At 36.8% G+C, this 207,603-nt stretch overlaps 3 protein-coding genes across 8 annotated transcripts; all 3 read right to left on the reverse strand.

Moving 5' to 3' along the window:
* Positions 1-4,832: 4,832 nt before the first annotated feature.
* Positions 4,833-114,278, reverse strand: LOC121727175 (mannosyl-oligosaccharide alpha-1,2-mannosidase IA). Of its 2 annotated transcripts, XR_006035620.1 has the most exons (11): positions 113,565-114,278; positions 47,158-47,376; positions 22,771-22,950; positions 16,432-16,534; positions 15,719-15,826; positions 14,975-15,202; positions 14,458-14,596; positions 13,743-13,887; positions 13,238-13,354; positions 10,858-11,187; positions 4,833-4,843 (listed from the first exon to the last, which is right to left on the reverse strand). XR_006035620.1 is itself a non-coding variant. In XM_042114856.1 (10 exons), the coding sequence occupies exons 1-10, from the start codon at positions 114,174-114,176 to the stop codon at positions 11,044-11,046; spliced, it is 1,995 nt and encodes a 664-aa protein (XP_041970790.1). In that variant the 5' UTR covers positions 114,177-114,278; the 3' UTR covers positions 10,664-11,043. The 2 variants fall into 2 exon arrangements, 1 of the variants encoding a protein (XP_041970790.1); XM_042114856.1 differs by lacking the exon at positions 4,833-4,843 and having other exon boundaries at positions 10,664-11,187.
* A 3,130-nt stretch (positions 114,279-117,408) lies between these two features.
* Positions 117,409-189,715, reverse strand: LOC121727173. 5 transcript variants are annotated; one of them, XM_042114850.1, is made up of 6 exons: positions 189,503-189,715; positions 175,913-176,120; positions 144,174-144,266; positions 122,672-122,974; positions 122,170-122,289; positions 117,409-121,986 (listed from the first exon to the last, which is right to left on the reverse strand). In XM_042114850.1, the coding sequence occupies exons 2-6, from the start codon at positions 176,072-176,074 to the stop codon at positions 117,673-117,675; spliced, it is 4,992 nt and encodes a 1,663-aa protein (XP_041970784.1). In that variant the 5' UTR covers positions 176,075-176,120; positions 189,503-189,715; the 3' UTR covers positions 117,409-117,672. The 5 variants fall into 5 exon arrangements, with proteins under 5 accessions (XP_041970784.1, XP_041970788.1, XP_041970787.1 ...); XM_042114854.1 differs by lacking the exons at positions 175,913-176,120; positions 189,503-189,715 and adding an exon at positions 152,659-152,797; XM_042114853.1 differs by lacking the exons at positions 144,174-144,266; positions 175,913-176,120; positions 189,503-189,715 and adding exons at positions 125,584-125,918; positions 131,482-131,597.
* Positions 189,716-197,647: 7,932 nt separating this feature from the next.
* Positions 197,648-200,811, reverse strand: LOC121727177 (DNA excision repair protein ERCC-1). The gene is made up of 5 exons (XM_042114858.1): positions 200,582-200,811; positions 200,402-200,499; positions 199,937-200,131; positions 199,584-199,769; positions 197,648-198,097 (listed from the first exon to the last, which is right to left on the reverse strand). The coding sequence occupies exons 1-5, from the start codon at positions 200,679-200,681 to the stop codon at positions 197,807-197,809; spliced, it is 870 nt and encodes a 289-aa protein (XP_041970792.1). The 5' UTR covers positions 200,682-200,811; the 3' UTR covers positions 197,648-197,806.
* Between the last annotated feature and the right edge of the window lie 6,792 nt (positions 200,812-207,603).

A 207,603-nucleotide genomic window follows, 5' to 3' on the forward strand; every position in this document is an offset into this window, starting at 1 on the left:
AAGTAGTGCAAAAGTTTCGTGTTAGTGGAGAATATACTCGGTTGCAAATCGTAACGCAAAGGCTTAAGATGGCATGCATCTTTAAGATGACACAAACTTTTCATGTAGGTACCTATTCGCTATGGTCAGAATAATGTTTTATGGTTTCATTTTGCACTATATTACTAAGAACAAAAGGGTTGAAATAGGAGGTCTCGATCGAAGGTTCTAAAATTAGACGTGCGGCCCTTGCCCTTCTATCGAGGCTCGATGCGATTGGCCGACCCCGGGCCTGGCCCACAGGTAATAGATCGCTAACACCTAACTCCCTGCTATTGCTAATCCCCTAATGCTTCTAAACACGATCGCCTCTCTAACGGCGCAGTTTCTAATTCTAATGCTGGTTAGGGACGCCGGACGAGCGAGGGATCTCGACCTACAGTGTAAACATCAAAAGGCATTTTTTTTATTAATTACTTAGTGAGCTGACTCTTCTCGATGTTTCGTTGAATATGGTCGAAAATTATCAACCAAGGCGCGGTAAATTTTTAATTAAGAAATATTAAAGCCGGGACATAAAAAGTGAGCATTTGTGGAAGGTCACCGCATCGCGTGCGGCGCGGTGATAAATGAAGACAATTGACGTTATCGCTCAAATCCCCGGCCCCGAAGCGAAGCGGGACAATAGAAGAGTTGCGTTCATTTCGTCAATTTGAGGAAAAAGGCGTGGAGATATCAAAGGCACAGTATTATAAATTACAATTATTGTAATACTGTGTCAATAGCTTTTCATGTAATCCGAGATTATTTTTACTGATAGGGTGTAGGGGTACCTTAGAATATTAATATTATTTACCCCCGTATCTAATATTGAATGCACATGTCATGATTAAACCAAAAATATTTAAACAATGCAGCATGGACCTCTTATTTAATATTTATAAGGTTTGAATATCGTATTTTTGTAGTGACTCTACAACATATTTGGGATTTTTGTGTTATGTTGTAAGGACTTAGGGCTCCCAGTTCCCACACATAATAATTGCGAATCCGCATCGTAAATATTATGTGTGACAAAAGTTATAATAAAAATTAAAATGCAATGCGATGGGAATTCGCAGTTTTTGTGGGAGCCCTACACATAGTATAATATTATGCCAAATAAAGCTAATTAACAGGTAGCTAAATATAGCATATTATGCAGTTTTAAAAATATACTTACTCAATTAACTTAATAAGTAATAACACAATGCAGGAAAATCATTCGTCACAGAAATAAAGAAATGACTTAGAGACAGACGTAAATGGGTAACATTAAATGGGTTAGTAGGGCGTCGATAAGTGAATCGGGACGTGAAGGGCGCGGCGAGGCCTTTACGAAAGTGACTTCTCGCTCGCTATGCTTTCCTGGTAGATATTTATTTTTATGGGCTATGGATAAATGTCAGGGGAGTGCCGGCGGGCTCCGCCTTTTGCCCCAGGGTACGATTTTTTACCGCGAAGCGTTACGGCCGGTCGTATTCTAGATTGTACCGTCATAAAAAGCTCATCACTTTGTTGTTTATGGTTGTATACTTGTATGGCCATTGTTCGGTTGTCACTTCATTTAATTACTTGCGTTACATAGAAAACGAAAAACGACAAAAAAAAGATAAAAGACCTCTGGCAGGTAGACGAGAAAAAAATGTATTGAACAGATGACTCCGCCCGGCACGGGTGCGACCGTGAGAAATATGGGTGCTCTCACACTTCCCTCTACACCAGGATAACAAAAACTTCAGGCTGTAGCCGGGCCCTTGAAATTCCCCAACCTATTTCTTAGGGCCAGCTGATCAGCTCGTAGTACAGTAGACAATATAACATAAATAAAATGGATTTACAAGCGCATACCGATGTTTAGAAGTTTAGAGTGAGGTATAACTACCTCACTACTAAACTTTTTTTAATTAATGGAACGAAGTTCCTTATCGCTCGTTGCGAAAGGGGGCTAGACGGAAAAAGTTGTAACGACATGACACTGAAGTGTCGGTAAATTACAACTAGAGCAAAAATGCTATAGTTGTAAGACTTGTAAGCCGTGCGGTAGCGCGCGTTTCTCTCTCTCTCTCTCTCTTTTTGGTTTTTTGGGTGGTTTATTATTGTATATAACTTCGTTCCATCCGGGTGTCCCTTGACACCTCTCAAGTTTTTTTTGACGTTGTATGGGTTCATTTTGCATCTCCTCCAACTTTGGCGCTACATGCAAGATAGAGTCCCTAGGCAATGGCATAGAGTAATTGCTAAATTATGCTAACTTGAATATGCGCTTCCTTTCTACTGATCCTTGTGACTTGTTTATAAGAAATTAAACTACTGACATCAGAGTCAGATACCTTAGTTTGAGTATTACTGAATTATGTAATATCAAACTAGCTATTTGACCGAGCTTTGCTCTGTATTCGATAAAACACGAATAAAATGACATTTTCTAAAAATGATTCCTAGCTAGATCGATTTATCGCCCCCTGAAACCCCCTATATACTAAATATCATGAAAATCGTTGAAGCCGATTCCGAGATTCCAATTACGTATATAGTATATACATATATACAAGAATTGCTCGTTTAAAGATATAAGATAAGATAACAAAAGCTAAGATCATCTCAATAGTTTGCGGCGCGCCATTTTCGCTACCGCGTACCCGTTCTATTCCCCGCACACGGCCTGCCATTTTCGCTACCGCGTACCCATCCTATTCCCCGCACACGGCCTATCCCGGAGAAAACGAAAGGGAAAGGGAACAGGAGGGCTAACTCCTAGCTGGTCCTGCGAGCCTGGTAGCGCGGGATCCGCGAACACACCCATATTTCTCACGCTCGCACCCATTGGAGTCTGGAGCGGGCGCCGCGCACCGGGCGGGCGGAGGCGGGCGGAGGCGGGACTGCGGTCGGGTAATGAATTATGTTTTTTCGACAGCCCGTAAAATGTATCGTTTGTTAGGGAGAACGTTCTTATGAAATCAAACGCGAGATTGCAATTGATGTAGTAGGTACACAAAAAATTTGTGGTTGCCAGGAGAATTTTCCATTAATGGTTGTAACAAAATTGTTAAATAAAATGTAAAATTATTTTTTTTCAGAGATTATACTTTTTTTAGGCTCCTCCGTAGTCCGGTGTTTAGTCAGTGGCTAAGAGCGTGGCTCTCGTCTCGGAGGTCGTGGGTTCGATTCCCGCGTTGGAAGCAAGCTACTTTCCAAGTTTGGTTAGGTTAGGCGGTCAGCACTGCAGGCTGATCACCTGATTGTCTGACAAGTGACAAGTAAGAAGATCCATGCGTCGGATGGGCATGTAAAAAGTCGGTCCTGCGCCTGACCTCTCGCCAGTCGCCAGTCGTGTCGGTCTTCCGTCCCACTGGGTTTTGAGAGTAAAGGAATTGATAGTGCTCTTGTCTACTGCACACATACTTGGGTACTATAAAATGCTCCTGCGTAATTGGCCTGGTTTCAATGAAACCGGGAACCGTCACCGAAACCGGTGTGGGAGTTATTTTTTTAAATTTTAAATGTGATTTAGAGTTTCTCGCTATGTGCTACCAGCTACGCAAAAAAGAAAGAAAAAAGAAAATACGTAGGACTTTTCCGCTATCCATGATCCGAGGTTGTTTGAAAAACTCAATTTTCACCATACTTCGGGTATTTTATTGAGGAAAATGTCTATTAAAACTATCACCTAGTACCTATCTACTCGTATTTTCTTATATTATGTCAATCAAACTTAATTTATTGCAAGGTTCAAACACTTACGGATTCTGTCGCGGAGCACTTTTATTCATCTCGACGTTTCGGCTACTTTACAGCGGCCGTGGTCACGGGTGGACTGAGGTGACAGGCGTCCAATTTATTGAAGTTCTTCAACTACCCGAAGATTCATCAATTTTTGTTTGCGTTCCGATCCGAAAATTGATGAATCTTCGGGTAGTTGAAGAACTTCAATAAATTGGACGCCTGTCACCTCAGTCCACCCGTGACCACGGCCGCTGTAAAGTAGCCGAAACGTGGTTTAACAAAACCAGAATCGTAATAAAATATTTACTTAGTTTGATTATTTAGTGCAGTGGTAGGCAACAGGCGGACCGCGAAAGGTCGAATCTCGGACCGCGAAATATTGTATGTATTTTATACCAAGTACCTATTAATACATATATAAGGGTACCTATACCTTTATGAATTAAAATAATATTTTTGAGCTACATAGGACAAGTGTATTTTTTCCTGGACCTCGTTAAAAATTTCCCACAGTATTCGGACCACAACTATAATTTTACTTGCCGACCCCTGATTTAGTGAACAGTGACCGCTCATAGGAAATGACCTAAAAGCATCCATTAAATCGACAAACATTGTTCACTACACCCTTTGATTAATCATAATCATCATTCTAATTGATGCTTTCGTCAAATATTATGAAAAATATAATTTGCAATAATATGTGTTAGGATGATTCCTGGTATCTACTCGAGTAGGGCAGCCTAACCTAAGGGCTAAGTGTCTATTATACTAGGCCAAAAAAACGCGGTTGAATTTCGACATGATTACCTATGCCTGCAATGTATTTTGAATTGCTGATGACACACCATGGCGAAATTACGTCGCGTTATATTGTATGCGTAGCGAATTGCATGCATAATCATGCTGAACTTCGGCCGCGTATTTTCGGCGTAGTGTGTTTCTAAGACACTAGACTAAAGATGGAATAAACACTAAAGATGCCAAAAAGATAGCAACCGACGGAAAATATATTTTTGTTTTAAGCCAAAGGCCAAAGCCTATTAATCGGTTATCACTTATCAGTTATCACCGTATCTTTCACTTTGAATAAGTTACTCTTATGCACAGACATATATCAAGATAGATACCGCATGTCGCTACATTTATGAAAATCTGATTTTACAACGAAAATCATTAAAGCATTAATGGAGCTAATAAAGTACGAAAGAGAAAAGTGAATAGAATTCTCTGACACGAATCTATGGTACGGACTAAATTTAGAAAAAGGTGACTATTACTATATTAACGTAAGTTTTTTTTTGTTGATTGAAAGGTTAGGCATCCGCAAAATCGGAGGAGTAAGTGTATTGTTGGAGGGTAATGCGAACCTCTCGACAGGCTACATCATATTTTACCACCGTACTCAGAGACATTTAATTATGATTAAGCTTCAATTTAATGAAGAGTTTGACAGATCATGTATCGTATGTTACAATTTTGAATTAATTACATTTAAGTACTTGCTGTTCCACTCTGAGTGCGGCAGATAAATTTTAGTGACAACTGTTCTTAATAATTACGAGTAGTCTCTAAAAAGCGAACAGAAAAGATTTGTCTATTTTTACTTATTTCGTAACCTTGCGGATTTAATGCACGGGCGCGGCGGCGCGACGTGAGAAGATCACGCGTGAAAAAAATATTGAGATCGCATAGTTACCCATATTTTTAGTAGGTAACATACTGTATCTAGTCGACTTTAAATTAAAAAAATATATTTTTTACCTGTTATAAGAACAGCGACGAGGAGCGAGGCAGCGAGCGGGGAAGTCATCCTGTCGACGTATCACCGTTTAATTTTTGGCATTGGTTTTTCTAACTTTGTTCTCGTGAAGAAGATGCACGGACCGCGGCCTGGCTGTCAGTGAGGGATCCTGAAGGTGCGCTCGGCTCGCCCCACGCAACCCCACCACCACCACACACCACCACCCTTTGGTGGTGTGTGGTGGTGCGAATGGGGCCAGGGAGCGTCCGACCTATAAAGAAAATTGTCTTGTCCCCGCTAATTGAAATGTTCGCGTTTGTTTGAGCGCTTAAATTAACGATCGATTGTGAAGATTTTTTGGTTGCGTATTCATCAAAACACGATATTGAAGTACATACCTACCTATCTATTGATAAAAAGGTTATATTTTAAGATATTCGATAAAGATTTGGGTAAAGCTTTCAGTTCAAGGAAATTTTCCTAGAACGGCATTATACAAAATCATTGGTAAACAAGTGAACATCGAAGATGTCCATTCATCGCATCGAATATTTTATTGCTGTTAGTTCCATCGCTATTACGTGTACGTTGATACTGACCGTATTATTATTCTTCTGGTAACATTACGACCATCGCTGCCATTTAATTCTCAAACTCATTTAGTGCCGGAACCGTTTGAAGAAGTGCAACATTCTTGACGGGCCCTAAAAAATGACGTCTTGTCTTTGAATAATTGTCTCCATCATAGACTTAATATATACTGAAGTTTATGGTCTCCATGCTGGTCAATTTTTCTCTCTGAATCAATTTTTTCGTCGCTCGCGGAGCTCTTACAAGGCCCCTGCAGAGCCCCAGGGCTCTGCGGAGGTTCCTCACCTGATGGCAATATATATATATATATATATATATATATATATATATATATATATATATATATATATATATATATATATATATATATATATATATATATATATATATATATATATATATATATATATATATATATATATATATATATATATATATATTGCCATCAGGTGATCTATTCGAAGTTTCGCGTCATAAGGAACTCGACTATTGTAAGTACAAATTAATTTTACAGGGTTTAAAGTTCCTACTTACATTTAATAAATAACTAATTTATGTATATTTTACACCGCACTAGCTCCGAGAATTTACCCGCTCTTTCTGTGCATTTTTCATAGTCGAGCAATACGTCCGTAGGCCGTTGCAGCGTTGGGCGGCCCAACGCTGCAATCAGGGCCCCCGTAAGGGCTACTGGCGCCTGTGTGCAAAAAATTGATTTTTTTTTTTATTATACTTTTTGCACACATCAAGGTACAGAGGCGGGCTTAATGCCTTTAGGCATTTTCTTCCAGCCAACCTTTGGGTGAAGACGATAGAGACGAGATGTGGTAGATGCAAAGTACATCTATAATTTTATCAACATTAATAAATACATACTATAATAATTACTATTACATACTATACGGATACTATAGTTCAAATAAACTAATAAATAAATAATAATATATATATATTTTATATACACAATAAATATCATATTTTATATAAGTAATATATATATACTAATAATATATTAATTAAAAGCAACTTAATTTATTCTGTTCTTAATCTGCCTGAGACTTAATCAAAAATAATTCACGAACTCACGAACGAATAATTCACGATTTTGGCGCCCCTTTAGGCAAATTTTTTGGGTACTTGGTTTTGGCGCCCCTAAAGATGTCGATTGGGCGCCCCTAGAGGATGGCGCCCGTGTACATTGCACACATTGCACATATGGTAGCGGGGCCCTGGCTGCAACGGCGAATACGGGGTATTGCTCAATAAACTGAAAGCTTGCTGAAAGCGGCCCAACTTGGGCTCAGCTCTTAATTTCTCTGAGCTAACGCGCGGAGTACCTACATCTAATAATACTGATAAAGTATCATTAGATATTGTTAAATGATACAATGCATCAACGAAGCTTTTTCCATTTAGAAAATAAGTTACCTTTCTGTCGCCTTCAAGGATTTTTATGGAATATTTTGCAGAACAAAAAACCTGCGCAAATCAGCGCTATAAAATTGATATATCTATAGTGTTGTTAGTTTAACTGGACCATTTAACAGAGCGAGGCCGGTCGCCGTAATTGGACCCCTCCCCCCTCCCCCTCACCCCCGCGCTCGCCCGCAAATGTTAGCAGACCGCGACATTTGCGCTTATGGCGTTCTCCCCGTCCGCGCCACCACCCCCATACATAGTGAGATTTTCGCACTACATCATATTGAAACATTTTGGTTTTATGGACGAGTGTCGTGGTTTTGCTTTTGTTTTTGCAAAACTAAATACAGTAGTATCAATAAGTTGTTAGCAAATAAACAGTATAATAGTTTAGTGACTAAACTTTTTACATTTTGTTAAAAAACACTGCCAGTTGTCTGTTACGCCCATAGGTATTTTTAACGTTGAAAAATAAAACGCCGAAGTTGTAAACATTTTTTATTAATAAACAAAAAATTACATTACTTTAAATTCTACAACTTCATACATAAATACATTACAACAACATAATAACAAGCAGACGCACAAGTGAAAAGTTACTTCACTGAGCTGAGAATAATCTATTGATAGACAACAAAACTAAATATGTATTTAGTGTAACTTTTCAAGAGTAAATACACCGTACAGTGTCATCCCTGCCACATCTGCTCATTTATGAGTATAATCATAATTATTACCGTGTAAAAAAGTTGAAAAATTAAAGTTATAAGTTTTTAAAATCTTTAATAAAACATAAATATTACAACATAATATTAATAAGTAGGTATAACTAACGAGTGAAAAAGTATTAAAGATTTCAGTTCAGAAATCAGCAACTGTGTCGCTTGAAAGTACTAGAAGAGTTTAGTTAAGAAGTATAGTGGTGTAATGTGAACAGATAAGTCGCGCTGTAAGAATTGGTATTAGTGAGAAGGAAAAAATATAAGATATTCAGACTTCGTTTAAATTAATTGTAATTACCTAACTTGGCAAAAAAGACAAAGTTTTGTTATCAAATTGATTGCTAGTCCCGCATAGGAAAAAGCAAATATTATTCATAAATTACAATGTTTGTAAGTAGGTATATAATTCAATAAGCATTATAATATGAGCTTTATATCATTTTAGAACCAATTGTAATATTTATTAATTATTAATATTCGTTATGAATAATTATTTACTGGTTACGTTAAGATCTTATTGATTTTGCCTATTTAAAAATACTATCTACTCTATACATGAAGAATTTAGACTAAATGAATAAGGGTTCACCGAGCACATCTGTGTGTTTTACAAAATAATTGGCTAAATGTCAATAAATAATTTAAATTAATTTTATATAAATTAAAATTATCTATATAAATTCAATAATTATTATAACAAGAGATTGTTTGGAAGTTAACTGTATTATTTTCCATCGTCGCCAAAAATAGTCAAGAATCCCCTTAATAATATATCCTTTTTTTTCCTCTGTCGCGAATATGGGGTCGCTATACCTACCATTAACTTAATGATTTAAATATGTATGTAATGGGTAATTGTATTTCTAGACGACGACGGATAATTTACAGTACAACTAGCTTAACACGAGGCTAAACTTTGTTTTGTATAATCATAATATTATTATATATTTATAATTTTAATAGAACGAAGTATTTATACAACAGATAAGAATATATTGGACGAACAACGGAATTACAATGCACAAGAAATAATTCACAATATTTTTGAAAAATTCGTTAACATTAGGTAATCGATTACTTTTAAATCTACTATTATTATTTATTATAATTGTATTACATGAATGTCAGTAATAGTTTACTTACATTAAAAAATGTTTCTAATGGTCGCAGATCAGAATAAGACCAGTCGCAATTTAGGCTAATTCACAGGCAAACTTCTCAAGTGTAAAAAAAACTTTTGCGTCTTGATAGCTGTCAAATTCAAATTTTTAAACTACCGTCTGTTCTTATTCGAATCCGGGCCTACACGAGTCACGACACACGATACACCGGCAACTAATTTCCTTGTTCATTATAACTCCAGCCACTACTCTACACACGACATACCTAAAACTATCCGTCTATGACTATTATATACACAATGTACACACTCGCCCCTTAAGTATATTTAAAACCACTACTGGTTTCGCCTCCTAGCGTATCATATAGGTCTACAAATTCTACAGTAGATGAAACCTAGAGTGAATATTATTAGTTGTTTGAAAATGTCAAACATTTTTGTTGTATACCTGCTATTTATTTGCTAAGGAATTTGTGTTACTCTCCTTAAAAACAAAAGATATGTAGGTTTGCTTCTTATTACATTATAAACTTTTTATATCTACCGGAGTCAATCCCGGAGATTTTTTAAATTTATTTCGTTACAAAAGAAGAAGTATTAACAAAACATACAGTATGTTTTACAATAATATAATATTTTTACGATAACATTATGCTCATTCTTTCTTACAAATAGAGGAATATATTACGTGAAAACTAATACATCCCTTGGATTTTTAATCAAGGCATACGACATAAGGATTCTAACTTCTAATAACTATACCTTCAGCATAATTTTCTATGAAACTACAGTTTATTCGCCATAAGAAATGATTGTTGTTTGTCACTCGACCGGTCGATACATATTTAATATATCATACACCAAAATTATTATTTTCTGAAGGTACTCCTTGCAAAATAGCATTTTTATTTTCATTTAGAGAGATCGTATGCAGGAATGTAAAAATATTTAAGATGCATATTTCAAAGGTTTTCCATTACATCCGTTATAATATTTCTTTTTTGCTCCGATAATTCTTGCCGCCTGTTCTCGAAGCAAAATGGGTTTATGATACTTTGTATAAATTACACTATGTTCCTGTTTTGCTTTCGGCAGTGTTCATGTAATGCATCAGGTAATTACACAAAACGTAGTGGGTTTTGTTTAAATGTTTGTAATTCTTTAACAAATATTTATTAATTTTATTAGTTGCGAGTCATTTTTTTAACCATACTCGCTTCAAATAACATAATATGAGTATCATTAGTCAATATAAAATAATGATTTTAGTAAACGATAATATTAATTGAATTTAATAATCAGTAACATACATAATATTTAAACATTGATTCAATTTTAAACTATATTTTAGTGAGTCGCAGAAGGAATGAATACTCCTATTAATGAGTTAATAAGTAGGAATTATTATGCAGTAAGTTTATTCAAAACTACGTCACCAATCATTATCTCCGTGCGTCACTAAATTCATAATAACTCAAGCAATAAGTTATTAACAAATATATTATGTTTGTTATCACAACGAAGATGTTAAAATGCGCTTCAAATAATCACAATTCATAAAAAATTTCAGCGTTACTAACCAAATAGTTCACTTCACAAATTCACTAAAACATTACCGTGGTCTTGCGAGACGGTCACGTTTAATAATAATTAATGAGGTTGTAAGTCCTGTAGTGTTGGCTGTCGTCGTAGAACAGGAACACCTATAGCTGGTTGTCGTTGGGGTCCGGCTCGTAGGCGCGGTACAGAGGGTTCTTGCTGCGCACGGGGAACGGGTGGCCCTCAGTGTTGAACACCCACTCGTCGAGTGGTATTAGGCTGTCGTCGCTGAACAGCAGGTAGAGATACTGGAAAGAAAAATAAACGATGTTAGAGGGGCACAGACATGCTACAGTTTAATATATTTCAACACCGCATAGATTAACTTGTACACATTGCATCACAATAAAATAGAATAACAATAGTAGAATTGTTTAGTATGGCAAACTATTTAACAAATTATAAGGTATTATAAGGTTGCGGCTACGAATAATAAAAACTAAGGAAGAGTAACTGTGTCAAAAATGTATTCCACGAGTCTACAAAATGAGTACCAAATACATGCATACTTTATGCATATTATGTATTTGGTACTCAATTTTATGTATTATAGAAGTGACAATTATTATATAGTCGATGGCTTTATTTCGTAAATTTGGACTACGAGAAGAAACGTCCCCACCAACCAACAGAGCAGAAACAGGTGTCATTCGAAAGATCTACTAGAATAGAGAATTTTTTACTATGGCGACATCTGTCAAATACGTGGGGTTACAGTGCAATTCCATCAAACTTGGCGCGGCGTCGTCATCGTGCCATGACACGACGCCGCCACCCTGACACGGTGCGATGCCGCACAGTGTCCCGGTGATGCGAACGGTGCACCGCGCGCCCCTATTCAGGGTTAAACTTTCGAAAAATGGCGTTCCAAACTTAAACGAGGCATGTGAAATACCTATCAAACAAAGTCGCGTAGTGGAAATATTGTCAGATTTCAATCAAACTAAATGGGCCACGGGGCGGCGCACTGTTCGTGCCACCGGAAGTGGGAACACGCGTCACGTGTCACGGTGGCGGCGTCGTATTGTGGCACGGTGACGATGCCGCGCCGTGTTTGATGGTGACTCGGCCTTAAGTTTTATAATAATATATTGTTTTTATTTTATTTTTTCTCTTTTACATACGCATTTCCTTAATGTGCAAATAAATAGTGTTAAAATATGGGGATCATAATATTAATATTATGGTCTTCAATTAAATCGTCATTTGTTTGTATATGAAATTAAAAACCAGCACAGTGCGTATCGGGTCACGCGCAATATAGGGCTCTGTAGTACCGCTAGTTTTTGATAATTTTTGTATCGTCAATGAATGTAACGTGTTTTTCATTACCAACAATACCATCTCAGTTACGTTCAAAAGAATTTGAACGAAAAGTTTCTTTATATTTCTTGGAATACATTTTTTTAGTTGATCGACTATTACTCAATTACTTATTTATGAAGTTTTCTTAGCTGTGATAGTTTTCCTTTAAAGTCAGGATAATATCTCCTACTAATTTTTTCACATTTCCAGAAGCAACCTGAGCTAAACAGCTAAACCTGATCCTGAAACCTGAGCTAAAACAATTTGAGCTAGTGGAAGGGGGACACTGGACTCTAACGATTTTTCCACTTTAAAACTTCATATTTCACAAGTGGATCCCTATATCGGAAAATGATCTTTGAATACAAAAATAAAGATTTTATATACCATTTCGTCGCCATCATTAAGATAATATGCATACATGCCGAATTACAGCTTTGTAGGCCCTATAGTCTCTGAGAAAAACCGCGGACAGACAGACAGACACACAGACGGACAATCAGACCTAAACTATAAGGGTTCCTTGTTGACTACGGAACCCTGACATGCTTTTTGTTTGTAGAAAAAAGTGATTTTTTTGTTAAAAAATAAACACCTTTTTTTTGGAGAAAAGTTTTTTTTTTTTAATAAAACCAATTGATTTTGAAACTGACACTGGTACTTAAGACTTTTCTGGGTCCCAGTGAACAAATCGAGACGCATCCCATGACTGTTGAAGGGTGGGGACGGGGTCCATACAAAATCCCGCATATGCCGCATAGTGATAATGTCTCGTTGCTATTGTCATATTCTAGTGTGCGAAAAGCCAATCCAAATTCAAAACGGTTGAAGTATGGGAGATATGTTTTCTTAGTTGTTATTTTTATAAATTTTATTATTCGTAGGGTTTAGGCAAGAGATAAGTTGAGTACACACATTTTAAAAACCTAGATATAAAATTTAACGCCTCATACGGTGCATTCGTTATCAGCACACTCATGAAATGAAATTTACCTTGAGAGTCTCAGCGAGGAAGTAGCTCTGCTGCACGTCGTCACCCTGCGGCGAGGTGTGGTAGACGTTGGTCAGTCCCGTGTACCCGCCGTCAACGCGGCAGTGCTTTTCTAGCGCCTGAAATACAATGTTGACCGTATTTTGTTATCTGAAGCCTGGAGTAGAGAGGTGGAACTCGTGATCGGAGTAAATTAAACTAATCGAGTTTAGTCTTGTTTATTTTGTTTTGATGAGTTTTTATCACATAATTAATACCCGAGCTTAAATCAAATTAAATGACTAGTTCGGGAGGTAAAGCCTACATGTTAATAAGGATACATATATTTTTTAAATATTGTTAACTGCTATTTTTCGGCTTTATGTGTTATTCAATACGATATGTAACAATATACTCGGTGATCTTAGTTTTGACTAGATTATCAAATAAAATGATTACAACAGATGATACCGAAAACGGTCGCGTGATCATAAAATCTACGTGGTGAATCAAATAACTGGTACTGACCTCGACGGCGTCCCAGCCCCAGTCGCGGTACTTCTGCTCCTTGGTGAGGCGCCACATGATAAAGTAGCTCTCGAAGGTCTCGGGCCGCAGCAGGTACATCTTCTCGTTGCTCTTCATGGCGCGCGCCTCCACGGCGCCAGTGAACCTGAAGGTTACAGCAAGTACTATTTAGATACCTTCTAATTTTGAAGTCAATTGTCGAGACTTAAAATTAGGCTATTTTCAAAGTATAGAATTCGGTGCGTGACTGGCTAAGAATATTATACTAAATATACCCTCGAAAAACTTAACCTATATTTTACTAGTCTATGTTAAAGGACTTATATTTATTTGTGAAATTAATAAAACCACTCCGCGCTCGAATTCCAAGCAACTATTAACCAAGCCACTGCGGCTTTGTACGGTAAAAATCTACTTTGCTATGGTTGTTTTGCAACGTTGTGGCTTCGCCCGATTAGGGATGTGGGGGCCGCCCGCTACTCAGCACGAATTCCTCGGAGCTAGCAATTTAAGGTATAGGCTTGTGAATAATAATCTATATTCTAGACTAATATTGTAAAGCTGAAGAGTTTGTTTGTTTGAACGCTATAATCTCAGAAACTTCTGAACTGATTTCAAAAATTCTTTCACCAATGTATAGCTAAGATGTTCCTAAATGCTATAGGCTACGTACCACGGGCGGAGACGGGGCGGCCCCCTAGTAATGAATATTTACCGGAACGCCTCAGGGCCGAGCTTGGTGTCTGCGCGGTCGTAGCTCTCGTGGCAGGTGTGAGTCAGCTTACGCGCCACGTCCATGTACCGCTCCGACTGGGAGTTCTCCAGAGTCGTCGACGCTAACGCGAACATGCCGCCTGAAAATACATAAAACATACGTCTTATAATCTTTTTATTGTTTTATTAATTTTCTGTGTTCTTTTAATCACTCAAGTGAGCTTTAAATATTTTTGTATAAAGTAACAATCAAACATTTGCTCTTTAAAATATCAGTATAAACTATAAATAGTATAAATTTGTTTCTTCTTTTTAATCCATCAATCCCCAAGCGGCAGCCGGCTGCCGTAGAACAATTGAAAATCTATTTGTGTCTGGCTGCGATACCCACGATGGAGGTGTTAATCGACTTCTAGGATTTTATATGTTCGGCTGTGGAAACTGTTCTTCCTTCCATACACATTTAAGATTCTTTTACCAATTACTATCATCTACAAGAAAACAAACCAGAAACATACCAGCAAAGCACGACAGATGGTCCATCTTCTCCTCGAATATCCTGCCATACTTGAGCTCAGCGAGGTAGGAGAGGCCGGACGGGGACACGCGCAGCATCTTGTCCAGCGCCGCCTGCATGGCCTCGTCGAACATCACACGGGCCTGGGCGTCCTCGGTGTTCGACACCAGCCACGCCTTCAGCAGGTACTCGTAGAAGGAGTCGCCGAGCGCGCCGAGGGACATGTGACCTGGAAATTATGATGATATGATCAGCTATGTTTTACACTTTTTTTTAATCTTTATTTTTAAAGGGATTTGATCACTTTAGTGATTAAGTCATACTTTTGTTTTGGAAGAAATAGAACCAAATATCATAGACGACGAGTTCCGAGCATTCTTATTTTTCTATTCTATTTTATTTGTAAAGTGAAATTATGGCCTCCACAAAGTAAGGAGTTTTTTTTTCTGGTTTTACTGTAAATATTTTAGCCTTCGCATCAACATGATGCGTACTAAATAATATAATTTTCTTTCGCAAGCCATCAGTGGCATCGGTTCTTATAATTTTATTGGCTTCACCTTACCACAAACATTTTTAGACTGCCTTATCCAGACTAGGGTAAAAATTCCTTAGTTTCCTAAAGCGATTCGTTAATAATAGGCCCAGGTATTTAAGGAATTTTCGCCCCTTCCTTCTGTCGTTCATTATAGCCGCTAGAAGTGACATACTCCACAATAATGATATACAGTAATATTATACTCACGTTGCCCCCACTGGCCGGTGCGCGGGTTGATGTAGTTGGGGTAGAGGCCGTCGGGCTTCTGTATGTTGTGGAGCACGTCGCGGATGCGCTGCGCCTTCTGTCGGTACACTGAAACACATGCAATAAGTATTTATTATCTTACTAGCGACCTGCCCGCGCGCGCCCCGGCGTCGCACGGGTATAAAATATATAGCCACTGAAAAAATGATTAAAATCGATAGCCTATGCTCCTTCACGTGGTCTACTTCTTATCTGTGCCAAATAAAAAATTGCTCCAGTAGTTCGCGAGATAAGCCCTTTCAAATAAATTCCCCCGTTTTTTTTCACATTCTCCTATTAGTCTTAGCTTTAGCGTAATAAAATATTGCCTATAGCCTATAGCCTTCCTCAATAAATGGGCTATCTAACACTGAAATATTTTTCAAATCGGACCAGTAGTTCCTGAGATTAGCGCGTTCAAGTTAGCACTTTCAAATAATTTTCCCCGTTTTTTCCACATTTCTAGTAATAATTACTATAATATCTAAATTATGTAACGTAGCACAGAACTTCTCATTTTCATGTCAGTCTGTACATAAGTGAATCGTCTCGAAGCCTATAACCGATGCAGCAGACTGCAGAACACAACTTGTGAAACTCATCCTTCTGCTTGTCGCAACATATACATTGTTGTTTATGAATGAAATTATATTTATTGATGGTAAGTCAGTTACCGTCGTTTCCTGTGACGTCACTGAGGTACGTCAGCTCCATGTGCAGCGTGCCTACCTCCGACAGGATGCTGTTGGCGCCCGCCCAGTGGTACTGGTGACTGGCCTGAAATCACAAACGAAACAAATTTATATATCTACACTCGGATATTTTGTTCAAGTTGCAACTAAAGCGATTCGTTAATAATAGGCCCAGGTATTTAAGGAATTTTCGCTTACAAAGGTAAAAGAGAGGAAATCTTAGTAATGTAACAAAGAAAATTTTTAACAAGGTAACAAAAAGAGAGAGAGAAAGCGCTAAAACGTAATCACAGGAAACCTCTTGTAGGTTAACGATAAAATTAACATCGACGACACACTTTATAATGGGAAATGGGAATGATTTGGTCGATTGTAATGTGTCCGACATAGTTTATTAAAATTAATCCACATTTCCGGATTACATAATATAACGAGAGGAAACTAAATCTTTTATTTATCTAGCCTTATCCAGACTTTCAAACTTAACCCATAACTTCCCAAGCGGCACCGGTGCCGCATAACAATTGAAAATCTATTGTGTCTGTGATTCCCGCGATCGTACTACGAATGAGAATTGCAAAACTATGTCGGTTTGTCGTTCTTTTTGTCTGTCTGTCTGTTACCTCTATATGATTAAACAGTATTAACGATTTCCTTGAAATTTAGTAAGTATTTATTAATATGTACCTATATGAGATACCTACTTTGAGTCCTAGAATAGTTTTTTTAGGGGCAAAGCACATGCAGGTGGTTATTAACATTATGGAAGTGTTATTATTATTATTATTCTTTATTATATTGTCTTCTGTACTGGGATAAATCCCGCGTTATTCGGAACAAAACGCGTCGGAATGTTTCTCGCAGCAACAATGGGCAAAGTTTACTGATCTTGCGTAATTAATTAGCAACTTCATACCCTATTTAATTACGAATCTTCGAGAGATCGGGAATCTCGATTTCTCCGAAATGAGATATCGACACTTCGGAGTATTCCGTACCCCGAAAAGGAGCCTCCGTTGCAGGCGCAAGTTTTTGACGGCGTGTAATTTGCAAGAAGCCAATTCTAAATGCTTGAAGCATCCATTTCTGTGCTTGAAGCATAATTTACACCGGTCAAACGAATGTTTGGTGCACACGGTGGCGTCAGTTGTCGCACCGTATTTATTTGTAGTGATTTTTAAATTTTCTATCAAAATTGGACACCCACAAAATTTTAGCCTGTCTTTATTAACTAGTATAAAATAGGAGTTACTTAGCTCGAGTACTTAAAGAACAAAGAACTTTAGGAGGACGTATTTTTTAACTATCAAAAAACTTTTGTTGAAAGAAAGTAAAGGGATATGTCAATAAAATTTGCAACGTTGTTACCAACAGGTTGTTCCCTGAAAAATGCGAGGTACCTCAATACGAATACTAAGTTAAATCGGCACAAATGATCGAAAAAAAGGTAATTGAAAATCGGTTGGAGATCGACAAAAATTTCATCAATGTTTTCATCGGTTGAGGGTGCAGCCATTGTTACCTGATATACGAGAAATAAAATTTGGTTCAAGCTTATTAATCTGTTGGAACTTGGAAACTATTCAAACCTTTATTTTCATGTCAGTTTCAGCTTTATCTCCGTAATTTTGAAGTAAGCTAGCTAAAATCTAATTTATGTTATCGTTTAGTACATAATATTTTCATAAAATATTTATGCACGAGGGCGGCATAGAATCTTTTGTCGAAGTATTGATTTCTTGTTGACCCGCCAGGCCTCTAGATAATTGGCTAGATCATTACGCGGCGCGCCTTCGTCTTAATTTGGCAATCGAGTACTCTTAAAGAGGCCTACACGAGTATTTACTTTATAAACGAAAGCTTTATATGAATTATTTCGTCTGGAGTGGCAGCCCTGGGTCACGGCATCTTACGAGAATTTTTCATCCGGTTTTCGTGCCCGAATGTCTATTTCAAAAGCAACTTTTTCTACTTTCCTCGGGTCCGAGCTTTAGCTCAGTGCCAAGAAACGAATTCTGGTTCAAATTATTGTCTCGTTTTTTGCAGTTATTGTGCTCTGCAATTTTATAAAAGCGACTTTTCATTAAACTTCAGATATTGAGTAAAATGAATTTATGGAAGAAACACTACAAGAAACACAATATATTACATTATATTAAAGAAGCTGCTTCGTCGCAATATTTTTTGCCGTAAGTGTTTCTATTATTGTCGCGCAATAAGACTTCTAAATTGGCAGTAATATTTATCGGTGGCTAGTACAGGAATGCAGATTTTTTGTTCTTTCAATAGCTGAGGTATTCGTTTATAATTGTCCTGATATGGAGTACATCCCGGGCGGCGGGCCGAGCGGCACTCGGCTATAGCGACAGCTGCGGTATGTCGCTACAATTACCGCTCATTATGTGCTGGTGTTATAAAATATTGCCACAAACCTGTTCGTTTTTGTGCACATAGCACATACTTACATAAAACCAAGGTAAACGACCTATTGTATAATAAATACATAATTATATACTGATAATAATTGGTAGCTGTTATTTAATTAATAAGACTTGTCGCTTAAGAAACTACTTCAACTCTAACTTTATTCATCTACCTCTACATAGTTAAAACGTGAACTAAGTCTCCTGACCTGCATTTTTATGCATACCTAATTATAGTAGTGTAGAGTACTATAATTCTAGCATTGGTTGACTAGTCACTTCATAAACAACTAGACTATAGACTTATAAATAACCTAGATGTTGCCGTGAGTCAACTATGAGCAATATGCGGTCACAACAAATTAGTTGTTAAGTGGTAGCTGTAGTAGGTCTGTGCTAAAATTATTGCTACAATGATATTAGTCCATGGCTACGTTACAAAGTGCATTGTTATTGGTGGGGCGACCTAAAATGTGTGCCAATTACTACCGAATTACATTAGACTTAGTGCCTCAAACTATTCAGTTTATTTAGACTTGCTTTACCTCAAGATATACGTATACTTACTGCAAAAAGATTACTCACATAGAAACTCTAGTTTTGTTACACCTTAGTATTATGTAACATGAGAGTGGGGTGCAAATATTACAGTTTACGTCACAATCGATAAAATTATAAGCAATCGGGCTTATCCAGAAATATCAACATAACGACCAGTAGCAGTCCTATTCCTTATACAAGACGTTAGTGTAAACACCGTTATCCTTGAAACCATCAAATGAGCCCGTCAAAATGAACAACTTTTTCTACGAGGACAATGCTGGGAACTCAAAAAAATCCGTCTTCATACCCATACAAATTGCCGATCCGGGCATCCGTATGGGTATCAAGACGGCATTTTTTTGAGTCCCCAGCATTGTTCTCATAGAAAAAGTTGTTCATTTTGACGGGCTCATTTGATGGTTTCAAGGATAACGGTGTTTACACTAAAACACTGTATTATAACAGTCTTTAAGACTCTAAGCTCTAGAATTATATTTACCAAGTGTGTTATTTCAACAGATTAGGTAGGTAGATTGTTTGTAACATAACATATCATTGTAGTAATTACAGATGTCGGTTCATGCAATATATCGTTGCAGACAGACGGCGCGATTGGCAACTGTAGACAGTAGCCATTCATCCATAAACGTAGCCATTAACGCATCCACAATGATTAAAGGATCCAAATAGTAAGTAGTAAAGAAACTCAGCAAATAGAGTTAGGGAATATCATATCAAAAGTAAAATTATTTCAAACAAAATAAACTTATTTTTAATCGAGCTTTAGAAAAAAAGACTGGAAATATTATTGTATATATATCATTTTCCAATCAAGCAGACGCGGGCAGCAAATTATAAAACATCTCGAACACGAGTCCACCGAACCTTCACCGATACCGTCAATCGCCGAACGAAAGGATTTATTCCGCTAACGAGAGATGTCCAAAGTGTGTTCGATAAAGAGAATCGGCGGTCGCTTTGAAGCGATAAGAGCGATGCGGCAGATCGACTCCGCCCAATTAGAATATCAATGTTTTGATATAAATTAACTCCGCGCGTACTCTCAACGCCAGTTTGTCCGTGTACAGCCGGGTAATCTCGGCGATATTTTATGCTTGTTTTATTCAGCGGGCATTAAGTGGATGCGGGCTCTCGCCGTACACAATTCCCCGCGCAATCAAGTTATACAAGCGTGTGGTACACGGAAACGTCGAGCCCGACCAGAGATTCCTGGTTCTGCCTTTGTGCGAACTAACGTGTAAAATTGGATCTCACTTCCCAGAACTTCGCTTTGGATCAGACTAGCGCGGCTAGTGCCTTTGGAATTCGTGGAACACAATAAATATTCGACGATTTCCATTTCAAGTTTACTGAGAAAATAAGGGAAAAGCTTTAATACAATCTCCTAACAAAACCATTTTATCACAAGGAATATCTGAAAATAATGCAGATTTCATTCGATATTGCAAAAACCTTTTAGTTTTCTTACAAGTGACGGACAATCTGCTTATATTTTGTCTATCGTCTTCTATCGAGGAAGTAACTTCCGTAGTGCCTTTTCCGAAGTGACTTCCGGAGAAGGTATTCGTCACTAAATAGGCGATTATGAAACAGGTCCCAAACAGATAAAGATAAAACTATACCCCTAATAGCGATTGTGTGGCAATAATCTAAACTCGCGTGATATGGGCATTGGGCAAGTGTGTTATCACAAGCTCACCACGTGGCTCGCCGGCCACATGGCCCACATCACTACCGCACTAATTTAGTCCCTGTGATAACATCTACAATCTACTTTGTATGTAATAATTCCTGAGAAATAGTAGCAGCGATCAATGATAGCCATTCATGCCAAATGCCGGCCGTACAAGCTAAGCGAACTTCGTGCGAAATAAGGGATGGAACTTCCTACTCTTTAAGTATCATATTTTAAGGTAACAATCGGCCAAGTGCGAGTCGGACTCGCACACAAAGGTTCCATTATAGAGCAAAAATATGCCAAAAAATGTGTTTTTTGTATGGGACCACCTTTAAAATATTAATTTTATTTTGTTTTTTGTAAGTATTAATTAATTGTTGTTACAGCGGCAACAGAAATACACATCTGTGATAGAAGTCTAGCTATAGAGGTTTTTGAGATGCAGCCTAGAGACAGCGAAATTTTAGTAATAGACTCGCGCGATGAGGGTCGCGTTTTTTACTCCTTGGGTACGGAACCCTAAAAATGATAAATTTACTCGCTAAAGCCAAAATATTGATCTGTACATGATCATAAACCAAGACTAGGTACCGTAGTAAGAATTAAGTCAAGAAACTACGTTACCATGATGTAAATGCAATAATAAAGAAAAGGCCTAACTGTTTTCTACAAAACTGCTGAAGCATCATAATCCGGCTTGAAGATGCGAGCGTAGACCATAACGGTGCCCGCCGATTTTGGGCAGACATCTCTCGAATATGGAAACCGTCCGACGCGGAATACGATATCCGACGAGGCGGGTAAGCCCCGGAGCCAGTTAAATAATAAGCGGAGGAGCGGCCGGCTGAATGGCGTACATTATTCATGAAACAGTATCCACACAATCATACCGCACACTTGTCGGCTCGCTCGCCCGGAAAAATGGACTCGTTACGTGACGCACTGGTACCAATGTTCCCTACACGCCGGAATATTGCCGATCTCTACCTTTTCATGTGAACCTAGTACTGATATCTTGCTCACTAATATTTCGAAGTGCTTAGGGCCTGTTTCACCCCTTCCTGATAAAGTGCCGGATAGGCTATCCGCTATCCCATAACTTTTTTGACAGATTCTCCATACCGTCAAGTTAAGTGGTGGATAGCCTATCCGGCACTTATTAGGACTTCCTAACAACAACGTGCAACATGCCCATAATCTTTATTACAACCATAGAAGATAAAACGTAGTAGACCATAACTAATTAAAATAATCGACGCATCACCATATTTGTTTGAAAGTGAAAACAAACTTTTCACTTTGCAATAAATAAGGTATCATTAGCTGTTTCATTTGTACGATTTAATTTGAAATAAATATCCTGTGTCAAAGAAACATCAGTCCTTTCTGTCCCATTGTTGCCACTAATCTCTATCATATTTAGAATTACAGATCAAACAAGCAAAGTGCTTGCTGTGACGCTTTTGTACTGTTTTATTATTATTCCTACCTCTATGAAAGTAATTAACAAAATAAGTTTCTTTCATCATATTATGAGATCCTAAAACTTGCAACCCTTATGAATGGAGACTCTACCATGGATAGTTGTTGATTGGGTTATAACATTTTTTACTGGTATCTTTTCAGATGGGTCAACCAGGGAGCAGGGCGACATACCTTGTTAGAGGGGTTGATGAGCGCGTAGGGGAGGCCGGTGGGCGTGTCGAAGGCGGGCAGCAGCGCATCCGCCACCTCGGCCGCCTTGTCGCGGAACATGGTGTCGCCGGTCAGCGCGTAGCACGACAGGAAGCCGCCCACGAAGCGGATAGTCGTCTCGAACACCGACAGATCAGAGTCCTGGAGAAGAAAACAACAATTAAATGATATGTTGAGATAATATAGCAGTTTATATTTTTAACTTAATACCTATTATGCATGATAAAGACATGGTAGGTAAGAGACGAGCTAACACAATTTGTGTAAACGAAATCGCTACTTAAATGTAATATTTTGTTATTTTAAAGCGTATGCTTAGTAACACAATCGAGCATTGATTTAGACAAGATCACCATGATTTTCATTTTCATCACTTTTTAGTTTCATTAAGCTGATCGCACATTTGTCAACACCGTACGCGCCGTATGCGTCGAACGCACCGCATAGGCCATAGCACACGGTGCGGACTGCGGACGAATGTGGGAGGTTTCACATACATGATACAATGAATTCTAAAATACGGCACGTACGGCGCGTGCGTGCTACTTATTTATAAACCTACCGATTCTCAGAAATCCGTTCATTTACTAATTTAATACCGTTAATAATTATTATTACCACCTAGATTAGTGTCACCGTCAATCGATATTTCTAGCGACTCCGTGTATAAAATAGTTGGAATACAACGAGCAGGTAAAGTAGGTCATATAGTTCGGTGTACGAGTAATGTGAACCGCTTGTGGTCGCACATGTACGTAATATATTATGCGGCGCCTACGCAGTGGGAAGGTGAGCATAACTGTACCTTATTGAATATAAGTATATTTGGGAAAGTTCCCAAAAACCATTGAACTTTGGACGATTTGTCTCACCTTACACTGTACGATCAATATGTATATATACTTATATAGGTTTTTATTCAAATTCAAACTAACAACTCAACTTTAATAAAGCATTTTTAGGGTTCCGTACCCAAAAGGTAAAAACGGGGCCCTATTACTAAGACTTCGATGTCTGTCCGTCTGTCTGTTTGTGTGTCTCTAGGCTGTAACAGAAGAACAGCTATAGCTAGACTTCTGAAATTTTCACAGCTTGTGTATCAGCCGCTATAACAACAAAGACTAAAAATAAAATAAATTAAATATTTAAGGGGGGCTCCCATACAAAAATATGATTTTTTGCTATTTTTTGTTAGATATGAATAACGGCAACACATAGGCACTTGAAATATTCACGAAAATACTCCGTTTTATTTGTACTTCAATTAATTATTATTAAGGGGGCACCCATACAAAAAACACAGTTTTCAGCCTATTTTTGCTATATTGTGGTACGGAACCCTTCGTGTGCGAGTCCAACTCGAACTTGGCGGTTTTTTATTTATTTTTGGATATCTGGAAGCACGGCAGTGCTCCAGCCAAGCTTTTTAGCAAAGGCACGGCCGTAGCATACTTTTCTCGAAGCGGTTCGCGGCTTTTTCACACCCCCTTTATCTTCGATGTTAACAAAGCTAGGGATTTAGAATTTCGGTAACTAGGAGCAAGTATTAAAACTAGATTAACCTCCAAATTACATAACATTTCGATAAATAGTTTAATAGTTACGGATAAATCAACCTCTACCAGCACTAGAATATTTGCTGGTAGAGGTTGATTTATCCTTTACCACTAAACTACTTCTAGGAGTGTTTTACTGTTTATCGATGCACCTTAACTACATTTCATCATTTGACAACATCCTTGAGTTACAGAAACCTGACTACATTAATTCAATCATAATGGGCGACTTTAACACTTGTATGGTTAAAAATGATAGTAGAACAAAAGCCCTTCAGTCTATTTTAGACTCCTACAACCTAAGTTTATTGCCACTCATTCCAACACACTGTTCTCCTGGTTGTAGTCCCTCCTTGCTAGATCTTATCATCGTATCATCGCCAAATTCTGTAACCCTACATGGCCAGAGTTCAGCTGAAATGTTTTCGTACCATGATCTAATCTATGTTGCATATAATATTCGCTTGCCTAAACCTAAACGTAAAATGCTTTTCCAACGTAATTTCTCCTCTATGGATCTGGTCAGCTTGAAGGAAGACACACACAATATAGATTGGTCAGCACTGTACGCATCGGAATCAGCTGATACTAAGGTTGAGATGTTTAATAGCCTACTTAAATCCCTATATGACAAACATGCTCCTGTAAAACCAGTTAGAATTAAACATCTCCCTGCTCCATGGTTGACAGATAGTATTAAGTCCCTTATTAGTGCCAAACATGCAGCTAAAGCCAAATACAAGAAAACTAATTCGATTGAGCATCGCGATAGGTATATAAAATTGCGAAATCGGTGTAACACTATGTGTCGCGATGCTCAACGCCGTCATATACATTCATCGATCGAGAATGGTGAGAACACAAAAACCTGGAAGTTTCTTAAGTCACTTGGCATCGGAAAGAATCAACGCGACTCAGATAACTCTTGCGATATTGATATCAACATAATTAATAAACATTTTACTAGCTCTCCTAACTTAGATCCGGATGTTAAGCTGCGTACTTTAAATAAAATTTCCCTTATACCGATTTGCAACTCCGAGCAGTTCTGTTTTGCCCCGTTTACCGAGAGCGAGGTTAAAAGACACGTCATGACGATAGCTTCTAATTCCGTTGGTGATGATAGCATCAGTCGCAGAATGATTATCCCGATCCTGGACATAATTTCGCCAGTCCTTTTACACATTTTCAATTATTGCATATTTTCAATTATTGCGGATCTTGACTCGGAGGTCGTGGGTTCGATTCCCGCGTTGGAAATATGTTATTTCCAAGTTTGGTTAGGACAATGCAGGCTGATCACCTCATTGTCTGACAAGTAAGATGATCCATGCGTCGGATGGGCATGTAAAAAGTCGGTCCTGCGCCTGATCTCTCGTGTCGGTCGTCCGTCCCACTGGGTTATGAGAGTAAAGGAATAGAGAGTGCTCTTGTGTACTGCGCACACACTTGGTCACTATAAAAATTACTCCTGCGTAGCTGGCCTGGTTTCAATGAAACCGGCCACCGTCACCGAAACCGGTGTGGGAGCTATATATATATTGTATATTAACTTGCTCCTTTCCTGATACTTGGAAATCCGCCCACATAATCCCATCACCTAAATCCTCCCGTCCTAAAAATGTTTCCGATTTCCGTCCAATATCAATTCTTCCTTTCCTATCCGTCCTAGAGCGACTCATACATCACCAACTCACAAACTATGTCACTGACAATAAACTACTTAGCGCTTACCAGTCTGGCTTTCGTACAGGCCATAGTACCACTTCGGCTCTGGTTAAGGTGGCAGATGACGTTCGGATCGGCATGGACAATAAGAAGCTTACCGTTCTAACTTTGCTTGACTTCAGTAACGCTTTCCATGTCCATAATCCAAGACCATGACGTTCTTATTGGTCTGCTAGCGTCTTTTAACCTCTCGTCCACTGTAATTCAACTACTCCGAAGTTACCTTGAGGGTCGTCGACAGAGAGTTAAAATCTCTGAATCTTTCTCAGATTGGACTAATACTATTGTCGGTTTCCCTCAGGGTGGCGTCCTTTCCCCTTTACTCTTTGCGTTGTTCATAAATTTCATCACCCTTTTCATTACTGCCTGTTTCCACTTATACGCAGACGATCTGCGAATTTATACCCAGTCAACTCTGGATGAATTACCTGCGGCCGTAGATATTATTAACCGAGACTTATCGGCTATATGCGACTGGAGCAGAGAAAACGGACTTCTTATTAACCCTGTTAAATCTCAGTTAATAATACTGGGCAGTCAGGGACTCGTATCCAGAATTGACTGGAGTACTTTACCATCGGTGTCTATTGACGGAGTTATAATACCGTACAGTAGGGTTGTGAAGAATCTTGGCGTGTACTTTGATGAGCATCTGTCTTGGTTCCAGCAACTGAAAGAGATTAGCAGGAAAATATATTCAACGTGGCATTCCCTGAAGCGTCTTCGGTATGTACTGCCGGTTCCTACCAAAGTAGCTCTAGCCGAATCGTTGTTCCTTTCTGTTCTCGACTACGCGGATGCCTGCTTCATTAACTTGACCGAAGATCAACTCAACAAACTTGAGCGCCTTCAGAATCTGGCAATCAGGTTCATCTTTGGCTTGCGCAAGTTTGACCGGGTATCTGAGTTCCGCAATAAGCTCAAATGGTTGCCCATTCGCTTTCGACGCAATGCCCGCGCACTTTCCTTCCTTTATACCATCCTATTTGATCCCAACAGTCCTAAATACCTAAAAGAGACCTTTAACTTCCGTTATCCCGACAGACATGAGCTGCGTTCCTCTAAAAATCTCCTCCTTGATATCCCCATTCACCACATCAAGTACTTCCACTACCTACTCCTATTCCGTACAATCCGTCTTACTTTGGAACGCCCTCCCTGCCAAAATAAGACTCTCAAAAACTTTAAAAACATTCAAGTCCTCCCTTAAAGAATATTACCTCGATAAGTGTTCGTAATATTATGTCATAACATTAATTTATTTGGAACTGTTTATCATATTTTCATGTGCCTGTAATATGTTACCGTACATAAATTATATTTTATGTTATTTAATTATTTATTTATTTATTTTATTTTATTATTTTTTTTTTCTAATATTTATAATATTAGTATTATAATTGATAAACTAATTATTTTATTATATTTTGTATATAGTATTGTACTTATATGTATTTATTATATTATATATAGGATAGTAAGTATTTATAGGTAATTTTTAATGTTAAGTTTTTTTTATGTTTTATTTTTTATTATAGTTATTCTTTAAGCACAACACCCTTTCTCTAGCAATTTGTTCCTTTCTTTCAAAGGTTGTTTGGAAGATATTGCTATTTAGTAATAAGGCCGCCTTTGTGTACTCTCGTCATTTTATGTGTTTTTATTTTATGTGTGTGGTATTGTAAAATATGTGATTGTGCACAATAAAGTATATTTTCATTATTATTAAAGTTGAAATACAATTAAGTATTTTCTGAAATTTTCAAAAACTTACTTTTACCATTATGGATATAGAGCAAAAAAGGGCAAAAAAACGTGTTTCTTGTATGAGACCCCAGATTAATCATTTATTTTATTTTAGTTGGACTATTAGCTTTTATAGCGACAACAAAAGTACATAATTTGTAAAATTATGTACTTTTGCGGTTCTCGAGATCTAGCCTTGTGACACACGGACGGACGACGGACAGACAGCGAAGTCTAGACTCATTAGGAATAGGCTCCCGTTTTCATCTTTTGGGCAAGGAAACCTAAAAACTAAACAGTATAATATAACTTTATTAAATAAAAGAAAAGATTTTTATGTTTGTGGCTTTGCAAGAACATTAAAAATGAGTTTCGACTTCATAATAATACGTACCAAAGGAAAAATAGTGTTAACAAAGTTAACAATAAAACTATGATAATTAAATTCGATTAAAATATAAATGAAATCAGAACTGCGAATTATGAGATGTACCTACACTCCATACTCGCTCGATAGATGGTGTAGCATTCCCTTTATATCGCGGTATCGCTTGTTTGCGGAGTATAAATAGTATGGTTAAAAAAATCCGGGATAGGTCGTAATACTCAATCGAAAGTAACATCGGTGCGCGAATAACCTCCTGAAAGTTGAAAAGTTGTTGGGCTATCGTCATAGAATTTGTACTTTGTAGAAATAGGTACTTGATAATAACAGGTAAGTACCTGTTATTATCAATTAATTTTACGACCTAGAATATATACCTAGAGATAGAGAATGGGTGCTAAGCTAAGTACAGAAAAGTTTTAACGTGACCTGAAAAGAAACCTTAAAAAAAGAAATGAAATCCCACCAAAATATTGCATAGGCATGCAATATATCTATCGTAAAGTGGCTTGGCAATGAGCACTAGAGAAATAATCAGCGACTGATTGGATTTATTGGGTACGCGTCGTTATATACTAAAAAACACTTTACGCTTGCCGTTTGTGTAAGTATGAACTACCCCAAATATAAAGTTTTATATTTGTTTTTCTTGTGCTCATTGCCGAGCCACTATAATAATTATAAAATAAAGAAAACTATTGATAAATTCACTGAATGTTGATTTAAATTACAAAATAAGTTGAAGGCTTGGCTTGAATGTGATCTGAAAACTTTTTACGATAGATATATTGCATGGCTATGCAATATTTTGCTTGGCCCCTTTTTACATTTAATGTTTTGGTGGGATCGATTTATATTCGGATTGGATTCCTATAGATGTATCATGTACCCATACTAATGTTATTAATGCCAAAGCGTGTGTCTAGTGTCTGTTAACAGAAGTATGGAAATGAATTTTTAGAATTTTGAAACATATACGTTATCAGCTATAGAAATGAAATAAAACTAACTCCTTAAAGGAAATTTTGAAACATATATCTACAGTGAACTGGAGGAAGTAACTTCCTAGGTAACTACCGTACGAGGCGTATCCCCTAAGGCCTAAGCGAATAACTTACAAATTCAACAGTACGTTGCATGTTTATCTTCAATATCCGAAGAATGTTGTTCAACACAAACAGCAAGTTCTAACGCAATATCGTAGCTCACGGAGCCAAACTTTCCTGTAATAAAATTAATAAACGTTCCCTCGGACCGCAAGCGAATAACAGTGCCTAAATATGGGGAGAATTTTAGTTGGTTCCGTGAAAGTGATCGACGTTGGAGACTTGTCCTTCGTCAGGAACTTAGGCAACACGTTTTCTTTATCTCTTCTTTATAGAATTCCCGATGAATAATAATAAAAATCGGCCAAGTGTGAGTTGGACTCGTGCACGAAGCCGTTCCATTATAGAGCAAAAATAGTAAAAAATTGTGATTTTTGTATGGGAGCCCCCCGAATTATTAATTTTATTTAAATTTATTATTAATTATTGAAGTATTAATACAGCTGAGTATTTTGTGAACATTTCAGGTGCCAAACTGTTGTCATCATTGACACCGAGCAAAAAAGTTTGAAAAATCACGTTTGTTGTATTGGAGTTAATTATTAATTTGTTTTTAGTAAGTATTTGTAGTTATAGCGGCAACAAACATACCTACATAATCTGTGAAAATTTCAACCCTTCTTTTATGGTCTACCAGAATCTGATGGCAAATTTTGACGGTAGATTTTCAAAAAAATATCCTTGATCATTCGATAATTTTTTATATTAATTTGCATGTTTCACACACAGAATAAGCCGCTAAAAGGAAAAAAAGGATCAAAATGTTTTATTCCAATTACCCCGGCATTGCTAGAGTCAATTTAATTTCTCACTTTTTGCCATTAGATTCTGGTAGACCTATACCGTTCTTAAGTACACCTGGAGACATACAGACAGACAGACGGACAGACATCGAAGTCTTAGTAATAGAGGGTCCCGTTTTTACCCTTTGGGTACGGAACCCTAAAAATGTCCATGCATTTATTTCCACATACTGTAATTTAAGTGAAAACGTGTTGGTCTTCAAAATAGTTGAACATGATAAACGCAAATGGAAATACATGCGCACTGCACACTGCACAGGCAGTAACGTGTTTGCTCGTTGCTTGCCTTCTGGGTTAATATGTAATGCCAAAAAAACATCACATGATAATAATAATAATATAATAATATCTATGGACGCTTCACACCACGTCAGTCTGGCCCCGTGCTAAGTACCTAAAGGACTTGTGTTACAGGTACCAGACAACGGAAATATATTTAATACTTTTATACTATACATATATTTAAGATTTTTATTATATCATACACATATTTAATACACATCCAGACCCGGGAACATTGAAAACTTTTTGTTCCGTCGGCGGGATTCGAACCCGCGACCCCCGGCTTGAGCTACCAACGCGCTCACCACTGAGCCACAGAGGTCGTTATGATGGACGTTATTTATTTATTTATTTAAATTGATACACCAACAAAATTTTTAGTCTAAATCAAAAGTTAATAACAGGTATACACATCATTCACAATTAACGTTGGACCGCCCCTAGGCACTGACCCGTGCTATATTATAGTATACTATGTTTTATTTCGGAACTTCCCCATATATATCACACGCAAGTTATAACGCGACAACTTTGATTTAAAACACCACCGCCGATAAATGCAAAAACGATTTTAAACGTTAAATTCAAAGTGAATTCCGACTAGCGACGCTGAAAAGGCTGAAGTTGTTAAGTGAACTTTGTCCGACTGTACATTCGCAGTTAATTGAATTTGTGTGAGGAATATTAATAAAGGCGTTAGTGAATTAGCCCTTTCTAGACCTAGTTAATCTAAAGTCTAAACCTTCGCGATAGGCTTGAATGCTAAGTAGAGGCCTAGGCTTTGTACGGTAAAACAAAGGCGCATAACAAAGCCCAAGAAAGGGCAAAGTTTCCAAAACTATCGAGGCCTGATATACCTGTTGTATCGGGCTTCAATAGTGATAATAATTATTTAAACGTTTTTTCAACACAAAGCTTGCTAAGATAATGTTTAATTTAATTGAAATTAGTGTCCGACCGAAGCTTCGGCTTCGGCTTCGGCCGCCTTCGGCCAAAAAAACCACCTTCGGCGAAACCTTCGGCTTCGGCCTAAAAACCGGCCGAAGCCGAAGCTTTGCTGAAGGTCCGAGCAACCGTCGAAATTGAACGAAAGACTGCAGAGTGAGTCGTGAGAGAGCGATGGACCGGCGCGTATGCAGAGGCCACTGGGAATCACTGTTAAATACATACAATAAACAAACACTAAGGGTCAATTTATATTAGCGCCGAGTCGAAGCGCATCGAAGCTAATTATTAAGACTGAACATAACAAATTCAACTTTAACACCAAAGCATTAACGCACTTTATTACTTCTGAGAATTTAAAAAGGCGCGCGCATCCGCACGAAGTCACGTGGATGCGCGCGGCCAATTACGCTGATTGGCCTCGCAGAATTAATGTATTACGTTACGCTCTAGAGTTAAGGTTGAATTTTCTGTGTTCGGTTTTTGGAAATTCGCTTCGCTTCGACTAGTCTGCGCTAATATAAATTGCCCCTAACTTCTAAATAATTTTAATTTGGCATTTGTTTAGACGCTGATACAGATTACAGACTAACATATACGAAAATTGGGCAGTTCTGGAAATATTACATACATACGCGTCGAATTGATAACCTCCTTTTTTTAAGTCGGTTAAAAATTAATTACTGAGAGTCGAGCGATTAAGATTATAAACCTTCGGCTTCGGCCGAAGGTTGTAGCGATTGCCGATTAATCGGCTTCGGCTTCGGCCAAAAATAGACCTTCGGTCGGACACTAATTGAAATTCTATACATTGAGGTAATTTCATTGGCTATGAAGTGGGTTTGAGCACGTTTAAGTAGCCATCTATCTAATTGATATAATTATTTTGTACGTCTCTTTTTAGTTCTGAGCATCGCAGCTCAAATTATTTTTGCAACATGACTAAGAACCACCAAAACCAAGCCCACCATCGTAATATTACCTCGTCACAACATTGGTACAATGATAAGCCTTAGAATTTATAGGCTGACTTGTTGGGGATTACTCAAAGAGCTGGAGACACCTGTAGCCACCTGGTGCTACAATAGCGGTACAGTACAGCCAGGTAATTATTACACCTCACCGTTAACACCGTTACAGTTTACGTGCTACGTGAACCTACGTGACTCACTTAGCCAACACCCAAAGACACCGTGAAATGTTGACATTCCAACCAAATCTATACTTAATATTATAATTGGGAAGAGTTTGTTTGTTTGTTTGTTTGAACGCGCTAATCTCAGGAACTACTGGTCCGATTTGAAAAATTCTTTCAGCGTTAGATAGCCCATTTATCGAAGAAGGCTATAGGCTATATTTTATCACGCTAATACTAATAGGAGCGAAGAAATAGAGGAAACTGTGGAAAAAACAGGATAAATGATTTGAAATGGCTTATTTGAACGCGCTTATCTCAGGAACTACTAGTCCGATTTGAAAAATTCTTAGATAGCACATTTATCGAAAAAGGTTAAAGGATACATTTTATCACGCTAAGACTAATAGGAGCTAAGAAATAGACGAAAATGTAGAAAAAATGGGGGAAATTATTTGAAAGGGCTTATTTGAACGAGCTAATCTCAGGAACTACTGGTCCGATTTGAAAAATTCTTTCAGTTTTAGATAGCCCATTTATCGAGAAAGGCTGTAGGCTATATTTTATCACGCTAAGACTAACAGGAGCGAAGAAATATACGAAAATGTTGAAAAAATGGGGGTAATTATTTGAAAGGGCTTATCTCACGAACTACTTGAGCAATTTTTCTGTTATTTGGCACAGATAAGAAGTAGACCACGTGAAGGATCACAGGCTATTTTTTGTGGACTAATTTGTCTGTGAAATATCTAATTTACGCGGGCGAAAGTGCGCGGAACGTTATATTTCGTGTGGTCACGACATCACGCGTAAACGGCTGGACCCATTTTGCTGAAATTTGGTATAAGGATACTTTGAGTCCCGAAAAAGTACATAGGATACATTTTGTCCTGGAAAAATTTACGGTTACTGTACAATATACTTTTATGTTTTGCGCCTAAACTATTCAATCTATTTTGATGGAATTTGGTATGGAGATACTTTGAGTCTCGGGAAAGGACAAGGGTCAAGGAATAAGTACTAATTTTGTCCCGGAAAATGTGCGGTTCCCGCACAATAAATTTTTATGATTATCACCTAAACTTTTCCATCTATTTTGACGAAATTTGGTATGGCAATACTTTCAGTCTCGAGAAAGGACAAGGAATACTTTTTGTCCCGGAAAATAAACGGTTCCCGCACAATAAACTTTTATGATTTACGTCTAAACTATTTAATCTATTTTGAATCTGGAACAAGGAATATTTTTTGTCCCGAAAAATTGTCGCGGGCAACAGCTAGTATTATAATAATTAAAAAAATTGACTAAGCGCCAATTATTATAGGTTATCGGTAAAATTTAACTTCGCGCTAAAACTAAAGTAGTTTCCCCAGCAATTATATCGTTTAGGAATCGTCGAACTACGAGTTAGACATACCACAGCGCTGCGCCGTCCATTGCCAACAGATAAAATTGACTTCGTACCAAACGTAAAATAGCACGAGCGTTCGCGGTAAATTGATTAGTCGTTTGGGTCTTATCGCGACGGCGTAAGGTAGGTAATCGCTGGCACCGGCGCAGTACTAAACGCATGCTCATTAAACCCGCGGCGCCTTTTTGCGGTCATCAGGTTCAGTACACTTGGCCGTCCTTGTTATTTGCAGATCAAACAGCGCGCTTCATTACCTGTGTGAGGTGAAAGAGGCGCAGCTGAGTAAGCAAACTGAAGCCACTTCACAGATATAATATGATATAGACGAGGCATATCGACTTTAGGGCTCAAAAAATGTCCATATTTGAACTGCCCCACTTTTGGTTGTTTGGGGTTTTCTCAGTATAGTGACAACTAAGCCGAAGCCGAAGCTTTGCTGAAGGTCCGAGCAACCGTCGAAATTGAACGAAAGACTGCAGAGTGAGTCGTGAGAGAGCGATGGACCGGTCGCGTATGCAGAGGCCACTGGGAATCACTGTTAAATACATACAATAAACAAACACTAAGGGTCAATTTATATTAGCGCCGAGTCGAAGCGCATCGAAGCTAATTATTAAGACTGAACATAACAAATTCAACTTTAACACCAAAGCATTAACGCACTTTATTACTTCTGAGAATTTAAAAAGGCGCGCGCATCCGCACGAAGTCACGTGGATGCGCGCGGCCAATTACGCTGATTGGCCTCGCAGAATTAATGTATTACGTTACGCTCTAGAGTTAAGGTTGAATTTTCTGTGTTCGGCTTTTGGAAATTCGCTTCGCTTCGACTAGTCTGCGCTAATATAAATTGCCCCTAACTTCTAAATAATTTTAATTTGGCATTTGTTTAGACGCTGATACAGATTACAGACTAACATATACGAAAATTGGGCAGTTCTGGAAATATTACATACATACGCGTCGAATTGATAACCTCCTTTTTTTAAGTCGGTTAAAAATTAATTACTGAGAGTCGAGCGATTAAGATTATAAACCTTCGGCTTCGGCCGAAGGTTGTAGCGATTGCCGATTAATCGGCTTCGGCTTCGGCCAAAAATAGACCTTCGGTCGGACACTAATTGAAATTCTATACATTGAGGTAATTTCATTGGCTATGAAGTGGGTTTGAGCACGTTTAAGTAGCCATCTATCTAATTGATATAATTATTTTGTACGTCTCTTTTTAGTTCTGAGCATCGCAGCTCAAATTATTTTTGCAACATGACTAAGAACCACCAAAACCAAGCCCACCATCGTAATATTACCTCGTCACAACATTGGTACAATGATAAGCCTTAGAATTTATAGGCTGACTTGTTGGGGATTACTCAAAGAGCTGGAGACACCTGTAGCCACCTGGTGCTACAATAGCGGTACAGTACAGCCAGGTAATTATTACACCTCACCGTTAACACCGTTACAGTTTACGTGCTACGTGAACCTACGTGACTCACTTAGCCAACACCCAAAGACACCGTGAAATGTTGACATTCCAACCAAATCTATACTTAATATTATAATTGGGAAGAGTTTGTTTGTTTGTTTGTTTGAACGCGCTAATCTCAGGAACTACTGGTCCGATTTGAAAAATTCTTTCAGCGTTAGATAGCCCATTTATCGAAGAAGGCTATAGGCTATATTTTATCACGCTAATACTAATAGGAGCGAAGAAATAGAGGAAACTGTGGAAAAAACAGGATAAATGATTTGAAATGGCTTATTTGAACGCGCTTATCTCAGGAACTACTAGTCCGATTTGAAAAATTCTTAGATAGCACATTTATCGAAAAAGGTTAAAGGATACATTTTATCACGCTAAGACTAATAGGAGCTAAGAAATAGACGAAAATGTAGAAAAAATGGGGGAAATTATTTGAAAGGGCTTATTTGAACGAGCTAATCTCAGGAACTACTGGTCCGATTTGAAAAATTCTTTCAGTTTTAGATAGCCCATTTATCGAGAAAGGCTGTAGGCTATATTTTATCACGCTAAGACTAACAGGAGCGAAGAAATATACGAAAATGTTGAAAAAATGGGGGTAATTATTTGAAAGGGCTTATCTCACGAACTACTTGAGCAATTTTTCTGTTATTTGGCACAGATAAGAAGTAGACCACGTGAAGGATCACAGGCTATTTTTTGTGGACTAATTTGTCTGTGAAATATCTAATTTACGCGGGCGAAAGTGCGCGGAACGTTATATTTCGTGTGGTCACGACATCACGCGTAAACGGCTGGACCCATTTTGCTGAAATTTGGTATAAGGATACTTTGAGTCCCGAAAAAGTACATAGGATACATTTTGTCCTGGAAAAATTTACGGTTACTGTACAATATACTTTTATGTTTTGCGCCTAAACTATTCAATCTATTTTGATGGAATTTGGTATGGAGATACTTTGAGTCTCGGGAAAGGACAAGGGTCAAGGAATAAGTACTAATTTTGTCCCGGAAAATGTGCGGTTCCCGCACAATAAATTTTTGTGATTATCACCTAAACTTTTCCATCTATTTTGACGAAATTTGGTATGGCAATACTTTCAGTCTCGAGAAAGGACAAGGAATACTTTTTGTCCCGGAAAATAAACGGTTCCCGCACAATAAACTTTTATGATTTACGTCTAAACTATTTAATCTATTTTGAATCTGGAACAAGGAATATTTTTTGTCCCGAAAAATTGTCGCGGGCAACAGCTAGTATTATAATAATTAAAAAAATTGACTAAGCGCCAATTATTATAGGTTATCGGTAAAATTTAACTTCGCGCTAAAACTAAAGTAGTTTCCCCAGCAATTATATCGTTTAGGAATCGTCGAACTACGAGTTAGACATACCACAGCGCTGCGCCGTCCATTGCCAACAGATAAAATTGACTTCGTACCAAACGTAAAATAGCACGAGCGTTCGCGGTAAATTGATTAGTCGTTTGGGTCTTATCGCGACGGCGTAAGGTAGGTAATCGCTGGCACCGGCGCAGTACTAAACGCATGCTCATTAAACCCGCGGCGCCTTTTTGCGGTCATCAGGTTCAGTACACTTGGCCGTCCTTGTTATTTGCAGATCAAACAGCGCGCTTCATTACCTGTGTGAGGTGAAAGAGGCGCAGCTGAGTAAGCAAACTGAAGCCACTTCACAGATATAATATGATATAGACGAGGCATATCGACTTTAGGGCTCAAAAAATGTCCATATTTGAACTGCCCCACTTTTGGTTGTTTGGGGTTTTCTCAGTATAGTGACAACTAACTGTATAATAAATAATAATGAATGTGTAACAAGCCTCCTGGCATATTTACATTTTTCAAGAACGAGGCGTCTAATCGGGCACGCATTATCTGTTTGCGTTTTGCTTTTCATTATTAACTTTTCAACTCCGTTACGAGCTGTTATAATGTAATGGAGCGTTTCATATCAAATATCAATGTAAAAGTTTCAATCAAATAACGATTAACGATTGACCTTCATATCAACATAAAAGACGATAATCGATTCAAAATGGTAACATTAAGAAGGCGACTAATCCAAAATTGTCGATTTTATAAATCATTTTTGTACTTGATAATAAGCCCCGAATTGTTTAATTTTCTAAACATAGATATTATATATTATATTTCCAAGAATTCGATCTGAGCGAAAACACGATATCGTAAAATTTTCTCGATAGAAAAAAATCACTAAAATGCATCTAACTTTGACATTTTTTTTCATATATTTCCAAAACCATGCATTAAACTAAGTTAATATTTTTACACATCATATAAAATTCTATCACCGAGGGTTCGACCTAGCGGATTTTTAATTTTTTAAGATATTTAAGAAAAACCACATTGGAGCTTCACCGCTAGATTTGTCTCACCTCTCAGTCGCCAACAGTCGCGTTCGCGCGCGCCTGAGGAGAGGATGTACTTCTTTTTTCTTACCTCCGGATTGAGAAAATATTTAATCGAAACCATGGAAAACAAACAAAAATGAAACAGACACACTAAAAGCAACCTTTACAGTAGAAAACAGGAGCCGATGAACAATTGTAGAAGGCTTTTTAATCTATATATATAAAAGAAAGTCGTGTTAGTTACACCACTTATAACTCAAGAACGGCAGAACAGATTTGGCTGAAAATTGGTAGGGAGGTAGCTTAGAGCCAGGAGACGGACATAGGATACTTTTTATCCCGTTCGACAGCGTTCCTGTGTGACTTGACATGAAACGTCAGTCACTATAAAACGTGGTATAACAAAAAAGAATCAGACTTGGAATAACAAAACGAAAATGACAGCTATGTAATTGACGTAAAATGACAGCTATGTAATGACGATGGATGACAATTTGATATTTGTAAGAAATCAATATTAAAACTATTTCTAATAAATAAATAATTAACAAGTGGATTGAAGTGAAGTGAAGTTTAATTAATAATGCCGCGACCAAGACGATCGAATCTTTCCCGACAAAGCCGTAATGCAAGAAGAATACAAAATACTGCAAATGAAAGGACTGAAGAAGAACAAGAAATTGCACGTGAACAGCGCCGCAATAGTATGGCTCGACTTCGTGCTTCTCAATAACGAGAGCAAAGTGAAGCAGCCCGTGAAACAGCTCGGTTGGCAATGCAGAATCGTCGAGCGAACAACAGAAGTCAACAAATAGATAATTTGGGAATTGGGAAGGGAATAGTTGAGGGTAGGGAAGGGAATAGGGTAGGGGTAAGGGGATTGGGCCTCCGGTAAACTCACTCACTCGGCGAAACACAGCGCAAGCGCTGTTTCACGCCGGTTTTCTGTGAGTTTACTATGATGATAACTATGATTGTGAAAATCATAGACCATTTAATCTATTTTGATGAAATTTGGCATGGAGCTATACTCATTTTAATCATGGTTAAATCGTCAAGACAGGACAACGTCTGTCGGGTCAGCTAGTTTAATATAAAATATGTTTATTTGTTTACAAATATGATAATATTATCATGACAAATAATTTGTCAAACCCATATGTTGCGGCCGCACATGCGTAGTGCTTCGTGCTTGAGATGATACCATTGGACGATCTGCGTGTATCGTCCAATGGTATCGTCTCATAGCACGAAGCTTCGTGACGATAGACGAATCAGCGGCCGCGGCAATAGAGATTGAAAAAATAAATCGGCTTTAAATCGATATAGTTTTGACAAAAACTAGTGTATGACAGCGATTTGAAAATCGATTTGGTTTCAATGAATGTCGTACTCGATACTATGGAAATATCGAATAAATTTCTTCGGAACAACGCTACAGTCTTGAAATGATAAGATTAAATTGTCAAACAGTGATAACATTATAATATTATATGCAAAATTCACCACTTCGACCATTTGCTTGATAATAAATAATAATAAGAGTATGAACAAAGGTGACGGAACATTTATGTAAGGATTTAGAAGAGTAAATAATATACTAACATAATGATATATTACAAGGTCTTTTATACCTGTGATATTGCCGTTTTGTTTGAAAAATGTTCTTTTGAGGGTTACCGTACCCAAAGGGTAAAAACGGGACCCTATTACTAAGACTTCAATGTCTGTCTGTCTCCAGGCTGTATCTCAAGAACGGCTATAGCTAGACTTCTGAAATTTTCACAGAATGTGTATAATATCTGTTGCCGCTATAACAAAAAATACTAAAAACAAAATAAAATAAATATTAATCCCATACAACAAAACTGATTTTTTGCTATTTTTTGCTTGATATCAATAATTGCTATAGCTAGGCACTTGAATTTTTTACAAAATCCTTATATTTTAATAATGGATAATAAAATTAATATTTAAGGGGACTTCCATACAAAAATTACAATTTTTGGGCTATTTTTAGCTCTATAACGGTACGAAAACCCTTCTGACTCACACTTGGCTGATTATTTCGAACTTACTTATTTCTGTTATTCAAAGTAATCATCAGTGCAATCAATGCATCTTTGCCAACGCTGTGGCAGTGTATGGATCCGCCCTTCTTGAAAATATCAGCTGGACGGCAGACTACACAAAATCTTTGACATTCCCGAACACATGATTTTAGTATATCGAGATGAAAGAGCTGGGTTTTTTATCAGCACCAGCATCAGAAACGATTCTAGTGATACCATGGCGGATAACTCCGCCGTTAGTTGACGGATTTGCAAAATTCTTTTGTTACTGCATAAGATGTAGTCCGAATTTCGTAACATGTTAACAAAAGTGGTGATCTGATGGTGCAATTCATGAGAAATCGAGGGGAGCTAAAAGGAGGAAACTAGCTGACCCGGAAAACATTGTTGTGCCAATTATTATTTTTTATAGTATCAATATAAAAAGTAAATAAAAACCTATTGTCAGGCCTAACGAATGTACATAGCATTATAATCGGTTGAACCGTTTTGGATGAGTTCGCGCACAGACACTGTGACCCGAGAATTTTATATCGATATATTTTGACTAGATGACCCGGCAAACGTCAGTTTGTCATATATATTATTTCTATTATCAATAATATTATATTATATCAAAAAGTAGATAAAAAATTATCCTCAAGCCTAACGAATGTATGTATGCAAAATTTCATTGAATCGGTTGAGCTGCGGGGCTAAAATGGTCACATTTAGCAATTCCTCTCAATCAATTCAGCAAATGAATTGTCAAAACTGTCAAACTGACAAATGTCAAATCCGTACAAAAATACAGAAATGAATTGCAAGCAGAGTTGCATTTTGCGATTTTAGAAAAATGAATCATATTATGATTCATATCAAGATTCTTCAAAGCGACCATTTTAGCCCCGCAGTTCGCTTACAAACATACAAAATTCTCATGTCACAATGAGAATTTTGTATATTTTAATTGACAATTAATGTTAATATAATATTTTACGCAAATACAATACATACAAAAACTAACCAAATTCGGACGTGGACGAAGACGTGGCTAGTAGATTATATTGAATAAAGTTATAATATTTTTGTAACAACTACAGCAGAATCGATCCAATAGTGTCAGAGCCTATTCGATTTCGATAAATAAACATATCATAAAGTATTACTAGTGTATAAGGCAAAAAGTATTAATAATTTGATTATCAAAGTAGAGATGAAAAATGTGACTCGAACTTCTCAAAATTTTATCTGATATATTTGGTTATACTACGTTCGAACAAAAAGTGGTTACGAGAATAATTACACAGAATAGCCGCGGTGACATTTTGAATGCGTTGGGCGAGTACGGGGGGTATGAAGTGCGCGGGTGAAAACCGATTTTTTTCTGGCATAGGTCGCCCCCTTTACATAGTTATAATTTATAATGGAAACAAAATGATAATTTTTCGTATATACTGAGCACTTACGTTATTGTTCATGATAATTGAACAGTTTATCACAGAGCTTCTAAACTCAATAATTGATGTCAAGTAGTAGGCCCACAACAATGTAATTCGAATTTGGAACACTGACACTAAATCGTTATCATGCTCCGTAGCAAATAGCAATTCGCTGTGGAGATTCGTATTTCGTAGCATAAGGATCAATTCAGACCGCAAGGCGACGCGTTAATGCATTTCTAAAGTATGGATTTGACAGATTTGCAAGACGTCTCACGCTCACGAAATCTGTCAATTCAGTACAAATTTAGAAATGCATCTGCGCGTCGCGTTGCAGTCTGAATTGACCCTTAGGCTGTTCGTCCACCGCCGCCGCCACCGGGACGTCACCGACAAAAATAATTTAAATAAACTGCCACGATGACCCAGGTCTTAGGACTTAAGCGGGGAATTCACTACCGGGCTGCCCGCGGGCCGCCCGGTCTGGCACAAGTCTGCCGCTTGCCCCTATTGAACACACACAGAACAGGCAAGTCAGTCGAATAGATAGAGGGCTGCAGCTCGGTCGTGGACTCATGGACTCAATCTTCTTTGTAACAAATTATAGATCAGCATCGGCATTGATTTCTTTGGATTTTTCAGTAAGTTCGCTGTATTAGCGGCATTAGGTAGATCGGTGTTCATGTAATCCTTGCTTTTAACTTTCTACAAACAAGGATACGGTAGACAGGTAAATGGAAATAAACGAATGTCAAAATTGTTTTTGTTCCTTCATTCCTAAGTTTAGTGTTTGTATTTTTACAACAAACCGTTGCGACCATTCATATATAGACTTGCCCGTGCCCGCGCGGGAAAAATGCGGTCTCGCGGGCAGGCTGCGGGCACGGGCCAACGGGCAAGTCTGTGCCCGTACCTAGGAATTGACGAGTAGACATACGACAGACCTGCCCGTGACGGGCGGCCCGTAGCAGGCGGCCCGATAGTCAATTCCCCGCTTAAAGGCTGCGTCCCCATCAGACACGATGCCGGCGCCGCGCCGTGTCTGATGGGGACGCAGCCTTAGGGTATAGAATTCATTTTGCTTTACGCCACCTTAATGCGGCAGCATAGGTCGTTAGACCCTTTGGTCTAACGACCCTTTAGTCGGTAGAAAATGAAACCTATAGCCTAGGACCTAGATCATAAAATGGCTTTTTATTTGAATTTTTGTCGGTGACGTCCCGGTGACGGCGGCGGTGAACTAAAGCCCGTTCCGTCTAGCATAACACTCCCGAGTCCCAAGTCCCGACACGATTTAATATTGTAGTCTCGCTCTCGTACTGACGTATCTGTTTAATAACACGTTACTCTCACTCTCTACGGCTCGGTGTACGATATGAATATTGTACATGCATTTCCCGCGTAACTCGGCGTTTGATAATACAGACTATTCTTTCCAATGTTCATCTTTTATTTCACAATACGTATTTAGTTTACGTCGACGTCTAAGCGTTCGTATTTCCTATTAAATAAAAGTAGACTACAGCAAAATACGCGAAAATAAAACAATTTACGAGCTATTTAATTTGCGTCCAGAGAAAAACGTCAAAGTTTTCTTGGGCAAAGTTCTACAGACTTTAAATGTTATTCGCCTACTTACTGTCGGAAAGCACGGAAACTCAATTAAAACCCGATCATATCGATTTAGCAATAGTGGTGTGATGTACAGATGACCTCAGAGGCGATAACCGTCGGCGCTTAGGGCCAGAAACCGTCGCTTATCAGCTCTCCAGCTCGCGACGCGCCGCAAACTGCACGAAACGAATTCATGACTATTATGTGTTCCTCTTCCTCCTTCTTAGATTTATTTGCCCGCGGATTCGCTGGTAGGTCTACTGGTCCCATAAACTATGAGTGCCAGATTCAAATTACATAATTAACCGGCAGATTCGGTTAAGGTAGACCTAATGGTTCGTGCAAAATTTTGACACCCTCTTATAATATGGAAACCCCTTCATAGCAAGCAGTAGCTGCTGCTTACGAGATAGGTAAAGTTAGTCTTTTAGCCGTCTGAATGAGTGGGTTGCAAATAAGTCAATTCGGTGTCCATACAACCATACAAGTATATAATATCGTATGTTCAGAAAATCACAACTATGAACTAAATCATAAGCGAGATTATTTCTTCAAGCAAATAAACAGCAATAAGATTTAGATCTCAGAATGATAAAGAGATAGCCAACACTAGCACTTAAAAATAGAACATGGATAATAAAATTAACGATGGTCATAATTTATAAATGACGGGAGATGGTATCCCGGCCCCGTGGTGTAATGGTTTATCTGAAATGAGTCAGCGCGGTTTTAATGGAGATTGCTTTAGGGTTCCGCGGTCCTGGGGACTTTTGCGGAAAAATTAGATGCCGCGTCATTTCCGTTTAGTTGGGTCGTCGGTTCCGCTTTTTCTGGCCAGTAATGGAAGTATTTTCAGCGATTGTTCGGACATGACTTCGTACTTGTTTCCTAACTTTTTCTAGCTTGGTAACGTTCAGCCTATGGATGGATGCGTGGTCAAATAAAACGGTTACGTGGACTTCTTCGAAACTTCAATCGCTTGACCTTGTTTTAGGTTTAACGAGCAAGCTGGAAAATTTCTGTAATTTTATTTGTTTAAAGACTTTAATTTTTGTAGTTTAGATTATTATTACTATCATATTTTATTAAAGGTTCAGTACTGAAAGCTAACTACTTTCATTATAAATTGCAAGCAAAATGTCCAAGGTCTCTTCAAAAGGAGTTCAAAGCCTCTCTGGCATCTACATGAAACCCGCCTTGAAAGTCGTAAATCATTTGCCTGTAAACAAAACCTTTGTCTTATCCACAAACACTCACAATTAAAATATGTCCTACAAATAAAAATAATATCCACACTCCACAGCCGAACATAGAAACTTCTTTTTCCGCTGATATGAGTATTTCGTCGATCGCAATAATTATTGGAACATTTCCGAAAATTCCGCTTTTTTTTACTATTAAAATTAATGTTACATATTTCCGATGCACTAACTGTATAAGTCAATAAACTAGGCTATAATCTGATTATAGGGCATTTTAAAAAAAAACGTGACTGTACCCTTGCAAAAATATGTCTATATTTTTTAAGGTCATTTATTTACCTTTATTTGAATGTCATATACAAGGAAAAATATTGAACTAATGGAATAAGTTAAAAAGAACGCCGAAAACGTTATATTATTCTGATATTATTGAAACAAAATCGAATTTTCGACGAAACAGATTCCGTTGTGCGACTAAATGTAAAATATAATTTAATACAAAAAATAAAGCAATAAATGGATTTCTTCGTTTATTTAATCTAGTGAAATGCATATTTAATTGTTTATTAAAAAAATATAGATAATTTCAAGGATCAACAAGAGTAGCAATTATTTTTAATCCATAGTGTGACTATGTGACCTACCCACTAGGTTATTTTTCATTTTTTTACATGAGTAAGTAATATTTAACATATTTAAAGAAGTTTTTATAACACAAAAACCTTTTATTTAAACATTTTTATTGTTGCACTACTTATAAAAGTAAAAAATTCTTTGATTTCATAGATTTAACTTCATTAATTAGAGGGACGAACATCTCATAATCATAAAGATGTGTTCACATGTCTACGAATTCCTAAGTTATTATTAGACATCGGATTATATGCACGAACAAAGTGCCGAAATATGCACAAAATATGAACAATCAAAAGTCACTAGTGACATTAATAAAAGCGCCAATTTTTATAATTTCATAAAATCCAGGATTTTTAATTTCTTGAAATAAAGACTTTTTAGTTTTTATTTATAAATACGCCAATAATAATTGTCTACCAACATTTTCCGATTGCCATCTTAATGCCCATGGAAGTTAAACTACTATACCGAAATATGCACTATCAACGAAAAATTGCCAAAATATGCACTATCGCCTTAAAAAGTGACATTATATGCATTTGCATATGCAACTATGTAAATGTATATAATCCGATGTCTAGTTATTATAAATCTAAAAATATCAATGACACAAAATGATTTTCAACTTTACTGATAGAAAAGTAGTGGAAATAAAATCAAAATTATTTAAAAAATAAAACTTTTAGGTACTTAAATTTTAAATAGTATATTTGTTATTGTTAAGTAAAGGCGACGCCTAGATAATTTGGCTGTAGCGATATCGATTTTTCAATGACTAAAGCTAAGAAATTAAAGTTCATTGTCAGTATTTATCATGTCTTTGTCTTTGATTTACCCATAGCATAACACGATTGGTCAACTTTACAGAACAACACACAGAATACTCAATCAAATAGACCTGTGTAAAAAAAGGGATTCCTATTTTTCCAACAGAGGAGAGTGATTTAAGCTTCCAAAAATGTAAATGGATTGGTTCAAGCATACACTTTAATTTGCCCATAGCTTATATGAAATGTATTTATGGTTTTTAAATTACGCGACAAAACTATTTTGTCGCTTACGCCCTTTCCATTTTTTGCTGTTCCATTGCTTGTTTTCCGTGAGAGGCCGGGCCGGCCTTTCATAGAAAACTAGCAATTTAAAACATATCCAAAACGGTTTTTTACTTTAACGCGGCGTCACCTTAACACATAAGTAATAAAAAATATATTTGTACGTTAATCGTACCAGTTTTAAAATCTCCAATTTTCTTAATAGAATCTGTGAATAAAAAAATAATTTATTTAAAATGTGAACTAAGCCTTATGCTTTCCGCCTGTTGTGACTTCTCCGTTCCATTATATGTGACCATACGAAAAGTCACAAATCGGAAGTCACGTAATATTACTTTCTTTTACTTTTAAAGTGTTTGTAAATAACCGATAATAGTTATCACAATTTCATTTTTTATACTAAATGCTAAGCTAATTTTGCAACGTGTCAACAGTAAAAACAGTTGGAGAAAGTATAATAATGCTTACAAAATATGGTCACTTATCTGAACAAATAAACCGTTCCTGAAGAACCGTCCAACCTGCGTCCGCGTCTTGTAGCAGATTTTTAACTACTAAATTCAAATTGGAGTTTCTCGATGTACAATGAAATATAGTGCTATCATTTAGTGCCGAAAATATTTTTGTAGTATGTTTATAAAACTGTGGGATATGTGTGGTGGCCAAAGGAAGATCTTCCGACCGAGCGAGGTGTTATGCTCGGTCAGGCCGAAGCCCACGTGATACGTCTCAGCTGTCGTATATATACCGACGCGCTCAGAAAACTTCGATAGCGCGATGCAGGAATGTTAGGCGAATTGTGGGTATCGCCACAAAACTAAAAAAATCGGTCACTAAACAGAACATTCCGGTCGGGTTGTTTTTTCATGATTATAATTTTAATTAATTTGTAGTTAAATTATGTTAGATTTTAAATAACAAGACATTCAATTGATACATTAAATATTTAGGAATCTAAAATATGTTTTTAAGCAACTTACTTTAAGAAAAAAAAAAGTTATTAAAGATTTTGTTACAACTTCTGGGAAGGGGACAGGTGAATTTAATAGTTTTCGGTACTTAAAAACCCTTATAAATCTCATACTAAATAAAATTTTATACAAACGTGAATGTATTTTAATAAAAGAAAACTTGTTTTTGCTCCTACATTAAAATTACAAAATGTTAGTATGTATTTTTTTACAAATAATCTGTAGCGAAGTCAAGGGACAAGGTAAAAACCAGGGGTACACATTTTTTTGAAAATGCCCTATAATTCAATTTAAAAAAAACGCAAAATGATCTCCATAATAAGTATAAAGTCAAATAATATTTGTTCCATTACTGATTCCTAGGGACGATTTCGAAGTCGGTCAGAAAGTATAAAAAACTACTCACAATTTCGCTGATATGGAAGTGCTCGGCGACCCAGTCCCGGCCTTCCCGGAACTCGTCCATCAGCCCCATGAGGTAGAGGGTGTCGAGGCCGTCGACGACGGTGGCGCCGAGGTCCCCGGCTCCGAACACGCTGGTGAGGTGGGCCCGCTTCGAGATCGGCTTCAGCTCGTTCTTGCCCCACGCGTACAGCTTGTAGTTGTTCCACGCGTGACGCATCATCTGCGAACAGGGCTGCTGTTAATGTTTGTGGTATGTGATTGTGCTCTTAGAATTCATAAATATATGCATCGGTATACTACTGATGAGTTACCAAGGTAATGTCATCAGGTTGGACTGTAAGAAAAATATCACGGGTCACCTGATGGAAAGCAACTTCCGTCGCCCATGGACACTCGCAGCATCAGAAGAGCTGCAGGTGCGTTGCCGGCCTTTTAAGAGGGAATAGGGTAACAGGGGAGGGTAGGGATGGGTAGGGAAGTGAATAGGGTAGGGGATTGGGCCTCCGGTAAACTCACTCACTCGACGAAACACAGCGCAAGCGCTTTTTCACGCCGGTTTTCTGTGAAAACGTGGTATTTCTCCGGTCGAGAAAATTATCACAATTTGCGCCAGTGTAAGTACACTACCTTTGAAATAAGTATTTCAAAGGTAAGGGTAGGTACTGGGTAGTTACTTAACATAATATTATTTTAATAATAACCAATTTTAACTATTTTACACATAATTAAAGGTGAGTTATTAATTTAACATGATAAGCACGCATCATTAGTAGTGTTGCCAAGTTAAGTAAATAAATATTAGGTAAGTATTATAAACATCTTAAGCTCAAAAATATCAACCGAACGAATTTAGTCAAGACGAAAAGCAACGTTGCTCTCTCGCGACCCATATCCAAAAGGAAATTCAACACAAAAGATTGCTTTTCATTGAATGAGATTCTCTAGCTTCGCAAAACATATTTTATCCCATGGGGGTAAAGTCAGTAATGTCACGAAAACATTAAAGTACAATATAAAAGTTAATAAATCGTTTACAACCACATATTTTATATAGTATAATAGCCTAAAATGACCTTATTAAGTTTACTTACATTTTATAGTAAGCCTTAATGATTTTTGTCATAGAGAATAAATAATTGAATAACATTATAATAATTATTAAAACCGTAATCATAAGTACAGTGCGTGAGTAGAGCGATTTGTTGTAAAAACCGTTCCCACAGGCCGCGGTAAAACCGTGACAATTATATCACCACCCATGGGAATAGTATAGATTTTACTATTGTATTTGTTGAAAACGCAAAAATATTTAAACTTGATTACATTTTAAATTGATTTTAATTCCTATACCGGTGGTAGGTAATACTTAGGTATGGAGTCGACGCGACTTTTTAACTGCCGCACAAGAATGACTGAAGTTCAATTTAATGAATACTTTGACAGAAAATGTATGGGACTTAAGTAAAAAACTTAATTTAATGATAATATTTAAGTAACTAATATTCGTATCTGACTGAGCTGCGGTCTGCGGCAGAGTATCTATTGTAGAAACTAGAAAGTAAATAATATTTTGTACCAGAATTCAGAAATTTTCGGTTTGAGTTCGAGTTAGATTATTATATAGTTACTGTAACGGATAGTATCAACGTAGTTTATTTTATGACAGTCATTAGTATCTTATATCTACATTAATATAGTCTACTATAGAGCTCTCCTATTTAATGACTTTACAGTGAAAGCTACTTAGGGCGTATCTATCAAGCTGATACTCGGCGATGCTTCATGCTACCTACCGCAGATCATACGCAAATTCACTTTAGGTTTATTCTATGCAATATAATAGAATGTACCATTAATTTGCTTACACGTAGAGACTGTTGTAGTAATATAATTTCATGCAAATTTTGATACTTTACACTTCGCATCGTGGCTTGGAAAAATAACCACAAGCTTGAAGAAGATTTGTCAGTATATCTAAGTTGTCGCAACCATCTGAAATATTTTAATATTTCAATTAATATAGAACAATCCACGTAACAAGATGGGTATTTACATAATGCACTATACAGTTCGACAAGGCTTTAATTGAACGTGGGTGACATTGACGGGAACGCTGCTGGTAAAGGAGAACTGTCAAACACATGTCAAAAATGACGTTTTTGTATGATAGAAGCGTTTTGTTCCTTTTGCCGCCACGTTCAAATAAAGCCTTGTCGAACTGTACCTACACCTACACTCTACAGGTTGTTTCACAGCGTATTTTTATTTTTTTATTTGCTTACGAACATGGTGCCATTAGGTCGGTCTTATACTTGCTGGGCGACGTCACACTTTCATTATTACAATCTGCCACGAGTTAGACCTTAGTGAGCCTCAAGATTTAGTTTTAGAGGTTTTTAGGCAGTTTATATATTTTCACTGCTCGCGCTGTCACTATGTATTGTATTGAAATTTGAAACACACGTGGGAGAGCCATGCTTCGGCACGAGAGGGCCGGCTCGACCGGAGAAATACCGCGTTCTCGCAGAAAACCGGCGTGAAACAGCGCTTGCGCTGTTTCACGCCGAGTGAGTGAGTTTACCGGAAGCCCAATTCACTTCCCTATCCTTCCCTATTCCCTTCCCTTCCTATCCCTACCCTCCCCTATTACCCTATTCCTTCTTAAAAGGCCGGCAACGCACCTGCAGCTCTTCTGATGCTGCGAGTGTCCATGGACGACGGAAGTTGCTTTCCATCAGGTGACCCGTTTGCTCGTTTGCCCCCTTATTTCATAAAAAAAAACACAGGGGTAGGACAAACAACAGATTTATTATTTTTTAGGACTACCTTCCGATATTAATAATTTAAGTAATTAGTTAATTACCCACAGCATAAACCAGTCTTTAATTTTAAGATGTTCTAATTGATAAACTCTTGTAAAAACTTTAGAATGCGGATATAAGTCGTATAGTAGAGCTATATTATGCACTATGCAGCATCTTTTAAAAATGTATCAACATTTTCTTTTGCAAGTTCAATTACAACCTCCGCGCGTAAACAGTTTCTGTACAAAGATTTTTCAATGGCGGACACATTTCGCGTCTGAAAGGCTCGCCACCAAAGACATCTTTTACAAAGGCCACGGTGCAGTCCATAAGTTTTAATCTCGGGCCTCCGCGCCGCAGACCCCCGCTAATGAAAGACTATTGGACTTTCCCTGGGACCATTAATTATTATTAGGTCCCGGCTACTTCGCCAAGTGTCACCGCGCGCCGGTGACTCGGAGAAACTTCCCACCGACAGATACTACGAACTTACTTCAAAATAAAAAAGACTAACGATCGCTTGCTAAATCTAAATTTCGTCTTTTACAAGCAATCATTTTGTTTTAAATATTTATTTAACCTTATGAAAGTATATATCTATTTAAAATAAATTTAACAAATGGTAAAACACCGAGGTATATTAAGCAGATTTTTTTGTTTGCTACCAGACAACTAAGTCAAGGTCTTAACTACATCACACACAATGAGTATATCGTTGTGATTATGATATAATTAAACTTATTCAATTTTTCCTTAAATACAACATAATATAGAAGACCAGGGGGGTGAGCCAAAATCTTTTCGTTTTCGCTTCGTTATAGAATCGCCGATGAAAATGTATGGAATTGACATAAGCGTTCGATAATATGACTTTGACGTTCGACTCGTCTTATGTCAATTGCATACATTTTGATCGGCGATTCTATAACGAAGCGAAAACGAAAAAGTTTCGGCTAAATGGCCTGGAATATATGAAACGAGATTTGTAGTATTGGATTGCAAATTTCAATAAGTATTACATATACATATGTAATACTTATTGAAATGTACGGCATGTTAAGAAAAATTTAACTGTAATAGAAGGCCAATAAACTCACGGTATTTTTTCATACTTGGACATTGTGCAATAATTTTTTTAACTAAATTATAAAAATCTTTCTGCCTCTTAAAAATTCGAACTTTTTGTTTTTCATAGGTATTGAATGTATTGTAACTTCTTAGTGGAAATTTCACAATAATAATATACACTTTTCATGCACTTATTCCACTTTTATTAATTTATTTTATTCCAATTATGTTTCACACGACCGGTTTCGATAAAATAATCAACACCTGATGAAGTGGAATAAGTGCATGAAAAGTGTATAAATTATTATTGTATTTTTTTTGGTGTCGTGTTGCGCAATGGCATGTATTAAGAATACCAAGGCACGAGTTTGGTAAGTAGCAAGTACCTCGACGACGCGCAGTCGTTTTTCCGCGGTGGCATTGCCGGCGTATATCCCCTGGCCGGGGCTCCTGAGGTCCCCGGGGGCCGGGGCGGCGCGCGCCAGCCTCGGCGACTCCCGGGGGGAAAACTCCGACACTCGCGACACCAGGAAAAGCGTCGCCGCGAACACCAGCACCCAAGGTATTAAACGGAATAATTTTCGCATTTTACGCTGCACTTCGGGAAAACCGAATATAATAACGGAATATTATACTGTACGTGTGTCAGCCAGCCGGCCGGCGGGTTATCTGCGAGTAAGCGACGCCCGCGCGCTATCGACCGACTCGTCGATCTCCGATACGAGAGTAACGAGCTACGAAAAACAATCGTAGAAATCCCAGCATCGATAAGGATATGGTTTTTACAAAACAAACACTGGACCCGCGAAACTCGTACAAAATGATTTCACTGGTATTTTTAGCGATACAATCTATCGAACGTTCCCGAGCTCTCAAACAATATTAACTACACCTACTTTTCGATACTATCTTCCTACTGCAGTATAAACAGCACTGCTTTTGAGAGTAACAGATGACAAATCAGCCCGTGATAAGATTTGGCCGATTAGATCTAAATTTACTAAATCCAAGATCAAAGATAACAACAGGTAAATAATTGGTAGAGTCTGAACAGGATATGCTATACGTGACTAAAGTGTAAAACACATTTTTGTAACTTTACTTGGCAATTAAAACATTTATTAGGTTACCTAAACACTACTAATACATAATACAGATATTTGGCTACGAGCTACAGTTATAGTTCGTATTTCGTTGCCATGTAGAAACAAATGTAAATGCACTAGATAGTTTTTACATTGTATCTAACATGTATGTCGTTTGCGGAAAACGTCTGGAGTGGCTCTACTTATGCTTGACAGAGGGCCGACCTCAAATTGTTTTTCCCGTGCACACAACAACAAAGAAAATAGTTGCAAAATATTTCAGATACAAAAGCTTATAAATACACAAAATAAAACAAAGTCGCTTTTTTCCCTCATGTCCCTTTGTTCCGGGTTAACTACGCAACGGGTTTTGATGATTCTTTCAGTGTTAGATAGCACATTATTCGAGGAAGGCTATATGCTATATTTTATCACGCTAAGACTAATAGGAGCGAAGAAATAGAGGAAAATGTGGAAAAAACGGGGGAAATTATTTGAAAGGGCTTATCTCGCGAAATACTGGAGCAAATTTTGTTATTTGGCACACATAAGAAGTAGACCACGTGAAGGTTCATAGGCTATCGATTTTAATCATTTTTTCAGTGGCTATATATTTTATACCCGTGCGACGCCGGGGCGGGACGCTAGTATATGTATAAATATAAACCAATTAGCGATGATTAAAATCAATATTTTGTAGCATCGACTCCGGAATGGCACCCAATGGCACTGGCTGTTCACTCAAGGTAGAGTTTCAATGAAACCACCGCTGTCCAGCGGCGATTATTTTAATTGAACTTTTTAATTGCATCGGAAGATAACCAAAATACCGGCTGCAATTTAAATGAGTCAACCCTCTCCCTCGGAGTATTCGCAAACATAAACAAAGAGACAATACAAGGCTGCACAAACAATCGTTCCTCTGGTGAATAAACGACGTATCATTGACATCAATCAGCACCAGCGCCGCGACCGCGCGCTGGAGACCCTAATGCATTTGACACGTAACTGTGAAATATCTACTTGCGATATGCAATCTTTGGGTTTAAGATGTGTGATACTGATAACTGATCATTAGTGATAACTTATTAATCCTTTTCCTTCAAGTTACTTTTCCTACCTATCACCGGAACATTGAATAGCTAATCGGTTGGTTAAATAGAGGCAACCACAAACTGTATAAAGATCCTAGTCATGCTTATTTAAAAGGGTTAAAAATATGATAATTTGTTTTTATTTGAATCACAACAGAAGATTAATGACCAACAACACCGCCCGCCCATCATCAGACGCGTCCATTTTCTACGTACAACGGACATAAAAAATTACAGCAATTTTTTCAGCGTAAAATTCATGTTACGTTTCAATTTATTTTACATCGTGTCCCGTCAATTCAGTCTCAGGTACGTTTTAATTGGCGTACACAAAACATAAAATAGTATATAATAACTCAGTTCGGTGCGTTATATCGCCATTCGTCAGGTTATGGCACCGGTTAAAGTGCTCGCTCGTTCTCCGGGAAGTAGGTCGCCGTAAGAATCTGTCATAATTTTATTATTTGGGGTTCGCAATAAAGTTTGAACTCGGACGCACTTCACGGCGCTCCCGGCAGCTGTTCCCGAACACAGCTTCGTAAACCGCCTAAAGTTTGCTTATAGACTTACCTTATTTAAATAAGAAAGTGTATTTACAATTCACCGGAGTGTTTGTATTTTCAAGATCGAGGCCTTGTTTTTGTTTCTCATTTTTGTAGAGCGGCAGCTGCGCCGGGTAATTTTGTTTACTCCAATAACTATATTATTGTTTCCTTTTCAAATTTTTGTTGCAATTGCAAAAGTGGGATTATTTATTTATATCACACTTAATCGAATCCATTAAAAAACGTAGTCATTTTACAATATGCCGTAAGCCATGTTAAATCCGAGAGGCTTAATGAAATTTTCCGTGAAGCGGTCGGTGGAGCAATCACAGCGGTCGGTGATTAGGTGGTGGGTGCAGTATTTTATGTTGGAGTAAATCTGGAGCCGCTAAGATTTAGTGTTACAGTGCGATCATAAGACACCGCGCACCTTCTCCCGAGCTCGTAAAACTAAACGGCGGCGGGCGAGTGCCGACCCCACACTCCGACAATATCTACCATGTGCAATTTGCTACGAGGAAAAATGGCCCTGTGAATTATAGTCAAATTTCCAGAAGCAGCGCTTTTATCTTACTCTTGAAATTCACTTAGGTATTTCACATATTACTTTGTAGCTTTTCATAACACAACAGTATATAGGCTCCAGTCTCCATCAATAACTGCGATTAAAAATTCACTTTTTAAAAGAGAAAGGCTTTTAAAGGTTGAGTGATGATTAATTTTCAGTGGGAGATCGCGAATTACGAGCGATCATCCATCGAATTAAGCTCGCGGTGGGTACTGCAGACTACAGCGGCTTAAGCGCGCATTTTAAGCCAAGCAAAAGCAAGCAGGCTTTATTATGTAAGTACTTTTATTTATATAGTATTTTTTTATTTTATAAACAAAAACACTGCTGCTAATTTTGTAGGTACTTTTAAAAACAATAATTTTACAACTGTACAATTTTTACTCTCAACACTAGATACGTGACTAACAAAAATAAATACTTTGACGTTTCCTGTACCTGATACCTTCATTGCCATTTATATATATCTACAATAGAGTCAAACTTGTACTTGGGTCAACCCTTTCCGGGCGTTTGCGGTCCCCACCCCCTGCGGTTTACCGTAGCATCCCCATTCCTCGTGGGCTTCCTCAGCCGCACGTGACACGTCACTTGTATTTGGCAGGATTAAAAGGATTGGCGCAGGTAAATTGTATTCTTCAATTCTTAACTTAAAAATTCAAAAAGGAGAATTCGGAATATTTCAAGCACAAGATTAGTTCCGACGATGGCTCCACATTTTTAATTACGCACTTAACTTTTAGCTACATGAACGAGCCAACTATATTTAAAATCAATGCTACTAAACTTAATTATAGGATAACGAACGATTGATTGATCGTCCCATAACTTTATACTATCGACCGATATGGAACCGACCACGTGTAAAAATACTTTCGTAGCAACCCCAACTTTCTTCAACATGCAATTTGGTCACTGATAGCTTATCTATCGAAGCCTGAGAGAAATGCGTACTGCAAGCTAGCTAGAAAGGCTATAAGCTATGCAGTGGGTAGGCAAAAGGTCTGGGATTGGATGACAATCTTAAAAATAAAAGAGAGAAAAGCCAATACGATTCCAGCTTTAGGGACCCAACGCCGCTGCTGTTACGTTAATAATTTACCTACACATGTACGACACATACGTAATGATACATGGCGGACATGGAGTGACCGACTGCTATATAGCCGGGTGTCAACTTGCCCACTGTCATTGATCGATTGCCGGTCCCGGCTGTCTCGCGGCGACACACTCGCTAACAAATGGATGCAACACATATAATATCTATACCGCGTCTTGATCATCACCACAAATTAACTCAGTGCCCGTAAAATTAAAAAACCTTCACATCAGACGCGAACATAAAAGTTATACAGATCTGCCAGTGATAAAAGTAATTGGACAGAATTATGAGAATGTGGACTGGCTTTTTATTTGGATTTTTGGGATTCCTATTTTTATATTTAACTAGCGGCCCAGTACATGCTCGGAGCTTCGCTACGTATAAATTAGTGATATAAGTAATAAAAAATCGGCCAAGTGCGAGTCGGACTCGCGCACGAAGGGTTCCGTACCGATACAGAGCAAAAATAGGCTAAAAATTTGTTTTTTATATGGGAGCCCCCCTTTAATTTTTATTTTAATATAATATTATTATTAAATATTAAAGTACACATATAACAAAAGAATGCGTGAAAAATTCAAGTGCCTACCTATTGCCATTATTGATAGTCCGAACAAAGCCTCAACATTGGAATGGTTTGGATCGGTGAGCCCGTTCTTGAGTTATAAAATAACAACGAAAAGTGGCATTGATTTTTAAATATAAAGAGATTTCAATTATTTGGCCAATTAATTTGGCGTACGTTTCGGATTTAAATCATGACTCATTCATCCCATCCGACTGTATCACTCGAAGGAAAAAGTTACAAAAACAAAATCTTATTGAACGTCTTCAATTATGTACGGGGGCCGAGAATTAAGGTTTCTTCATAGCCTTAACGAGCGGCAGTAAATCTAAGTAAGGAGCGTCAAGAGAATTTTTCAGTAATGGAAAATCTGCATAATGGGCCCACTCTGTTGTGATTCGATTTGTCGGGACCTCCCCCGCCCCGGCCTCCTAATGGACCGTTTCTATATAGGTACTGGAGACAGGCGACAGTTTTTCTAAAGTCAATTTGGATAAGTATATCCCTACCCAGCTGTGTGGGTTTTTTGTTCGGAAAGTCAAAAAAAAAAAAAAGAAAAGGCGGGAAGGTCTAATGCCCATCGCTTGGAGATGCTGAGAAATGACTCCACTTGACCTAAACTTGGCACTAGCTAAGTGTAACAGGAAAATTATAGCCTCCTGAATAATTGCAGCAAAAATTGTATGACATTAGTCTAAATATTCCCAGCTAGACGACGCCCGCAACTCCGTTGCGCCAAAATTAGTTTCGTGGGAACCGTACATTTTTCCAGAATAAAAAGTATCCTATGTCCTTTCCCGGGACTCAAAGTATCTCCATACAAATATATATTTCAGCAAAATCGGTACAGTGGTTTGGGCGTGAAGAGGTAACAGACAGACAGACAGATACACTTTCGCATTTATAATATTAGTATGGATGGATGAAACTAAAACCTGAAAATCAGCTTACACGAGTAATATTCAATGACCGACAACAATTATCTTCACAAAGTATTTGTGGCTAATTGTTAATTTGTTTCCTAATATTACGGCGCGAATCGCGCACAAAAGCAATTCAATATTGTTTCGGATTGTGCGGGGGCGGCGGCGAATAAATATCTCTGATAGAATAGAAGAGCACCATTTATCATTATCATGTTGACGGCCAACAGCGCCGCACCTTCTATTGTAATAAAAAATAAAATTTGCACATCGAAAAAGTGGGATTCTATTTTTCAGGACGCTTGTTTTAAATCATTTTCTCTAAAATCTTAACCATTTAATACTAGCCAAAATTAGTTACCACTCTAACAGACCCCAGGGTAAAGTAAAAATTGTAAGCTTCGTTAATTAAACTAAAAATTTAAACATTTGAAGGAGAGCCGGTCAAAGTAAATCGTGAGGAGTATTTGGCTTCGACCCAACGTAAATTACAATTTCGCTGATTAAATACTTCAATAGCTACATCAACGGGAGGAAGTTCTTATGTAATTTCGTAAATGTTTATGCAAGTTTTATGTGTAATAAGCCTGTAGATTCAACTTTGCAGTTGCTTGAAGCCACTTTTCAGGTATAATAATATTATGGCTTTTTAACAGAAAGTTTTGTTTTGAGCGACTTATTTCAATATTGTGATCCGAATTGGTTAATGGTTTTCAAGTAAACTTCTGAAACTTTCAATGTTGTTTCAGCGTCCCTCGAAAGTCAAGACGCTTGACGTGTAAATTTAACTTGTACAATATATTATTACAAAACTTTTATTTTACGAAATTAGTTATAAGTTTTATGGTCTAAACAAGGGTGACTTTTATTTTAAAAAATAAGGACTTTTTATTTTGTCATGGAACCGCTTAATAAATTTGTCAAGGTCAAATGCTTTTTTTATTATAATATATTGCATTTAAATTTAGTAGTAAAATTTGTAGAGCGTTATTTAACAGTACCTAAACCATAATCGTGCCTCGCTCGATTCCGCAGTGCGTGCTCCGCATTTCGGCCCGAAGGCCACGGGAATCTACGGGCTACGTAGCGTAATATCTTACACCATTTAATAAAAGTAACGCGGGATTTTAGATAAACAATGTGAACATACAGGTGCGGCGTTTCGGTCAACGTCAGAATTCGACGCGGGATAACGAAAAAGGTTCCATGATTAATTACACACGGTAAGGAAACCTTCGCATAAAGAGAAAAGCAGATCGTTAGTCAAAACATGATGGGTATGAGTGTCACATCTGATATCGTGCCCGGGCCCCGGAATCGTATTATAACGTCCCGTACACCCGCCTGGCACGGGGTTATTAATGTGGCACCTACTTAGGACACAATATTTGAAAATCTTGTAACAATAATTAGATTTTGCGTAAGGGATCCATATCCATACATACCTGTAATCCGTATGCCTCCATACAAAATTAAATAGGTTTAAAACGAGTTTGGTAAAATTTTTATTTCATTTTAAATGCAAGTGCGGCTGTACTTTATCTGTGTACATATTACTTCTTCACGATTTCGCCGCTAAACTGACTCTGACGGGCATGGAGATACTGTAAGTCCCAGAAATGGACGTATCTTTCGGGATGAAGGCCTGATCATTTATGTGTTAACAAAGTTTCTGGCAACATCTAGTATACAATAATAGTTATTGATATTTAATACACGTTGTAAACACATGTAACGATTTCAATCAACAGAATAGAATTAACATACACATAGAAGTCTTTGTAAACTCAAGCTTTTGTCTGCTCTACAATTATGTATTTCATCGCCTTACGCTACGCTAACAAAAGTACAGACAAAATTCAACAACGTGTAAACGGACAATAGAATTTGAATGAACATTTGTGCGAGCCTAGACAATTCGAGCAGATCCAGGTAACAATTGTTCCATTCGTTCAGGAAAGTGTACCGCTGTCTACGTAGATCGTAGAATTCTAATAATATTCTACATATTATATGTGAATTTTTTATTTTTATTTTATTTTATATTCAGAAGGCTTACAGACTAATAACTTAAATAGCTAGTACAATAATTTAGATAACTAAATAGCTAATGACTAAAACTTAAACTAATACGTATTATGTGATATTATGTAGATTGTAACAGTCTGCAAGGAAGCCGACGCGCTAACTTGTACGGTTCCGTGTGTTTGCGTACTCGAAACTATATTATACCTACTGTTTAGAACCTTTTAGGACTTGTTATAAATATTAAAAATAAAGGATAGTAACGTTTCGTCCAGTCGAATTGTATTGTCAGTTTTTTTTTAAATATTCATAATAAGCTCCTTGATGTAACCATTTTAATATACAGTTGAAGTTAATATTATGGTCTAGTTATTTGGCTCCATACAACAAGCGGATTCCAAACGCCTACCTACATGAACGTTATAGAGATGTAGATATTTTAATTTATTAACGAGTAATAAATTATGGTATTTGGACCACTAGACAATCGCCAGTACAATTAATAACATTATCCATAAAATGAACCATCTGCGTCCTTGTTTGTATTAATTTACAACATTACAGTAAAAACATTAGGTATTAAACTTAAAATTTTATGAGGAATTTTTTATTCATTTAAATTTTTTACCCTCTTCTTCTCTACAGCATAATCCTTTGTAAAGAGTTGAATCGACAGAAATTAAAATCTGAATTGAAACACAATGAAATCAACTTTTATAGAACACTCTTCAAAATTAAACGTCAAAGCGTAATTTCACATTCGTCATCCGTCCTGAAAATAGAAAATGAATTCAAATGTAAGCAAAATAATATCTGGTGGCACGGCAGTGCCACCGCCAAGCTTTTTAGCAAAGGCACGGCCGTACGCCGTACCGTACTTTTTTATGAAACCAGCCAAGTGCGAGTCGGACTGGCGTACATAGGGTTCCGTACCGTAAATTTGTATGGGAGCCCCCCTTAAATAATAAGTTTATTTAATTTTTATAATTAATTATTAAAGTTAAAATACAGTTGAATATTTTCTGAAATTTTCAAAAACCTTACTGTTACCATTATGGATATGGATAAAAAAAGGGGAGAAAAATAGGTTTGTTGTGTGAGGCCCCCTATTAATAATTTATTTTATTTTAATTGGAACATCAGCTTTTATAACGACACCAGTAGTGCTAGCACGGCGACCAGCGGAAATGCGAAAGTATGGACAAACTGTGGAAATAAACCTAAGGTGCCGTTCCGATCTTTTTTCGTTCCGAAAAATTCAATTAAAATGCCACTTTATGACAGACTATAGTCACAAACTGTGGAGATGAACTTAAGGTGCCGTTCCGATCTTTTTTAGTTCCGTATAATTCAATTAAAAAGCCACTTTATGACAGACTATAATAGAGAAATAATCAGCGCCTATTTGGATTTATTGGGTATCATCGGTCACATGCGTCGTTACATACTAGAACACTTTACCTACGCTTGCCGTCTTTGTAAGTTTGAAATCCTCCAAATATGTAGTTTTATATTTGTTTCTCTTGTGCTCATTGCCAAGCCACTATAATAATTATAAAATAAAGAAATCTATTGATAAATTTACTGAATGTTGTATTAAATTACAAAATAAGTTGAAGGCTTGGCTTGAATGTGATCTGAAAACTTTTTACGACAGAAGTATTAAAGCTATGCAATATTTTGCTTGGCTCCTTTTACATTTTTATGTTTTTGGTGGGATAAAAATGAACATATTTTAGGATACTTTTCCTTATGGCGTATAAATATTGTGAAAAGTACCTGGACAATAAATCACGTTGCCACTTGTGCGGGTTCTGCGCGCGATTGACCCCGGGACAATAAAACCCTCCACCTCCACACGAAAAAGGGACGAAAAATGCTTCTCTACCTCCGCTCGGACGGAAAACATTTTACAAGTAATGTGAAAACTTATTACCTAAAACATCTGTGACGTATGGCTGTTGTGGGACATATTCGATAAAGCAACTTTTACATCTCCGAATACTTTCGGGGCGTGCTTTCTGAATGTAAATAAGCTCTACCCTCGATATAACAAATTCCATCTGAAACATATTTTATACGTTCGAGAGGTTTTGTGGAGCAGAGGCTATGTTATGTAACCGGCCTTATAAAGTTTTATTGCACTTCACAGTTCACACTGCACACATTGTAGTCCTTTGGTTTTGCAAATGTTAAGGCCTCTCTTTACGATGGGCCACGTCCCATGATGGATATTGGATACCCACGAATACAACCATAACAACTATTGCCTCTACTGTTTTGTAGTTGCTTATAATAAATAATTAATTATCAGATATCTTTCAGACGTCAACCCGGCCGTGGCTCTGCCTAAAGCGGAAAGTAGAAATCCCCAGACCGCCGGGGATGCGTAATTGCATTTCCCCAACGATAAAAAAAGGCGTCAACCCGGTGCCGGGGGGCCGCACGTTATCTTTTCTAAGAAACACCTAGGAACTCGAATATGTTCATCGGTATTTTGTTTAGATCGTGAATACCAGTAGTGAAAACGATCAGTTTACCTACAAACACACCGAGGTAGACGCTTTAATCCCCTGTGTAAACTTCATCCTGGGCGCTCCGGCGCTGGGCGGGCGTCTTAAGCCTCAAAGTATTGCAGCGAAGTCAAAGTGAGCGCTGCACTTCGGGAATCACGGCGTAAACCACTTTTATTACGAAGCCTTTATACCGGCTCAGTCGGATTAAGACATTGCAGCTTATTTACTTCCTCAGTATACTGCTTATTACGACTTCCTCGAGAGCGAGGCGAATCGAAATTGATTCAGTGCTGACTCCTTTCGAACGAAATCTTCGCATTTTAAATTTTCCTTTTTAAGACAGCTCTTTGTTTTCCACTAAAGTTTTTTTTCCTTCGATCGTAGATTCTTGGAAATCTATTTTTATTCTATTGTGTCTCGCTCACCGGTGAGCTTATGGGGCTTGATGGATTAAGCACATTTGCACGTTATTCTTTCACAAACATCAAAGAACACAAAAACTAAAAACATTTTGCAATTAAGTATGCTTAAGATTTATAGCGGTAAAATGTTAGTGAAAGTGCATTTTGGCATCTTGGTAACATATCAATATAACTCGTAACTTTATCGAGCTTAAAAGTTTAACATCTCATATCTCTCTCATCTCATCATCTAGTCATCATCATCATCTCATCGTAGATGGAAATTATTATATAAGGGTCTCGCCCTGGGACGGATCAATTGAAAATTAATAATATTATATCTCTGTACATTAATTAACAAACTTTCTTATTAAATTCTGTCCATGTAAATGTAATATTAACTTCTCAACTTTCATTCATCAAGCCGTAAGATGGTCCTAATTGATGAGATAAGATCCGCTTTTAAATAATTCATACTGTTTGTTAAAAATGCGAATAGAAAGACAAAAAATGGTTGAAAATAATAGCTTGGGTTTAAAAACCTTTAGCGTGCCATAAAAATTATTATTTTCAACAAATAATTTTCCAAAAACTAACTACTAGCTAGAAAAAATACGTCCCTAACGTTGTTTTTAACGTTTCAGTTTTGAAAATATATATTTTTGTGAAGTCCCATATCACTGGGCGCGTCTCTCGAGTCTCGACACGGAAAGGGCGGGCTGGTGGAGAGGAAACTCCCGGCATTGCACTCGTTACACTATCACTTTCTCAACCCTAATTCTTTCCCGAAGACACATTAAAGAACCATTTATATTATAGGTTGGCTGTCGGACATGACAGTTAGAGAAAATAGAAGTATTGTTCGTACGAGATTTTTAGGCAAGTAGTAAAAGTTCGAAGTAATTTCAAATAGGAATCAACAAGTTTACGCATAATTCAATAAATTTCTATTATTTCAATGTTATAAAATTCAACAACAACATTTCTTTTGTAAACACGCCAAGTTATTGTTATCGGAAAACGGCGAACAGTCGAATAAATTTTAACGAGAGATGCAGTCGTCGCAAACTGCGGTGGGTGTGAGCTAAATCGTTTCCTCTAATATTCGTGTATTTCGGAATTTTTCTAGATTCGATTCCGCCTGAGCAGCGCTTCCCGCGCCCGCGTATCTCGAGGCCCCGGGGAACCGTGCGAATACCAACTAGCTCAAGTTCCCCCGCATTCGATTGCATTTTATATCAAAACTTGCTTGTTTCTTACGAGCGGAATCTAAATGCGGGAATTTACAGTTAACTGAATGCGATTTCGGTTCGAACTTTGCGCCAAATAAATACTTCGTTTGCGAGTTCCAAATGAGGATAAACTTTGCCGAACGAAAAGATATTTCGAACGCTGGAGAATTCTGAATAGTGCAGTTCGCGTTACATTATTTATGACATTTTTATTCAATTTACACTGTAGTATTATGATGTCTCACAAGGAATTGCAATATAGTGAACCGATATTTCTGTTTGTAAATAAGAAAAATAGATTAATGGGCAGACCGCAGATTCAACCTATATTATTCGATCGGGTCGTTGCAAGTAATTGTAATTTTATACGTGGGAGAGCCATGCTTCGGCATGAATGGGCCGGCTCGACCGGATAAATACCACGTTCTCACAGAAAACCGGCGTGAAACAGCGCTTGCGCTGTGTTTCGCCGAGTGAGAGTTTACCGGAGGCCCAATCCCCTACCCTATTCCCTTTCCTACCCTCCCCTATTCCCTTCCCTTCCCTACCCTCCCCTATTACCCTATTCCCTCTTAAAAGGCCGGCAACGCACATGCAGCTCTTCTGATGCTGCGAGTGTCCATGGGCGACGGAAGTTGCTTTCCATCAGGTGACCCGTTTGCTCGTTTACCCCCTTATTTCATAAAAAAAAAAATGGTTAGGTTAGTTCTCTCTCGGCTGGACTTGAAAACGCACAAACAAACACAATCATCCGTCTGTGATTCAATTTCTGTACATTGCAGTGTCCACACACAACAAGTAGTCGAAATAACCATAACATTGCGATATTGGGTGTATCTTCATTACGACCAAAAGTTGGCAGTGGTCCGAATCGACACCAATCAAAGCGATCAGTATAAACTCTCATTACTACTTACGGCGAAAGCTTTAATTTCTGTTCTCATTATGGCTTGATAGCGCCGCATCATACAATATTATAATACTTTAAGGATTAATTATGCACGGTTTCTGAGATGTTTTTGACAAGAGTTTATCTATTGAACAGAGTCACTGATTGGTTTTTGAGTTTTGACGATAGCCAATCATATGCGCTATACTGCACTCGGCGAAACATGGCGCATACAGATACACGTTTTTTGACTCCCTGTCAAAAAACGTGTCATTTTCTATATAAACCGCGATTGACAATGGACTAGGAACATCTGACACCTTATTGTCAATCGCGGTTTATATAGAAAATGACAAGTTTTTGACAGGGACTGAATGGCCGCTTCCGCCTTGTTTCGCCGAGTACAGTATAGTGAATAGCATAGACTTATAATATATACTGTGAATAGTGAATACATAAACTCCTGTCAAAACACCTCGAAAACCAGACATAAATAGACCATAATACATGAAACGGTTCATATGCAATATATTTCTCATGGCATAAAATGTTTTTAATTGCGGAACAAAGCTGTCCAGTGGCCGGCGCGGGCGAAGTAGAATGTGGAGCACAAACAGTGATGCGGGCAGATTACACTCATCCCTGTGTACACGCCCGCTTTGTCTAAACTTTCAGCCGCTTTTAATATGGTACACAACAATTGTTCAGCGTCGTAATTGCTTCAAATGTAACGCGAATTGCGGGAGATTGCTGGGGATTTCATTCATTGACGTTACGAAAATACTTTAATATGGTCCCTAAAAACCGTAAATCTTTCAGCAGTCTTCCAGGTATAAATTTCAAAATAACTAATGTTAAATTGTATGTCTAAAAATATATAAATGTTTGCATTTTACATCACTTTATTAGAAAACAGTTATCGTAAGTCGTAACACAAAAAGAAAACGACAATAAGATAAAAGTAGATATGTGATGGGATTTAACTTTAGCTTTTAAAGTTTCCAAACAAAAGATAGCGAAGAATCACACACAGAGATAAAGTTAACTGAAGTCTTGAAATGTCTGCGAGGACTACGAGAGGTGATGTCTGTATTTTATTACATGAAACGTTTTCAAAAGGGTAACATTTTACATTATGTGCCAGATAATGATACAAGTCGTAAATCGTAATCATCGAATAGCAGGTACTAAGGTAGAGTTCTGACTTTCAAGTACTACACAGTAGGTAGGTAGTATGATAGATTGTTTAATATTGTGAAATTCGACGTATCGGATATACCTACGTATCTATACTTAATATTATAAATGCGAAAGTCTGTCTGTTTATTACCTCTTAACGCCCAAACCACTGAACCGATTTTGCTGAAATTTAGTACGGAGGTATTTTGAGTCCCGGGGGAGGACATAGGATATATAATTATATATTCCACCAGTAAAATAATATACAAATTGAAGTATATATGCACCTTTTTGTAAGTACGGATATAAAGAAAAACCGATTACGGAGAATAAACTCTACAGAATGTATCTGTGAGTGTGAAATAAAACAAAGACGAAGATAATAGATTAAACGACTAAAACTCGCGAGGAATGCGCAGATCCTGTATCAAGTGAAAACTATACACAACAAAACTGTTATTTCTGTCCGAGTCAACTTTTAACTTTGTTTGTTTACTATTGTACTACTTACCTACTACTTTAATTAAAAGGGAGAATAGAAAACTTTTGAGGAAAAATAACTTGGGTGCGAGAAAAACACTTTACTTTTTTCTTCAACAGCTGGGTGTTCTTAGTACTTAACTACAAGTATTTAACTAAGGACTATCTAGAAAACTTATATTAGAAGGCAATTCCACCGTCATGCCGTGTACACACAATGTATGTCGGTCTCAATTGGCCAAGTTAGCGTTTGGCACGTACGCGAGTCCTGCGCCAACGAGCGACCGCACCGCCTGATGCTCCGACTTCACCAGCCTGTACCCGAGCAATTATACAACTATCGCGTTGTTTCTATTCATCCACTCGAACTCACTAATTGTTTTATGCCCGCTTCGACTGAACAAAATACCAACTGAATTATAGCCGCAGTCCCGTCCACGAATTATGCAACGAAACGTTCCCGGCCAATATTTTCGCCGGGACGGCGATCGAAACTCGTGCATTAGCAATCGTAAAACAAACAGACGATGGAAAATGGATATATAATTTATGTGATAGCCCACGTAACCGGCGGTCTAGATAAATTCGCCGTATCGGTGTAATAAATATAATGAGATTTATGTCAGCGTATTAATCTGCGGACGAAATCGCTTTTGAGTCACGAGAAGTACTGCGGTCCGGCAGGAGGATTTTCGCACGACCCCGGCGCGTGCAGCCCCAGCCACCAATATCATAAAGCGCATATTTCAGCGGTGCCATCTGATAGCGCCGACGGAGACCGCGGGACGGGAATCATGAGTCGCGATAACTTCTATATCAATGCAAATGGCTCGCGGGTTGATCTATTAATCGCTTCCGTCCTTGTTTAAATATATTTTGTAGTTTTTAATTATATTTTTACTTGTTTAAATATATTTTGTAGTGTTTAATTGTAGTTTTAATTATATTTAAAAGCAAGTCTCTTTTGATAATAGACAGGGTAAGGAAGTCGATCGACGAATAGAAAATGCCTGGATGAGCTACTGGTCCATGAAGAAGCTGATGAAGGGAGATCTACCAATCTCCCTGAAACGCAGACTCGTCGACATGTGTATTCTGCCCGTCCTAACCTACGGCGCACAGACCTGGTCATTGAAGGAGTCGCAACGGTTCCATCTCGGGGCGTGCCAAAGAGCGATGGAGCGCAGCATTTTGGGAGTAAGATTAACAGATAGAATAAGAAATAGCACGCTGCGCTCCAAATCTGGTATAACCTGAGGGTATAACAGACATAGGCATAAAAGCTGCCAAACTGAAATGGGATTGGGCGGGACATATATAAGCCGCATGCATCCTGAGTCCTGACCGCTGGGCAAAGATCACCACAGACTGGGTACCTGATGATGGACGACGCCGCGGTGGCCGACTTCGAATGACGCCGCGGTGGCGATGGATCGAGATGAATGGAATGACTTGGGGGAGGCCTTTGCCCAGCAGTAAGACAGCATAGGCTCTTAAAAAAGTGTATTTGTAGACCGATCCTTTTCCTGATATCATTGCCGATGAGACGTCGCAAATGAAAAAGACGTGAGGTTCGATATCCAATCTGGCGCGGTGGGGCTAACCGCACACTATCCAGTCGGAGCCGGGCACACAATTCATTTCAATTTCCATCCCTGTGCCATCTGGCTGTCCGCGGTCGGCGCGCAATTCCCGCACGTTCATACGGCCCGTCGTTTTTTACCCGGCGTTTGTTTAACCGGCGGCGGCGTTAAATGGGACTTAGATTTCATCGGAGCTGGAAATTATTTTCATTTTTCTGTACCTCCGCCGACACCTGTCATAACATTTGCAATTAATTCTGAAGCAGCCGATTTTAATTTAACGTCGTCGATTGAGACATTATGCCGTACAATACGTTCTTAATTGTGTTTGTTTTGTTGGGACTAGAGGACGTCATCAACATTAGCTACATTAAAATAAAAATAAAAATAGTTTTATTTCCGAATAGATTTGTAACAAATACTTTCAGAACGTTGATGCTAATGGTGCCTACCACCGGTTCGGGAACTATCCCGGCGAGAAGAACCGGCGTAAGAAACTCGCACGGGGTCCCACTTTTTACCAAAAAAGTGAGAAAAAAATTAATCTTCTTAAAATAAAATTTACAATTATAACTTAAAATTATGCAATGTCAACATCCATACATAACTGTAAGTCATAATATAATAATGTAGAAGTAGCCTTGCAAGCAGCCATCCTACTCCCAAGATGTGCCATCGTTTATGAAATCATTGACCTTATAATAAATAGGCTTTGGCACACAAACGTTCTTTGACTACTTTTTTAAATTTATTAATCGAAAGATTTTGACCGTTTTCTGGGATTTTATTGTACAGGCGTATACGTGATCATCGGCAAATCCAGCTTGTGCTTATTTCTGGTGTTCCTACAATGAATGTCACTTTTAGCTTTAAATTTACTTATATTTTTTCTAACATATATTACATTATCCAAAATGTATTGAGAAGCAACAGTTAGAATACCAATTTCTTTAAATTTATCTCTCAGAGATTCATTGTAATGTAGAGTCAATGATCAATCAAAGCAAATGTTTGCTGTTAATGCACATCGAATGTTATAATGTTTTACTTTAAAGTCCAGCTATTTTCTAATACGAATAGCTTTATATCTTTGTTCACATTAAAATAGGATTTTGAAGCGCATTTGAATAAATAACTTAGTGGATAGGAGTTAGAAGCGCAATATATTACGAGCTAATGACGCGATTTGCGCGGGCGATATATCATGAAATTCACAACATCCACGGCAGGAGGAAGAATATCCGAGTGAAATATTACGATAAGTAAAGCGGCGTCGTCGTTTATTTCGATACATTTTAAATATTAAAATTTCTATCAAAGTTATTTCTTAAGAAAGTTTCGAGTAACAAAATTCTAAGTCCGAATCGAGTAATCAAAGTTGTGCAGTAAAGATGAAAGAAGAGCGAGAAATGTCTCAAGAAATCTCGTTAAGAAAATCTCCCGACAGACTAACGCAGGTTTACTTTGATAACCTTATTAATATACTTAGACCCAATTTCACCAACCTCTGTTTGTTAAATCCTAACAAGGCATTACTTAACGGACCTTGAAAAATTAAACAGACTGTTAAAATACTTATGGCCCACAGTAAAAATTTAACAGCGGATTAGTAAATGCAATGTTAAGTGAACAACGAGTGAACAACTATCAATTCGTTCATTCTTGTTATAAGGCGACGAAATTGCAATGTACAAGATTAATACGACATGTTTGTTGCAATGTGTCACTTTCTTCCTTATTAGTATAATAGTAGTAGTAGTAGTAGTAGTAGTAGTAGTAATGCGACCAAATTAAAATGTCACTGATCGCATACATTTGTTACGCTATAATAGTTCTTCTTAATTTACCAGGTTAATAATTATTATCTGTCAAAGCTGAAAACATGAATCATAATACAAACTTTTATTTACATATTTCGGTTTGGTAATTTTGATACAAGTTAGTATATTTGCAATGTCAAGAAAAATCCTAGGGCTGAATTTTTGACAAAGTGAAAATAAATAATTATTCGTAACTATGAAAATAATTAATCCCAACAAAAACATTTTCATGTAAAAATGTTCCCAAGATGAGAACATATAGTTCGTGGTGTCAAAAAGTAGTGAGATCTCATGTAGAGCCAAGTTTTTAACCTTACATATTCAGCCCTAAATCTAAAAACCTTAATTTTACACTAAAGTCGCGGCAAAATACTTCATATTATAATGTGTCAGCTGCACGAGGAGCATTTAAAATCTCTACACATAAGTTAAAATGGGTGGCTTGGCCATTTTGTTATTCGTTATGCTATGGGCTTTGAATTAAACATATTACTTTTCTGTTGTACTTAATAACTTTTATATTTACTGTAACAAAATGGCCAAGCCACCCATTTTATTTTTACCCACAGGTTGATTTTTGATATAAGATCACAGGAGTAGGATTATTACTATGTTTTAATTATTTTATTATTATTCTATAATACTATTATTGGCATTCAGAATACGCAGAAATAATTTGTCTTCTGGTAGCGGTGGAACAACCGCCTCGCTACTTATGGCTGCCAGAAATAAAAGTCGATAGCGCGTTCATGAAACGGATAGTGGCATCTAGCGACTGCCGGCCGTAGTGACTTACCAACTATCTTAATAATATTATAAACATTCACCTTATTAATTTTAGGTTTCCGTACCCAAAGGGTAAAAACGGGACCCTATTACTAGACTTCGATGTCTGTCCGCTGTCCGTCTGTCTGTATGTCTGTCTGTCTATCTATCTATCTGTCTCTTAGATGTATCTCAAGAACGGTAGAAGCTAGAGAGTTGAAATTTTCATCGATTATGTATTTCTGTTGCCGCTATAGCAACAAATACTAAAAACAAAATAAATTTAATATTTCAGGGGGCTCTCTACAACAAACGTGTTTTTTTTGCCATTTTTTCCTTTTGATAATAATAGATGTCGTCTACATCGCGGATAGCTTGCACGAATAGTTTCATATAGCCGATAATGCTCTCTAGTCAACAAGAGATGTCGCTGTTGGGCACCTACATCGCACTTAATAAATAATTGTTGACGCGAAGATGTGTGATAATATATTATAATACTAGCTTTTTGACCGAGCTGTGCTCGGTGTTCGATAAAAACACGATTAAAAAGGTATTTTCTAAAAATGATTCCTAGCCAGATCGATTTATCGCCCCCGAAACCCCTTTAAACTAAATTTCATGAAAACTGTTGGAGCCGATTCCGAAATTCCAATTACATAATATATTATAAGTACACAAGAATTGCTCGTTTAAAGATATAAGATAGCCATTTGACTTTCGTGGTAATGTTTAACTTTAAACTAACCGATGTTGTTTACATACTAAAATTCCTAATAATGAATCTATTTTTAATTTCAAGTTTACCCTTAAGGCCGTCCCCCGAGCAAACGACCTTGGCCATACATTTGCCGCGTTGCCGAGATCGCACCAAAACCCTATTTTTTTACTTAACTTAGTTCAAAATTGTCCTAAAAAAAATTTAAAACTGAGAATATGTAGTATATGATATTGTCGATCTATTGGCGTGTGTTTCAAATAAAAGTAATTTGTAAATCCTAAGGAGATGCTGAATGTATGCTTAAATTTTGAAAAATTGGTTTTCTTTGGAAGCTAATATCATGAGTATAACAAACAAAATTAGAAAATTTAAAACGGGGAAAGGAATGTTGATATACTGAAGATTATTGCTGTATTTTTATTATAACTTTGTAGCTTTCAAATTCTGAGTTTATAAGGCTTTAAATACGGTAAATTACGGAATCTCCGTAGGAAGGCCCTTAAGGGTCACCGCAGATATTATACGCTTTCAAGTTGGCCGACTATCATACTGCGTAGAACTAATACGATTTATTATTTAGTTGTACAATTTAGTTGGATGCAATGTGCGAGCTCTCATAAGTCGCTATAGCTATTGGTATACTTTGTGAATTGCGATTCAGTTGGCCAACTTGAAATTGTAAGTCTGCGGTCGCTCTAAGTAAACATAGGGACAGGGAATAAGATGTAGGGTTCACTGTTGGGTCTCCGCTAAACTCACTCACTAGACGAAACACAGCGCAAGCGCTGTTTCACGCCGGTCTTCTGTGAGTCTGTGGTCTCTCATAGCTAACTTTTTATTAGTCACATTCTTGTGACAAATAAAAATGACATTTTATACTATTTTTTATTTTGTATCTAGCTTAAGAAACGGGGATATCTCATACTAACATCCACCCTCTATATCAAGAGGATGGGAAAGGGTAGGTTGGGTTTGATAATTTTTTTGTTGTTTCTGTACTAATAGTAGGTAACATACCAAATTTCAGCTTTCTCAGACTTCAGGAAGTACCCTAACAATTTTGATGATCGGTGAGTCAGTGCCAGAAATGTGGGTTTTTGGATACCTATAAAATCTAAAGTATAATAGTAACAATATTCAAACTTTGCGCATTTAATTATTATACTCATGCTATTATATCTGCCACATTTCAACTATCTGGCATTACCCGAACCAGAGGTACGAGGGTGCAAAAATACGACGAAACGTTTCGAGAAAAGGTAGGTAGTGCCCTTGCGCGCTTCGCTTGGCTCATCTTGGCGGGGGCACTCCCGTGCACCCAGATAATAAGAACGTAGCGGAAACATGGCGGAAAGACTCAAAAGCCAAAACAGATTCTTTTATTGATATTTCATATTATTGTCTTTGAAAGTTGTTATTTTGACTCATAACAGCCTGTTAGATATATTTAACGTACCTCCACAGCAGGAATTAAATTTAACACCATGTTAGGTGATTTAACATGACATTAGGGCATGGTGGAACGCTCGATAGCTCTAACAGGCCATTAACTGATTTAACAAGATATTATTTATTTAACATTGCTTGATGAAACTGGGTCTTAGCGTTCATATTTAAATTACTACGTTCTTTTCATGCCCATCATGAGCAACTGAATATAAGAGAGTCAATGATTTGTGTAGATACCTACTACATGAACACTGAACACATTTTTGGTATTTAACAAAACAATGATTAATTAGATATTAATGAGAAAGATTCATGAGAAGTTATAATTACATAGTACCTACTATTTATTGAAAAAGAAATTTTTGTAAGAAATAAACTTATTAAGAATGTTGTAATTTAAGGCTAAATGAAAAGAAAATGCTCGTATAATGTAGAGCGAAGTTTCAAAGCCAGTTTCACAGGAATTTTCTTAATTTGCGAGCGAGAATTTGTCAAACAGTAATACGTACCTCTGGGGCACCACACATTTATTAGCATAAAATTATGTAAACTGAACGCAAGACTTTTTGACTTACAAGAGGATAAAAATAGGGTGCTTAGCTTACACAGGGCGAGGCTTCGGGGGGGAAGGAGGGGGTGCTCGTTTTATATGCAAATTCCCGGTATTCTTATGAATATGAAAATTTTCTATTAGGACGTGTCGTCAGCGATCCTGTGATCCGAGAGCCTGTCCGTTTTTTCACACCCCCCATTGTCTCTTAGCTGCAAATTAATGTTTGATTACAAAATGCATTTCATGATTATTTATTCCTTTGATATTAATTTTATCGTACCTACTACGAATAAATTACACGCTCAATAAATTCCTACCTATAATAATATCGAATGAATTATAGGTAACAAGCTAAGGTAAGAGTCCCGTAAGTCTTAGTGTAGTCACCTCGAGTAATCAATACCAATAATTATTATTTTTAACAAAAAATTAAAACCGACTTCCAGGGTAAAAACAATAATAATATGAACTAAAAAGTATTAAATAACTCTTACTCTATAATAGTACCTTTTTCAGAATTCGTCTACATCTCAATTATTTCTGTACATACTACAGTCTTCATTATTTGAAGTCGGTACCAGCTAATTTTATCGTGAGTTCAGTCAATGTCAGAATATCTGAAGCTTTTGGGACTGGTACCGACTTCAAAGTAATGAAGACTGTAGTATGTACAGAAATAGTTGAGATGTATACGAATTCTGAAAAAGGCACTATTATAGAGTAAGAGTTATTTAATACTTTTTAGTTCATATTATTATTGTTTTTACCCTGGAAGTCGGTTTTAATTTTTTGTTAAAAATAATAATTTCACTCTTTTTAGTTATCTACAAGATAAGGCTTTATGCGTAAATAACCACTACGAATGTTAACTATTCTCATAATGTTACTGTAAGCGAAATTGTGGTAAATGCTTGCAGTTATCTAAGCGATGCTGCAATTTAAAAACTTTTATCTTTAAAGGTTCAGGAGTTCTGTTCAGGGCCTTCGAACCAAGAGACACCTTCGTATGAACTTTCTCTTATTCGTAACATATGTTTAAGTTACTAGAAACAAAATTTTAACCACTATGAGTCTTTTGATAAATTTCAAGGATTTCCCTCGATTGCTCATAGATCCCATCATCAGCTCACCACTTTCGTAATTATTATACCAAAATTAAGATTATATCCTATACAACAACACAAGAATTTTGAAAATCGGTCCACAAACAGCGAAATAATCATCAAAAATATCTGCTTCGATGCAAAATATCACGAAAAGCATCAATAATTGGGTCATAATGTGATGACCCATGGCATAATAATGATTTTGATGATGATGATCAAATAAATTGATGTGTTGGCTTATGCTTTCAGTTGTTTAAACAACGCCGAAATCCCCGAACCTGTATCTATAAGGATTCAAAAGTTCTGTTGGGTACCCTGGTGCGAAATCTTAGTTTTTGGTAGCATTAGAAAAAATTGAAATCACTATAATATGTTTCCATACAAATTTCAAGAAGTCCCCTCGATTACTCCAGGATTCCATCATCAGATCACCACTTTTGTGTACATGGTACCAAATTTGAGTTAAACCCTATACAACACAAAAAGAATTTTGAAAATCGGATCACAAACGGCTGAGCTATCGTTGAACATACAAAAATATATGATACATACAGCCGAACGTATAACCTCCTCCTTTTTGGAAGTCGGTAAAAACTGTACATGCTATCTTATGTAGACATAGTTTTTAACAACAGCCCATAAAGTTTGCGAACAGTTTAAACTGCACTTGAGACGTAGCGAAAATTCTCGATTTACGGTTCCGAATTCGAATGCGGAAGTTTGGGGCACAAGTCGATACGCCTAGAAGCCGCACAACGAAAGTAGAGGACTGCTAGGACTCAGCCGGGGGTGGGGGCCAGACGAACACGTAATCACGGCCCGGAGGCGATGCACCGAATATATTGACGTTTCTTCAGTTAGTTACTACACAGTTCAGCCTGTGTAGTCTTAAGTGTAGTCAGTAGAGCGCACATATTCAGGAGATGAAACGTAAGACTCGTTAGTATTTGGGTGTATACTGTATAGATTAAAGCAAAATTAACGCTGTGTTGCAGAATATGGTTGTGCTTGTACATAGCTAGTGTGCTACTACCTATAGTAATATTTTGCACCTTAGATGTAAAACTTAACGTAAGGTAGGATCTTACTTAAAACAAAAAAAATATCAGTAGGTCAGTTATTTAAACCTTGTACTATTATCTATTCTGTGTTTAAACTGAATAGTAGCCTATTATACTTATAAGCCTTCCTCTTTAATCACTCTATCTATTAAAGAAAACCGCATCAAAATCCGTTGCGTAGTTTTAAAGATTAAAGGGAACAAAGGGACATGAGGGAAAAAAGCGACTTTGTTTTATAATATGTAGTGAATTTGTAGTGATTAATACTTAAAAGTATGAACAGAGAAAAAAAATTCAACAAAACCAAAATAACGGGCGAAGACAAAGACATGAGTGAGTGCAGAGTAAACTGACTCGCCTGCATAATACAGACCCATCGCTTTCGCTCTTGAAGAATTTAATACGAAAGACCAAGACTGAGGCGCTGAGGAACTTCTTACTCGTCAATTTACATGCGATTTTAATTTCAAGTGGAATTTTTGGGTTAAATAATGCGATCAAGTTGGGAATGGTTATGTAGTTTATAACAGGAGGCTGTAAAGCCACTTTGTCAGTAATGACAAAGTGTGAGAAGGAGATTCAAAACATTGGATGAGAAATGACTTCAACAACGACGACGAAGTATAACAGGCTAAAGTTAACACCTCCATCGTGGGTATCATAGACACAATAGACTTTCAATTGTTATGTGGCAGCCGGCTGCCGCTTGGAGATTGATGGGTTAAACCATAGATAAAGGAGATTGATGGGTTAAACTGTACAAGTAACAACAGTACTGTACCTCCCAGTGTAGTGCAGTAGAAGTTATGATACTTCTAATTCTAGAAACAAACAGTGGATACTGCAGACTACACAATACTACGTATTGATAACAATGAGGACCAGCGCCAGATCGTTCGGAAAATGGATGCATTCGAGTGTGGTCATTCGTAACGGAGATAATTCGGAGCAAATAATGTGTGGGACGTGCAACGGACGGAGCTGGGAATGGCGCAGATGCGGTGGGAGCCGGCAATACGGCACGGTGCCAACGCGGGGTAAGCCTGTCCTGCTGCGTGGCCACGAATATTGAAGTAGCAGGGCTAGTGGCGTGGCACGAGAGAAATTCAAAACATAAGGAATACGGCCTATACACGTAAGGACATTTTCGTTTTAAGCTCATTTCAAAATAGACGAAGCAGCTTACTTACATTAAAATTCATTTTCTACCACATTTTCAATCGGTCCAGCGGTTTAAGCGTTAAGAGGTAACAAACAAACAAACTTCTGCATTTATAATATTATTAGTATTTTCGTGAATACCACGTTTCTATTATCGCGATTTTCCGAGGTTATCGTGGCCGGAGCAGTTCAACCACAAACGGTGGTCCACAGTCCCCACACATTGAATACATCTCGATACATTTCCCTAAACGAATATTACATTCTATCCCTCGAGCACGGACACATCCGGACTATTGGAATTCTCTAAGTTTGTTTGACAACGTACATTGAAATTTCAAATTTTCAGATGAATTCAAAGATGCGATATTAAGGATTCAATGCATTGCAGCGAGGTTAGATAAATATGACTCTGCGGCCTGCAGACTCATGTAAACGCAATATAAAATTCTAAAGATCTAAAGCAAAACGATCGTGAGCTAAACCTCCAAGAAATTTTGTATTTTTTATTTAGAAATAAGTTTAACAACTTCTTTTATTTGCGTCACGTACACTCATCTCAGGGTTTTCTTTAGCAGGTGGCGAAATGAAATAATATTAACATCCTTTTCCGACATGTCTAACCTAGAATGACTACATTTCAAATAATCTTATGCTTGCACTCCAAAGTTAATGTTATGTATCTCAAACTTTAATATATTTCAACATACTCCTGTGGATAAGGAACGTTAGTAATAATCAACTAACGTGCACAGAGCTAACACGTAATTTCATTTTAGCTAAGAGCAGGTAAAACTGTTATTAATAAGCAGGCTCGTTCAAATGCGTGTTATGAAATTTCATACAAGATTCATTTATAAATGAAACGAGCGGCGCAGTTCGGAGCTCTGCAGTCTGCAGTCTGCACCGTACTCTCTCCCCGCTAGTGCTGCGAATTTCATTATGCGCTTACCTACTTTAATTCCCTTCTCATCTACAGACTACATGTAACATTTTAATCACAGCTGCTTTATCGAGTAAAAGTTGTGTAATTATCAAACTTTATAATCTATTATTATATTATATATTTTTAGCTTTGTGTATTTGGTGTGATACCTCCGATGTTACAGACTTAAACTTTTAATTCGGCGATCAAATCTGCAACCCAGAGCAATCCTGATACTGGCATTCAAACGGAATAATCGACGGCGGCGCTTCAATAGATTTCCTACCCGGATTAAAAGTTAGCTTAAAAGATATCCATTATTAACTTTTCAAGACACGTATGAACGAAGTTTAGCAATAAAACGGGGAAAAGAGGCTCTCGGAGCCTTTATCGAGTTAGGAGTTGCGAAGTGGCGATGGCCGAAGCCGGCGCCCCAATAAACTCCGTCGACGCCTCCGTCACCGCTCCGCTAAAAACTACCCGCAAATTACTTATAAAAGCTTTTAGTTTTTATTTTTTGAGGTTTCGCCTATTTCATTTACAGAAACTAAAAAATTTATATAATTGGAATCTCGGAATCGGCTCCAACGATTTTCATGAAATTTAGTATATAGGGGGTTTCGGGGGCGATTAATCGATCTAGCTAGGAATAATTTTCAGAAAATGTCTTTTTATTCGTGTTTTCGATAAACGATAAACTGAAAAATATCGATAAACGATAAACTGAAAAATATGACTCTTCCTGACATCTATTGGCGAATAATAATAATATTTTGTTAGCAACTAATTGTTTTAACGACCAGCAGATGGCGTCATTAAGTAACACGAAGTCAATGAGTGTTTGCTATACCGAGCAAAGCTCGGTCATCCAGGTACTTCAGCTTTAAACTTGAACTGTTATATTATGAAATGAGTAAATATTTATTAAATTTTTAGGCTCTACACATTCTGTACAAACAGAATATACACAATTGTATAGCTACGTATAATATAATATCTACATTCTCAGAGCTCTCGGAAATTCAGAAAATTAATTATTCTAAAACTGAAATCGGTATCATAATATATTTGCATGTTAACAAATTAATTAAAAGTTTATCAATTTCATGTACAAAATAAAACATAATTTTCGTAGGCGCTTCAAGTTTTCATGCACAAGGAAAAGCAATTAGTGTACAGCCGGAGACCTTTGGAGTCTGAGACCCGATTCTACAATTACAGTGCGACATTAATGCAGCATCGTTTCATTTTCATTTTTCGTCCGTTTTCTACAAAACTGCAAATTAGTATTCTCAATATACGTCAAAGAATTATCAAATGACTGGCTTTTTGGACCAATCGAACGCGTTTGATTGATTTGACATTTCGTGAGAACAACATTTTGTATAGTTCGATAGCAAACGTATTGGATCAGTAACTTTTTGTATTTTGGAAGGTCCAGATCGAACGAGAAACGAAGCTGCATACTAGAATCAGGGTACTGGGGTCTGGTGTCTGGAAATGACTCGGGGTTCTGTTTGGCAAGAATTCAATCGCCGCACACGCGCCAAGAGACACTTAATACGTAGCGGCGACAAATTAAACAGGGATTTTATATTCCCCACCATATTATTGGACTCATTTAAAATGCGATATACGATGTACTCTAAGTACGAACGCGAAATATTCTTATTTCTGAAAAATATATTTTCCCTTTTGAAACAAAGAAACAAGATACGACTGCAAATATATTATTTTATTTTTTCCGAATCATAATATATTATGTCCTATGTATTATCAGATATAAAATATATTCGATACCGTATGCTATTTGCTTACAAATCATGTAACGAATATTGACAGGTGTTGAGCGAATACGGCTCCGCAAATACGATCTGGTTTACCTACAACAAAGAAGAATTGATTTTCGAGCCAATATCGTCAACTTACTAAATACCCAATATCGTAACTAAACCTACTTAAAACCAAGTCGAAGCTTGTTTTGTCCCAATACTTTAAATTGGCATCGTAAAAAATATGTATGACTCCAATCGAACTGCCATTGGCTCTTTAAAATTCCTTTAGAGCGCTATTTGAGAGAAAATTGCGAAATTGCGACGTTTAAATTGAAAATGGGGAATCATAGAGACGCGGGGAATTAAAACTTGAGCACGCACCCAGACTGACGTGCAGTTAGTTTTATTACTTAGTATCAATGATGAAAAACTCAAAGCAGATATGATACTACCGCGCGCGTTGTGAAGATTCAAATACGGCCCAATTGGGCCGTCTGTTATTTAGTCTGCATCGAGCGCAGCCACGAACGTGCCGCGTCTTGTCTTACCTAAATAAATTGAAAATGACGTCGTGCGTGTTTCGAAAATGTACCAATTATGACTCGAAAGTAAACAAAACACATGGAATCTCTTACCACGTCTTGATTGCAATAAATCCGCCACCGCCTTTCTTGTCGCCATTACAATATGTTGTATTTCACCTGTCATTGGAAGTCATTTAACCTATAAGTTACTGTTGTTTGTTTTTTATTGAATGTGTGAGATGATATTCTGTTGGTGAATCGAAATAAATAAATAAATACCTCGATTATTTACATTTTCAATTATTTTTTGAACAATCTGGAAAAAATCGAATTTTCGTCATAGCTCAGGCGAAGAAAGAGACAGCGATACGTTTCGACGTTTAAAAATATAACTAACTGTCTCTTTTATGTAAATGGTTTTTCATATCTTTTGTTTCACTTATCTGTCAAATTTGTCAATGTTTGCAATTTTAAATTTGAAAATTGTTCGGAAAAGATTTAAGCCGGAAAATAGTATGGACGTAACATATCTGTATAAGTAGAATATCATTGGTTAGTATAAATGAAATACTTGAGGTGAAAACGAATAAATAAAATAAAATAAAATTATTAAAATTACGGCATGACTCAGACTCAGAGAGCTTTACTGCTACAAACTTCAACGCAATCGGCAATGAAAGTAGAGACTTAGGTACTTAATAAAACAATTATTTCAAAATGTGAACATTCATACAAATTTTCATGCGTATATAACATGCCATCTTTATATTTTATTTGCTATTATACTAAAAACCATATTAAAGTAGCTCTAGCCAATTGTTAAAAATGAACCATTTATTCCATTCGTGAATTAAGAGTGAACTAACGACCACTCGGGTTTAGTGTCCAACGTTGTTCCCAACTACCCGCTAATAGCTGCATTTTCGGTGTAATTCTTTACAACACAAAACACGGCCGCAACTAAAAGTTGTAACGACGCGACGCCTGCGGTTTTAAATCCTAAAAACAGTTTGGTACAAACAACAAACTCGCGCAATCAGGATTTGTCCTGTTATTATTATGTTAGTAAACCATTTTATTCTAAGATTGTTTTGTTTGCAGCGCATGGTTTTAGAAAGGTTTTGATTTAATCATGCAAGTTAAATATTTGGGAAATCATAAAAAATTGGACAGATTTCAAATGAAAGTCTAATTCATTAATAAGCATGGAAGTACGACCGAGGCCTGACGTGAACGATGTAGCCTGGGTGCAATAAAGAATGACGCGTCCAGTGCTGACCGCCAGTACCTCCATTCCGAAATATATACCAACAAATGTGTCCCACGCGTAGGGCACACGCAACAGTACATGTGATTAATAGTCCTCATCATACCTCGTCATGATTAATTTCGCAACGCACCGAGTCGGACGAAATTAAAATGGTAAAAACGGACGAGATTTAATTTCACAACGGACGCATCGTCGCGGTGGCTCCGCAAAAACACATTACACAACGTTAAATAGGAATTAAGAGGGATATCAGAAATGCGAGCATTCGATGAAGATAATGTGATAAACGAAGCACGACACGTCCCGACAGGGGGTAATGTTTAATGTAAATCCGCGGAGACGCACCGCGTATTTCATTAAGAACTTCTTATCAACGAGACATATTGAGTTTAATCAAGAAAAGCGGACAGATTTCTCTTAGCATTCATTCATTTTAAGGATTACATCAATGCGATGCTCGATTCGGTAATACGTCCGAAGAGCAAGTCGTCGATGTCGAGAAAAAGTCACTGACATTGCAAGTGGATAGCAAAAGCAATCGAGCTCTTCACATCAGCGAACACAATCGCTCCGATACGAAACCGCCAATCGCGAGGTGAAGATAAGAAAAAAATATGAAAATATTGAAGGAGAAACAGGATTTAATCATAAATTCGAGATATTTTGCACTGTATCGCTTAACATATCGAGCGGAGCATGAGAAAGTTAAAACGGTTTTTAGGCGAGGCACGTGCGCATCCTTAATGCTCGTAAGTCTTAAGCCATATCGGCTCGTTAAAGGTCATGTTATGTACCTTAATAACTTTATTACATTTTTATACGCCCCCGCAAATGTTTATGACGTACGCTTCGACGACGCCAAAATTATAATTTTCTTTCGAAGTAGTTCACCGTTTCCTTAATTATGTGCCTCAAACAATAAATAACTACAGCGACGGCGATAGTAAATTCAATTGTCAGCGTGGTACAACTATAAACGTCCAGTTTGAATAGTAGTTCCTTGCGTATATCGCGACTATCCCCCGGTATTCATGATACCCTGTCCTTTAAATCAAACGTATCTCCTTTCCGCACGATATTGAACCCATATCGGCGATCGCAAATTTTGACAAATTGGCATGTTCGGAAACCCAAGGGCATCGGGAACACTACCGGGAACCTTCGAGTTCGGACGGCCGGGGGATATCTTTATTGGGATCTAGTCCTCGTAATGGCAGAGGCAAATTAATTCATCCTCTCATCATTCAGACCTCGTGCGATAAGTCCGGGCCTCGGGGTGTCGAATATGGAAACTATCGCGTCGGGATCGACTTTCCGGGAACGTCGCATTGAATCTTTCGAGTTTAATGCCGAGTTAATTTATCACGACTTTCGTGTCAGTTTCAGGGGACCTTTTGATCCCGGGTTGAAACTTAGGGGTTATGGACGTATTTGGTCTGTTCCTACATGGTCTCACCTTTGCTAGTCGTGTTACTTCATTGTTTATGGCTCGTCGAGGAGAGAGTTACGGTGGTAATTGTACTGGTGGAGGCTATGGTGTGCGCCTAATGTTTTTTTGAGAAACTTCAGTAGCTACCGAGTACCGACACAGAAATGTAATGACGACCGTCGCATTTCAGTTAATTTGTAATGGCATGTATTTAAATCAATATCTGTATATTCCCTTTTCTCGGTCAAAATATTTGAAAGTTTCACCAAAAATACTGACTTGCACACTAATTATGCACCCTAAATAATGCGAATTCAGCATACTACTCGTATTTAAAGTTATTTGCGAAACTGTTTTACTGAACGAATAACTATTATTAAAATTAGTTTAATAATAGTTATTCGTTAATTAAAATTAGGAGTAAAGGTAGTGTGCTGCAAAATTATTCTGATATGCATTTAATAATATCCCATTTGTAATTGATCAACTGAATATGGGAAAGTAGTCTCGATAGAGACTATAATAATAGTTTAAATCAGAGCCACTTTCTCAAAATTGTAAACGACTAACGAGTCGTTAATAATTGTAAACGACATCCTCTATCATCCTTACGAACTTGTTTAATGCTTTCTATACGAGCAATTAAATTAATTACAACGCGTGCAGATAGTTAAAACGATATAAAACTAGTTTATTCGCCGCTTTGCAATTATAATAAGATGTCACATACAAATGTATATTTAATTTGCATTGGATTCCTTGGAGTGAAAGATTTGCAACTGGAGTGTCTAGACTCTAGATATTATGGCACGTTCGACGTTAAAACTAAGTAAAATACAAACTTGAGTCTGCTCCGGCCACTCCAGCTTACTCAAGTAAATCCGTTTATAGCGTCTAGACTAGGTTTCGTATAAATAAATGAAACATAATATTATTCTTTACTTGAAGAGCGAATTAAAGCGATGTGAAAATACTTTAACAGTTTTTCTTGAAGTGCATACATAATTTAACTTCTAAACTTATAAAATATGATCTATAAATGATATTTTTAGTTTATCTTAAAAAATAATTAACATTAAACAATAATTATTCTTTTTCTTCTAGTGCCTCTACAATCACTGAAGGTTGGCACTTGGCAGTCAAGCTTCGAAAATTTCCTTGTCTAAGGCGAGTCTGAAAAATTCTTCATTCTTCAGTCAATAGACTAATAAATTTAGGCTAGGCTACAATTTTGATTTTAACTAGGGGTATGATTACCAAAGCGAGACCATTTGGCCCTAACGTTAAGATAAGGTTCTTTAAACTGCCTAAATCATGTACCTATTTACATTCTACCAATAACCAAAGTATAGCCCTATTCATTTTATTGAAATGTTTTATCTCAATTTCTGCACATAACATATTGTACATTTATTTACTCAGCAAAGCATATAAATATAAGTTGACAAACTGCCATACAGAGCGTATAATATTATGAAGACAGTAAACGGGAGGGACCGGGTTCGTCAAACAAAACTATATGAGCGTAAACAACGAACACACGCCTATGTCAACTCATAATATATTTCGTTTGGTAACATATAGCGCTGTTACAGTACAATATAAATATGGCTAGTTAGTATGTTTTATGATATTAGTTATTACTAGTTTCGTTGTTTCTGGTGGACAACTGAAAAAGTGTCTCCCACTCTCCAGACTTAAAAATAACCAACCATTTAAGGCTAGCTTTACAACCAATTGGAAATGCTGCAAAAAATCACGAAAGATTTTGCCAAACTGCCAAAGACATCGACTATGTTGGGTAAAGAGAAAACATGTTTGAATTCATCATTAATTTGCCGTAGTACCACACGATGACAACACAATTGGTACTTCATATGAATGCTTCAGGATTTCCAGCATGGATTTATGGGCTGCGACACGTAGCACGTACGGTGCAAAAGCTTCTAACAGCCACCATTATTGGCTCAAACCTCTTGCAATATGTACAGAAATTCTTTGATTTCAAATTATAAAACAGTGAAATTTACTATTTACCTATTGGTCTAATACTTACTATAAAAAATAATGAAAACGGTTTTAATATACAAACGCTATGTACGATGAGCTTTTTTGGACAGCGTTACTATAGACTATAGAGTATATAGAGGGTTACAATTTATAGTAATGTACCAATCTATCCGTGTATTCTTATGGCAGTTGAATCTGATTATAAAACCTAGCCAGACTTCTTCATTTTGTAATACTCTTATTAAATTACAATTTTATGACCTTGCCAACAAAAACAGTACTTATTTTGCAGACAACACTTTGTAACTTGTTGTTGAACCACATAAAAATGCAGCTGTTACAACATCAACCGCACACCTATCTGTGTTAATGCCCCATTTGCACATTCTACTGGCTATAAAGTCTACAAATATCATAGCCCATAGGCTTCGAGATTATCCTATCCACTTACAGGCAATATGTGGAATGCAGTCACACCTACAGTATTTGCCAGGAAAAGAAAAAAAGATTATTACAAACTAGAGGTTAGGTAATAGGTTACAAAGCTATTATTACCACAAGTTACTATTTCGTAATCTGTGGTTTAAGTCTCGGATAGTTGATTGTTGATTTATAGCTAAGTCCCGCTCAATCTCATAAGTTTTCAAACAAAAAGAAATTTAGATCAAAATTGATTCATCCGTTTATGAGATAGGATTCCACAAATAGATGTAAGCCAGCGTTTCCGAAAGTGGGCGCTGATTGCTGAAGGCCTAAAAGGAACTATAATAAAGGGGGGCGTTGTGTAGACGCTGGGGGGGGGGGGGGGGGGGGTCATTATTAATTTTATTTCATCTGGATCACTTATAAAAATGTTCTACTCCCTCACATTACTTTAAATTTTTGGCTAGCATGTTTTGAAGGCGACTTCTTAGACAAACATTATTAAACAAAAATCACGGAATTCCGGGATTGGAGAAAATTTGGGAATGCAAATTAAGTGGTAATGGTATAAATATGCTTTGAAAACGAGTAATTTAGCATTTTGTATTTATTTTTATAAAAGGGGAAAAATACCCTTAACTTAAATAAAGATAAGAAAGTAGGTGAAACAATGGGAGCACAAAAAAATATTTTTTCTCGAAGTGGGCAGTAGACAAAATAAGTAAGTTTAGGAACCCTATCGTGAATTTTAATATTCGTACAAAATACTAACTATGCAGATAAAACTTATCCCTGTTGGAGATAAACATGAAACTCCATCGATACTGTCAGTGGTGCAACAATCTATTCCTGCTGTTATCCGCTTTGATGGCCAATTCCAATTAAAAACTTCATTCGAACAACTTCGTTACTTCGCCCGACGGACATTAATTGTATGTCCGGACTGCATAAAAACATTTAAAAACATTTTCATGTAAATATTATCAAGACGAGTAGAGAGTAAATCGCAAGTAGAGTCGAGATTTGTTCTAACACCCCACCTCTACAAGTCTACGCCCTTCGTCAAATTGGGTATTGTACAGACAAGACCCAATTTGACAAACTCTATAGCGTGTGACGTGATCGAAATCGGCACATTCCTTTGTTGTGACGATCACACGAATATACGCCAACAAACCTCTGTTTATGTCGAAATTCAAAAATAAACCAAAGAGTTAACATATCTTGTAAAATAATCCTACTCAGCTAGCACTTTTCTAAAGGAAAATCTCGACATTTGGGAAATGGACAAATAAATGAAGAAACAAACGATTTATATCACAAAGCCCGAAAGCCCTGCGGCTCGTATATCAGAGTCGTCTTAATTCGTGAGGAACGTTCCCCAAACGAGGCGCTGGTACGTAGCTTCAAATGGGCTAAAATTAACATTTTATATGTATGCTAGATAACTAGACCTTTCTAGTTCTTTTTATATTGACACCTAAAACGATAATAATAATAACATAAATTAATTATTATTATTATTTTGCTTTATCGAACTACGTCATGTTTACCAACAAATTAGTATCTTGGCATTGTGGTGTTTGACGAACCAAATGATTATGATGAAATTATTACCTGAAACAAGACAAAAATTATGTTAGTAAACAGTTGGATTAACGTTATATTACGGTCTCCGCCCTACGGTCTATGCCACTATAATGCAGTGGCTGCTTCGGTCGCCAGACCAATGTCCGTAGAAAATGCAACCTATAGCCTAATTCATAAATTAAAATAAAATGTATTTGAATTTTTGTCGGTCGTGGTTGCGTGCTACGAAGATCGGGATAACTTTCAGCCTTCGGACGTTTACCCACAGTTGAATTATATGATTACAGAAACCCAACTGCACACAAATTAAAGGATACATAGTCGAACGGTGATATTTAATTTTATGTATTTTAATATAATATAGTATTTAGATATCTACATCTATTACCAAAGATTGGTACATAATTTTACCTTCTTTGTATTTTTTGATTATAACAGAATAAAATATTATTATTATAAATTGCGTCTTACAGACCATACGAATCATACGATGCGAAAGACAGCGACAGCGACTTCAAAAACAAATCGCCAGTCACCACGTGTAAATATTACATAAGTGCATCAGCTAGGCATCTGCACAGGTAATTTAGGCGTAATTATACCTAACAATACTGTATGTTGATACGGTGGAAAATTGTACAAAAAATTATTAAAAATTTCCACACTCCATGATTTTGCTTAGGGCTGTCAGTGGTCGCAGCTATTGATTTATGACAATGCATCAAAATCGGTCTACTAGTCTGGATGCTATGATGCCACGAAGAGACACAAGACAAACATGCAAATACGGCAAACTTACAACACGCCTTTTTCTTTGTCGGGGATTAATAAAATGTATACGATAAGCATGAAGCTAATTTTAGCTTCATAAAATGTATACGATAAGCATGAAGCTAACTTTAGCTTCGTGACGATAAGATTCTTTGAAGAGAAGAAATGATACTCTAGCTTTACCTCGTCTCTATCAGCTGCTCGTCGAGGCACGCGCTGTTGCTATCGGGTTAACAAAATACCTAAAATTTGGAGTACGTTACATGAATTTCATATGTCCAATACATTATACAATATCACCGACATTGCTAGAAACTTTTAGGTAGCAAAAACAAACTAAAAACACCAACCCTAGCACAATACAAAGGCTATTATTTCCTACGTGCTTCGTCTGATTGTAGACAATGAATTATTTCCATTTACCATGGAAACTAATAGAGGAATATACATTTTGTATAAAAATACGGAATATAAATAACGGCCATTACGTCCAGCGCGTACACCGCGGCTGCACAGTGCACACCACGACTGTTGTCCAATAATAGACAAACTCGTTCCAAACAATATAATTTATTACAACTTGCTTAATCATGTGTGTGACCAATAGACTCCTACTAAAATGCGGAAATATTGAATTAATAGGGAAACGTTTTAAATAAAAATTAAAAATTGCACATTTTAAAAAGTCCCATCCTTAAACTTTCTTAAAGTAGAGTTAGTAGTTAGACTTTGAGGGTGTCTAGCAGTGGGAAGCAACTGTCTAAAATGTCCGGCACTGGAAGACGAGATTCCTCCACTTACCGCGAAGAATATAAGCTATGAAATCGAGCTTTTATTCTTTCTCGAAGGTCAGATAGACCTTCAGAACTCCATAGTTCCTGGTCGTACCTCTGTAAAGGTCACAAACAGGTAAACTTACAGCTTTACGAAACGAAGGAATGTCTGCCCTCGCGGGCTCTTACTCTAGCTTTATTAAGTAGTATTAAGGGTATAGTGGCCCAAAATACTAAGTAGGTACTAATAAACTCCTACAATGTGCAAAAACCAGTGTACTTAATCTAGCTTTAAGAGGCCGGAGCTATCGCCTAAACAGCTTCCCCGAGACTAACGACCGAGATAACAGAAATGCGGCGCCCCGGACCGCCACATTACATCCCGCGCGCCACACAGCGTCGACCAAATTGATATGCAAAATAACTCCGAGAAAAGGAGAGTAATACCCCTAACAGTTCATGATAAGCCCCAAGTATACTACGTAATTCTTTCAGATGTACAATTTTAACCCATCAACCCCCATAGCTCACCGGTGAACGCGACACAATAGAATAACAATAGATTTCCAAGAATCTAAGGATCGAAGGAAAATAAAATAATATACATAACATAGCTGTTCTCAGTCAATTTTAATAATATCACATTGCGCGTGACATTTGGTGCAGATAGGTTAATTCTAAACTGACCCTATTAACATTTTCCATGTACCTGCAGGTTTCCAAGAAACATTATAACAAGAAACCTTAGTAGGAGTAGGTGAGGACGCTACTTATAAAGGCGAAAGTCAATAAAATTTCCGCAAGAAAATAATGTCAAGCTTTCTTCAGAATGTGGGTATCTTCGCAAATTTAAAGGATCGTGAATGAATAGGTCGAGAGCGCTCGGCACAGTACCGGAGAGCAATTTTGCAACGTATAACTCTACGTTCGAGCATTACGAGTAAATGAGATGCTCGATTTTCATGACAAAAAAAATTGAGGTGAAAATTCACACAGCGCTAACGATCGCTGCTCTTTATGTAACCAAATCCTGCAAGGCTTCTTGCTGGTATTATAAAAATATAACAAATACGGATATATTCAAAAGTCGTGAGATTGACGAACCTATACACATTTAATCTATACTTAATATTATAAAGCGGAAGAGTTTGTTAGTTTGTTTGAACGCGCTAATCTCAGAAACTACTGGTCCGATTTGAAAAATTCTTTCAGTGTTAGATAGCCCATTTATCGAGGAAGGCTATAGGCTATATTTTATCACGCTAAGACTAATAGGAGCGAAGAAATAGAGGAAAATGTGGAAAAAACGGGGGAAATTATTTGAAAGGGCTATCTTGAACGCGCAAATCTCAGGAACTACTGGTCCGATTTGAAAAATTATTTCATTGTTAGATAGGCCATTTATTTAGGAAGGCTATAGGCTATATTTTATCACGCTAAGACTAATAGGGGCGAAGAAATAGAGGAAAATGTGGAAAAAACAGGGGAAATTATATGAAAGGGTTTATTTGAACGCGCTAATCTCAGGAACTACTGGTCCGATTTGAAAAATTCTTTCAGTGTTAGATAGCCCATTGATTGAGGAAGGCTATAGGCTATATTTTATCACGCTAAAACTAATAAAAGAATGTGGAAAAAACGGGGGAAATTATTTGAAAGGGCTTATCTCGTGAACTACTCGAGCAATTTTTATGATTATTTGGCACAGATAAGAAGTAGACCACGTGAAGGATCATAGGCTATCGATTTTAATCATTTTTTCGGTGGCTATTATATTTTCTACCCGTGCGACGCTGGGGCGGGTCGCTAGTCAAATATAAAGGTAGCTTTAAGGCAGGAATATTTTCCTGTAATCTATTGATTAGAATATCGATTCTGCACTCAATTAGTGCAATGACCTCTTTGACGTAATTTGTAGACTCCAATATTTGTAATTCGTAAGTCATGACTCTACAATCTAGGTACATGGCAGAGCTAGGAATGTATACTAATATTATAAATGCGAAAGTATCTCTGTCTGTCTGTCTCGCTTTCACGCCAAAACTACCGAACCGATTGTAATGAAATTTTGTATACAGATAGTCTAAAGCCTGAGAAAGGACATAGGGGTGAAAATACGAAAATTTGTTCAAATTAAGTTAGTTCCAAAAATGCATAATAGATGGCGCCGTGCGTCTCTTACATCGCGCTAACGCTTGCCCAACATCTTTCAACAGTTGGTATCATCACACATTCAAGTTTCGATTTTTTTCGATTGTTATTTCTTTTTTACGTTATTTAATAAGTCAGTACTTTATATTATATACAGTGACGTAACCTTAAACCTATCAATGATAAATAGTTTATGGGTAAAGTTGTGTAATTGGGGGGCTAAATAAGCTTTAAAATTTGGCATAAAATATATATGTGCACACTGCACAGCTGTTTTGATTTTACCAGGGTTTTTTTTTATAAAAGCTTTTGACACCAATTATGTTGACATCGCGCGCTATAAACTGAAGTCCACGCGGACGAAGTCGCGGGCAACAGCTAGTTAAAAATATTTAGAGAAATTTGTTTTTTTGAAAAATCATAATACAGTGAAACTTAAGAATGTTTATTAAAAAAGAAAACCCGCAAAGAAAGTCGCATAAAACACTGCAAAATATAACTTAGCTCCTAATGTTTGTTGGAAACAATCCAAGTCCTAAGCGTTTAAGTTATATTAAGCTATATTTAACTCGCTATCTCAGCCTTATCATCTAAAATGGAATACATTAAATCCTATTTAAGATTTCGTCGCTTAACGTAGCATACTATTTTTAAAATTTTAACTATAGAATTAGACGATGTTATGTATAATGTAACTGCTATTACTGTGTTCTGGGACAAACACTGCTTTGCATTACTAAAATAGATCAGTCAAAAGCCTCTACGTACCTAGCTAGGTTGACATTTACATTTGCCTACCGTAGGACAAACAAAATTAATTATACCGTATAAATTGATAAACGCTTGATGTACCAGACTTGTGCCTATTCCACCTTCGTCCTCGATTCCGTCCACTGCACATAAGTATTCAGTACAAAAATAGGTCAAGTAATTTAAACAATAACAGAAACACCATCATTTTCCGTGTCTTACTTTTTAGTCCATAACTCTATTACTCTGACATGTATTGTATTCAAAGCACAAAGAGCCCACATAAGAAAAAGTCGGAAGACAATCGTTAGCTTGTGCGTAGCAAACCATAAAATTTCACATAGGTATTTGCAGAATACAGTGTATGCAAACACGAATAGAAAAACCAGTCCAACTGGAGCCTCGGAGCCATGGAGTTTTATGAACTGAGTGCTAAAAATATTATTGTGGGTACATCACATGGTATTGATGCCGATGTATTCTGTGGCCGTAGATATTATTCCGACTTTCAAAGGAACATTTTGAACAATGTATTTTATGATACTTTCTATTATTCATATCCACGTCTTGTGATGACTACCAAAGACGGGTTAGCCACAATGGACTCATCGGAGCAATTATGTTAAATGCTTAGGTAGAAAACACTCATTTTCTACCGTTGATCAAAGAGAAGCTATCATTGTACTTAAACGAAACGGCTAAAAAGATCTACTCTAGATACACATAGGCAAACGCTACGATTTAATTTCCAGCTTTTGAACCTGTGAGGCGAGTCCCAAAACTTCAAATTGTCATTTGTATAAAATCACCCTCTTTCGTGGTTTCTCCGCAGTAGCTAATACAAAGACTACGGGGTAAAAGCAGAATTAGGTCACTGTTGACCCGTGTGGGCGGCTGCGCTGCGCGCTGTTTACAAAACATTAACATCTCAAATTACAATCCTTACAGGATTCGGCCCGAGCCCCATTCCCCGATATTTACGACATCTACAGACAATGGCGATAAAATCCATTTAGGACCTGAACGAACTACGCTCACGCAAAATGGGCACTAGAATAATCGTTAAGTGAAGATTTAAGTGCTATATTATCGCGTGGAACGTACTCTATATTGCATTTAATGTGTTGTTACTTAAAAAATATAAAGATTAAATACTAAATAGATATCCTATACTCGAACAAATATTTTCAACATTCTTAATCACAAGAATTATTTAGAATTTGCATGAGTGGTTTACGTTTTGCTTGGCAATCAATTAGGCACGAGTTTATTATGTAATTGGCTCTACCATAGCGTACTTGATTTTTATCACAATGGCGAAGGAAAACAAATATTACGAAATATATAAAATGAAGTCAAAGCATTTAAGGAAACCACAGACTCAAAATATTGTAATGACCGTGTGACTTTCCAATTATGTATGGCACATTTTTAGCCGACTTTCAAAAAGGAGGAGGCTATGAAGCACAGTTTCCTTGATGCCTAATAAATAATTTAATCAAACAATGAAATGAAACGCGTCGACATAATATAGAGATATCAGTTTGAATCTTAATAAAAAATAATTAGTGTCCATTCCCTGTTAAGTTAAAACGATTACAAAGTCAAAAAAAATCAGCTGCGCACTTGATACATGTTCCGATACAGCCCTTACGCTCAACAAATTATTCATGGATTTGTAAACTTTAAGGGCAACTCGTTACGGACCCTATTGTCTGAAGGGCTTCCCGTATTAACATATGATACCTCTGGAATAGTGGTGGTTAATATAACGTATAGCTGATAAAAATAGCGCGCTAGTTCTTCGCAACGAATAGCGCGCGCTATAAATCTATGCATAAGACGCTACGTTATAACGTACCGCGCGGTCACTGACCTAGCGCAGCGCCGCCCGCGCTGCCGATCGCGCGCGGTTTCGTTCGATCGTTGCGCGTTGTCGTGTCGTTTCGTTGTCAAATCGGGTGAATTCGGCTGTCATTGCATTTGCAGTGTTGCGTTGCGTGTTAAGTAAATTATGGGTAAATTATAATATTATAATCATGACTTCCATGTGAACGTATTTTTTCTAAATCTGGATACCTACGTTACTAAAACAAATCGTTTGTCGTCGACAAAAGTGGCGCAAGTAATATTTTTAAATGTAAATAAAATGTAAGTAAAAAACTAACATTTTAAAAAAATATGTAAAAATTGTACATATTATGTAGTACCAAAAAAAGAAAAAAACATTTATAGCATTTGTAAATAATAAAATTGTATATAATATACAATCTAACCCTAACCTAAACCTAAACCAATTTATGTACATGGTACATATTATATAATGAACTTTGAAATACGCCTATAATTTTACTAATCATGTTTGTTCAAATATAATATCAATGCAGAGTTAAAATTAATATTGACAACAAATATATAATTAACCAAATAATGCATTATTAAATTAAAACGATTATATTATTCTAAATATGTAACAAACACGTTATATTATATTATTAACTCACCCACCGCGTTATAATTATTGTAGACGTTACGCATCATCATATTATTGATATAACATAAAGAAATAATTTCAATAACGTCGGTAACTTTACAACGCGTCCAGAATCGAGATTTCATTCGATATAACGTAGCGTCAAAACTAGCGCGCTTGAAATAATCGTGATTTCATTCAATATAACGTAGCGTCAAAACTAGCGCGCTTGAAATAATCGTGATTTCATTCGATATAACGTAGCGTCAAAACTAGCGCGCTTGAAATAATCGTGATTTCATTCAATATAACGTAGCGTCAAAACTAGCGCGCTTGAAATAATCGTGATTTCATTCGATATAACGTAGCGTCAAAGCAAGCGCGCTTGAAATAATCGTGATTTCATTCGATATAACGTAGCGTCAAAACTAGCGCGCTTGAAATAATCGTGATTTCATTCGATATAACGTAGCGTCAAAACTAGCGCGCTTGAAATAATCGTGATTTCATTCGATATAACGTAGCGTCAAAACTAGCGCGCTTGAAATAATCGTGATTTCATTCAATATAACGTAGCGTCAAAACTAGCGCGCTTGAAATAATCGTGATTTCATTCGATATAACGTAGCGTCAAAGCAAGCGCGCTTGAAATAATCGTGATTTCATTCGATATAACGTAGCGTCAAAACTAGCGCGCTTGAAATAATCGTGATTTCATTCGATATAACGTAGCGTCAAAACTAGCGCGCTTGAAATAATCGTGATTTTATTCGATATAACGTAGCGTCAAAACTAGCGCGCTTGAAATAATCGTGATTTCATTCAATATAACGTAGCGTCAAAACTAGCGCGCTTGAAATAATCGTGATTTCATTCGATATAACGTAGCGTCAAAACTAGCGCGCTTGAAATAATCGTGATTTCATTCGATATAACGTAGCGTCAAAACTAGCGCGCTTGAAATAATCGTGATTTCATTCGATATAACGTAGCGTCAAAACTAGCGCGCTTGAAATAATCGTGATTTCATTCGATATAACGTAGCGTCAAAACTAGCGCGCTTGAAATAATCGTGATTTCATTCAATATAACGTAGCGTCAAAACTAGCGCGCTTGAAATAATCGTGATTTCATTCAATATAACGTAGCGTCAAAACTAGCGCGCTTGAAATAATCGTGATTTCATTCGATATAACGTAGCGTCAAAACTAGCGCGCTTGAAATAATCGTGATTTCATTCAATATAACGTAGCGTCAAAACTAGCGCGCTTGAAATAATCGTGATTTCATTCGATATAACGTAGCGTCAAAGCAAGCGCGCTTGAAATAATCGTGATTTCATTCGATATAACGTAGCGTCAAAACTAGCGCGCTTGAAATAATCGTGATTTCATTCGATATAACGTAGCGTCAAAACTAGCGCGCTTGAAATAATCGTGATTTCATTCGATATAACGTAGCGTCAAAACTAGCGCGCTTGAAATAATCGTGATTTCATTCAATATAACGTAGCGTCAAAACTAGCGCGCTTGAAATAATCGTGATTTCATTCGATATAACGTAGCGTCAAAACTAGCGCGCTTGAAATAATCGTGATTTCATTCAATATAACGTAGCGTCAAAACTAGCGCGCTTGAAATAATCGTGATTTCATTCGATATAACGTAGCGTCAAAACTAGCGCGCTTGAAATAATCGTGATTTCATTCGATATAACGTAGCGTCAAAACTAGCGCGCTTGAAATAATCGTGATTTCATTCGATATAACGTAGCGTCAAAACTAGCGCGCTTGAAATAATCGTGATTTCATTCAATATAACGTAGCGTCAAAACTAGCGCGCTTGAAATAATCGTGATTTCATTCGATATAACGTAGCGTCAAAACTAGCGCGCTTGAAATAATCGTGATTTCATTCAATATAACGTAGCGTCAAAACTAGCGCGCTTGAAATAATCGTGATTTCATTCGATATAACGTAGCGTCAAAGCAAGCGCGCTTGAAATAATCGTGATTTCATTCGATATAACGTAGCGTCAAAACTAGCGCGCTTGAAATAATCGTGATTTCATTCGATATAACGTAGCGTCAAAACTAGCGCGCTTGAAATAATCGTGATTTCATTCAATATAACGTAGCGTCAAAACTAGCGCGCTTGAAATAATCGTGATTTCATTCGATATAACGTAGCGTCAAAACTAGCGCGCTTGAAATAATCGTGATTTCATTCGATATAACGTAGCGTCAAAACTAGCGCGCTTGAAATAATCGTGATTTCATTCGATATAACGTAGCGTCAAAACTAGCGCGCTTGAAATAATCGTGATTTCATTCAATATAACGTAGCGTCAAAACTAGCGCGCTTGAAATAATCGTGATTTCATTCGATATAACGTAGCGTCAAAACTAGCGCGCTTGAAATAATCGTGATTTCATTCAATATAACGTAGCGTCAAAACTAGCGCGCTTGAAATAATCGTGATTTCATTCGATATAACGTAGCGTCAAAGCAAGCGCGCTTGAAATAATCGTGATTTCATTCGATATAACGTAGCGTCAAAACTAGCGCGCTTGAAATAATCGTGATTTCATTCGATATAACGTAGCGTCAAAACTAGCGCGCTTGAAATAATCGTGATTTCATTCAATATAACGTAGCGTCAAAACTAGCGCGCTTGAAATAATCGTGATTTTATTCGATATAACGTAGCGTCAAAACTAGCGCGCTTGAAATAATCGTGATTTCATTCAATATAACGTAGCGTCAAAACTAGCGCGCTTGAAATAATCGTGATTTCATTCGATATAACGTAGCGTCAAAACTAGCGCGCTTGAAATAATTGTGATTTCATTCGATATAACGTAGCGTCAAAACTAGCGCGCTTGAAATAATCGTGATTTCATTCGATATAACGTAGCGTCAAAACTAGCGCGCTTGAAATTCGTTAGAACGTAGCGTCAAAACTAGCGCGCTTGAAATTCGTTAGAACGTAGCGTCAAAACTAGCGCGCTTGAAATTCGTTAGAACGTAGCGTCAAAACTAGCGCGCTTGAAATTCGTTAGAACGTAGCGTCAAAACTAGCGCGCTTGAAATTCGTTAGAACGTAGCGTCAAAACTAGCGCGCTTGAAATTCGTTAGAACGTAGCGTTAAAACTAGCGCGCTTGAAATTCGTTAGAACGTAGCGTCAAAACTAGCGCGCTTGAAATTCGTTAGAACGTAGCGTCAAAACTAGCGCGCTTGAAATTCGTTAGAACGTAGCGTTAAAACTAGCGCGCTTGAAATTCGTTAGAACGTTCCGTCAAAACTAGCGCGCTTGAAATTCGTTATAACGTAGCGTCAAAGCAAGCGCGCTTGAAAGAATCGAGATTTCATTCGTTATAGCGTCAAAACTAGCGCGCTTAAAAAAATGTAGCATATTCCATATAGCATGTTATGAAAATAAAGCCGTTAGGAACACCACTGCTCTGGAATCCCACCAAAAACTGTACCTAAAGTGGATCGATTGACATTTGGTTTGTACAAAATAAATACAAGTAACACGATCAACATATTATGAAGTACCTACTTTACTACATACGGTCGTCTACCCTTCCATTAACCACGCAATGTTATAGCAACAAGAATGTATTATTATTTTTAGGGTTCCGTACCCAAAGGGTAAAAACGGGACCCTATTACTGAGACTTCGATGTCTGTCCATCTGTCCGTCTGTCTCCAGGCTGTAACTCAAGAACCGCTATAGCTAGACTACTGAAATTTTCACAGATTGTGTATATTTTCTGTTGCCGCTATAACAACAAATACTAATTTAAACGCAATAAAATTAATATTTAAGGGCGCGACTAAGCCTAGTGTCTATTTTATAATTCATTTTTATACTTGAAAATAAGCCCAGAATTGTTTCATTTTCTAAAATTAGATATTACATTATATTTCCGAGAATTCGATCTGAGCAAAAACACGATATCTTAAAATTTTCTCGATAGAAAAAAAAGCACAAAAATGCATCTAGTTTTCACGAATTTTTCATTTATTGCCATAACCGTGCATTGAACTAAGTTAATATTTTAACACATTGTCACAGAATATATATATTAGTAGTACCAAACATTGTATAAAATGATATCATTGAGAGATCGACCTAGCGGATTTTTAAAATGTTGTATATTTATCGAGTTATTGAGAAAAAACTAATATGGCGAGAAATCCGCGTCGTCCTTTTTCACCTGGCATATGAAAGACGGGCGTGAGTGTGAAGAGAGGACGATGTTTAATTTTTTGGGTTAGTCGCCCTCTTAAGGGGGGCTCTCATACAACAAACGTATTTTTTTTTAGGTTTCTTCGCTCCTAATCAATAATGGTAACAGCAAGGCACTTGAAATTTTCACAAAATCCTTAATTATATTTGTACTTTAATAATAATTAATAAAATTTTAATTAAGTAATTATTAGGCCCTTACATATGAAATTGGCGTTTTGTTGTACAGGCCACTTTGATCTCAAATATCTCCTCTTTGGTTAAGAATTCCAAATTCAAATTTCCACAACTAACAAGTACTACTCGCTAAGACAACATTGTAACAAGTCTGTCGAATTAGCTTTAATTGTTCCTAGTGTCAGGGCGGGATCTGAATATATTATGGAGGAGCAGTATACCTCGCGGCTCGTGTATCGTTACACATGCATTAGCCTACACGTGTGATTGATTGTGGCTGATGTCAACCTCCTGTCTTACATTACATGCCGACAACAGTGCGAGTTTACGATATCGTCTAAACTAGACGGAAATTGCGTACAAACAAATTTCCCTATTTAGGAATATAGAAAATAATATAATAGGTACGTATTCTCATTGTGCCCGAGGTCCGAGGAAATACATATCGTCGGCAGCTATACGTTGCGCCAAAAGTTTATCGCGTGGTAGCTGTAAATTTCCCCTTTTTGCTATAATTTTCCTTGTTGTCAAATTTATTCAAGTGCTACCAGATCCATATAAGGCTGTAGACGGATCATCAAAATTTTATGTCCATCAAAAATAATTTTGAATATATTTCTGTACCGTTGTCCTTATCTCAAACAAAAAATATTCAGAGTTAGTACAAGACAGTAGCGGGTATGAGTAATGGCGGAACTGTAGAAGTTTTTAATCCTCTTGATGAGGAGCGCGGCGGACATTAGCGCAATAAAGAGTTCCGGGAGATCGTCCTGCTCGCTAATTACTGCACCAGGGCTGATGAGCACTACTCATTTTAAACTTAGCGGACACTCAAGCAAAAGAACTACATACTTAATTAAAAGGTGGTGTGATCCAGGATGCTTCTTTCTAAGCCTCTAAGGGATAGGTAAGGTCAAAATACAAGGTTGCTTCAGGTTTTGGAAATCTTGTTGCTTCTAACTACTTTCTGAAGAATTTTGATAAGAGTTTATCCATACACTGCCGCCTTTGATTCGCTGGCACAAACACATAAACCAATAACAGGACTATTGAAAAGAAAAGTATACAAAAAATTCAGTAACTGGGCCTAAGCGGCATAGGCCAAGTTGCAACCTCCAATATAAAATTAAAGTTATATTATTTTGTTCGTCCTTATAATATATTGATCTTGTATGCATTGATCATTATATCGTTACCATTAAAAGAACGACAAGGATTACAATTTGTAACATCAGCCATCAAGTACCCTTCTCGTGATGTTTCAATGACGGACTTTTTCAAATAGTTACAAATTTCAGCACGAACCTTACACCTTCAATATTCAGGGCATATAGTACATACTGTTACACAAATTTCCCGCTACGTAAATTTATCAGCGCCTTACGTACTGAGTTTCCGCACAACGTCGAAGCAAATTCTGCACAAAATTAGATGACAACCCTGTTTATGTCGCCGCTTTTATGTGGCATGATGGAACTTAATTGATTCAGTATTTAGGGCGACGTCTGACGGGTATCCTTTGAGTCGCGCGGATGGTTTTCTTCCCTTTAGAAATTATAGTGGGTATATTTACTTGACGGACCTTGATGCAGATTAGTGGTTTGGCAGAGTCAGCATCTATAGAACACGACAAGTGTTTCAGTTCGTCAATGAAAATAAAATACTCCATGAACTTATTCCCTACATAATATTACTGGGTATAGTTTTTAGAAGAAATTGTAGCCGTAATAAAATGCAAAATATGTAGGCATCAGGTAATTATTTTGGTTTAGATGTAATGCATTTTACGTATAAGTACCTGGATGACCGAGCTTTGCTCGGTATAGCAAACACTCTAGTTTTTATTATTCGTAGAAACACTCATTGTCTTCGTGTTACTTAATAACGCCATCTGCTGGTCGTTAAAACAATTAGTTGCTCACAAAATGGTATTATTATTATTCGCCAATAGGTGTCAGGAAGAGTCATATTTTTAAGTTTATCGATCATCGATAAAACACGAATAAAAAGACATTTTCTGAAAATGATTCCTAGCTAGATCGATTTATCGCCCCCGAAACCCCCTATATACTCATGAAAGTCGTTGGAGCCGATTTTTTTTTTTATAAAATAAGGGGGCAAACGAGCAAACTGGTCACCTGATGGAAAGCAACTTCCGTCGCCCATGGACACTCGCAGCATCAGAAGAGCTGCAGGTGCGTTGCCGGCCTTTTAAGAGGGAATAGGTTAATAGGTAAGGGGAGGGTAGGGATGGGAAGGGAAGGGAATAGGGGAGGGTAGGGAAGGGAATAGGGTAGGGGATTGGGCCTCCGGTAAACTCACTCACTCGGCGAAACACAGCGCAAGTGCTATTTATTTCACGCTGGTTTTCTGTAAGGACGTGGTATTTCTCCGGTCGAGCCGGTCCATTCATGCCGAAGCATAGCTCTCCTAGGTCCCACGTTTTGTTCCAATGTTCTGTGAATACCGGGAGAGTGTCAAAATCAAAGGGCTAGTCACATTCAGCGTTTAATATGACAGACAGCGTTTAATATGAAATTGGACAGTACTAACATTATTGTTTTTTCCAAGATGAGTCTCTTCTAGACACTACAATAAAGCTTCACATACCTAATATTATTGCAAATGTTAACCGTATGCACTATGCATAATAATATTTCATATTCGTTTAAAGATATAAGATAAAAACATAAATATCTGAGGCGTCTTTGAATTATATACTTGTAAGATAAGGAAGTAATAAGGAGTAAGGACGTTTCCATAATTATTTTATTATTGTCTAATTACTGCCTAATTTTGTCGTGAAATAAGAAGAGACACAAAATATCATAATTAAATATATTTCTTAAATTATTATTTATTTGCGAATTTGTGGTATTGTCAAATATTATGTTAGTACCAAAAGGTTAGGTAATATTATTTAACTTTATGGTTAGTACATATTTATTTAGTATTTAGTAAGTATTTAGTGTTAGTTAGTTAGTATTTAGTGTTTAGTAAGCTGAGGTAATAATAAAAGGTTATAACTTATAAGTATAGCTTTAAAATGACCAAAATTATTTCGTGGCCTGCGGGAAAAGTACTCTACATAATACTTACATGATGTACAACACGATTATGTAAGCCGCTTTGTACAATAAAAAGGTTTTATTTCGGTTCAATGAGCATTGTATTTTGTCACGAATCACGACAGCATAGGCAGCAATCTGTTTGATAAGTTCGCTACTGTTAACTTTTCTTTTTTTTTTATTATTAACTCAAAAAGAGTATTCACTCTTCTATCAAAGATACAGTCGCTAAAATTATTGTAATATTTTAATACACTAGTATTAACATATTTCTGATATCGAGACTAGTGGACAGCAGGGAGGTCACCGACGGTGCGCGAACTACAATACTGGTTTGCCTCAATAACTCGCCACCGGAACTTTATTTTGACAAAACTTTGCTATTTTATATGATTTCATTTATATGATCAAGTTTAAAATCATGTTTTATAGGTTACATTAGTAAAGTAGACAGACATACTATAAGAGGCTTTGAGGCATCATGCAAGATTATATCATATATCAAGATTCTCAATTCTTATTTTCTGTAATAACACTTCAAAATATCTTTCAATCAAAATAGGTTATTATGAATGCATTTTTGAACATTGAACGTCGGAAAAATCACGTCGAAACTACGATTCCTTACTCGCACGGGGGCCGGGGCCATATATTTTTATCAATAATCAACTATGGGTCATAGTTATGGTTATAGTTAGGGCTAAATTTAACTTCTAAGCTTAACTTTGACCACAGAATTTATATATATATATATATATATATATATATATATATATATATATATATATATATATATATATATATTTAAATCGCCGAAGACTTGTTGCGTCTTTTCAAAGTCGAACCCTATGGCGTCTACCATTCCCAATGACTTTTTAATTGTTATTCGTGCGAATATAGTTACATTGCTGTCATGTGAATTCTATTGTCGACGAGAAATTTTGTTTACGTACGAAAATTAGATATTCAATTTGAAATAATTCTCGCTGGTTTTTTGCTTCCGTTCTCGATGGAAATCATGTGACACATTGTATATTTTTGTATTCGTTCCATGCATTTAATCGTTTTTCCTACATCCATTTAAATGTATGGTTATATTGATACCGTATATTGTACTATATTAATTCCATGCATTCTACTAATTAAATGACTCCTTACTATATTTGAGATTATATCGGTACCGTATATTATTTTTTTATGTACGCCATAAACTGTTGAGTTTGTTGCTTCCTCCTAACCTTATATGTTATATCGATACATACATAGGTACCTATATAATAGATCCCAATAAATTCATTGCGTGATGTGGTCTCTGTCTACCCCAATGAGGGACAGGAGTGACGATATGTATGTATAAATAGAGAATCATCCCTCTTTATGAAGTCGATTAAAATGAAATACTTATTTCTATAACTTGGAGTACATAACAGACATTAAAAACAAGTTATCCCTATATTATATATATTAATTAAATTTTAAATTATAATTAGGTAAGTCCGCTAGGCTAACTAAAACATATTAAGAATAATTATGATAGATATGATCATTTTATTTATGTGAGCGTGTTTCTTCTGAACTTAAGTATGAACACAAAATAAAACAATTGTTTCGGTAGTAGGTATTTTTAAGTTTTATTGTTTAAAATCAAGTAGGTACAATAATAAACCCATAGACATAATAATCAAAGTGTCGGACAAATCAAATACACCGAAATAGGAACATAAAAGTAATTTAAGAAATTAACAATTTTAAGAACGACCAGTTGAGAGGCTAATTTACTGTGACATTGACTATAGTTAACTTGTGTATGTAAGCAATACTAGTTTTCAATCGTGGCTCTGCCCACGTGACAAGTTGATAAAATTTAACAAATTGAAATTCGTTATTAGCCGTTTAGGCGTTAAAAAAATAAAACTAAAAAAATAAAACAAAAATGCTTAGAAAAATATTAACCTGAAGAATCACATATCAGACATACCTATCAGTACAAAGTCTCAAAAAAAGGCCCTTTAGGCGTCGAAAAGAAAAATAAAAACGTTTAAAAAATTATTAACGTACCTATCAAAAATAAGATAAAACAGTCCAAAATCTCAAAAAATTACACAACTACACAAAAATTACACAACAATATATATACTTTGTTTGTAAATTTAAATTATGGTTATTATCTATAATAGTACCTATTATTTCTGTTTATTTGTTTTGTACAAAAAGAGGACGGTATTTGATTATAATACAAGTTCACAATAATAATAAATTTTTTCGTAAGTAGTTGGTTAACGCGCGCGCGTAAGCAAACACGACGCGACGTTGCGTTCTGTGCTGTGATAGTCATAGTCAATCATGGTTGTCGTGATTGATGTAGATCGTTTCGATCGTTTTTTGTATTGTTTATTGTATCTTCTTCTTCCTAGTCGTATCCTCATGGCTGAGGGACGTGACCACCAAAATTTGCTTTTTGGGATAGGGCTCTCCACTTGTCTCTATTTTTGGCCTGATGAAATGCCTCCTGGAACGTGCAGTCAGCAGCCTTGACAATCGCGTCTGTCCATCGTGTAGCCACTCTGCCTCTGCCTCTTTTCCCCTCTAATTGCCCAGCTAGTATGAGACTCTCAAGATTATTAGGCTCACGGCGGGCTATGTGGCCAAAAAAGGCAAGTGATCGTTGTAGACAAAGCGTGGACAGGCGGGTGGTAATTTTGAGTTGCTGAAGTATAGACGTGTTGGTCCGGTGTGCGGTCCAAGGGATGCCGAGCATTTTACGCCAGCACCACATTTCAAAAGCGTCAATCTTAGCTCGAGTACGTGCTTTTAGTGTCCATGTCTCGGAGGCATATAAAAATATTGAAAAGATTAGGGAACGCATTAGTGTTATTTTTGTGCTACGATAGATGTTCTTATTCTTCCATATCTTTTCTAAGCGCCCAACCGCAGATTTAGCCATCTGAGCCCGTCGGACAACCTCCCTCTCGCAGTTACCATTGTTGCTAATCAACGATCCCAGGTAGACAAACTCCTCTACGGGTTGGAGATCTTGTAGTAAGGATGTCTTTTGTATTTGGTTCAGCTTATCGACGTACATCAGTTTGGTTTTATTGCGATTGATTTGGAGGCCAAAGTCTCGACTAATCTTTTCGAGCCGCGCTAGAAGTTCAGCAAGTTTCACTTCGCAAGTACTTATAAGCGTGGTGTCGTCAGCGAACCTTAGGTTGTTGAGAAGGTATCCGTTAATTTTAATACCATCCTCCCAATCTTCCAACACTCGGCGCATTATATATTCGCCTACGAGGTTGAACAGCTGTGGAGAGAGGATGCAACCCTGTCTGACACCACGCTCTGTAGCAAACGGCTCTGACAGATCATTGTCTAATCGCACCCTTGATCGACCTTCCAGATAGAGGTTTTGTACCAAAAATATGAGATGATCGGGGACGCCCAACTCTCTCATCACCTCCAGCATTTTGGACCAGACGATGCAGTCAAAGGCCTTAGCGTAATTCACAAAACAGAGTACTATTGGGACATTGAATTCTCTGCTCTTTTCTATCAGCTGACGGATGTTTAGGATTTGTTCTCGGGTACCCCTGCCCTTTACGAATCCCGCCTGCTCTTTGGATATCTGTCTAGTTATATAGTGTGCCAATCTGTTGTTTATAACATGGAGAAGAATCTTACTGGCGTGTGAAATTAGTGAGATGGTCCGATAATTTCCACACTTTTTAGTCGACCCTTTCTTATGTAGTGGTATCACGAGAGATTCTGTCCAATCGTCTGGCCACTGTCCTGTTCTCCATACTTTAAGACATATTGAATGCATTAGTCTGATTCCACACTTACCCAAGCTCTTAAGCACTTGTGCCTGTATACCATCTCCACCGCAAGCTTTTGTTTTGAGCTTATTTATAGCTGCTTCTATTCATGGAGAACGATGTCGGGTTCTTTATCTGTAAAATCTAATCTAGTGTCAGGTTCATCAGCGTCATATTTGTACAGGTCTTGGCAGTAGTTCCTCCATCTTGTCATCACTTGGTTCTTGTCTAAAATCAGGTTACCCTTTTCATCTTCTATGTTCCAAGATTTTGATTTTCGTTCCCGTGTGAGAATTTTTACCTTTTGGAACATGTCTCTTGGACGTAGGGTATCAGAGTGTGTTTGTATATCTCTACATATAGAATTGATATATACATTCTTGTCATATCTACAGATACGCTGTACTAGTGAGTCAAGTTCAGAGTATCGCTGTTGTTCTTCCTTTGAACGAATTCCTCCAGTCTTTAGAGCCTTTCTTTGTGCGATTGCCTCCCAAGTGGTCATCCACTCAGATCTAGGGTGTTTTACTTTCCGTCCATTTGTGATTGTTCTAGTTGTCTCTTCTAATGCGGCCTTAAGCTGATTCCATGATGTATTGGCTGAGTCAAATGGGCAATACGTTTCACTGTCCAGTCGAGTTTGTAGTGTGTCCTCAAAAGCTTTCGCTTCTTGTGTTAGAAGAATATTTTTGGATGGTGGAGGCTTTGAAACTACTTTGAGGCGGGCTCTGTATTGAGCTATTAACAGCTGATGGTCGCTGCCACAATCTGCACCCGGAAAAGTCTTTGAGAGAGTTATGCACGACTTCCATCTGCTGCTGATTAATATGAAGTCAATCTGATTTTTATGACCTGTTGGCGATCGCCATGTCCATAAGCGTCTTGGATGTTGTTTATATGCCGTGTTAGTTACGAATAGTCCTTTTTCAATGCAAAACTCTAACAACATCTCACCTCGACTGTTGCGGGCTCCTAAGCCGTATTCCCCAATAACATTCCTTAGGTGTTGATCATTATCAGTGTGCCCTATCTTAGCATTAAAGTCTCCCAGGATGATAGTACATTCCTTCTTTGGTAACGCTTTGCAGGTTAATTCTAGCTCGTGGTAAAATTCCTCCATCTCTTCTTCGGTGGCTGCAGTGGTCGGCGCATAGACCTGTACAAAGTTAATTGGGTGTGGATGGGCTGAAATTTTTAAGGATATAATTCTATTGTTGATGGTATTATACCCCAATACCTTGTCTCGTAGCCAGCTAGCAACTATGAAGCCCACACCACTAAAACTATTGTCTTGCCTGTCAGAGTAGATTACCATATTTCCTTCAGGTGTGATGTGGTATCCGTTATCTTTGACATGGGTCTCACTCAATCCTAGTATAGCCAGATTATAGCGCTCCATCTCCGCTTCAACAACTTCGATTTTTCCTGGCCTTAAAAGTCCACGGACATTCCAGGTTCCTATTGTTATTGCCCTTCCCTTGGGTGTTAGTTTGCTAGAGTAAGATGTTATGTTTCCAACTGCAGCCGGTAGCCAATTTCACACCAGTCGGCCCGGAACCAAGCTGGCGCCGAGCGTTAGTCGGGTCGCATGACATCATATTATCTCTGGTGGCGTTCTTAATCATGGTGGTTTTCTTGGGATTATAGTCGCGGTAGTTTCCCGTTGCTTTCCGCGCTAGACTTTTTGGGGGTATTTAGTCCTCAAGGCCACTACTGCCTAGGAGTCAGGTTATCATATCCGCCGCCTGAGACTCGGCGTTGTTACTCGTTTAGCACCACCCGGAGGACACGTGTAGGGTAGTAAAAGGTAATTCCTACGGACGCGAGTAACCACCGCCCCCGTTTATTGTATCAAGTTTGATTAATTTTAAACATTGATTTGATTTGTAATCTAATTTTAATTGCCTGAAATGTAAAATCAGCGATATGCGATCAGTAGTTGGGAAAGGGTCCGGTGGCTTTAACACAGGTTACACTGTAACCTAGATAAGCTGCCGGTTGCGATCTTAACATTCTAATATAAAAAACCATTGAAAATAAAATAATTTGCATGTTGTAATTGTCTAGATTAAGGTTTTTATGTTATCGAGCTGAATAAAAGTACATTATTATTATTATAAGTATGCCATCACAGTTACTATAAATCTTGTCAAGGGTGTCGATTTATGAATGAAGAAAGTAAAGATTAAAAAAAAATCTCAGAACACTGTACAGTGTACAGCCTAGCCCATGACCCGGTAACCACTTGACGTTGAGTTTCGATGCACTTGTTTGGGCTATTTTCTCATTACCGTGGCTTTCTAATAGCGAAAGAATTATTTAAATTGGTTCAGTAGTCTCGTAACTCGTAAGTTAAATAGTAATAAGCAAACGATTAAATATTTCGTCTCTACAATATTAGTAAGTATAGATATTTAAAAATACATTAGTCCCAACCCAATTCGCAGTCTAAACTCAGTCACTGATGGGCTTTTGTTTAAAATATACAATAGGTAAGTACTTATCAAAGAAAATCATATACGTAGGTATGTAGGTAGGGACATAGTAGTTAATACAATCGATCCAAAATACTTTTAGACAGGTAAGTATATAAACAGTTCAACAACAAACATGACACTGGACGTCAGGATAATGATCGTAAATTGCATATTTATTTGTAAATAAATATGCTGCACCAGAAAAATGAAGATTTATAAAGCGATTTTATGTTCTTTCGTTTCATAGGTAGAACAAAATTATTTGTAATAATATTGATATTATTCTTGGTCGTTGCACCACAATTAAAACATTTTTTTTGTATTACAAAATGGGTCGACGGCCAAGGCCATTTTATTTTGTCTTTAAAATAGTTTTTAAAATCACTTCTTTTAAAAAAAAACGATCTACATCAATCACGACAACCATTGACACGACAATCTAACACTGAAAGAATTTTTCAAATCGGACCAGTAGTTCCTGAGATAAGCGCGTTCAAATAAGCCCTTTCAAATAATTTCCCTCCGTTTTTTCCACATTTTCCTCTATTTCTTCGCTTCTATTATTCTTAGCGTGATAAAATATTGCTTATAGCCTTTCTAGATAAATGGGCTATCTAACACTGAAAGAATTTTTCAAATCGGACTAGTAGTTCCTGAGATTAACGCGTTCAAACAAACAAACAACCTCTCCTGCTTTATAATATTGAAGTGTAGATAACATTTTTACTACTTTTCTTACTATTCTACTACTATTTTTCGAAAATGTGTCAAATATGAAATAACTACCTAATTGTAATATCGACATTGCATCGATTCGATATATTTGTTCCTGTTTTCCTGAAATACAGTTACAGATTTGATCATTATTCTGAATGATCGTCATTATGTTTTTAGGGCTATTCAGGAAAAAGACGTTCAGGAAAATGAGGAATTCACTAAATTCGTTTATAATTAAGTATTGATATAAAGAAAATTATTAAGAGCTTAGAAATGTTGCGGGCTTTTATAACTTGGTATAAAAAAAGTAGTGAAAAACAGACAAATGTTGGCACACATCGAGAAATGTAAATGACGTCTTATTTGGAAATTTTTGTAGAACGTATTTCAAAGAGAGAGAGAGAGCATAAAACGAAGACCTCTATCCACACCAAAGCACTGCGATCAAATAAAGTGAGCCAGCAGATTTTATCGCAAAATAGGTTTCAACCCGTCACGTTGAGTATATCGGCAAGGCATTCAAAACAAACAATGCGCAGGACAATGACGCGAATTTTATGAACATTTTAAAAATATAATTTTTAGTTATTTAATGTAAGTTGATGTGTTATTTGTTGGTATCGGATTATTCTCTTCTTTATCTTCAAATTAACTCTACTTTCAAATAGTTTTAGCAGCATTTTTGTAAGTTAATTAGACATTGAAATGTGTAATGTTACATCAAATTTACGAAGGCGTTGTGAACCCAACTTTGAAGACATGAATTTAGTCTCTCTCAAATATTCGCCCCACTAAACAATATTTATACCACAAGCGTCATTACGTCCGCGCTGGCCGGCAAAAAATATAAACAAGAACATGCCCTTGCATGTCGCGTGCGAACTCCGCCCCCTCGCCTCTGTCACCCCCGCGTCTCCTCTGGGACGATGTCGTTTTGTGGGACGTAATTAAATCACACATTAGAATTGATAAAAACTTTATTATATACAGGAATCCACATTATCGGCGTGTTATACGTAAACAAAGTATCGAATATACGCCACCGATATACGGCGCACAGTAGCGACCTCCAAAATTCGCGCGCCAAATAGCGGAACTAAGAAATACGCCGAAAAGCACTCCGGTGACAAAACAACGTCCATGCCAATATTTCACCCAGCCATTGTACTAACCTTAACACTACTTCTGGCTGAATTTGAGAGATGGTCAATCTTGCGTCCGTATACAGGATGCAACAAGTCAGTCGGACGCAATATCATCGGTAAAAACCGCCATGTAGGACGCAATATCAACTCCGGGGTGGAAATATATATATATATATATATATATATATATATATATATATATATATATATATATATATATATATATATATATATATATATATATATATATATATATATATATATATATATATATATATATATATATATATATATATATATATATATATATATATATATATATATATATATATATATATATATATATATATATATATATTATTTTTTTTTTCCTTTTTTTTTTCTTTATAGTCTGTAGGTCAAGATAGAAGAAAGTCAAGATAAAAAATGGCTAGCGGTGCTTACCTATTGTGCTAAGTTTTGTAAAATTATAAAATATAATAAAAGTGAGTTAATTGAAGAAATACTGCAGTTTAATTATAAGGAAATCTCTTATAAAAACATAATATATCGCAATAAATTCCTTCAACATTTTCAGCAGTAACTGGAGATAGGCAAAATGCACGTGAATATCTATAAAATATAAATGCCCAATATGTCTGGGAGCCCTGGGTACTCATCAATAGCAGTAAGTCAATTTAAGGCCACGTAGCACTTAAATCTTTCGCCGAATACCAAAATAAGCATGCAAATATAAATGTAGGTAACACGGTTAACGGCTACCGAGAGCTCTGAGTTGTGACAATCGGACGTGCTAAGGTGAAGGTTAGTAGAGTTTAACTTGAGCACGCCGCGGCCGCGCCGGCCACTCAAGATTCTCACTGCAGTTTACATAATTTCTATCTTTGAAACTTTAGGAATAACTAAAGGCGTGAATTGATGCAGTGGATAACTGATATTTTATAACATAAGGGCAATTACTCATTTTCTTCCATATAATTTAAACAAACCTTGTAACCTACTTTATCTATATTTACATAAAATCAGCACTTTTAGGGTTCCGTACCCAAAGGGTAAAAACGGGACCCTATTACTAAGACTTCGTTGTCTGTCCGTCTGTCTGTCTGTTCGTCTGTCTGTCTCCAGGCTGTAACTCAAGAACCGCTACAGCTAGACTCCTGAAATTTTTACAGACTATGTATTTTTGGTGCCGCTATAACAACAATCATACTAAAAACAAAATAGTATCAATATTCCCATTCAACAAACGTGATTTTTTGGCCTTTTTTGCTCGTAATCAATAATGATAAGAGGTAGACACTTGAAATTTTCACAAAGGCCTTAATTATATAATTTATTATGTGAATATGTGTTTAATAATTAATAATAATATTTAAATAAAATTAATACATACAAAAATCACATTTTTTTACTATTTTTAAAATTCAAATTTCTTTATTTGCACAAAACATGGTGAAATTAGATGTTACAAACTTTTTTGCTCTATAATGCTACGGAACCCTTCGTGCGCGAGTCCGACTCTTATTTTGATTTCAAATCTTTGTTCCGATCCTACAGCCTCAAGTTTTGCAAAATAAATCGAACATTTTCAAATTGTTAGTAGCGACCCTACGTGGACACGGGACAGGCTTAGCATGCCCACAAAAATGCGAAAAAATGAAATTATGAAGAAATCTTTGGGGACAAGACTACAGATTTTCTTTATCTGTCCAAGTTCCAGATAATATTAGGTATATTAGGGTTCCGTACCCAAAAGGTAAAAACGGAACCCTAATTACTGATACTTCGATGTCTGTCCGTCTGCCTGTCTGTCTCCAGGCTGTAACTCAAGAACCGCTATAGCTATAGACTTCTGAAATTTTCACAGATTATGTATTATTGGTGCCGCTTTAACAGCAAATACTAAAAACAAAATAAAGTTAAGATTTAAGGGGAGTTCCCATACAACAAACGTGACTTTTTTGCCCTTTTTGGCTCGTAATCCATAATGGCTACATGTAGACACTTGAAAATTTTCCAAAATCTTCAATTATAATATGTGTACTTAATTATTTAATAACAAAATACAAATAAAATAAATAAGGGGGACCCCCATACAAAAAACACAATTTTTCCTACTTTCGCTCTATAACGGTACGGAAACTTTCGTGTGCGAGTCCGACTCGCACTTGGCCGATTTTATTTTACAGAGGGCATGGTTCAAATTCCTAATTATATTCAAATGCCTCACATATCATTTCTTATTCATTCTAAAGTAAAAAGTATGTAAATTATAAACTCGTTTTATTTCCGATATTGCTCGTATACGTATTTGATTATGGCAACATACCATTTGGTTTAAACATATTCCGGTAAACTGGTTCAGCCTAGTAGTTAATGCCGCATTGAGTATGTGATCTAGTATTCGCCGTGACATTATACACGCTGAATTGAGTGCAGAGATCCGTCGCAGGTCACCGACCCTAGCGAAAATAATGTCAAAACTCAAAAGTATGCAAGAGGGTACGGTGACTTTCACTTGCATGTTATGAATGAGTGGATGCTAATGTTGAGTCTTGACAGACATAATAACAAAACTGCTTTATAGCAAGAATATTGCCAGTTTTATCAATAAATCTATATATTAAGAGGATTCCACACCGCCGTTTTTCCATACAAACGCTGTCCCCTGTTTCCTCTCTGGATAATACCGGTAGAGTTATGATTTTTTTCCTGAATATCTATGGCCACTATTAGCATGTCCCTATGTTTTCTTTTTTTTCAGAATTTAATTATTAAAAAAGATAAGAACGTCCAAAAACCCAAAATAATAGCCAGATTTTCCTCTGTGTTCAAACACCCACAAAACAAAACTGGCTAGAATATACAAAAAAAAATAAAACATAGAAACACAGCTCAAGCCTTGCTTTAATTCTTAATGAAAAAATTACTTAAATCGGTTAAGTTTTAGAGAAGGAATCAGCGGACAACGAATCGAAGATTTTCTGTTCTTTTATTAGAACTTTTGTCGTGTTGTCTCTATCGCGCTCCGCGGTGGGAGACTTGAGATTGGTGAGACAGCAATACATTTTCAAATACCTATTTTCAATTTCTCTCGCCCCTGTTGTATCCTCTTAATCCCAAAAACTTTGTAATTGACTTTGTAACTGAGCCAAAAACTTTGTATCCCTTTTGACGAAAAATGGGGAAACGTAGGTGAATGAAATTTTGCACAGTTATAGTTTATATGGTGAAGGAGTGCATTGAGCTAATATTATTTTGAAATTATGCTTTAATCATACATTTTTTTAACAAATAAAACATTACACACACTACAACACACACACTAGGAAAAATGACAGATTTTTGAGTGACAAGTCTATACATACGAATTGTACTCTTTTATTTATGCTTGAAGTCTGTTGACAACAAAGTGACAAATTGAAAATGGATTATAGTTTTTTTTATTGAATCTTAGATACTATTAGACAATGCTTACACGGCCAGTCTGAGATCAGCTGAGTCCCAGAAACAAGAGTTGAAAAAAATATGATAAAGTCAAAATTTGTCTACAAAATATAGGTAGTAGTCCTAAAACTAAGGTTGAATTTCGACCATTGAGCGATCTCTAGTAAATATTATCTATATAATAGCCACGCTACGCCCACGCGGAGGTCATCTCTGATGTTTTCAGCAATGTCTATAATAATTATGTCACCTTAGTCCTTAGGGCTGTCGCTTATCACTACTCCATATAAGAACAATAACCAAGTACTTATATTGGTTTGTACATGTATCTTTTCTATTTGTTTTCTTAATGATATGCAAAATGCAATTAACCATAACTTATTAAGCTATTAAAATAATTGACTCATCCATATTTAAACAAAGTTTATCTGTATAACTGTGAAGCAGTGAGGCTTAACATCTACATTTTTGATTTGTTGTTAGAATTCAATCTAAATAATCTAAATGTAAAGCCTAATTTCAAAGTTTTACAACTTCAAAGTTAAAAAAACCCTCTATTAAGTACTGACTCATGAAACCATCTATACTGACGTTGATGTATAAATTATGTATTTACTAATACAGTTCTTAATTAGTAAGTTACTAAAACATTTTACTATTTAAACCAACATCAATGGGGCTTTTATACAGTCTCGATTCTACTAGATTCTACTAAGCATCAAAGTAGTATTCTCCTATATATCCTATCCTCCTTCTAAGAACCCATTTTTTGAGTTTTCAGAATATGTGAATGAACATCAACATGCTGGTTGGGCATTTCTTAAGAATCTCTTTTTGTAATTTTATTATAAAAAGCATCATTAATAAAGAATTGGAATCAAAATCATATTGAGGATGGAATTATAGTGTCCAATAACATTTAGCCAACTTCAGGTTTTATCCATTGAAGTTATGATATACTATGTTTAGGCTCATACAAAAACTATTTCAGTTTAGGTATTAAGTGTTATTAATAATATAAGCAATAAAGAACAAGTTGTAGCTTTTCTTAATTAGTACTATAGCCATAGGCGCCGGCAGGGGGTGCCAGAGGGTGCACTTGCACCCCTTGGGAATCTCGCGATCAACAGGAATTATTGAAATAAAAAGCATTATTACCATGCCGTACAAGGATAGTTCGTAATGTTTCAGCACTAAATGTTTTATGTTGACGTAAATAGACAGTCACTGTTATTCGTAAAAAGTGAATAGAAAAGAACAGAAAGAAAATAACTGAAATCTGCCACCCTTGGTAATTATTTCTGGCGGCGCCCATGACTATAGCAATGCTCTCCAATTATGCCGTAGAAACTAATCTTGGCAAAAATATTGTTAAAGTTACATTATTAACAAGACAATTCTTATCATAACAATTCTATTATTTGAATATATATATATGTGTATAAATTGTTCCTACATCTATTCTTTTTATTTCCTCTGTAAAAAATGTACTGTAACATGGATAAAAATAAGAGATTTGTTATAAGTCGAAACTGAGTTAAATTGTGTGGCATCTAGAAATTCTCATCTGCAATGTCAGTAATTAAAAACATGTTACCTATTCTTATAAGTCACAGCACAGAGCAAGGTAAGCGGTAGGTCCTCCTACCAAAAAAACAATCAATTTAGACTAGCAGCAAACTTCCAATTTTGAATAATATTGACATTATACCTACATTGTGATTAAGGTCATTATATCAATTGCAACATACCTGTTTTACTGTATCTCTCTTGTTCCGTATGCTGCCATCTGCATTTGCATCGAGTGGTGGGATTACATACTTGCTGACTGCATTCATACTCTTAAGGCCTGAGGGTGATACGTCCCTACCGGCTGCATTATTACCAGCCGCGGGTTCCTCGATAGCGTCTACTGGAGGTTTGCTGGGGCCTTTGGAAGATGACACAGAAGGTGCTACATCGAACTGGGGTCTTTCCAATACTTTCATGCCCATGTCCTCGTCGATCTTGGCCCTCAGGCGATTCCTGTCTTCGATGACATGGGGATCGTCGCCTTCCTCACCATGACGAACGATTCCAACGACTGGGAACTCACCCACGTCGTTTTGTGCGAGTGGCGGTGGCATGAGGAGCTCTGGGCCCGCTTTCTGTATTCTTTTATAAACATTGTATACACTGTCGTTAACACTCGTCGTACTCTTAAACTCTGGTAAATAAAACAGTGCACCGAGCCACACTATTCCAAATGTCAAAAGTACAGAAATTATCAAATATTTTTCTCGGAGTCGAAACGAGCGTCGCGATATGGACGGCACGGGAACGCCATTTATAAATCGTTGGTAAGTAGGCAATATTCCCGTCATGTTTACGTAAACAGTCTGCCTAAAAGTATTCCAAATAAATATACGATGTCAAACTGCACAGGACGACCCGTCACTGGTCGTCGCCATTAAACAACTGCCAAAGTGAAAATGCCAAATGCCAAAGTCAGTGTTGTCAACTAAAAAAATTCTAATTCGCTATCCTGGATGGCATAATTTATTAAAACCATATTATTCTCTCGGTAACGATTGCAAACAATGATTTCTATGAATGTAATACCACCAACTACGAATAATAAAAACTAAGGAATTGTCAAGTCTGTCAAAAGAGTGAAAAAATTAAAAAGTTGCAATATCGTAGTGTCATCCCTTTCAAATCAATCTAATGGCGGCTCTCGACATAGGCGAACGCGTCTAAATACCTACGGTTAACGCGCGAACGCCCGTTCTACACATTGGGCCAACGCGTCTGCAGACGCGTTGGCCAACGCGTTCGCCTATGTCGAGAGCCGCCATAAGAAAAAAGAGATGACACAACGATGTTGCCACTTTTTAATTTCTTCACTTTCTTGACTGACTTATTTATTAACTGTCTCAAAAAATTTGTTCCGATTCTACAAAATAGTCATAATGAGATATAGTCATAAATATAGAAGTCATAATGAGTGAAATTACTAATTGATAATCATATCTAAGTAGTTATTTATTATAATGATAGGTTTTGTGGTATAGGAAACCGGTGCTTAATAACACTTTAAGGTGATTGATTTCATATTATGTGATTAGTTTACAATCCTTTCTTCAAGTTTAACAAAACATTATAATAACGTTGATTACAAATAATATTTTTATTCCTAAAATACCTAATGTAAACGCTCGTAACCGAAAAAGTCCTGCATTTTTGGCAGTAATCTTTTATCCTAGAAACATTTTAAGTGCCAGCTTCTGAGTTGCCAACGTAAAAATTTAAATGTTGACTTTTGCTGTGTATAGCTGTATAGTTCGTCAAGAAAGTAAAGAAATTAAAAAGTGGCAACATCGTAGTGTCATCCCTTTTTTCGATTGATTTGAAAGGGATGACACTACGATGTTGCCACTTTTTAATTTCTGCACTTTCTAGACAGACTGTAAATAGGTACTATTTTCCACAGAACAATAAAATTTTTCCAATAAGTATAATATTTTCTTTTGACATAGTAAAATTACGCGACATAGAGATTCAATTTATTTCATTAGATTTTACTGTGAGGTATTAATTTAGATTATTATTAGTACCTATATCGTGTAATATTGTGATGCGTCACTCACAAGAATCTTATAAACATTCACCTCACACCTGTTTATGTCTATTGTGCACCTGTCGGCTGTCCACGTCATCTGCACCTTTCTTTTCTCAAGAGTTTTATTAAATGTGTTGCTCTCCTTACGTTTTGAACATTCACAGAATATCTTCGCTATTTTCAGTACTTTTTTGCCTTAGAATTTAGATAAGTACTAAATAATAATTATTAAATGTTAAGATATGAATTTCGAGGTAAAATAACGCTGAACAGACTAGGGGTAACAAAATTACAGAATATGGCAATCGGATTTCCGGCTTTAAATCAGGGGTTCCCAAACTTATTTTGTCCACTGCCCACTTTGAGAACAAATTATGTTTTAGCGCCCCTATTGTTTCAATTTCAAATGCATCCAGATGAAATAAATTACCCCCCAGGCCTTTACACAACGCCCCCATTTATTTTCTGGGTCCCACTCCGGCCCCTTTAGACCGCAAGGGGGCGTTATCGCCCACTTTGGGAAAGGCTACATTAAATGAATGTGGATGGGGCGCTGCTGGTAATTTGGTAAAGGAGAACTGTCAAGCACGTCATGTAAAAAATGACGTTTTTTTATGATAGAAGCGTTACAGCTCGACAAGATTTGTTATATTATTAAGAACGTGAGCGGTGCGCTGCTGGTAAAGAACTGTCAAAAATGACGTTTTCGTACCTATGATGCCAGCGTTAGTTCCTTTTTTCGCCACGTTCATATAAAGCATTGTCGAGCTGTAGTTCCTTTTCTCGCCACATTAATTTGTTGTTCACAAGCCTTGTCGAACTGTACCAAAGTAGGTACTTACTGAAAACTGGCATAGATGGTACTCCCGAGTCCCGTCGCAATCAGTGTTATCAATTCTAACCGACTGCAAATTCAGCGCAGAGCTTTTCAAAATCATTATAAATACAAACATAAGACAGGCAGTAGTTCTCATCATTTTAATTTTTACTTACATTAACAGATCGATTACAATACTCTGAGTAAATCAGGTGCTGGTATCTGAGGCCTAGGGACCCTGACTCCTGGACCCTTTTGCTCCTTGCTACTAGGGCTATAGTCTGTCAAGAAAGTGAATAAATTAAAAAGTGGCAACATCGATTATCCCTTTCAAATCAATCTAAGAAAAAGGGATGACACTACGGCTGGTTTTACAGTCACGCGTTTCGGCAGCGCCGTCGGAGCGCGCGCGTTCGAATATGTATGGGGGTAGTAGTTGCGTTTTAAAGTCCGCGCGCTTGAGCAGCGCCGTTCGTCCATACGTTTGTTACAACTTCGAACGCGCGCGCTCCAACGGCGCTGCGAAACGCTCTACTATAAAACCAGCCTACGATGTTGCCACTTTTAAATTTCTTCACTTTCTTGACGGACTATACATTATATGGGGACATTAGTAATACGGGATAGTTTTCAATGTAGTTCTGTGAAGAGCTCTGTTAGAGCAATGTACTGGGAGAGCTGCAGTAGTAGTTGTTCAACAGAGTTCCCGTGCCTCTTCTATGTGCGGAAGTCTATCAATAGCAGGGGTTTTAATGGGTAAAAATCCCACATATCCTACACAGGAATCTAGATTTCCCTTGCGTCAGCCGTCAACAAAAAAAAGGCACCAGGATACATAACATACATTATATTAAATTTCATTGCTCTCGTGAGGTATTTATTCTCAATGTATTACTAAAAGTTTTGACCGCTCCAATAACATGACATTACAATTTATGAGCTTAGCTTTATGTCCAGCAATAATAATAATAAAAAAAAAATAACTACTACAGTCATTTTGGGTAACTTTGAATTGCAGTTTAACTTTGAACAATACAATTTAGGACAATATTCAATAATGTATTGTTCAAAATTAACCGCAATTCAAAGTTACCCAAAATGAGCGTACATAAGTCGAGAAATATTATAAGGGATTTAAGGAAACGAATAAAATGCAAATGTTTATGTAATTATTATTTTATTACTTGTTTATGAAGTTATAAAAATAGCTATACGCAAGGCGATAGTTATAATAGATTTTACTTATATTTAATAGATAGAAAACAAAATTTTGTATTTTACATTAGGCAGCGTTTGCCACACTTAATTCTCCGATGAGATCAGTCGCTCTTAACTTTATACTTACCTACCTAATACCTATTTAACAATTTACAACGTGAATTAAATATTTCAGAGTTCATTTGTCGATATAACTAACTTAACAATACTATATTTAACTGTGCTATGAGCGCGGTTTGAACCTTGACATGTAAAAGTCGCAGTCGGAACAATATATCGCCGGCGGGCTTACCGTTTTGTTTCGACACAAATTGCACGGCATTTTCTGGTTTGCACTCGTCGGACCGCTGTGGCTGTCGCTAGAATAATTAGAATTGATTTGCGGTGGTATCGGCGAGTCCGTGCCGCCCTTCGTGCCGGGTTCAAAGGAGACGGACTTCTTCTGCATCTGCTTCGGCACGGGCAGATGCTGGTACGGATTGTACCCGTTTTGGTACTGGTACTGCGTAATTTGATCGATGCTATCAGAATTAACGTTTTGGTTGTACCCGTTCGGCCGCTGCGACTGCTGGGCCGCGAAGTGTCTTACCTCGGGGATGCGGTTCTGGTTCATTCCGCTGCCGTCGTGGTAGTAACCGTTGGGTAATTTTTGATAATTACCACTAGCGTTATAGTTGTCGACGGGCAGCTCGCCGTGCGGCGGCGGCACCCTCTGATACGGTGAGGGGTTCGCGCCGTAGGGGTTCGCGCTACTTACTTGAGGATATCGACTAGAATAATCGGTGTTGGCGTAGCTCGTCGGTGGGTTGTAGGCCTGGTAGGCCGGCGAGCCGGACGGCGCGCCCTGGTACGCCGGGGAATTCGAGGGCACGCTCTGATACGGGGAGCCAGCACCGTGGCCGTTCTGGCCGTACTGCCGGCTGCCGTAGCCGCCGCTCGCCGGGGTCGGCATCGTCGTCTGCTGCGGTAGTCTATGGTAGTAGGCGTTGCTCTGCATCTGATTGCTCTGATGGATGGGATTCGGTGGATGCTGATATGTATTTGGCACTGTTCTCTGTCCGGGCATGTGTTTCGGGGCGTACGTCGCACTATGCGAGGTGGGCGTCAGTCTGTTTGCGGGATTTTGGCTAAAGTTCGGTGGGCTAGAGTTGCTTTGACTCGCGTACGCCGCGGGCGGCTGGTTGTACGGTATCGGGCCGCTCGTACTCTGGGAGTTCGGCGGAAGCTGCTGGTAAATCTGGTTGCCGCTAGGTCCGTTTTGATTTTGGGCCAGCACGGGGGAGTTCGTTCCGTTGATGGTCGTGGTCTTCTGCGGGTTGTACTGCTGCTGAGGGCGCGTCTGGGCGATTTGATAAGTGGGATACGAGTTCTGTACTCGGTAGTAGTCGGCGTCGTTCGGCACGTACGATTTCTGAGACAGGGAGGAAATAGTGGATCTCGAGGATTGGCTGTCGAAGGAGTCCTGACGCTGCAGGGAGGGTTTCTCGGACTGCAGCGGCACGGTCGTCAGCTCCGGCTTGTTCATGGCGTTCTTGAGGACTCTCTCGAGAATCGGATTAGGAATGTAGCTGTCGTCCTCCTGGTCCTCGGCGGTGGCGACGAGGATGACTTGGTCGCAAAACGAAACGGACTTCTTTTTGGGTTTCGAGCGATCGCTTAACGCGACGTTATTATTTTTCTGATCGTTGTACTCCTCCTCCGCCTGTTTCGAATCGATCGACGAGGACGAGGCTCGCCTGTTGTAAACACCGTTGGAGGTATTCGAGCAATTTATGACGTCTCGGTTGCCGCTCATGCCCACGTAGCCTATGTGAGTTTTGTCCTGCTCGTTGCATATATTTTGTGCGTTTTGTTCGAACTTGGCGGCCACGTTTCGAACGCTACTATTTATAAGGTTGCTGTCGTACTGTCTATGCGCAGCGTTGTCGCCGAGTTGACCTTCCAGTGATTCGGACCTCTTGAGTTTCAGCGCCGCCTGCTTCGCCTGTAATTCTCTTAGCCAGGTGTCGCCCGAGGTCGGATTCGACTGAATGACGTTCATTTTACTCAGGCGCTCCTCGTTTCTTAGAATTTGGCTGCGTTTTTCTTGCAACTGAGCGAGCAGCGATCCCTTCGTCACCTCCATATTGTTCAAATTGTTGACCATGTTCATGTAGTTGACTTCGCGCATTTCGTCCCTTTGTTTTATTTTGTTCAACTCGTCCTGGAGCGGCGTCAGATCGATCGGCGGCGGCGGGGGCGGGAACTCCTCGCTCGGCTGCCGCGAGTGGTTGACCGAGTTCATGGGACTGGGGTACGGGGGCAGGTCGAACATCTGGGGCGACCGCCGCGCCGGCATAGCGCAGTCGACGACGTCCACGCCGCCATCGAACACGCCGTTTAGGTTCTGCACGTTGCTATGCGACGGGAGGATGTTCCCTATACTTTCCCTCTTGACCGGACTCTGCTCCTGGTGTATCATGGCTTTAGTCACGACCGTGTGGAAGTTCTGGGACGTGTTCGGCGAGTCGTCCGACCTGCAGCTGCCGTTGTAGGGGTTATTCTCGTCGTACGAGGGCAGGAACGGCAGCGACTGCGGCTCGTCGCCGTACTGCTCCGAGAACCCGCCGTCCTCGTCGTTGTCGGGGTAGGGGCGCGCGTAGTCGCGCGGAGGCTGCGCGTGGTGCGGGGGCCGCGCCGGCTCGCCGCGCTCGACCACTTCGGCCTCGAACTTAGACCCGCTAAGCTGGGAAGTCGTGCGCAGCGGCGGTGGAGGCGGCACCTTGGCCGCGGTAAGCATCTTACCGGCGCTCCCGTGAAAACTTTTCCGCATGAGTTTGCTCCTCTCTAAATTCGGATTGGTCCCGCCGTTGGCGGAGTACTCCAGGTGGCCCTCGGACAGGTACCCGCTCAGATTCGATTTGTCGTCGACTTTCTTTCGACCGACGTCCCCGTCGTCCACCGACGAGACCCTCTTCTCTTTACCGTCGGTCTCCTTGTTTCCGTCGGCGCCCTCCGTCAGATCCGGCATAGACCTGTTCTTCCGCTTGATCAGCCCGCCCATCAGCAGCTTTCTTCGAATTTTGTGCTGCTTCTTATTCGACTTCTTCTCCTCCGCCTCCTCCTTCTTCTCGACCGCGATAGGCGCGTCCTTGCGGGACCGACTCCGGTCCTCGCTCCTCGATCGCTTCTCGCGCCCCTTGTCGTCCTCCCGGGACTTTTGCCTCTGCTGGCGCTCCCGGGGCGGCGCGTCGACGTCGTCGTCGACCGCCTTCGGTGACTTCTTCGTCGACCCCTTCTTCTTGGGCAGGGTCGCGTATATTTCGATCGTCGTGGGGGCGCTCTCGAGGCCTCCCCTCGTATTTCGAACCGGGGCCACCTGCGGCACCTCCGTGACGCGGTTCATGCCCGCCATCCGCCGCTGCAGACTCCGGGCGCGCATCACGCACGTGTTGTGCTTCATGCGCGCGAAGGTCATCGTGTGAGGGTTGTTGTAGGGGGCGTCGAGCGCCGCCCGTGCCTTCGCCGCCGCGGCATCGCACAGCACCAGGGCGGTCTCGAAGTCGTCGGCGTCCTCGGCGTGGCGCGACTTCTCGAGCAGCCGGTCGGCCTCCATGCAGAGCGCCTCGCAGTCCCCGCGGGTCGTCAGCTCCGGGATCTGGGCCAGCTGCAGGTTGTGGCGCAGGCCCTGCTGCAGCGGCAGGCTGTCGGTAGACGACAGCGAGTACGAGTCGTAGCCAGCGTCACAGGAGCCGCCGCTGGAGAGCTCCCCCTTGCGCGTGGGGCTGCTCGGGATGCTGCCCGGGCCGCGGCCGCGCGGGTACATGTAGGGGCTCTCGACCGTCGACGACCCCGAGGACGCGCTGTTTCGGTCGCCGCTCCAGTTTCCGGAGTCTCGGCGGGCTCGCGGCCGCTCCTGGGAGTCGGAGGCGGAGCTCGCGCTCAGGCTGCGGGCGAGCTGCGCCCGGCGGCCGGCCTGGACATCGAGCATGTTCTCGACGGCCCTCCTGCTGACATAGTCGGAGTCGTTGTCGGGGCCGGGCGTGACGGCGCGGCGCGCGTAGCCGGCGGCGGGGCGCTCGGGGGCGGGAGTGACGGCGCGGCGCGGCTCCGTCGCGGGGAAGGGCACCACGTCCTTGGGCGCGTGGCGCGTGTCACAGGGGGTGCCATCCACGGCGGCGTACAGCAGCAGCAGGGGCTGGAAGCGGCCGCGCCGGCACTTGTCGACGACCTGCGACCACTCGGGGCCGATCTCCTTGACGTCGGCGTCATCGAAGTATATCCAAAGGCGGAGCTTGCTGTGGTAGAAGAAGGTGGAGTAGTGCTTGCCGTAGTAGGTGACGAGGCCGACGAGGTGGTGCGTAGCGCCGACGGCCCAGGAGCGGTCGACGCAGGCGTGGAAGGCGTCGGTGGGCCGCAGCTGCGTGCCGAGCGCGGCGTACACGGCGCTCACGTGCTCGGCGGACGGCCGCTCCGAGTCCCACACCATGCCGATCGACACCACCTCCGGCCGGTTCATCAGCGTGCGACAGATTTGGATTTTGGCACCGCAGGCGTTCTGAAATATATTAAATTCGATGTGAAACTAAACGATACTCATGTTGATATCCATTCAAATAATCATTTGAAGTAAGTAGGCAAGAATAAAATTAACAAGATAAACCTTAAGCGTTTCTTTTACTTTGAACAGTATTTAAACAGGTAATTTTAGTAGTAGTAGTATAGCACGTAAAGTACTCACAGGACAGTCCCGTATGTCGCCCATGCCGCCGGCCTTCCTCAGCAGGGTGCCGAAGCTGTCCCCGTGCTCGCCCAGCGCCGCCTGCGCCGTCAGCGCCGTCGCGGACACGTAGTGTACCATCTGTCGATGCCAACAATTATACATTCAGTTCCTATAGAAGTTACGAAGTTATAGAAGAAAAACATCACGCTTACGGCCGTTCCCAATATTTGATCTATCTCTGGTTTTGCCCTACTAGAGATAGGAATAGCTCACAATTGACATAAAAATGTCTAATGTGAGCTATTCCTATCTCTAGTAAGGCAAAACCAGAGATAGATCAAATATTGGGAACGACCGTTAGAGATCTCGCAGACGACGATGCACGATGTTATTAATTTTACGAGCATTTTAGTGTAGTCCCTGGCGCGTAAAATCGCATATTATATGCTCTGTTAGCCGCGTAAATCCGTGGAGCACCATTAGCACGCAGTAGCAAAGACAGCGTTATGAATTAGCTCACCTGAGTAAAAGGCAGGGGTTCGGAGGTAGCTTGGCAGGCGCCACAGACGGACTGCTCGACGAGCATCATGGCGAACTTTCTGTGCGGCACGCAGTGGGGTGCCCGGCACGCGTCGTCGTCGCGTTTCTCGCCGGAGCCGGCGGCCACGTGCGCGTGGACCCTCAGGAGGAGGTGCTCGAAGCACTCGCTGGCGTCGGCCATGCAGCCCAGTTGGAAGCGCGCCCCGCCGCCGCCCAACGCCCGCCGCAAGCTGTCGGCCGCCGGCGCCCGCTCCGCCGACCATTGTAGCTGAGCGAATAGTTCCTGTAACAATAAACATAACGGTAAACATCTCGCTGATATAAAAACATAACTACATGAATGTTTCACATAATATTAGACGAATTACAACAATAACGTCTATACGTGTATAGAACAACAGTTTAAATGTGATATAGGTTCTTATAATACCTACATATGGCTAGTAAACTGTACCTACATAAAGTAAGTATGTACAAGTAATTAATACTTAATTCCATAGCTCAATTAATTAAAAATACCAAAACTCTCAAAAACTAAAATTCGATAAATAATTTTAATCACAGTTAGCACAAACAGTTACTGGTCACATCCAGTATTAGTCATACGATACACCTTGTAAGTTGTTTCTCATGAAAGATGAGAAATAACGACGGTTACATAGGATAATGTGCAGTAATATTATTGTTCTCATGAAATGTTAACGTAATTAATTTTAAATTTCAAAGTTAGAATTAACTTGCTTTAGTAAACGTAACCCAAGTCCCAACTCCCGAAATGTAATAGGCCAAATTGACTACATGTATTATTCGGGTTAAGGGACTATTAATCGGGTAAAATATTTTTTGTCACACATTACAAGTCATGAAAAATCTGACTAAGCATTTGGTAATAATTGCATTAAAATGATGTGTTTTTATATGCCAGTAATATAACGTGCACTGTGCACTGTGCAGGGTGCACTGACACAACCTTCTTCCTGCCGCTTTTTGTTCGTGACAGGAAACACTTTAAAATCATAATATCAAAATGAGCTCCACGTAAAAATCTAAGCTGGATCCCCAAACGAGACCACCTTTTCGTGTTGATTATAGCAATTTGGAGAACCCACAAACTTTATTTTGAGAAACTTTTTATGACGAATAAATAAAGGTATTTTTGTGCAGTAATGATTTACCCACCTGTTGTGTAACATTAGAATCATTACAACGTTTTGTCGTTGTCTGATATGGGCTATGGGCCATGGCACATTTACCTAAAGTATCAAGCAAGAAGAAGATGATCACCAAAATACTGTTATAAACTCTACCTCAAAATACTTTTACACAAAATATTTTGAGGTAGAGATTAAGATCAAAATAATTTAGTATTTTAAAGCTGCTAATAATTTATTACCTATATCCCTGTGCATTTCCAGATAAATTACTTTATTGAGTCATTAACACTATGGAATATGTACTGGAACAGCGTGCAATCGTCGTGTTATTATAATATTTGGTACATCAGCCGCGGCTGTGTGAACGCGGCCGCTATTGTGCCGTGAGAATAGAACTTCATGCTCTTACTCGATCATTTATATTTTCTATAAACTTATATTTTCTCCACTTCCTACTGTTTCTATGATATTGTTATATTACAGAAATATATAAAAAATCAGGAAGAGAAGAATTCAATTGTTGTACAGCCTGTATAGTGTATGGCGTAACATTTCGGAAGAAACCAACTCTGTAGTTTTATTAGGTAAGTCTTAATAGGAAGTTTTTTATTGAAAAAAATATCCACAGCCGAATGTAGAACCTCCTTCTTTTTGTAAGTCGGTTAAAAAATTACATAGTTTTTGAAACATATTCTCACATACTTAACACACTTTAACTTTTCATTTTGCGACACAAGACTATACCAACTCATTGTTTTAACAGACGTTTCGAGAACAAAACCTAGTTACAAAGATATATGGCAGCTATAAAAGTATTACCAAGAGCCTTAGGAAATTGACAATTCAAGGCGTAACGTGCAGACGTGCTCTCATGAATATGAGCTTTGTCTCAAGCGCTGGACATATTACCAACTAGTATACAATGGCCTTTTAGGGGGTCAAAAACGAACAATGCATTACAAATTTTACTCGTTCCAACAGTTATAGGAACAAATGTGTTTCAATTCATTTACGTCAGCAATACAGCGCATTTTAACCGACTTTAAAAAACGAGTTTCTATGTTTGTATGTATTTTATTATGTGATTATATTTTAGCTTCAGAGGGAGCAGCCACTGGGCTAGCCGAGCCTACAAGATTAAATACATACTTATTTAAACTGTTGCTGAATGTTCGATGAAACAGATTGCAGAAACACATATTAAAAAATATATATTTTAGCTTCACTGAAAAAAAAAATCACATTCTCATTTCTCAGTACACAGCTCAAACAGGACGACTTTAGCATATACCCATATTCTAGCAACTTCAACCGTTGGAATCCCATGAATTTTAAACGCCATTCAAATTAAATCGCGATTTAAATCGGTGGCAATTAACCGCAGTCAGCCCGGGATTAAATACATAATGAGAAGGTGTAATTACGTATGTGCATACTCACGTCTAACGTGTATTTCTGGTAACTAACGTAATTGAATATGCAATTTACATAACGTTTAAATGATATTAAATTATGCTGCTCTTAATTTTTTAACACGATTATACTCTTTAAAAATAGCTAAGCGCATACTAATTCTACAGTCGTACATAATAGTTAAAGTTAGAATAGAAATAATTTCTAAGATACTATATTGTATTCACAAATTCATGCTCTACGTAGAGTCTTCCCTTGCGAACTGTAGACTCGCATTTTTTACACAAATATTTTTTTTTCTGTTTTCATGACAATTGAAACTTACTCTAAACAGAGATACAGTTGGTCCGATAAGCTCCGGCAACTCTCGTCTCGCAGCCGATGGTGGCCGGGTTCTCGGTAGGGTGTTGTGGCGGACTCCAGCTAGAGATCCGCCAATCAAGTCCTTAGGTGGCAGTAGTTCCCGGTCCTTGAGACCCTCGATCTTCTGCTTCTGAATCGCCGTCCCACCCTTCTCGGGGGTCTCTTTGCGCTTGTACCGAAACTTAATCATTTCACCGCCTAGTCCGCATCACTGGCACTGACACTTGAAATTCACTCCTCAACCCTCATTTCAATTCAGACTCCATACCGGTCGTGATCGAAGACAATGCCTGCGCGCTAAATATACATAACCATCAATAGTCCGGACGGATAAGGTAATATACAAACTAGCCACGTACTCTATACTGTTTAGAATTCATCTAAACTCCTTGGATACGTTTAACTATGTCGAATAATATTTTAAAGTAACATTAAATTTAAACTCCATAATATAAGTTTTGGCGCGAAAACACCAGTTGTCACTACGAAGCAGCAGGTGGTATAAATGGTGTTTTAATTGGATTGCGTCATCCTTTAAATTGGGGGAAGCGCAAGTAGCCTAGCAACGATGTTTTGAACTTATTAGGTTATCGATGGCGAAGCGATCACTCCGCGTAAGGTTCTGTACTAGACTAGCTAGAGACTCGGCGCGGGGGCGGGAAACCCAACGCTACCTTCCAGGTAGTATCACTTTTTCAAAGCTTTTGTTAACACCGTCACGTGGGATATCTGCTATTACTTTCTGTCTAGTAGAAATACACGTTTGCCTCTCTTTCACGCGCGTTTCATTGTTTACGAAGACAAACGTAGAAACGAGTAAACTATTAAGCAATATATTTTGAAAGTATTGTTTAGAACACGTGTGTTGAACGCGAAGCAAACAAAGTTTTGGAACACCAAACCCTAGTGTGAGTAGTAGGTACATGTGCAGTTTGAGTAAAATTCAAAAAGCCTAAAATATTTAAAGTAGGGCGTTGACAAGATATTAAAATAAGTATATTAATGATTCAAGACTGTACCAAAAATTACCATACAAATAAATTAATAAACCAACTAACAACTATTTTACTATTAATAAGCACGTGTCGGTTAAAAAGTTTAGTTAGTAAGGCGCTTATTTTATCTATATACAGTGTGTAACAAAAATAAGTGATAATACTTTAGGGTGTGTACGTGTTCCTTGTAGAGAGTTCACTGTGAAAGTAGCAGCGCTGAAAGACGAATTTTTTTTTCACTTTTGTATGGGCAAGGGCCCGAGCGTCACGAGTTTATATGGTGAAGGAGTGCATCGAGCTAATATTATTTTAAAATTATGCTTTTATCATATATATTTTTAACAAATAAAACGTTACACACACTACGACACTACTACTAGGGAAAATGACAGATTTTTGAGTGACAAGCCTAGTCTGAGATCAGCTGAGTCCCAGAGACAAGAATAGAAAAAAAAAACTATGATGAAGTCAATATTTAAAAAAAATAAAATATATATATACATTATGACTACTACATATATATATATATATATATATGTAGTAGTCATAATGTCGTTGCAAGTAAGGTCGAATTTCGACCATTGGGCGATCTCTAGTTTTTAAAATTATGACTCATTTGACAGAAAATATATTTCATACCCGGAAACGTTTTTATATAGAGTCACTAGCCATTACAGTTGAATAATTTTCAATCAAGCTTATCAGAGGTCCACAATAGATAAGGCATATGTTTCTTATTAGTTATTACTTATTACTTTACAAAAAAAAATGGTAATTTGCAAATACTCCAAATAATTGTATGTGCATTGTGCATACATACAAGTATTTTATAAAACAAATACGAACTCTATTTAACTTAAGTATTGTTAAGTTACAGTAATTACCTAGTTATCTATTATGACGATCACTTAACAATGTAATGACACATCAATTAAGTGATTAAATACCTTTCAGTATGTTGGGATGATTATGAGAAATACATCACACTTGACATGGGTCACCCCGGGAATGTATGGGCCCTTGTAGGACCCTCTATCTGACTCACAGCACAAGAATGTTGGACCTCCGATATTTACGAGATTGAGTCACGAAAAAAAAAAATGTTTATCTAATTTATGGGGTCCGTAATTACAAATATGACGTCACTTAATAGTTGTTAAACTAATATGTATTCTGTGCTTATAGTCCCTTGGATTCCCCATACAGGTGAGATTATTCGACGATACGCACCTTGAGCTTTTTGATAGTTTTCGTAGATAAGTGTAAAACGGAAGCGATAGACCATTTGCAGCTTTTAACATTCAACATTTAACATACAATATTTTGTCAGAATTGTAATTTTACATGTTATGAAATAAAATAAATAAATAAATAAATAAATAAGGTGTTTTATATTTCTTGCAAAGTAATATTAAATTGGGGATAACTATTCTATAACATGCCAAATTATTAATAACAAAAATACAAAGTAGATCGCTATTCAATACAAGTTGTTATTAAATATGTAGTCTCTTACTAATTTATTAAAGTTAGTAAGAGTATGTTTTGTGACTAATATGTATCTGCAAAGCACTTCTGTGGCATATCAGTAACGGATAACTTAACCGGAAATGGATGACATTTTGACCGATTTTAAACGACCATAATCATAATGAGAAATCTCTAAAAAAAGGCATGACTCAGGCGAATCAAGAGCTCACGTATGTGCATTACCGTATTGGGGTATAGTATAAGCCGACGGTCACAGTATGTATTACAACATACAGTAGACTATCTCAGTCGAATGTATTAAATTAGACTCAATCAACACATAAACAAATATTTTACATGCGTGACCAGATTTCACATTGTTTTACTACTTAAACTAATGGGCAATCGCGCTATTATTCGTTTCTGCCTAAGCTTGAAGATATATAAAATTATTATATTACAGTACGAGCCTACGTTTCGCCTTACTAAGATAGCTTTCAATTGCCGAGGTCACTGCCAGCTTCTAAATAAGATCAGGCAGCCCACGCAGAATAAGAAACAATGTAATTATGTGACCACCTTTGTAACTCGCAGTAACGTGGTTGTCAAACAGCCCATAATGATAGAACATGATAGACGTTATATGGACCGGCAAGGTTACACCTGCCACGCATAAATTAAAAGGACCATACTTAGAATTTATTTTAATTGAAAATATTTTAAACCGACTTCCAAGGATGAGGTTCTATGTTCTTCTGTATAATATTATATTTTAATTTTTGTTCTACATTCGCACATCCCAAAAATTTAGCGTTACAAAACCAGACGTAACCAAAAATTGCATCCGATTCACTTTCATTCATAAAATGACAAAAGTTGCATCAACAGCGGATTTCCTTTGAAACTTGTCTAATCTGATATTAATAAACACGTTATTGGAATAGCAATAAGATTTGTACGGTGTCGGTAACCGTGGGACGATTCTCACAAGGTGCGATCCAGTTACTGCCGCCGGCTGTGAGAAAAATCAATTATAAAGTAAACAGCTTCCCATATTATTGTACCACCATATAGATAGCGCCATGGTAAATTATGTTTAATTAGTACTATATCTCACCGTTGGGCTATGATGAATAACTATGATTGCCAACACGATTTGCTATCTGTTGATGTCGATCACGAGCAATATTGGACAATTAATATGCCCTTTGCCAAGATGATTATAAAAACGTGTATATTGGTCTATCATGCCTCGTGGGCTTACGTGTAGAGGTCGAAAAATAGAAATGTAGCCAAGCTTAAAATTAACATTTGAACAAACTAATTAACTAAAATACAGATATTTAAAACTCTTCAATACGGGTATGATAGAATTGTAACGATGCAGCATAGTGTGAAAATATCACATTAATCCAATCCGATCCAATGAGCAAATATTATAATACAGAAGATTCTAACGGGGAAATAGCCCTTTAAAAGATAAATATTTTTAAGAAGGAAATTGCATGTCCGGTAAATGATTTACATTCGAACTCAAGTAACTTTTATGTTGCATTGTTTGTATGTAGGTATGAATCATGTCATGAAAGTAACAAAAGGCCTAAGTGAGATGCAACAGGAAAAGTTCGAGTCGTAACTCGTATGGCAATTTTTGTATGGTGTCGTCATCATTTCTCTGAAGGAGGGGGCAGATTTGAGTATCCGTGCGCTCTAAGCCTTACGAAATAGCGGATTTTATAATGTTCGGGTTTTTGCCATGGTCTATTTGGTAATTTCAAAGAGTCATCGCATCACAATTCACATGTTATGCAAATATCAACCTTAGAGCGGACAAAAAACTTTGAAAAGCCTCTTAAATCAAATGTCTTAATTATAGATAAGACATAATTAATTCTAAATTTGCTTCAAATTAAGTTTTAATTCGTATACATGCAAAAACACTTTACTCGTCTAACGTGTTTAAATTAGAAATCTTAGAGTAAGACATGTCTAGGGTGAAATTTTTGGTTTTGATGTTTTTCTTTACGTAAACTATTTGCATTATACTCGCACCTAAATAAATTCCAAAGGTCTTATTCTCTTGTATTGTAAATAATAAAGATGAAAATGTTTTCAATTTACTTAAGCAGTTTTAACTTTCTCGTTTGTACTCTTTAAGTCATAAAAGTTTTGTAATTGCGTGTAAAGTACAATAATTACGTGTCGTTAATTTACCGTTTCGATATTTAGCTCCTTTCACGAGAGCCTCGCGGTGAAGCCTGATTCGGTCCAACACGGCTCCGACCTAGACGACATGCTAAATTATTTACAATCGATTTGTTCCACACAACATAATCTATTATGGCGTATTGTGCAACGACGATAAGCTTTTATACCTCGATAACTATACTTAATGAAATAGTTCTTACTATACCTACGACTACTACAAACTATAATTTATTGGCAAATAAATGGTACGATCCCACAACAACTTTTAATAGACCTCAAACACATGTCGACTTTGGCTATTATTCCTGCTACCTGCCTATTGTGTTTAAAATGGCATGGCTCTACAAAAAGCGTTCACATGACAGAGGGTAGAGTTTCTACCTCTGGGATTCGAATTGAAATGAGCACATGTCGATTCACTTGTTTCTTCACCTCTGAGGACATTATTAATATATTTTTAAAGAGTATTTTCCATTTCCTGTACGCAGAAGATATCATCATCGATCTGTTACTAATGTTAAGTTGGATGTAGGCGTCCAGAATAAAGACATTTATTATGTGGGATGTAACTTGTGTTCTTTATGTCATCTCATTAAGTTATGAAATATGTAATAGAGACAGAGATCAAGAGATAGCTGCTTTATCACAATATTTAGTATGGTGGATGGCAACTAACATTTCGCGCGTAAAGGATACACAAAGAAACTTGAATAGTTAGTATTATAGTACTGCTTAACATAGATGTTTATCCTACTGCTTATCATAATAATTAATGTGTTTTAAAAAGGATTTATTATACTACTACTACTCTTACCATTATAAATTATCTAGCCATAAGTGGAGTATCCACCGCTAAGAGCCTCTGATCTGATTTAGATTTTAATTATAAGTAGCAAAAAAAATTAATTAGTTCTACGTTTAGACCATGTTTAGTAGTTTTTAGTTTGACTCTATCAAAAAAGATAGTGATTCTACAATCATTTCATTTGTACCAGACCGGCACCCGTATGTTGTCCAAGGCGAACGTATATGCAACGATATTGACATTTTTAAGATAGGAATTTGACCCTGAATATAGTGAACTGCTATATAGAAACCCAGATATATTGATATGTTGATGTATATTTCGCGCGCAGGGAACCAAGGAGTAAATACCACGTGAACACAACACTACTAGCACAACTCACAATGCACGATTATCAACTTTGTCACTATCACTTTTGCACTTACACATACAGTTAAACTATACAAATATACATAATATAATATATTCTTTGTTAAGCGTCTGTACGCTACGATAGAGAGGCCGCGTTTACTCGATTGCTGTGCAGTGACAGGCTGCGTAGGCACATGCGTGGAACAAGGACAGGAAATTAAGGCTTTGGCGCCTTCCGTTGAGGCCGATGAGGGGGAACGAGACGGCGCTATCGATACGAGCGGGGGGTATCTCGGCCCGATATAGCGGAGATGCAAGAAGCTTTATGACGATAATTAATATTCAGCAGAAGCTGTACTTCTGCACGCGAAGGAGTGAATACGTGAACTCGTTATGTCAATCAATTTTGCACGAACTACAAAAATTGATTTTTGCTTGGATTTTTGCATAATAATGGCTTTTAAATAAGCAAAACAATAAGCGGTTTTCATTACATTAAAAGTTGTCTTTCATTGGTCTCTACGTTTCATACTTCTCCAGCCTTCTTTAAAGCCCTACAACCTCTTATCATTTCTCTAAATTGAGAATTTTCGTAGAAATGCAATAAACTTAATGAGTTGAAAACCAACCTGATTTCTCTAAGCAATAAATTAGATATTTTGTCAGTCATAAATCTACTTAAAAGCTCCATATTTTAATAGAGCTTTGGGGACATGTTTTTGGGGACTATTTTTAGAAGCTTTACCTATGTGTAAAAAAGTATTTTGATAGTACTGTGTTAAAGATGACATTTAAAACAATACATGTATAAGCTTAGCTTTGAATATATAGATTGCAAAAGACTACATACAAGCTGAGCTTTACTTCGCAGACAAAAGATGCGACTTTTTGCGCGTAACCTACGCAATAGTAGCCTTTCTCTATCGAGTATAAATGTAGCAAAGCTCGTTACAACTGTACCTTATATGGGATGTGTTTAGCGGCCGGTTTGTTGAACTGCGTTTCCCGTGCACATAACACCATACAACACTGATAACACGATCCCTCTTATCACAATATTACAAAATCATCCCGGGTCTACGACATAATTAGATAATGGGACAGACAAATTAATCTTGTTTAGAAGGGTAAGACCACACTTTGTTACTTCATTTTAAAAGTGTCCATATGTGTGTGGTTTTTTTTGTTTTCACATTTTTATGTAGAGAAGTAGATGTGAAGAAGTAGAAATAGAACTATAAGAAGTTTAGTAATTAGTAGTATTGGGACACTTTCAGTGTTTTAGAGAAATAGTGCAGTCACAGGGATTATCTTTGTGATCAATTAAAGACGAATGTAAACAAACGATTCTATTACAACGAGGAAATACATCGTTGAAGTCGGAAATGCTGGCGCCACGATATTTTTAATGTCATTTCTAATTGCCCGCCTATTAACTGCCGGAAAAATTATATTTTCAACACATACAAAAAGGAACTAAAGATTTCTCATGATTGAAAAGAAATCCATACTAATATTATAATTGCGAAAGTGTGTCTGTCCGTCTGTTACCTCTTCACGCCCATACCGCTGAACTCATTTTGCTGAAATTTGGTATGGGTCCCGGGAAAGGACATAGGATACTTTTTGTTCCGGAAAAATATACGGTTCCCGCGCGATAAACGAGTTTTGGCGCAACGAAGTTACGGGCGTCATTTAGTATTAACATTTAACACACCATATCATACGACATACAGTAAAGTAGCTAAGCCGTGTCTTTACAATCAAACTCGCTCAACACAGCGGCATGTTTCACGCGCGTGCAACGATTCCTACTTTAAGTTGTCTGAAATTACACTAATGTGTGAGTGTGCGTACGAGTATTATAGTATAAAGGTGATCTACTGTATATTATATGTATTGTGTATGTAAATTGTAAGCAGTAGGCACATTTTGCAGTCGTCTCGCGTAAAAGCGAGTTTTGTTTGGGGAAATGTGTCGATGTTCCACTTCCTCGCACTTGTTCGTTTCTCTCGAGACCCGTTCTTGACGAATTTGTGACTTGTCGTAAATACTGCCTACAGTCTACACGAAATACTAAGTTATATTATAATTTGCATATTAACTAGTAAGCGTATATGGCGCTAAAATCAATTAGGCATATCCGAATCGAATATAAAATCGGATGTTAGACTTACAAGTAGATTTCACTTATTTAATGGTTATTCTATAAATTAAATAACAAGTGTCGTTTTATATTTAAGGAAGTACTTAATTAGAATTAACTTAAAATAATATTAATCTGAAATTTAATAATATGCAATCCAAAGCTATATTGTAGCTAAGTTTCCTTTAGCAAACATTTAGTTTGATAGATAAATTAAAATTATAACAACTTCATATTTTTATACCTTTTCTGATAAACCTACGATTTAATATGTCACTAGAGGACACACGCAACCCCGTTGATCCAAAATTTGTTTATCGCGCCGGAACCGTACATTTTTCCAGAATAAAAACTAACCTATGTCCTTTCTCCGGACTCAAGGTATCTTCATGCCAAATTTCAGCAAAATCGGTTCAGCGGTTTAAGCGTGAAGAGGTAACAGAGAGACAGACAGACAGACAGACGGACAGACTGACAGACACACTTTCGCATTTATAATATTAAGTACTTATGGAAGTATGGATATCATATGTTATTTATTTTTCAAGTTGCAAAAACATCTAGTCAGATTTCTTAAGAAAATGCGTCATTCGAGTTGGGAAAAAAGACATACAAAACTTACCGTTTATTATTTATAAATTACAGTTTTTCTAAAAGAATGAAATCTAGAAATTTAATCAGCCTTATGAATAATTAATTTTATACTTACTTCACAAGAATCCTTGACAGCAGGAATTCTTGAACCCAGAATTCATTAATTCATTCGCAGTATGTAGTTAACCGCATAAAACAATTAAATGAGACGTGTTTTACCTGTACTGGGATTTTATTGTCATTATTTATTAGTTATTACATAATGCGTAGAACAAGAATTAGATTGCAACATGCATGAGCTTATGACCCTGAATAGTGAATATCAAGCACCTATTATTTATTACAAAGTGCACAGTACCTCTATATTATCATGAATACAGGCGTAGCATGGTCACTATAGAAACGGTTTCTTTCTATGGAAGAATAGACAAATTGACAGTTAGCTGTAAGACAATGGAAATCCGCCATTTTGTCGATAAAATCTGTCAGTATGTCGATTCTTCTATAGAAGGAAATCGTTTCTATAGTGACCATGATACGCCTGCTGGAGATATGATAATGCGTTCGGACACAGATTTATACTAAGTACTTACTTCGTAAGTTCGGGTAAAAATGTCAGTTGAAAACGCGTATCAAAGATGTTTTCCGTGTTTACACTTTAGATTTTCTACCTCTGCAGTCTCTTTAGACTCTTTAGTAGTCGGGTCTACTCTTTAGTAGACGGGTTCAGAAACAGATCCAGTCCCAGCCTAAAATAGTTCACGGATAGAAATAGGCATACCAACGTCAAAATCGCTCACATATTTATTACCAAGATTTGTGTTTTTATATCCTCCTGAACCACGCATTTTGAAAAATTGGTTGAATGTAACAATACAGGCTCTGAATACAGTGCAATATTGCAATGTATACTACTAATACTGCAATATTCGTGTTTGTGTGTGTTGACCGGACAAGCGAACATAACGAACCGCGACGTCTCGGTCCGCGGTCGTGATCCGCCGCGCTTCGTGTTATGTAACGCTAATTGAACGGGTCACAGGAAATCCTTATCAAGATAGAAAGTATTATTGATAAACGAATTCTTTCGATATAGGTTTATACTTTATAGTTATAGCTAATGCGTATTTTTTGCTTAAACTAGATCTGGCCAACTGTAGAGAACCCTTCTTGGCAGTCGGCCTGAAAGTTGGAAAAGTCATTGGTACAAACAAGTCCATTCAATATTAATGTACAAAAGTGTACATTAATATTGAATAGACTTGTTTGTATAAAAGTGATCCTTATATCGTTGGCATTAAAATCCTGGTAAAAGTAAAAATACTCTCAACTTACACGATTCATATAAAAGTCTCTAGTATTTTTATCAGAGCTCATGTAACGAGGCAAAAACTGAGAATTCCAATTTCCAACTATGGTTATTTGGGCTAGGTCGTAGTTACGAAACAATACACAGATAACGAATTGCAGATAATAAGTAAGAACAATTCGCATACCACACCAGACCAGAGCTGACCAATCTGGAGCTGCTCGGTTGAAGGTTGCTCTGCCAATCACAGAATGCACTGGACCATGCATATACAACCTTTGGGTCAACGTGTTGCTTAAGTTACCGATAGAGTGAACTGGCTTCTGGCCTATTGATTTAATAGTTTAAAATATATCAGAAGTAGTCGTGATCGTGAATTACCTCATAGTTGATATATATCAATGTAATATACGTTGTATATTACATTGATATATAAGAAAAATCAGTGAGCATTTTTGTTTAATAAATACTATCGCAAAGACTTGTCAAATTCTTCGATTCTAGAAAACTCTGTAAAGTTAATCCAAAAACTGCCACATATCTCGAATCTGTGACTATTGAGTGCCATAAGCCCATTTTACGCTTTTCTGTAATCTGCTTTGAGCTTTTAAGCTCCTTTTACGTCGACACAAGCACATAAAAAACCTTTAATACTGCACTGTTGTAAAAGGTTTAGAGTCCCCCTAAATACTACTTTTGTCATACTTCAAAGAAACGTGACCCAACGTAGGTTTTATTTATTAATAGCTGAGATTATTAAAAGGCTAAACTGTACCTACGACTACGTGCAAATAGAAACTAGAACTTAGCAACCGACAGCAATGGCGCGGGCGTAAAAACAACTACCGTAATGGACCATAGCGATATCATACCGTAAATGTCCACATAAAAATGTAATGTATGAAATACTAGACACTTATATTTCAAACGGAATCACTGTATATGGATTTGCCTACATTAGTAAACGTTGCAAATAGTTTACCCACGAGGATTCTTGGAAATATACTGTCTCAATTCTCAAACGATTTCATTCATGCGAAATATAACCAAATGAGAACATTATCTTTTTAAGCAATAAACACATTTTAACAGATTTATAATTAACTTACGACATAAAGAATGTATTATATGTATGTATGGCATGTATGCAAAAATCAGTAACAACACCATTGATTGCCCCGCGAACATGCAATGCAACCGCAAGCGCGCCTCAGTCGTGTGTCAGATGGCAATGACATCTGCGATGATTGACACAAACTACAACCAGGCACGTACTATCGCACATCCTACCAGGTTTTGTATATTATTAAAACAATAATCTATATAACCACAGAATGTATAAATCAGTAGTTAATGGGCTTATGACTACAGTGAAAATGCAAAAAAAAGAAATGCTGACAGATTTTTTTAAACTCTAAAACGGGTCTAAACTTTTTATGACAGAAATTTCACACGGACGAACCCGCAGGAATAACCTAGTTTAAAGTACGTATGAAACCGAATAGATATTAGATACGTCAGTCAAAACGTAAGCGTAGAAAGTTTTGAAGTGCCTTTACGTGAGTCACATTCTGTTGACATTTTCAATTCTTCATTTTCGGTCGCGAGCGACGCACGGGCCTAATTTTCGTCTAACATTTGCTTTTGTTAGTAACATGTTACTCTTTTAACAATTTTATATCGTGGGCGTATTAGAAGCAAAAACGCAGACCTTATGCATTACTTTGTAAGTACTTAATATTCTCTAATCTTCCTAACCTTCCACTACGTATATAACTTATTTTCTATTTATGTAAAGTAACTAGGCGGTAGTATGTTCGTACAACATAAACATAGCTTTACATGGAAATACATCGGAAAGGCGTTAAGAAAAACGGACCGTAGGTTGATACTAATACAGGTACAAGATGATGTCATTACGACATTCTGATGGCTTCCTACGAAAACTAGAAATATCAAATAGCGGACTATAATGATACTTGTATTGGACTGCAGTGTGCATTTTATTAGCAATCAAACATAATATCACAGAATGATATTTAAATTGCTTATTAACTGGCTAGCTTATAATAATGCGATCTATTACATGAAATACAGGTTGTCGCTGGCTGCTCGTACAGTAGTAGATTTTTGATTATGGAAATTATTTATGATAATATCTTTGCGTGTACATTAAATAAATTTAAGGCGAAAGTAGAAGATGGGAGAAAAGTGTCTGATGCGAATCATATTTATCAAATTGTACCAGAAAATCTATTTGCGAATTGCGCCACTCTACGTTATGTACCTCTACAAGTTCACGAGAGAAATTATTGTCATTCTTTTTATTTAGGGTATAAAAGAGAGAGACGATATTTCTGAAACGATAAGCTATGTGGGCCCCTAGTAATATTGAACAATATCACGTATTGGGAAATATTATTGACCGTCTAGGGTTGATATTAAACATCACGCGCCTTCATACCCCAGTCAAGTTAGACAATTGAGGTTGCATAAATTCGCACCAAGCTGAAAATCGGTAAAATTGTTTAGAATATATTTAAAAATTATATTTGAAAATATCTCTCAGCTTGGTGCGAATTTATGCAACCTCAAATGTCTAACTTTACTGGGGTATGGGTATTGGGTTCAACAAAATTAAAACGTGATATTGACAACAAAATTGCACGTCTATGCGACCGGTAAAACTTCACACGTTCACAAATTACGAACAAATCCCCTTGTACGTAAATTGTAGAGCCAGTTGTGTGCGTGTCGCCGACAGATGGCCGCGGTTGATAATGTTTAATGTAAACAGAAGTCACAGAAGCGGGCACACGTCACGGTTTACAGTTACCTTAACGAGAGGGACGTTTCTTGTTTACCTTAGCATTAACTTTCAATCAAAACAATTTGTCTTATTGATGCTAAACAAACATAAAAATTGCGGTTTCTTCACGTTGCATTGGCCAATGATGGTGTACTCTGTACACTGTACACTGTAAGTACATCTAGAATTGTGCACTATTGACAGCTTCCCAATCATGGCTACATATTATAGCCCAACGTGTAGAGGTGATTATAAATTCGTACTTCTGGCTGTATTCTCCAGGTCTCTCATATTATGTCATAAGACATAACCAATCAAAAATGCTGTTTTTCACAATCTGTCAATTTAAGGTACGGCCCTTCCGTTTCAAATTAAATCAAGTTGCAAAATCACTATATTTTAATAACATATAAAGATTTAAATACAGCCTACTGGTCATCCTACGTGCTGGTGCAAGGTTGTGTTGTATATCGATATAGTAATCACGTATATTATGGTATAAGTTTGACACGGGTTGCGTAACTCTTATATGGTAGTGTATGGAGGCGGGAATTAACTTTCCCGTCTATTAGACGCCATCAAGTGGAATCGTTTTTAATCAAAATTGGATTGGAATTGTTGCTGCTTAAATTTTTTTTTAACATTTTTCAGTAAACTCTCCCTGAGATCATATCAAAGGGTTTTCGTGGTTGGATACCGCTGTCGATCCAGGCGACACAGGAGATACAGTGGTGGGAATGTGTGGTGGGCCAAAGCCCGTTTAAAAAAATAAAATTATCTAGTAAGTAATGATTTTTTTTTTATTATAGTTACAAACAAAAGCACAATCTTGGATTTTTTGTACAAGGTCACAAATAAGGAAAAGCATAGAAAGATTTTAAATGAAAACTACTTTAGGACTATAATATGCGGTTTAAATCGTCAACATGAAGCTTAAAGCTTGTAAAACAAACTATGTAATAGTAAGTGCTCAAAGGTCGTAACGATGAGCACATAGATGTAAAGAAGCGAGACTTTCAAGGCTAAAATAATCTGCCTAAATTGCGTAAAGGTAAATTCTAAGAGTTGTTATAGTGAATATAGTCCTTTTATAGGGTGTAACAAAACATAGTAATAAATGATAATATTATGTACTTTAGGGTGTCTATGTGTCCGTTGTATAGAGTTGACTGTGAAAGTAGCAGAGCTAAAATAGTTACTTTTTATTATATTTTTGCATTTTTAAATTATGACGTTGTGACATTTCACATAGAAACAGAAAATTCAAAACTTCAGTCTCTGCTTCAGTGCTGCAACTTTTAGAGTGAGCTCTATGTAAGGGACACATACAAACCCTAAATTCTAAATTATTTTCAGTCTGTTTTGTTACACTCTGTGTAACTAAAAGTCTGCGACTAAATCCCAGGTTTCTTCAGTTAGCGCTAGGTACCCTCAATGGCCGCTACACTTAAGTTTAGGGTGCGGATGGCGAAAACGGGCACAACTGCACTTCTCCCATGTTCTAATTTGTATACCTGTTGCTACCTTATGACCTAGAGGTCATAAGGTAGCAACAGGTTTGCTTAGAAGCAAACATCTTAATAAAAAAAACTGTTTAAAAATTGTTATATGACTTCATCATACTCATTTGTTTTTGTTTTTAGGAAACACGATTTATCCAATGACAACTCTAGTCAGTAAAAGTCTAGCAAGTTTTTGTTTATATTAACAAGCTATGTATTTACATACCTATCATAAAGTTGATAGTAATCCGGGTTTGGATTTTTTAATTATCATCACAATTTGGTATGTCGCTGTCCGTCAGATGCAGAACGTAAACTTAATATAAAGTAAGTATTGTTTTTTGAATCGCAAAACCCTTTATCTCATTAAAAAGTACCGACTACCAATGAAAGTTCATCGAGAACAAAAGCCTTGGCCGATGAAACTGCGGCTCACGGGCCACGGCTGTACCTACTCTTACTACCACTATAGTACCATAATATACTATACATATAGTATAAGCATTAAACGTGACTTCAAACTCGGAGTGGTCTTGGAGGGACCGGTTCTGTGCGCGTGCCCATAGAATGACCACAATATAAAAAGTATACAGTAGACCATCTTCATAATACACTACCCGAATTGCACGCAGGAAAACGTAAGCGTAATTTAATATAACTTTAAGAAACAAAACATAGCAGTAGCACGTCATGTGAGCAAAAAACTTGTCTATGGGTTTAGAAAGATTGATTTCAACGGCACGGCTAGGAAACGCTACTGTATATTATTTATACTGCGGCACACTGTGGTCAGCCTCTCTAACGTTTGTATGGCTGCTTACAAAACTAGTTTGGCACTAAATCGACGCTACGTCACCAAATCACATCTCGCTCTAGAGCTACATTCGAATTTATATTCAAATCATTTGATACTGTTTTTGTGGACATAAAAACAAAGTCTAGGATGTCTGTGGAAAAGTTTCTGATCCTTCTTTTTCTTTTAGGTCTTGTTATAACTTATATCTATGGAAAGCTTACAAGTAGTCATAGCGAAGAAAGTGATAGTCATTTTTCCTCTACTGCAAAATTGGTACACATTTTAACCAAACTTTCATATTTTATAAATATAACTTTTTGAACCCTGCTAGCTAGCCTACATCGATCGAGACTTTTAAGTAATCAAAGAGCTAAATGTCTGTTGAGAAGCCTAAAAGCAAGTATGTATATGAGAGAAATTCCTACACATATAGGAAGTACAGTTTCCAGAGTCCAGACTCCAGACACAATATTTATTCTAAATACAGACGTTGTCAAAACTAGTGCAATTGCAGAAACGAAACGTGGTGTAATCAAGAGTAATTGAATGCCCCAGTTTGCTCCAGCTTGAGGCACGTAATATCTGAGACAGTAGACATTAACTCCTTTGTCGGCCAGTCTCACGACAGAAACGTGTTGGCCGTGAGCTTATGTACTAATTAGGCTAATAATTCAGTTCAATAGTTTTGTGGTTTTGTCTATGATAGAAAGACATGACAGAAGCGTATCATGGACACAGCGTGAGACGCACGAATCATATTTAATTTAGTTAAGACGTTCAAAGATAGTTTGGCGCTTCAAGGGCGAGGAATGAGGATGCAAAGCAACTGCCAAGTAAGTAGTAACTAAAAAGCCACATAACAAATGCAAAATGATGCTTGGCTTGGCTGACATTGAAAAGAGGGCTCAAGTGTGGAACAGTTGCATTTCAAGTGACATTTAAATGACGGCTGTAATTTTAGACATGCGCCAAAAAGCGTTGTTGATCTATATGTGTAACAAAACTAAGTGGGGAAACTCGTGAAGCTGGGGCGCTTGCCCATACAAAAGTGAAAAAAAAAATATCTTTCAGCGCTGCTACTTTCACATTGAACTCTTTACAAGGAACACGTACACACCCTAAAGTATTATCACTTAGTTTTGTTACACTTACACCCTGTATATAAATCAACCAATACAAATGTAAACTAAGAACCTGTAAATGATAAAACACAAATAACCCAGTTAAATATTTCCAAGGAACAATAACTAAAACGATTAACTAGAATATGAAGTAAGATTCGAGAAATAAATTCGTGAGCATCGATAGACAATAACGATATTATCAGGTGATGTAACAGAAAATGTTTTTCTTTCATAAACACTTTAAACTATTAAGATAATAAACGCAGTTAGTAATATCTCGGTTACAATACCTTGACAGCAAATGATTCTGAGAATTAGTTTCCTATTATGAGAAATATGTTCTATACACATAATTTTCAATACATTATTACTATCGGAACATGTTTTGAAATAGATGTAATGTTTCTTTTATGAAGTTTTGTATATTTATGTTGATTCTAGAGCAATTACTCGATAAAATTAAAACATACAAATAGCCTTTAAAAAATAAGAGAAGATATTATAAATTCAGCAAATTGACTAAATAAAAAACCCGAAATTCAATTACAAGAGTAAATAGCGGTCGCCAATTTGAACCCAAAACGAATCGCATTGTAAACGGCACTGAGGCAAATCGCTCACCCAACAGTGAATACCCTCAACGAGCTTCGAATTTCATAACTAAAGAAATGACTTTGTTCCAAATATTTTTAGGCAATAAACAGTCCGTTAGCATTATAAACTGAGATATGCTTTGAACTATTACACATCTGGTTTGACTTTACAATGTTTATTTATACCTAAATTATTTCACAAAACTTTCGCAATGAGACAGGATATAATATTTTTATGCTATATAAAACGAACAAAAGCCCATCGACTTCAAACAAGGACTGCATCAGGAATGCAACATCAATACTTATAAGTCCTGACAATTTTATAGGAACCCGTCCTTACAGTTACTCGGAGTCACGGACAAATCAATTGGTAGTTAATTTAAGACTGTTAAAATATATTGAATAGTTTAGCAGTACTCGCTTTGCAATACTCGCTTATACAAAATAAGTATGAGCATGTTAGGGATTGATGATAAAGTTAAAATTGTATGTTTTTACATTAACAAAAACATGAAAATCGATCATACCATTACCCATCGGCCATCACCAAATAATTTTCGGTGAGGGGTTGAAAACCATTTAACATTTCTTCACGAAGGGGGTGAAACTCGTGATATACACACACGACTAGCGGTTACAAAAGTAGTGCTGCATCATCTTTTAGTTCGAGACGTGTTGAAAGTTGAGGCTCTATTTGGGGTCGAATAAACTGAACTGTGCATTGTTCACGAAAGGTCACGAATGATCGGCGAGACAGCGGCGTGAGCGGAACCAAACGCAACGATTTACTTAACCACTCATTATATACCCCAATACAGTCAGGGCCTGATCTAAGGGGGGGCGAGCTGGGCATTTGTCCAGAGCGGCAAAAATGAGGGACGGCGAAATTGACTTACTCCTCTTCCAACCTAGCCATCCACCACTTAAGTTTGAGAATTTTACCAGCTAACCTACCTTAAGTTTGCTAGTGGAAATATTTGAGTATTTTACTTAAATGTTCCTCCCATTTTCCCCCAACAAATATGTTTCCTGTATATGTAAAGGGCGGCGAAAATGATCTTTGCCTGGAGCGGCTAAATGGCTAGCTCGGGTCCTGCCAAAACTGCCCTTTAAATAAGGTCCAGTTAAGCTTTTTTACGGGAAATGACTCGTTCATTCGGCCAATAATCGTAGAGTTCAGACAGTTGTAAATTGAAAGTGATATTTTGTTTCAAGTAAAAAAAAAATTAAAAACGAAGTATGCCTTATACCATAGACCTTTGTTGTGGTAACATAGTTTGTATGTTACCACAACAAAGAATACTACAGCCAGAAGCATTCACAAACGAATGCAAGAATGCAAAATTAAATAAGCGCAAATCGTAAACATGTCGTGACGCCGACAAAGAATTCAATGACATTCAATTACATTGAATGGTAACGACGAGTCGTCACTGGTGTGTTAAATTCATCAATCACTATTCAACACGTAACTTTAATCATTATTAACATCATTGTGAGTCAAAGAAGGTCAGTCAATAAGAATAAGTAGGTAAATGATATAAAGTTTATATAAAAGACATCAACGAGCTCCAAAGGGAAACTTTTGCAATTTTTTTGACTGGCTCATTTGGCCTTATGAAAAGCTACTCTATATGCGTTTCTAACATTTAAGGTACCTTAACTAAAAGTAAAAAAAATAACTTTTTGGAACCTTTAAAACAGTCAGTAGCGGCGACCTTAAAATGTTTGCCTTTAAACAAGCAGCTTTGTAAGAAAATAAAAGTAGAATAATTATGGCAGTATTCCACCGGACACGAGGTAAGGACACACTACTTGCTGCTGTGTAAATTAATAGGGAAACTCACCTTTAGGGCGCAAAAAATGCATGAAGGGCCGAGGCAGGCGTGACCGGTGAGCTCGCGGAAGCTGCGCCGGAATATGTCGAGGTGCCACAACACCTGCAACAATAACACATATCATATTTTATTATTCATAGGCTATAGAACATTCGTTAAAAATATTAAAATAGCTTTTAAAACATGACGAAATTTTTATAAAAGTGAGTACATGGGATAGTGAGACAATTTGCGATACATAGTTCAGTCGATCTGGTCGAGCATAATTTATCTCTTGTCATATCCATAAGAGCCATTTGCTCTATGCTTGGATTGTCCAGCCACAAATTTAGGATTCGGCTATGAAACATCAATTAGTAAAAATCTGTACCTATTAGGTAATTCATATTTTGATTTAATCTCGACCCTCAATGTCATTATTGTGAAATTTGTACTTTATCACAATACCTTAAATTCATTGTAGCTTTTAAATTACAACTTCAGTTTAATTAAAACTAAAACGAAGTACAAATGTTAGAACTGTCACCTGCCGAAAGAAAAAGTAAACTGAACAAACACGTTCGCTTTTGCAAAAGGCAATAGTACACGCAAATGTAGAGCACAGCGTTGCCAGATTTTTTTTGTGCCAAGTCGGGACTTTCGGACTTTTTGAGTGAAAAAGCGGGATAAAATCAAAAAGCAGGTATAAAATCAAAAGTTTTTTTTTTAATTTTTATCTTTAAATTTGCGTTAAAATAACGTTTACGTGACAATAGATAGCTAAAGTAGCCAAAGAAAATCCACCACTCTACCTCCCACACTCCTACGGACTGAGCCTGTCCCGCGCGGGACATTTAATTTTGATGAAAAAATCGAGACGTCCCGCCAAAATCGGGACGTCTGGCAACGCTGGTAGAGCAGAACATACGTCATAATTCATAAGATGCATTTCTAAGAGGAAAAATATGTAGTCTTATAAATGTAGAGCTAACTTGACGTACATTTTAATACATCATTTTTATCGTTTTATGTTGTAACTTCCCGTATGAGCTGCAGATAATCTCGAGCTTATTAAGCTTGATACGTTTTAATTAAGCCGACGATAACGAAATTAATGACGCTATATCCAGCAGGTTGGGAAGCGGGCGATTACGGTTACAACGCCGTCTCCCCCGGCACGTTTCGCGTCAGGTGCAAACGACATGTGACGTCGCAAAAAACTTGAAGGCGACGAAAAAGGATGCGAGCATAGTTTATATTGTGACTCGTTAAAATACTAAACCTCAAGGTTAGTTCGAGTTATTCAGGCTATAAATTCTCCCACTCGTAATTTTTCACTTTTTATTCTACTGCCATCAAACAACAACTTTTTATGACTACTTCTACTTGTAGTAACTCTAGTAGTTTCATTCATTTATTTTATGTATCAATTAACCACGAGTTTTCTGCTCAGCCGAGCATCGCGAAAATCGCAAATCCAAAGCTTACATAATACCGTATAGGAGTTTTTTACTTCCCATGGCGCTTATAACTTTTGTAACAGTTCCTACTGCGAATGTGTTTTGAAGGTGACCTTAATATTTGATCTTCCTATTAAGTAATGACTCCTACCCAAGTTATAAGTAGCCGAAAATCATGGCATATTTCGCTGCTTACTGCATATGCCGGCGGATTATATCAGCTAACGATACACAACTATGTATCGTTCACCTGCTATTGTTTGTCGATGCGTTTTCGTGGCAGGTGCGACTAACCCGTTCGCAGCAGATGTCCAAACTGATGCTGCTCGCAGTTTTATTTTGCAAAGGTGAAGCAGCATAATGATAGGCTCTAAACACCTGGGACTTCACAAACGAGTACGTGCCGTATTAATAGCGCTATCCATCATTAATAAGTATTATTTAACGTGAAACACTCGTATGCTTTTAACGACGTTTTTCTTGCAGTTTGTATAAAGTAAGCGCGTTTTAAAACACCTTTCCGACGCCCATAGATATAATGATAAACACCTTTTTGCACATTACATGACGCAATGATATCGTGTCTGAAATCAGAAGGAGCACCTCGTCTATCATCAAACAGAGCGGAAGAAAGCCATCTTAAAGACATTCTCACAGCCGGCAGCCGTATAAAAAGCTAATGAAACCTGGTACTCGGCTGATTATACTCTGAGTCACGTAACTCCAGTACTGTTACCGGCGACTGGATAATTGAACACGGTTACATACTATTTACACCTTTTTAGTTAAATTGTGCAAATTTTACACAATTTAACCCACGCATGTAAGCTGATCAACCGCCCGGTATATGTAGAATTTTCATATAGAAATATTCAGTGACCAGTGTCCTTAAATAAAATAGTTACAAGAAACCAAATATACATAAAAATTGTATTAGGTTCTTAATAATTACGATACTATTATTTGTTTCGTGTTTGGAATTTTGCACACCAAGATTTCCTGATACAAGTATTGCATCAAATACCAAATTGCTTGTATTTGAATAAGACTTTATTGTTATTATGTAAATCTTAGGTTAACTAATCAAATTTCAAAGAAAACAATACCAATAAAATACTTATTTACTCAAGCAATCGTAGCAAAAATACTACACTTCCCAGTATTCAAAGATTTCATTTTATTCGAAAACAAATATAAATACAGAAATCCTTTGGCAAATACGGAGTATAGTCGTGTTCACACTATCTTTATTGTATCCCTCGGGCACAGGACGAGTGCTAAGTGACTGACACAGAGCGAGCAAACAGCTCTAAGGCGTGACACTTAGATAACGATAGATGATATGATGGACAAATATTTCGAAATTTTCGGAATAGAGAGCACACATGACCGATAACATTGTGCGGTCCTGCAGCGAAAGTGTGTACATGCGATCTAGTTTCTTGATAACTATGGTTTATACAATGCGTTTAGACTCTCAGAAAGTACCTAATGACTGCTCATTTCCATAAGTGTGATTGTTATCAATCAAATCAAGTCTTGTAATATTCACACGTAAGTCTCGATTTATATGCACCCGCTTTGTTGTTTATAAGCCAAACAGCTCTGTCGCTCGGACGCACATAAATCAAGCCTAAAAGTTGCATACTGAAATTGCCTCAGAATCGTATACCAATAAGAAAAAAGTAAGAGATCTTCTCATAGTTCTGTAGAGGTTATTAATGTGATCGAATTTTGTTGGTTAGAATCCAATAATTAACACGCTATTAATATTAACTATGATGGTCGAACGTACATATAAAAGTCTCTATCGAGCTTACACTAATACACACGCAGACTAACAAGTTTCGCAGTTTATTAACTAACGGGACTGCCTATCTATTACCTACTGATTTAAACTTATTTTCAACCTTATTGATCATATTATAAAATACAATTTCGCACTACATGTATTATTTTAAAAATTGCGAACTGGTTTTTGTGATTTCTATGCTTTAAATATTAATATTGATTGACTACACAGTGTTGGTATGATTCCGTCCATTATCAAAATGTGCCTTTGGGCACATTTTTATTGCATAAACTATGTATTAATATAAGTAAAAATTACGAAGGTTTGTTCCCAGGACGTTATGTTAATAACTTAGTAATTAATTATTCAAATAAGTAATAACATTTAGCGAAGCATTACAAAGAAAAACCTTGATTTTGAAAAGCTTTTCCGCAACAGATATGCTAATAAATATTACCTGGGGCTTTTTCTGAGTATATTAAACTACATTAGCATGTTAAATAATTCATAGAGCAATCGATATGTAGACAGCAATATGCTCTCCATATAACTTATTTGTTCTTAAAGATTTATTGAATGCATTAAGAGAACATTTTAACGCTTTATTTATCGCATTACGTCGTAAAAAGTGGTTAAAAACTAACCGAAGCGCCTTCAAAAGGAGCGCGAGTGGAAGAAAAGCGCGATAGTTTCACATTACACACGTTTTTGTGAGGGGAGAGCACTGATGCATCCAATATATTGAATTTATTATTCACCATTTGACGCTGCACGGTTCGCGTGGGAACGACGCATGTTCTAGCTCTAATTTGAAGCCTCTTACGAAACTTACGTGAATTTGGGCTGAATTGATTAAAGTTAAGGTAACTAATTTGACAGGTGAGAGAAAATCACCTACAAACTTTTACGTTTTCCGACAAGCTATCCATATTAATATTATAAATGCTGTGTCTGTCTGTGTGTTGGTTACATCTTCAAACCGCTCAACCGATTTTGCTGAAATTTGGTATGGAGATACTATATCTCGGGAAAGGACATAGAACGGTTTCCACGCGATAAACGAATTTTGGAGCAACGGGCGTCATCTAGTCTATAATGAAGATGTTTTTAGGCTTTTATTACATCTACTAATCAAAATTAAAGTATTATCGTCATTTATTACCATTTAAAGATTAGTTTCCTAATGGACACATCTCTCGAGGCACTGATTGCCAGAATTCGTAAGCGAATCATTAGAACGGCCGAAGTAGTAATTAGCTGCCTTTCACTCCGACGACGCGGACGGAGCGCTTTATAATATAAGCGTATAGACGAGATTAATATTTTTACATTACATTATGCCTTATTGATCATGTACATATTCCTGTCTGTGGTGTATTTTGTGGAGCTTTCCTTTTCTTTACTTAAATATACAGTCATACTACCTATTGTTCTAGAAAATTAGTGATTTATTTTTATTTGAAAAATTTCAGACTTTTTCCAATAAAAACGGCCTTTACTTATAATACTCTCTAATAATGTTTAAAGCATTTCATTGCACTTGACACTTGAACAAGTGCATATAAATGGATAGTGGTAGTCGGACGGAAGTCGAAATATAGCAAAAGCACTTCCCCTCCGGAAGCGAGGCGGCGCGCCCAAACACTCAGGTGAACCGTTGATGCAGTTATCGTCCATCGATAACATCTTATGTAAATACACTGTTTACGACTATTATTTATGTATGTTTAATTGAAATACGATAGGAGATCATCTTATGGCTAAATCCTTAGAATCTCTTAAGAATTCTGCTTATCCAAATCACAAGACAGGCTAGAATGCTGAATGTGGCAAATCAAATGCACGAATAGCAGCTTTATAAGGCTCTTAAAACCTTTACAGGCCGCGAAAATGCCGTGAAAAGCTTTCTTCCGCGCGCGAAGTTTAGATCGGAACATTAAAGTCCCTGAATATTGAAACTTTAAAACCTAGTTTATTATTATAATTAAGTAAAAATCTTTAGACATCCATGTAATGTAGTCAGACTCGTCGGGAACCAGAATTTTGCACGACTACATTTCGACACGTATTTTACAACTAACATCTGACACAACAAGTTGCATTCCATATTGTAGGCTTGTAGCTATACTATAATTAACTACAAAGGAGCTCTATATTAATGCTTTTAATAAGGCACTTTTATAGCAGCAAGCTCAATTAGTTCAAACCGCGTATTAAGGCTAGGTTATTCCAAATTCACGTTTCTAGAATGAGTAATTTTTAAAGAAAGCGTCATTAAAAAAAACTGAAAAATATATACGTGTATAGATACATCTTTTAACTAGTGACTTTTACGGTTAGAAACACAATACAGATAATTTTACTCGATAAAAAAAAATTCCGAAACAACCTCGATTTTAAAAACATTTTCAGTTTTATAGGACTTACAGGGACTCAATCAAAAAATAATTTGGATAGTTCGATTACTATTAAAATTTTACAGGGAAATGTACGGATACATGTTAAGTTATACTATTTTTTATCTAAGTAAAAAGGTTTTTTCTCCTATTTCGCCCTATCATGGACGCGGCGATCGTCGTAACCGCCACTGTACAAGGTGCGCTGATATGAATGTTATTTTAATGTCTTTTACGTCGATTTTAGCACTGACAGACATCGGCCTGCTAATTTAGGAATAACCTCCCCTTAAGCGTATTGTACACCGTGACAGTAACGCTGTGCTGGTCACCAAATCAGAGAGGACAACAGCTATACCGTTAAATGGCAATGTACTCAGTCCTAAGCCTAACATAACTAAGGGCCATGTTTAGGGCAGGAGTTTTTGGTATTTACCCATACCAATTTGGACAGAAAATTGCCAAGAAAATTTTTAGGTATTAGAAACCCAGTTTAATCTAATATACTGATAACTGGATCTGGATATGCATTCGATTGTGTCTATTTGATTAGGAAGCTATGTATCAACTAACAACAAATTGTAAGGTTGGAACTAGACTTATCAGGTAATCAAGTAAAATAAAGGTATTTTTAGCAAGGTAGGGTTTGTATTGTATCTAAATTAGATTTACATTTACAGCTACTGATTAACCTACAGATAATTTTCATTGTTAGGAATTAGCGCACCGAAAACAATTTGAATATTCGCACCAAGTAGATTCAGATAAAGAAGATTAGTGGCTTCTTTTATCTTATTTAAAACAACAGAAGTGAAGATAGCCCATCACTTACCGATTTAACCGTACCTAAAAGTTATTATAAAGAACTTTAAATTCAAATGACTTCGAAGTTTTTCATGACAATTTTACATAAATATAACTTTCTTTGTTTTTGAACACTATCCAAAATAAATCATTAAGTATATATTTTCCGCCTTACAGCTAGAAAAGGTCGAAGTTCAACCACGGACTGTAAGGACTCTCTTCTTTCTTTACGCTCATTAACGCTTTAAACCTTTTCCTTTGATCTGAGATTACTGTGACCTTAAAGTAGCATGGAGGTTTAAAGGGATCTAGACAACGTATAGCCTAGCTAGGTTATAGGTTGCTTAGATACTAGCTACTTATAGGGCAAGGTAAGGAAACCAAGCCAAGCCACAGGCTAGCTAGTAGCTAGCCTAAAAGTTTAAAGTAGCTAAGATGCCTTTAGCTACCTATAGGTCGACGTTCAATTGCAAAGAAATGGAAAATTTTCGAGGAGAAACTTTTAAATCTGTATTAGGCGTGGTTAAGTTTTCGGGTGATAAGGTTACGGCCGCCGTGCCGGACCGGTCAGAAGAGTGGGTCACGTTCGGAGAACTAACATATCGTTTTCATTTTGTGAGTTGTACAACTAAAAATACTATAAGTCTTCTGGCCAACTTCTTTTAACATACAAACATTTCTTTACACTTAAGGAAACGGTTTAAAAGTAGTTTTAAAACAGGATATTGATTATTACCATTTAATCATAATGTAGAGCCTACAAGTTACAACTATCTTATTGGTGAAAGGATCCGTTGACAAAATTTTATCGTTTTGCGGAAAAATTATTTACGTATAAAGTTAAAATTACTCGACAGAAACTGTAATTGACAATATAGCATAATATGAGTCTCTTAATAATACTATTACAAAACAAAATACGATTTACTATAACTAATAAATGAATAGTCAATTAAACAACCATTCACGGCTCATCAGAGGTCACCGGCCGAAACGAACTAAGACCCTAGCTAAACGTTTTACATACAGTCAAAATATACCATTATAATGGTGCATCCTTTTCCTTAAAATGGGGAAACCGGCCGACCGTGTCTACCTGCCTATATAAAATCCCGGTACGATTAAGTATAGTCGCCAAAAAATAATGTGCACCACATTTCGACCTTATCACAATGACAACAAGGTTCAAAAGATGTTCACCGCAGTTGTCGACGTGAGGCGACCGTACAACTATAAGCAAAATTACTATACTTGCTGTCCCGCTCTCACGCGTTGAGATCGAGCGATGACCATTTTCCGTCCCACTCGGAACTCGTTGATGTCTTTTACTACTCTTTTGGAAGCCTCCAGGTAAATCAGGATCGTCGTTAAAATATTTTGAAAAGTGGCTGTTTTGTTTTAAATTCCTTGGAATTAGATGCTAAATATAACTTGGTAATTCCACGAATAATTATAACTAAGTTGTTAATAGTAGAACAAGTCATTTGATACTATACTAGTAGTTTACTTCAAGAGACCTTTACTCGTACTTTAATTGGGACATTATAGGAATACTGAATATGCTATTGTAATTCAATATTACAATAGCATATTCAGTTCAATGTTCACGATATCGAAATACAGTCATGTATTATGTACCTAAAAGATATAATATAATGAGATGAAAAGTTCGTTGCATTCAAACTGGAATGGTCGGGAGGCGGGATATTTGGGAGGCTGGAGGCAAACCCGCCTGGATCAGATTACCTCACACGCGCCATAAGTATAACATACAATCTCAGAAAATTCAATACATGCAATTACATACACATTACATAAGATTATTGTCACGAGTAGCTAAAATTATCGAAGAAAGTAACTTTTGTTTACATACTTTCAAAAGTATGCAAATTTCATGTCCACTTAAAATAACAATACATTCTACACTGCTATGATATTATTTTACGATAGCCAGCATTTCGGTAGCATATTTTAAAAAATTTCATTCATGAAATGCACAGTAGCTATACCTACCACCTACGACTCGTATATGGCAAATTTCATAAATCAAAGACAAAACTCACCTTGGCGCTATGATATAGAGCACTACTACGGGGCATTTTTGTTTTAGTCATGGTGAAAAAATCCAGAAATCACAGCACAGTTCAGCACTTCACATCATTGTTAATACTGTTTATAGGTGGGATCGTACGTGTGTTTACAACCGGACAACTTACGTGGGAGTGCGCGCCCGCGCCGCTCAGCGCCCCTGGCGGCCACAACCAGCAACTTTAAGGCTTTAGCGCGCAGCGGCCATCTTGTGAAGCGTCTCCTACACCCAAAAAGAACACGATCCTATCGTAAGCTCCGAGCGTATTAAGTTTTTGTTGATGTTATGATGAGGAGGCTGTATATTGTAATTATGGCTACGTCTACCTGATAGCATTTTAGATCTGAATTTATGAATAAATACACAATTTTAATCAGAATAAGAATAATAAAAAGCTTCCATAGGAAGTTTCTGTGGTTGTGACCTATAGCAAAAATATGTTATGAATTTACTACAACTCGATAAGGGCTTTTACCTTTACGACTTTTGACGTAATTAAAATACACGACCACGTCTCATTCTTAACTAATAACATGTATTCTCTGCTACAACAATACGATTCTATAGAGTTTTCATGTGTTCATTCAATAGAGTTTTCAAATTTGTAAGCTTTACAATATTCTGTATTTTAGTTTTTCAGTGTTTATTAGATTTATATTTTAAACACTGAAAAACTAGTTTTTGAGCATAAAATTTCTAAACAAAATTTTGCAAACTGCCTCTACTGTCTCATTATTTTATAAACTTCAATGCTTTTTCAACATAAAAGCCTACCTGCAATACAATCGTTTTACTGATATGAATAGAGCTTTTTTCAATCAGGTGCAGGTGTTCGAACGAAAAAAGTTTTTCAATACGAAGCGGAGGGGAGATTCGGCTAATGATATTAAAAGAAGAAAAAAAACTCGGGGATAATTCGGCCAACCGTACGAGATTAAAGAACACCTTGCGATTAAAAGCTTCGAGTTCTGAGCTTTTTAAAACTCGTAGGGATTAATAGTACAATAATAAAACAGTGTAGATGGTTTAGCTGCAGCCTGCAGAAAATGGTTGCAAATACAATAATTGTGAATTAGTACTTGAACATAATTTAACCCATCAATAAAATTGAAAATCTATTGTGTCTGCGATACCCACGATGGAGGTGCTACATGACTAAAACATAACTTCATGCATCAAAAAAGTTTTCGTTTTATATACGAATTAATTTTCTATTATACCAGTTTGAAACTGTAATATTCACTTAGATGTCATCTGTACTAGTTATATTGTAGATGATATCAAAAGTAAAGTATACTGTTGGAAAAAATTTAACAAAGCGAAACACAACACGAATACCGACAATATAGCGCAGACGGCAGAATCTGTACTTTAATTTTCATTTTGACTTTAGCTTTTAAACTAAATTTTTTAGGTAATGTACAATATTATTTAAGATGGTCACGAATAGTAATAGGCACCTGGCACATATACTATGTCGAAATTAAGAGACTCACATCTGAGTAATTCCCTAGACTTTGGAGGACTTTGATTTTCATTGGTACCTTACATATTAGATCTATGTATTTCGACCGTACATAACACTTTTACTCAGTAGGCCAGTGTAATTGATAGTCTGTTTAGAAACATCTCGGTAGTTGGCGAACAAAGCTCAGCTATCCAGTTTCCTTTGTCCGCGAGCCGCGCACGTGCGCCAACTACCGCCGACACAACGGTATACCTAAATACTACCTGATTGTTCTATACAATATACATATGTACATTGCAATCTGGTGGTTGCTATAATAGATCTACAGAAAAAATATAAGCGGTTTAACAGAGATAGGGCTTTACTAGCTAGAACGCTTTAAAAGCCTCTGCATACTTAATTTCATGGTAACACTGTAGCTTTAAAAGCCTATAAATACTTAATCAAGATAGTCTCGTTTAACTTTTAAAATAATAGTTAAGACTTCACGAGCCAAGACAGAATGTGGTAGAGTCTACAGACTATAAGTCAGTCAGAGTATTATAGAGTCAGTAACAAGTACTACTACTACCTATAGTCAACGCTCTACACTGAGAACATTGAGTATTTAAAACTACACCTTTAAATAAAATGGACAATGGACATGCATATTTAACAAAAATGTCTTATTCATGACGAATTAATAAAAACCGGACGTGGGTTTCGTGTTAAATCCTAATATACGAAGATTTGATTACACGCCCGAAATCCCTCACAAAGACGGACCTCCGGACACGGAGAATCATCAGGGTTAACTAAATTGTAGGGCGCAAGAAACAACTCGCAAGGTTTTTCTTGTTTTTAGCATAAAATCTGACTGTAATTATACAAAAAAAAATACTAAAACGTGTTTTGGTAATAATTAATATACATGTGAGGTGATATTTGCGTGTACATAATGTGTATGTTTATTTGGTGACAGGCTGGCCACATTTACAGAGTACGAAAATCGCAAACCAATTTCGAAAGGGCGAAGAGGCTTTTTCGAGGAAAGTAATCTTTGGAAGTAACTCAGCAATATATTTATGTATTATTTAGTGTTAAGTTAAAATAATTTGTTTTAATCGGATTATGTACTTAAAACTGTATAGGCAGCACATTAAATGCGTCTACACACTATAAGCACAGTATAGGTATGAGAAAATGTACAAAGCTTTTAAAAATATTGCACATTTTTTGGTAAAAGTAAGTCTCGAGATTGTTACCATGAAAACAAAAGTTATTTTTTAAATAACTTAAAGATTCTTCGAGCTGAGACAATTTTTGCTCTATTCAGTGAGTAAGTAACATACAGAATGCGGTGAAGCCTTATTTATTTTGCATTCCTGGGACCAACATGCGTATGCAAAAACGAAATAACTTTACTTCATTATCCAGAAGCCTGGCTCGTCACTTCAAGGATTTATTTTTAGCCGACTTTACCAAGAGGATGGTTATGTTTTAAAAGAATAAAGTGCCATGTAGCGGTAAGAGGAGTATAATCTCTTTATAGTGAGAGTGATAGTAATAAGTAAAGGTACTGGAAGAGTTTTTTAACAATGGATAGGTTATACCGTTGAAAATATTTTAACTTGAAATAAAAATTCTAACGATTGAAAACAGGTTTTCTGATTGTTTTTTTTTTAACACTTCATGCAAATATAGGCGGGCTTAATGCCTAGTGGCATTCTCTACAAGCCAACCTTAGGGTGATGATGAGAATGTTGAATAGGCGCATTCTAAAACAATATTACTTAGTTAAAATATGATGTGATAAATAGTTTTAAAAACATTAATGTCTGATAACTTTTATTTTAAATACATTTTATTATAATAAACCTACTTATACCGTACTTACCTATTACATACTAATACACACTATAGTATTATGATAAAACCATACATATTTAAAATAAATAATTAAAAAATATATTTTCTTCTCTTTCTAACTGTTCGTTGAGTACAAAAAGAAAAGTGTTCACAGCTCTACCATAACTCTATCATTAATAAATTCTAGTTCTGCAAATAAGAATTTCATTAATCATTAAAGGCTTCTTCTGGCACACACAAAGCTTTATCAAAAGCTTCTTTTCAACCACTATAAGTCGTTATAAGATACAATCTGTAATTTCACGCTTTTTTTTTAATTCAACCCTTAATAGCGTCCGAGAGGCGAGATGAACGAGTCCGAGAGTTCGAAACCAGTTTTTGATCAAAATATCAAATTATATGATGTTTGGATATGATCAAAGAATAAAGAATCTATGAGATCCCTCGTCGACATAATAACATAATTTGAAGGTAAACTAAAATTGACATGATTAAATTAGGTTATGTTGAGGAATTTTTGGATGAAAATTATAAGGATGTTGTTGAGGATTACAAAAGGCATTTTTATTTAACGAACTGTTAATAGGTGAGTAACTTTTTAACATTTCTTTTGAGTTTTGCTCTATATTTCGTTGTATAGTAATTTGAAGAAAACATAGATAATTTTATTTAAAATAACAAAGTGTTGCTTACGCCATACATTTTTAAGAAAACTTTGAATCGTAAAGATCCGTTCAAATCAGTAAAATCTAATAGTTAGAGTATAAAAACTCAATTTATTATTCAATTTTTTTTTCTATTCCTCGTTAATCTTCGTCCAGTATAAACAACAAGCACTCTTATAGCTTTTCTAATAAGGCCAATTTTACAATATCAATAGCGTTCATTTGCATTCGTAGTAAGTCGTAGTAAACTAAAACCAGTTTGAAGCTGCCAAGTTAACTAACAAGTTACCGTTACGGAAACTTTGGGATCCTAAACGGGGAAATGCAGACAGAACATCTTTGTGAACGAATTAGCATACCTGCTTGTTATGGCCGCCGTTTGTTCAGACGAAAATATAGAGCAGTTTATACAAACATAAAACACACGACGATAAATTATCCAGAAACGTTATTTAGAGGTTTTAAAAGCTCTTCATTTCTCAAGACTAATACATAGAGTAAAGCTTTAGGTTGAAATAACTTTAAAGACGATTTTTTTCTGTAACAAATTATATTAGCTACTTTATGATATTAGCTCTAAAATGATTATTAAGAATATTCAAACAAAATGTATTAGAAAGATACAAGTTTGGCTGTACTTTGATATAAACACTTAGTGCCTACAAAACTTTAATAGCAACAACGCAAATGGTAAAAAAGTTAAGACTTTATTTCTAAAGCTCTATCTGCTTTAAGAAGAGAAAGGATATTATAACAAGGTAAAAACAGGTACAGAAAGTTCTAACTATTCTCTGAAAGAAATCAAGGACTCCTGAGTATTTGAGCTACTATGTTTGTATGTCTTTTGTAGAATAAGTATTGTCTGTTGTATTATTTTGATATCTAAAATTCAGCATGTATTACTATACATGCTGAATTTTAGATATCATGTTATAACAATATAAAATTATTACTATATTTTACTCAATAACTTTATCATGAAAATATGAAAACCACCTTCATCAATACAATTATTAGAGTACTAGAGTACCTGCATATAGTGACGGATTAAGACTACTTGATGCCCTAAGCAATCTATGCCTGTAGGCCCCCCTACCCGTATCTCAACTAGAATCGGTCTTTGAACCTTGACTCTTCTGGTGAAGAGTAAAGGTCCTCTTTCTCCCTTTCTCACCTCAGACGTGATGCCCTAGGCAATTGCTTAATTTGATTAAGGGCTAATCCGTCACTGCCTGCATATAGACCTTCTGTCATGTAAACTATACAGGTACCCATAATTTCGTACTCGAAACAATTGTATAATTCCTGTTATTAATACGACACGACACCTCGATTCAAACCAATATCATGGCGCTCATTGTCTTAAACAAGTTCTATTGTTCTCGGTATTATTAATTCCCAGATTAGTAAACTTTCAACACACGCATTATTCCCACGTTAGTCTATATTAAACCAAACTATAAAACTATAATTAGTATGCATATGGCATACCAATTATGTTACTATGTATTCCATACTACGTTACGATGCAAATATAATTAACTTAATTAGCTTTATATTCTAAGTTGATGAAAATTCGTTAATCGCACGGGAACCGTACACCTTACCGAGATAAAAAATTTATATCTATATCTATATATAAAACTCGAAGGTCACACAGGTTTGGGCTGTGCGTTGATAGATCACTATGTCAATCAGTCAGTCACCTTTGAGTTTTATATATATATATATATATATATATATATATATATATATATATATATATATATATATATATATATATATATATATATATATATAGATAATCCTTCTTAACGCGAGCGAAGCCACGGGCAAAAGCTCGTATAATAATATATCCTTTTCCCGGACTTAAAGTATCTCCTTACAAAATTTCAGCAAAATCGGTTGAACAGTTTGGGTGTGAAGAGGTAACAGACAGGTAGACATACAGACAGACACACTTTCGCATTTATAAAATTAGTATTCAGAATATTGTTTTATTTTAAATAGAGAGATATTGCGATAAACAGAATAGGTATATCTAGTTTTCTAATAAATTTTAGGTTAGCAAGTTACAAGTTACAACACACTTTATATACCTTGATGCGTACCAAAGATTTTGGCATGAAAACTGGCAAGAGAAGTTAAGCTTGGTCCCCACTCCCCTGTTATTCCTTTTCAGCGACTTTCGCATCTAAAAGTAGGCATTTAGGTACGGCTACCACCCATAAAAATTATTGTAGGTTTATATTATTAATTTTATAAAAAATAAAATGCTTTCTCTTTCCGTAATAATAACTTCTTAATGTGCGCACAAAGCGTAAAAAGGGTTACAAAGTTCTAAGAATATAATATAATACACACATAATATACAGTATTTGTTGTAGTAATATTTAATACCCTGCATGACCCGCGAAGCGCGACCGCCCTATATTTCTCACGGCGATCGCCGCTGGCGTCTACGAGCTTCCTTGTATGCCCGTGGGAGAACTGGGTGCTTAGTCAAGTTGCAATCGACAATTTGGTTAGCAAAATTAAAAAAAAAAGAGTTTGACAAAGACATCGCGACAAGTTACTGAGAGATGTTTAAAATATTATATCATTGATTTTTGATTTCTGACTTCGCTGTCGAAAATTTTATCGAATGTAAAATGTCCAAGTACCCTAACACAAATTACCACACGTAGTTTTGAAATCTTTCAAACCAAATAATGCTACAAAAATCTAGCATTTATTGTAGTAGCATAAAATTAGTACTTAGCAACTCGAGTAGAAATAAAGAAATCGTAATTCCTTACGTGACGATATGAACTATACATTACTTGTTTGCTTAAGGTTCTCCTTTACGTTTTCCTACTATACTAATAAGTTATTTAATTTTTAGAGTTACATTAATTTTTTTAAGGTCCCAGATCTATAGCAATTAGCAGTAAGGCTGTCGAGGAAAATGATTAGTTGTTGATTACCGAGAATAATGGAGGTTTCGAATTACAACAGATAATATTGTATAATTATTTTGCAACAATACATAAGCTGCGATCACATTCCCATTGTTTTGTTTTCTTTGCGAAAGTGAAATTAATAATTTTAGCAAAAAAAGTACACCCATTGTAACTTATTTAGCACTTTCTTGATGTTAGGTAATCATTTTTAAGCATGCGACTATGGCAAAGAAATATTACTTAACAGACGATAAGTTTCATCTTATCTAACAATCAACTTAGGCATAGCTCACATCGCCAAAATTTAACCTTTACCTAAACAAAGTTAATAATGGTACGAACGCTATTCACCAAAATACGAAAATTTTCGTCTTCCGTTGGATTAGATTTGTACGGTTGGAGTATGTAAGTGCCTGTTTCGCACATATTCGGTCTCGCGCACGAGTGAGACAGCCTGAAATCGAATCAACATTCGAAGTATGAGAATCAGACCCGTTTGCGTTGCAGTTCACATGCACCAAGTATTAAACCGCAACAATCATCTCGATTCTCGATAGATTTAAATAATATGAGAGGGAATCACCGACCGCGCTCCCACAGACGCCGGGCCAAAACCAACACCGTAAAATACAATTGATTATTGCATTTAAATGAGTGCTTTATTAAGAGTGTTTATTGGTATATTAAAGTAAAGAGATGTGTTTTCAGTGATAACATTATACATAAATATGAGGGGCTGAAAAAAATTACGTATATAGGTAATCTACATAAGGTAGAGTTTTTGCTTATGCTGCAACAATGGAAAAAGTACACGTAGTGTATGAAAATAATGACAGAGATTTGCAATCATTTCCTAGTAGCGACTGCGAGACGCATGTAAAAAGTATAGACACATGACACAATGGACATCGGGCAATGCGGAAGAAATGTCCAAGTACGTACACTATAATTGAGTGGTGTCCAAGGAGCGTTCCTTGTGGCACAATTATGTTATGGGCTACCTTTACCTTTGACCACCTGCTATAATCAGGCCGTTACCCCAGACGCGGTTGTGCTTCGCTGGCTTTCCCACACGAGGCTCCTATAAGATTTACAGTCTTAGATTACGGCCCGATGTACGAATATAATTTATTCATTACCGAACGTAATTCTAGCGATTGTTTTGCATTCGATGTCCAAATTATGAGGTGTCAATCCTCACTAAATTACATGATGTTAGATAACATAGATTAGATTAGAAACCATTGATATAATTTTTTGCTAGTCAAGCATTTTAACGTAGAGCTAAATAGGAAACTTTATCGATGTAAATCAGTATTGTTGGTACATAATTAATTTATTACTAGCTATTTGACCGAGCTTTGCTCGGTATTCGATAAAACACGAATTAAATGACATTTTCTACAAATGATTCCTAGCTAGATCGATTTTTCGCCCCCGAAACCCCCTATATACAAAATGTCATGAAAATCGTTGGAGCCGATTCCGAGATTCCAATTAACTTGATGACTCACCCTCTATATATTTTGTTAACAATGAAACAAGAAAAAAATATATATATATTTATATATATATTTATATATATATATATATATATATATATATATATATATATATATATATATATATATATATATATATATATATATATATATATATATATATATATATATATATATATATATATATATATATTGTTTCATTGTAACCATATGCACAATGGAATATAAAGAAATACACTTCAAAATTACGAATCACAAAACCAACCAGACGCTCTTAATTTAATGATCGTGTCTTAAAATTGTTCGCCATCAAATTCATAGTGCCGTAAAAGCTCTCAACGAACAAAAAAGTGCATCTGAATTTAGTCCTTATATTCGTCTCATTGGTGCTACAATTGCGTGTGTTTGCCTGCGAAGAGTTCATCGTATTGTTTATCGTAACAATGGTTTCTTCAGTGGTTAGTAGTACCAAATCTAGAGGGTGAGTCATCAAGTTGCAGGTCAAACGGTCACGGTTCACCGGGCTGCTTGGGCCCCAGTTTGTGAGTTATATAAGGTCTAACAGTCGTATGACTAATTCACTTTAAACTGTAACTATCTGTTTTTCTACTTTAAATTAACTTCCTTATCAAGATATCTATCTTAAAGCCTAATAGCGAAGTTGCCTATAGCATGCAGAACATAATTTATCAATTAAGGGAAACCATAGCCTCTAACGTTTGTAACAGCTGAAGAGGTCCTAATCAACTATACCGCTGATTAGGCTTCAGTAGTGTCTATGGGTATTAACGTCCCGTATCAATAATTAAATTTTCTTCTAAATCTACATAAGAAGCTTTAGTTATTCAAAGACTACGTATTTACCGACTACCAAAAAGGAGGATGCTACTCCAAATGATCCAGATCTAAATTCCCACGTCCCCTCATTACAACAGTAACATTAGCGCGACACAACACTCTCACAGTCCATTCACAAAGTCTACTGCACGGTCTGAACCATCAAATACAATTTTATAATAGCTGACGTCTACATGGCTCTGTATCTTAACTACGATCTAATTCGACCAAATTAATGGCAGTAATTGTTCCATAACATGGAGGTAGCAAAAGTGGTGGAGGTAGCAATCATACAACACATTCTCTATAGAAGAGGTTGTTTTTCAGGAAAGTGCAGGGAAAAAATAAAACTTATCGTATTTTTGAGATTTTTTTCAACAGCGTTGTTTAATTGTTTTGAGGTTAGCCAATAAAAAGTGGTAGTGAAGATAAAGTCCCGTCCAAAATCTTTAGAAACCGGGCATCATAAAAAATACAAGAACTTAAATACATCAGCGCTTCTTGCTACAAAGAGATATCGTACAAATTTAGATACTCGTAACAGCTTATTTTATCTGGAAAACCAGCTATCACTAATGTCTTTATTTAAGCGTTGGCGTAAAACAATGAATGTCTTCTATAACGAGTCCCGTATGTATAAAATACAGTTTCTTTACATAGCAAAATAATGGTAAAAGCTTTTTTAAATAAACAATTGTAGCTTCAAAATGCACATGAGAATATTATTTATGTAATTTTAACAAAAATATTTTATAGAACTGAAATTGTACCACTTTTAGTCTGAATGAAATGTTCAAATATAACTGTTCTACTTATAATTTTAAGCGAATTATTGTAAAAGACGACGTTTCCGCAGAACTAGGTGGTCCGTGACGGAAGTCGACTCAAATTGATGACATCATTTATATCCAACTATTACCATCAGGTGCGTGCTACAATACCATCAAAATTTTCATGGGAAAGGAAAGAACAGAAACATTTACTTATTATCTCCCTAACCTGAGTGGCTTTGACCGTCTGTCTCTCTCAGTCGCTCCAAGTCATTAAATTGTATAACTTTATGAGACTGTGAGTAAATCGGCCAAGTGCGAGTCGGACTCGCGCACGAAGGGTTCCGTACCGTTGTGGACGAAAAATAGGCCAAAAATTGTGTTTTTGTATGGGAGCCCTCCTTAAATTTTTATTTTATTTAAATATTATTATTAAAATAATAATTATTAAAGTAGACATAACTAAGGCCTTTATGAAAATTTCAAGTGCCTAGATGTTGCCATTATTGATTAGCTTAGATGATTATTATTATTATTATTATAGCCTTTTGTTCAGTTCACCACCTAGTAAAAATTACAATAAGAGTTGTTTAATTGACAGTACTAGTTGAATGTGGTGAAGTTGCCCCTTCTCGGGTATAGGCCTCCCCCAGCCTTCTCCAGCCTTCTCTATCCATGGCTTTGTCAATCCAATCTTTCCCAGCTATTTGGACTATATCGTGTGACCAATTTTGTTTTGGTTGCCTACTTTTCTTTTGCCCGTGGGCCCTTTCCATTTGGTTATCACGAATATCCACCTCTTGTCTTTGAAGCGAGCGATATGTCCAGCCCATTGCCATTTCAAGGTAAGTGCATGTTTTAATGCATCTGAGATTTTTGTTTTTTCCCTTATTATTTCACTCCTTATTTTATCAATCTTTCTTATCCTTAGCATGCTTCTCTCCATTGCTTTTTGGGTGTTTTTTATTTTGGTTTTAATGTTTTTTGTGAATGGCCATGTTTAGCAGCCGTATAGGATGCAGCTTTCCATAATAATTTTCTTTGTGGGTAAGTTGTAGTTACCTTTTAATATTTCTTTCAAAGACCAGAATTTTTTCCATGTTAGATTGATTCGTCTTGTTACCTCCTCTACATTACTGTTTGTGTCCATTGTCATTTGTTTTCCCAGGTAAACATAGCTGTCCACATAATCGATTGTTTGTCCGTTTAATTTTATTGGTCTTTTGTTGTTGTTGTTGGTCATTATTTTGGTTTTGTTTTTGTTCATATTCAGTCCTACCTTTTTACTCTCTAGATCGAGTTTTGTTATCATTTCTTCCAAGTCTTTAGGTGTTTCTGCCAGTATAACTAGGTCGTCTGCAAATCTTAGGTGGTTAAGGTATGTCTCGTTTATTTGTATGCCTCTCTTTGCCCAGTTTATTCGGCTGAAAGTGTCTTGCAGCACGGCTATAAAAAGCTTTGGTGACAGTGGGTCACCCTGTCTATTACATCCTTTATACTCTTTAGAATAGAGCGTGGAGTGCCACGCTCTATTCTAAAGGGTTCGCCAATGCTTTCTAGTTTTATTCTGCTTGTACAGTTTTTGTATATATTTCTTATTATGTTTATGTATTTGGTATTTATGTTTAACGTCTTCAGTGCTTTCCAAATGTAGCCGTGGTTGATGGTATCGAAGGCTTTGCTGCAGTCGATAAACGCCATGTAGAGGGGTCTGTTGTATTCTTTAAATTTTTGAATAATTTGTTCGATTGTCTGTATATGATCTATGGTGCTATATCCCGACCTAAAGCCCGCCTGCTCTATAGGTTGTGAGTTATCTATATCTTGGCTTATTCTTTTTAGTATTAGTGTTGCAAATAGTTTGTAGGTGCTTGTTAAGAGGCTGATGGGTCTATAATTTCCAATATATTGTGGGTTGCCTTTTTTTAATAGAAGGATAATGTGTGATGAGCACCATTGACTTGGGATCATTTCTGTGTTCAGGATCATGTTAAACATTTCTGTTAGGTAGCCTACTAGTACTGGGGCTCCCACTTTTATTGCTTCATTACTTATATCATCTGGACCTGGGCTTTTTTCATTTTTATGTTGTTTTATTTGTAGTAGTAGTGTATAATTTTTCATTTTTAAGTTGTTTTATTTGTAGGTCCTTTTCACCGAATGGTTGTAAATTATTTGTAGCCGTTTCATTGCCCTCCTTTTCAGTATCTTTATTTGTGTTCTTGTATAAATCTTTGTAGTGTGCGGTGGCATGTTTCAGTATATTCTTCCTTTTCATGTTTATGGTTGCTCCTTGTTTGTTATCTAGGCTTTGTATCCATTTTTACATGTGCTGAGTTCCTTGAAAGCCCTTTTTGTACTTTTATATGTATCTAAATTTTTAGTTATCACATGGTGTCTATAGTTGTTATAGTCTTTTTTTATTGCTCTGTTTGTTGCTTTGTATAGTCGACCCAGTTCCATTTTCATTTCCTTGGTTTTGTTTTTGGTCTTTATTAGTTCTGTGCGTTTTGTTATTAGTTGTTCAGTTTCTTTGCTAAGAATTTTGTGTGTTTTAGGTTCTGTTGTCTGTTGCACTTTTAGGCTATTGGTTATTATTTTTTCTAGTTCGTTGTAGTAGTCTTGTATGTTTGTATTTTTTTTAGCTTGATAGATGCTTTTGTAAGTTCTTTAAGATTTTCTAGGTATATGTCTATTTCTTCCTTCGTTTTGGATCTAGACATGGTGTTGTTGAAATTTTTCCTCGATACTTTCGGCGTCGTTATGGTTACCGTCGCTCTCACTGGCCTGTGATCAGAGGGAAAACTTATATTATTGATTACATCCACATTTGTTATAATATCAGCTGATAACCAAGACCATATCTTATTTTTTCTCTTTTTAATAAATGTGTTCATTATAGACAAATTATATTCCGAAGCATATTCAAGTAGCCTTTCACCTCTTTTGTTTTGTTTGCCGATGCTAAGCTGGCCTATATGTTTGCAGTTACTATTGATTTGTGTTCCTATTTTTGCATTAAAATCGCCTATGACTAATATTTTACTGTCTGAAAGTGAATGGGCCTTATTGAGATCGTTGTAAAATTTGCAGATATCATCCTCATTTGACTTTTCAGTTGGAGCGTAGGCTTGTATTATAGATACTGATAGGTTTCCAAATTTCATTTGTAGTAGTGCTACTCGTTCTGAGATTCCTGTAAATCCAATTATTTTATCTTTGTGTTCTTTTTTAATAAGGAATCCCACTCCGTGCAGGCCTATTGTTTGGCCAATGTAGCATAGAATATACTTATTGTATTCTTCAATGTTGCAGCCCATGCGTCTTACTTCTGATAGTCCTATAATGTCAAATTTGATGTTTTTTAAAGCATGTGACAGTTCCAGATATCTTTCAAACGATGCCGGTGATCGAACATTGTAGGTGCATATTTTTACTGTATTTGTATTGTTTGCTGGGGTTAGTTCGTAGGTGGAGTTTGTTGGGGGGTGGTGGTCTAATTCCCCACGGTGACCAGCCGGCTTAGGGAATGTTAATGTTTCGGAGTCCGTTGTTCTAGCGGGTTGTTTGTTTTTGTTGGAGTTTTTCCGGTTGTTGGGGGCTGTTGTTGTTGTTAGTTTTTTGGGGAGTTGTTAGTCCCTCTTCGTTCAACGTAGTTGAAGAGGTTCGGTCTGTTGTTTTCCTTTGAGGAAGAGTGTGAGTTCTGTTTAGAAGGCTTTTGGGGCGGGTTATTTACAACACTGACTTTCTTTTGCGTTGGAGAGTTTGGGAAGAATAGTCCTTTTTTCTCTATTGTTGTCTGGTTGTTTCTTCACTATTATTTTGTCGTATTTCAGGTACACCCTGTTTCCCTTTTGCCTTTCTTCCTCAATTTGTTGCTGTAGTTGCTTTCTTTTTTCGAGTACCTCCTTTGAATAATCTTCTTTTACATATGTGCCGGGGGGCAAGTTAGATTTATTCAATAATATTTGGCGTTTTTTCCAAGTGGTGGTAAAAGTGACTATCACTGGACGATTTTTGTTACTTTGCCATTTGCCAATTCTGTAGACGTTGCGTTAGCTTAGATTAGATAGCGGTAATTGAGTTATAGTCTGGAGACTGACAGACAGACAGACAGACGGACAGACGGACAGACGGACAGACAGACGGACAGACGGACAGACGGACAGACGGACAGACGGACAGACGGACAGACGGACAGACGGACAGACATTGAAGTCTCAGTAATAGGGTTCCGTTTTTACCATTTGGGTACAGAACCCTAAAAACCATTGACTAATAGTAATAAGTATACCAATAATTCAATATAATTTGCCTGTGGGGGTGGATTTATACATTCGTCTCTACAATTGACAAGCCTTCACGCTCGGCGCTACATTCTAAGCGTCTTATTGTTTCAGAACAGGCTATTAAGAGTATTAATGATCGGTCAGTATCTTGGTCATAAAGCCACTAATTACTAGGGGGGCAAAAGGGCGTCGGTTCCCACGTGGTTCCCACGACACGGTTCCTTCCGGAGGCGGCGACCCGTGACGCTCCCGTCTTGGCCCCGGCACCATCTCCCCACGACTTCTTATCGCCTGGTAATGAATAGCGCCTCACATCTAATGATTCATTTCATTTGGTACGAACGATTCTTAATTTGGACCGGTTAATTTGAGAATTAATGACGATGCAAGACACGAAGAAGGTTCAAATTAAGGTAACTTTTTGATGAAACCAAGAAAGGTTTGAAGAAAACAAGATGGACATGCACTAAACTCGTTTTGGTTACCTATATTCATGTGAAGAACACGTTTTTGGCTTCTGTGTGAAATTTGGAAAATCATGCAAGTTTAAATACGTCGTAGACCCACTTATATCGTAGTTTACGGCTGGCTATAAACGACCTATAAGCTTATGAGACATTACAGTTGCCATCAATATCCATGATACAGTTATGACTTATCAATGGGATATTTTTCCTTTTACTGTTCTGAGAAAAGCCGGTGGGCGGAAATAGCTGAAGCGTCTGCCTCTAGAGTCTAGTTAGCGCACGACGGAATGTTCATAAAAATCAGGATGAAGGCGATTCTATTGATCGTATAGCTAAATAATTAGGGGTATTACTCAGATAAGTAAGCCATTCATTAAAATAACGGTCTGACTTCTGACTGAGGACTTATATACATACTAATATTTATCAATACTAAAGTGTGTGTGTCTGTTCCTGCGCTATAAACGAATTACTGCTCAAGTTGCACGCAAAATCTAGTAATGTTTTTTTACCCGACTACCAGGAAGGGTTATGTTTTAGCGCGTAACTTGTATGTATGAATGTATGTAATATTCTGTATATTTTTAATATTTTGTAACGCTGCCGACTGCAACTTTGTCAGTCGAGAACAACCGAGGTGCCGCAGACTCAAAAAAATTTAACCAAAAAATTTAAAGTCTAAACAAAAATATTAGTCTACTAACAAACTATCGTCGATAACCTCACGATATGTCGCTTGCTAGATATAAGTTGCTTGTTTACTTGTATACTTGAAAATTATGTTTGGTTCATCGGCCATCACGCCTAGCTGACGACGTGTTAATTCTGTATTCATAGCCCAAACGGTGTCACGCAATTTACGAGCTATATGTGCACGATATTAACTTCAAAAACACGTCTATTTGGGTAATAAACACATTAAAGCTACCGTACGCATAAATGTATGATTGCGTATAAACGACTCAATTAGTTTTTGAAATATGTTTGTTTTGGGCGCACAAACCTGAATACTGACTGTTAAATCCGAGCTTAGGGTGCGATCTAAGCTTTAGTTTATTAAAAAGACATGACATGTACATGGCACCAAAAATGGTGTCATTTCGGTATTTTGGAGCCATGTGGCCATTTGAAATACGAAGTAAATCCTACTAATATTTTATAGGCGAAAATTTGTTTGGATGTATGGATGTTTGTTACTCTTTCACGCAAAAACTATTGAACGGATTTTAATGAAACTTTGCAATAATATAGCTTATACATCAGAATAACACACAGGCTACAATTTTAACCGACTTTCAAAATGGGGGAGGTGTTATGTTCGTTTTCTTATGTTCAACGATTGCTCCGCCGTTTGTTAACCGATTTTCAAAATTTTTCTTTTGCTATATAGGGTATCATCTCAATTTGGTATTATATTCACAAAAGTGGTGATCTGATGAAGGATCCATAAGTAATCGAGGGAACTCTCCAAAACTTATAGGGAAACATGTGGTGACTTCGGTTTCGTGAGAAGTATTCTAAGCATATGCTACCAACAAGTAAGATTTTGCACCGAGATATACCTGGTGTACCGTGGTTCGGAAGGTGCTAAGAGAACTCCTGATTCTTTATAGATACAAGTTTGGCAGTTTCGGCGTTGTTTTAAGAACGCCGAAATTTTTATGGGAAAATGTACGGTTTCTGTAAAATTCCTAATTTACGCGGGCGAAGCCGCGCGGGACATCTAGTACTTATATAAATTAATTAAGAATTCCGCAGGTAAATGCAGTCCTGTTTGATTCTCAATTCAAAAGGGCTACACCACGACCAGAAATTTTAATTATCCTGATACAAACAGACCGACAAGCTTTTCAAGTTTGTCGAGTTTCACAATCTGTGTAGTAAATATAGTAAGCTATAGTAGTACCACTAAAGCTAGGAGTTTATATACTATAATAATACAAATATTTCAGTTTAAATAATGTCAACTCCATTTTGAAAATACATTAGCATTCGAAGCATACACTCTTGCAGCTGTGATCAGACTGTGCCGTGTAATAACTTTAGGTTTTTTAAATAAAATAATAACTTAGTCGGTGTAGTGGGTGGTATTGAAACATTACTGCAACAATGTTCTTGCAGATGTTATCCATTAATGATCATTAAATAAATGTCTGCCTTTTTTATATAATAAATGGGTGTACACATTAATAAGGTTAAGAAACATCGTAAGAGTCGTATGTATGCCCCTTTAATTTTATTATTATCTATAATAATGAATCTGTTTTGCTGTAGTAGTTGGCATACGACCACGGCTATCCTTTAAAAATTTCCATATCACTATAAACTATTTGCTTGTTTCGTACTTTTTAGAGCGTGTTTTACTAGTCGGGTCTAAGTTTTTTAAACATTATTTTTATTTCAATTGTTTTGGGGCTATGATTAGCTCGATAAATTTCTTAACCTTTCCAACTCCTCAAATGATCGATGATCATATGGATTTTTTACAATTTATTTGGTTCTTGTGAGGAAATGAATAGTTATTTATTGTTTCATATTGCATTGAAGTGATTTATGAATTCTTGCAATTATCAGGTGATTGCTAGCAAACCCGTGTGACATAGCTAATAATGTTTATATAATATTTGAAATGGTCTAATAAAGTTCTTTCATTTGACACTCCACAACCCCACATGACACTTTCAGGAAAATATTGTTTTTGTCTGTTTTTGTTCTTTACTTTAAGGGCCTGTTTCACCACTTCCTGATAAGAGACGAATATGCTATACACCAATTAACTTGACAGATCAAGTATGGAGAATCTGTTAAAAACATGACAAAGAAGTGGTGTAGCTCTGTGATAAAATGAGAAATGGTGAGTAATAAAAGAGATTCGAACTTGGCTGTGAACAATGGTCCATTTAATAAACATGAGGCTTGTGGCAAATCGGAGCGCGCCTCTACATATTTTATCAAGCAGTGCGTTTTATTAGTTTTATTAGGTTTGACGACCTCTGTGGCTCAGTGGTGAGCGCGTCGGTAGCTCAAGCCGGGGGTCGCGGGTTCGAATCCCGCCGACGGAACAAAAAAGTTTTCAATGTTCCCGGGTCTGGATGTGTATTAAATATGTGTATGATATAATAAAAATCTTAAATATAATATGTATAGTATAAAAGTATTAAATATATTTCCGTTGTCTGGTACCTGTAACACAAGTCCTTTAGGTACTTAGCACGGGGCCAGACTGACGTGGTGTGAAGCGTCCATAGATATTATTAGTTGTATTGCTTTACTCTGTAGGACGTGGGCTATAATTGGAAAATATTTACTGTTATTCAAAATGAAATGCACATTTTTGATAAGGCCAAGGAATGTTAATATCCATCCAACAACTGTAGAGTCAAACTGCAGACACAAACTCCTAGTACAGAAGTTTGTAACATTGTTTTGTTTTTTTTAGTATTAAATAATATATTTTATCTAATGTAAGCAGCTGATCTAAGATCAGCCTCCTATAAAATCTTGAAAAACTATAAAACACTCAAGACATCTACTTGGTTCTTCGAACAATTTGATGCACTTTTGGCGCCGATGCACCCGAACGTGAGCTGTGTACAGTTAAGATGAAAGCTTATAAAACGCCTTGTGTATGCACACGTGCACCTGTTCAAAGCCCTCCAAAGAGGTTGGACAACGATTGCTTTGGAGTTGTGTTCAAGGGCTACTACAGCCGTCTCTTTCACACTCGGGGCGAGTAAAGCGATAGAAGACCTACTTCTTTTACAGCCTATCGTAATCAGCGCTTTAGTTCCTATAAACTTTGAATATAGAAGCGTATGGATTTGACGTCCTGTAAAATCCACTGAGTACCTTTAAAAGTATGTTTCTGTAGTAAAACGACTTTCCGGAAACAGTTACAAAAATAAATTCTGTGACAGGCCCCATAATTCTTTGTGAATACAGAATCCACATAATGCCCGTTAAAATAATTCCTGCCACATTAACGTTACAAAAGGAAGACTCAAATCTTATAATCTAGGGAACGCTTCCTTACTATCAGTGATGGGTATACGAGCTGGAGATAAGATTTTAACCCAATTACATGCAACAATAAGGAGCTTAAAGGCTTAGATAAGAATTTGGTTTCATGCTTATGGAATGAATAAAACACAAAAGTTGATTAATAAATTACACTGTTACTGGAAGCTGCTATTAAATTTTATAGCAGGTATTATACAATTCAAGAAGATTAAGGTTTTTGTACAATGTGTTGTGGAAAGCAAATATATAAAGTTAAACGCAATTATACTGAACGAGTATCGTACAATCTCTAAAAAGAACATACACAGATATATTCCTGGTAAAATTTATCAAAATGCGAGGCACATCGTATACATTGGTATTTATACAGCAACTTTTTATACACATTCCCCTTAGCTCGTGCCAACGAGTCAGGTTTTTAGCGATATTCGGATTTCTTGGCTTGAGTACCGTGTGTGTGCATGGAATTTCATACTTTAATACGATGAAATCAATATGATATGCGTGCACAGTGAACGCTTGTAAAATGACCATTTCTAGATTTAAAATTGGCCAAGACCAACAAAAAGGATTTAAAAATCATTACAATCATTACAATACTTCTTCTAAAACTAGAAGTGGTTAGCGAATTCGTATACCTTGGGTCCACTATCACGAACAACGGCTCCTGTGAACCAGACATACGTAGGAGAATTAAGATGGCTAAGAGTGCCATGTCTCAAATGCATAAGACCTGGCGTGACAGTAAGATTTCGCTAAGAACCAAGACGAAACTTGTGCACACGCTCATATTCTCCATCTTTCTTTATGGATCCGAGACATGGACTCTGAAGTCTGCAGACCGCAGACGTATCGACGCCTTCGAGATGTGGTGCTGGAGAAAAATGCTCCGAATTCCATGGACTGCATTCAGAACCAACGCATCCATTATGGCTCAACTAAATATTAAAACAAGGCTCTCTACCATCTGCCTCAAACGCATTTTAGAATATTTCGGACACATAGCCAGAAAAAAAGGAGAAAATCTTGAAAAACTGATGGTAACTGGCAAGATTGAGGGAAAAAGACCACGAGGTCGCAGTCCCATGCGTTGGTCCGATCAAATCCGCACCACACTTGAGTCCACCGTCTACGACGCTCTTCGAGTGGCCGAGGATAGGAACAGCTGGCGTAAGACCATTAGAAGGAAGGTCATGGAAGGGGGAGGTCACGACCCTCAGACATGAGGAACACGACTGGAGGAGGAGGAGGAGGAGACAATACTTCTTAAAAGATTGCTCTACATTTTAAAATTGTTATAGTAGCGCAGCTTTATAATTACTATTAATAGTAATTATAAAGCTGCGCTACTATAACCACGTGACCGTTTCATAGGCACCTCTATCAGCAGAACGCGTTTGTTTTTTAATCGTTTAGAAAATAAGTACATGACGATCCTAATCTTTTGTACAACAGTGTTTGGAATTTGAACGCGTGATTGAAATAAGGTATTGTGTGTTACTTATTATCATCCCTTAACACGAATCCTACATCGATTGGTGGATTTGAAGAGGCGTCTACTGGCAGGAATAAGATATTGCACATTTTACACATCCATGTAAAATATATTATGTCATAATATTATGTGGAAATAAATTATAAGCAAAAAAGTTTTTGAAAAAAAGCTTTTATTTAAAAGAAGAAAATAAATTTCCCCTTAAAAATTCTAACTATTAAGTTATAACCTCAATATAATATTATACAATTTGCATGATAATAAAAGCTTGTCGCGTGATACCAATTTAACTGAGTAAACTGATAATATATTTTTTTATTTTATTAAAGTAATTAAATATGGACAGATTGTTAAGTCTCGCGACAAGCTTTTATTATAATCCAAATTGTATAATATATTGAGGTTATAACTTAATAATTAGAATTTTTAAGAGGAAATTTATTTTCTTCTTTTTAAATAAAAGCTTTTTTTCAAAAAGTTTTTTGCTTATAATTTATTTTTTGTTTTTTTAGTTAAATTTCTGACTAGATTTCTTAAGTCTGCTTGATTGTAGTTTGTTTTGTATCAAGAATTTGTTAAAATCTGATTAGGTAACTTAATTTGAGTCTTTAAGAAATCGTACTATATTTTACGACTAAAAAATTAAATATCACTTAACAAAAATGACCGGATTCAACCAGGCATTTTCTAATGCCCGACTGGTTTTGACTTGACATAACACGACACGACACGACACGACACGTCACTTCATGTTACGATACGACACGATACGATACGACACGGCACGACAGGACACGACATGACTTTTCAATTTACTCTCAATAAGCATTTTTGTTTGATACCCATATTGCAGAAGTGCTTTAAAAATAACTATATTCCCCTATCTTAGATGAGCCGCCATATTGGATGTAGAATGACATTACATTCGTTTCCGAGTTACTCTCAACGAGCCCTTTCATTTGATACCCATATTGCAGAAGTGCATTAAAAATAACTATATCCCCCTACCTTGAATGAGACGCCATATATTGGATTTAGAATGACATTACATTCGTTTCCAAGTTACTCTCAATGAGCCCTTTCATTTGATACCCATATTGCAGAAGTGTATTAAAAATAACTATACCTCTATCTTGAATGAGCCGCCATATTGGATGTAGTATGACATTACATTCGTTTTCGAGTTACTCTCGAAAAGCCCTTTCATTTAATATCCATATTGTAGAACTGCATAGAAAATAACTATTTCGCCATCTTGGATGGTCGGCCATATTGGATTTAGAGTGATGTCACATACAATATCATGTATTGTCATCCAAACTAAACGTGCCTGCAAAATTTCAGCTCGATCGGTTAAATATTATATCTACTCCAAAATTGAGTTCCAAGATTTCACCCGAACATACATACTTACATACGGAGCAAGTTAAATAAAAGCTTTTAAAAATGACTTGTATCTGATGGTGAGACCCGCGCCGTCACGCATTGCCAAGTTTAAATGATTATTGCTTATTTTCCAAAAACAGAATAATGTGGTATCATAGAAAACTACATAACTTTTTTACATCCGAAGAAGCCTGAAATTAGCTCATTATAAAGTTTAAAAGCATGCTTTAACTGGCTGAGAATAACTTTTACGCTTTTTATATGCCCGTAATGAGTTTTGTTCTGTAGGTATAGTATTAATAGGTACAAAAGTAACTGTGATGACTTTCTACCGAATAGCCTCGGGTGCTTGTTTGCACACTTTCTCAGGGAAAAATTATTTTAAGTTTTAATAAGACGAATTGTTGGGAGTTCACACAGAAATCTATGTCATCTGTTAGTCTGTAACATTGTTTTATTGAAGCTTTTGAACTTTTCCTTCGTTTTGCAGACTTCCATTGACTAAAAATCACCATTTCATATTTTTATATATCTACATGATGTAGGTACGTAATCCATTGTGAAAGACTTTACCGGTTTTAAGAAACATTCTGTGAAAAAATATATCCATGGGTTTCCTACTTACACTTGAAATATGACCAGTCGTACACAAAAACTGCAGTATAATACGTCTACGTGCATTACTGAGACGTTATTTCCTTTTTTTTTTATTTTATCGAAAAATTATTTTTATTTGGTCGAAAATTACAGGGGACACAAAATCATTAAGGTTAAATGTCACTCAAAACAAACTTGAACAGGTTTCGGTTTATTAGTGGAGTCACGTCATCGCCCGACCCATGGTGTCCAAAGCTGGCGTCATTATCCCCGTACAGACTTAAAATTGACTTTATCCTAAGCTCATAAGGTTTGTATTCAAATGACATCATTATGAAGATGAGGCGGAGTAAACGAGCACAAGCCGTTATAAAGCTAAGAATGTCACCAACATGTATTGTGGTCGCGTATAGCTAAACTTATATGTAAATATCTGTCAATAATAGAGTTGTCGCCTATTCCCAAAACACCGAAATAAATTCAGATGGACACAGACTTGTAACAAGCATATTATTAGAGTTTGTGTCTTGTATTGGTTCAATTTGGTGCTAATTTATCGGTCCATAAAAACTCAATAATAATTCATGATAATATACGTCGCAACTCTCAATATCTGAGTTTTCTTGCTATTGAATATTTATTTTAAACTTCTAACGTATTTAAAACCTGGCTTGCGCAGACGAAATACTTGGAAAGTTTACATGCTATAGGTACAGAAAATGTTTAATCATTAAGGTACTTAACCTATAACAAGAGAAGTAAAAACTTATACCAGTCCCTTAAAAAAATAAGTACGTACTTAAACTAAATTAGCATAGGATTTAGATTACCAGAAAATGCCTCTTTTCGGGTCCAATCCTAGATGTTTTAGTTCAGCAAGCAGTTGTTATAATATCTTCTCTGCAAAAGACCTATTACGTTTAGGTATCAAAGACGACTCACCTGGACAGCGCTATTCAGGAAGCAGTTGTTCTGTCCCGGGGCGTTCCAGAGGCCCTTCGTGGTGTGGAATATCCCGGAGTCGCGGGAGTTTTCGCGCGAGTGCTGCGGCCGGATGTCGGTGTCGCGCAGGTATCGCTCGTGCGCCGACGCCATCACGGCCATCGCTCATCCCGCCATTTTGATTTTGGTAAAAATCATTTTAGCACACCTGTAACAAACGAAAAGATGTTTAAATGAAGATGATGAGAATGAGACACGACAAAACTGATGTATGTACCTATATATAAGGAAGAAAGATACTGAGTACTGACAATCCTAAATATTTGCGAGTTTCTTACGCCGCGCCGCGCTGGTTCTTCTCGCCGGGTTAGCTCCCGAATCGATGGTAGGCGCCAAGTTGGACATTCTGAAAGAATATCCAACTTGGCGCCTAAGCTTTTTGCTAAGCTTTTTGGAAGTAAAACATTTTTCATTTCTTTTAATTAAAGAGCGCATTAAGATGAATCACACAAAATCAAAGAACTCAAATTCTTAACATTGAGACTTCATTGAGAGGATACACTTTTTGGTACAAACGTTAGTCGATGATGATGTGAAGATAACAGCACTAAATTTTCAATTCATTAGTGTCACTTAAAATTGTTCGGACACTGATTGATGGAGCCCTAAGACTTTGAAATTAGAAGAACAGCGAGTGTCAAAACAGATAACGTTAATTCAGTGATCGATCATTTGGATAGACTTGGCCTCTTGACCTGTAGACTGTAGTTTTACTCAAATGTCGACCTTAATGGAACTCTTCGTTTTAATCGATTTTTGCAATATCCATCTATGGTAGGTGCAATGTATGCAAATTATTACTTGATCATATTAACACGGCGGACGAATTATCCAATGTATCAAGTGACTCTTCGAAAGTATAAGAAACAGACAATTTTGATGACTTATCCGCTGATCCGCTTAAATTGTGCCTAATTCTAATGAGAGGAGGACAATGTAAGGAATCGGTATGTTATAATTGTAACTTGTATAGGTTCCAATTCCCTTCATTATCCTACGGTTGAATGTTTGTGTTTATGTTGTATATTTTGAATATGTAAACCATTTCTGGAAATTGTTTCAGCGTTTACCTACTGAGCTATTTACAAAATCTATATAATATATAAAACTCAAAGGTGACTGACTGATTGACATAGTGATCTATCAACGCACAGCCCAAACCACTGGTCGGATCGGGCTGAAATTTGGCGTGCAGGTAGATGTTATAACGTAGGCATCCGCTAAGAAAGGATTTTGATAAATTTCAACCCCAAGGGGTTCAAATAGGGGATGAAAGTTTGTATATAATAATACTTCTTAACGCGAGCGAAGCCGCGGGCAAAGGCTCGTCTAACTATAAAAGTCTTTGTAACCTACTAAACGCTTTCATCTGTTTACAGAGGAACATTTTTCAGGTTTTATTTAGACTTTACATTGAAATGTTTATAAAACATTCCGCATTTCGGCCTGGTAACTCAATAGAATTGTGAAAGATAAACACATTACACAAGGTATACATTTGCCTTTCCTCTTTCATGAGCTCATTTTCGCTTAGCAGTTTTAAATACAAGTTTTTGTACTTTTTAAATCAAAGCAGTCTATGGACTATGATAATTTATACCCAACCCGTATGTGGTAGACATCATAAAACTATTAAGTATAGCTACCTAATAACCAGTAAACCATAATGACATATAACATCAACTAGCAATTAATAAAACACGATAGCAGCAGATACAGTCGTTAAATGGAGGAATAAAAATATTTTAATAGCAGCACTACAGATTGACAGAGATTCTTCTAATGAACTAGATATTTAAACTGATCAGATCTATCATCTACCACGTCAGGTTTTACACAAAATAGAAATATATATCGCACTCAACTTTAAGATCACTCCGCGAAATTCAGGAGTAAACAATAGGCGCATGTGTACAAGTAGAGTGTATCTACCGAGTCAAATGTGTCACCATCTAATCGTGTTCTTCTTTATCTTAACAATAACGACCCGTCTTGTCCTTGAGCTACTAATAGGGAATCTCAATGCATATTTTGCCCCGCTCAAATCCAAACCAAAGGGACCTAAAGAGTCCCACACATTAACAGTCCGCACTGCAGTCATTGACCGTCTATACAAAATCTAGAAAATCGTCAGGGGAACTGTGAGTCTGTGGTATTGTCCGATTAGCTGTCAGGCGACGGCCTGCCGGCAACCCGTTAATGTGTGTGACCCTTAAGAATAGAACATAGCGCCTTCCATCGCCTTCTAGCGATCTTAATATAACACGCGATCTATCAGAAGATTATCCCGATATTATCAAGGATAAAATTGTCAAGGTAATCGGTGTGATTATAGAAAAATGCACGCGGAAGGTAGGTCGGGGTGCTCATTAGCTCCTGACGCCACCGACTAATGACGGGCGACTGGCCGCATTCCGTGCGGGCCTCGACTCTAACGCGATGTGTGAACACGGGGTATGTGACGGGATTAGGATTGACACCAAGTAGCAGCTCACTACCTTCGGGGATAGATAGAGTCATCATTGTAATTTGTATGTACGGAAAGTATATTAAGAGGTACACCTACCTTTTACTTGATAAATCATTAAGTAAGGCGATTCTGTTCATTTAAGGAAATTGTTGGTGAAAAAGTTTTTTTAGCTATGTATATCTAATTTCAAAATGAGAAATACAGTCACGGATGCAGCTTGCAACACTTATCTGTCAACCCAAAAATTTTGTAGATTGTACCCACAGAATTAAATCTGGCAGTGATTTCTTTCTTTTCAGTTTTCCAGAACTTTACTACCTAATCTGTAAATATTCTTTAAATTTTTCTATCCCTACTGAAAATATCAAAGCCATATAAAGACTATTTTACGTTACATAATATGCATTGTTATTCAGCTGGTTCAGCGTTGTATATTTTGGCCTAATTTTGACGAATGCGCGTGCGCCGTGCACAATCCACGTAACGCATCTTCCTTATTGACGTCGTAAATTGTTTTATTACAAACAATAACATGATGTATATTTGAAGCAGAAATGTTTAAATTCAACTAACTATTCAAACGCTAGTCCACCGTGGTCTGTGACGTCATGTCAGTAACCTAATTTTATTACAAAGAATTTTCTTTACTAGAAGAAAAGGAACGTTATACTGATAAATGATAACAAACTAGATTAATATATTGCACAATAGATTCTATGTTATGAACTAGATTGCTCAATTTTTTCATAAGAGATGGCGTTATGCTGACTTCTTCTTATCTCACAAACATTTATCAACACTTACAATGATCGCTGACATCATAATGATGATTCAAGACTTAAGTGCTGACTAGAATGCCAGGCAATTGACGAACGACAACAAAGGAAAGTTTACCTCAGACCAAATTTTTTTTAAATAATCATCCACAGACCAAAGTGTTTGCGACAAAGTAGCCAAGAATCAAATCGTGCAAACAATACCTGAATTTTGATATAAATAAGAGATGTCAGTATCACACTGTTAAAACTTGGTACAATACTATTTTAGTTTACTGCCTCACTTCCGATCGATCGTGCTCGATAAGTCAACAAAAATCGAGGTTAATTCCTGGATATCACTTGCGCAAACCGATGTTCTAGCTGCGGGGAAATTACGAAAATCTGGTCATCACGGAAATGTCTGTTTACGTTAAAATTCCTTAATAAAAACGTCGAAAATCTTCGTCATTTAACGCAAGAGAACACCCATCGTCACTTGAAAATTATCTATTACTACATTTAGTAATTCCTGAGATTTTCGCGTTCAAACAACTCTTCAGTATTAATATTATATTATTAGTAGGTATAGATTTCTTTACTTTACCTTACTTATCAAAGGGCAGTTCTTTGAGCAACCAATAATATGAGAAATTGATAATAAACGTGATTGATGAGCGATTACTGCACTTGACTATTTTCAATTAGGTGTGTCGGACTCCTACAACTAACTGATTATTTCTAGGTACCTAATAATTTTCTTATGTAGCATATTATTTAGCATAGAATACTTTACTACTACTTGTCACAGCATTAAATAAAGTCACTTCCGTTAATAACTTCGATCTTTTAAACTTTTGAACGGATTTGATTCTGATTTTAGCAATCGATAGAGTGATTCAAGAGGTAGGTAAATACACATTATGTACATTATATAGAATAATATTTGGATTTCATAATAATAATTAATCAATGTTATATTCTAGCGCAATCTACTAGCCACTGATAAAAAAAGGTAACCCAAGATGAGAAGTAGTTGGTAAGTGATCCCGGCGTAATGATTGTAATCAAAACATTAACGAGCGCTCGCGCCGCATTCCAACATTAGATACGCCCAAAATTTCACTTTTCAGCTACTACGGAACAATTTTAAATACATTTCATAATAACGAAACAATTTCTGGAACAAGCAACAATTTTTGGGACTTAGGTGTTTTGTAACCTTATTAAATATGATTATATTCTAACATTATTTAATGTAATGATGCCCAATATTCTGTAGTACACGGTTATAATTTGAGCACAAAGACTCTCTACAACTACGTTCTCTACGAATGTAGAGAACGTAGTTGTAGAGAGTCTAGTGAATACTAGGGGGCTGATCCTCACAGCTCGAATGTTAATTCGGCCACAGGCTCACGTAATCCAATGTATAAGAGTGGGATTTGTACCATGAATATAAAATGAATGTAGCCTAAGCGCCAGCATGAGGATTGTGAATGTTAAGCAAATTATTTTTAGATTGAATATTCATTGTTCTGGAAGCCCAAGCGAATTCTAAATAGTAAATATGTACAAGGTACCTAGAACCTCTTGTGTGTCTATCCTCGTTAAATACGTTTTCAAATTGATCTCCAATTGAAATTAATATTAAATGTTTTTTTATTATTTATTATTATTAAATGTTTTATAGAATAAACTTACAACTGCAAACAGGAACAAATAGTCATAACTTAAAAATGGTATACGACATAAAGTATACAATTATTTACAAAAAAACATATCTTTCCGTCATCAAATTTAAGGGTTACAACCTTGTTACAACTTAAAAAAAATGTATAAACCACTCATAACGCCATCGATACTGGGAAACAAATGACAAAAACAAAGTATGTATACAAAAAACTCAACTCCAATGACACATTTCTCTGAAAACTATAGTTTTAAGTGTTTCTGAAATTTCTCTCAAAAAATTCAAAAAACGTGCATCTCAAGTGGTCCATTTACAATAAATAATATGAAGCGATAAACTTTAAAAGCTTTCTCATAACGGTACGAGGTTATCTGAGCTTAAAGTTTAGAGCTTAAAGACGATTGTATTTTATAAAAGGTTCATCGCCTGATTATTCTTATAATATTTCAGTGTTAAAAGCCTAATCTTTCAAGTAGACAGATGTAATAACTATTGAGCGATTTTATGGCATGTTGTACGTATATTTTACATGATTAGTCATCTCATTAAAATATTATTTTACACAATTCTAACTTTTGACCTAAATGTTATTTGAAAAATATAAGTAGTTTAAATTATCTTTAAAATATTTTAGCTGACAATACATTATGATCTCAGTGTTATAAATAATAATATAGAGTCAAGACCATCTCCATACTATACAGTATACAATAAACTGTAATTATAACTCGAGCTTAAAGCTCACATTATTTTTTGTCGCAGTTTTTTTACCGCCCATCACCTTAACGAACGCCTTATCCGATTATGTTAATAGGTTTTAAAAATTTATGGAGGTGTTTAAAAGAAAAGACATTTGTACAAAAAATGTGAATAGTTAACACTATTTCATATAGACTACTCGTGTTGCTACAGCCACATAACAAGCTGAAAGTGCTTCTAAGTTTTTTAGGGTTTAATGCGATTTATGATATTATTATTAACTTATGATATTATTACCCGGTTTGTTAAGTTTTTTGTAGGTAGTTTGGACACTAGCAACTTTAACTGAGCACTTTTGTGTCCTCCAATGAGGAGCGCTCTAAGCTCTTGAACAGATAAACGTCTAACAAAAAAAAAATCAGAAACTAGGTTGTAACTCTACTTAAAGGGAAATTGCACCAGTTAGGGAAAAGTTAATTCACCTAACCTCTAGAGTCTAGAGGTTAACGAAGAATGAACTATAGTCTCTAACGGCCGTTCCCAATATTTGATCTATCTCTGGTTTTGCCCTACTAGAGATAGGAATAGCTCACATTAGACATAAAATAATTTATGTCAATTGTGAGCTATTCCTATCTCTAGTAGGGCAAAACCAGAGATAGATCAAATATTGGGAACGGCTGTAAGAGTCCTCGTTATTATGATAGAAAAGGCACCATAGTCCATATTATTATTAATTAATGGCAAGAACCTCGACTGGAGCTATCGAGTATGTTATGGATATTTGACATTACACAGTTTCGTATTCAGGGCAAATCCTTAGCTCTAGACATCTCGAATCCGGATTATCTAGACAACGTCGAAGCATACTAAATCTACCTTTCTTTAGTGATCGGAATAAAACATTGTATTTATGTTTAAACTACTTTAAAATGGCCGTGTGTGTATCGAATTCTTAGTAAAGGTTGTTGGCTCTATGTAGAGTCACGTACGGCGGTTGTTATCGGTACGTGATGCTTCTTACCTGCCGTAATACGTTTGGCGAATGTGCAAAAATTTGTGAAAATAATGACTACCGAGAGGTAGAGAAGTGGCAACTGCGAATGGAGCTGCGAAGTAGGTAGCTGTGTTGAAATGAAATGTAGTTTTTTTTTCTAAATAGGTTAAAATTTTTAATAATATTATTAATAGGATTCAAATTAGGCCCTAGTTACAAACTTTTATGGTGTCAATTTTACAGTCTAGTCTACTGGTATTTTTTTTAAAACAAAATACGCGTCCTTTCTGATTACCTAAACTTAACATTTTCATTTATAAAACTCTTATTTAGATGACATAATTATTGTAACAAAAATATTTTCATGCATAACAAAACCTATTGTTAGAAGTGAGGAGATACATCGAATACAAAGGCAACGCACGTGTGCACGAACAATCCTGAATCCCATCACATCTCAGCCGCGTTAACAAATAGGCGGGCAAAACCGGAGGCTGCGCGTGCGCCGACCCGCGCACGAGCTCGAGTCGATATTATTATCACATTTGTAAGCGCGTTTCTAACAACTAGTTCTATTCACAGATAAATAAGTATGTATGTTTTGACCAACAAATAATTCGAAAATACTCGTTTGTTTCGTATATCGCGACGGACGTATGGAATATCGTCGCGACTAATAGTTTTTGGCAGAAGCATCCGACGTTAATTGTGTAACTTTATGCAACATCCTCTAAATTTCCTTAAAACGGAAAGAATTCGAACGGTTATTGACAAATTGGTATTATGTTAAAAGAGAAATCGTAAGCAACATTTTAATCCTATAAACTTCAAGTTAGTATGGAGTCCAATTTCATAACAGACCTATTTTACTATTTGAATCTTCAAATTCTACAATCTAAATATTTTCGAATTGTACGCGCTTATAAAGCGCTCGCTTTTGGGCGACATTCAAAAAGCAACTACCTAATGGCTGTGACCAAGGCAGTATTTTAAATTTTCTCTCTAATGAGCCAGAAATAATAATTGTTCCAAGACCACCAGGGTGTAAATGGGCTCCATTAATCTCATTTCATACCACGGCTCAGTTCGATCGAGGTCTGTAATGAACGTATCCGATCGGAACCGTGAAACGAATTACATACTTGCTTAGATTCAATACGTCTGATAACGCAGCAATAACTGAATATAAAGTAAGAAATTCTACGCAACGTTTAGTATATTTTTTTCGTCTTAGTTTCCGGCTTGTTTTTCCTTTAAGTTATCCTTACAACCTCTCGTCCCTATATGTATATAATCCTCTTATAAGCTATGTCCACACTATGCACTTTCATCTTCAATTTTCGTCATCTTCTTTCATTCACTTTCGTTTTGGCGCATTCAATATTTGTTTCAATTCAATAATTGATGAACAAAAAAAAGGATCAGTGTGGACATAGTTATTGGACATTGTATAGTCTTTCCTCATCTTCTATCCTTATATCTTACGTACTACTAAAAGACTTTCCTTTTCCTAAGTTTTCTTTTTAAGATTGCCCAGATGGGCATTACACAGATATACTTATTTTGTACTTTTTGCTCGCCTGCTAATTATGTAGTTACCTATACCGTAATTAATTAGCAGGCGAGCAGGCGTAGGCCTTTCGTAATAGCTATGCCTAGACCGGAACCCTTATAGATTCGTCATGCCTGTCATGTCACTGTCTGTCTGTCACAGCCGCCGTATGTCACAGCCGCTTTTCTCCGAAACTATAAGAGCAATACTATTGAAACTTGGTGAGTAGATGTAGTCTGTGAACCGCATTAAAAATTTGATACAAAAATGGAAAAATTATTAAAAAATTTAGGGGTCCCCATAGGTACAACTGAAACGTTTTATACGTGGGAGAGCCATGCTTCAGCACGAATGGGCCGGCTCGACCGGATAAATACCACGTTCTCACAGAAAACCGGCGTGAAACAGCGCTTGCGCTGTGTTTCGCCGAGTGAGTGAGTTTACCGGAGGCCCAATCCCCTGACCCCTACCCAATTCCCTTCCCTACCCTCAACTATTCCCTTCCCTTCCCTTCTCTACCCTCCCCTATTACCCTATTCCCTCTTAAAAGGCCGGCAACGCACTTGCAGCTCTTCTGATGCTGCGAGTGTCCATGGGCGACGGAAGTTGCTTTCCATCAGGTGACCCGTTTGCTCGTTTGCCCCCTTATTTCATTTAAAAAAAAAATGATTTTTCATATAACCTATGCGTGTGGGGTATCTCTGGATAGGTCCTCAAAAATCATATTGAGGTTCGTCATATATTTTTTTTCTAACCTGAATAGTTTGCGAGAGAGACTCTGATATCGAGTCACTATTGCAGACTCATATAAATGTATCAAAGAATATGTTACAGTGTTACATATTATACCGACTATATTATGTCGTGACGCAGTTCGTTTCTCGTATCTAGATGAATTTGATCACGATTTTCTTCATGTCACTCCGCACGATTTGTACCTACTTACTCTTGACAAATCTGTTCGAGCTTATTTCGGATTACTTGAGATTATTTTGATGTGTCCAATCAAATACTAATGTTACAACTTTGCAAGTCACTAGCCGTTAGTATTGAAAATAAATTGCTTCATAATCATGTCCGCTAATGTCCAGGCCGTGTTCAACTTAACGAGAACTTAAATGATATTTAATCTGACATTTTCCATAGAATTGGCTCTAAACTAACTGTATAATTATCATACCGATAAACTTCACAATCTATTTCTTATTCAAATGCGGTATCTCAGTTCTCAGTTTAAATCTAGTTCAGTGGTTACTAGATTCAGTTCAGTTTGAGTATATTTTACAGTTATACTTATATTATGTTACATAAGTACTCTTTTTTAAGGTTCCGTACACAAAGGGTAAAAACGGGACCTTATCACTAAGACTTCGTTGTCCGTCCGTCTGTCTGTCTCCAAGCTGTAACTCGAGAACGGTAATAGCTAGAGAGTTGAAATTATCACAGATTATGTATATCTGTTGTCGCTATAACAAATACTAAAAACAAAATAAAATTAATATTTAAGGGGGGCTCCCATACAAAAAACACAATTTTTGCTCTATAATGTTACGGAACGGAATGGCCGATTTTTATTTTACTAATTAGTAATTATTTACTTTTAAAAAATATTATTTAATATCTACATTTAAAAGTCTAATATCAGTATAATATCCCTTGTACTATGTATGCCTATTGGAAAGAAGATTTACACGTAGGAGAGCCATGCTTCGGAACGAATGGGCCGGCTCGACCGGAGAAATACCACGTTCTCACAGAAAACCGGCCTGAAAGGTATGTATGCCTATTGGAAAGAAGATTTACACGTGGGAGAGCCATGCTTCGGAACGAATGGGCCGGCTCGACCGGAGAAATACCACGTTCTCACAGAAAACCGGCCTGAAACAGCGCTTGCGCTGTGTTTCGCCGAGTGAGAGAGTTTACCGGAGGCCCAATCCCTACCCTATTCCCTTCCCTACCCTGCCCTATTCCCTTCCCATTCCTACCCTCCCCTATTAACCTATTTCCTCTTAAAAGGCCGACAACGCACTTGCAGCTCTTCTGATGCTGCGAGTGTCCATGGGCGACGGAAGTTGCTTTCCATCAGGTGACCCGTTTGCTCGTTTGCCCCCTTATTTCATTAAAAAAAATGCATTTTAAGTGCACTTTATATGTAGGTACTTCACATAAATTGCATATCATTAGAAAAATTGGTCAATACAGTAGTTAATTGACATCAAACGTTTAGTACGTTTTATCTACCGTAACTGAACCATCACTTACGTTAACGGTTAGTAATCTACGACCTGTATCACGTAGGTTAGGCCAATCTTCTAATTACACCCTTGGTGAAAAACCAGAGCTATTAATTGATTAATCTTGTGAATTTTGACCTGAAAGTTGGAATGAAAGATGGATAATGATCATTAAAATATTGCTAACTAGATGACGCCCGCAACTCCGTTGCGCCAAAACTCGTTTATCGCGCGGGAACCGTACATTTTTCCGGGATAAAAACTATCCTAACTATGTCCTTCTCGGGACTAAAAGTATCTCCGTGAAAAATTTCAGCAAAATCGGTTTAGCGGTTTGAGCGTGAAGAGGTAACAGACAGACAGACAGACGGATTGACAGACACACTTTCGCATTTATAATATTAATATGAAAGTATGGGTTAGTGTGGATATCTCCTACTTCGAAAATGTTGAAATATCACTTTACTGTTATTATGCTACTTAAAGAGTTAGAGAAATAGTCAACTAAATGTTGCCACTTGCTAGTTGCCAGTAATTTCGTTGAGCAGCAATTCATTTAACATCCGGAAATGTACATTTTTGGCAATAAAATCTTTTATCCTTGCCCAGATTTCCAAATCTTATATCTTTAAACGAGCAATTCTTGTTGTATATTATATATATAATTGGAATCTCGGAATCGGCTCCAACGATTTTCATGAAATTTAGTATATACGGGGTTTCGGGGGCGATAAATCGATCTAGCTAGGAATCGTTTTTAGAAAATGTCATAATATTATTCGTGTTTTGTTAAATACCGAGCAAAGCCCGGTCAAATAGCTATTTATTTTTAAATTGGAATGAGGTAACAGAATACACACTTTCCCATTTACAATACTCTTAGTACTAATTACTTCGTCGTGAAATTCAATCATTTATCTTAGAATTTTAATACACTGCCTTAACAAATTATACGCAGCAATAGACAGGGCTATCTACATCTAGACATGAAAAAGTTTTTCCACCTGGCTGTGGCACGTGGCGCAATCACCTGTTCAGCTTAATAAGCCAACTTCTATAAACAGCATAGCACTTTTTGCTCACAATAAGCAAATAGTCCGGTTCGTAATAGCTGTGGTAATAGTATACAATTCAGCAACAGGTGACTTCAATATGGGCTTGTTTGTAGCACATTGACTGACTTGAGGGAGTTGTATGATCGACCTTCTATCACAACATCAATACAAGGTGTATGAAATTAAATACAGAATTTTCGTGTTATTGATATAATATTTATATCAGTAACAGATTACTGATTGGTGCATTTTAAAAGACGCTTAAAGGCAGACAAATAACTGAAAAAAGACCATGTGGAGGTTGTTTTTAAATTCTATGTAGCATCTATTATAGACTAAACCAGGGCTGTAGCTAGAGTCAGATTTGAGGTAGGGCAGCATTGGTTAGAGGTAGGGCGGAAGTAAAAAAAATCATAATTGATTGATTTTCTTGGGTTTTGGCATTTTTAAGGTAGGGCATTATGATTTTAAGGTAGGGCATTGCCCCACAATGCCCCCCCCCCCCTAGCTACGGCCGTGGTAGTCACTAAACCTTGCCATAGACACTATACTAAAAGTATTTACAAAGCGAATAAGCTATAGAATGTTGCAGTTTTTATATGATGCGGCCCGGTTTCTGAGGAACTTTTAACGGCAGTTTATCTATTAATTAGCGTCTTAGACGTAAAGTAAGTATATTGACAAACAAAGACAGCAAAATTATACACATTGAATTTTGATAAAAACAAAATATTTATATACTGCTATAGACCAATTTTCTAATTTTCCCATCTCTTTGAAATTAAAGGTGGCCCCGTGCGAGTTTCTTTCGCCGGTTTTTCTCACCGAGTCAGTGGTAGGCCTCATGTAGACGTTCTAAAAGTGTTATTTTTTAACCGATTTAGAAATAAAATATTTCATTTTTATTTTTACTATATTACCTAAAAATAAAATATTATGTAGGTACTTACCTACAAAATAATAATATTGATACCTAAATAAAATTTGAGAAACCGGGCATAAACTAGGCGGTTACTTATTTCCTGTTGATTTTATTTTTAATTGTGATTATATTACATATTATTCATTAACGCAGTAACGCTAATAATTTGCTTACTTCAAAACATTAATCAGCCATCTAAAATAATAATAATCTAATCATTAACAGCTGTCGAAAAACCGAAATTGGATATCAATCGTTTACACACTAACATTAAAGTACTTAAGAGGATACCACAGCGGCTAGAGAAATGAAAAAAAAGTACGTGTAATATCTATAGCTGTCTCCCTTACCTCAAGCCTATACCGCAGAACGCGATAGAGACAACTGCAGAAAATCCAGAAAATCAACGATTCGTTGTCCCCTGATTCCTTCTCCAAAACTTAACCGATTTAAGTACTTTTTTCATTAAAGATTAAAAAAAGGCTTGAGCTGTGTTCCTATGTTTTGCTTTTTTTGTATAATCTATCCAAATCTGTTTTCTGGACGTTTGAACACAGTGGAAAATCTGGCCATTTTTTTGGGTTTTTGAACGTTCATATCTTATTTAATAATTAAATTATGAAAAAAAAGAAAACATAGGGACATTGTATTAGTGGCCGTAGATATTCAGGAAAAAAATTATAACTCTACTAGCATTATCCAGGGAGGAAACAGGGGACAACGTTTGTATGGAAAAAATGGCGGTGTGGAATCCTCTTAATATTAGAATGAATACTCAAAGCTGAGAATTTATTATAGAGTCTTTTATTATTTGAACTATTGAGTGGGCGTAAGATTCGCATTCTTGCAATGGAAAACATCTTGTTTGCTCTACATAGAGATGTTTCTGTTTATTTCTTTTGCAGTTTTGTATTTGCTGTATCCTATCGTATTTTATTAGATTATTTTACTTAATTCAAACTTTTTCAATTTGATGAGAGCATTCAATTTTTAGTACATAAATATAAAATATCAGTTTTGTAGAACCAGCATATTAAACTTAAAATTGTTTTTTGGCCATTGTTTTTATTTATAAGTGTGATTCTTTAATTAATTATTGAAAAGATGTATTGTAGTAATAGTAAAAATGAACAATTAAAAATTAAAATCTTACCAAAATAAAAATCCTTCTCGTAAATGCACAACAACCAGTCATCAGCAAAAGTTCACTTTCACTACAGTTAATCCGAAAATCCACTCCCTATATTGTTCTATAAATTCAAAATTGGAAAATATAGAATCCAAACTTTGTTTCTATTTTCAAACTTTTCCCGCCCGTTTCCAGTTTGAATCTCTACGTAGAGTCGGTACGTGCGTCCGCGAGCGAAGCCGGTTTCACGCTGCCGATTGTTTTATTTTGAGGCACGGGCACGGCGCATACAGCGTTCAGAATAATATTACCTCTAACTTAACCCTTATGCTAACGACATAACGATCACTCTCACAGAAACACTAAGGTAAACCTCGAATACTTGAGATAAAAAACCAAAGAAAGGTTCCTTCTCCGAGCCCCGACTAGACCACTTCAGCTATAAATGGATTACATTACATTTGAATACAGCCCTTGTAACGTTCAAACTGATTTAAAATACTCCACATAGAGCCATGAAGGCTTGAGCCTAGAGGTATTTCTGGGAGGTATTTTTAGATAGAGTCTAAATAATAGTTTTGTACTTTACTTTTACAAAATCACTCTTTACACTTGTAATAAAAAAATGACTGTAACTATCCAGTATCCACTACTTTTTAGGGTTCCGTACCCAAAGGGTAAAAACGGGACCCTATTACTGAGACTTCGATGTCTGTCCGTCTGTCTGTCTGTCTCCACTCTCCAGGCTGTAACTCAATAACAGCCTGTAGCTAGACTCACAGATTTCTGTTGCCGCTATAACAACAAATACTAAAAACAAAATAAAATTATTACTTATTTAAGGGGGGCTCCCATACAAGCAACGTTATTTTTTGGCCTAGTTTGCTCGTAATCAATAATGGCAACTACTAGGCACTTGAAATTTTTATAAAGTCCTTGGTTATATTATGTCTTAACAATAATATTTAAATAAAGACAAAAACACAATTTTGGCCTATTTTTCCTCTATATTGGTACGGAACCCTTCGTGCGGGAGTCCGACTCGCATTTGGCCGATTATTTCATACGGTCTATATATTAGAGCTATTGCAGACAATTTTGGCTTCGTAATTATTGCCAATTGTCAATAATTGATACCAAAATGTCAATATCAAAATAAACTCAATTACAAAATGAATGTAAAAAATGTAATATTATGTATAGTTAAATCTTTTATTCAGGTCAAAATGAGACGAGTCTCAATGAAGATATTTTATTCAGTTATTTACCTACATTCGTAAGGTGTGTTGCCAGTTGCCACTCCTAAAATCCGACAGCGCTATTATTTTCGATAATAAATTTAACTGTTAATCACGTAAGGCCCAATGGTCATCTAAAAAATACCAAAGATTCATACTTCCATACTATTATATTTAGGATTTAGGTGTCTGCAGTCTGCACTTGCTCGAAAAGTTTTCTTTAAAAAAAAACTAAAAAAAGTAATGATATCACACCGAAAACATAATATATAAAAAAGAACAGCCAAGTTAAATACTATTGTCTATGGCTTCGCCGTAAAAAGAATGGAGATCTAGATGAGTGCCAAGTTCTATGGAAAATTGAAATACAGTTCGACAAGGCTTTAATAATCATTCATTTTCACAAAAAAAACTAATATTTTAATATTTTACACAGTAGAAACCCATTAAAATGTTGATTGAAAAATATGCCTTATAAATGGCGCCGAAAACACTGTCCGCCATAGTGTGACGTCATACGTTTTGTATTTTAGACTCTCTTTATTGAAAATTTTTTTATGTGCTAAATGTACGAGTCTAAAAGTGCCCAACAAAGAATTAAATAAGAAATTAGAAATAATTTGTAATGTTGAAAACTTTGGGAGAAAACTTTTGGCCATTTCATTTCCCGTCTACAATAAATGGAGATAATAATTATATAAAACTGATGTTTTATTTGAATTATTCAAGAAAATATATTTTACAATTTTTTCTAGGCTTATTATTATTATTTATGTACAAATAAACTTACATATAACGAGCGCGATAAATAAAAGATATTAAATGACGAGTATGATGACGTCACATCCAAATCGGAAGTACCGCAAAAGCGTTTTCGTCAGTACAAATCCTATTTTCATAAAATCATATTTTCAAATCGACTTTATTTATCAATCATAAGCTTTTATTTGATGATAAGGGTGAAATACGATTTCCTAAACCAAGTTCTACTAGAAATATGCATTTGTTCAATGAAATTGAATATAGGTCAAGTAGCCTATTGAATGTGTCAATGTCAGTCAATGTGCGCTGCTGGTAAAGGAGAACTGTCAAAAATTACGTTTTTGTATGATAGAAGCGTTAGTTTCTTTTCTCGCCACGTTCATAAACAGCCTTGTCGAACTCTGTATTTATAGGAACCAAAGAACATTATGAACAAATAATAGAGTCTATTTCTTTGCTTTAATATCTATAACAATTGCTGTTATTTAAACAATGTGAGATCTGAAAGTAGATTAGATTTGACTTGGCTAGTTTTTATCAGATCTATAAAATGTTCAAATGTTATTGATGTAATGAAAACTGACCAAGTTAGATCTAATCTAGGTACTTTAAGATCTCACATTATTTAAATAACAACAATTGTTATAGATATTAAATAAGTAAAGCAAAGTAAGAGACTATTATTTGTTCATAATGTTCTTTGGCTCCTATAAATACATATTTCGATTTTCGATTTTCCATAGAACTTGGCACTTATTTAGATAGTATTGACGACTTGGCTCTTCTTTTTTACATTTCTGTTTTTGGTGGGATTAAATTTTACAGCATGTTAGTTATGGTATGAAAAAGACGATGAGTTGGTGAGCAATGTACGAAGTTCTGAGTATCTCGCTTCCAACCTCTAGACCAGTGTTCCGCAAACTTTTTGTGTTCAAACTTCAAGGTACAACTAGAAAAAATAAAATTTTTGGAGGTAAGTACACCACAAATTATTCAGCGTGTACGGGCTCTGTTCCCAATTCTTATTCATTTCGTCTATCGTCCTGAGATGCAGTTTTTGTTTTGTTCTTATAAAATAGGAATATATATTATGTAGGTAAAATATCATTTTTTGTGGCACACCAACTACTGGCCACAGGAACACTGTTCTAGACCTCTGCACACATTGCTTTGGACTAAAATCTAAATAAATTACTATTATTATTAAGAACTAGATGTCCTTCGTCCGCGTAAATTAGGAATTTTACAGAAACCGTACATTTTCCTATAAAAAATATTTCCCCCGTTTTTCCCACATTTTCCTGGGTTTCTTCGGTCGTATTAGTCAGCGTGATAATATAATATAACCTATAGTCTTACTCGATAAATGATGTATCTAATACTGAGATAAGTTTTTAAATCGGACCTGTAGTTCCTGAGATTGACGCGTTCAAGCAAACATACTCTTCAGGTTTATAATATTAGGTAGGTATAGATTTTTTTAAATTATCGCTTGACAAACTCGAGTCTCGATCTAAAAGACTATGAAATGGTATAATATGGTAGTGATGATGATGATGATGAATGTAATTTGCATAGTAGCATATGCTTTCTGTTCTTAAAACAACGCCGAAACTTCCAAACTTGTATATATAAAGAATCAGGAGTTCTCTCAGCACCTTCCGAACCACGGTATAACAGGTATATCTCGGTGCAAAATCTAACTTGTTGGTAGCATATGCTTAGAATACTTCTCACGAAACCGAAGTCACCACATGTTTCCCTATACGTTTTGAGGAGTTCCCTCGATTACTTATGGATCCTTCATCAGATCACCACTTTTGTGAATATAATACCAAATTGGGATGATACCCTATATACCAAAAGAAAAATTTTGAAAATCGGTTAAAATTGTAGCCTATGTGTTATTCTGATGTATAAGCTATATTATTGTAAAGTTTAATTAAAATCCGTTCAGTAGTTTTTGCGTGAAAGAGTAAAAAACATCCATACATCCACACATCCACACATCCATACATCCACACATCCACACATCCACACATCCATACATCCATACATCCATAGATCCATACATCCATACATCCAAACAAACTTTCGCCTATATAATATTAGTAGGATTAGTAGGATTTGCATACCTCCGAGATATTCTATTAATAGATCTTGCCTCATATCTGGGCAGAATTCTTCAGAGTCCATCTCGTAGGTCAAGGCAAAGCCGTCGCTCTGTTAAGATATACCTGATAATAAGGTTGATTTATTATTACCTTGTTTACTGTTTCTGTATGAAAAAGTTACAACGTAAAATAACGCGTACAAGTGGACTATTGACACAGATGCCTCTTAAGAGGCCGGGTGCCATCGAAATTCTCATACATACGTAATACCTTAATAATTTTCTCATACGAAAATATTTAAACACTAAAAAATATTTTAGTGTTTAAATATTTTGTAGTAAATTTACTACAAAACTTCCTGGGTCATGGATGTGTATTAAATATGTGTATTATATAATAAAAATCTATACTAATATTATAATTCTGCAGAGTTTGTTTGTTTGTTTGAACGCGCTAATCTCAGGAACTGCTGGTCCGATTTGAATATTTTTTTTACCGTTGGATAGCCCATTGATCGAGGAAGGCTATAGGCTATATTTTATCACACTAAGACTAATAGGATAGGAGCGAAGAATCTACACTAATATTATAATTCTGCAGAGTTTGTTTGTTTGAAAGCGCTAATCTCAGGAACTGCTGGTCCGATTTGAAAAATTTTTTTACCGTTGGATAGCCCATTGATCGAGGAAGGATATAGGCTATATTTTTTTAACGTTGTTAGTGGCGGCCGAAAAGGAAGATCTTCCGACCGAGCGAGATAGCATGCTCGGTCAGGCCGAAGCCCACTGACGTTATTTCAGACGTTGTATATATCTTGCCGTTCTCCGAAACTTCGATAGCGCGATGCAGGAATGTTAGGCGAATTGTGGGTACCGCCACATCACTCCCCCCCGAAGACCTGTGGTATTCTTCGATGCGCTTGTGTTGTCAGGTGTGGGCCGAAGCTACGCGTGCAATGACCAGGAGAGGGACCCCGTGCTCTGCTTGCTGACCGGTCGTTGTAGCCTATGGCTGCCCCGTTCAAGCCAGACGCGGGTTCGACCGGCGCGGACCTCCAACGCGGCTTATGGTCGAGGCGACCCGGTTATGCTTGATGCCTGCTGACGTGGTGCGGAGGGGCGGGGAGTGTTGATGATGATTGATGTCCAGAAGGATGCGTGTTCTTGTCGGTGGTCACCAATTCGGGATATGTGCGTGGTGGCCAAAGGAAGATCTTCCGACCGAGCGAGGTGGTATGCTCGGTCAGGCCGGAGCCCACTGACGTCATTTCAGACGTTGTATATATCTTGCCGTTCTCCGAAACTTCGATAGCGCGATGCAGGAATGTTAGGCGAATTGTGGGTACCGCCACCATTTTATTACGCTAAGAAATAATATAAGAATAAATAGAGGAAAATGTGGAAAAAACGGGGGAAATTATATGAAAGGGCTTATTTGAACGCGCTAATCTCAGGAACTACTGGTCCGATTTGAAAAATTCTTTCAGTGTTAGATAGCCTATTGATTGAGGAAGGCTATAAGCTATATTTTATTACGCTAAGACTAATAGTAGCGAATAAATAGAGGAAAATGTGGAATAAACGGGGGAAATTATATGAAAGGGCTTATTTGAACGAGCTAATCTCAGGAACTACTGGATCGAGAAAGGCTATAGGCTATATTTTATCTCGCTAAGACTAATAGGAGCTAAGAAATAGAGGAAAATGTGGAAAAACGGGGGAAATTATATGAAAGAGCTTATTTGAACGCGCTAATCTCAGGAACTACTAAATCGAACCGATTTGAAAAATTCATTCAGTGTTAGATTTATCAAGAAAGGTTATAAGCTATATTTTATCACGCTAAGACTAATAAGAGCAAAGAAATAGAGGAAAATGTGGAAAAAACGGAGGGAAATTATTTGAAATTGCTTATTATCATAAGAACTACTAGAGAAATTTTTGTTATTTGGCAAACATGAAGAATAGACCACGTGAAGGGACAAAGGCTATTTTTTGTGGAAAAATGTACGGTTGCGTAAAATTCCTAAATTACGCAAGCAAAGCCGCGCGGAACATCTATATATTATAATAAAATCATAGGAAAGTCAATTCTGTACATTGAATATTTTTGTACAATAAATAATACTTGGGATGTGATCTACTATGCTAACGCGGACGAAGTCGCGGGCAACAGCTAGTCTTAAATATATGTATAGTATAAAAGTATTAAATATATTTCCGTTGTCTGGTACCCGTAACACAAGTCCTTCAGGTACTTAGCACGGGGCCAGATTGACGTGGTGTGAAGCGTCCATAGATATATTAAATGTGCCCACCAATCAAAAGTGCAAGCCCGAAAGAAGGAAATAAATCTTAAGGTTAAAAATCGGTAAAGCGCCAGGGTTTGACCAGGTTAATGCAAAATTGCTGAAACAACTGCCTAAACTGTGTAATTTTTATTACCGCTATAATTAACGCCTGCTTTCGACTCGAGTTCTTTCCTGCTCAATGGAAAATTGCAAAGGTCATTATGGTCCCAAAACCTGGCAAACCATTAAATAAAGTCAAGTCCTATAGATACGATAAATCTGCTACCTATACTAGGCAAACTAATGGATAAATCCTGCTAAACTAGATGCTTCAACATTTACCACACGTTCGGATTTAGGAAACGACATGCAACGATATAACAAATCCACCGACTCACAGACGCCATAAACAGTTCGCTAGAAAGCAAAAAGTATTGCTCTGCTGTCTTTCTTGACATCAGTCAGGCATTCGATAAAGTATGGCACGAGGGGCTACTCTTTAAACTAAAAAAAGTTACCATCGCAAAGTTACCGCACTGCTTTTTCCTAATACTCAAGTCATACCTAAGTGGCAGATGTTTCGAGGTAAAAATCGGCGATGAAACTTCGGCATTATGAGAAATATTGTCAGGAGTCCCGCAAGGAAGCATACTCGGTCCAGTGCTTTATCTCATCTTCACTGCAGACTTGCCAACTAGTGACGATACAACAACGGCTACATATGCCGACGACACAGCCTTCCTCTCCGTGCATGAATACCCCACTCACTATAGCATCAGCCAAACTACAAGAACACGTCAGTCAAGTGGAAACCTGGCTCGATTACTGGCGTATCCAGGCAAACTAGGACAAGTCGGTCCACGTAACCTTTACTCTAAGAAAGCAAACATGTACTCCAATTAAATTGCACAATAGGGATATTCTTCAGGCCGAAGATGCAAAATACCTGGGCATGCATTTAGACCGCAGGCTTACATGGAGAAAACATATTTGGACAAAAAGGAAACAACTTGACACAAAACTTAGATCTATGTACTGGCTCATAGGTCTAAAAGCTAGTCTTTCAACAGAGTGCTAGATATCAGTTTACAAGGTCATCCTTAAACCTATCTGGACATATGGCATTCAGTTATGAGTTATGATTATGACTTATGGGGTACTGCCAGCATCAGCAACATCGAGCCTCTGGAACGTTTCCAGAGTAAAGCGCTAAGAACAATGCTGAGAATACCATACTATCTTTCTAACAAGTACATTTACAAAGACCTTGAAATGAGCATGGTTAAGGAAGAGATCACAAAATACAAGAATAGCAAAACACATTAACATACTGGCATCAAGACTTGCTGGCACAGGCAGTGTCACTCACTCCAGATTGAGCAGACATAGTGTACCTACCGACACTAAACCTTAGATTTGGCCAATAACAACTAAATTGACCCATCATAGGAGTAAAAGCATATTATATATATTATATATTATATACAGTATATTAATAGATATAATATTTTTATGAATATTGATTGTATGTATGATGTACTTAGTTTATTATATATTATTTTATGTAACTTATTTTTAGTCCATGTTTAGTTTTATTAAGTTTTAATTATTCTGATCTGTAACATCTCTACATTTCTTAATGTCTTGTTGTAGGTCTGCTGGCAGAGATCTCTTCTAGAGATAAGCACACGCGACGACGACGAGGCGACGCGTCGCAATTAATTTTTTAATAAACCTTTAAAAACTAAACTTTATTTATTATATTTACTTAGATACACATCGAATTGCTGCTCTTGATGTTTGGCTGCCTATTCGTAATTATTTCAAAACGCCTGATCATGTTTAAATGACGTGTAATGTTAACTGACCCTAACTAGCCAAATTCCAACTTGGTTTTTCAACTTGTTAAAAACTATTTCAAAACTTATAAATCTTTATTACTTGTTTCATTTTCTGTTTCAATTCTTTCAACTTCTTCTATACTAAGATCGCCCGCAAAATTGTCATCCTCCTTATTTGTAATGATTCCTTTCTTTAAGAATGGTTCATGCAAGGCCTTATGAAGTTTCTTAGCTTTGGTGGCTCCAAAGCCTGGACAATCAGCCAGTCTTCTCTCAGTTGCTTTAATAATATTTTCTAGAGAACCAAATGTTGATATAAGGGTCATTGCATCTGTTTTATTGACTGGTTTTATAGATGACAAAGCATTGACTATCTGCAATGGGAAAATAATATTACTGAAAGCATAGCCAAGTGCTGGAAATTGCAAAAGAAAACCTGATATTTTGGGCATAATATTGTGGTATGATGTCAAGATGTTGGGAAAGAAAATGTTCATAATTATCATGTATGTGCCTCTCCTCTCCACCAAATGCATACTTGCCCATTTAAATATTGTTTTTTAGTATATACCATAAAGTTAATATACCTAGCGGAATAGAGCAACAATCTTGAGCTGTCAAACGAAACCAAAATTGGTTTTCATCTGTGTGAAAAATATGTGTTATATACACTTACACAAGCATGATTGAACATGAATTCTATGAGATTAAATTGACAACGTGCGGCACATGCCTAAAAAGAGTGCTGCTGTCATGTGTCACACGTCTCTTTTTACCATGCAGTGTTACTGATAGTGACATCTCTCTTGCTCAGGCCTTTGTTTCTCTATTCCAATAGGTATATTAACTTTATGGTATATACAATATACATACACCGATAATATCATAATATTATGCCTTAAATATCTGTTACTAGATATCCCGCGCGGCTTCGCCCGCGTAAATTAGGAATTTTACAGAAACCATACATTTTCCCATAAAAATATTTCTCTCGTTTTTCCCACATTTTCCTGAGTTTCTTCGGTCGTATTAGTCTTAGCGTGATAATATAATAATATAGCCTATAGTCTTACTCGATAAATGATCTATATAACACTGAGATAAGTTTTTAAATCAGATCTGTAGTTCCTGAGATTGACGCGTTCAAGCAAACATACTCTTCAGGTTTATAATATTAGGTAGGTATAGATTTTTTTAAATTATCGCTTGACAAACTCGAGTCTCGATCTAAAAGACTATGAAATGGTATAATATGGTAGTGATGATGATGATGATGATGATGATGAATGTAATTTGCATAGTAGCATATGCTTTCCGTTCTTAAAACAACGCTGAAACTCCCAAACTTGTATCTTTAAAGAATCAGGAGTTCTCTCAGCACCTTCCGAACCACGGTATACCAGGTATATCTCGGTGCAAAATCTTACTTGTTGATAGCATATGCTTAGAATACTTCTCACAAAACCGAAGTCACCACATGTTTCCCTATAAGTTTTGAAGAGTTCCCTCGATTACTTATGGATCCTTCATCAGATCACCACTTTTGTGAATATAATACCAAATTGGGATGATGCCCTATATACCAAAAGAAAAATTTTGAAAATTGGTTAACAAACGGCAGAGTAATCGTTGAATATAAGAAAATGAACGTAACACCACCCCCATTTTGAAAGTCGGTTAAAATTGTAGCCTATGTGTTATTCTGATGTATAAGCTATATTATTGTAAATTTCATTAAAATCCGTTCAGTAGTTTTTGCGTGAAAGAGTAACAAACATCCATATATCCACACATCCATACATCCAAACAAACTTTCGCCTTTATAATATTAGTATTTTACCAACTTTTACTGCAATTTACCTTTTGATGAGGATCGTTTTCTATTTTCTCCATGATTTTGTCAGGAGGCTTATTTTCAAATATTTTGTAATTCTCTATGATCCTCCCAGACTCTTCTGGACTCCATGCTAACATTAATGTTAAGTCTGTTAAAAGACATATCCTTGTTAAATTTTTTAACACAGAATGGGGATCTTTTAGATCTACCTGAAATATTAATTTAGTCTAAAAATGACGGTTTAACATAATCACACAAACAATAATCAGATTGTTGCAAGCTATACTGGTTATATTGCAAAATTTTAAACATTGGAACATTATTCTGTTAAATAAACAAATGGAACTTATATGTAATAGTACCTGAAAAAACAAACCTGTACTAAAAGAACTCTCAATTCATACTTTTTCCCCAATTCTTTTAGCCTGTTGTGTATATAATCAGGATTTAAATTGTGATATCTAACTGAAAGAAACAAAATACCAATGGTTTTGCTAATCTCATAATCTGGCACTATGTCATCATACTCCCATGGTACACTGGTAATGAATTTCAATAGAGGGTTTCCACGCTGAAAGACAAAGTTTTTATTAGTAATGTTTGCTTTTATGGATAATATTGCTAAATTTTAGCAGCAACATTGTTGTGCAGAAATATGTTTATCAAGCAGGAAAATTATATCTCACCATCTGAGATTAAAACTGTCTTTTGAGTTATGAGACTGAAAGAAACTCCATAACAAATTTAATTAAAAAGGTGCAACAGTTTACATGTTTAACTAACAAAAGGACACTTTGTTTTAATCGCATTATGTGGATTTGAGACAGGTTATTTAGCTTACTTGTTTCTGATTTACTAGCACACAATGTCCTTTGGACGTGCCTGGTTTAGGTTCTGACTCAGTGTCTGTTCCTTTCTTCTCAGAATCATTAACAGCTCCTACAGAAAAACGACTGATAAACATATTGCAGATATTTAGAAGAAAAATAAAATGTTATATTGAAAGATGAAATATCATTACCAGGCTGATTTAATTCCAAAACATCGGTCTTATACTTTTTTGCACAGGACGGTTCATTTATATCTGCTAAAAGTTCGTCCAAACCATCGTCTAGGTCCATAACTCAATAAAAAAGGATTTACTAATATTTTTTACATTCATTAATATTATTATAAATCGTATTAATGACTTTGTTTCCAAATAATTTCCAAATAAAAATTGTTTTGAATTTATCGCCGGCTGGTGTTATTATTTTCTTCGCCTTCTTTTTTACAGATTATAATAGCGGCTCTACCAGAGACATTTTTTTTTTTTGTTAATTCGTCCCGGTCGGGACAGGCAAAGGGAGCGTTGCCCATACAGCCATCTACCAGAGACATGATACTTACAACCAATATAAGTCTATGCTTACAACTAGACTGTGCATTGTGGCGCAAAAAACGGTCCGAGTGAGCGGGCCCCCGGTGGTAGCTATTATTTGATGATAAGGGTGAAATACGATTTCCTAGGCCAAGTTCTACTAGAAATATGCATTTGTTCAATGAAATTGAATATAGGTCAAGTAGCAGGCGGCACCGCAGGCCACACTTGGGGTTGGGAGTTGGGACTTGGTTGGGACCGTGGCTGGTGGCACTTAAAATATTTCAACTTTAAAGGAAAACGGAGAAAGAACATAGGTTACCCATTACGTATTATTTTTTTATGCCGGTGGTCTGTCCTAAATCCTAATCGTGTTGTAGCTTCTTGTGGTTCCGCTAAATAATAAACCATAAAAACGGCCAAGGCATGCCTCAAACACGTGGATTTAACACATACGTAAGTTTTCAACAACGTTTTTTGGGCTTATCAATTTTTTGTAAGTTAAAAAGACAATTTATAAGTTTAATAATCGCTTAATCATGCTGTTTATACCATTAATGATAAAAATGTCACATCAAGTAATAATTTGGCTACAAACATAGACATATTATGTCTATGTTTGTAGCCAAATATGGCATACTATATATACAGGCTACAAATATGGCATAGATTTTTACGTGTGCTTTAGGGATGAACCTTGCTCGAAGCACAGTATAGCAGGTGGGTGAAACTTTCGAACAAAAAAAAAATTGGGTTCCTTTAAACGTAGCAACTAAATTAAGTTGGATAATCTGTACAATTTTTAAGCAATATCGACTGTGATTGGTTGATAAAAAAGACGAAGAAGAAGTTTAAAACTCAAAATTCGATTTTCAGTTAAAATTCAGTTAAATTATAAAAACTAAGAGTCTGCCAACTGTTTCAAGTAAAACTCACGTACCCTGCGCTTAAAAGTATCTCTGGTTTTTGACATCCTGATTTCCGGAGGAAAAGCGTTCCAGAGGAGAATAGCCTGGATATTAAAAGAAGAGTGGACGGAACTTGACTTGTAAGAAGGGCAACTTAAATCTGATTTGAAGTGGATCGGAGGTTTTTATCGTGCCTGCTGCAACGGTATTGAAAGTAAGGGGCGAGATATTCGGGAGTATAGGGATGATGCAGCAGTGAATATAGCACACACAGTGCTTGCACAGAGCGGCGCTGACGTACTAGTAACCAGTGTAGCTTGGACCGATACGAAGAAACATGGTCGTATTTTCGAAGGTTGAATATGAATCGGAGGCAATTATTAAACAATCGGTCGAGTTTATCGAGTTTGTCGGCATTAAGATCTAAACAGCACACGTCACCATAGTTAATTATAGGAAAGATAAGGGATTGGACCAGCAAGGTCTTGACCGGAGTGGAAAGGAAATTTTTGAGCCGGTAGATGAATCGTACATATTATGTCGTACTGCCAGATATTTACATGAAACTTTATTTTTAGATGATTTTAGTTATCTATTTAAAAAATTAAATCAAGCCCCATAAGCTCACCGGTGAGCGAGACACAATAGAATAACAATAGATTTCCAAGGATCCACGAATCACGATCGAAGGATTAAAATAATGAAGACGCATTCGAAATTTCGAATATATAAAATATCCAATAATTAATCACACGTCAGGTGTAACAGAAGCACTTCAAAACTCTTACTACGTGCGCGGTAAGGGCGCGGTATGTTACACTTGATATGTGTACCTGGGTAGGTAGGTACTAATTTGTATGTAACAGGGTATTTGACAGATTTTTAATTTATTCTATATTGTTTCTCTACTCGATACACTTCTTACAACGTAAACAATAAAACAGAGATGCAAATACATGCCGCCAAGGCCAACACAATATTAGTGTAAACTGTGAGCCGATATTTATGAAAATTTAAATCCTTTTTGTTTTTTGAATCAGATTTACATCCGTTTATTATAATATCCCATTGTTTATAACATAAGTTATCGTTTTATAACACAAAATTCGTAGACAACGCGCCAACGTCACCCCTGTGGGCGCAGGTACACAAACTCCGCAAGTTTGTGTACGCGGGCCCGCGCCGCCCGCTTCCCCGCGGGTACACCTCCGTTGCTCTGCGCAAGTACATTCGTTTCACTACTGTAGGGATATGTCATATTGCTATACTGTGCTCGAAGTATAATATCGGTAAAAATATTGTCATGGACTAAATGTTTTTTTTTCAGGATTTGAAAGTGCTTCAAAATAGACGACGAACAGAAATATTAAAACGCAAGTTTCATGCAAGTTTTTAATCCTTACTCCCTTATGAAGGCATCACAATATTGGGACTATAATTTCAAACGTAAGTTTGAAACAATGATGTTATTGAAATAAAAAAGTTCTAACGGAGAGTAAAATGATCAACAGCTCTTACACTTCCCCCCTGTAAGTACTCAAATCGTTACTTGGATTTACTTTTTGAAATTTTATCCTGGCATTACTCTTTTTTAATAAATACCAGACACAATAGATATTCAATTGTTATGCGGCACCTGGGTTCCGCTTGGGGCTTGATGGGTAAGAACATGACTGCATTCATATCGCAATACGTAATTTTTTGTAGCATGATACACAAATGCAGTCATTAAACAGAGTTCAATAATTATAAAGCAGACAACCTTTTTTTACCTCCGTGCAGACAACCTTCCCCGTAATCCATATTTAACAATTGCTAATTTCATATTTTTTCATATCAATCCTGACATGTCCAAATTTTGTAATGTGCAAAAAATGGAATAAATACTTTTTGAATATTGATGCTAATAAACAAATTATTTTTAGGTTAAAGAAATGCTCCTAGAGAAGAGGTCAATGTGATGATGATGACAATTGGGAACCTATATGGAAGTTAATATTATATTTACTTCAAAAGCTGCGACTAAGAACATATTCAATTAAACCTTATGTTTGAATATTTTTCATTTTCATTTAATTTCTAATTTTTAATATGTGTGTACTGTGTAATATTATACAATGTGTCCTAACAGCGGTGTCCGATCCTTACATGTTATGATGTATGGCATATTTTATTGACTGAAAGATCGGACACTGGTGTTGGGACAGTGGACACATTATATTATTATTATGTGTCCCGTGACGAATATCCAATGCTTTAACGTCTTTATTTCTTCGATAATACATAATAATTGTTATTTTACAAAATTGTTGTTTAATAGTAATTAAGTATAATAAAGTATTTTTGTTCTTCTGTTGTTTTCTTATAAAAACTGTTGATTTTATTGATATTGTAACACTCCGGACAAGCCTTCGTGGCTTATGGAGTATACATTTATCCAAACTAATATTATAAATGCGAAAGTATCTCTGTCTGTCTGTCTGTCTTGCTTTCACGCCAAAACTACTGAACTGATTGCAATGAAATTTTGTATACAGTTATTCTAGAGTCTGAGAAAGGACATAGGCTACATTTTGATGTGGGAAAATATCTTATTTCCATAAAAATTTCGATGAAAATGAATTCGCATTGCGCGTGGCCAACGCTCATCCCGGGGGTCCTGGGTTCGAGTCCCGCAGGCGGAACAAAAAGTTTTCAATTTTCCTGGGTCTTGGATGTTTATTAAAATAAAATTTCAAAAATCTTAAACATATTTTATGTATAATATTATAAAAAATCCAGAAATATATCGATGGAATGAACATTTTAGTTCTAATACGATTCAACAGATGGCGTTTTATTTTTTACTTTATTGTAACATAGAACTAATCATACTTATTAGTTAGTATGTTTTTGTTTATAGTTTTTAATACGTTAGAATATGATGTTTAATCCATACTAATATTATAAATGTGAAAGTATCTCAGTCTGTCTGTCTGTCTTGCCTTCACGCCAAAACTACTGAACCGATTGCAATAAAATTTTGTATACAGTTATTCTAGAGTCTGAGAAAGGACATAGGCTACATTTTGATGTGGGAAAATATCTTATTTCCATGAAAATTTCGATGAAAATGAATTCGCATTGCGCGTGGCCAGCGCTCATCCCGGGGGTCCTGGGTTCGAGTCCCGCAGGCGGAACAAAAAGTTTTCAATTTTCCTGGGTCTTGGATGTGTATTAAAATAAAATTTTAAAAATCTTAAACATATTTTATGTATAATACTAGCTGTTGCCCGCGACTTCGTCCGCGTGGACTTTAGTTTATAGCGCGCGGTGTCAACAAAATTTGTGTCAAATTTAAAAACTTTTTAAAACCCTGGTAAGTGCTTCCGGTGTAGCGCGGCCCTTAATTAATCAAAATACCCAAAAACAGCTATGCAGTGTGCACATAATCTATACTAATATTATAAATGCGAAAGTATCTCTGTCTGTCTGTCTGTCTGTCAGTCTCGCTTTCACGCCAAACGCCAAAAGTATCTCTGTCTGTCTGTCTGTCTGTCTGTCAGTCTCGCTTTCACGCCAAACGCCAAAACTTCCGAACCGATTGTAATGAAATTTTGTATACAGATAGTCTAAAGCCTGAGAAAGGACATAGGCTACTTTTTTAATGGAAAAAGGGTTGTAAGGGGGTGAAAATGCGTAAATTAAGTTTCGATTTTTTTCGATTGTTATATCTATTCTACGGTATTAAATAACTCAGTACTTTATCTGTGCAGTGACGTAACCTTAAATCTATCAATGATAAATAGTTTATGGGTAAAGTTGTGTAATTGGAGGGCTAAATAAGCTTTAAAATTTGGCATAAAAAAATGAAATACTTATTGTGTGCACACTGCACAGCTGTATTGATTTAAGGGGTACCAGGGTTTTTTTATAAAAGCTTTTGACACCAATTTTGTTGACATCGCGCGCTATAAACTGAAGTCCACGCGGACGAAGTCGCGGGCAACAGCTAGTTATGTATATTTTTAACAATTTGTGTAAATAAATACTTAAATATTTTATTTATATAAAAGTATTTTCATTTTTCATATACTTCGAATTGATAACCTCCTTTTTTTGATGTCCTAAAAATCTATAAGGTGATAAAATCTATAACATAAAATTATGGTCGACTATTATTGGTCGATGGCTGTAGTCTAATTTTATATTTTTATCGATATACAAGCAGATATACGCCCATCCCTACACGCACACTATGGCAATTGCAACAAGCATAAAATGGCCATGCGCTGGCGAGCTAAGAATCTATCTACCTATATCCGTAATCTAAAGCCGGCGCCAGATATGTGCTTCAAAGTTTGAGCAAACTTTTTGAAAACTTTGACGTGCGCAAACAGGATCACAAATGCCTGCCAGACTTGTTTTCAAATGTTTTACGGTACAGTTATTGCAAAGATGGCTGACAGATTGGACGAATATTTTGTGGACGCTATCAAGCATAGATATAATATATACTGTCGCTATCAAGTATGGGTGAAACTTTCCAACAAAAAAAAAATTGGGTTCCAAATTTAAACGTAGCAACTAAATTAAGTTGAATAATTTGTGCAATTTTTAAGCAAGATCGACTGTGATTGGTTGATAAAAAAGACGAAGAAGAAGTTTAAAACTCAAAGTTCGATTTTCAGTTAGTGAAAATTATTTTGTAGCAACTCTTTCAAAAATTGTAAATTAGTGGATTAATTATTGAAAAACAAAAGGTAAGCCATTGTAAAATGTAAATATAACCGTAAATTGATAAATTGAAGCAAAACATAACTATGTCATACTGTGTTCTAATACAAAGTATGTCATAGTGATTATTTGCATATTTGTATAATAATTTACAACTTAAACTATAATAATATGAAAAAGATAGATTATTATTTCATGGAAAATATTATAATGTATCAGTATGTATGCAGTTAATTTCGAAAATGTTGAAATGTGTCTATTGATTTATTGTAGTAATTAATTGCACGTTACGGTTATGAACTATAATACTTTATGTATGGAAATGTAGTAAATGAAAAACTTTTCATTAATTTCAGATTTTTAGGTCCCTATACTAGTTTGCAACATTTTAGTCTGCAGGCAATGGTTGTTAAGAAGATTAAAGGAGGAGGAGAAGGAAGGTATGGGATTATGAGAGGTGCGGCCACTAAGGGAAAATCCTCTGATCAAGTGAGGTGGTATACAGCTGGCCTGAGCCCACGCGATATATTTCAGCTGTCGTATGTACATGGTGTAACAAAACAAAGTAATAATACTTATGTGTGTATGTATAAAGATGCGCGTCCACTGGATCGGAATCGGAGCGTAAGCAGCGGACGGATTTGTTGCCTACACCTTGTGGATTAAATCTGTTTTATTGTTTTGTGTTTATTTAGCTATGTACAATAATTTTTATTGAAATAAAACATTTATTTGAGCTCATTTCTTTTTTTAATTTTTGACATGTTTAGAGTGGAAGGTTTTGCATTTAAAAATTTTAACTTTAGTTTCAATTTAAAAAAATAATAAATGTTAATTTTTTTTCTTCTAAGTCCGACCTCTTGTTACGACTTACGTAGTATATGACATTCTCTTTGGTATCAATCTATTTTATTTGAGTGCATTACATTTTTTATAATATAATTAAATTTTTGAGGCTTCTGCTTGAAGTAGCTCAAGAAATTCGATAACTAAGTCGTTACTCCACTTCAATATTGACGTTCAAATCTCCAATTGCTCCAAAGTCCAAAGTTTGTACGA

Source organism: Aricia agestis, chromosome 5 (assembly GCF_905147365.1).
Source record: "Aricia agestis chromosome 5, ilAriAges1.1, whole genome shotgun sequence".
NCBI classification, from domain to species: domain Eukaryota; kingdom Metazoa; phylum Arthropoda; class Insecta; order Lepidoptera; family Lycaenidae; genus Aricia; species Aricia agestis.

What these genes read in the sequence shown, in the direction of transcription:
- LOC121727175 (XM_042114856.1), bottom strand. Translation starts at nt 114,176, where the DNA reads ATGACGGGAATATTGCCTACTTACCAACGATTTATAAATGGCGTTCCC. An exon ending in AGAGAGATACAGTAAAACAG is followed by an intron (nt 47,377 to 113,564) that starts GTATGTTGCAAT and finishes CCCTGTTCGCAG; the next exon opens with ATGATGCGTCACGCGTGGAA. An exon ending in TCATCAACCCCTCTAACAAG is followed by an intron (nt 16,535 to 22,770) that starts GTATGTCGCCCT and finishes TTGTGATTTCAG; the next exon opens with GCCAGTCACCAGTACCACTG.
- LOC121727173 (XM_042114850.1), bottom strand. Translation starts at nt 176,074, where the DNA reads ATGGCCGTGATGGCGTCGGCGCACGAGCGATACCTGCGCGACACCGAC. An exon ending in AACCCCTGCCTTTTACTCAG is followed by an intron (nt 122,290 to 122,671) that starts GTGAGCTAATTC and finishes TGGCATCGACAG; the next exon opens with ATGGTACACTACGTGTCCGC. An exon ending in GCGACATACGGGACTGTCCT is followed by an intron (nt 121,987 to 122,169) that starts GTGAGTACTTTA and finishes AATATATTTCAG; the next exon opens with AACGCCTGCGGTGCCAAAAT.
- LOC121727177 (XM_042114858.1), bottom strand. Translation starts at nt 200,681, where the DNA reads ATGGACCTAGACGATGGTTTGGACGAACTTTTAGCAGATATAAATGAA. An exon ending in TTTGGAATTAAATCAGCCTG is followed by an intron (nt 200,500 to 200,581) that starts GTAATGATATTT and finishes GTTTTTCTGTAG; the next exon opens with GAGCTGTTAATGATTCTGAG. An exon ending in AAAACGATCCTCATCAAAAG is followed by an intron (nt 198,098 to 199,583) that starts GTAAATTGCAGT and finishes TTCCCATTGCAG; the next exon opens with ATAGTCAATGCTTTGTCATC.